Source organism: Falco rusticolus, chromosome 13, assembly GCF_015220075.1.
Source record: "Falco rusticolus isolate bFalRus1 chromosome 13, bFalRus1.pri, whole genome shotgun sequence".
NCBI lineage: Eukaryota > Metazoa > Chordata > Aves > Falconiformes > Falconidae > Falco > Falco rusticolus.
The window spans coordinates 29700460-29988817 of NC_051199.1; the positions used below are offsets into that span (position 1 = coordinate 29700460).

General features: G+C 47.3%; 5 protein-coding genes and 2 long non-coding RNA genes across 41 annotated transcripts; 1 reads left to right on the forward strand and 6 right to left on the reverse strand.

The window, feature by feature from the left end:
* Window positions 1-6285: 6285 nt before the first annotated feature.
* Window positions 6286-10847, reverse strand: RAP2B (RAP2B, member of RAS oncogene family). Its single transcript, XM_037406844.1, has one exon. The coding sequence runs from the start codon at window positions 10691-10693 to the stop codon at window positions 10142-10144; it is 552 nt and encodes a 183-aa protein (XP_037262741.1). The 5' UTR covers window positions 10694-10847; the 3' UTR covers window positions 6286-10141.
* Window positions 10848-68111: 57264 nt separating this feature from the next.
* P2RY1 (purinergic receptor P2Y1) lies at window positions 68112-71963 on the reverse strand. Of its 2 annotated transcripts, XR_005107299.1 has the most exons (3): window positions 71719-71963; window positions 69932-71203; window positions 68112-69420 (listed from the first exon to the last, which is right to left on the reverse strand). XR_005107299.1 is itself a non-coding variant. In XM_037407223.1 (2 exons), the coding sequence occupies exon 2, from the start codon at window positions 71133-71135 to the stop codon at window positions 70044-70046; it is 1092 nt and encodes a 363-aa protein (XP_037263120.1). In that variant the 5' UTR covers window positions 71136-71203; window positions 71719-71963; the 3' UTR covers window positions 68112-70043. The 2 variants fall into 2 exon arrangements, 1 of the variants encoding a protein (XP_037263120.1); XM_037407223.1 differs by having other exon boundaries at window positions 68112-71203.
* A 34896-nt stretch (window positions 71964-106859) lies between these two features.
* On the reverse strand, window positions 106860-218447 carry MBNL1 (muscleblind like splicing regulator 1). Of its 26 annotated transcripts, none has more exons than XM_037406507.1 (11): window positions 216685-218447; window positions 188502-189474; window positions 137221-137391; window positions 131071-131271; window positions 123817-124074; window positions 122773-122826; window positions 121802-121955; window positions 116125-116160; window positions 115330-115424; window positions 111856-111930; window positions 106860-110268 (listed from the first exon to the last, which is right to left on the reverse strand). In XM_037406507.1, the coding sequence occupies exons 2-10, from the start codon at window positions 188673-188675 to the stop codon at window positions 111874-111876; spliced, it is 1200 nt and encodes a 399-aa protein (XP_037262404.1). In that variant the 5' UTR covers window positions 188676-189474; window positions 216685-218447; the 3' UTR covers window positions 106860-110268; window positions 111856-111873. The 26 variants fall into 26 exon arrangements, with proteins under 26 accessions (XP_037262404.1, XP_037262407.1, XP_037262424.1 ...); XM_037406510.1 differs by lacking the exon at window positions 216685-218447 and adding an exon at window positions 208449-208554; XM_037406506.1 differs by lacking the exon at window positions 216685-218447 and adding an exon at window positions 208706-208861 and having other exon boundaries at window positions 106865-110268.
* On the forward strand, window positions 209223-213847 carry LOC119156582. Its single transcript, XR_005107213.1, has 2 exons — window positions 209223-209352; window positions 210377-213847. It is a non-coding gene; the product is annotated as an uncharacterized LOC119156582 (long non-coding RNA).
* LOC119156581 lies at window positions 218448-233814 on the reverse strand. Of its 8 annotated transcripts, none has more exons than XR_005107212.1 (4): window positions 232600-233784; window positions 219936-220054; window positions 218648-218978; window positions 218448-218530 (listed from the first exon to the last, which is right to left on the reverse strand). It is a non-coding gene; the product is annotated as an uncharacterized LOC119156581 (long non-coding RNA). The 8 variants fall into 8 exon arrangements; XR_005107206.1 differs by lacking the exon at window positions 218448-218530 and adding an exon at window positions 230838-231035 and having other exon boundaries at window positions 218566-218978; window positions 232600-233814; XR_005107207.1 differs by lacking the exon at window positions 218448-218530 and adding an exon at window positions 230838-230966 and having other exon boundaries at window positions 218566-218978; window positions 232600-233802.
* A 17929-nt stretch (window positions 233815-251743) lies between these two features.
* Window positions 251744-263565, reverse strand: SUCNR1 (succinate receptor 1). Of its 2 annotated transcripts, none has more exons than XM_037406842.1 (2): window positions 256572-263565; window positions 251744-254098 (listed from the first exon to the last, which is right to left on the reverse strand). In XM_037406842.1, the coding sequence occupies exons 1-2, from the start codon at window positions 256653-256655 to the stop codon at window positions 253148-253150; spliced, it is 1035 nt and encodes a 344-aa protein (XP_037262739.1). In that variant the 5' UTR covers window positions 256656-263565; the 3' UTR covers window positions 251744-253147. The 2 variants fall into 2 exon arrangements, with proteins under 2 accessions (XP_037262739.1, XP_037262740.1); XM_037406843.1 differs by lacking the exon at window positions 256572-263565 and adding an exon at window positions 256161-256410.
* Window positions 263566-263684: 119 nt separating this feature from the next.
* On the reverse strand, window positions 263685-273440 carry LOC119156682 (arylacetamide deacetylase-like). The gene is made up of 5 exons (XM_037406841.1): window positions 273185-273440; window positions 267805-268027; window positions 267309-267378; window positions 266782-266953; window positions 263685-265581 (listed from the first exon to the last, which is right to left on the reverse strand). The coding sequence occupies exons 1-5, from the start codon at window positions 273320-273322 to the stop codon at window positions 264973-264975; spliced, it is 1212 nt and encodes a 403-aa protein (XP_037262738.1). The 5' UTR covers window positions 273323-273440; the 3' UTR covers window positions 263685-264972.
* Window positions 273441-288358: the final 14918 nt, after the last annotated feature.

Consider the following 288358-nt stretch of genomic DNA (forward strand, 5'->3'; position numbering starts at 1 on the left):
CATTTCAAGATGGCATTGACAATTTACATAAACCCAGTATCGCTTCACAATAAGAAACACCCATACAAGGGGGTGGGGCAGGGGAGGAAGGTTTACATTTTAGACATCTGAAAATCCAGTTAAAGGCATGGGGGAAGGCTTTTTTTAAAAAAAAATTAAAGGACAACTTTTTAAAAAGGACAAAGATCACACTACTAGGTGCATGCAAAACATGTAAAATGCAGACTGGGGTTAAATTCTGCTCCTGTTTGCTTAAATAAGGCTCTGATTTCAGTAGGGTTACAAAAGAACAGGGAACTCAGCATAAATACATTCATAGAATCAGAGAACAAGTCAAGTTCAGATTCATTACAGTGTAAGTCAGTACACAAATAAAACTTCAGTTATTAAGTTATATTAAAAATTCTGTTGTAGCCAATTTGGATACCAGACACATTTGTTTAGAGTTTGTTTACATCCTGGAATAATACAATTTATGTCTTCATATTAGTATGCACAAACATACCTGCCAAAGAACTCCAGTTACCCATCAATTAATTTCTGTTAACTATCCTAAGTGCTGAAAGCCCCTGAGCGATGATAAAGGAAGTCAGCGTCTTACAAACACCTGAAACAAGCTGCGACCAGATGCACATTGAGCAATTCCAATCTATCGCAAGATCTGTAAAAGATCCAAGAATATCTGCCCTTGAACTCTCAGTATTTTAGTCCAGACAGGTTTGGTTTCCATTTCCTTATCACAAGAAATACAGAGGTAAAACACAAGGCTAGCAGTTTTATTCACAAACAGCACTGACCACTAACAATTCAGACAAGTTCAACAGGTTGCTGTCCCCACATCTGGCAAAAGGCTCCACACGTTTAATAACCACAGTGATTTTCTGGTTTAGCTGTGCTGAAAATTAGTTTGTACCAGGTCAAAAATGCTTGAAAGGAATCAAGAAAACTCTTTTTAGGCGCTTGTAATTGGCTAGATAAATACGTACCTAAGTTTCTACACTCCTGGTCTGATATTCAGTGAGTGCAGGCATCCAATTAATTATTTTTATGCTAAGGGCAGAAAAATGTGGATGTTTCCCAAACTGTGCATACCAGATACAACTTTGTACATGTGCATAAATATTTATGCTCAGAAATCTGTAACTTTCACTCTTGCTACAGAGGTTGAAGTATAGTAATACTGTAAGTGAATAAATATCTAAGTACCTGTGAACACTCTAACTCACTCCCAGGCTGACCTAGTTCTTCGGTAAATAAGCTTTTTCAAGCTGTTACTCTTTTGAGAGTCCAGGCCTTAGAAATACTTTAAATATACAGTGTTCTCCTTAAACTTAATTTTATTGCAAAAATACATGGAGTGCATGGCCTGTATTTCTGGAATCTAGGCAGTTTGTGCTACACAGCAACTCAAATGTGAATCTCCCCTCTCTTTTTATCTTTAATTAAAGGAAAACCCGAAAGATCTGACAAACAAAGAGAAAGCAAAACCCACACGAAAGCAAACATAACATTTGAAAAAAGAAACACAGCAGAAAACAGCCAGCCAATCTGGAACACGGCGGAATGTTCAAAAAAGAGAAATTAAGATCTCAAACATTAGAAACTTAATTATTCAAGTACTTCATTAGCACACTTTCATCTTAACTTTGTTAATCATCAAATAAACTTGGCAGCAAACTCCCAATACTAAACTGAGGTATGTAATATTACTGTAGCTCATTCAAGGAATAAAATTATCACTAATCTCACTCTTAAATACATATGGCTCCCAACTACCTTGAGTCACATTGTAACCATCATTATAAAAAGTTCCACACAGTTTACAAGAGATTTTGGTGATTAGTGGTGTAGGGAAGTTATGAAACTCAGTATAAACTCAGATCATCAACATCATCCTTGGTGGATAACAGTCATTGCGCAAACTTTCTTTGCACTTTCAAATCTGCTTAGCATCATAAAGGGGGGGGAGGGGGTGGAATAAATTCAATCCATGACGTACACAGAATTATGCTTTTTTATACTTTATATTTCTTTTCTGAATCTGAAAAATTCAACCCATTTTCTCCCAAACTCCCCCTGCCTCCAGCAAGACATCCCAATTCCTAACCTTCCACAGAAATCACATCTGGTGTTTAGAAAACCTGGCGATGTGTGTCCTGCTTCTAGTCCCACACCACAAACCCAAAAGACAGTCCTCCATCACAGATTCCTGCCCTACCTAGCCAGTATGTTATTAGCCCTGCACTGCTACTTCTTGATTGCTTCTTTCTTTCTCATAAAAATGTGGGGAAGGTGCATTGTTTAATACACTAAATGTCATGGATGTGGATGTACACTAATGCCCCAAACTTACTTTTATTACAGATATGGAAAATACTGAACATGCATTCAGTTTCTGTTCACCCACAAGACTCTGAACAAGCAGACCTCATCGCTCTGTTAGGGGTGGTGTGCGAGGGGAAAAAACTATGATCCAGCAGAGGAACTTAAACAGGAGTCACATTATGCATTTCTTAAGAAACACATCTACAGAAAGTATTTTCAGGATATCTGCAGAAGACTTATCTTTCAAACTACCTTTCTGGACAAGCAAGAGTGGCTACAACGCATATGCATACTTCTTCCTCAAAATGCCAAACTGTTTTCCTCCAAGCCTGCTGGATGCCAGCTATACAGGAGCCACAGGAGTACACTGCAAGATCTCAGTTCACCTTGCAGGAAACAGTTCTTTGTTAGTGCTTTCCCAGAGCAAACCTACAACAAACACCTAACACTGCAGAGCAAGGAGTTGCATGTATTGTATGAATGCACGGTTTCAAGTATAACTTCAACGATGCACACACTCTCAAATGTTTAGATGTGAGCCAGCTTCCCATCCCAGGGTTTCGATAAGCGACCACTTCATCATCACTGCATCATCTGTGCTCCCTCCTCCCCCACGCAACCTACAAGAGGAAGAATGCCAGAGCTCCAAGCAAGCAATGAAGTCATGAAGTCAGCCCGTGTCTGACAAACACCCATGGCAGCAGAAAGATCACGGTTTTTCACACTATAGTGAGAAAAAAAAAATACTGCAATAGCATGGCTAGTCAAGCAGCAGTGAAGAGAAGGGACAGTCATCTCCTGTCGAAAAGGGTGTCTGTTATTCTGAGCAATTTCTGAGAAGTCATCCATAAATTTAGAAAGTTACATTAAGCATTCTTATGTGCATCATCATATTTCTGAAAACAGAAGCCTGGATCTTTTAATTCTTTATCTCTGGCAAGGCCTTCAGTAAGTAAACAGACCATCACTTCATACTTTCTGTGTCTATCAATCCCTACAACATGGAGACATTTAACTAATACAAATATTAAATTGTACTTAAACACATCCTCTATCTAGTGATAACTATCAAAATAATAAACCTTAGAATATTTAAACAAACCAAGGTCAATGAAAAACTGCAAAGATAATTCTCTGCAATCATTCAAGTACCATGCCTCCAGCTCAAAGGACTTTTAAGTATCTTTTTCAATTTAAGCATAAGGCTTGGTTAAATCAAGACTTCTGCTAGTTACCTAATACTCAAAGACTTGCTTCCAATAATTAGGTCTGTCTTAGAGGAAAAAAAGTCACACACTCTTCTAAGTGATAGTATCCTTTCTGTGTATTTCTTGTGTCCTCAATCCCCCTCTCCCAATCATCTTCCTTTACTGCATTTGTGGCTGCAATGCCAGAGCCAAACGCCCATGCAAAATCAGTTCATCTGCATTGAAATGGACATTTCAACAAAATACAGACTTGGAGAAACTGAGGTGTAGAAAGCTTTGGATATTTGGTGGAAACATGCTGAATCAGTGCTGAAGCTGGAAACCAGAAGCAGGGCTTTGGTAGAGGACTGATCTAGACACCCCTGGATCTAGACACCCTTGATACAGATCTGCAAGTCAGAAACATCTTGCTCCCTCCTTTTAATTTCTAACTCTATCACAGATGCAGTGAACTATTTAGAGGCTGCAAGATGGTAAGGAACTTAAATGATCTCTCCCATCAGGAAAGCATGCTGCTTCCCCACCTCAGGAATGCAAACACCACAGCTGGAAGGAACACTACCAGTTTTGCAACCTCTTGGCAAGACAGGAAAATGATACAACTCAAGTTTTAATTCAACAGTAAATAATGCATCTTATTCTTGCATCTGTTCTCAACTCTCAGAACAAATGCTATCACAAGGGCATCAAGATTCGTGTTTCTCAGGAACACTTTTAGGTGGACCACTTATAACAGCTAAAACAAAACTTCTATTCAGATACTCACATCAGGCTCTACACCTGAATATCTTGGCTATTAATAACAGAGCAAACGCAAATATCCAATTGTAAGCTCAGCACTTACTACCCTACTTGGAACTCTACCTCTAACCTGAATTTTTAAGTATTCATCCTAATTGTTTAAATTGGGTTAACAGTAGTAATGCTGCAGAAACAAAGCTTTAGATTAATACACCCATAAATGAGAAACTAGTAAGGAAATACTGACACAAATGCTGACCTCTATCTTTTTCAATACGTAATTCAAAGAAAAAACAAAACCCAACTTCCATTTCAGGTTAGTTTTTCACGCAGAAAGTCAATTTACAACCATCCATCAAACCAAGCTCAAACATCTCATTTCATCCTAGCACCGTAATACAGCAGGATAAGAAGACTGTATCAACAGGCAAAAAAATTAGCAATGTCGTTCTGATTGGTCTAGTTGCTACAGCACTTCTTGCACAATTGCAGTCAATCAGGCAGAGGAGAAACATCTGGGATCTGTCTGTTACCTGCACATCACATCTATTAAATATGCACTTTTTCTAATGTTCTCTTAAAGAGCTTTTAGAAACAAATTTGTTTTAAGCCATTAAAGCTGAAGTTACATATCAGACACCATTGTCCTACAAATGTATCTCTGTTGAGAATTACCAAAGTAAAGCTCTGGATTCTTCATCAAAGCTTCCTCCTTGCCCAAACCTCCAAAACACCCAGAGACTGCCAAAATAAAATAAAGTCATTACAGAGCAGCTGCTTCCAATACTTTAAGACTTATTTGAACAACTTAAAAGTTCTGGTTAACCAACTTCTAATTTTACAGTGTTTTATGTAGGATCTAAGACTTGTTAAGATATTGCAGATTAAGTATTTAGATACAGTATTTTCTTTATGCTATGCACAATGCCATCTACTGAATTGCTATGCTCTAGCATCAACAGTAGTAAAGCAGGACCTGATGCATATTAGAGCAGTCATACCCTCAAAAAAGTTTAAAATAGCTATAGGGAAATTTTAATAGCTGTTCTTAAGCTTTCTGCACGTAAATCTCCCTGCTCTAGCCCATTATTGGTCAATGAGTTCAGGTTTCATTGGGAGTTTTCTTCAGCGTGATACTGACTACACGCAGAATTGAGATCACAGAGGTTGATATCACCTGTGGCAAGGGCAAGAATTTTGATTCCAACCTCAATGAAGTCAGAATACACACACACACACACTGACTCTTACTTGGGAAATACACTGAGATTCTCGATTACAGACTACAAAACCCGTGGTCTACTCAAATTAAAACTGAAAACCAACAAAAACCCAAACTCAATGCACCCAGCTCCAGCAATACACTTCCACTCCATTTCTCATAACTCGAATATCTTTAGGTGTTTGAACTAAAATTCTGCTATCCAATCACTCTCATTTGCTATACACAACTTTACCAAAGATTGTCAGCCCCAAATAAAAAGTTTTAGAAGTTGGGCAGTGCTGGATTCCTACAAAAACAAGGTTCTGGAACACCACACTATAACAATATGACAGGAAAGAGAATATTTTTGACGTACACACTTTGTATGAGGCTATAAACACTGCAGGAGTAAGCCACAAGCTATGATCATTATTTAAAACTATTCCACCTTCAAACAGAGCTCATGCACATATTTGCTTCTACATCAAGTCTCAAATCTCACCAGAATGTAAATGGGCACTCCAAACAGTAGTTTCCATAGATGCAGTGAAGGTCCACAAAGAGCAGCGTCTGGGTTGCCTGCTATACAAACCTGGAGAGTAAGAGAGCTTCTAACAGCAGTAGAGCTCCAACCATTTTCCATTTACAGTCATGGAAGCTGTCCGTTCATCTGAATGGGAGAATATGCGTGCCACTCATTTTTGTACAAAATTCTTAAAGAACATGGAAATTTCTGCATTCTGTCACTCCTCGAGGAAATCTGATACTGAGCAACACCTGCATGCAATGTGCATCCCAATGAAGAAGTCATAAAGAGCCAGCTGCCCTTTATTTAAAATGCTCTTTGCATTTTTTAAATAAAAAACTTGCCATACATTCTTTTGAGAGAAGCAGAACTGTCAGGAATCCCACAGCCACAGAATTCAACATCATCTCCAGAACCGTAAGCATCAATAAAGCCTGGGCATCGTGTTGATAAGAACCACACTTGTATTGAAAATGAGGTCGAGAATACTGCACGATTACAATCACAGAGACAAGGATTTCAAAGACACGCTTTCTTGCAATAGAACAAGCTTGGATTTTTAAAAATACAATCATCATGTACAGCAAAATATGTGGCCATAAGACCAGCCTTAAACTAAGGCCTTGTTTACACAATTTCTGCACTGTCAGGAAGTATTTTGGCTGGGAATGTAATTTTTCTTCCAAATCAATTAAATATTTGCAGTTCTGACTGTGAAAAGAGATATATACCACCTTTGTATTGATAAGGGTATAACATATTCCCACAGGGAAAAGGAATAAGAGAGTACCTTTATATTGATACAACATTTTCCTCAAGTGTAGAAGCTAATATAGCTTTCATTACTCGGTCAAGTTAAAGTGCAGTATGACTTTTTTCTACTTTATAGACAAGGCCTATGTTTAACAAGCACCAAAACACTTCAGAGTATTTGCAAGATCAGACTACTGAGCTCTACTTTTTGTACGGTCCTCACAGAGTCATAGAGAACACCGAACATCTAAATACATTCAAACCTCTTGATTAGACCCATGCTATGGTTTCTGAAATGCTTCACTGTTTCACCGAACACACTTTTTTGGCAAGAACTAGAATGTATCTACAAAAAACCCCAGCATAATCCAGAACGTACCAGGCTGCCTTCAGCTGCTCTGCTAGGCTGAGAAATACTGGACTTTTATGTGCCGCCGTGTGCTACGAACACCCATTTTTGCATTATTCCTCAATCACAACACAGGCAGGAGGGAAACAGGAGGCATTAGAAAACATGAAGAATCTGCTATCTGTTGGGCAGAACAGAATAAATACCTGCTTTTATTAAGCACAATGAGTTCCTGTCAATAAACTGATCTAGAGCAAGGCCTGTTGGGTGCTAAAAAATATATAATCCCAGTGAATTTAAGGCAAAATTGAACCATAGGAATAGCTGAGATGTAAATTTATGGCATTATTTTTTTAAAAACTTCAGACATGAAGTGTTTTTAAACTGCAGACATTGCAGCAGTCAAGCTCTCTTAGTTTTCAATGCAGTATTTTTGTTAAAAGAAAGCCCTACTATTAATAAGCATTATTCCTCTGCCCATTTAACATGCAAGTCCTTGAGGAGCTGGATTCTAACTAATTTTTAGAAATTTCTGGAAGATCAGCTGCAAAGGGGTTTTCAGTTTCTATTTAAAAATGAGGGGTTGGATCAATTTGTCTTGTTATATGAAGGCCTCAAGGAGAAGTTGAGGGACCATCACTCCGGTTGCCTTCTCCAACCCTCTTTGTTTTTAACTGCGATTGTATCAGTCTGATACAACCTGACTGATTGTATCAGAAGGATACATGTCAGCTCAGAAGAAGAGATACATTCAATACTTAGGTATATAATCTTTTCCAGACTTTTAGTAGATACCGGATGTTGCTAAAGTATTCAATTTTCAACTAAATCACAAGTTTATAATTTTCATCTAAATCACTGGGATTTCAGTACATAGAATTAAACTAATACTAAACACTGTTTGCTGAAGCAGAATTTTTTCCTACTTAAAACCAGAAATGATCACATTCACAGTAGGAATCATGGCAGTTAGTTTTCAGTGCCTGATTAAAAAACCCGTTTATGCATCATTGTTCAATTATTGTTTTCACGTTGTAAAATAATTTCTAGTCTTCTTGGCATGGGATAGGATGGGGGGGGGGGGGGGGAGAAAAAGGAAAAAAATGTTACAGGATTTGTGTGCTAATCTTTAAAGAAGGGGCTAAGAAAGGTAAACAAACTCTTTAGAAGCTCCAAATGACAGAAGGTACAGGTGTCCTCCCACCCCAATGCCCCTGCAAACCAGAATTGAAATAATGCCCTGGTGCATAATTTTGAAGAGTTACAATGCAATGAGATTAAAATCTTAAATTTTATAAATAACCAATCTTTAGAATTTTACCCCAATAAACCATGCTGTTCCCAGTAAGGAATCTCACAGATTGGCCTAATCTTACAAGGCCTTTTGCATTGAAGACACACTACCTTCCTAAGCTACCTACTGAATACAGCGTTCCACTCACATGCTGGCATCACATAGCATCAGGACCTAAACACAAATGAAAAACTGTATTAAAAGTGACTAAATATTAGATAAAATAGAAATCTCGTGGTTTGCTTTTTCTTTTTTTTTTTTAAACACTGTCCTTAGCTAAATTGAGCCCCCCTCCCCCTGCCTTTCACTTCTATTAAGATATACTATACATCAGGATCAACAGCCTATGTGAAAGTTAGTGTTTCATGTAATACATAAAAGCGCACAAAGTTGTTTTCTAAAAAACAGCATTTGTATTAAAATTCTTAAAATGGATAGACATCTCTTAAATGCATGTCTGGAATTAAAATGACAGTTGTTAGGATTTTCTTGGTACATCACAACGGTAAAACTTCCTTCTTTGCTGGCTGGAGGTACATCCCACAACAAAATCAAAGGAAAAAAGAAGAAAAAAAAAAAAAAAAAAAAAGCGCCCCCCCCCCCCCAAAATCCCAAAAGGCTAAATTCTTGTAAATTTGAAGTAAATGAAACCCGAACTTGCAAGACATGGAAATAACAGTTAAAAGGCTCAGATGGAAATAAGAAATAAATTCCACTAACAATAGGCCCTTTTGTCCTGGCTTGTTCGGAATGATTACTGCAAGGAAACTGTTAAGTAGTTTTTGGAGTAGTAGATAATGGGATTCTGTGGAGCTTTCACAGGTTGGCACCGGCTGGAACAGCTGAGTTTTGAAGGCACTCTATAGACACAGGGTTGCTGTTGGCCCTGCATCACATATAGGAAGTCTTTGCACTTTAGAGCTAGTCATCAAAATCAGTTATTGCCAACCTAAAGAAAAAAACCCTCGGAACAAAAACACCACCGCTCCCACCCGCTGAAGAAAAGTTAAAATAAAACCGAAATCACACAGGCACGCACACCTAAAAAATTGTGCAGATTTGTAACATTTTCACAGCTGATTTAAAAAAAAAAAAACACAGAAACAAAACAAAAACAAAACAAAAACAAAAAAACCAAAACAGGAAAAAAACAACACGCTACCACTCTCCTGCAAACTCCCATCCGATACAGCAGGTAAACAAAATAGAAAATTATTTCACGAATCATCAGCAGACACTTTCTGGCACCCCACACTGTATTGGCATCAGTGTTTTAAGTTAAAGTCCCAGTTCCGATGTGCAATTCTCCGGGCCGGGCGCCCTGGCGCAGCCGCCCCACTTTGCATAGAGATCCCGGGGCTGGGCGCGGGGCGCTGCGGGCCCGGGAGCAGCGGGGTCGGGCGCAGCGGGCGCGGAGCGGAGCGGGCAGGGCGCCGCGCTGGGCTCCTCCGGCGGGCAGGGGCCGCTCCTCGGGCAGGCTTTCCCCGCCGTGCCTGCCCGGCAGCGGCCCGCGGCAGACACTGACAGGAAATATGCAACGACCAACACTGGACGAAACGTACATGCCGAAAAAAGCCACATTTCCAACACGATTTTTTTTTTCTTTTTACGATTCTTGTCTTTTGTGTGTGTGAGTGTCTCTGGCGGCTGCCCGGGGCAGCGCCCGCCCCGCGGCTCGCGCCGGCCGGGACGCGGAGCGGCTCCCGCCGTGTCCCCGCCGAGCCCCGGCCCGCCGCCGCCCTCAGAGGATGGCGCAGGAGGAGCAGCACTGCTCGTCCCCGTTGGGCTGCGAGGCGTAGTTCATCTGCCTGACGATCTCCGCGAAGAGCTCGTCCACCGAGGCTTTGTTTTTGGCCGAGGTCTCCATGAAGGGGCAGCTCCACTCCTCAGCCAGGGCTTTGCCCTCCCCGAAGGAGACCTCCCGCTCGCCCTCCAGGTCCACCTTGTTGCCCACCAGGATCATGGGCACCCTCTCGTACCTCTTCACCCGGATGATCTGGTCCCGCATGGGCTTGATGTCCTGGAAGCTCTGCTGGTTCACCAGGCTGTAGACCAGGATGAAGCCCTGCCCGTTCTTGATGTAGAGGTCCCGCATGGAGGCGAACTGCTCGGTGCCCGCCGTGTCCAGGATCTCCAGCACCGACGGCGAGGAGTCCACCTCGATCTCCTTGCGGTAGAAGTCCTCGATGGTGGGGTCATACTTCTCGATGAAGGAGCCCGTCACGAACTGGACGGTGAGGGCGGACTTGCCCACGCCGCCCGAGCCCAGCACCACCACCTTGTACTCCCGCATGGCTCCCAGCGCGCCGCCTCCCTCGCCTCCCGCTCGGGGCTACCGCTTCCCTCCCGCCCTCACGGCGGGCGGAGAGAGGGGAGGAGAGGGGGGAAGGAGGGGCGCGGGGAAGGGGCGGCCGCGCCTCACGGAGCCGTGCCGTGCCGGCCCCGGCGCCGGGCAGCGCCGCGCCCCAGGGGCGGGCACTGGGTCCTGCGCGGCGGCGGCTGCGCGGGGAGGCGGTGGCCGCCGCCGAGGGAGGAGAAGGAGGAAGAGGAGGCGGAAGAGGAGGAGAAAGGCGAGCGCGGCGCTGCCGCTACCGGCCCCGGCCCGGCGGCGGGACGGCGCTGCCGCGGCCCATGGCGCCCTGCGGCCCGCCGCGGCCCGCCCCGGCCCATTGGCTCCGGCCCCGCCGCCGGCCGCCCCCATTGGCTCCCCGGCGGCGGGCAGCCGCGCGCGCAGCGCCCCGCCCCGCCCGTTAGACCCCGGCGCCGCTCGCCTCAGGCAGTGGGTTCCCCTTCCCCCCCCCCCGGGCCTCCTCCAGGCAGCGGGTTTCCCCCCACAGGCAGCCGCGCTGCCGCGGCGCGCAAACGGGACAAGGGCGGCGGGAGCGGCAGCCCCCTGCCCCCTTATCGGTGGAGGGCCCGGTTATCTCCTCGCTGCTGGTCCTCCCGCCCTATCGGCCCTCGCCAGGGGACAAGGCACCCCTCGCAGCCTGTGCTGGGGCAGCTGCCATGCCTCCTGCTGTTCGGCGACCGCCCGCCCTCATGCCCCCAAGGGGAGCCGCTGCCGCAGCTCCTCGCACCCCGTACGGAACGGCCGGGCCGCGCTGGGCCCCCCGAGCACCCCCCGCGGCTCCCCAGCCCCTCTGCCCGGCTGGCTCCGGGGGCCGAAGGTGCCCGCTCCCCGCCGGGGAGCACCGGCCCCAGTGGGGGAGGCCCCTTCACCCACCGGGGCTCCTCAGGAGCTGGCTGGTCTCTCTGCCGCCCGCCCCGGCCAGAGCAGCCCCCGAGCTGGGCGGCCGTGGCCATGGCGGCTCCTGAGGAGCCTCTCTCGGGTTGCACCAGCTTCGGTGTCGTCCCTGTCCGCCTGCAGTCGGGACCGGCCGCTCCCTCAGGCTGAAGACGTGGTAATTGCGAGCTGCTGCTGCTGTTTGCATTTGGTGGCCCCGCACGGGAGTGTGGCCTGGTGGGGCTGGAGTCACGGGGACTGGCTACTTGCCACTGTTTGTAGAAGTCGTTCCTTGGACTTTCTATCAATCAGACATTCCTTTCAAGAAAATACCTTTAGTTATTTCGGCACACTCTGGCCTTTGGTTTATATCTTACTCAGTTTTTTACAATCCTCAGTGTTTATTCAAGTAGTTGTGGCATTTAGGTCCTTTCTACAACACCTAGTTCAGAAACCCAATTTAAACGCAATACTTGAGGAAACAGGCTATGGTAGACGAAGGCAAAAGGATTTGAAATAAGTTTCATAAGCAACGTTCTGTTAATCCCTGAACAGTTCTCGCAGAGACTAAATTCCACTTAAATTATTTTTGCTAGAATTCCTGGTGAAGGCTTCGCTTTGCTGCATCTAGCTGTACTGCATCCCTGTGGCCATCTGGTGAGTACTGCATCTCCATGGGTTCTCTGGTGATCCTGTCTTCAGGAGCTTAAACTAAACCCCTCTGCTATTGCTTGTGTAACTCTTTGCAAATGAAGCCTCTCCTGAGGAACACAAAAGTTGCATTCCAGCAGCCCTGCTGTGGAGTGGGCAACTGTTTAAACAACTTCCTTAAATACGTTGTGTGTCTGAAACCCGGCACTCGCTGTATTCACCTTGTAAATATAAGTCATGCCTTGCTGCTGTTGAGAGTCCCGAGGTGGGATGTTGGTCTGCCAGGCCTCCACCCGGTTTCTCCCAGGTGCACAGTCTTCTCGCTCACCTGCAAACTTTGTCAGCTGCAGGCTGAGCCTGAGCTCCTTCAGGGTGCTGCACAGATCAGTCTGGAGATCGATCAGATATTTTATCTTATATTGAATCCTGGGAGCTGGGCTTTGACTGTATCTCTGTTCTAGACTCTGCCTGCTAACCACATTACTCTTAACTTGTGGCAAACTTGTAGGATGTCTTTTTTCCAGTGCAGTACTATAGTTCTTTGAAAAAGTGAAAAAACTCACCCCTAGGAGTACTTCCAACCTCCTGTTCTGCGAATGAGTTGCCTCTCAATGACTGCTCAACTCGTGCATAGACATGCATAGATGTTGGGCTGGGAAACAAAATAACCAAGCTCACTACGAGGCTTCCAAGTCCTTTCCCCACCTCTTCCTGTTGCTCAGCTGGCTGTCCCTCTGGTTCCCCCTTCTAGAAGCACTCCAGAGGCAGAGCTAGCACATCACCCGCTGACAGCGCACTCTTGCCTTCATGTAAGCCAGCCAAAAACGGTCATCAGGCAGCAAGTGCTTGCAAAGTTATCTTTAAAAACAGCTATAAAAAATGGTTGAAAGGCTACGGTATCACTGCAAAAATATTTAATTTTCTTGTTCTGCTGACACACTTTGCTTACGTTACTCTAAGGTTTTGGGTACAATGTGGATTTGCTTGCCTTCACCACCTCTATAGCAAGCCCACAGGTAAATTACTTCTATTGCACTTTCCCCTGACATGGCAGTAGTGGATTTTGCAAAGATCAGACAACTGTAATGTTGGTTTAAATGCATTCTATTTAATCCAAATTTGCTGTTGAATTGTGTTGTGGGTGGTTGTTGGTTTTTTTTCCCCAGTGACAGAATAAAATTACTCTCTATTTTTTTCATTTTACATTATGCTATTAATTGCTGCTATTTCTGAAGAAGGAAATGTATCCTGTTCAAAGTAACAAATGATCTTCAGCCTGTTAAGTGTGGAGTATTATTTCTGAAGTCTCAGTCCTCTACTACATACATTAATTTAATCTCTCTTGTTATCAGCCAGCTCTAGGCAATTAGTTAGTCTGCAGTGCTGCTTTTAGGAATTTGGAGTCTGTGAAATAATAGCAAGGAGTCTGTGGGAAGTAACTAAAAGAAGCAAGTCTGTGCACGGCTACAGACTGCTAAGGGGATGTGTGAGTTGAAAGGCTGAAAATGCCCAGCTAAGGTTTTAGACATTTAAATTAAATAAATCACGGGAGTGTGCAGCATGTAATTTTTGAGCACACATTATATTGGGTTGTTGTACTTCATGATCAGTACTGTAGTTTAGATTCTCTCAGGAATAAATGAAAATTGTCCTGAAACAAGCTCTGTTTGGGCAACATGAAGCATTGCAATGCAGCAGAATCCAGGCAGAATATAATTATCAGAAAGCTGGCTGTATGTATTTGATTTTCAAAATGATCAAGTATGTTTTAAAAACAATTTCAAAATTATTTGATACTATCTTAAAAATGTCAAAAATAATTTGAAAAGCATAAATTTGGTTATGGAGAAGTTTACAGTACAGTATTTACATATATAACTAGCTTTTATGGTGTTGAGTAACCCTGCTTGTTCAATAAAACTTTTCATACAAACTAAGATTTTTTTTCTTTGCATAGTTTAGAAAGATCAAATCATTAGCTGCTTCTGTTGTAGTTGCTTTTGTCCATACAAGTATCAGCATTGTAGAACTATAAAAGCAGCGTGCTATTGGTTTGGGGATTTTTTTCCTTAAAAAATGTATTTCACTTATAGGCAAAGAATAAACTTAAGTGTAGTTTAACTCAGTAACACGTCTGATACCTGAAACTTCAGTGCTGTGAAAGCTTGTCAGTCTGGTGACAAGATTTAGTGCTATAAAAATATGTAAAGACGTTCTGGTGTTACTGAAGGGGCCTTCTAACCAGCTCTTCTGGTACCTCTTTAAAGAGGCATAGCCAAAGTACTTACAGCTATGGGATTAACTCCCAGCCAAGGTCAGTGTTAGTGAAGGGATGTATAGCCTCCTGAGATCTGATTAAATACTGCTGAGCTTACTTAGAATGAGTATTTTATAGAAAAACTGTGCTATACCTGAGGAACAGAAAAATGATGTGAGGAGAAGGCTAAGTTGCAGCATATGTCCTGCGTAGCATTTGTATGCTTCTGAGTTTTAGAAGGCCTGAGCTCTGTAAATGAAACAGCTAAAATCTGTAGGAAATGCATGTCCTTGATTAAAAAAGACTTTGACAATATGTGGAGAACTAGGTGAGTGTGCGAATGCATCTGAAATCTGAAACTGCAGGGGAAAGAGATTATTGCCTTCATTCAGATTTTTCTGGCTTCTGTTAGTGACTACTTTTTTAGAATAGTTTTTATTAATACATGGAAAGTTCTTGTGACTGTGAAAGAGACTATTCTGAGATTGTGGTGTTCTGCCATGTACTAGCTAGGCACAGTGTTAATGGAATTTGAAGGCTACAAATAATACTAAATGTCTGTCATAATTTGGCATTCAAGTTTTATAAGATAAAAGTGATTTTAATAGTAATTTCATAACATATATTTATGCAATGCCTTTAATTTCAACATGAAGATGCAGTTCCATACACTTTTTGCTCTTCTTTCTTCTATGGCAATGGGACTTGATATCCTTCTTTGCTCTCACTTGTACAGCAACAGTGTTTAGTTCCACGGTGTAAATGGGCCCTACAGCAACCAAGGGATCTGTGACAAGAATAGGTCCTTCTGCTGTGGGTTCTGTTTAACTGCTTACAGGCTGCTGGGGCCAAATGCAAAGAGCTGAATGGTGAATTGATCCTCAACTTTAGCAGAACTGAAGGGTCCGAAAATGTCTTAATTTAGTACTGCTGCTGAGAAAATCCTGAGGGAAATCAGTCTAAGAATACTGCATGCAGGTGTTTCACTTCCTAATATCTGCAATGTTTCCTGGATATAACAGAGGTATGTTACAATTCACTTGAGTTTTTATGACTTAAATGGTTCATAATCCAATATAAAACAGTTGAACAGAGAAGATTCAGAATCATTTGGGGAAGAGCTGCTGTTCTGTCACTCCCATACTGTTAGTAAGTGACATTAATATTAACAGTAAACCTTAAGGTAAAGAGAGAATAATTACTGAGGGAAACTAAGATGATAAGACAATCTGAAATAATTTGAAGTACAGAATCGCACTTTTTTCTGGCATCTGGAGAATTTTTTCAATGTTTATTCATTTTGAATATATGAAATTGAGCAAGATTTCTTGGCCTGAATTAGTTCTTAATTCAGTGGTATACAAAGAAGTCTTTGTTTTGTATTCACTTGCAGGATAATTTAGGTTGGTTTGGGGTTTCTTTGGGGGTTGAGGAAGGAGATGACAACAAAATTTGAAGGATTTGCATGTTAAAGTATTTGCAGGTTTTAATAGCTGCTTGATAAACAGTAGTGGTTTTAGGATTTTGTACTTTGTGGATATTTGATCAATAAAACCTCGCTGCTTCAATAGTAGCTATGAGTGGGTTTAGTTATATTTGTCACAATAGCATCTAATAATATTGGCATTGACATTTAGTGTTTCTTGTTCTGAAACAATGACTTTAGTTTTCCTTATTTCATTTGGGTTGCTCCTATTGAATAGCATTGGTGCATTCAGCACTGCACAAGGCAGAGACTCAGCCCTCGGCCCTAAAAATTTGATGGCAAGCTTTAACCAAAAATCAGCAAGAAACATTTATGTGGTGGGTATAAATTCGTTTTAAGAATAACTGAAAGCGGCTGACTACTTTTGAAAATCTTTCCACATCCCAGCAATGTTGGGTTGAAGATCTCTGTCCTCCTATCTTTACTTCTCCTATTTCATCCTTCCTTTTTGCCATACCAGTAACCCTAAATACTGATGAGAAGGTAATGAAATATATTGCTACAATAAAGTATTCTGCTCTCATGTTCTGCCCAGAGAGCTGTGCAAAAAAGCTGGATGTTTTTGTGTCCAGGTTACATGGTTGTTTATAAAAGTGCACTTGTTTTCCTATGGTCTATATTATGGAAGATTCCTGTTTGAGAGAAAAGACCTTTCAAAATTCTTCGTCAAAATAATCTGGCATTGCAACAGTATTTAAATGTAATAATTAACTTGTCTGCACCTTGAGTTTTTCTTGATAATTCTGTATGTGAATACATATCTGAAACATGACTCCCTAATGTCTGTTTATTTTAATCCAATGGCATTAGGTATTCTTATTCTAGAATCAAAATGTCTACATACAGAGTTAAATGAGATAGTCAATTAGGGTAATTCCATGGGTAGACTAGTTTTATTTTAAGTGAAACTGTTCCATCTGCTCAACACCCAGATAATCAGAAAGAAGCTGATAAGACAAATTACTAAGTGACTCAGGCCAAAGGTACTCCTTAATGCTGTAATTGGATATGTTTGTAGTATGAGTTGGTTTCTCCCCTGACTCAACCACCTGAACAGTTTCCCTTTTGCCAGCTACTTACTGAGTAGGAACTGATTTATGCAGAGTCATCCTTTTCCTGCCTTCCTTGTATTAGCAAGTCTAGTGTGCATGTCTTTGGGGAATGCAGCCCCACTGTGACTTCCCTCTGCAAAAACCTTCTCAAATGCAAAATACCCAGGTTTCATTTTTCAGGAAATAACAGCAGCTGCTGGTAGGTGTAGATATTGAAGGGGGGGAGGGGGGAGGGAAGGAAAAAAGGTGGCACACAGAGAAGAAAAAGTTCATTATTTCCATCAAAAGTCCCGCCAGAGATCTTATCGGTATTGAAAAAATAGCCTGTGCTGCCAGATTTTATTACATATCATCTCACTTGAGATGATGGAATGTCACTTTATTTTTCTTTATAAAGAATGTGTTCAATGGCATGTTTATATCCAACTCATAGATGTGATGTTTATAGTCAAAATATGCATAATTGTCAAAATTCAGGTCTATTTCTACCTTCTTTATTAGTTACCAATTTACCACAGTAGCAGTTTACATCACAGGCAATGAAGCTTAGGATTTTAGGTAAGCATACGAAACAGAGAACACTTTATTTGTTACTGTGTGTGGCAGTCAAGTTGTGTGTAGGTGTAGTGAAACAGCTTTTGGAACTGTAAATGTAATCTTGATAGCACTTGCATGGAAACAGTGCTATTGTATGTTAATGAAAATTGTATAATCAGCATGAAGTGAAACCAGTGACTAATTCAAAAAATAAATTTCCTGTCTGCAGCAAAAGCCCTTTTGTAGAAGAATGCCTTTTTCTTCATTGACCCATGACATTATATCACATTGCAGTATTGACTCAGCTGGCAGCAGCCTTCAGGTACAGCAAAAAATTATAATTTGGAGAGTTTTCACTCCAAGTTAATTCCTCCATCTCCTGACCAGGAGCAAAGAGCTTTGCCTGACAAGAATTTTCTGTCAAGTGGCAGCAAGGAATGAAAACTTTCCCCTGTGATCTTATCATATTTTGTAAGTGAGACGGGAGGTTTCCAGAAGTGCTAAAGAAGAAAATGTGGTGTTTGCAGGCCACTAGGTTTTGGCCTTCTGTGTAAGGAATCACTGTAAAACACAGCCTTTGGTCTCAGATTGGTGGCATAAAATTGTGGTTGGAAGTATAGGTAGTTATTAAGGTCTGGGGATTTTTCCCTAACTAATAACGAGAGAAACAAACACATTCTTATTTAAAAAAAATGGGAGTAAATCTGTGGAAAGGAATCTCCTAGATAAAACCAGAGTTGTATTCAGTTTCTTTTTCATTGCCTGTAATTCCCATGAACATTATGGAGTGATAGGTGAATCCAGCAAACCAGGGAGTCCATAGCTGTTATGTACGTAATGTGGAACTGGTGTGAAGAAGGGGCCTGTAGATGGGAGAGGCAAGTGAACCTGTTTCTGCCGTGTACCAGAACAAGAGAAATAAAAATGCTTATTCATCAACAAGAAAAAGTGAATTAAACATAGTGAAAACACATGAAAGGTTTTAATTTTTAGAGGAGTTTATTTTCAACGGACAGCATGGAATTTCCCCCTAGAACATAATTTAATCCAAGTACCTGTTGAACAGTGTTTTGCAGTAAATTTTTACTAACCCTAAGAGCAAGCAAGAAATTAATAGCTGCTAGAGCTCGCTTTCTTCTAGTTCAAATTACAGTGATGACATCTGTCAAGGTGAACTCTTTCCATTTCCTGACATTAGTTCTCTTAGTGTATTTTTAAAAACAGTGTGGACAATATATCCACTGCTGGATTCAGATGGAGCACCTGATGACTCTATCATCCCCAGCTGAAATTTTCTGCATTCACAGTTTGCCCTGCATCACGAGCTGTATGACAGCTCCCTAGGCTACTTCAGAGCTAGCCAGGTTAGCCCAAAAGGCCCTTGTCAGTTAAAACCAAGAGAGCTGACCTTGCACTGAGCTACAAGAAGGTTGTCCGCAGCTGCCTTTTTTTTTTTTTTTTTTTTTTTTTTTGCCAGCTTTCTTGTGGCCTGTAGTGTAGATTCTGTTGTAAGAGGAATGGAGGAAGCTGAGCCTTAAGTCACAGTAGGGGTCTGCAAAGTCAGTATATTTAAACCCGAAGTCTCCTTTTTTGCCACTTGATACTAAGTGCTGTGAACACTTATATTAGCTACAAAGGGGAGATGCTGAGTTAGGAACGTTGGCTGCAACAAAACAAACCATGTTGAGTTATGGAAAAACTTTGCTTATTCAGCCTCCAGGGATATTTGTATAAATTCAGATCTTACCTGACGGGTTAATGCGGGTTTGCTGACTGTCTTATCGTTCTCTGTCCTGCATTGTCATATTTTGTCCTTTAGGCTTGTGAGCCAAATTGGTTAATACTGAAGGAGACTTAAAATAGCATTTCTCTGATGGTAGCGGCTGTAAAAGACAGGCTGCAGTTTGTGTATCCAGGTTTAAAAAGGCTCACGTGGCAATCAATGAACAGTCAAAGGTTTAAAACCAAATAAATGTACAGAGTGACCATCAAGGCCTTTTGCCTGCTTCTGTTTTTGAGCTGTGCAAGAGAAAGTTGTTGCACAAACATGTTTTGATGTCTGTCTGATTCTCTCTCTACATGATTTTTTTTTTTCCAGGAATAATGATATTACAGACTTGCAGAAGCTCACAAAAGTTGCACCCATCTTTAGGCACTTGGTCCAAACTCATAAAATATTTACAGTATGGCCCTTCGGGAAGCTAAGCATCTGTAGGTCTCATGTAGGCAGGCAAGCCACAGATCCATCAGCCTCACCCTGACTGAGTCCTTTAAGACACAAGAGAAAAGAAATTAAACTTGACAAAAGGGACCACCTGCTCAACTGAGCTTTATTTTGTAGTACATAGGCAGACTGCAAGGTCAGCAAATCTCTGCAAGCTCTGTGGCCATATGGGCAATGGCAGTTTATGAAACAACTGTGCCAGATTTGGCAGCCTTGATGATGACCACGTCACATGGCAGGTCAGTGAAAGCCATTTCGGTGCCTGAATTATACAGCTGAAACATTTCAGTTTTATAATTTCACTTTTCAGTCATCGGAGAGGAATATGTATGACAAGATTTTAGGAAAAGTGGTGTCATTTTGGCTCTGAAACTTACACTGTTCTTTATGTAGTATATATGATTCCGATGTAACCAGCAGAGACCTTTTGCTACATCTTGGGTAACTGAAAATACTCGATCTTAAATTTGATTGTTATTCTTTATATGTGTGTGTAGACTTGTATTTGGGTATTTTGCAGTCATTTTGGGGTAAACCAATCAACAAAGAAGGTAAGTGGGTTTTTTAGAGAAAATCAAGACCCATATTAGGCTCAGACTGAAGTAAGTTACTTGTAGCCTCTGTAGCCTTCGAATCTCTTGAAGTCCTCTATTTCAACAAAGTGCCATGTTTTCTGATTGTTTTAAAAGGGTTGCTGCTTACAGCTTAGTTGTTTCTGGCTGGTCAAGGCTGTAGGGATCGTTGTGGCTGACCGCTCATTGTGTCACCAGCCTAAGTACTGTTTCATCTCCCAGGCCTTCAGCTGCTGGGCCAGATTAACGTAAATGTGGTAGCAAACCGACTTTTGCAACACCTGGCCTCTGCAGATAACCCCACCCAGCCTGACTTCAGGCCAAGTCACGGCACAAACAACCTCTGTTGTATTGACACGACCTCATGAGAATGAACAGATAAGACAAAATGATGTTGATACTACTTGATCTGTAAGCCGTGTTCGATATTGTCAGCCAGGGCAGTCAGGAATGCTGATGTGACCACAAGCCCTTGGAGAATTTGTTTGAAGGCTGGCTATCATCTCGGCCTGTCAGGACACTGACTACTCCCTTAGGGCTTCGTCCCCATGACAGCTCTGGGCTGGCAGACTCCTTGCCCTGTCAAGGAGGCCCACCACTTTTGAGTTTTAAGGAGGCCTTTCTGCATACCACAGCCCATAACAGCAACAATAAATGCAAAACATTATCGCTCACTGAATGTAGATTCTATTTCTGTATACTTTATTTTGTCATAACTATTTCCAGTAAGGAGATACCACTGGAGCACCAATGGCAGTTTATCAGTGTAACTGCCTTCATCGGTGTCACTGTACTGCTCAGAGTGCACCAGTAAAACACATCCCAAGCTAGTGCTGTCATGTGAGAAAAATATACTGGAAAGACCAGACTAAAATTGCTTCAAATGTGAATTGATTCTGTTGGTAATCCATCACTGAACAAGTGCGAGGGACCTGCAGGAGGCTCATAGAGACAGATCCCGTGGTTCTTTGTCAAGTGGATTGTGACTTACCTGGAAATCATGTCTGAATAAAAGTACAGTAACGTGGTATCAGGAGCCAATCATTAGTAAACAGGGAAAAAAACACCAAGTTACTTTATTTACAAGAAGCATATTCCCTGGGATAGAATTTAATTCTACTTGTTTGTCCCACTAGCTAACAGCAAACAAGGTCCTAGGATCTGTTCCAATTAATCTAATGCTTCTGTTCATTTTGGCCAGTTCTTGATTGCTCAAAGATTCCTCAAAGGTGAACTTTGAGGGTCTTGTACAATCAATGAAACAGATGTGGCATTTTTACACTATAAGCAAAACAAAATGTCAAGGTGTTCAGTTTCAGTTTTCTTCTGTACTTCAGGGTTTTTTTGCTTTTTTGCTTCATTTCACCCTACTAGTGAAGCTGCAGGCTACTTCACCCTATAAGCAGATTATTTTTGTGTAATGGTAAACTAAAAATGAAAACTAGATACAGCATTAAAGATGGCATACAAGGCACAAATATTTGTCAGTTATCCAGTTTATCAAAAACTCTTCAAATTCCACTTCTGTTCTCCAGAGTGCTGACAACCAACTTGTATAATTGGCAAATTTTGCATTTGGACTTCTGGTGTTCAGGGTATTAATAAAAATACAAATTGCATAACAAACCTTTTGGTACATCTTCCAGTTTTATGGCAGACTATTGATAACTACTCTGAATACAAGACGATTATATATATATATATCATATATATATATCAACATTGTTTTCTTACTGGAAACAGGGGATGTGGGAAAAGCTTTTCTACAGTTAAAAATACATCAGATCCACTTTTAATGAATGGCCACTTCTTCAGACAAAAATGGAAACTACACTGTGATGTGGTTTGGTCATATTTATGTCTGGATTCACATGAGAAGTTTCTTAACAGGTCGTTATCTTCTAGATGCTTTCACAGGCTGTTTAATGAAGTGTTGTAGTATTCAGCCAGGTACGCTGATACGGAGGTGACTGACTAATGCAAATATGTATGTAAGAGTCAGCTTTGATTTCATCGTTAACTAGTGCCTTAGTATCTATCTGTCTTTGTACAGTAAACAACATATTTCATGGTTTACATCAGATTGAATCCTTCTGCTAATATAAACAAATACATTCATGAGAACAGGAAAGTAAACTCTGTGGGACATTCATGGCTGCAGTGACAAATCAAACAGTCTTTTATTGTTGGGTTTTTGTAAACTAAACCATCCAGCACTGTAGTGCGTAGCACCTAAAGCAAGAACAGTTTGTAGTCTGCACAGCCTGGAGAATTGTTTGGAGGAGAGTTTGGGATCTCGTGATTGCTGGGATCTGGAAGGAATGGGCCAGTTCTCTGCATTGTGAACTCTTTCTGCACTGTCATTGCTTAAAATAATGATTTTAAAGCTCCCTTAGTCTTCCTGAGTAAAGGCTCTCATATGAAGAGACTTCCCTCACCTGGGAAGGACCGCTGTGGGAGACTGTCAAAGAAGGGGTAAAAAAACAAACCAAAACAACTTCTCATTTAGTTTCTCGGTTAACTAGAAGCAGAAGTGTCTGTGATCCTTACTCCACATGTGACTGGTCTGGGCATTTCCCTCTGGCTGCGGTGAGCTCTGGTGTTTGCGGAAGGCGCTGCTCTGACTCTTCTGGCACAGCTCACCCAGCTGGCTGATGTGGTAAGGCTTGATAGCAGGACAAAGGCTTTTTAGGGAGTGCAGTTACCGGTGTTCAGCGTGAGTCGTATTTGCTCTCTGTCTGGCAGATTCATACCTGTTGTGAGTGCGGCAATGTCAGCACCTGGGTGCTGTGATTAATGGCCTATAAATACCACCCCGAAAGCGTGAGTCATGCCTCCTGTGTGGAACTGAAAGCCATTTCTGGGGCTCCAGGGAGTGGAGGGAAGGGGAGAGCACCTAACACCTGGGACATTTTATAAGGTGTGGTGCTGACTCAGGCTAGCTACAACCAAATCTTATTATTTTCCTGACCAATAAACAAAATTAACCAGTAACAGCAACAAAACTCCACGCCTTAAACAGCACAAAGTGGCCATCTGCCATACCATGTCAGATCACTGAGCCCCAAACCTAACATCCTGACTCTGCAGGAGGGTACAGCTTGGAGCTGTAGGGGTTGGGAACCACCACAGCAATGCAGTTAGCTCCTGCAGTAACAAGCGTGGTGAGAATATCTCAGTGCACTGATAAAGGTGTGACCTGTGGCTTTGGATAGCTTTACATTTATATGGAGATCTGTGTTGGTTCTCAGCATGTGGTTATCAAGATCAGTTGTGAAAAGATTGACATCTATTAATAAATCGGTTGCATTTAAACTAAGTCTGCTTACCACTAGCACTGATACAAGAGGTTAGTAGATGCTATTACAAAATCAGATCATCCTACAAGAGGCACTGTGCAGAGGGGAAGAGTCACAGCTGCAAACTGTGCTGCAATGCATGAGGAGAGGATAGGGTTCTTCCCCCTGTGCTTGGCCATACTCGGTGGGTAAAACCGCAGTTGCTGTTGCCTCCACACAGTCTGGTGCTCTCTTGATCCAAAGACCTGGGTTGGTTTTCTAGATGGATCTATGGAGAATGGCCAAAGCTGGGGCAAATTCCTTGCAACTTCTTTGCCACTCACATGTCAGTGGAGAAAAAGCATCACCAGGGAAGACAAAAATGGGATTTCTGTTTTAGTGACAAACATCACTGATCTGAATGATTAAAAAAACGCTATCCAAATGACAAATTTGTTAAAAGCTAATTCTCTTCCTTTATATGTAACACAGCCATTTATTCCCATCATCAGTAGAAACCTTATAGAAGCTATAATTATATATAATTAACTTTTCTCGCTCTTTTTTTTTTTTTTGAACCAAATACCTAAAACCCTGTGATCTCAGAAAAACAAGCTGTGTTAGAAGGGAAGAGCAGAACATAGAATCAGTTATAGTCTATTCTTGCTAATGAGTGTGCTGCACAGAAAATATACCTGAGTTTTGCTTAACTTGAAAAAGAGCAGAGGCTCCAACAAGAAATATCCAGGATATTAACTTTACTGTTATATGGTGAATAAGTGTATGGGCTATTTCATAGTCATGGTTACAATATGTGAGGCACTTGAGAATTCACACGGTTAAATTCACTGGTGCTGTAAATAGCATTCTGGTGAGCCTGTGCTCTTCTATTCCACGTAAGAGAAGGACTGAGGCTTTGGTGTGAGGGGACGTGTCTGAAGGTAACATTGACTCACGTAAGACATTTTAAAAGAGAAGTAAGATTATGGCTGTAAAAATTAGGTAACACTCTCAAATTCCTCATCTTCTAATTGCTATAGGGACAAAAGTAATTTACATTTTTAATGGTATGGACTCTACTTAGACTGTACCAGTAAGGGAATATTTTAAGGGGATTGACAGTAGTTCCTGGAGAGAGAAAAGCTGCATGCTGTGCCTGTCCTGGCCATGGGATGGGTGCTCGGTTATGAAGTTGCCTCTGGATCCAAATGCTTTTTTCACTGATGTGACAATAAAAGCTGTGCAAAGAAACAGAGAAATGCTGCAGTTTCAATGCAAATGTATTTCTGAGCAAAATTAAAGTTGAGGAATGCAAGTTTGCAATACTGGTAATGTTGAGCTTTATGGGCAAAACCAAATTTATATCTGTTTGATCCTTTGAGTTGTGAGATCTGCTAAGATTTTGGTTACAGAGACCAAATGAATGCTTGTTGTAATGGTATTCCTAAGCCATGGCAATCATAGTATGGCTAAAGCCCCACTATCATTCACTCAGTACGTTTACAACATTAGATAAACCTTGTCTTGTCTTTGGAGAGCCATTATCTTCACACTTCCCTGTCTGATCATGTGTCCATCCTCACTACATTAAATCCAGTTTAGACTGCAGGGTTCCCAGGACAGGAGTGTGCTGTTGCAAATGCATCTGTCTGTATGCCAGTGTGCGTGCACATCCATACCGCACCCGCCGACAGCATTGTATGCAGCCGGCTGCAGAGCTCTTGGCACTTCTTTTGCACTATATTGAACGCCAGGTGCTCAAACACGTGCCCTGGGGATTCGTGATGGGGCAGCTTGCTGCTTGCAGTGAGTGTATCACCACCCTGTTCTGCTCTGAGGAGCTGCTGCCCCTTTTTTGCAGTATGTGCTGGGCTGCGAGCGGTACCAGTCAGAAGCATTTACCTCTGGCTCTGGTAGGCAGTCACAGACAGCAGCCTTTCAAATTGCCCTGGTATGAATTGTTTAAGAGCTGCTCTGGAGGCAAGGGCAAGAGTCTTTTAGAGTTTTGTTTAGAAAAGATTGTCTATCACTCTGCAGCTAAATGCCCAAAGTGTGTCTTTTTCACTGCAAAGGAATTCATGTTATATTTCTAAGTCCTGTCTATATTCGAGTCAACTGAAATGACCCTCAGTATAAGAGTATACCGAGCCTTCACCTGAAAAGGAGTTTCACTTGATTTAACTCACCCTTGTAAGCCTCAGAGCCCGCAAGCAGCTGATTTGCCTGTTAGTCAGGATGTAGCAGTGGTACAAAAAATATGGTTATTACCTGGGGATTGTGGGCAGTGGTTTGGGGTTGAAGAGGGTTTCTTGAAGCTTCTCTTTTGTACATCCTGAAATATGAAAGAATAGATGGTGAAAAAGAAGTAAGTGTCATCTGGAACATTAAAATAAACCCAAAAAAACAATAAACTGAGTGTTATCTCTTTGTTATAGATGTACCATGAGTCTACAAATAGATATGCTGTGTTCTTACTACAGTTGCTTCATTTTTAAGATAACATACTGGTAGCAAAAGTAAAATTTCAAAGTAAAGTTTAGTGTAGATAAAGACCAAACTACTGTTCCTACTCCTACTTACCGTATGTAAAAAGCCACTGAATGTTACAGCTATGCCAATAACTGAACTCATAGTACAATGAAATTCTGTAAATAGTATTTAAGGGTTGACAGTATTTGAACATTTAACCCATTGCACCTGGTGTAAGTACTTTTTCAGCATTAGGAAATCTACTGCTTAATTAATGTCTTGTGGCAGTTTGCATATGTAAAGCACTATATAAATGCTGAGTATGATTCAGTTGTCAGTATTTGACGATAAATTACATATCACACAGGGTTTGGGATAAGAAATTCCATAACATTTGGCAAAATGGCTTATGCATTCCTAGTAATTTTACATAAAATCTATTCATAGTGTCCATTGACTGGAAACAATATATGTGATTCTTTTAGTTGAACTACTTAATTCAGCAGATAACCACTGCTGCTTCATAGTTCGTGTATGAGAATTTAAGAGAGCAGCTGAGGCATATATTTGAATTTAATTCATGATAAAGGAACCATTTCAGAGGACAGAGGACACACTGTCCAGTTAGCTCACAGTGCAAAACAGAAAGTTGAAGTGAACACTTTCAGTTGAATAGTGAGACAAGAGCTGGTCCTGCCCTGCCCTGCCCCGAGTGCAGCCAGTCTTGTGCAGAATGAAGGCACAAGGAGGTGTGACAGACAGCAGTGCTTGAACAGTCCTACCATATTCAAACTGCGGATGTAATTTTTCTGACATTCAGTCAAAGTGAGTGCTTCTCTCTTCTGGGTTTGTTTTTCTTTCCTACCTTTGATGATAGCAGGGTTGTTAGGTCCTAATATTGTGCTCTTTGGGCACGCAGAATGAAAGCAAATAAATGGCTGAGACTAGCAAGAAGCAGGTTTGCACGGTGCTGTGTAAAATACTAGAACGAGCTCTAAGCAGGCTTGAGTTTGGAGGGAATATTGTCCTGGCAGCATAACACCTCTGTGCAGAACATGCCAAGGCAGGTAGCGTGGCCACCGAAGCGCTTGTGCTGCTCCTGCTGAACAGCTCTGCCTTGTGCCACCCTGACACCGCTTACAGAACTGCAAGGCAGCACGCAAATCAGCTGTCAGCACCAACAGCACAGAAAGGACAGCAGCCTGAACAGAGCTGGAACTTCAGCCAGTGAACAAAAATACCTTTGAACGCCTCTGAAAGGAAGAGGCAGGAAAACTGCCCTGGAGGGAGGGCCATTATGGAGTATGGCCTTAGCACAGCAATTACCAGTGAAAAACAGGTGATTGTGATGAAGTATTTGCCTAAGTGTCTAGAACTGATTCATCCAGAATTTCTGCTGTTATTTTATGAAATAGTGTTAGTATTCACTCAAATAACAAAATACTTCTTTTATGTCAGGAGATAAGATATCTTATCAGCATCTCAGGAGACTCAGCTGCAATGCTCTGGGATGTTTGCTCCATCAGAAGATAACAGTTTGAACTCAAGGAGGAAATTATCACAATACACAAGAGTAAGAGAATGGGCTCTCCTCCATTGTTTTGGACAAAATCCATGTGATTTCACTGAGAGAGCTGTAAAACCAGACCTGAGAACTCCTGGTACTAGTTATTTCCTGACTGACGTATTTTCTCTTTTGCTTTCCTGTTTTATGCTTCTTCAGTGCAGATGCCCTGTAGATCTCTCAAAGCTAGGAGGGAGTCCAGTCAGATACCACTGCTTGAGTGAAACCCTAACTCTCGCATCAAATCTTTTTATGCTTTTCTTACATCTACAGTTTGAGCAAGAGAGGTTTGAGACTTGTAAGACTTCTTTCCACTATCAAGACATCTGCAGAGATATAAGAGTGTATTACAAATGCACTATGCCTTTCCTGTATGTTTTTATTAAATACAAAATACTTTTAAAGCTCCTGGTGGAGCTGAATGACTCACCGGATTGGTAATAGGATTAGATCATTGGTTCAAGGCTAGTTCAGGACCAATATCCTGTAATCTGATATATGTGGCTAAGCCCTATTTATGTCAGTGGGGTTCGGTGGGGAGATACTGGCTTCCTCCTGCAGATCTCGATGCAGGAGGTAGAAGAACACAGGCTAATAAGCATTGGCATTTAATCATTGGGTTCGGTCATTTTCTCATTTCTGTTCCCAGTTCATGTTCTCATTGCTGGGTCACATCATTACATAAATAGAACCTTTTAAGTAACTGCACAAAGAAGAGAGCTTTCTTGTTCCTGCAGCACCTCTAGCCCTGCCAGAGCCCCATAGGGATCCCTGCTCTGGCCAGCAGTGTCTGGAGCTACCAAAACCTTCTCTTTAAACATGGAAGAGGGGACACATCTCTGCTGAACAGTGAGTTGTCAGACCATGCAGGAGGGTCCTGCATCTGCCCTGCCTGAGTCATGCTGATTTGTGATAAAAGACTTTCAAGTTTTATCTGTTCACAACGTAGATATGAGACCTGTATCACGCTTGAACTGCAGTTTTGTAGAGCTTGTTCATACTATTCTTTAATTCTAACCTAAGAATATTTTTAACACGCTAAGAGATTTTCACGTCTCCTGTCTGAACGGTACATATAGTCATTCTCTCTCATTTTCTAATAGGATTTTTATTACTTTTGATATGGAAGGATAGCATCTTTTTCTTCCCATTTAGTGCAAGAAAGCCTTGCTATGGCCAAGAGGAAAAACTTTCAAATTGCCTGAAGCTCATAAATTTCAGAAGATGAAAGTTTATATCCACATTGGCCAGGATGAAGATATTAAAATTTATTTTGTAAGAGCATCAGTGTGGTCACCATTTCTTTCTTTTGAAGAGCTTATGGAAGGAGAATGTAAATCATGGGCCTTAACAGTTTGCTACCAGTTTCATGTCAACTTCAGAAACAACAGGAGTCCTCTCTTTATTTTCCTGTCCAGCATGTAACTGCCAATATGTCCACATTCTTTCTGCTCTAGCATTATTTTTCCCCATTGTGTATATTTTAAGACACCTGAAGGATTTTAAAAATACTCTAGCTTATTGAAATATTAGTGTCTAGGACCCACAGTAGTTACAGAATGCCATCACTAGTTGCTGAATGCCCTCTCCACAGTACGGGAGAGCGACAGCACGCAGTGAAGTTCTTCTAGACACAGCCTTGGGTGGGGGCAAAATTCCTGACAAACAAATTCCCTTCTCTTCCTGGGCCAGCTAGAAGAAAGAGGTTTTTGGACTTTAAGAGGCTATGGAAGGAGCTGAACACTGCAGAATTAAACTGTGTTTATCTTAAGCTAGTTATTTCACGAGATTTCTGAAGTATCCTAGACCTGCTTGCAGGTGGTCTTTGGGGTGGAAAGGGAGGAGGCAAGAAGGAATGAAGCATCATTATTTCTTCTGTCACAGGAACAATCCTAGGAACCACTGAGTTTAAGGAAGTTATATATATGTGCATATATATGTACATAAAAATATGTACCAGGGTATTATATATTTACATATAAAAATAGCAAATATTTAGATATATTATAAATTATATATCTATATCTGCAATAGATATTATACACAATTCTATATTTAATAGAATATATATATATTACATATGTTAAAATACATATAAAATCGTGTATTCTCTATGTCTTTGCTATTCTGTTTCTGGGAATTACAGGCATCATTCTCATCCTCCCCTATTTTGTCAGGACTGCCGTGATCTGACCGCTCCCCCCACCCTGTTCCTGCCCACGGCCAGGTCCATCTATCCACTCCCACAAGTCCTCTTTTTCTTTCTTTCTTATGTTTTCTGTTCCTGATAAAATTGTTATCCTAGTTTCCAGCTTTTCCTAAATGACTTGCAGAAGGCAGTGACAGGTTGCAATTTTAAATCCACTTAGCTATTTTTTTTCATGAATAATCCTGTTTGACAGGCTTTTCTCCCCTCCCTCCTTGTCATTAAGCATGGCTGCAGTTCAGGCAGAGTGAAGACCAGGCTAATTGTTTTGGTTAGGGTCACAAATGAGAGAGAGAGAGTGATTTCCAGCTACTGTAGCCGAAGCAGAAACAACAGTACTGGTGTCCAAAATCTAGCTGAAAAGTAGTTTCGTTTGTTACATGCCATGAACATCTATTAATTCATGTTTGGGCTGACATTTGAGTATTGTTTCACTACTGGTAAAATGGAATATGGACACCTCTAAACTGTTGATGTTCAAGGCCCAGCAATCAGAACAAATGCCAATAAAATCACTTGCTCTGTGCAAAGTTGTAATTCTATTCATTTAGTTCTTAACTAAAATCTATTAAAGACTATAAATATATTTTTTGTTAATGCTTGTGTTAATGCTTTCCAATAGCATAAATTATGCAGTCTAATCAGCTTAAATTTTATTCCTTCCTAAAGTGAATAAAAGGGTTACCTAAGATGAGTGGTTAGAAAATGAGCACAGATCTCCATCTAACCTGTGATGTGTAGAGAGGAGAGGGGCAATGCACCAGCTCCAGGGCTCAGACACTCCTCTCCAGCTACACTTGCTCAACACTTTGCTCAAGAGCACAGCTGGCCTGTCTATGCAAGTGTCCCCATTCATCTCACAAAAACACTTTCTGTGGCTTAGTTAACATGGCACACAAGAGACAATCCAGGAGAGAGGGAGGAACCATAGAATGGTTTGGGTCAGAAGGGACCTTAAAGATCATGTAGTTCCAACCCACTGCCACAGGCAGGGACACCTTCCACCAGCCCAGGTTGCTCAGAGCCCCAGAATGGACAGCAGAGAAGAGGCAGTAGGCAGGTAACATAACATGTTCAGCCTCTTTGCTGTGCTGCTGCTGCCTTGCGACCTGGTGCCACTGTGTGCCAAAATCAATGGCATGGGATCCAGGACAGGGGAACCTTCCCTGTCCCGTAAGGATATTACTGGCCTAATGCAAGCATGAGATTCCTAGGGATTTGTGTGGGCTGTGGATCTGATACAGGTCTCTCTGCATGTCTGCTAATGTTTTAGGTGACTGTAGTATATAGTATAGTATATAAGTAGTATATATGAAACGTGTACACTGAATGGAAAGAAAAGGTGTCTAGATAAACCTAGCTTGTATGTATGAATTATTCCATACGTGCTCAGATTGGTACTGGCACTATGTTAGTTAGCACCCAGCCTTCAAATCATGAATAAGCAGCACTGGAAGATGATCAAAGGAACTAAACCCACCTACAGCATGCCATGCATTGCTGGGGCAGAACTGAGGGTATAGCTTTGCTAACTTGGTGAGGACAAGACCCAGGCTTGCTCTGCCTGTGCTCTAAGCTGGTCAGATGCATCCAATCCAGAAGCCAAATATTTGCATTCGTAGTGTTGCACCAAAACCATACCCCTTTCTCAGCATGGTGCAAGCACAGCCACATGGCTGTTGCACTTGTTCACTGGAGCTAGGTCAGATGTAACCATGGGCAACATAAATATGGGTGCTCAATTCTGCAGACATGAATTTACACCTGGATTGATCCCTTTTGCATGCTTATGGAAGATGTTTATGTTAGAAACCATTTTACCAGAATCCCATCACTATTCAACTGATGGTGAGAAAGAATGAGCTTCAGGCAGGTGAAGCTCCAGCTAGATGAATTGCTTTGTGGGGCTGCCAAAAGTTAACAGGGATAGGCCTAGTTATTATTTTGTTAACATTATGGGAGTAAGCTATTTCGGTAAAGCCTCAATTTCCCATTTGGTAAAACCTCACTTTCCCATTTGGTAAAACCTCACTTTCCCACTCAGAATTTTGCGTATGTTCTTCTTTCAGTGTTGATTCACAATAAAGTTGGTCTTCTCAAGGACAAAGCCAAGTCCATTAGCATACATGCCCTCTTTCTTCTTGAGACTTTGATCTCTGTTTCTCTCTCTCGCTCCTTTTCACTTCTGTGGGACGGGCAGTCTTTAAAATAATGAGCCTGCAGTCCAGTGGACGTGCATCTTGCACGGGCTCGCACTATCCAAAGTCTCTGAAAGTCCTACTCACTCAGGTGTTTGAGGACACTTTGCAGAGCAGTGGGCACAGAGCAAAGTGAGACCAGTTGTCTGCAAAATTCAGATGCAGAGCACATCGGTGGAGGAGGCAGCCTGACAAGGGTTAACTACAACAGCCCCTCAGCAGGTGCCTCCTTGTCCTACTACAGCTAGTGTCCTCACTTAAGGGTGGAAGTATTGGGGGTATCTGTAGATCCTGGTCAAAGCAGAGTCGCGTTGTGCTGTTACTGTGCAAACTTGGCACTACCGGGCTGGTTTCACTGGAGCCCATATGTGCTCAGGCCTTGTGTGCCCGTACGTTGAGATGTATTTATTCGGCCTGGCCACATTCCAGTTTCAGTTATCTAGTAACAGTTGGTGGCTCTTCATCTCTACCACATTCGCCCTGGGCGTTTCTTGCCTCCTGTTTCAGGCTGTGGTCAGGGGGAAGGGATGCCCCATGGGATGCCTCTGCCCCAGGATGCTCCGTAGCACCCCGAGGGACAGGACCACTGAACACAAGGCACACTTGCCACACATGTCTCAGGGCGCTGCCAGGGACCTTCATCCGAAAGAGGTGGCAGGGAGCTAGAAAGCTTTACAAACCCAAAACTATGTGTAAGACAAGGTAACACTGATGCAGCACAGAACTGTTGTTTGGGCTGTGACTATTTTCTTCAAGTTTTCTTTCTAGATTAAGCACGCATCCTTCAAAAGGCACTGCCAAGTACTTGTCATTTTTATTGCGGACAGCCTGCATTGTGCCAATGTCCTTTACAACCCAAATGATTTTAGTCTTTCCCACTAAGTGTCTTTGACAGGGATTTTGAATAGGTTGGAAATAATACAGTGATCACTGTGTATTAACAACTGTTAGCTTTAGCCTAGCTAAATGGTCAATTTTGTGTATTTGCACTGTTGTGCCCCTTCATGTCAAAGCAGTCTGGCAAAATTAGTTTATTTTACTTCTTATTGATTAGTTTAAAAAGTTTTTGCTTACCCTGTTCTCTGGAAAAGATATAAACCTAGTTATTTTGTAAAGCTAATGAAATCTTTCAAATTGTAATGGACACATCTATTGCCATAGTGTTTAAGAACTATTTGCCTCACATCCAATTGTCCAAGTAATCAACACACAGAGCACATATACTCTGATATGTTTATTATTCTAGAGGAGAGAGGGAAATAAAAAATAGCCTCCTGTTGCCTTTTAATTGCTCATTTCCTGCTTAAGACAGCAAATGCCATTTTGCTGCTATAGGATAGATAAACGGGTGGGATGGTTTTTGCACTCCATTAAGGCGGCAGTGCTTTGATTAATTATTACAGAAGCAAACTGAAAAAATAATTATTAGGAAAATAAGCTAGAGGTAGTGTTGTTTTCTTAAGCAAGTAATAAATGCAGATGATTTCCTCCAAATGCATAAAGGTTCCACAGTCATATAAAGTGGCACTAATTGATTTGATTCCTGTGTGCTGCCAACTAAGCAGATGGGTTTGTACTTGCATTTCAAACCAGAGGTTCAGTAACTAAGTGGATAAAAGCTCTGGCCTTTCACCTCAGGTGCAGCTTTGTTTTAACAGCGATGTGGGGCTTGTCTTTCTCAACAGTTCTGACGATGTATGGAAGTTAATTTCTGACTTGCTATTTACATTTCATATATTATTAATTCCCTTGAAAAATGTTGTTTCTCTACAATTTCCATGGACTTTTTAAATGCCTGAGATTTGATTAAGGGCAAAATATCAAATCTAGAATCTTAGTGAGATTTCAGTTCCAGGATGGTACAAATATCACATAGAAAAATAGTGACATGGCACAGCTGGGACAGCAAAATTGTCTTCCTGAGGCAGACAGAGACTGGGAGCAGTGGAAGCAGAAAGACCATGAATCTCAGCGGTACCTGAGCGCTGCTGCTGAAGATGCTGTTGTGGTGCTTGGGCAATCAGCACTCAGGAATGCCCAGCACTGTGAATTCATCTGTGGGGCATGGACCTGAGCATTTAACAGCCAGAAGCGGGGAGGGGGTGTCTGCAGTGTTTGGTCCCTGAGGAATGGAATCCTGGGTACTGGATGAGAGCAGGGGACCCCTACTGCTGCTCAAGGGTGGGCTAGGGATGCGGCCCTGCTTTCCCACCTGGGAGAAGAGCAGACAACAGTGACTGTTTCAGCAAGAAGAAACCTATCTGAAAAATTCCCTATCAAAAGTGAAACTCTCCTTTGAACAACAAAGCCACCCCTTCCAGGGGAGGGAAAAGCAAAAAAAACCCATTTTCACTGACCTGCTGCAGGTAGATATCTATGCGAAGCTGCAGCTGTAGAACTGCTGTGGTACAAACAGCTCTCACAGAATAAAGAAAGGTCTTTGGCTCAGTTCAACTCCTTCTTTGCACTGAGGAGGGTGGCTGTTGGGAGCATTGGCAAGTTCTAGCAGAACAGTACCAACTTTTCTTACAACTTTTGTTGTCTTACAACAACCAGCTTTTCTTACAACTCCAGCCATGTTTCACCTGGAGATGAATGAACATTTTTAGCTCTCCACGTGCTGTTTGTGGATTAAGTCATGCAAACAAGCAAACAAACAAGAGTAAAGCTCTTAAAACTAATGCATGGCTACCATTTATAAAAGTTCTTTGGGTATTAATAAAAACTGCGGCTCTACTGATCTCAGTGTGCAGCATTTTCACGTTATCAAGGCAGAGAATGAAGTGAGTGGGAGTAAGGCAGATGAAGCTTAATCAGTCACTGCGGGCTGAATGCGGTCCTTGACACAGTGCTGGATCTCGTGCTTAATAAATAATTATGACAGATGTTGAGAAATCTGAAATCTCGTATTTTAATGTGGTGCTAAATTCACGTAGACGTGTCTACAGAATAAAAAATGAGAGTGCACTGACTGAGACAGTCTAAATGTGCTGAAATTTCATCATTAAATGGCTATTTAAGCACCTTTGAGTTAGTGCTTCGGGGATAAGAAGTCAGCGTTGTGTGTGGTGCTTGTGCAGGCACAGGAGCGGGGTGCAGTTCCACAGGGAGCTAATGGGGTGATATGGCAAGAAGCCACAGGTACCAAGATGCTCTTAGTCCCAGGGAAAAAGGCAGCACTTGAAACACTCTTAGGCTAACTGAACTGCCTTCTGTATTTTTTCTCTGCCATTATAGTATCTGCGTGCCAAACTTTGTGCTTAAGCAAAGCTTACAGCTGATGGTATATAAGAAAAGCCAGGCCCATCAGTTGTTTACATGACAGCTTTTTTTGTGATTGCTCGTCCCAGGAGAAAACTTGGACTGAAATGTCCCCTGGCCCTGCAGGTTACAGGTCTTTTCTGATGGGAGTGCTCAGGAGAGAAGGGCAGGTTATTTCTGTCACCTTTCTCAAGAAGCCATTGTGGTTAAAGTGGGGCACTGTCCCTAGACAGGATCTCTCATCTCCCATGGAGAAGATAATTAGAAAAGCAATTATTTAAACTGTTTGGAGACCTTCCAACTCAAATATCTACCTCTGGAGAAAAGCAAAGGTGAAGGAATGTTTCCAGAAAACAAATTTAGACACTTCACACAACCAAGAGAAGAAGGGGGTTGCCTGGTGAATGGTGCTTGTGGAGCCTGATTCATGTAAGCTGCACGAACTGGAGTCAGTGGAGTTACTTTAACCTCCACCTGTGAAGGGCTGGGTGACAATAAATTTCAGATGGATTTGGCTATGGGAATAAGCCAGAAATATAGACACGACCACAGAGTGTACTTTCATTTGATATTTCCAGCATTGGCACTGCAATCAGCACATTAGCAACCTACCCTTAAGAAGTGTTTGGTTTTGCACTGTCTTGTCTTTGCATTTCTGGGATTGTTCAATCATGTAAAGCAAAAATTTATTTCACTGGAAAAAGACTCTCATTAACCTCAGTGAATAGCTTACAAATCGAGCCCAGTTTTACTTTGGTTTTCCCACACGGGGGCAAATTCTGTGCTGATCAGCCACTGTTCAGCCACAAATACATAAGGGGCTGCGCAGCAAATCCATATACAATGCGATCCAGTGATTTCAGCTGAAATCATCAGTCTCTCAAGAGGGCAGCCAAGAGCCTGTGCAGAAGACAATTTAAAATTCCTTGTACCACCTTAATAGAAAACTGACAAAGTTCCTTGAAATCTTAAATAGCCCTTTACCCCTATCAGACAGTCATGGGAATTTGTGGCGGTTTTCACTGTGTTTTCAGCTGTTTTCCTCCAGACCCAGGCTGGTGCAGAAGGGGAAAGGAGAAGAATTTCCACAGTGGGTTGAGAAGCTTCTGCTGCTTGCCTTGCAGTGGGTGAGCCAGCCACATCAATCCCTCCTGAAGGTCTTTTGGCTTGTTTCTTCACAGTGCCCTGGACATGGGGATCACTCATGTGGGGTATTAATGGTATGAGAATACTTAAAATCTTATAAATATGTTATTCAAATGCACAGGTCATTTTAGTGGTTTGCTTGTGTCAAGCTAAGCTCCATATGTGTATTGTGTTTGAAGATCTATTGCAAAACCTCTATGTTAACACTAATCCCCTCGAGATCCCTTCTTAGCAGCCAGGACTGCTGACCACTCAGGACAAAGTTAAGTAAATTGCCCTAAACAGGGTTATCTAGTGAAGGGAGCAGGAAAGCCAAATGCAGGAAGGCTGAGGTTTTACACCTGTAAACAAAAGGCACCCCCAGCCTGGAGGGTTTGAAGCTGGAAAGATCCTGTCTGACACATGCAGCCATAATTCCAGCCTGCTTCCTTAAAGACTGGAACAATGGGAACATTGAGGCTCAACAACCCATTGGGAGGTTTCAAGTACCATTTGCTACTCTTGTTTACAGTCTTGTCTATTTTCAAATCAGTTCTCTTAGCCAAACAAAAGTGACAAAAAGAGTCAGATTAACAAACAGGATCAGTCTTCTGGTAGGAGTGTGTAAGCAGTTTGCAAAAAAAAAAACACCAGACGTTGAACATTCAAGCTGGAGGACATCCAAAGAGGTGAACCCACATCTGTTTACTTTCATAAGCACTGCATTTATAAGTACATACCTGAAGCTTTCCAACCACTTAGGCAAGATCATGGTTGAGAGTAGCCAAAGCTATGGAATGGACAGGGTTACAGAGCACCAAGCTGACAAGGGGATTTAGGAGAGTCTCCCCTTTCCCGTCATGCAAGTGAATGCTCATGTAAGGATGTGACACACACACAGAGCTTTGTCTCATTCACACAAGCACTGCTACCACTTTTCACGCATACCTTGGTCTGTGCTATAAAAAACAGTGAGTTTGACAGGAATTGGTCATTTTGGCCCAGGTCCAATGATATCCCAACAATGAGGACAAAGCAAGAAGAATTCAAGGCCTTGGTCAGCCGCTGGTGGAAACCATTGCAATTCCACTGGTCTCTACTGGGTTACCCCAAATCATAAATACTGAGTCCTGGGAGAGTTTTAAGCCCTGGGGGTTATGGCTTAATGCCACCTTATTGATCTATCTGCTGCTCTTTTGTTTTTAACCCAGTAACAGATAAACATTTGCTCTCAACTGTGATGTAGGACCAAAACTTCCTCTTAAGTAAGTGAGGAACCACCAACTTCAAAAGCAACTCTTCATCACCCCCACACCAGGCAAACCTGTAACCCTGTCTACAAACCCCTCGTGAACTGGAACCTTTCTTCTAATAACAAGGGTAGCTGTTGTCGCAGCCACCAGGTACATGAATAAATGGTATATTTTTTACCTGAGCTGTTAGTTGGAGGATTTATGTAAGTACAGGAGAGAGGATTTTCAGCTGGTGTCAGAGCAGAGTCAGGTGTAGACTTTGCTGGAGGCAGAGTGCAGCACTGCCCAGCTTCCTCACCCAGTGGCACAAATCCCGTGTAACCACAAAACACAAATCCTGTAATAATCATAAATCCAGTGCTGAAGTTCAACACTCCACCTTGCTGCCTGCAGCTATGTTCTTAGCGTCTTCACTGGCCCGGGGAGCAGTGACCTGCTCCCAGCTAAGCTCTGTGCACAGTGTTAGCCAGCAGAGACCAGCTTGAAGCCAGAGCTGGAGAGGAAGGAAGAGCAATCCCTCTTCATCCTCCTCTGCCAGTCTGCAAGCACTGCCCTCCAGGTCTGACTCTCCCTCCCTGCCTCTCAAACGAATGAATGTCTGCCGGGCTGCTGCACTCATCAGTTTTCAACCTAATGTTTGGAGTTGCTGTGCCTTGAGACGGGGGTCTGTCATTTCAATGGGAGTCAGCTTTGGCTGGAGTGTCCTGTACCACAAAAACAGCCGCAGAGAGCAGGAGCCCCAAACAATGCAGGTCCCTGTGGGGCTGGAGCCAGGGAAGACCTTGGCCACATGGCCTCAGTGGAGCAGAGCGGCGAATGCCACATTGCCAAGCCCAGCACAGCCCCCTCGAGCCCGCTCAGGCAGGGCCAGAGCAGCCAGCACTCTGAGAACAGCTCAGCTGAGGTCGGCACCAGCTGCCCACCCTCACCAGCTGGTACAGTCTTCTCTCCCTTTTTTCTCCCTCAAAAGCACTGACATGCTCAATGCTCCGCTTTTCAGCATGGTGGGAGCAGATGCTGCTCCTTTCTGTGCTAGCCCAGAGATCAGAGCTGCCACCCAGGATGTGGGAGACCCTGATGAAAACCGCTTTGCTACCCAAAACGAAGCAAGGGTGCTCATCTTCCTGAAGGAGCTGCCCAAGCAGGCAGGGGCTGCGGGCACAGCTGCAGGGCAGTGCCCAGGGCAGTGGGCAATGGCATCGGGTGGCGCGGATGCGGGAAGGAGCAGGCCTGTTGCCAAGCAGGTTGGAGGCTCAGCCAGGAGGATGGACACTGGCATGGAGCAGCACAGCAAGTGGAGGGGATGGAGCATCAGCCTGAGAGCAGAAAGCAGACGGAGGGTGGAGCGGCAAGTGCCATGGGGACATGGCAGGGAGGCAGCAGTGGTGGCATGGCCTTGCTCAGCTGGGAGCTGCTCCAGCAAGGTGCAGGAGAGCTGGGGACCCCACACTGCCCTGTAGCCCAGGGTCCAGCAATGTAAGGGCAGGCTCTGAACTGAAATGCCTTGAAGCCTAACTCTCCCTGGCTTTCCCAGGCTCACTGCAAGGCTGGTGGCAGTCGCTGGGGCTGGGCTCTGCCTTCTCCTAGTGCCTGGGAAAAAAGGAAATAGTGGTGATGCTTTGTGGCTACTGCTGCGCTGACTTTTCCAAACTCCCAGCCCTTGTGTGGCTACATGCACAGCTGGCTCCAGGCACAGCATCTATTGAACCTCTGCTCTGGTGGCAGTTTAAGATTCAATAGTACATTCTCCTCCAGGTCCCAGAATGGCTCAACATGCTTGTGTTCACCTTGGTGAGCAATAATCACATGCTTGAGCTCAAATGATTTCTGTTTCCTTCCCAAAAGTGCCACAGAACTGCCAGAGAGAGGTGTTGGGCTAAAAAATCACACATGATGTGACCTGTATCTTGTTTTCCCATTCACTTCCTGCATCACCCTTCCTCCCACGCTCCTCTCCCTAGCCACTGGCCCTGCAGAGCAGGATGGAGCAGGACAGGCAGCATGGTGCCAGGCGGGATGGATGGGTGCTGGTGCGGAGCCCAGCTGCTGTGCTGCCCAGGACGGGCATCCTCAGGGGCCAAAGTGCTGCAAGAGGCAACTTGTGAAGAAACAACTCTGCTTTTAACCACCAACCTGGGCACAAAGGAAGCCTCCTCGTACCTACTGTTGTATGTAAAATATCTCCAAGGCAACAGTGCACAGCAGAAGAAGCTGCATTATATTCAGTGATAGCAGTTGGATGGACTCTCAATGATGTGGGGAACTGGCAGGATGCTCTCTGGCCGGTCACGAATAGCCTACATGCAGCCTGCTGAATATTTTCAGCACTGCAGTGCTATGAGCATATTTATGTTTATTTTATACATCTCTGCCTTTCTCAGAGTTATGCTGGGTGTGGAATTGTTTTTAGATTCAGTTATATTTAAAGATGAAAACAACAAGACCCCACAAACCCAGCTGCTGCTCTTCATTCCAAGCTGGAAGTTGGTGAATCAAAAATGAAGGTCCAGTTTTAAACAGTATTCAGTACTCTTTGAACTAAAGAGCTTAATCCATTTAGTTTAACAGAAAGATAATTACAGTGATTAATTTACAGCTTATGAGCACCTATAACAGACCAAAAGTGTGCTGGGTTTAGGTCTCTCTATCCTAGCAGACAGATGTGTTTTGAGACCCAGTGACTGCAGGTTGAAGGTCTGTAAAGGCAGAGCGAGGCAAATGCGAAGAACCAGGATAACCACAGCTTGGAATGCTCTCTGGAGAACTAGGAGCCTCCTACCCCTACTGGTTTTTTTTAAAACAAGAATTTTTTTTCATACACGAGATGCTGCAGGCAGGCAGGAATGCGGCTGGGGGAGTGCTGCAGTTTATAGTGTGGAGAAGGTCATGCTGGAAAATTACAGTGATGTCTTCTGGGTTTGGATTCTTTGAATGTAGACTGCAAGGCTACGGCAAGTAGCGCCTGTGAAACGCAAACCAGAATAGCTGAGATATCATAGGGAAAATAAGCCAAGTAGTTGTTGAAAATTGCAGAGCACAGTGTCAGATGCTATTTATTGCAGAGATAAGCTGTTGAACAACTCGCAGCCTGCGCGGAGGCAGGTGCCTTGGACCAACATTGCTCCGTCTCGTGTGAGATGTAGGGAATCGCGCCCCTGGCCAGGCAGGTGTTGCCATGGCCGCAGGGAACACGCGGCTGGGATCCGGCGCGAACCCTGGCGGTTCCGAGCAGGCGGCCGGAGGGGCCGGACGCACCAGCCCGGGGGGGCGAGGCGGCCCCGGCGCGCCCCGGTGCTCCGCTCCCCGGGCTGGCCCGTCGGGGAGAAGCCCCCGCGGCAGGAGCGCGAAGCCCGGCCCGGCCGCTAGCCCCGCCTGTCCCGCCGCTCTAGCCAGCCCCGCCGGGCCCGCCGCTGGGGTCCCCCGCCGGCCCCGGCCCCGCCGGCCCCGGCCCCCCCAGCTCGCTGCCGCGGGGAGAGCGGCGCCGCGCGCGCCACCTGCTGCTGCCGTCGGGCGGCACAGCCCGGGCGGGGCACGGCGGGCACGGGGGGCGCGGGCGGGGGTGCAGGGGGCACGGGGGTACTGGGGGTACTGGGGGTACGGGCTGGGGGTACGGGAGGTACGGGGGACATGGGCCAGGGAAGTAAGGGCCGGGGGGGCGCAGTCCGGGCGGGGTGCTGGGGGGTAGGGGCTGGGGGTACTGGCCAGGGCATGGGCCAGGGTACAGACCGGGGGGTACAGACCAGAGTATTGGCCAGGGTATGGGCCGGGGGGGGGGGCACGGGCTGGGACTGGGGTGCGGGCTGGGGGGGCCGGGTACAGACCGGGGATACAGCCGGGGGTGTGGTCCAGGGTCCGGCTCAGGTGGGTCCGGGCGGGGGGAGTCTGGCTGTGGGGACCCCACCACCCCATCACAGCCAGGTCCCAGCCAAGGGCCAAGGCAAGACCACACAGATGGTGCTACATGCATGCTGAGGGTGAATCTGCGAGCAAGTGGCTGTTAAGGGGGGTGACATGCCAGGTGGAGGCTCAGGGTGCTGGGGAGCGTGGGCACCCACCACAGCCAAAGGCAGAGCCCAGGTGCTGGGAGCTTGCGGGGCTGCTGGGCACCTGCCCGCACAGCGCGGGAGGGCGGCAGCAGCTCCCCAGAGGCTTGTGACAGTGCCGCTTCCCACCCTCCGCCGTAGCTTTGGGTGCCGACTCACTGCCTGCCTGCTGAGACCAAGGGAGAGCCAGCAAAGGCCGGGGTCCCTCATCAGCTGGAGATTTTGGCAAGGTGAATCCCAGGTCTGAACACACCTTACATGGGGAAACTGTCCAACATGGGCTGGGAGCAGCCGGGTCTCTCCAAAGGTAAATGAGCAACTTCAGAAGTTTGGGGATTCTTTTTCTTAACACTATGAAGCCAATGCCATTTAGCTCTTCCGTGCTGAAAATTTCATAGTAAATGTCAGAAAGCTAGCAAGAGGAAGAGAATTTTTTTGTGTCTTTTACTCCTCTTCAACACCAAAATTACTGCAAGACTCATTGATGTCAGTGGACTGTGGATGAAGTAACCAGTGAAACTCGGCATTGGTGATAGATCTGAAGCTGTGGGCATCGTGGCCTGCATCCTCACCCGGAGACACCCCTGCAGGGTTTCTCTGCCAGGGCTTCCTGGCTCTATGGAGGGGAAAATCAAAACCAGGCCTCTCTCGGAAGGGCGGCGAGCCTAGCGTCCGTTTATTCTTGGTGCTACAACTGCCACCATGGTCTCAAGTAACGCTAATTGTCACAACAGGGCCTGCATCATGCCCTTTCCTTGCTGGCAGGGAACGTCTGTGGCACTGCAGTCACCAGCCAGACCTGGGATGTCGCCCCCAGGACTGGGAGGGAGCAAAGTGAGAATCCCGATGATGGACACTGTCCCACAGTGGCAGCTGAGCATCCCTGCAGTTACTGCTCTCACAGTGGCTGGGCACATGCCAGCCTGTTGCTTCCCATGGGCCACCCATCAGGTGGTGACAGTTTTAGGATTGGCACAGTGACCTAGTCACAGCCCAGTTCTCTGCTTGCAGTTTCATTAATCAAGAATCTCTAGGAGGCAGTTTAGGATAAAGACACAGAAAATAAAATGTCTTTCATGTAAAAGGGAAACAAAAATCCAAGTGCAGTCCCTTTGCTTCCAGTTTGGTTTGTAATTAATTGCAGTGGTATAATATGTCAGCTTGTTTTGTTGTGTTGTTTCCAAGTGGGACTTCAGCTTGGCCTTCATATATTTCCTAAAGTCTTTTAGAAAATGTGTTCTTTGAGGCTTCTTAAATAGACCTGCACGCACAGGGCCAGTAACGCAAGGCATCCGCTGACGTTTGCTGGGGAAGCTTGTCGGGGGCGGGGGGGGATAGCATTTCAGCCCAAGAACAGACTAGATCACTCAGCTCCTGCCAGAGCAGCCTGGCCTTTCTGAAATACAAAGGGGCCTGAGGGCTGCTGCACCCGTGTACGCGGCACCCGTCTCTGCCCAGCTCTCAGCCCACTGTGTGAGGCCACTGGCCGCCTCCAGAGAGGGTGCTGGGAAGCAGGGTTCGGCTTTGGGGGTGGGAGGTGGAGAGCTCTGCGTAATTAGTGCTGAGGTAGTATGTTAATTGTCTGGCAAATACTCTGTAAAGGTGGATTAATTTGTGGGAGCAGCACAGCGCAGCCAAGGCTCCCATAGGGGATCCAACAGGAGCCAGTGCAGAGCCCACCGGCCACCTGGGCAGCCTCTCCTGGGGGAGCAGGAGGTGTGCAGGGCAGCAGAGCAGGCAGGATGCAGGCATAGTGCAGGCAGGATGGCTTGGCCCCTGTGGAGCGGGCAGGGCCATGGGGACACGGCAGGTGGCAGGGCCAGTGCCATGCAGCTGGCAGCATGATGCTGAACCCCCAGACCTGGAACCGGGGAGCTGGGACCTCCTAGCAAATGCAGATGGTCTTGCAGACCCACCTGCACCAGAATCTCCAGGCACGGTCCATGCGCTGCCCACGTGGAGGCAGGCATCCCTCCAGACCTGTTGCTGCATGGCGTGCCGAGCACATCTCCCTGTCACCGCTGCGCTGCGTTGCCGGCTTACCCGTGAGCGCTGCCCTTTCTGTCATGTGAATGTGACAAGTAACAGTTTGGGTGTTCTGTGTTTTTTACCTCATCTTCTTCCACCCCACTGCACCACATTTGCAGCTTTCTCAAAGCCTGACCACATGCTGCTTTGCTGTGGCTCTTCGCCAAACGTTACTCACCACACGGTACAAGACATATTTAGCCAGTGCAGAGACAATACCACCAACTTAAAAATAGGCATACGTGAGCCTGCAGCTACTGCTGCCAGCACCTATGTGTACCAGAGGGGCCGTGGCCGTGGCTAGCTGCGGGGCAGGGCAGCGTTGGGTGCGTTACCCATCATCACGGGCCAGCGCACCGCCAGTACCACGGCCACTCTGCCCTTGCACATTCGGCTTGCATTGAGCCTTCCTGGGTGCTGAGCCTGCGGCTCTGCCCAGTGCTGGCACTGAGGGGTCTCTGTGTGGCAGCCCACTGCGGAATGTAACCCTGTCTGTGTCCTCCCTGCTGCTCCTGCCAGCTCCCTCAGCCCAGCCAAGCTGCAGGTGCTGCTTGAGCACCCTGCGGGAGCCCGCACCAAGCAGTAACCATGGAGATGCCTGCAGCTCCGGGGTCCATCCCTCCATGGATCTGCAGAGGAAGGGAAAGGCTGCTTTGCAGGAAAACAAACTATTATTTGCAATCGTCCCCTTCTTGTTCTTCATATGTATCTCTGAGTATCTGTGCCGGTGCTTGGCTGACCCTGGGTCTGTGAGAGCTGGGCTGCTCCACCCCGCACCAACCCAATGGTGCCCAGCAGCCGAGCCACAGAGCTGATGCTCGCCTCCAGGATGGGGACTGTCAGCAGGTCTGTGCCGGTGACAAGCTTACCTCTGCTGTGGCCGATCTTTACCCTCTCTGTGGCAGCCCTGTCCAGCCCCTGTCCCCTGCAGCGAAGGAGCGGATGTGGCAGCAGAGGGGGGGGGTCAGAAACACAGGGCATCTGGGGGCTGCTCGGTGAGGGGAAACAGCAAAGTCCAGCGAGACCATCTTCACTGGCACTGCACGCGTTTGTGGTTCCCATAAAGGGAGTGACTCTCTTAAAATGGGTTTCACAGCAATTACCTCCATTTGGAAAGAGTTTTGTTAGGGGCTTTCGGCACCCTTACCTGGACTGAGCCCATTCGAAGGTGCTTTGATGAGGTAGCTCATCTCAGGGATTGTATCCAGCTCTCCAGTACCACGATACCTAACCATGTGATATCTCACTACAGCCGATCTAGGAGAATAAACAAGTACGTGCTTTGCTAAATGCAGCTAAATTCTGGGTCAGGATGAGACCAGCTCCACACAACAGTGAAAGATGCTGTTGTCCCTGTCCATCCTTTGGTGAAGAGATAATGCTTCCTTGAACTGCCCAACATGGTACCTGACCTGCCTCTGATATTTCTGTGAAGTATGAGAGCACAAGTAATACTTGCAAAATACACATCGTTCTCACAAATCACACATTGCAGAGAGATAGATCAGTAAGCTTTGCAAGACACAGGCCTGTTGTTACAAACAACAAACCCAGCTGATGCCAAGTAGCCTGTGGGTGGTGGACAGAGACACCCAGACACTTGCCATACCTAAGAAGCTGGGATCCAACTAGTGCATTACCATACCTAAAGGGAATAAAAAACCTTCAGTGCTAAATGATGCTTTCTAGTGTATCTCTAAATTGACCTGTGATACATTATTTAGGAGCTCACATTATAAGACCATTGTTCTGATAGTGGGATTAGGACACTGTTAAGCTCAAGAGGAGAAATAAATCATCTTTCCAGAAATGCAACACTTCATGATTTTAATGCAACTTCTTGTTAGTGACACATTTGGACAGACTGCAATGCCAGAGCACTCCTCCTTTGAACTGCTGGGGTTAGAAGACTCTTTCATTTACCCTGCTTCCATCCTAAGATACTTGCTTTTGCATCCGAATTGCCATTTGCTGTGCACGCTGCTAGAGCTCTAATTTACATTTTACCAAAACATCACGATTCCTTTCTTAGCCTCTTTACACCCACCTTGTTTTCTCCAGTCCCAAATTGCGGCATTCAGCGTGTCTTGTGTGACGGCAGGGTTATGGTCTAACTACGCGAGGGATTTGTAAGCATTTTTAATTTGGGCATTCCCCTGTTGCTTGGACATACCTTTTCTGTCCCTTCCCTTTTTGGTCAGATTGCGTTATCCCTGACACACCGGAGGCTTTCTCCCTGCTGCTGCCGTGGAAGCCAGTGCCCGCAGCCACTGGCCTCAGCCCTGTGGGAAAGCCCTTCTCCTGGCACTCCCCATGCCCAGCTCTGCTGACTGAGAGCATCCTCCAGGAAGGGCACAGTGCTTCGAGGTCTTCCACAGAGGTGCTGTGATCGAAATGGGCAGGTGGCAGTAACTGCCTTCTCTGAGGAGAGGGAATACCTTGCTCTGCTGCCGTAGGGCTGACAGAAAGTTCCCCGTGTGGGAACAGCAGAGAAAGACCTTGTCTCCTCTTCCTGAAACTGGAACGTTCACCCCGTGGCACACAGCCTCTGGAGAATGAGACCTGGCCCCGGTGTGGCGAGGCGGCATCTGAGCTCCAGGGCTGCGCTAACAGGGACACTTAATCTGAAAATCCCCTTTTTGGACATACCTTCATGTATGGAGACTTAGGAACCCCAGTTCTCAAAGGGTGAAGGCTTTCACTGCCAGCTTTCTATCTGCACCCTCAGGGTACAATCCCAGCTAATCATGTCGGACTTTTCCCATGTGCACTTTTACTCTAGCCCTGTGGAAAATGAAAGTATCCATCGGGAAACTGATGGTGCCAACTCCCAGGCTCTGCTCCATCCAGCTTCCTGCACAGTCCAGCACCCTACGGCAACTCCTCCTGTGGGCCCAATGAGCTGAAGATGGGACAGCATGGCCAGAGGGCTGGCACACTCGCTGCCAGGGGCCAGGGTGGGTGGGCACCATTCCCCTGGCCATATTTGAAGTAGCTGGTAGCCATCATCCATGCTTCAGAGGGTCAGAGGTGGCAGGAGAAGGCTCAGTCCCTGGTACAGGTCTGCGAGCAGCAGGCAGCACCGCCTCGTTGGGCTGTCAGGATGCACCTGGCCCTCAACCATGTCTCCAGGTTGCAATATGCCGAAATAAATGATAGGCTTGTGGTAAAAGTGTAATTGGCAGAAAACAGACGCTTTCTGGCTTTAAGCACAAAACAACTTTCTAAATCAACAGCAGCTTTTTTCCTCATTTACTTTGGAAAGCCTGCTGATTTCTGAATTGCTGCAGCCTGCTGTAGATGATGTCTGAAATGAAAAAGTGTCCCCTGCCCCAGCACAGGCAGGTTCCAGCGGCGTGTTGCAGCCGGACACAAACCACATCAGGCCCCGCCAGGGTGGCAGGAGAGGTTTTGCTCCTTTTCTTGGTCATAGCATGTACAGCTTGATTATTTTATTTAAAAAAAAAAATCACAAGAAAGCTGCTTTCTGCCAGCAGGGTCCCCTCCAGCCAGGCGAGGGGCTACAGCCTGTGGCTGATCCAGCTCAGCAGTGTGGGCTGGTGGGCAGCAGCCGTCCCCCCACTCTCACTCCCAGCGCCCTGAGAGGTTGCAGGAAGCCAAGCTTAAAGGGGTTGAGCCCCAGACAGCCAAACCAGTGGAGCATCAATGTAAAGTTTTGTTTTTCTCTCCACTTGCCTCTTCTTCAGGCACTGGGAGGGCAGAGCCTGGGCTGCAGCAGGGCAGGCAGGGAGGGCAGCAGTGGGCCACTGTGCCACTATGCCACCGGCCACAGCTGTGGCTGTGTAGGCAGGAGGCAAGTGGCAGATCCAGCCCATGCTGTCGGCGAGGCTCAGCACGGCCAAGTGTGGCTCCAGCACTGAAGCCCAAGGTCTGACTGGCAGCAGCCCCACAGGAGGGGGCTGAATGGGAGCCAGAAATGTGGTGTTATTGCAAGAAAAGCAGCCGTTGGAGTGGTATCCCTTGGGTAATATTTTTCACTGTCTACCACGTGATAGTAAATGTTAGCTTAAATGTTAGCTGAAGTGCGGGCAGAGCCTGAGGCGCGACTGTGGATGCAGATCCGCTGTTGAGAGTCTGGGGGGGCGAAGTGAGAGTGATGGGGTGCATGGCTTGGGAAGCAATGCTGGGAGAAGCAGAGCTGGGCAGAGAAGCAAAGGCTGGAGGGAAAGGGGATAAAAGGCTGCTTTGAAGGGAGCAGGAGCAGCAGGAGCAGCTGCCCAGGCATGGGGGATGCTGCCGAACAGCTGGGGCTTGACACAGAGGTTTGTTCCATGACTGCAGGGCCAGGCTGACGCTCCTCGTCATGGCTGGGGCCAGCGGCTGCTGTGGCTGCTGTGTGGGCACGGGTCACTCACCCGGCAGATGCCATGGTGTTCCGTGTGGGGCTGAGCTGCTCCCTGCTGCAGGCAAAGCAGGACAGGAGCTGCTCTGCTCCTGACGCCAGCACTGCCACTCCCAGCGCTCCCAGTGCTCCCAGTGCTCCCAGCCACGCTCCGTGCTCCAACACTGGTGGAATAATCAGTCTCTAATAGTTTGTTTCCTTACCCATTTTTAGCTTTTGTGGCCCTTAGCTGAAAGCACAGCTAGTGCAAGTGCAAACAGACTAAATGGTGTCATAGAATTGTGGAATAGTTGGAAGGGACTTAAAGCCCATCTAGTTCCACAGGTGCTCTAGGCAGCCTATGCCTCACCACCCTTACAGTAAAGAATTTCTTCCTTGTATCTAATCTAAATGTCCCCTCTCTCAGTTTATAACCGGTGCCCGTGGTGCGGTTACGGTGCAACACGCTGGGCACAGCTCACAGCTCACCCCCCCAGCAGGCCGCAGCACTGCTTCAAATGTTGTGGCTTGTAACCAAGTGTGTACCTCTAGGAAATAATGTAAGCTTCTAATCATTTGGGTGATTATGTTGCAGCAGAGTTCTGAAATGGGAGTGCCTGGGAAGAGCCGAGAGCTGCCAGCGCTGGCACCTGGTTGGTCCCGGCCGGCACAGGGGGCTGCTCATGGCAGATGAAGTCTGGCACCCGGCGGGGTTTAGTTCCAGTGCACGAGGCTTCCTGGCAGGGATGCTGCTTCTCAAGGAGCCCAAGTGGAGGCTGGCAGAAGTCAGGAGGTTTTCTAAGCAGAAGAAATTCAAAAAAACTTTAGTTATGCTAAGTAGGACTTGTCTAAACCGACAGTGTGTTTGTGTCTGGCGGAGGTGATGCAGAACATGTTTGACATTTCCTTGCTTCGGCCCATTACAGCAATGACATATTTTCAGTGAGTATTTAATAAATAAAAAGCTAAGCAAAACCCAGGCCATGCAGACGGCTGTAAGGGGTTGGGCAGAGGACAGACTCCTTGCAGCAAATCTCTCCTAATAGTTTCAGGTCCTCTGAAAAGAGGTATTTTTCTTCTGAATGCATTTGGTAAAGGAGCTTTGCAAAAATACAGAACTAAGCTACTTTTTTTTTTCCCCTCTTTTTAAATGGTACTAATCAGCTTAACACAATGAAAGGCACAGTGGAGAAGTTGCTTTGTAATTTTAGACAACCTCGCAATCCTGACCTCACTGCTGAGTTAGCCAGGGGTGCCTGGTCTCTAAATCTGCCTTCCATGCATCTGCAGCATGGGAGGAGAGGGGGAAGGAAGTGTGGAGGGACACGTCTTCTGCCCCGATCTCTGCTGGGCATTCCCTGGATGAGGGTTCCCAGGGACCCGATGCAGCCAGGACAGATGTGGGGAGCCCTAGGCAGCACCCAATGCCCCAAGGTGCAGCCCCCTTCCAGCACGTGGGATTGAATCAGACCTGAGCGTGATGCTCCAGGCTGAGAGAAATGTCTCACTGCTGGGCTTTGGGGGGGAGGGGGAGGGGGGGGCAGTCCTGCCACGGATTTGATGGTAAAGGTACGCAGTGCCAAAGGGGAAGTTGCGTGGTCCTAGCTCTGTTAGACTCCGGTATAACCAGACAATCAGTTTAATTAAAGAAAAGTTTGCTTGTGATTATTCCATGCTGGAGTCTGGACACGAGCTTTCACATGTTTTGTATCCTTCAAACTTGCTGCACTTGAGCACAGCATAAATCCCTGCCGCTTCAACTGTAGCATTGCTCTGTTAAAAATCTGTGCACTGATTTGCTTTTAGCACCCATTACATAGGGCATTCAGCAGTTTGGTGGCCAGCAGGGAAAAAAAAAATCCCTGATACTTAAATAAACCTGCATATAAATATGTATGCCTGCAACGGAGCAGAACAGCCCGCAGGAGCCAGCCCACCGCCCGTTCTGTACGCTGCTGCTGCCCATACATATGCATACCCGGCTCCTGGTGCAATTATAACCCTCCATATGTGCATATCTATAAAAGCACGAGGTCAGCCGCCAGCCCCTCGCTGGGGTGCCAGGCCTAGGGGGTGTGCTGCAGCAGCAGGGTGTGATGAGGGCCAGGGGCTGTGTGGGTCTGGGACCCCACACTCAGGACTGGAGGCCATCCCACCCCGGGCATCCCAGCCCCAGCGAGGACAGTCTGCCTGGGCTGGCATGTGCAGTGTGGAAAAAACCCTGCGTGACACCTGCAGCCTACTCAGGAGCAGCTCACTCCTGAAAGTGTAAAATCACATTTCCAGAAAAAACGAATGTGCTGCAAGTGGCTGGGAAACACAAGTGGCAGGAGGTGGCTCTGAGCAGCTATTTTAGTGTTTTATTTTAAAAACACAGTCAGTGAGTGCCCCTGGCAGAGCCAGAGATGCCAGCATTTCGGAGAAACGTGTTGAAGAAAAGAGAGGAAAAAACACCAGAAGGATTCCTGCTTCCTTGGGAGGTTTGCAAATGTGGTCTTTGGAGGACCAAGGATGCTGATTAACTTGAACAAGCAGACAAAGACCCTGACATCAATTAAGTGCTGCTGCTGAGGTGAGGTCAATAGAAATTATAACCTGCTCATATCTTCACACATTATAGACATGTTTAATCTTTTTATTGAAAAGCTTTTTACTGAAATTATGTGGTATGATAATTTCCTACAGTGTCCTGTTTCTAATTAAGTAGTTGGAAAAGCAGTGGATTGCACATAATCGTCTCTGCTTCAGTTAAGTCCTTGCTGAATAAATACCTTTAGGGGTTTTTTTTATTATTTTTTTTAAACTTTGAAAATGGAGAACACACTTGTATCACTATTTATATACCCTTTCCAAATGTGAGCCTTAGAGTCAATGGCCATGACCATGGGACAGCCATACCTTCGTGTTTTGCAGGAAATCAACTGTCTGTGTGTCTCTGGCTCTGTTTGATGCTCACCAAGTGCCAGGTTAGTGCTAAATGCTGGAAGCACAAAGGACATTTGCTCAGCAATAATCATTACTGGTGTGCGGCTGGCTGGTGTTGCTGGGTGCGGGACCTGTCCAAGGGCCGTGCCCTTCCTGAGTGACCGGAGGCAGCCATGCCGGGGGCAAGCGGGGGTCCTGCTGCCAGTTCACCCTGAACTAACCCTGCGGTGACATGAGTGGGCATCTTAGGGGACTTGGCAGCCCCAGGCCAGGGATGCCCCTCTGGATAATGCAGTGCATTGCCAGGAGAGGGGACCCGGCTCTGTGCTTTTGGGGTGGCTGAAGACGAGCTGCCTTCAGCTTCAGCTCTGTAACCCTGCCAGTGGCACCGGGTTCTGCTGGAGCACCAGGGTGGTGGTGGAGTTGGCAGGTTGGTACAGGAGAAATGTCGTGTCTCAGAGCTGCAGAGGGAGCTCTGGCTTCCACCTGCACAAGCCTTCCCTACCTCGTCAGTATCTCATACAAAGCAGCTTTGATTCAGGGACTGTCTAGGGCAGTTTTCAGCCATGTAGAGCTCTTCCACCCACTACCAAGACCATCAAGAAAGATCACAGCTTTTTGTTTTCCTCTGCTGGCCATGGAGGAGCTGCCCACAGCAGAGGCAGCCCCCAGCCGCCGGCAGCCAGCAGGGCTTGAAGCCTCTGCTGCTCTTGGGGGGCAGAAGAGGGCACGCGTGTGCCAGCCTCCTGCCACTGCTCGCCAGCATTTCTAACAAATGGCCGTGCAAAAGGTAGTAACCACATTTGTTAAGCCTAGCTGTGAAATCTTACTGAGTGTTTTAACCCAGACAATTATGAGGGAGCGCGACAGCCAGTGGCTAAATATAGCTCTGGAGCGGTGGCAGCAGCGGGGCTTGGGAAGGCGTTTGAAGGGAGGCTGGGAAAGTGGGGAGCGCTGGTGGGGGGGTGCCTGCTGGCTTACGCTTCGCTGCCTGAGCTGAAAGTGCAGCCAGGAAAGATAATGCAGCTCCTCTGTCACACTGCCAACTGGGAATATGCTTCAGCCCATGTTATCACTGATTTGAAATCTCTATGGAGAGTTTGTAGCTGAGGTGAATCATGCTGGGAGCAGAAGTGGTGTGGAAGGGAAGGGTCAGGCAGCGGTGGATGCCGGCTGGGCACGGGGCTGCTCCTGCCCCAGCTCTCCCAGGGCATGCCAGTGGTTCTCACTTCTCATTCTCACCTCATCTCCCTGCTTATTTTCCAGGAGCTGTGACAGGATTTGTCCAAAGCATGTTACCTTATGCAGTAGCAAGAGCTGTCTGTTGACATTGCCTTTAGCATCACTGCTTGTGCTGAGAGTGCTGGGGGATCGGAGGGCTGTGCTGGTGCCCCAGGCTTTGGGACTTGATGATCTTAAATGTCTTTTCCAACCTAAAGGATTCTGTGATTCTATGTTTCTACCATCGCCAGTGCTGCCTGGCCAAACCAGGCCTTGTGTTATCATCTTGAAGCTGTTGACTGGGAGACTGTGCCCCTACTCCCACATGATGAATGTGGTCTGTCTACCAGCCGCTTGCATACCTGAGCTGGAGAGGCTGCAGCGCAAACAGGCAGGGCTGGAGCTAGCACCCCTTCTCTCCAGCTGCCCTCAACTACACTGCGACTCGCTGGCTGGGGCGTGCTAATGTGAGGTTTGGACTGTGTCCATTTAATGGTCACTCGGCAATGAGACAAATGTATTAAATTTGTTGGAGAAAGTTTATATACCAGTTAAGTGGCTTTTATAGTTCCAGCCTGGCTGAGAGCTGATGCAGTGGTTAGTGCTTTTGACTCAGTGCTTTGCTGCTCCACAGACTTCCCACGCAGTTTGGGGCATCTCCATCACTCCTCATCCCCTTCTCTCTCGGTGGCACTGTCCCTAAGCCCAGGGGAGGGCTGGGGAGGACAAGTGGGAGCTAGAGGCACTGACACTGGGATACAACAGTGACCAGAGAAACTGAAAAACTGGTGGTGGCTGGGGAGAGGCAGGGAGTAACCAGCGAGGCTTTGAGGTATTTCGCAGAGGGAAATGCCAGTGCCAAAGCTTCGGTACCTCTCAGGAGGTGTTGCTGCCACCCACCTGGCTGTGCCACTTCCCCAGAAAACAGCTCCTGGTGTGCCAGATGCACAGGGGACAGTTAATGAAGCTCCACGGAGCATTATGTGAGCAAAGACAAGCAAGAAGTTCTCCTGAAGTTACTTGAACCAAACAATGCCAGCAGTCTCCAGCACTCCCTTCCCTCTCATCATCGGTCAAAACAAAGTTGAAATAATAGCACACATCTCTCCCTGCAAGACACGAGACATCAAGTCACCAGGAAAAGGCTGAGAGCAGCTCGTCAGAGCGCGTGCCGCTTGTCTCTCAGCATCCCAGCTTCCCCGGTGATTGAGTAATTGCAGTGCTGACTTGCACTGGGACAGAGCAGAACTGCTTTTATTATTTTAAAATAGCCCAGAAGTCTGAGGGGAAATAAGAGCTGTGGTCTTTCCCTTTCCCAAGCCAGAAAGGCCCCTTGCCAGTGACACCAAAGCCCGTTGGAGCACTTGCAGTGTCTGTGCCATCCCTAGAGCCTCTCCTGCGCAGCTTCTCCTTCTTGTGAGGGTGGGTGCCTTGGCTGGGCTTGAGGAGGGGTTGGGGGACACATCCTGTCCCTGCAGTCCCTGGCCAGGGCAGTGCCTGTACCTGGTGCCACGGCTGTGCTCCAGACCCCACGGGCACTCTGAGTGCTGCTGCCTCTGACCCAGCGGAGGGGCTAAATTCCCTTCCCTTCCCTTCCCTTCCCTTCCCTTCCCCATGTGCTGGGCATGTTTGTGCACTGTGTGTGCTCTGTGTGCACCTTGCATGTGTGTGTGCTGAACTCATGGCACAAGTTCTGCAAAATAAAATCCATGACGTGCATCACACAGCCACCAAAAGCCCTGACAAGCTTCTTTTCTTCCACCACCACCTTCTCCCTCCCCAGTCCCTGCGGTCACTGTCCCTGTGGGCAGGGCCTGGTGTGCGGGTGGCTGGGAGGAAGGGCAAGGCCCTGGGCTGCCTGACGTCCTCTGCCAGCACGAGCATGAATGGGGACAAAGTCTCACAGCACAGCTCTCTCCTCGAACAAGGCTGCTTTCTTCTCCATGGGGCTCAGGATAAACTCGTGCTGGCTAAAAGCGGCTGGCGAGCACAGCTGCATGCCGGGCTGTGCTGCACAGACCCTGTGCCGCAGCCCTCGCCAGCCCGCTCCCACCCGACAAGCACCCACCCAGGCAGTGCCGTGGGTGCCAGTAGCCAGCGCAGTTCTGCTGAGTTTGCCGCCGCTGAGCCCAGCCGTGGGAGTGAGCTGGGATCTGGGCTGTGCCTCAGTGCTGCTGCTGAGGCTGGTCTGAGCAGCCGCAGAACAGAACCAGATGGCAGAGGGGCTGGCTTGGCAAGTGCCCACCTGCGCAGCGTGAGGGCAGTGGAGGAGTTCAGTGTTTGAGCTCCAGGGCCAGGAGGCCAGACCTGGTCTGTCCTGCAGCACCCATGTGCATCACTGTGACGGGAGCAGGGCTGGTGGCTCCGGAGACGCGTGTGGGTGCCCGCCTGCTCACAGGCAGTGACAGACAATGAGCGTTATGTTCAGCTGCACACCACAAACCCCACGTCCTTTCTCACAGTGGAACCAGAATGCTGCTCTCCTGCCTTGCCAGAGATTTGAGTTGCTCTCAGCTGCCCGCACGTGATGGTGCATGGTGCATGGCAGTGGGCAATCTACCACTGCCCCTGCCTGCGTGGTTTGGAGTGACCCTCCTTGCCTGGTACCTGGAAAGGCACATCTCCAGATTGCACCTACATATGTTTACATAAAAGTCTGCAAAAGACAAATTGCAGCCTGTAAGGAAAGCGGGAGTCTTCGGGATCCGCTGATAGTTTGCAAGCAAAGGTCCAAGCAGATCTATGGGAGGGGAAGTGGCGCCAGCCCTGCCACATGCTTCCTGCATAAAACTGAACAGTGTTCCAGGAAGCATTTTTTCCTTTGTTTGGTTGCTGTTTGCTTTTCTTTAGATCACATCATCAGTGCAAGCAAGAGCATTAGGCACCTGGGGACTGATCTCCTTCACACAGAGAGGGTAGTTCAAAAGGTTTCATGACAACTGCATCTGCATTACACCTCATTTTACCAGATAAAACGTGTTAACAACTTTACAGGTTTGGAGTTGATGAAAACGAGCATCACACTCAAATCATTTTCAAAGCAGAGATCTTGAAAACCACTGGCAGCCTGACACACTTCTCCATATGTTATATAAAGTAACTGTTTACAATATGAGCTGACAAATATATAATGTAACTAATAATTAGATGACACTGAAATATGACTCATTTTGAGTGATCTCATATGCATATTTATACCCTTAAAAGAATTACTAGGGAAAAAGAGCAAAAGCTTCTCAAGGAGCACCGGCCCAGCATGCATGCTGCTTCAGCTCTTAGCCAGGGAGTTCGGGGGTGCACAGCCAGTTCAATATAGTGCCTCGTGGGATTTCTGGGGGTGCACAGCCTAGATCAGCCTGTCATCCCAGGGATTTCTGGAGGTGCACGACTGGGTTAGCTCCAGCATCCTGGGCAATTTATGGGGGTGCACAGCCCAGTTCAGCCCCAGCATCCTGTGACTCCTTAATGCCTTGTGCTGAGAAGGTGCCTTGCTGCTGCAGGTGAGGTGCAGCACATCCAGCCCGAGAGGCACTGACATGGGCAAACCAAGGGGCTACTGCTTTGGCAACATGGAGTGGGATGAGGGTATCTCAAAAGATAGAGAAAAACTGTAGAAAATTCCTAATTCACTGCACTTGGCCATGCTAAAATCAATCTGCTGTCCTCATTTTGGCTAAAGCCATCTGAATTCTACTTCCTTAATCCTTTTCCCTCCCAGCACCGGGCTGAGTCTCTTCCCTCCTGTCAGCCCAGTACAGAGCATGCCAGGGCAGTTGGCCAGGGGCTGCAGCCTGCCTGAGCCCCGAAGGCTCAGCCCGCCCTGCACGCCCCTTGGTGGGGCAGCAGCTGCTGCTGGAAGCAGCTCCCGAACCGCTGGGGAGCACCACACCCCGGTAAGGCTCTTCCAGGCGGCCTCTGTTCCTGCCATCTCACCTGCCTAGCTTTAGAAATTAAATCTGGTGTTTAATTACAGGTAGTGATGACAGCAAGGTTAGTCATAACACAGTAATTAAGCCCAAGGTTTGTACTCACTAGCTGCCATCCGGCGTAACAGAGCAGTGGGGCAGGCAAGGCAGCGGTGCAGCCAGCCCTCGGCTGCAGCGCCGGGGTCGCGCCAAGCAGGTGCAGGAGCTTCTCACAATCTGCCAATTATTTCTGGGGTTTGCTGGGGCAGACTCTGTCACAGTTCAGTTTAAGTTTATCTCAGCCTGAGGCAAATTCTTTTGTTTGGTATTTTAAAAGTTTCAGTCTAAGAGGCAAAGGCTGGAACGCAGCCCCTCATCTTCTTGGCGTCAGCTGCTGATGGAAAGGATGACGGGGCTGAGTGGCTCCAGCTCCTTCTGGAGATCTCCCATCAGTGGGGACTTACCAGTGCTTCTAGATCTGCTTCCGACTCTTATGAGCATGGAGGGGCTTCATGGCATGCTGGGAAAACCACAAAATCACCATTTGCCTTTACAGCGAAGTGTCGGGAATTTCTGGCTTTGAAATGCTATAAACGCTATGGTAACTGTGCAGGGGCCACATTAAAGCAGGCTGGTCACTGGGATGCCAGACCCTTGGGGAAGGGGCTGTTCTGCGGGTGGGTTCACTGCCATGTGCTCCCGGCTGCTGCAGCTTCCCAGGGCCACAGCCCCGAGCCCCAGGCGGAGCACAGGGCTTTGATGGAACGTGCTGTTAGTAGTACCTGCTGCTCCAGTCCCTGTCAAACGAGGGTGGTAGGAACCATCTCTGAAGCTGTAAAACTTCTCCCCCCACATGGCTGGGTATTGCCGTAAGCAATTTCAAATGTGTCATTTAAAGTGGAAAAAATAGTATAAATTACAATTGGATCTTAGTGTTTTTGAGGCACATGCACGTAGTTATGCACACACATACTGCCTCTCATATATGTATGTATGCAGTTGATGGTGTATTTTTAGGTGCAGTGTAAATTGATCCTATTCATAAGCTCTCTGGTTAGTGTAAATTGATTAAGAAAAGCAGCAACCAAAAGCTTTTGTTTCTATAAAAACACGAAGTAGCCGTGCAATTCTGGGAAGGAAAGTGAATTAATTTCCAAAGGTTTAATTTGAACCCTGGCTGGTGATTTTTCCTTGGCAGGTGAAGAGCTGACGCTGCCCGGGGTCTGCTGCTCTGCATCGCCCCTTCGGCTCCTGCTGCTTTAGGGGTCGTTAGGGGGCTGTAGGGGGCTGATGGCCAGCGGCGGCAGGGCTCGCCTCTATTTCGGGTGCAGACAACTATACTTAGGGCTGAGTCATCCCTTCCAGTATCAGTTGCAGGAGAGCTTAAATGAGCAGAGCCGGTGACCAAACCCTCTGATGAAGGTTGAGGGCTGCATGCTGGGGCCACGAAGCCAACCTGGAGCCTCTCCGCCAGTGTCAGCAGCCAGGGAGCTGCTTGCTGCCGGAGCCCAGTGTGAGCGATGGGGTGAATGTCAGCTGGTGGCAGGGAGCAGGGAGGTGTGTGCTGCCGCGCTGGGCTCCGGCCCCGGCTGCGGCAGGGCTCCTGCAGGGAGGTTGGAAAGGCAATATCCCGCTGTGGAGCCATCCCTTGGCCAGGGATGGGAGGGCTGCAGAGGGCTGCCAGCCAAAAATTCAGGTCTACCTCCTTATGTGAGTCCAGCGAGGGCAACCGCTGATGCAGCCATTTACTGGGGGATTGTAGAGGAATGAAAGCAGTGGGTTAATTAACATTGATAACATGCAGCTGTGGCCTTGCTTCAAGGGCAGTGGGTTGATTGACATGGATGATGTGCAGCTGTAGCTCGTTCCTGCTAAGTAGTTAAATAGCCCTGAGGAGTGTGGAGGAGGTGGTTGGGCAGATGAGGGGTAGTGTGGTTTGACTGCTGGATGAAGGACAAGCAGTATGGGCAGTAGACTGAAGATAAAGCCGTTGTTGCAGCCTGATAGCTTGCTTGTGTTGCAACAGGGGATAGTACTCATTGGTATTTGTTAGCATTCAATGCTATTTAACCTCCTTTCATCCTAGTACCCTGCTGATGATCCCACAGCCAGCCAAAGCAGCTTTTCTGTGTACTTATTGAGAATCACATAGAAAGCTGGCCTTAGCAATGCTAGGTATTGATGGTATGATACTAGTCCTGCCAGCAAACAGCAAAGAGAAATGTTTTTCTTTGCAGATTTATTTGCAGAAAGGGAAGGCTAGAGAACATTTTCATTGAATTGCATCCAAACAGTCAAGTCAGCCTTCTCCATCTGCTTGAAGTGAGGTTAATTTGTTGTTAATTTGCCTTTATGGGTCTCTGCACCTATTTTCTGTGGTGTTACATTGGATACCTGTAGGTCATTTTTCTTTTGATTTTTGCTGTGCTCCATTGTCACTGCCGAGTGACATTTTGAACAGTGTCTGAAGGGGAAGAAACAACTTAGAAATAAAAGACTTTCAGTGAAAAACTATTCTGATGGCAGCAAGAGCCAGCTTATGAAACCAGAGCTTTTACTCTGAATTGAGTCCCCTAAGTAATATCTGACTATTGGCACTTTTTTTAAAAAAGCATTTAACACTGAAAACTTTATTTTTAGTGTGTAAGTGTCAAGGTGAACGACAGCCTTTCAGTCTTCCCCCAGCAATTCCTGCTCGGTCTCTGAAGCTCCTGCTCCCCTTCAGCACCCTCTGTGGGGCTGGGAGCCCCCTCAATGTGGGGGGAGAATGCTGCTGCCCCCATCTGGGCTGGCGGATGATGGGATACAGGGGTGATGGGATGGAGAATGATGGGAAGGGGGGTGATGGGCTACGGGGTGATGGGGCCAGGGCATGACAGGATGGGAGGTGTTGGGGCCAGCAGGTGTCAGGATGGGGGGTCATGGAGCCTGGGGGTATCAGAGCTGCTGCTGGACTGGCACAGTCAGGGAGAGGAAGCAGTCCTTCTCCCAGTTCTCTCCTTTCCCCGAAGGACTTTGTTTTAAAACAAGTTGTCTTTTAAAAATCTAGGGCAAGTCAGTCTCTTGCCAAAATTAGTCTTTGTGCAAGAGCATGAGAAGGAATTTTAATGGGTAGCTCGTATATGGGGTTGGAGGGAAATGACTGCTTTTACTATCTAAACGCTGTTTTAAACAAGGCTGTAATATCAAACAGCTTTGCCACACTTGCAGATATGTTTTACAGGAAGCATCACTGCCACCACTCAGTAATACACAAGAATGTTAAACAACAACTTTTTTATTTGTGCCAAACGTGTCCTGACACATTGCTGAGGCAGATGAAAGCTGCAGCTCAAAAGAAAGCACAGGCAGAGCCTGGGCATGCTGCTTTTATCTGGCCTCGTTGTCGCCGTGTTGGTAATTGCTACAAAAACCCTGCAAGGCCATTTTTTCATGTAGAATTTGCCTAACTGCAGCTGAGGGGAGCAGGGAGAGGCAAACCCCAGCCTCTGCTGTGCCCGGGCAGGTCCTGGGGGCCCTGTACAGAGCCGGCAGCCGGGATGAGGAGGGGATGGGGACAGGGATGGGGTGGGCTGATTCAGCAGCTGGGCTCCAGCTGGGTGTCCCCACCTGGTGCTGCTGCCCTGAGCAGCTGCCGTGGAGGTATGCAGTAGAGGACATCACTGGTTATGGAATGAATATAATAGAAAACAGGGAAATGGGAGTTGCCAGGGGAAAAAATAATTACATGATTGCACGCCCAGTTCTGTGCTGGCTCCTGCCCCTTGTCAGCACAACCTGTGCCCTTCACAGTGGCATCGACCTGCCCCGCTGCCTCCCCTGCCTGCGGGCTCTGCCAGCTCCTCCAGAACCTACAGAATTATCCAAAGGGGCTGATAATTTGTGATTTCTTTTTGCAAAAATTATGTTTGACTTTGTAAACTAAAATCCATAGGTACAGTCCCTTCCATATCACAAAGCCGTTTAATATCTTTAACTGGGATTTTATAATCCCAGCCCATGCTGGTCCCAAGCTTCCTGCTGAGGCTGCATGTTCCCCCCCAGGATGTGCTCTGTGGCAGCAGCACTAATTCCCAATGCTCCTGGAGCATGAACAAAATCCACACAATGTACTGCCTTTACTGGTTGCATGGGCTGTGTCGGTCTGCCCGTATGCTGAGACAGACTCTGTATGACTTCATTGCATGTTAATCTGTTTCTGAATGCACCTGCTAGTCCAAGGATTTCCCTCTGCTGCTGAAGCCTTCTCAGTGGGGAAAAAAGTTTCTCAGTGTGGCAAGAGAAGCCCATCCCCTGTGCCTGTGGTACAGACGCAGCTGGGGACAGGAGTTGCTGTTTCTTCTCTTCAGGCAGACATGCACAGCACTATGTTGGGCACGACCTTCAAAGGGGCAGAGATGACCTTTGGGTTGCCTGAGCCCAACACCCTCGGCTCCGGCAGCTGCGGCACCTGCCCAGCAAGGGGGAGGCAGCAGGTCCGGACCCTGTCCCAGTTCAGCACAGGAGGGGTTGGGTTGTGCTGGAGTTGTCCCTGGTCACTGCACTGCTTGCCTTGGGAGAGTCTGGGGCCGTTAAGGAAACAGCAGCAGCCTCTCGTAACGGCAGTGTTGTTTGGTGAATCCACCATAAGAAAGGCCCAGTAATATCAAACAAACAAGTAATTTCAGCTATACAGTGCAAAGTTTATTTATTTTCCATGTATGACTGAACTTCTCAGGTGTTTATTCAAATTGCTATTCAAATATGTTATTCAAATTCTACCATGCAAGTAGTCTGTAAAGAATTATACTTGCATAGTTTCTTGAAAGTACTCTTTAATTCTGAAATTAATAATGGCATAATATTTGGAAAGAAAACCAAGAGCTTCTCCCAGCTGGGTCCCAGAGAGAGAGAGTCCACATCCACCGGTGGCAGGGCTGTGCCCCAAGCCTCCAGCGCATCGCCTCAGGGTGCTCAGCTGTGCACAGAGTTGTCCCTTCCCCACCTCTGCCAGTCCTTTCTGTCTGTTTGGGTGGCCTGAGATCAAGGGCCTCAGCACGGTAACACTAATGCTGCTTAATGACGTCCTATAGCTAATGCTATCCACTCTACAGCTCAGAAAGCTCTGCTTTCTCCTGAGCCGCCGGCCAGGTCGGCCATGCTGTGCCAGCTCTGCACTGCCACTGCCCCAGCGGCCGCCTCTCACCCCAGCTGTGCTAAGCTGGCACTCAGCTCGTAGCCAGGTCACCTCTCTGTCACTGTCTTGGAGAAAAACCAGTTTCCTACAAAACACTGTTATTCACAGTGGAAGGAAATGCATTTTTAACCACCCAACACCTCTTTTGCAGAGAACAATCTGTCCGAGAGCACACACTGCCAGCAGACCCCTGTGTCCCACAGGCAGGGGACAAGCCCTGCATGACTGTGACCTAGAGGCAGGGGATACCCCAGCCCCACACTGTGGTGGGCTTGCAGCCACAGTGTTCCTTCACACGGTGCAAGTGTGGAAGTGGTCCTGCCAAGGGCCGGTGGTACGTACTAGGCCCGGCTTTGGTTCTTAACATGAGTAAAACGGAGCTGAGGCACTCGCCCTGCTGGGCAGGGTCTGTGCGGGTGGCAGGGCTCTTGCTGCTGGATTTCAGTCTGTCCCCAGGTCACTGCTGCAGACTCAGGGAGCAGGGTTCGGGGCAGCTTCTTTGTGGAAGAGCCATAAACTGATCAGAGAAGACTTTTATGAATTATTTACATAGATAGCACTGCTGTTCCTTGGCTGTATGGGAATGCCAGGAAGGGTAAATGGTGTTTCGAGCACTTGAAACGAGTGGCGTTTCTGGTGATTGCTCCAGGATGCTCCCACAGGCAGGCAGCAGTGTGGTGGGGCAAGCACAGGCAGAGGTGCAGGACCCTGGCTATGGGTTTCCCTGTGGGAATCGCTGCCTGAGTCTTGGCTGGGCAGTCTGGTGTAAGCCCAGGTTTCAGGACCCCTGCCTGCTGGCTGCGGCCCAGCACCAGCTGCCATGACCCTGGCGAGGGAGCAAGAACATCAGAGGCAGAGGGGTGCTGCCGTTCCCAGGGAGCACCATGCTGGTGTGTATGCCCCAGGGGCTATAAATACACCCGGCGCTTCACTGTCCTCCTGGTACCTCATGCAGAGGCACTGCTAGCATTTGTGACACCCACACTCAGCTGCCATGTAACTTGTGAGAGTCTCTGGGTATTTATATTTCTGCCAGCAGACACGGTTGGTTCAACCTCAGCAGTACCAAACAGCCCTGGCTCTCTCCCACCCGACCCTTGGGCAGGCAGGGCTGCGGGGCTGCCTGCAATGGGCAGCAGGGCTGGGATCCCACCGGGGCCAGTGGGGCTGTGCACTGGCTGCGCACAGCACTGCTGGCCATGATTTGGGGTAAAACCCAGGGGAATGTGTCACTTCTCCCAGTGGTCTCCAAGCACTGACCTGCTCCCAGCCCAATCTGCCTGAATTCAGTCCAAACCGTATCAGCAGCATTCCCAGCATCTCCCTCCCACTGCCATACAGGCGGGAGCCTGATGCTGGCAGCAGAAACCTGAGCTGCACAGTTTGAAAACCCCCATTTAATTCATTACTTATCTCTTCAGCCCTTTGCCTGTTGCCACGGGTTTGTCTTCTATTTTTTAATGCTGTAAGATAATTTAAAAGAAGTTTATAAACAAATATTCCCTAAATTCATGTGGTGCCTCACATCTGCCAGGGTGACAACAAACAGCATCTGCACACTTAGGCCAATGTTAAAGGAAGCCAGGAGCAAATGCACAATCAGTGCAAGTATTAAAATATGGTGTTTATACACTGTATGCTGCTCTTTATGTTAAATTTAACCAGCAAGAGCTGAGCTTTACAAACACCAATGCTTCTAGACTTGGTGAGTCTTTAAAGGCTTCTGTGCTGAGGCTGGAAGAGGCCATCAGGTCTTAGCAGGTGTTGGATGGGGAAGGGAACTTTGGAAAGGCATGAAACAGAGCTGTTTGTTGAAGATGGAATCCATTTGCTGATAAGAAAATAGCATTACAATTGAAGGGACATTACAGCAAAGCTAAAACATTTTCATGAAGTACAAATCAAAGCAAGAATGAGAAAAAAACCCTGGGGTAAATAAATAGTAATAAAAAATAAAATGAGGTAAATAAATCTTAAAATAAAGCAGATGAAATAAATGAAATACCAATATATTATATCCCATGTAGCTGCAGTTTGCACCCCAGTTGCTCCCTGCACCCCACACATGTATTTTCAGTTTGCAAGATCAAAGTATTTGACAGCAGCGGTCTGTGCCTCCCCTTGCAACGCTGGCCGAGGGCCTGTGGCCTTGGTGTGCGCGCCGGGGTACTGCCTCGCGTGGCTGCTGGCACGGGAGGAGGATGGCAGCAACTGTCCCCCGAAGCAGCCGTGGTGCTGTGGAGAGCCAGGATGCAGAGTCGGCAGGGGCACAGGTGCCAGCAGCTCGAGCTCTCCCAGCAGCTGCAGGGCGCTGTGGCCGTCCCACAGGGATAAAGAGGGGAGCAGAATGAAACTGCCCTGTCTGAGGCTAGGGCAGCTGCAGGCAGTGAAACAAGTCAATGGCTTGAAAACAGAGGTTGACATAAAATCTGAAATGCCTACACTGTCTGGTGAGGATAAAAAAGGGGGTTAAATAATTATTTTTAAGACATTATGCTGTTTGGGAAGGAAGAGTCACTCTGCATCCTGCAACGAAATCAAATCAATGTGCAGGAGCCATTGCCAATTAGGAAAAAAGAAAAATTCTGTACAGACAGGTGTAGCTTTTGATCTGTACAGACCAGGCGATGCACTGCAGGCTGTCAGGTTAGTTGCACAGGCTGTGGGGTGATAGCATGAGTAAATACCCACAGCCGAGAGGGAGCTGCTGAGGAAAAGGGAGAGGGGACCTGGGAGCAGGTGCCCCTCCAGCCGAACACGGGGTCAGCCCCCTGCCAGCTGCAGCTCGCCCACCCGCAGATGTGCTGGCCCCTAGCACCCGAGAGGACAAAGCATCATTCATTTACTCACTCCTTTTGATTCTCAGTTGATCCACCTGGTTCTTCCCAAGATTTTAAATTCTGTATGTTTTGCAAACCTTTTGTTATCTGTTTTTAAGTCCATATCACTGCCTGAAGAATCACCTGGAAGCATGAATTAACTGCAATAATACAAAAGGCAGAAAAAGCGTTTCATAATTTTATTGGAGCAGTTTCAAAGTGAGGTTGCTAGGTACAGTGCCAGTAACTCTGTGGCTGCAGTTCTGCTGCCACTAAAAATAGTTACAACTTCAAAAGCCATGCCTAACAGTAAATGTACATGCAAACAACCTCATGCTTTATTAAAAAACGAAATCTTTTTATTCGTTAAAATTATAGACAACTAAGGGGAGGGTTTTTTACTACTATTTAATTAAAGCAGTTACATAACCTGAGCTTAAATACCAAGTAGCACTCTCTCTGCAGATATTGCAGTCAAATTTCACTAGTATTTGCACAAAAATTGAACTTACTCAACAAGATTAAAATCACAGTACAATAGAAAAATAAACATTTTCATGTATATCCTTGAAACACACTGCAATTCACAGCCACAAAATAAGTGGTGGTTTTAATTCACAAGTTGTATGTCTTCAAAGTATTTCAAATTATTGTGCCAGTACAGTTAGGCTCCAGAAATACTATTCCCTAGTAGATTCTGATTCAGCGCAGAGCATCTGAGGTTAGAAATAATACAGCAAATGTAAGCGGGGTGAAACCGTCCTAGTCAAGCAGCTGTAGCTGTGGGTTGCTCTGTTGTTGGGTTTTGTTGTTTTAAAGTTAAGGGCTTTTAGTGTCTGTCTAAACCAGCTTCCACCCGAGGACCAGCACTCCCCCGCAGCTCCCCTGGTCCCAGCCCTGCTGTGCAGCTGGCCCTCGTTGGACACAGCTGCGCAGGGGCTTGGCATGCATGTTCCATAGGCAAAGCAAACCTCAAGCCTATAGCCTCCTTCAAAAAGTTTACCACAGGTGAAGACTAACCACTGCAGGAAAGAAATACGAATGTGCAAACTTGAAAAATAACAAGCTTATCACAGAAATAAGTAATACCTGTGTTAAGACATATGACTGCATTAATGTTTTTGTTCTGGACCAATCTAAAGACAAAAACTAGTAATGAGGAAGGAAAAAAAAGCATCCCAGAAAGGCAATTAGCAGGTTTTGTGTGTCCTGGCAGCCCTGGGTGCATTTACCTGCTGCAGCCCTGACTTTCCAGGCAGGGCTTTCTGTGGGCGGTGATGGGGAAGCACAGCCCCCTCCCACCCACACCCTGCCCCAGCCCTGGGCACAGAACTAGCGCAACGGGTGCTCCAGCCGGACAGAGCCCCACAGCTGCCAGGGCTCCTGCTGCTCGGCCGGGCACCCTGCGCCTCCTCCTTCCTCAGCGAAGAAGAGGAGGCCAGGCTGAAGAAAACTTGGCCCGACCCCTCTTTGGGCTCACACGGTGTCCAGTTTCCATGCTACAGAAACAAACCTTCAGCATCTGTCCTCAAGCGTGACCAGGAGGGCAGCGGGATGTTCTGTGGCAGTCACTCATGAGCCACCAAAATGGCCCACAGTCACCGAAACAGCCCACAGCCACCTCCTGCGGGGTTCTGGGGAGCTCGGCTGGCAGGCGGTGTACCCAGGCATCCAGTGCGAGCTTCTGCTGGAAGCATGGTCAGGCTGATGGTTCTCTTCACCTGCTCATTTTTTCATTAAGTTGGTGTCATTTGAACCGGATTAAAACAAAAAATCCATGGTGCTGTATTATGAAAATGCACAAACTGACAGCAGATCATGCGTAGGTTTCATACTGATTTCATCTTGCATTAAAGAGTTAATGGGCATAAATGAGAAAAAAAATAACACTGTGAGCTGGAGGAAGCAAAATATAGCTAATTAATAATAATTTGTTTCAGCATTGACCATTGTAGACTCTTTTGGCAAAACTTAAGCTCTTAAATAGCTATTTACTTCAAACCTTTTGGTGTCTTCACTGAATGGTTTGTAGTTATTAAAAGATTCCCAAATATGCCCAGAGGAAGAATAGGTTGGAAGCATGACCATGAAATCATAAAATGTTTAATCTCATTTGCTAGTTGAAGGCTAATACAGCACAACAAGGGAAGGTGGAACTTTTAGATTGTCCTCCTGTAGTGAGACAATGAGCTGAAGCTCATTCCTAAGAAACATGACCCATCATCACCATTGATTATTAATTAGCAGCCCAAAGGCTGCAGCTGAGATTGCGTTCTCTTTGCATATTGATCAGAAAGAAACTCCAGCCAAGCAGCTTAGGGAAGGGAAGCTCTGCCCATCACAGAGATTAATGGATAAACACAGGGATCACCTTGGGCCTCAGGTTGGTGTACTGTCTTCCACAAACATATAGCAAGGCTAAGTGCCCAAAGGCAAATATTTAACAGCAGACTTGCCAGGCTCCCCAGGAGCTCCTGGCTCCAGCCATCGCACTGCCTGGAGAAGCACTGCTTGGGTTCTGTCCCAGTGGCGTCCAGTCCCCCCTGTCCAACCAGCTTCCTCGCTGCTGGGATGGCCCGACAGACAGGATTCTGTCACCTTGCAGGTAAAAAGTAATCGTGTGGGAGGACATAGGAATTCAGTGTGATTTTGCAGTGGTTTTGACTACCCCACGTCAAACATAGCAATGCTTAAAAAAAAAGAGCAGGAACTCCACATGACATTGTGAGGCTCAGCTTCAAGTTCCAGCTGGATTCAGAGGCGGCTGAGACATCTCAGTACATGTACAGCAAGGAGTCACGTCACAGCAGGACGCGGTTTGAGGTGTTAGCTCTGCAGGTCAGAGGATCTGAAAGATGGGAGAATAAACTGTGTGTAAAATGTGTTTAATGATCCTTCTCGGCGTTCGGTGGGAGGCTCCTGTAGCTTCCGTGAGGCGAAGATGCCAAGCACAGATGCCTGCTGTGGCTGATCATCAGTAGAAGTGATCTTCATTAAATCAAGTATCAGAACAGACCTCAGTAACGAATTGGATGAATCATCTGGCCAATTGCACAGTTCTCTTTGTCGAGGCAAGATGAAACAGAGAGCTTTCAGCGGGTTCACGAGGAAAGCACGAAAGCCTTGCAGGTGTTCAAGCCCCGGAAGACCGTGGGGAAGACCATGTACGAGAGGCCCGGCTGCTGGGAGCTGCCGAAGGTGGTGGCCCTGGCAGGTGCCTCCCCGGGGCGCAGGGCTCCTGCCACATGCCCAGCCTGCTGGAGCTGCGCCCATCCGCGCGTGTTGTACTTGGATTTCACAAGCACCGTCACAGTCAGCCAACTGTGCCATATTAAAGAGACACATTGCAAAAAGACTGTAAGTAACTACATAAGGACCAACCTGGGTGTGCAGTTTCACATTCTGCTATGCCTGTTTAGGATCTTTTTTCAGACACGAATTAGTGGAACATTTTATTTCCTAACTGAAAGAGAGAAACAGATCACGAAACACTGGGAAATGAATACGATTTTAAACCTACAGAAGCAGATTCTGAGAATATCCTATTTTTATGCTCTCCCTCCATTTAATTCATCTGCCATTCCAAAAAAGACATGCCTCAAATGAATGAAGTCTCAAATAATCACATAATAGGAGAAGTCATTTATTGTGAATCAGGCTTATTCTCTGGTGATATAAATAGGCTGTGCTCTTCCACAGTCTTTCTCTGTAGGGATTAATTAGCAATTGACCCTTGGTTGGGATTTCTTCACTACCTCCATATTTTTCATCTTATAGAACTAAATGAGATCTCAACATTGCTTTAAGAAGCCTTACTTCCTAAGCAGTAGTCTAATTTATCTCTAGGCTATAAATCAGTAGTTTAATTTATCACTGGGTTACATATCAACAGTGAATAGCCAGGGTAGAACTGAGTTTATTATAAAAATGATCTGTTAGAAGACACAGTATTACAGTGATTGAAACATGCTGTTAAATTTTCCATTAATGCCCAATTCTGAATAAGAACACAGAGAACCACACTTTACATACTTTACATTTAGTTTTCTAATAAATAAGTTCAATAAATAGGGATTTTGCAGATTAAGAAGCTGTACGTGTGAACAGAAGCTGCTTCACAATGTTGTCAAAAAATAACTAGAGCTATCCTTGTTGGTTACCAATCACTGGAAATGAGTAAAATATAAATATTTTACTCCTACTATGAAGACTGGAGGAACAAAGATCTATTAAAAATCACCCTCAGGATTACATAGAACGTAAGTTTGTACACTGAATTTATAATTTAGAGCATGCTTTCATACCATTTTTTGCACACAATATTTTCAAATACATTTCTTAAAAATATGAGAAATGAGTAAGACTGCCCATGTAAGCTTTCATCTGCTCTGATCACTAGCTCTTGTGTTACACAATATTGCAGTTTGGCTAATTTTGGATCACCTATTCCACATTTGGAGAAGATATATAACAAAGGGCTGGATTTAGTCTGTAGTATATTGCGACATCTTGTTAATACATTAGTTTATTTGTCACAGTAAAAAAAAACTAATTCCCCCCAATTAGTGTGTGTATGTGTGTGTATATAATATAATCCATCTATATTACCCATTTTAATAATTATTTTCTTGGGAAACAACTCTGCGTTATCACTAAAGATTGCCAGGAATAGAAATATTCTTGTACCAAATGAAAATGCAGGTAACTCGAGCAACTGTAGTTTTTACTTGTCTGAAAGGTTAAGTTGTTTTCAGCACACACATTTCTCATGTTTTACCCGTAAAGAACTCCAGCAAGGCTCCCAACACCAGCAGTCGGGTGTTTGCACTGCGGCAAGATGTTGGTCAGCCTTTGGGAAGGGCGGCTCACCCCTGGCTCTGCAGGGCTCACGCAGGCGCTCCCCAAGTGAGCCCAGTCCGTGCTCAGCCCTGTCCCACAGTTCCTCTGGCTGGCAACATGCCGGTTTTCCTCAGCAGGATCGGACCGTCAGTTGCTCAGAACCAAATCACCTCCACACGCATTTGCACGCTGACATCCATTCACAAAATGCACCACTACGTGTGCATGTGCAAAAGAGGCACCTGCTTGCACCGGCTCCTAGAGAGACCTGCTTATCTGTCTGCCAGTGGCTGAGGTGTCAGTTCACCTGGAAGCCAATCTGCCTTTAAGGGGGGGTCCAGATTTTTCATGAACCACCATCGTAATCTGAAAGCACAATCATGCACACATCAGTAAGCCTCCCTTTTGTGAAATACCAGCACTCAAAGAAGACTGAATCATAAATGCTACCGAACTATCAAATAATCATCAACACTAGAAGTAGATGAAGAAATAATAAAACTGTAAAGGTGAGACAACTGCATCGTGACTTTGATTTAAATACATGTTTACAATGGCAAGTGAGCAAAAGGCTAGGTATGTGGACTGAGCCTCAGAAGAGAAGACACTGCTCTTTCTTATTTTTATTTCCTGTTTTTGAAGAGAGGCTGATGGAGAACATTTCTGAACGTGGGAGACTAAGTCATTAAAACAGAAGCACTTGGATTGCTTTCCTCCTTCAGGGGATTTACTTCATTTTACTTTATCTGACACAAGTCAGAAAGAAATGAGAATGTTGTAAGGAGAAGGAAAGCTGAATTTTGACATGTTATTCTCCATTAAAATTCTTCCACTGACTTTGTTAAGCTTTTTCTAAGATCAGAAAATGAGGCTTTACCTAAACCGAATTTGAGAGGCTGGTAGATTTTCCTCACACACTTGTAGCACTACAGTGTCCTACTGTCTCAAAGTGGATATTTTCAAACCGTTCCCAAATCTTCTGCTTTTGTTCACAAACTGGTATCTCCATTCTGTTTATACTCTGATAAAATATTGAGAGTCATTTCCTCGCTTTTGGACTGCACGTTGTGTTCACTTCTTCTGGACGATTTCCTGGTAGCCCTGGAAAGCCGCCTTCGAAAGGTGTCACCTGCCAGAAAGTAAAGAATAGGGTCGACGCAGCTGTTAAGGCTGGCCAGACCCCTCGTCACTTGGTAAGTGGCATAAACCTTATCATTGAAGGCACACATTTGTGGAGTCTGAAAATCCACTCTGGCTCTTAGATTTAAGGTCTTCATCACATGGAAGGGAAGATAAGACACAGCAAAGACTGTCAACACAATAATAACCAGGTAAATCGACTTTCTCCTGAGAGGAGAATTGTCCAAATCTTTGTAAATCAAAGCTTTCACAATGAGCCCATAGCAACCAAGAATCAGTATGAAAGGGATGCAGAACATAAACACCGTGGTGCACATGCTGTAAACGAAGTAACTTCTCAGGTAATCATCAGCTGTTGTGTCATAGCACGTCGTGGTTTTATTTTTTCTTATCCCTGTTCCCGAGTAGAAGAGTATTGGAGAAATCACAGCCACCACAATGACCCAGACCAGGGTGCTGATGTACACTGCGTTCTTCTTCTTCAGCCTCCCCAGCGACTTCAAGGGGTGCACCACTCCCGTGTACCTGTGCACGCTTATGCATGTTAGAAACAAAATACTGCCGTACAGGTTCACGTGGAAGATGAACCTCTGCAGCTTGCACATGATATCTCCGAAGATCCAGTCTGTTTTATTGAAGTAGTAAAAGATGAGGGCGGGCAGAGTCAAGACATACAAGAAATCAGCCAGCGCCAAGTTGAACATGTAAACCGAGATGCCGCTCCAAGGCCTCATGTGGAAGACAAACATCCAGATGGCCACACTGTTGCCCAAAAACCCAGTGATGAAGACCAGAATGTAGACGGTGGGCAGGTAATAGAACTGGAAGCCAGTTTTGGTCAGGGAACACTTGGTGGTGGTGTTTCCTGCAGACCAGCTGCTGCTGGATAACAGGTTGGGCTCAGTTCCATTCAAAGCAGCAGAGAAGAGGACTTCAGTCATGATCCTTCCACAGCAGTCACATAGGTCCGAGGTGAAGCAACGAAGACCCTACAGGAACGGGAGCGCATCTAGAAAGGCAAAGGAGCAAAGGAAACCTGACTGGAAGGTAAAGGCTGCCCTGCTTTTTTCTGCAGGGGGGTTCCGAGCGGGTGTGCTCGGCCGAGCGCCCCCCACCGCGCAGGCCGGCCTAGCGCCGGGCACGGCGGGGACACCGGAGCGCCGTGCCGTGCCGTGCCGTGCCGTGCCGGCGGCGGCAGCGACAGCGGGCTGGCCCGGCCCTGGGACGCGCCGGCGGGGAGCGGGCGATGGCCGCGAAAGGACAGCGGGGGCGGCCACGCTGCCCGCGCCCCCCAAGCGAGCGCCGCCGTCCCGGCCGCCTCCGCCCCGTCCCAAAGCCGCCGCCGGCCGCCGTCCCGCCCGCTCCCCCTGCCCGCCCGGCTCCCGCCCGCTCCCCCAGCCCGTCGGCTCGCCCCAGGTGCCCCCAGCCCGCCCGGCCCCCCGAAGCCCCCCCAGCCCGCCCGGCGCCGCTCCCCGCGCCGCCGCGCCCCGGCCTGGCCCCGAGGAGTGGCGGGGCCGCCCGCACCTGCCTCCCGCGGCGCCCTCCTCAGCCCGCGCTCGGCTCCCCTCGCCGCCGCCAGCGTCCGCCCGGCGGGGAGCGGCGTCCCGCCCGCAGCTGCCGCGGCCGGGCCGGCTCCCATCGCCGGGCAGGGCAGGGCAGGGCAGGGCGGCCGGGGGCAGCGGCTCTAGGGTGCGGGGCGCCCCTCCATGGCGGCGCCGCCGCCGCGGGGAGAGCGGCCGCAGCCCCTGTGCCGCGGGAGGCAGTGCGCCGGCCCCGGGCGGACTGCGGGCGGGCGGGACGAGGCGCCGACTCGGCCCAGGGGCGCGCCGCCCGCCCCCCGCACCGCCCTCGCAGGCGGGCGGCGCTCCGCGCTCCCCGCTCCCCTCTCCCCGCTCCCCGCCGCGGCACGGGGCGGCCGGCCGGCGCTGCGGGCGCTGCGTGACCCGCGGCCGGTGCCCCCCCGCCCAGCCGGGGCGCGGAGCCCGGGGGCCCGGCGGCGGCGCGTGGCCCGCGGGGGCTCCCCCTCCCAGGGGTCGGGCAGCGGCGCGGCCAGCCCGCGGGCAGAGCCCCCCGGCGGTCCGCGGCGACGTGGGGGTCCGCGCCGGGCCGGCAGCGGGAGGGTGCGGGTGCGTCCCCGCCGCCCGGGCCCGGCGGCAAGGCAGGCGTTAACTGCTGAGTGGAACAGCTGAGCAGGAACATGCTCAACTGACCTCTAATTAAGCGCTATACATTTGGCACTTGAGTCAGAATACGATTATTATTTATTGTCTCAGCAAAACACAATCTGCCGGCCCCAGCCACTTCTTCCTCTTCACGTTCTAGCTCAGATGTGTGGCGAGCGAGGCGTGAGCTAGTCATAGCTGCTCGCAGCTAAAAGCCGTGTTCTAGACGGAGGATTATTAGTACTTCATGAATATGTATTCATGTCTCAAACTTTTGAGTCTGTCTAAATTATAAAACTACTTTGTTGGGAAAGCTTAATTGGGAAATCAGCTGCATATTGTACCCCCGTTTGAATATGCAAGTGGATGCAGGTGGAGTTGCCAGCCCGGAGTCTCTTTTGGGGCAAGTTACACAGGCCTACAGCCTTGAAGCAATGCCTTAAGTTTTGTAAATATAGTACCTTTTCTTCTTATATATTGGGGGGGTGGGGGGGGGTGGGGAGTGGGGGTGTCCACCTTTTTGTATTCATCCACAAACTGCATATTCACTACTTTGAAGATCCTTTTAATTCTATTACAAATTGAAGGTGAAGAGAAAGGAAAGCGAAAAATGAGGCAAGAACAGCAACACCTGTAAAATCTGTGTTGTAGAGCAAGACGGGTTTACAAAGCTATTCGGTGGTGCCCTCTAGGATTTTAAAGTGCTGGCAAAAACGAGTCCTTAGCCTTGGTATTCCCGCAAGAGAAACCACCCAACCCACAGACCAGACCTGCAACGGGTGCAGTGTAACAGTACCAAGCCCACCACGCTGGTTTGTGAAAAAGCCACCTTGCTCCCCAGAGCATCAGCTGCATGGCCCCGACCAGAGTTCATTTTAATAAGGGGCTTGGAGTATTGTGTAAAAATAAACACACACCCACACACCCCTCCCCCACCCCACCCACCCCAACCCCCCACCCCCCTGAACCAAAGCGATGCTATTAGCATAGTAGAAGCTTTTTAGTTTATCTTTCCCTTTGTAATTGTTATTTCATTAGTGATTTTTCTTGGTCCCATTGCTAACATGTAGCTTCTCTTGGCAGCTTCCTTGAATTGAACAAATTTTGAGTCATACTGAAGCAGGGTGAGATAGCATCGGTAAATACGCACTGTGAACTACAGTCTGTTTTCCTCGGTTAACCGGTTAACTAAGTGCAGTAAATCCAAACCACGGAGACAAAAGGTCAGAGCAGTAATTCAGGGTGCCCGCAGCTGGCCGGCAAAGGAGGCATTTCATGGGAGCTGTGCTCGTGCCTGAGACAGGCGTAGATGCAGGCAGCAGCGTCTGGCATGGGACCAGGCCACGGGGACCCTGCCCTGCTGCCAGCGGGTGCCGGCAGCGCGAGTGTGAGCGGGAGCTGGTGGGAGGACGCGGCTGCATGTGCCAGCTTCGCCCAGCACCCGTGGCAGTGTTCATGCCGTCCTCAGGGTTAACACAGACATGGCATTCACTGGGACAGGAGGGACAACACCTGATCCAGCATGAAGCCGTGGCTGCATGGAGTGGTGACACCTCCTATGGCGTAAAGTTCCTGTAGGACCAATATGCATATTTCAGGGATGAACACAAATGTATAAATATCTGACAGCAGAAGTGAATCTGTACCAAATCCCACTTCCTTCAGCAGCGATACTGTTGATCCGCTGCTAAAGGCTCCAAGCTCAGATTTATAATCTGGTCTGAGAGACTTCAATTTATTTAGTCTTCTGTGCCAAGGCAGGAATTTCCAAGATACCCGACATTTCTGTCACTTTTTTCTGAGTGTCATCTCATTTTCCAATTGCGTTATGGACCGGTGGGCACCCGAAGCGGACACTTTGGTTGTGATGGTGCTGCTCACATTGATTACAAGCCTCAAGCTGCCTCCCTGCCCCATCAGTTTCTGATGGTACCCTCCAGGGTGTAACATCACACCTGCGCATTGCCTCCTGGCTCCTCCTGGGTGAAAGCCTCCACCATCAGAAGATTAGGTGCTACCACACACTGCAAACAGTAGCATCTTTCCAGAACAACACTTGCCTTGTCTCACAGGAGCGGGAAAGAACTGTTTCCCTTTTTTAAATGCATATTTTCTAAATCACTGGCATTCTTGCTTCCTTTTTTATTCCTGCCTCACATACCTTACTTCATCCAGGCTTTCCTTTTCTATACCCCAGTTACTGTGACTGCTCAGTATTTCATCCTTTGCCTAGCCTAGCAAACCTCATCTGTTGTGTCTGCCTACACTGCTTTTCCCCTCTTGCTGCAATGTGGGGTCAGCCAGGCTCTGCCAATGGAGGGCAAAGGTGTGTGAATGGCAGGGACCCTCACTCCTCACCTGCTTCAGTGGCACTTTGGACCTGCCAAGGAAACCGCCTGTCTGCTGCAGCTGGACCCATGCAGCCTGTGCTGTATAAGCAGCTACATCCCTGCTGCTTCATCGGCTGCCTGCCTCTCAGAACCGCCCTTCTGAGCCTGCTGGTACTGGAAATGGAAATCTCACATACTGGTTTTAACAGTCTGCACATTCTGACTGCAGTGCTTCAGCTGCAAAAGGTCCAAGTGCTTACAGGAGTAAAGAATAAGGCATATTTTTTAGTAGCCATAGCGTTACATGCCTTCATACACAGCCAGCAAATTAGTGTCTTCCTGCTTGTATCACTGCTCTGTTCTTATTTTGGACCACAACCATAAAGCATGTTGCATTAACACCTTTTCCTCCATAGCTCTAGCATATGCCTTGTAGCTGAATAGGTTTTCTGACTGGTATAGCTGAAACTCAGTTCCTTCCAGCTTTGCCTCTTAATGCACTTTCTGCAAAATCTGGGATTTTATACCACTGATTTCCATTAAGCTGAATGTTTTGTTCTGTTAACAGCTGATTTAACTCAAATGGATGATATATCCCTAATGAGAAAAGAAAGCATGCTCGACAGCAAATGGAAATTCCCAGTCAGTCCAATTAGTGCTGAACTATCACAGTATGTGGGTGTGCAAAGGGAACGGTCTGGACATATATCCAGCTGTTTCTACCTGTTGGCTGTGGTTATCAGAAGACTTAGATGCAGATTTCAATATTTCAGAGTGTGCTGGCATGAACGATGGGCCCAAACCAGGTGCAGACTGAGTGGAAAGGACCTCCATAAATGATCATCGTAATGCCTGCTCATAGTGAGGGTAAATATATATGTATATATATGTGCGCACATGCACACACATATGTAAGGCACTCTGTGTCTCACTCGGGAGTGCTGCTGGAAGGGGTGGGTTATCGTAGAACTAGGAGGGTGAGCTCCTTCCTCCTGCCAGATGTCTTATCTGCTGCAAAAATGCCTATTTCACATTTTCCCTGAACTGGCTTGTGACCCCCCTATTGGCTTCTGGTGACCTTCATTCCCCTTTTCATTAGGAAACTCTTTAGGTCAAACAATGCTTTACCACACTGAGTTTTCTTTCTCCAGTCTCTGCAATTTCATATCTTCCTTTCTCATTTGTCACAGATGATGGCGTCTCCTCCCAGCACCCTTTATATACGATGCAGACTTTCCACAGTGAGTCTGAAATATTAATTTATTTGATTATAAAATGCTACTGCCTGTAGTATTTAAAATACTACAACTCTGAAGCTGTAAGAGGTCCCTCAGCTGGACTTCCAGTGGCCATCTGCACACAGGTGAGAACTGGAGAAATTCTGGTTTAAAGGACTTGAGCAAACACATGTTTGTACAAAAAAAAAAGGCAAAGCTTATCCTTGTCTATCTGAAAATACTTAAAAATAGAAAGCAGACAGACCGTTAGCAATGGCTATTTACCCCAGTTTTTGTTTCCTCCCAACCTTAGTTCCACATGCTGAAAATGCCCAGGTTTGTCCCTGACTTGTGAGTAAATCTATTCAAGAAACATGAGGGTGAGCAGACAGGTATGTGGAAAGTTGCTTTTTTTGCGATAAGCAATTTCTGTTACCTTTCTGCAAGAACTTGTGGCCCTTAGCAGTGGGGACAGAAGGCTCAACGCTGGCAAAGAAACAATGTGCAAGGCAAAGAGGTCCATAACAGCTAAAAGAAAACCAGGAAGGCATGTAAAAGCTCCCACAAGAGATGCCCAGTGTTTCCTTTTCCCCCTCGTGAAGGGCTGGCAGGGCAGGTTTCTGGTCTGCAGTTCTGCACAAGCCCCAGGGATCCTGCTGCACAGGGCAGCGCAGGAGGTGCTTGGCTGTAGGCAGGAGCGCAGGTGTCAGGGAAGGGGCGAGGCGGGCAGTGGAGGCACAGGGAGCAGGAGACCCCAACCCCAGCCTTGGCACACCACAGCACTGCAGCCAGCCTGGCACGGCATGGGTCCTGCTTACTGCTCCAAGCCTCAGCTGTCTCTGTCTTTCCTCTGAAAACAAACCGGGGAAACGACAGTTCAAGAGCTGGTAACAAGAATCAGATGTGTCTGTGGCAGATAGGACATGTGCTGCTGGTTGGAAGCAAGTCTTAACTGAGTTCCCAGCCTGCTCACAAAAACTGCCAGCAGGATATGTGCCCAAATCTCCACTGGTGCTTCTGCCAGCAAAGTCTCTGCTTCGCCACTGCTTTGCCCTCCTGTGCCTGCCGTCCCTGTGGAGCAGAGGTTGCCGTCCCTATTGCTGTTCTTGGAGACTGTCACCCTGTTGTTTGGGGGGGTGACATAACCCTGCTGTGTTATAGCCCTCAAGGAGATACCACTGCTGCCTGCTGCTAAGGCACGGGGGGCAGCTCTCCCCCAGCCCCGGTGCCAGAGGAGCATGTGCCTGTGTGCATTTTTATGTCTGAGCTGACATTTTGCCGTCTTGAAAACAAAAGCTGTTCATGGGCTAATTAAATAGATCTGCACACAGCATAATGTAAGCCCCAAGGAGCAACAGAGTCCCAATAGGATGTGAACTTTGGAAGACAGATTGACACGGTATTGTGTATGCAAAAGATTACAAATTTATAATCAATAGTGGGTAATGTGGTGAGTAGCTAGCGCGGGAATTCAGGGTGCTTGGTCCGTGAGGCCCTGGTAAATATCCGACTGTCACATAGTCCCATAGGGACAAATGCTATACATCTTTTGCTCTCCCTCTTTGCCTTTATTAATATTACAAACCAACAAGAATAATGTAACTGCTATTTTGGAGTGCCTTCTGTATTTCAGTATATGCAAATAGTTTCTGATCAGCACTGCTGCTGCGATGCCCCTGTGATACAATGCAGCAATAAATAGAGTTAACAGAGGTGACTTAGTGATCCTTGTGGAGCAACTACACTTCTGGTGCCTAAAGATAATGCAAAATACTGGAAAACTTGTTCTAATTACAATATGGAGCATCTTGCCTCCTTCCTATATTGCCATTTTAAATTGAAATTATTGTTCTCAGTAGAAAAGATCTTTTGTTCAGCTACCAGCCAGGAAAGACAGTTCTACTGAGAAGGTTTAATAGTGCGTTAATACTCACATTACAGTTTCCTCAAATGGCCAGGAGGACAAACAAGCAGGAAACAGTGAAGATCGCATACCAAGGGAGACAAAATGAAGTATTTCAATTAAGTACTTGCTACCTAATGCATTGAGGGACACAAATGCAGCACTCCCTCTGAGGTGCTATAACCAAAGCATCCTACAGGCGTGTCTCAGCAGGGCACAGGGACAGATGTTCCCATTGCCACATGGCTGCCCAGCTGGCTGGCAGGGAAGCCTTGGGGGTGGCAGCAGGGCCCCGCAGGTTAGCGATCCCAGCAGGGACCTTGTCTGAGGTGATGGAAATAGGTGTGAGAGCCACGTTTCCTTGGAACAGCTCTTCAGAAGCTGGGAGTTTTGCCCATCTCCTCACCTCCTGGGTAGGTTTCAGGTCTTTCTTGCCTCTGGTAGGTCCATATAGCTTACAGGTACGGTTAGGTACCCGTACTGACAGCAAGAATTCAGTTATCAGCATAGCAGGCATGTTCTTCAGGCTGCAGAGATGGGAGCAAAGCCCTTGTTTTTCTCTGGTTTGGCAGCAGCAAACCCCTGCTCCCTGAGCATCGGTGATGTCTCTTCAAGGGCATCCCTGGCTGGGGCCGAGGCGAGTGGTGTGTTTGCTGGAAAACACACTAGTGCTGCTGGATGATCGGTGCTGGCAGCAACAATTTACCGTCTGTGTAAGGAGGTGTCCTGGCGATGACCCTGAGCTGTAATAACACACGGGGACCCCCCGGGATGCTGGAGCTGGCCCACAGACATGCAGGGGCTGGCTCTGCCTTGCTCCATGCCTGTGGCCTCTGCTGGGATTGCTGTGCAGGTGTGGGGAGGGATGAATCCCTGGATCCCAGACTCCACCCAAGGCAAGGACTTGGAAGAGGTGGCCCTGCGTCCGCTGGCTGGGGCAGGATGGCAAGGGCTGCTTCCCTGGCCAGTTCCAGATGTGCAAAGGGTGCCTAGCAGATGTTCTCAGAGGAATTGGATCTCGGCCACTTTGCATGTTCACACGGCATCAGCTTCAGGTGCTGGCTTCAAGTGTGCACCTGGACCCTGCCTTCATGCCGGTTTGCAGGGGGAAATTATTTGCCTGCAGTTTGCAAAGCTCAGCAGGCTGCTGCGGGGGCAGTGCTGCTGTGGGCACAGCCAGGGGCAGCGTCCAGTCTGGGAACAGGGGAAGTCAAATATTATTCAGAAAATACCTGCGAGTGCATCACCATCAAATCATGTCAATGGTAAATATCATCTGCTAATGTTAGAATAATCTGCTAATTAGAAAATATGGTAATATCAGATTTTCAGTTAAATTTCCCTTTTGGTATTTCCTTATTAAACATGTTTAAATGGAGGCAAAATCATTTCTTGATATTTTAATATAGTGTTTGATCAGGTGATCTGTTCGATTAAAATACGTTTTGTCAATACTAAGGATATAGAAAAGCTAAAATCAGACAGTGTTTTCAGGCGTTAAACTTTTCTACTGTCTATGAAACACTGGAAAGAAGATGTTAAAACTGATCTGGAACAATTCTTTAAAAGCTAAGATCAAGAAGACAGAAAATAGTAATGTAATAGCAGGTGAAAGCCTGGCATATTGCTTTCCTATGGACTGGAGGTAGCAACAACCACAATTTGAAAGTTGGGGAGGTGACCTCTTGCTGCTGTTAGCAAAAGCCCTTCTTACCAAAGCCCTTCTGAGCTTCTGTCCTTCACTTTTCTTTATTCTTTACCCACATTTTCCTTCCCCATCACTTCTACATGAGTTGATCTAGATAAAAGGAGGAACACGCCATATACCCACGCATGGTATTATATTTCCTGCAGAAATCTCACCCTGTGCTATTATTCTGATGGAGCTGAAGTGGGTGACTCATCACTTCCCATACAGTGGCATCTCGCCTGCTGTGGTGCTGAGCACCCGTGCCAGAGGCTCTCACCAGCCGTGGTGGCTGATGAGGAGCTGCTGGGCTGCTGCACCAGTGGGCTGGGGCCAGTGCTGGCTGTGCCCCTTCCCCGCGAAGGCTGTGCCCAAGGGCAAGCGTCCTCCCTGCAGCAAGCAGTTGCGCTGGGCTTGTCCAATCACTCCGGGAGCTGTAACGATTGTCTTGCTCTCAACGGAACTAATGCCCGTTCCTTGCTGGAAAATACACAACTTCTGAATTCTGTTGGATTGTTATTTCTGCGTGGATAAAAATAAACACCCATGTACCCTTTTGCTTTGCTGTAGAGCAGCATTTACATGCTTATGCATTTGAGCACTGACATACAGAATATCTAACCCTAGAACTGCATTTTCAGAGGCTGTTAGCGTAACGATGTTATTCGCCAGGTCCCTACTAATGGCACAGGCTCTCTTTGCTGTGGGCCATGCTACAGTCTGGCTGTATTTCAGCTGCTCTTGATTTGAGGGTCAAAAGCTACCAATAATGACCAGTCAACAGTTCTTCTAATGGATCCTAAGGATCTACTTCAGCACCGGTTTTACAACAAGAATAAGTAAGGTGCAACTCCTGGCCAAGTCTCACTGCTGCTGCTGAAACCCAAGTGGCCTTGGGCAGTGGCAATGCCCTTCTGCCCTACCTGCGGGCACCAGCCCTGCCTGTCCCTTCCTCCCATCAGCTTGCCATTTTGGAAAATGCTGTCCTTCACATTCCTGCCCAAAGGGTTTAATCTCGGGAAGGAAGGGCCTCAAAAATACCAGTGATGGAAACAGAAACTAAATTGCTCAGTTTAGTGCTGCCGCATAATGAATCCTGGATTTTTAGCTGTCCTGATGCCAATACTCTATTTTATTTTATTTCGGGAATATCTGGAAATATGGTAATGACGAAGAAGTGACAGGAGTTCAAGCTAAGTATTTTAAGTCCTTTTTTTTTTTTTGGATTCTTTTCTGTGGGTTTGGAGCTAATCAGGGTAGGAGCACCATGAGCAATACGTCTGCACTGGCACCTCTGCGGCCAGGCCCTTTCATTCCTTCTCCAGCTACTGTTCCCATTCTCATTATCCTGCAGCTCTTTCTCTCTCCCAGCTGCTCTGGCCTCCTTTCCCCCAGAGCTGTTCATCCCTGGGAGCTGCTGCGTGGGTCACAGTCACCTCTCATTACCAGGATGCTCTCAGCTGGTTTCTGCCTTGCCACTGGGCTGAAACCAAGCAAGGTGAACATTTTCCTGGCCACATCTCAGAGCACCCAGGCATCTATCAGCAAACTGTACCTCAGGGAAACTTCAGTATGCTTTTGACAACTCAAGGTAAAATCTGACAGCTCACACTGACAATTAGGAAGGAAGTGATGCTATGGAATGAACACAGAGATACATCAGTACCTGAAATAAAAAAGCCTAATGAAAAGCTAACCAGGTAGTACAAAGAAACACCAGCTCAGCTCTTACTGGAAACAAATGCCTTGGCACTGATTACTAAGGCCATTTCTAATACAATGTGCAGTTGCTGAAGCAACAGCTTCAGTTTGAGCTGCAGAAGGTGAAGCAGTGCAGTCCTGGTGGGAAGGGGCACTGCTGCAGGGACCACTGTCCCCAAGCCCCCACCTCCCTTATTTAAATTCCAAATACAAAGAGACTCACGTGGTTTGTATCTGAGTCATTATAAACCAAATACAATAGGCATGTTGAATGTAAAAAAACCCATAAACCCTATAAATATAAATCTAGTCAGGCATGTAGAACGAAGTTAGTCCATGCCGCAGGTGACGTGTATGGGGACACAAGGCAGAAAGGCACTCCAGGAAGCAGACCACAGCCCAGGGTTGGAGGGAAGTCCTGGCTTAGCCAGACAAGTTTCCACTTGCCCTCAGGAAACCAAGTACCAGTTCCAGACCAGCTGATGCATGTTCTGATGACTCTGCTGGGTGCCTTTACATACTGCATCGGTGCCTGGAGCGTTACAGGTCAGCTGTGACTGTTGTCCCTGCAAATGGCTCATCCCCATCAGGACCTCCCTATTTTCAACATATCACATGAGGATCAGGTCTCTTATTATATCTATTTGAACCCCCATTCTTTATGTCCCTGATTTTGTCTTCTGTTTCATACCAAACAAGCCACTTTTCTGATGTTGTACCACCCACTGTGTGCAGCCATTTTGCATGTCAGTTCTTTCCAGATGCCCACCTGGGTGGGAACTGAGTGGTGCCTGCACTGCCCAGCTGCTGTTCACTCTCCTGGACATCCACCACCACCACCCCCCACCACCCCCGAAAAAGCTAAATTCTTCCCTGGAGTGTGTCCAGTGAGACCATCACTACTTCAAGGGTAAATTTAGCCAAAAGTCATCCCAGCACCCACTGTCCTCCATGCTGGGCAGGTCTGTCCCCATGGGTCATAGCCCTGTGCCAGGCAGGGACCCTCCCAGCCTTGTTGCAGGCGAGCAAAACCAGGCGCTGGCCATGGAGAGCTCCTGGGAGATGGAGGTAAGCTAGGCATGGAGCCGTCCAAACCACGAACGCTCCCCTGAAATGGCAAGCAGCATAGACCCTCTTTCCCCTCAGGTGAATTTTAGGCTCTTTCACCCTTTTGGTATTTCGCTTCTTTGCCTAGAAATCAGATCAGCTCACCCAGGCCATGCTGCACCCCCCAACAGCTGGTAGCACCTGGAACCCTGGCAATGGCAGGACCCTTTGCACCCTGCCACAGCAGTGGGACCCTCTGCTTGCTGCGCCCCGGCAAGGCCAGTGGCTGCTGCCTGCTGCAGGCACATCTTACCCTGCTGCCTTTCAGCCTTTGGTTGCACCACGCTAATGCTTTCCATCCCCTTAATGATTGTTTATTGAGCTCTTAAGGGATTAACCTTTGGCTTTTAAAATTGGAGCTTCAGCAGCTTATTTCAGGAGCCTAGTCTAAAAATATACTGGAAAAAAAGATCACTAGCACAGATAATCTTTTTTATAATCTCTAGAATTTATCTAAAAGAAGTCATTGTTAAGGAAAATTACCTCTGTTAATGTTCAAACATAAGTGAGTATGGCTGTTGTTGTATGAACCTTTTAAAGCTATTAATGATTCATTTTAATGTCTTGTATTTAATGGGGGGCAGGGTCAGCACTGACTGAAAACCGTAGCAAACTTGTGTGAGGAAAGGCAAAAAGCTCTCTCTGAGTTTGACTTCTAATATACGTAAAATCAAGAGCAATTACAAATGGGGACAGGTAGAAAAGCCATACTCCCAGAACTGCAGAGACGTCTCGGTACGGATCAGTACCAGAACATGCTGCTCTTTAACACGAGGTTTCTTAGGGAAACTTGCCCTTCCTGCAGAGACGGGCGTTATGGGCATCCAGAGCCTCACTGGCTCGGCTTAGGCACCCCAGACTGCACAGCACTGCCAACCTTCTCCTTTCTGTACCCTGCCCTTTAAGAAATTGCATCACCACACAACATAATAAAATTTTAAATCTTGATCTGTCACAATTGTAAATGTTAAGGAAAGGGAAGGTTCCCTATGACTCTGCACAGTTTTATAGGAACAACCAAGATGTGACTGTAAGCCATAAATACGAATTGCTTCAGACTTGGAGTACCCCATTACTACTGCACAAGCACAGAGTGATTTACTGAAATCCCAATGTCTGAAGAGGAAACGCCAGTGAGATGTGTCTGGTGGTCATTCCCTTTCCATGAGAGACCTTGGGCATTGCTACTGGCTGGCTTTCCCCTTATCTCTACATGAGGAGGGATAGGAGGGAAGAATTCTTTCAGCCTGAGTCACTGAAAAACAAAAAATTACAGTAGGAGACAGAGAGAGGTCAGTGATTAAAACAGCAGTCTTTGCAGTAGATTTGTGTAGCCCTGGTACAGAGACAACCAAGTAGTAGCTTACCCTACAAAACCTGCCGCCGTCCCCAAGGCACGTCTGGGCACAGCTCTGCCCTGCGCCCCGCTGTCCCCTTGGCGGACCCCCCTACACCTGACAGTTTGGTTCCAGACCACAGACTGGGGGTTGGGGTTGCCCTGTGCTGGCTAGAAAACTGATGGGCAAGTTGTACAAGAATTAAGTTCTAATTTAGAAAAAAAAAAATAAAAATGGCCATGGCAAGGAGGAGCAGGGAGCGACACCTAAAAAAAGCCAGAAGGTGTAAATTTGCTACTGTGAGCCCCAGCAGCAAGGCAGCCTGCCCACCCCTCCTGCCCGCCCCCCTGCCCACCCTGGGGCTGGCTCTGCCACCTCACCCCTGGTCCAGCACTCCCCTTTGAACGGCCCAGGGCAGAACGCTGGCTCTGGTCAGCCCAGATGTGTTTGAGGGTGGGAGGAATATAAAGACTGGGCTTTCCTTCTCCAGCATGTTAAAAACAACCCCTGGAGACTTAGGGGGCTCCTGTTCTCTGGTGGCATGGTACCAGCAAAGCCCCCTCTGGGCATAAAGACCCCCCCGAAGCGCTTGGTTTGTAAGCCCACCTGTACCCCTGGTGTCAGCCGCGCTGTGCAGCGCAGCACAGGTACGCATGGCCTGCCCCAGAGCCAGGGCTCCCTGCAGCAGCCCTCCCAGGGACAGGGACATGCTGCAGGGTTGTCCCAGCCCCGTCTCCAGGGGTGCCAGTGTTGGCTGCCCAGGCAGGAGGCAGAGCTACGGACAAGCTCGCTCAGGGCGCAGCCCAGCTTTGGCAGGTGGTTTGAACAGATGCTGAGTGATGAGGGAGCTCTCGAGGAAAGGGGAGCAGGACTTTGTCTCCCGCTGTGTTTGCACTGTGCCCGGTAGGATGGCACACTCCGTGATGTCTTAATGGAAATAAATACATCCCGGTACAGGTGCTAATGAGGCTTCATCTGTTTGGCTAAGGCAGCTGCCGCAGGAGCCCTGCCAAATCCCCTTGGTCCCAGCTGCAGCAGAGAAAACAGCAGCCAGGGCAAAGGCTTAGCGCTTCTGTAACGTAATGAGAGAAGAGGGATCATCCTGCCGAGCTCACCGGACAAATAATGAGATTGAATCTCTGAAGTTATGGTTTGGTGGTTAAGTGAACAGGGGTAATTCTATGTAAACTGACAGGTCTAATTACTGGATGTATTTCTAGAAAAAAAAAAACCACAAAACGGTGTGCAGGTGTCCAGCAGCCTGCTGCAGAGCCACGGCTGTTTGAGGGGTGCTCCAGCACCAGCAGCCCCGAGCCCCTTTGCCCTGAGGCTGCCTGCGTGCAGTGTGAGGGTGCAGGCAGGTGTCACACACCACCGCCCCCTGGGTAATGGGGTGTCCTTGCAGACACACCTTGCGGCAGCAGCATGAGGAACATACCAAGCATCCCCTGCCTTCAGGTGTGGCACCCCGGCGCCAGCCCAGCGAGCTGCCCCCAGCCCGCTGAGCGGCTGCGCCGGCATCCGCGAGGGTGGCAGGGGGGCGGCACTCAGCAGGACGGTGGGCACTGCCCCTGTGCCGCTGGCCTGCGCCCCGAGCACGCGAGAGCAGAGGGATGAACGGGCGGCACGGCTCCCTTCGCCCCCTGTCCCCATGCACAAACACCGTCTACGACACAGATACCAGATGATCCCAATTTTAAGAACAGGAGTTTCTCTTTCATGAGAAAATAGTCCGTCTGGCCAACATTGTTGAGAAGGTAAAGGGGGTGAGAAAAAAGGCCAGATATGAAGACTTCCTTCACACCGCCCAGGAGATGAGTAGAAAGCATAAGAACGGCTTCTTACAGCCCTCTCGCCGGCAGCTTTTCACTGCCAGCCCTGGCCAAGCAATCGCCATGTGGGAGGGCAGGCGGCAGCACACACCGCTTGGCATGGGCACCCCCCGGCAGGAGCCTTTGCCAGCCAGGACTCACGTTAGCTGCTTCACCCAGACAGCTGCTGGAGTGGAGCGCTGCCACCCACCCACCCTGTGCACCCACCCAACCACCCCACACCCATGGCTCTCTCACCAGCTCTCCCCATCTGCACATCCGCAGGTACCATGTGGACTTGGTCCCAGACCTACATAGTTAAACTTAATCTCTTCTCTGTGCTTTTCTCTAGTGGATAAAAAATAACTTTTTAGTAATTTTTTTTTTTAGCACTGGTTAATATTAAAGTGCATCTCCTTAGGGGTTGTTTAAAAAAAAAGCATAGCCTTTTGAAAGGGGGAATGCTGAACTGCACCAAACTACATAATTTAATTTATATTATTTTGTTTAAATTAATGCTGGGTTTTAAAATGCTGTTTAAAATCAGGACAAAGAAATCACTGGCAATGTTAACTGTGCCACTTAGAGTAAATAGGCTTTTGCAGAGAAATGTAAAAATAAATATGCTGCTCTTCTAGCGGCCCTGCCGATCATTTCATAATGAAAGCAGGCAGGCAGATAAATTTCCTTTCAATGAAAACATGCAGAAAAATGACAGGCTCATGGTTATTTACTTTAGGTTTTGAAATGAAATTACGGCAATTATTTTGCTTTTCAGAACACAAAATGCAGAATTAATAGAATTCACGGAAGATGAATATTCAATTATCCTGGTTTAGGGTGGGTTTTTTTGTGGCTGGTGCTGAAGCAACAAACAAACATTCCTTGGGAGCTCTGCCTCCAGCTCTGCACAGCCCCTCGAGGGCTGGGGCTGGGCGATGCCGGCTGCTCTGGATGCTCCCTGGCAGCACCCATGGGCCAGAGCACCCTTCCCCTTACCGCAGCTGGGTGCCAGCAGGGGAAAGGGCCAAGCAGAGGCTGTGGGGAGCGGGCAGCGCTGGGTGGGCAGCACTTGGAGGGGGACGGGCAGCGCGCGGTGGGGCTCGCCCAGCTGCTGGGGGCAGCAGAGCCCTCCGTGGCTTGTCTGCAAAAGGTTGTGGACAAACAGTTGAAAAATTTGTAATTAGAACCCACTCCAGTTCACAGAGGGGTTTTCCCAGGAATGACGGACCACAGAGTACATGGCTGGTGTGACCTGTAGTCCATAAACAGCCTGAAGTTTTTTAGATGAGGGATTTAGATGGTGGGGCCTGGAGTATGGATTCATGTGCTCCATGTGGGCTCAACTCCAAGTCATTTTTATTGTCCTGCTTCAACACTGCCACAAGTGATCCTGCTCATTAAAGTCACCAGCTGAAGGAAGCTACCAGCCAAGTTACTGACTCTCAGATGGTGCTGACCCTCGGTACGAGGAAGCGGGATCGCTGCCTGCGGGTAAATGTCCACGTGCATGCCAGGTGACGTTGTTTCTGCCTTGCAAACTCACCCCGACCGAATAACGTGCATTTGCATTCCACAAACCGAGGCTTCAGAACTCATAGCTTAAAATAACCAGAACTAATTAAGATTAAAAACTACCTCTCCAACCAGGTTTCCAGCACACAGCGGAGCCCCTGGGCTCAGGGACAGCTGCCCCGTCTCCGTGCATGAGGACAGGACCGCCACCCCCAGTGTCAACGCCAGGAAAAGCTGATGAGCCCGAAGTCTGGCTTTGACTGTCGTCTGGACCTAACGATGGGAAGTGCCACTTGTGGAGTCCTGACCCTGACCCTGCACAGGGCCACCAGCTCTGCCCTAGACCCTGGAGCAGGACCAAAGAGTCCTACCTGCCCTGCCCCATGGGATGCTCTGGCTGCAGCCCCGCAGCACCTCCAGTTACGGAGCGTTAAGGTCAAGACTTATTTTTCCAGCTCACAACTATACATTAGAAAACACACAGGTAAAGACTTTTGAAACTGTTTTTCTTCTCGTAATGGCAAGGTCACTTTTGTTTTGTTTTTGAAAGCAACAAACTACCATATAGCAGTTACTAAAAGAAATGGATGGGGGAAAATGAATGTTGAAACATGAGATGATTCAAAACTGGCTTATTCTAGTGCTTGCGAGGAAGCAGGTCCTTCAGCAGCGGTGTCCGTGAGTAGCCCACCCGTGTTTTGTCCCTGAGGCCACAGAGGCCTTTGACACTCCTTGCACATCCAGACATCGTGGGAAGCAAGTAGGGAGCCATGCAACGAAAGGGAAGGTCTGCAGGCTACAGCTTCCGAGCCTGGTCCGTACCAGAGCCAGGAAAACAGCTTTCCTGCAGAAAACAAACCTATGGAAGCGTGCTTCTGTCCTGAAGCTGTGCCCGTAGGTGTGACACGGTGCAGATGCTCTGGGGACCATTCCCTCGCCCCAGGAGGTCCTTCCTCTCCTTGCCGCCTGTCCCAGCTGCCGCGGCGCGCACCGCTCCGTGACACTCCTCCTGCATGAGCATGGCATTTCTGTGCGGTGGCTTAAATCTCCCAAAGGAGACAAGGCAAATCCATAATGTCGCCACCACCACCTTTGAGTCCCACCCGGCACAGCCTTTCTGCTGCCCTTCAAACCAGTTGGCCACTGCCAAAGTTCTGTGGGCACCTCTGCTGGGGGGGACACCCCAGAGCCACCTCCCAGTCCCGTGGGGATCTGGTCTGGGGCTGGTTCTGCCAGTTCCGCAGCATAAATCTAAACCGTTACAGAAAATTTCCTCTTATTTCCCTTTTCTAAAGTATTTAAGGTTCACGCAGCCTCACAGAAGGAGGCATTAGAAGAGCACAAGCTAACAGGTTTACAGCTTCACGTTTAAATTTGAAAACGTGTTTTCTAAACTGATGGCTGTATATTTTCAGACCTTTCCAAAGCACTTGTTTTTCTTTGTATAGCTTCTGCTTCATTATTCTAATCTAATAAAACCATAGCTAAGGCTGAGAGCCGACTCTTTCTGGCTAATGACAGACTTTGATTTGTTTGTACTTCTTGTTATAGATTTTTCCTAATTACAAGCATTTTTCAGAGGCAGTTGAAAAAATAAACGAGCAGCTGGTTTGAATGTGCAACATATTATTGTATTTCCTAGAGCTGTGGAAAAAGTATTACATTCACAGTAGGATGGTTTTCAAAAGAGGAGGGCAGAAAAGGCACTTTCCAGTTGGGAGTCCTCTCACCTCCCTCCCTCTCCCAGCGTTACTGCCAAGAAAGGGCTAATTTTTCAGCCTTTCTGGTATCGCTGGAGGTATCCACCCAGCTCAGAATGCCAGGCGTGGGCTCTCCCCAGGACAGTCCATAGGGCAGCCAGGGCAGGGAGGAAGAGGAACAGCATCCCTGGGGCCTGACAGCAACTGTGCTGGGTAAGAGAGAAGAGGGGTCTCCAGGGCTGAGTGCAACATGACCGAATTCGTATGTATCCGTACAACCATTTCCCGTTAAATACTGATGGAAATATCTCCTGAGATAAATGCAGACATTTTTTTCCAAGCAGGAGATGTTATTTACAAATCTACATATTTTAAAGTCAGATATAAGCTCTTGCAATAAGGCAGTGAGTTTCTGGTTGTGGGCAGGACTGTGCTGAATACCAAAGCAGAGCTTCCTTCCCAAACATGGTCCTGCTGTTGCCAGTCACAGCTTTGAGCACCTTCTTGTCATGCAGTTCATTAGAAATCACGCACATATTATAAAACTGTATTGCTAAACGCCTGCTCAACTCATCCAAGTCAAAGTCCCTGCATGTTTGATTCATTCTCCGAACAAAGACTGATTTTCCTATGAAAACAAACCACTACGTGCTTCTCTTCACCCTTTAGGCAAGAGGATTTCTGGAGGTGGTTTTGTTGCGAGGTTTTTTTCTATAAAGATACCATACTTGATTGGAGAAACCATTTTAAGACTTGACTCAAAAGCAAAACTGATTAGGAGCCTGTGTGCTTTACTAGGGTGAATTAGGAAAAAGGTGTATTTAAATCAAACAGTTCACGTTTGCCCTCGGCAACATGTTGTAGAAGGGCTACAGCCCCCGAAAAGCCAGCCAACACTTATCAAGTGCCTTTTAGCTGCCCCAGTTTTTGCAAAGCAGCAAAGAAATGCAGCAACATGGTCACTAAGACAAGGCTGTTGGAATTCCTCTGCTAACCCCCTGGTACCTTGCTGCTCGCTGGAGCAATCTGTGTTAAGTAACAAATAGTTGTTCAGGATACCAAGGTGCAGAGAAAATGCTGAGCGTTACATAGAGGGAGGAATCTGACAGCCTTCCACGCATGTGTTGCTGTTGGGAGTCACCTAGGGTCCCTCCCCATGCCCACCGGCGCGGAGCCACTCCACGCTTCCATGCTGAAGTGTCTCAGAAGCATTGTCAAGTGGTGCTCCCCTTCGCTCCCTCCGTCTGGAGAATGATTAAGTTAAAAACCCATTAAACCAAAGCAATTAGGCGCTCCTGCGGGTACATATATTGCTCACCTCTGGGCCCGCCGCACAGCCCTGCCAGGGCTCGCTGCCCAGTGGGGGATGACGCAGGGCACCGCAGTACCGGGGGCTGGCGCAGGGCTGTGGTGCCACGAGAGCACCCAGCTGCAGTGGCTCACCCGCTGCAGACCCGACGGTGGGGAAGCCCACCCCTGTGTGGGTTTATGCAGCCTTCTATATTCACATGGCATCACAAATGGGTGTTTTCTGGTTGCAGTAAGAGTCAAGGGCCTTCCCACGACTGTGTGTGTGCGTGCAGCCAGTGGCAGTGGGAGCGAAAAGGGGAAGAGGAGCCCACAATGTGCAGGCGAGGAGCGGGCTGCGGCTGCAGGGTGGCACGAAGCCTGCAGCCGTGATGCCAAGTGTGCAGGTCATACCTGCATCCCCCTGTCCCAGGTACTGCAGGCTTACCCACTGCCCTGTGGGGTGGCCCTCCCGCAGAATGGCTGTTCCTGGTGGAAGGGAGGTCACTGCCCGAGGGCAGCGAGGGCTGCGGGTGGAGGGGGCAACTGGGGCTGGCAGGCGGGTGAGCCTGCCTGTTACTGTGATGGGCAATAAAAACAAGATGAGTTTTGCTGACCTGACCCGACCCATCAGGATCAGACCAACGTGGATGTAAGGCCCTGCTTCCCACTGAGCCCCAGGCTGCAGCCCCAGCAGAGCCTCTCCCCACTGTGGCGGGGACACTGCCAGCCCCACGCAGGGGGAGCCGAGGGGGCTTTTCAGGACCGGGCAGTTTTTCATTACTCATGGTAATGCTGCCTGCTGCAGGAAGCGGGAGGATCGAGGCTTACTTTGCCAGGATCCATGCCTACTGAAGGCAAGGCTTCGTCCTAAAAATAATCCTTCTGCTCCTGCGACATGAATTTTTTAGCGTGATTCATTTAAAAGGAGAATTAATTCCAGTGTGGTTGGCTGTGCAGGGCTTTTCAAACAGAAAAGCAGAGGCAGGCTTGCTAGTGGGAGGGCTGCCGAAGGGGAACCTGGCATTTTCCTCTAGCTGTGACCCGTTCCAACAGGGAACAGCCCCTTCACTTGCCCCTGCTACAGCTTCCTAGCAAGGGAACAAGGATAATCGCAATTAACCACCCTGGTAAAATGCTTGGAAATCTAGAAATGCAAAGGGTTATAAAAGCACGAAATCTATTGTAAAGGGGTAATGGGACTTTCTATTTTAATTAAATCCAGTGTAGAGGAGCAATTATAACATTCAATAGTTATTAATTATGACCCAAGAGTTACAAGCTGCAAGCACAGAACGGAAGCAATAAGGAGTCATCAAAAAGCAGCAGAGGAGGATGAAACCCCACAGAAGTCCAGTTTGAAAACAAGCAAACAGCAATATAAGCTCGTTCAAATCATCCTTTGCTATCCTCAGAATGCATGTAGCCAAAATTCTTTGTTTTTTCTCCCCGGAGACCATGCTTGGGTGTGTGTGCCCTTGTTGCTGGCCCTGGGAGGGCTGCAGGGGGGAGTAGCAGAGCGAGGGCTGCAGCACACAGCTCTCCATTGAGGCATTTCGAGACCAAAAGGACACACACACACACCCACACCCACCCACACACACACACCCAACACACACACCCCACCCCCACCCGTGACCCCCCGGCACAGGGGCAGCCAGAGCCGCCTGCCACGGCTCGCAGCGGGCAGGAAGCAGATCAGACCTATCTGGTGCCCGCTGCTGCCGCGGCACCCTGGCCGCAACTGCATGACCGTTATTTTCTCCTCTTCGGGAAAACTCCCCCAAAATTAGTGGAAGCCTTCAGCAGGGGGTGGAAATAAACCTTCAGCAGTGTACTACACGGCTAAGCAGCACGTACTCAAGTGTGCAGTTACCCAGTTGTGCATCTGGCAGCAGGAGGCCCCCACCACCGAGTCACCTCTCGCCAAAGCAGAGCAGAGCCTGATCCAGGCACAGGAGCACTGCAGCTCACTGCAAATGAGCTTTCTGTCAGCCTAGTTGTAATTAGACCCCAACCAGCCTCCCTCACTCAAGACAGTCCTGAAGGCCAACGCAAGGCTCCAAGACCCCAACACCAGCCTCCTCCGCAGCCATCGGGCCATCGGTGCATGGCATGTGCCCAGGGGTCCCCTGCCAGGGCTCTGCTTTCAGCCTGGCTGGAACGGCAGCATCACAGGCGTTTTTGAATGTGGTTAACAAGCTAATTTTCAGATGCAAATACAGTGTTCAAGCAGGGAGCGATTCAATTCACCATACAGGCCATCCAAGAAGCCCTTTGCATCTCCCCTCACATTGTGCTCCTCAGCACCTGCAGGGTCCTGACCACTTCTCTGCTAAATGTGCCAGATCTGATGATGCATAATTAGTGCTGGAACTTGCCTTGCATTATGCATATGAGCTCTGTCTGACCTGTGATTACAGCACCAGTTCTGGCTGCAGAAGAGATGGCTCCCTCCCAGCAGTCTGAAGTCAGAGGGGTGAGCCGAGCAAGGAGGTAAAGCAAAACCAGAGCCCTCATGTTTTTCTGCTTTTTAATCTCCCTGTTATCCCAGGTGAAGGATTTTAATGACATCCTTTTAGGGTTGTGGTTTGTTTGGTTTTGTTTTTTTAAGCACATAGGTTTTATTATTTAAGCAATAAAAATAAATAAATAAAAAGATTTTACTGTTCACACAACTGGCAACCACACCTGCAAATGCCCATCCTTGCAGTGACGTGAGAAACGTCACCTGAGTTGTACAATTTGTGGTTCCCACAGTCTGGCAGTACATTTCTGAGCTAATTCCCTTCGTGCCTTTCCAGTTTTCCTCTGGAAGCTTCTGGTGTGCCCTGGGCCAGGGCTCCCCAATCCCTGGGCCAGCAGGCGGGCTGAGCAGGGCCAGTGCCAGCCCTGGGGCACAGCTGCTGTCCCCTCTGCTCTCCCCGGCAGAGCCACGGGAGGACAAGGCACAGCCAGCTGGGAGGGAGCAGGGGCAGGGGGTTTCGCACACCCCAGGCACAGGAAGGCAGCTTTCCCTCTCCCACCTGAAGCCTGGCTTCTGCAGGCACAGCCCTCCCCTCCCCCCAGCCTCCCCACACCTTTCCCTGGTAACTCAGGGATTAACTGATGCATTAGGAGCGAAGAGCTCAGGTAGACAGGCTTTTGCACAAGCTATTAGGGGTTTCAGTGTCAGCAGACGATAACAAGACCAGAAGATGCAGGGAGCTGCTGCTGCCCTCCTTGCCCGCCATGCCAGGGTGCGGCGCAGCTGGCAGGAGCGAGGGCACGTGCGGTGGCCGTCTCCCTGCCTGTGGGATGGGACAGGAGGGGATGGGACCAGAGAAAAGCATTCCCCAATGGCTCCTATTTTATCCAATCTTTTGGCTATTCATACCAGAACATTTGTTGACATTTTATAGTTGGTTTATTTATAAATGTTCTTCTTTCCACATCAGGCTACTCTGCAGAAACAGATGTTCTGTGCAAACAGCTTTGCAAATAGGGTCATATCTCTTAGGCTGTTATCTCACTGACCCCAGCTACACGCCTGCTTAACAGAGTCATAGGATGGTTTGTGTCGGCAGGGCCCTTAAAGCCCACCTAGCTCCAGCCCCCTGCCCCGGGCAGGGCCACCTCCCCCCAGCCCAGGTTGCCCAGAGCCCCGTCCAGCCTGGCCTTGAGCCCTGCCAGGGACGGGGCACCCACAGCTGCTCTGGGCAGCCTGGGCCAGCGCCTCCCACCCCCACAGCACAGAATTTCTTCCTTTAACCTGACTGTCCCCTCCTCCAGCTGCAAGCCATTCCCCTTCAGGCACTGGAAGCTGCTCTAAGGTGTCCCCGGAGCCTTCCCTTCTGCAGGCTGAGCAACCCCAACCCTCAGCCTGTCGCACACCAGAGGGGCTCCAGCCCTCCGAGCATCTTCGCGGCCTCCTCTGAGCTCGCCCCAACAGTTCCATGTCCTCCTTATGCTGGGGGCACAGAGCTGGACGCAGGGCTGCAGGGGGTCTCACCAGGGAGGAGCAGAGGGGGACAATCCCCGCCCTCGACTGCTGGCCACGCTGCTGGGGATGCAGCCCAGGTGCGGCTGGCTTTCTGGGCTGCAAGCGCACGTTGCTGGGTCATGTTGAGCTTCTCATAAACCAACGCCCCGAACATGATCTCCCCAGGGCTGCTCTTAGTCCATTCTCTGCCCAGCCTGTATCTGTGCTTGGGGCTGCCCCGACCCGCGCGTAGGACCTTGCACTTGGCCCGGTTGAACCTCATGATGTTCGCGTGGGCCCACCTCCCAAGCCTGTCCAGGGCCCCCTGGATGGCATCCCTGCCCTCCAGCCTGTCGACCGCACCACACAGCTTGGGGTCGTCGGCAAACTTGCTGAAGGCACGCTTGATCCCACTGCCCCTGTCGCCAACAAAGATGTAAGCAGCGCCGGTCCCAGTACGGACCCCTGAGGATCGCTGCTCATCACTGGTCTCCACTTGGACATCAAGCCATTGACCACAACTCTTTTGAGTGTGACCATCCAGCCAAATCCTTATCCACCGAGTGGGCCGTCCCTCAGACCTGTGTGTCTCCAGTTTAGAGGCAAGGATGTCGTGTGGGAGAGCATCAGCTGCTTTGCACAAGTCTGGGTAGATGACATGAGTTGCTCTTCATTTTTTGCCCCAACGCTGTCACCCTGTGCCACCAAATTTGTCAGTCATAATTAATGACTTTTTTTAATTACTGGAATACTGCACCAATTCCTCTGGTGCACTGCAGAAGGGAACCAGACCTGAGCTCAGTGTTGCAATAGGAGTCGGCAGACAAGAGAAGCACCCGAGCACAGGGCAAGGCAGACTCCCTGGGAAGCTCTCCTCGCTACCTGGGCTAACATCCACCAGGAAGTCATGCATTTGAAATGTTTAAAGTTTGCCACTTCCCACAGTTCTGGGAAATAGTTTTCAGCCATGGAAAACCAATGGGCTGCTTAAATAAGGCACCTGATTCTCAGAGTCACCAGATGCTGTGGTTTTCCAGCAGCAGCTTTGCTGGTGCTGGCTGATGTCTGGTACCACTGAAGACCATCCCACATCTATTGAAAACTTCAAATACTAAATGTGAGCTGCACCTGAAGGGGCTGTTGCCCCCCAAAACCGAGGGCATCTCCCTCTCTCTGTAAAGTGCCAGGTCAGGGACACGGGACATCAGCGCAGGGCTCTGCCCCTGAAAACCCCGACAGCCTTTTGCCGGTCACCGACAGTCCTGCTGCAAAGACCCACCGCCACTCACTGGCAAGATCAGAGCTGGTCCAAAAAAATAGAGCAAGCAGTATTTCTGTTCCCTGGGAAATTTTAACATACTTTGAAATGAGCTGCAAATTTTTAACATTCATAGTTGCTATTCAGTATTTTGAGTCAAAATATTAATTTTTTCACATTGAGTAGTGTTAAAACAAAAAAATGCTAGAGCATGGCAGCGTTTCAAGCTGTTAATAACATACTCTGAAATGTTCCCATAAATAGGAAAGACTAGATAAATTACACCATACAACTTCGTAAAACTAACATAAACCCATGAACAAAATTAACAGGAAATGAAACCTCTCCTCGCTAAAGCTTAATTGTAACTGTAATTCTTATCTCCAAACTTTTCCTCATTTAACCTTGTTTTTAAAAGAGCATTGAAAATTTTCTTCTTTAAAAAAAAAAAAAGATCCATGCAGCTTTGCAGAGTGGATTACAAGGATTTTTCCTATCTTGCTGCCTGGCTGGTAATAGCAAACCTGGGATTTGGTCTGGGTGGGGAAACCACTGGTCAGTAAGCCTGAGCAGCTCCTGCCGGGGGCTGGACCGCAGCAGCACAGCAAGCACCCCCACACTGGGCGAAAGAGCCCACTAAGCAGCAGGAGAGTGCAGCCTCCCCGGCCTCACACGCACCGTGCTCCCTTCGGCCCCAACAAAAGCATCGCAGGTTTTTATGTTATCACAATAATTTCTGCACTGGTTTGATGCCAAACACGCCTCAGGAGTGCAGCTCCAAGGAGCGCATGGTAGCCGTGTCGCAGCTCTGCACAGCACGGCTGATGGGCACATGGCACCAGGGTCCCCCGGATCCCCAGGCACAGCCCCGCAAGAGCAGCCACCCAGGGCAGAACTGTCCTTTGGGTTGGCTTGTTTGAGGGTGTTTGTTTGTTTTTGATGTAAACTTCCTTATCTACTGTGGTTACAGTAAATCAAGCTGCTGTGCTGCTGTACCCCCCCTGCCCCTCCTCCAAAAATTCCAAACTATGGGCGGCATAAGGCACCCCTGCACGCATCCTGCAGCCCGCGCTGGCCAGCCTCCTCTGGCCAGGGAGCCTAATTAGCTAATTAAGAGATAAACTCATCTCTCACAGCCTCTGTAACCCAGCGTGTGTCTGACAAGGCAGCATTTAATTAAAACAAATCCCCACGTGATTTGCAAACAATCTTTTTTATTTTTCTTTAATTACAGTGCGTTGCCCATCAGAATATTTTTAATGAATTGTATAACAACGTGGTGATCTGCCACGTGCTGCTGAAACTCAGGAGTATATGTTCATTTCCTTATAATTCATTTCCTTATATGTTTTTTTATTCCCCACCCTGCACAAACATTCGAAGACCAGAAGCCACCTGGAGAAACAAGTGCCAGCATGCCATGGCGATGCCTGCGGTGGGGTCAGGCATTACCAGACCGGCAGTGTCCCTGGGACCTGGTCCAGTGCCACGTGTCCCTGCCGTGGCTGGGGGCACCAGGGCCATGCAGCAGGCCCAAGCGTGAGCCCCCACCCAGCTCCATCCCAGCGCCAGGGATGCATCCAAATTCCTGTTGCTGCAGGTTACGTACAGACAACAAAAGCCAGTGGCTTCCCTGCGGCCCTGGGATCAACACTTTGCATCTCAGCACACAAGCTTTGCCCAGAGCAGAGCCGAGGGGCTGCCGGCAGCTCCGCAGCGTGGCCAGGGTTGGTGGGGGGCCACCCTCCCCTCGCCAGAGCCACCTTGACCCACGGGCTGGGCGAGCCTGGGAGGAGAGGCGTGGGAGGCCAGCACACTGCAACCGCGGCCAATACGCAGGAGAAAACACAAGCTCCGTAACACCCATCTCCTCCTTTTTCTAGGGAGGAGGTGTGAACGCAGCCATATTTTAGCCCTAATTAAGCCAATCCCAACATATGCGGCGACAATGAGTGACCTGTGAGGCAGGCCGGCACGCTGCTGGTACGTGCTGTTCCCAGGAACAATGACATTAAGATGAAGTGGGAAGCCACCACTCTCGCACGGAGGCTGGAGCTGCGGCACAGACGCTCCACGCCTGGTGGGGAGACAGCTGGGCCTCCTCCGGACTATTGAAAAAACCGAGGGGATGACTCAGCCTCCCCCTCAAAGTGCGGCAGGAGCAGCGCGCGCAGGCAAGCCACGTGGCTCCCGATCCAACGGTGGGCAGGCGATGTCCCTGTCACCTGCCCCTGGTCCAGGGCCGCAGGGAGAACTGCCCGCCACAGGGCTCCGAGCAGCATCCCAGGGGTGTGCGCCCGCGGTGCAGGGTTGCGCTTGGCAGGCAGCGCTTTGCCGAAAGGCATCACCGACTTGGCGCGGGATGCTGCTTTCCAGACAAGAAGAGACACGAAGTTGTTGACACATTTCTTCCTGTTCCCATTCAAAACTACATCACAAGCAGTGCTGCGAGAGTCACGTGCCAGATTTAACAGATTTCTTCCCAGAATGAGTCCTCAGCTCAGAAGGGTAGGACATGAAGGATTAAAAAATTAATACAAAATTCTGTTTGCTGGAGAGAACTGTCACAGCATGCTTGAAATAGGGTGCCAAATTCTTCACTGATTTTTGCCCTGTAGTAGCCTGAACCAATGCCACTTGGAAAGCAGAAGGCTTAAGTGGCATTTTGGTTCATACAGTTATTAATAACCACACTACTGGGAAAGAAATCACAAACAGAGTACAAGAAAAGTTGCCCATCCGTCACAAGCGGGTACCTTCAAACTGCAGCATTATGAACATTTGCCTGGGGCTGGGCGGCGGATGGTGGGGAAGGAATAAAAACTAAAAGATGGAAAGTACTGGAAGCATGTCACTTCCCCCACCGCCCATCCGCCAGCAGGCTGGAGCAATGCCGACCTGCCCTCCAGGAGCAGGGCTGCGAGGCATCAGGGAACAGGAGCCCTGCGAGTTACAGGAACAGGGTGAAATATAAAAATGCCAGAAAATAAATCGGGAAGTGGTGAGGCCTACATTTTAGCACTGAATACGAAATGACACAGAAGAGGCATTGAAAAAGACAGTTTGGTTCTGGCAGTTTCCGACACTGGGTGCTGCCTGCGGGACGTTGCCCTGTGCCTGCACGTTGGGGCATCTCAGAAACGGGACCAGCCCCGTCCTGTCCCGTCCTGTCCCATCCCACCTCCTCCTGTCCCCGCCAGAGCGGAGCAGGGCCCAGCTGCAGCGTTCGTCCTGGGAGCAATTCAGGGTCGGCAGGACCCCGGGACATGGCTCAGGCCACAGGGAGGGAGTGCAGGGGAGCGGGTCACAGCCCTGCGAGGTTGGGCAGGCAGGTGCCGAGGTGCTGGGCACAGCTCCATCTTCCTTCGTGTGAAAAATGAGGGGGTTTGCTAGTATCTGTCGAACAGGAAGAGAGATGCATGTGTGAACTAGCAGCTGGATTATGCTTTTGTTGTCCTGAAAGCAAAGCAAAGACTGAATTCCTGAGAAAGAAAACAGATTGGGAAACAGAAGATTGCCCAATTTTCCCACCGGTGAGTCAGAAAGTGGCAAACTTGGCTCATTTGCCCTCCGGGCACGAGCATTCTGTTTGGCAGGGGTACCTGACGGCAGCCAGCAATGTCCTTGAGGGGGGAACCAGATCCCCGGCTTCCCTGGCAGGGCATCTGCACTTCAGGCTGTGTGCTGGGCTGAGCTCCATGCTGCTGCCGAAGGCAGATTCCCGAGTGGAATGGGCTTGGTTTGGTACGCAGGGCTGCGGCAGCGCTGGGCGAGCCCTGGCCAGGGCCCTGGGGCCGGAGGGCCGTGGCGCTGCCCCCACCAGCAGCCCCCTTGCCCCACAGTCCCCGAGACGCAGCCTGCCCTGGTGACACTGCCACTGCTGGGGAGGCGGACCATCACGACCAGCTATGGATGTGGGGGCAAACAAGAACTGAAACACCCCAGCATTTTCCTGACCAGTTCCAGCAGGGATCGTAGACAACTGCCTTAAGCTTATAGCAGTTTTATTACTGTCATTAACACGTTTGTGTTCTGACAGTGGGTATGCAGAAGCCTGCCTCTGGTAACAGGCCAGCATCCGTGTTCATCAGCACCTAGTTGTATGAGGTTCCTCCAAAGGAAAATAATCTAAAGAAACTTGAACATATAGCATATTAAAGTTCAATTACTGAGGCAATGTTGGACACAAACTCAGTGAACCCAAGACATGGGTAGGGGCCCAGGTGGCAAGCACTTGCTGTAGCATCTTAGGCAGAGACTGCAAACGGGCAGCAACCCCAGGCAGCAGCTGGTTAGCCAGAGCACTTGGTGAAGGGAGTGCTCAGAGGCATAGCCCTCAGGACCTGGAGAAAACACCTCCACGGGCAACAGGAGTCCAACCAGAGCTCCTTCCACACGCACCACACCAGATGCCAGCCCATGTGACTGCCCAAGCTTCCCCCTGCCTAAACACGGGCCAGTGGCACCCTGGGGTGCAGGATCCACGGGCAGCTGCAGAAGGGCTCGTGCTTCTTCTGCTGGGAAGCACGTGATGCCTGCAGCACAGGAGCTGGAGAAAACAAGGTTTTGGGTTACTGCAGCTGAAGTAATGGAGCTGCTTTGTTTTTTCTCTTGCAAGTCCCCAGCTCGCTCATTTAGCTCAAGGACAGAGCTATAGATACAGTTAAAAACATTTTGGTTTTAGAGCAGGGGTCCTCAAACTTTTTAACCAGGGGGCCGGCGCGCAGATGAAGTGGCAGGCAGTCATCTGCGGCTGCTTGGTTTCCCCCCCCCAACCCCCGACGGGGGGGCAGGGGGCGGGGGGGGTCTGTAAATACGGGGGGCCGGATTGAGGACCCTGGGGGGCTGTATCTGGTCTGTGGGCCATAGTTTGAGGACCCCTGTTTTAGAGTTTCTCCATTCAAAACCACTAAGAACCACCCATCCTTCTGAAGCATGCAGGACGTACAAGACAACTAACATCTTTCCAGCTGGTTTTGGTGAAGTCCCTAATACACACACGTACTCACCCTGACCTTGTGTGATAAGCTACCTCCTGATCCCGGCCCTTCTCCAAGCAGTTCAAGTTGGCATGCTCAAGCCAAGCTCCAGAATTTTCTTTAAGATTAGCAAAGATCAAAGCGACTCCCTACAAAACACAGCAGGTGTTAGCTGCATCGCTGGGAGTTTTGCAGGCGGTGGCTGAAGAGTTTCCCTGGGGCAGCGTGCCTCCCAGCATCATCCAGTGCGGCTCACAGGGCAAGACGACAGGACAAAGCTTGATGTTATGGACAATAGACAATTAAAAAGCAACAAACCCCCCTCAGTCACACAGCGCTCTGTTTCCCCCTGCTCCATATGAAGCCAAGGTAGGGGAAGGGCACTTTTCAGCCCCAGGATCATGGGGACGTATCCTGCCTTCTGTCCCCAAACAGCATGGCTTGGGGAAAACCTCACGGAGCCAGGCTGGCAGCTCTGGTCATCTCCAGCGGGCACTGCCAGGCTGGCACCGACACCAGCATCATCACCTGCCCCGTCGCGGCGCCAGCACACGGCTCCCATCTGCTGCCAAGCCGGCACCCTTGGCTGCCACCACCTTTTATTCCATGTCCCATCTCAAGGCTAAAGGCCAGCAAATGCCAGCCTATGCACTTGTATCAAGTGCCACTGAACTACGGCTGTGCCGAGAGCACAGGACTCTTGGGACGGGCTGCTCTGAGCTGCATGAGAGGATGAACAGAGGTAATTTAATTGCAGACTAAATTGAAGCTCCATTATAGCCACTCAGAAACCCAAGCACCAACCAAAGAGGTAGGTGATGCTCAGGCGTACATTACCAACCTGGTTTTCCATGTTGCACACAGTAATTTCAATGTAACAAATCAACCCCCCCACTTTTCAATGTGTCAGTGCCCCCCACAAAGGGCAGCAGCCACTCCAGCGAGCGCACCAGCAGGGAAAGCCCCCAGTGATACCCACAGGTTTGCTTGGCTGGGGGGGCAGCACCCTGGGTCTCCCGCAGGCACAACAACAGGCTGGTTCAACTTGGCCACGGCCTCCGCAGCTCTGGCAGAGCCTGGCAGGACAGACACGAAGGGGTTTCTGAGTCGGAGGCGATTCTGCAAGCAAATACCAGCAGAGTTGTGGTGATGGAAACTGGTAAAACTCCGTTCTCTGACCAGATGTCATTGCCAGGTGGTTTGTGCCCACGGTGCTGCCAGCCTCAAAGTACACAGGGGTCTCCTGGCCAGCTGGTTTTGTGCTACAGTTGAAACACCTCAAAGGGCAACACAGCCCACCGCGGAGATGCACGTCCTCCAGACAGCATGGGGCTGTTGTAGAGAACAGATAGTTAAAGTGATGAGTGCCGGCTACTGGGGGAATGGACACAGCAACGCAGCAGTAAGCAAAGTTCGGAGGGAGTGCTGGTGATGCTCAGATACCCCCGAGCAGTCTTACAGGGAGCCTTAGATTCTTGTTAATTCCCTCAAGCTGTCTTCCATAAGTTGCTCCTTTTCACTCTGTATCTGCACATCTATTTTAGGATGAAATATTCAGTTCAGCACAGATGTTCAGAACTGAGTTTCATGCAGCAACGATCTTTTCACATCATTTTCCTTTTTGCACTAGAAATTATGAACAGAGGAAGAAGCTGGAGCCAGCAGCAGCTGTCAGAAGCTGGGTAAAATGACACACTGGATGTCTTTTCCTCCTTCGCGTATGGTTGCCGATGTTGCAGGCCCTGTGACCGCAGTCACAGACCCCTTCCCCATCAGGTGTCAGTGTCTCCTACATCCCGCCCATCCCAAACCCTGTTCAGGTAACGTGCTGCGAGGTGGGCTGCGACTGCCAGCACTGCCAGGAGCACATGGGACCCTGCACCAGCCATTGCTCACCAGCTGCTCCTCTAGCCCAGCCCAGGAGCAGCCCGCCTGCCCCAGCACACCCAGCCAGACACCCGAGAGAGACTGATCCATTTAGCATGTGCATATGTACCGATTATGAAGATGGCATTTTAAATACAGGTGGTGTTTCACCACCAGGGCGGTTTTGCTGCAGAACATGTGGTACGCTCGCGACAGCCTCATGGACCAGGTCACCCCGCAGCCAAGCGCCCCAGAGCACCACTGGAATCACCCAAACCCGACCCCCAGCCCCAGCTCCTGCGCACTACGGGCAGTGGTGCTGCATGGGGGCACAGCACAGGGACCGCCAGGCACTTGGGGTGACCTGGGCTGGGGGGAAACACAAACCCGCAGCCCCAGGCTGGATGCACACACCCCACGCAGGCTGGTGCTGCACTTTTCTAAACAGCAGCAGAAACGCCCCGTGAATGAGACACAGCGCATTCTACAGACCCGAAGCACAGCAGCTCTCGGTGCCTGATGCCGATTTTTATCCACTGCTAGCGAGCACGCACTAACTGAGAGAGCTCGGTGCCGAGCCAGGCTCTTCTTCATGCTTCTCTTTCAAGATTTCAGCACACTCCCCACTCCCACTGCGGCGGGTCCCATGCACGTGTGCCCAGGGAGCACCCAGAGCTGGTGGCAGCCCAGGCTGTGGCACTGCTGCTCCCGCTCAGAGCCAAGCCAGCCCCCCAGGTTGCCCCGGTTCAAGGTGACCTTAATGGAACAGGGGCGAGCAGCGGCACAGCTCTGCCACGGGGCAGCAAAGCCAAGTGACAAAGCAAAGACATCAGAGGCAGTGCGGGCAGGTGTCACTGCTCCTGGCTGCTCAGCAAGAGGCAGACATGTGGAGAGGAGGGAAGGGACAAGCAAAGCCCCTCCAAAGCCACCAGGGCTCTGTGCCCTGATGCTCCACAGAGGCATGACCTCAAACAGGTCCATCTGGATTTGCCAGACACTCACACAAACACCGAGATGGGCTCCATGCTCAGGCGAGTGCTGGGAGAAGCTGTTCTGCGTGCGATAGCAAGACACGGTGCCTGACCCGCGGGGAGCGTGCTATCGGCAGGACACAGAGGCCTACTTTTAGCCTTACCAAGACCAGCAGCTCAGCTGGGACTTGCCTACTCAGCAAAGGTCAGCTGGTCACCACAAGAGTTTCCCCTGTGACACTGCACCCTGCTAATGCTACCAATACGATACTCAGTTCATTTTGTTTAAATTGTGGTTTAGAGCCCCTAAAAACTTGAGAGGAAGGTAGAAAGCAGCAGCTTCCACTGCTGACTTTTTCCTGGACCAGAGGTATGCATTGAGAAGAGAAAAAAAAGAGATGTGGGTGGAAAAAAGCAATTAGCAACACTGCTTTATGGAAGAGTTTGTTTTCCTTAAACAGTGTTTTGCAATGCCCCTGCAGAGTGCCACGGCCAGGCGGAGGCTGCGGCTGTGCCAGCCCAGCTGCAGAGCTGCTCCTGGGGCTGCGTGCCCAGCCCGCCGCGCTCCCCACAGCGAGCACAGCCCCAATACCACATGCTCCAAGTGCAGCCGGGCTGGATAGCCAGCACATCCAGGCAAGTACGGCTTGGGATTAACAGCAGCATCCAAAGAAAAGCAGGGAAACAAACCTTTTCCCTTATAACGGAATGTTTTCTCCAGGGCAGATGCTGCTCTCCAGCATGAGCGACCCACCTCTGTCCTGGCCAAGCCCATCTGGGCATCTCACCAGCACCCCACGGCTCAGGTGCCTGCGCTCAGCCCTGTGGCTTCATTCCCACCCCCCAGCCTGGGGAGACAGGGGGTCTCGCTCTCCCAAGCAGTCATCCCCCATCCCCCATCCAAGCCCATCCCCCATCCTCAGGAAGAGCTTCAAGTGCCTCCCACCTTGTAGCTGAGGGCACGTGGAAACAGTCAAAAGTGGTTTTGCTCTCTCCACCCACAGAGCCAAGGCTCTGCACTGTGCCCACGGCACCCCCCTCCCCTCCCCTCACAGGGTGCCTGCCAGGGAGGGACCCCGTGCCTGTCACCCCGAGGGGGGCTGCACACCCAGCGCCACACTGTTGCTCTCAGAAGAGCAGAACCTGTCCTTTCCCATCCCACAACTGACCTTGTTCTCCTGCCACTATTTCATTGAATGTGTCTCTGTTGGTGCCAGGTAACTGCCCATATATGCCACAAAAAGCTTGCTAAATTCTGGCAATGGGCAAAAGGCTCCAAACTGGCCGTTCTTAGGTACTGGGAGCATACACACGACAGGCCATTCAGTTGCACCCCCAGCGCACTGCCAGGGTGCTCAGGAGCACCTGCACCTCCACTGCCTGCCCGCTCCCAGAACAGCCCTGTCATTCCTGCCCTCCTGTGGTTTATTTGCACAGTGGTAACACACCTTCCAACGTCTTCTCCAGCTCCCATGAAAGACACAGCGCACGGACTCCTCACCTGCTTTCAGTTTGCTCCTTGAGCCTCCACAAACCAGAGCCCCTTCCCCCCCCGCCGTGAGGGCTGCAGGCAGGGGACACCCACACCAGGCACCCTGCTGGGAACGCCACAGCGCTCAGCCCTCCCTGGCACACACCCCAGACCATGTTTTTGCAGAAGCACCGTGACCACCACGGGGTACCACTGGTCTCACCAGCCATCCCACCCCCTGGGGCTTCCCCGTGCCCGCAGCACACAGTGAGAAATCCCAGTTAAAGCAGCTGCACGGGAGCTGCCCTAGAGCCCCCCCAGCCTTTCCAACACATGGCAACAAGCTGGAAAGCATTTCAGGAGGGGGGCACTGGCTCTGCAGGCTGGTCCCCCCATGGAAGGCCCCTCCCCCCCGCAGGTCAGCGGCAGGAGGCCCACCCCCACCTCGACTCCTTAAAAGCGGCATCAAGGACCTGTCACTGCCCCACGCTTCAATTGCTCCGAGCCATGACAGGGGCATAACCGCAAGGGCAGCCCCAGGGCACCGCAGCCCCACCGCCACTCTGCACCACCAGCCAGAAACCAGGGGAAAGGGGCTGAGCCTCAGCCAGGCTGATGCGGCCAGCAGACCCCAGCCAGTGCTGCACAAGCACCAGGGCAAGTCTCCTGCAGCATCCCCTCAGCGCTGGTGTCCTCCCGAGGCCACAGATGAGCCGTGCCCTGGAGATCTCCCCCCAGAGACCCCAAGCCATGCCCACCCCAGCAGCAACCAGCTCACTCCTCCAGCGCTGCCCTGCTCCCTTCAGCCCAGTTGAGCCCCATCATGCCCATCCCCCCCCAGCCCACCCCCGGGGCCACTCAGCACCACTGCAGGCACCCGTGCGATTCCCCAGGCCGGCCCTCCCCACTGCTCAGGGGCCAGAGGTGCTGGTGCCGTGAAGGGTTGCTGCTGCGTCCCATGGCACAGCGCGGTGCATGGCAGGCATGCAGGCTGGCCCTGCTGCCCTCCCCTGCCCCACACCTTGCTGCATGCCCCTGGGTGCTGCCCAGCCCAGCAGGGCACGCTGGAGAATTGTGTGATGCCTCTGCCGCGGCCACAGAAACTGGTGTGATCAGCTCTGTTTGCACAGGAAAGCGGCATTTTTGTATTACAGGATGCAAAAAGACCCTCACAATTACTGTTTCCCTCTTCAGAGGCCGTTCCCTGCTCACATCTCAAATCACATGAAGGCCATTCAAACTCCATGTCAGGTTTCTGCTCCTCCTCCCCTGCAGGCTGAGAATCCTTCCCGTTTTAGAATGCACCTCAGCTGCAGACACACGGGGATCCTTTCCAACAAATTTCTTTTACTTTGGTTCTAACAGCTGTAGCAGTTGCTGCTGTTGCTCCTGCAGCCACCACCATCTCAGCCCCGGCCGGCCAGGTGCCGCAGCTGCTGGCTTCCTGAGCCACTTTGGCCAGAGCTCCTTCTCGGGGCTCCCCTCAGCATCCCAGTGCCTTTATTTCTCTCAGCGCTCTAGCGAGAGCCCCGCTGCCAGCAGAGCTGTTGCCCAGTACCACTTACCAGTGGCCGCAAGCCCAAGCCCCCACAGTGTGAGGATGGACACCACCTGGCGTGACACACCAACCTTCTGGGGGCCGGTGGCCCAGGCAGCGGCCCCCAGCTGTCCTGCCCGGCTTCGGCCCCCAAGCACCAGCCAACGTGTGTTACCACCCACAGGAACCTCCGCGGCCTTTGTCACTGCACAGACAGGAAAATCAAGCTGTGCTATTTTTGCCAATTTAGAACACCAGCGCTGCTCGACACGTTATTTTTTCACTTGGCAGCTAAATGCAACGATAAATGAAAATGCTGGTCTCATTGTGAGCATGGACCCAAGGAGCCAACAGGAGCGAGGCACCCAGACGTGCTGAGCTGAGAAATGAATAAAACCCGCCTTCAACGGCCTCTCCGGCTGTGCCAGTGAGCACAGGGACACCTGAAATCCCGGTGGCAAACTAGCGTCCCGATGCTTCTCCTTTTCTGTATTAAAGCTGTCGGGTTTTTTTGGTCAATAATTTTGATTATCAGAGTGACCGGTGGGAGATTAACGGAGGAGCAGTAACACATGGAAACGGGGCTCCCCCTACCGTCAGCCACCGCCGCGCTGCACCCCTCTCCCTCACAAACCCGTGCTTTAGATTTCCCTCCAGATTTGACAGTAATTCCAGATACACTTCGCATACTTAATACACAACCTGTGTATTTCACATAGCGTGCGCTGTTGAAGGAAAAAAACACACCAATACCGGTATACAAGGCTTTTTTTTACAGATAAATTATATCCGCATCGAACAAAAGTAAAATTAAAAATGCGTACACAAAAGAAAGCGGTGCGATTTTTAAGTTGATATAGGAAAATGTAATTAAGAAAGAGAACTTTTATTAGGGCAATTTCACTTTATTTTTTCCATACAGCAAGGTCAACTATAGCAGTAATAATAAAATAAGCATAAAAACAAATTGCAGCCCAGGACAGAGTACATAATTTGGAGCAACTACAAGCAAAAAGTAAGTCTGTGATTACATAATAGTAAAACCAAGCACATCTGTCCTTTCAGCAGATGAAAGTTGCGGGGTTGCAAATAAGTGCAACTTCATTAATTATTCAGTGTGAATACTGGAGAGATCAGATACAGTAATGGCCTAATCGCTTCTTTCCAGCTTTGGCATATTTAACAACAACGTTTCTTGAACGCTTTCCATTAAAACGGCAAAATTTCCCAGGGTTTGGGTTTTTTTCACCTGCTAAAAGAACAGGACCACTACAGCAATAAAAAATAATCACATAACAACTACAGCTACGGTGTGCTGTTTGGTTTGCCTGTTCATGATTTAACTCTTTTGTGAAAGTCAGTATTTGTTTTGAAGAATCTTTTTTGTGAACAATAAACCACTGAAATTGTCAGAAACTGGTTTGAATAGCATATATCTTTAATATATTTTTTGATACTTTAAACATGCAGTAGTTTTTGAATAATGTACGGAATATTTGATCCATGATTTCACCTTGATGGTCTGAAGTACCTGCTTTTTTTACTTTTTTTTTTACCTTTTTTTTATCTTTTTTTTATTAATGATTTTCAGGCAGATTTGAACCAGTGGAGCTTTTGTCAGTCATGAGATCTTGGAAGGATGGCATATCTTTCCAGCTGAAAAAATCCTGGCAAACTACAAGCTGTCCACATAAAGCAAAGCAACTTTTTTGAAGGGGTATGGAGTGCTAACTCTGTGCCACTTTTGCAAGCAATTTTGTTCAGCCTGTCATTTTATTAGCCTTAACAAAACTCCTTGTAATTATAGACATTTTTATTCAAAATAAGATCTTACTATTATACAGGTTTCTCTCTTTTTTTGACTATATACAGAAGTGCAAAAAGTCAACCTTCTCTCTATACGTTCCCACATGCTAAACTGCAGCATAATCAACCCTCAAGAGTTTGCACACACACACTATAATTCTTGTTACGTAAACTTTGAGTATTTGGATTATCAACAAAAAGTCCCTTGATCTATTGATTATGCAGCTTATTTATAACAAGGCCTGATATTCAGGGATTTCAAAAAATATTTAAACAATATTTTAACATTTGAAATGGATACAGTAGAAAATAAATTTTATTCTAATATCTAGGAACTAGATTTTTCTCATAATAACTAATTACAAACAAAATAAATCATCAAAATATTACTCAATTGTCTGCCAGGATTGTTGCGATAGCAACAACTTAACTTCTTACTTAGCAATGATTATATAATTATAAGATATCCATATAAAAGATCTTTGTTCTTTTAATGAAAACTAGACAAGAACTAACAATGACTGACATTCTTACATTGTAATATTAAATCAGTAAAATATAAATCATTTAGTTAACAATAACACGAATACTCATATGACACTACATGTAAATTCAAAACTGAGTATGTTATGAAGAAAACTACTTTTTTTTTGTATTTTGAAAAAGTCATCAGTAAACTCTAATAAAACAAAATTCTATAAACTGAAATGGTATTCAACTGGTAATAGAAAATGAAAACAATCTAATAAATGTAAGAAATAACTACACTTTTAACAAGGAAAAAATAAGTAATACTCTATAATGTTAAGTAACTACAATAACATGTGAAGTCACCTATACTTTCTTAACACGACTGAAATTACATTGGTATGGGTTTTAACCCGTAATGTAATAATCTAAGGCTTTAATAGATGTACAGTACAATCAGTAAAATCAACACATCATTCTTATACTATAAAGCATCTCTCTCAAGCATAAAAACTCGCAGTAAACTTGGAAGTATGGAGAGTTCTACAACCGAACCCGCGCTTCTTCCACTCCACGCTACGCTACCAGTGACCTGGCCCCCACTTCAGCACTTTGCTGAACATAGCAAAAAATATCCTTTACCAGCTGCAACATCCAAACCACAAAAAGGAATTCCTTTGGATAAATCCATTCTTAAAACTTGAATGCACATCTATTTTTTTTTTGTTTTTATTTTGTAAAGGCTTTCTAAGGCTATAAGCAGTTAATCTGAACAAAAAAAAATCACATATAAAACTCACCCAAGTATTTAACCCACCCGATTCCTACGCTAATTAACATCTCCATTTTTTCGTATTTTGGTTTGTCATGCATCTGATGTCAGTGCTTCTTTCGTCTTTCTTTAGAGTCACCATGTAAAGCGTGACTGTGATGAAGTAAAAGTGAAACCCATCTCTGCAAAACATTTATAGTCCTTTTGACTTTTGACAGAGGCTATAAATAGAAGCAAAAGAAGTTCCTCAAACATTTGTTTTTGTGTCTCAGAAATGGCTTTTCCCTTTCATATATCATGTTATACAGTAAAATATGCATAAATATTACACTACAATGCCTTAAAATAGTTTATATATATGTCCAGTATGGGTTAATTTGTACGGCTAGAGTATCTTTCTTGTGCTGTCTACTGTTACTGTAAGGAATAGTTGGCCATTTCTGAGACAGCTTTGGTTTGAAACAGAATGGTGCCCTTTGACTGGTTAGTACTAACAAAGCGAGTGAAAACGTGGTTCTGAAAATAACACTGCAGAAATAATACTCTAATTGGATGTACAGTCTATGGCACTTCATGAGAATCCTTAACAACATGGTACTTAAAGCCATTGATGTGCTTTAAAATATACACAGTTGTGGTTTTGCTTGGCACATTCATCTCTGTCAGATACCTCTCTTACCACTTCTTACAATCTATTACATTAAAAATATTACTCTTAAACAAAAATTACTGTGCATGCACGCTCTCATCTATAATGGCAATTTTAAATACAAGGTGCACCTTTTTTATTTGTAAACCTTGAAAGAAATAAACTTACTTTAAAAAATTATATCTTGGTCTACAGACGTACCAATACATAATAGATTTATGGTTACATCATCGTCTGTCTTTTCAAGGTGACATACATGATTATGTAGGAAATAGACTACATATGCATATTTAAACCATATGCATACTTCTGTACTAGAAAAGATAGACAATGTTGTAGTTTTTAGACAATAAGATCACCTCAGCACAAATATCAATTAAATGTACAAAGTATATAGGCAACAGTGTGCAGTGGATTTCTGAGTTCTCATTTCATCTCATTAACATGCAAGGTGTGGGATGTCTTACTGCTGAGGGAGTTTCCAGGTGCTGCTTGACGGTATATATTATATACATTATGGCTAATGAGCTTGTCCTCTTCTCAACCCAAACACACTGTCCTTTTCTCTTTAGTTATGATCTAGAAAGCAAAGAACAGAAAGCATTTTTAACATGGTCGTAACCGTTTGTCGGCGCAAGCTTTACATCTGCAGCAGGGAAACGTGCCGTGCCGTGGAGCAGCAGGAAGCCTGCACCCAAAGCCCTGGGAGCTCGCTCCCTCCAGCAGCCTTCCTGCAGCAGTGGCTCGCTTCACGTGCAAATCCTGCAGAGGTAGAAGCGCACAACGCAGCCACCAGCCTCCTGCCGCTGTCGAGCCCCCAGCCATGGGGTCACAGCATCTGGGGGACAGCTTCCCAGACCCACAAAGTGCCATGTGAGTGCTGCCCAGCAGCTCCGTGCCCCCCTCTCTTTCCAGGCCCTGCTGCCACTGCCCCATAGAACCTGGGAGCCTAGCTGATACCCGAGAGGCACCCAAACATCCTTGGAAATCTGGGCCTATGTTCCCAAGGCAATTCTTCCTAACTGCCCAGCTAGCGTAGCTATTTCTCTGGTGTCTTTTGCCTGTCACAGGAGATTTGCTCTAGAGAGCAATTCCTCCTCCACCTGGGCCCATCTCCAAGCCAGGGCCATCCTGGTCCCAGCCAACTGCAGAGGGAAGCCTGGCAGCAAGTGCAGCCAGCAGATAAGAGGCGTCCCACCTGAGTCAGTCAAGCAGTTCAACACTGTTTACGCTCAGCTGAAAGGAATAACTATTATTACAAGCCCACTGTGGCAAATCAGTTAATCCTCACTCAAAGTAGTAATTCCATTATGGCTGAGCCATTCAATAAAAAACACAGAGCAGAAATGGAGCGCAGGAGAGAGAAAGGTAATACAAATCACAAGCTGTCCTGGGGGAGGTGGTATCAGTGCTGCGGGTGGGCTTAATGGTAACAGGCAATTTAGTGATAGACTGGAAACTACAGTTTACTCACAGGAAGATACAGAGGGGGGAAAAAAAATTCTGAAGCTTAGGCACACAAACCCAGATTTCAGGCTATGCAGGATAAAGGTTACAGTATACAGAGCTGAAATATGCCGTCTCCAGCGGCCGTTCACGCCAACGCAATGCAACGCAACGCAGGTATGAACTGCGCCTGCACTCTGGGGCCTCCCCTTGCCACACCACTCATGCCAGGAAAATACCGTGTGTAACATGTGGCAGTCTGACATCCTGTGTTCAGGAGAAATCAGGCTTCAGCTAGGCAGACGACTAAGCCTGTATTTTCAGAGACGCTGCCCTTCCAAATCTGGAGATTTAAAATTTATCTTTTCTAAAGACAGCTGAACATAACCACCTCACTGCTAGACCTGGCCCTTGGCTCCCATCAGTGCTGGAGCCATCCTCCTTTACCAACAAAACGCAAAATGCTAGTTTTTGACCCTCTGATTTAGCTATATGGATATGTACAAACACCTGGTCCAACACACTGGCTAACGTGGTCACTGCTAACCATGGGATCTCCACTGAGAGAAGAATGGAGCACCAGTGGAGTTCACAGCCTCCTCCCTGTATCTTACTAGTTTTCTTAGAAAGGAAACAAAAACATTCTGTCCCTGAGAAATACACAGATTATGCATGCATGAAGGTGAGAAAAATGCAAGCAACAACACACTGGGAACTTACTGTTTGATGACAAAATGTCTACATCTGTGTAACATACTTGTGGCTAGTCAGATGTTCGGCAGATATTATGGGTATCTATAGGTAAAAAATTTAAACAATGAATAACAAGTGCAATGAGCCAACCCAGAGACAGAGCATTTTGCTATAGAACATAAGTTTGGAAAAGTGAGGATCAGCTGTGAGTTGGTGGATTTTATATCGTAACTGTAAGTTAAAGTCAACTGAAGTGCTACAATAGCATCTTAAAACTGGAAAACATTGTGTTAAGTACTACTTGACAAACATAAATAAGTATTATTGGTTGTTTAGGAAACAAGAGACGTTAAAATCTACAGAAGTCATGCAGTGCAGTAATTGAAAATAGCCCTTTTTGTTGGCCTACACAAAATTCTGTGCTTTCAGTGTATCATGTAAAATGATAAAATCCTACAGTGGCCTTGTTTCAGTCTGATTTTGTGTTCACTGTTTTCACTGTCTTGGTTTTTGAATGCCAAATCCAAGATGCCCTGAGCTTGATTTTCACGGCTGGTGAAAATCCACTGTAGAGAAGAGCTGCCTGCTCTTTGCACGGCCATTGAGGGCATCATGGTGGATCAGATGAAAAGCTAAGGCTCCCCAAAGCAGTGAAACAATTCTCAAAATATTTGTCTGTGTAAACAGAATTCAGTACATGGCTCTCTTGAAGTGCCCCCTCAACTCCATTTCCCATTTTTTAAAAAAAAACAGTATTAAAATCAGAGCAGATTACCAACAGTACCAACAACAAAGTTATATTCTACAACCCACCCTTGGGTCCCAGCCGTGCAGCCCTCTGTGTGCGGTGCGCAGGTGGGAGTTCACGGGGGCAAGCCCCAACAGACCCTGCAGGTCAGGCCCTTGAGAAGGGACAGCACCAAGGCGTGCAGGCGTTGGAGGAACCTAGAGGAACCCTGCGTTACAGGTGGGACCCGAAGCCCGGCTGGAGGGAGCAAATAGATGCACCTGCTATAGATGCATCTATAATGCATCTATATATAGAGCAAATAGATGCACAGGGAAACATGCTGGGGCATATGACACAAAATGGATCTCTACGACCACAAATGGCTGTTGCACTCGGAAAGACTCTTTTTTTCTGACGGATACTAAGGCTGACCTGTTAATCCACACAAGAGAGGGAACGAGAGGTTTCTTAACTAAACTGTTTACAGGACCTGGTGTTGTTTTTTCCACCCCTTGTGCCCTCTCCTCCCCTAGCAACTCCACAGAACTCTACAACATTGCCCAGTTGTACAGAAATGTGCTTTGAGCATAATGAAGCTTCTCATACCATTTTTTTTTACTGCTGCAGGACAGGCTGTTGCACCCAGCTGTGTAGAAGCATCAGGGGTAGTGCTGTCGGAACGTACCAAGGACCTTCAACACCAGTCAATGAAGATGGAGGGCCAGACCTTAAGACTTTTGGCATGCATGCACATTGCATCGTGTGGCATTAAATAACTTCAGCATTGCTCACATAGTATATACATATATTTGTTATATATGTATATATTGAGGTTTGGCTGCAGTACTGACACTAAGTGTGTTATGAGGCTCCAGGGAGGATATGCATGAAATGATCAGATTCTACAACAGAAAGTTTCCCTGTAGTCTGTCTGGGAAAGTGCACGGTTATTTAGACAGATGATTTTAAAAAACAGTGATGCTTTTCTGTGGCTTGGCTTGTTCTCACAACTCTCTGGACTTACAGAGGACGTAGAGACACACTCAAATTAATTGTATGGTGCAATAAACTACAATATTAAGACACTCTGGGCATACAGGTCGTTGCTTGCTTAGGTGACAGGTGTATGCAGAGGCAGTCCTACATATAAACTAGCTTTCCAAAACACAAAGTAATTCTTAACGCTAGTTTAAATCCGTAAGTGGCATGCATGGTCATTCGGCAAGCATTTCTCAGGAGCAGAAAGTGCTCCCTGCTAAGCAGACAAACCTGAGTATTATTTGGAATTGTAAAATATCCAGGTCCCTTTTGAGACTCGGGATGTGCATGCCTATGTATCACTGCAATTTTTGGGAGTCGTATTTTTGAGAGATCAACCTCCAGCTGGGCGTAGTACAAAATGGTACTGCTTGATGGGCAAAGGTAGAAAGGCTGGAAGTCACAGCCTCTGGACTTAACCTTGCAGCACAGCCCAGGGTGCTGCAGCGAGCCCCGGGCTCCTGGCTCCGCACGAGCTGGCCCTGTCCACCCCGCGCACAGAGGGGCACGTGCAGCAGGTCACGGCATGGGTATTGCTGCTTAAGGTCCAACTGCAAACCCAACAGCTTTATGAGGGGATTCTGAAACTGTTTAAGGAGAGCTCTAATGACTTAGGGAACTGAGTATGTCAGGTGAGCCTGCCTTAAAAAACTGACATTTATCTCCAGAATTAATTACACATACAGAACCACACCTGCAAAATGCTGCAGAAGATGTTTAGTTCCCTTTTCTGAAAGGCACATGTGTGATTCCCACCGAGTCGAAAGTAATACCTGCATTATTAGACCAGAATCGATGGTTTCATGACCTAGGCCATTCTGACTTCCCAGTAGATCTCCAAGAATAATTCCTTTTTGTAAGAGTAACAAGAGGGTCCTTAAAAATACTTTATTGTTGCACTTTCAGCCAGATGTACTACTACAGAAATCTGCACTTTTGACAACCCAGCTAGACAAAAATAACAGGCCACATTCTGTTCTCAGGTGCAGCTCCAGCTGGTATGCATGGGGACTGCAGATCCTCTGGCCCCTGGTACTCATCTTTAGAACATCAGTTCTGGCTTTTCTGGGAGGGCTTTTTATCACTTATTTATTCTTTTATTCCTAAACTACATTCAAATATGGAAACAACTGAGGCAGCTATTTAGAAATAAAACCAGACTCTAATGGACATTTTCTTAACTGAAGTCTGTCTACTGCAACAAGTAATTGGCCATTTCTAAGCAGAATCACAAGCTGAAACAAAGGTTTAAAAGAAGTTTCTGTGTGGCCCATGCTCAAGCGTTTTCATTTTGCTCTTGGAAGAGGAGAGTCGGAACATGTTCAGACTGCTAAATTCAGACTGTTAAAAAAGTGCTCCTGCAACCCCTCTGCACAAAGGTTTTACTGGCTTTCACTGGAGTTCTGCACTAAAAGGAACTCTTGGCTTCACAGAAATAGAAATAAATAATGGGTTCCGTGTATTATCCCTTTCTCTTTACATCTCTGAGAGCAGAAATAAGCAGCATGGCCCATAAATGTTAAGACTGAGTCAGAAACTCTACTATCAATTCTTTTTAGCGTCAGAAATGGAACTGCAGCACCTTTTGAGCATGGATAAAGGCTTACTAAGCCGTGCTGCAGATCTTAAGAGAGAATGTGTAGGCCAACAAGAGGTAAAATCAAAACCCCCATGCTCATTAAAAGCACCAATTTCAAGTTGTCTGTAAGGAACAAAGCTGTAAATTAGCAAACCTGGTTGGCTGTGGCTGTTGCAGCGAAGGGAACACTTGTGGCAGATGTTGTTGCTGCAGACACAGTGGCTGGCGTAGCACCGTGCACCATGGGAACTTTCGGAAGGAAAATCATATAAGCAAACATACAGAAGAGTGTAGCAGTATGGGAACCAGAGCGACATGTGGCAGGATAATTGAGCATGGTATTTATCACAGCAAAAAGCCCGAGACATCATTGCCAGCGCATGACATGCAATCACAGTGCAAAGCAGGATGACATTCCAGGGAGAAAGAGAGGAGGGAAATGAAAGAGAAAAAAAGGGGAAAATGCTTGTTACCATCAAATCAAGAAAATCGACAAAAAACAAGCTTAACCATTTCAATACAAAAATCAACAGAAGAATTCTTAGATGCCCTTACATTTACAAATTTTTTGTCTTTTAAAAATTCAACCCAAATATTTACTGCAAACATAAATTAACCTTGTTGAAGGACAGTATATGTCTATGTGGCTATAGCAAGATACAGTCTTTATTTAACACAAGATAGTTTCTAAACACTGGAACTCATAGTCCAATCAAAATCCACCAAGGAACAATGTGCAATTCAAAAAACTGCTGTACAAAATTAACAACGTCTGTGTGTCCATGTCAATTAAATAAAACAATTGCATTTAATTGACAGGTGTTAGTGGAGAAGGCTAAGGGAGATGGATTGGCACAGGAGCTATAAGTTAAAATCTAGCAGTGGATTTTGAGGGTCCGTGAGCTGCACCACAGGTTTAAGATAATCAAGAAACAAAGCTGGCACCTACCAACACTTGTAGCGGGTGTCATGCACAATATTGAGCCTGCCCATCATGCATTGCAACAGGAAGGTGGATTTGGAAAGGGAAAAGAATTAAAACAACCCATCACACGTGTAATTAGAAATTTCATTTGAACAAAGAAGAAAAATTGTTATTATGGGAACAGAGGCATGTAACTGTCAGCACAATCAAACCATACAACAGCACAGTGATCCATTAGAACTAGTCTCCAGTGAAGGGAAAGAGCTAGTCGAACTGTGTGCTGGTATATCACGTTTGCCTTTGTGGCACTGTGGATTATCAGCGTGGCTAGGAAAAGTGTCTTCAGCTTTTGTTTTAAAGCTCTTTTCTGCCGTTTGACATTAGCTCTGTAATGGTCTGTACCCTGGCTTCCTCAGACCGAAAGAAATGCTTTAAACTTGCCCTTGCCTCCAGGCACACAAGGCCCACCCCTGCCTGCAGAGCAGGACACGGGCCGGTCGCAGCCCCCACGCTGCAGGTGCCCAGCAAGCGCAGTGGGCAGCTCGCTCTGGCCAGGGCAGGCAGCCAGTTGGCGAGCGGGGCTCTGCTCCTGCTGGAGCGTCCTCGCCAGTCGGGGCCCTCCTCGGCAGGGCTGCAGCCGCAGCTCCTCGCAGAGCACTGACTTATCTGCACCGTTTCATTAGCCACAACCTGACTGCTCCAGTATTTGGGTAATGTATAGGCAAACCCCAGGTGAAGGCAGCATGCAGTGCTTCTGCTGTATCTGCACGGCCCACTGTGAGCTGCCGGTGAAGTGGCAGCAATCCTGACTGCCCCCGGTCTGTCTGCTTAATACACAGGTCAAAGGAGTGACTGGATAGCTGAAGTCTCCTATGCAGCTCACAGCAGCACCTCAGAATACTTGTTCAGCGCTTTTTTCTACATTATGGGATGTATTTTAAGCTGCTGGTGTCTGGGCTCACAACCTGCAACTCTCTTCAGGCTGCACAAAAAGAATTAAAGTGACGGCATCTGGTGAATTCTGCCCTGCAACTAGAGAGCCAACAGCAGTATGGTGTTTTTAGGAACATTACGCTATCATTATGGTATCATTTTTTAAATATCACTAAGTTGGTAATTCTGTTTAATTTACATAGCAAAATGCCTTCCACCAGACTGAACTCAGAATATTCTATTTTTGCTTCCAGTATGATAAATATATACTGATATTTCAGAATATCCTTTTTTCAATAAACATTTTACTTTTTTTATTTAATGTTTATTAACACCACTAATTATGCTTGACACAGCAGAAACTGAAAAAAACTCTGCAATCTGGGAACAGAGATTGCAATGGAAATGGAAACATTCTAGAAGACTGCCGGTGGGAGCCACAGCAATGCTGCTTCCTCGACATTACGTGACTGTAACGGGGGGACAGGAAATTGTTTTAGCTGGTGCCAAGTATTGTAGTGGCTTGCACAATCTCAAGAGCATTTAACTAAGCAGGGAGAGTCAGTATAATTATTGCTGGGGACAAGGTTATTCTCTGTCATCACTGTATCTGTGAGGCTACAAAGAAAAGGGCGTAATCATGTTTCCTAATTACTCTTCTATTTCTGTGTCATGGAAGAGACTGAAAATATTCACAAAGAAAGGTTAAAAGAACGGTAGCTTTGCTGACTTGCCCATGCACAAATCACGGCTGAAGTCAATGGGATCACTTGCACGGTTAAAAAATGGAGCAAAATTTGGCTATGAAGTACAAACAGTAAGTAAAACTGCTTTCTCAGTCTCTCTATGACATCTCTATAGCGTTAAAAGAGGTTACAGGGAAGAACCTTTGAGTTCTGTCTCTGTGCAGAAGTGCTCTATTTGTAGGGCTGTACATATTTGATTAGATCTGGAATATTGTGTCATTCCATTCATAATTACATCTACATGCTAAAGATGAGTTAGATACTTATATGAACTCTGAAATATCACTGTAAAGCTTTTCAGCCCCAAATTTTAGTTTGAGTTATCATTGTTAACGTTATAACCAGTGCACACAGTTTTGGAAGGGAACTGAAGCAAATGAACATAAGGCAGAAATGAAAACACTAGCTAGAGTGCAATAACTTGCAAATATGAAGACAAAATGCTGTATGACCCTCTTACCAGTAATAAAAATAATTTTTATTATGACCTTAATATTCATCTTGACTTCAGAAGCCTTGACTGACTAATGAGAATGCATGAATAATAAATGTGCAGTTTCAAATGTTCCCTAGCTTTTCAGCACAGGGCAGAATTTTAATTCAAGGATGTGTCCAGTTAACTGATCATAACTTCACAACCAGATCATTTCTGCAGTGGAATAAAGCTATTTTTATAAATATTTGAGGACTACTGGCGTTTTAGGCATTTTCTTCTCTTTTCTCCCTTTCATTATTCCCCTCAGTCTATTTATTCTGTCCAATCTACTAAATCCAAATTAAAAATACTGCCATGGACAGCACAAGCACTCCTGTCGAGGTGAAGAGCTGTGTCTGACCCATCCCTCCCTAATATTTTGGAGGGCAGCAGTGTTTTTACACAGACCCAGAAGCCCCATGAAGGAAGGCGCTTACACAGACACTGCTTTAGGAAAGCACCTGTGCCCTGACTGAATCCCAGCCCTGAGGAAGTAGGCTCTCCGGTGCTGAAGCTGCAGTAACTAAACAAATACGCAGTGTGTTAACTTAATGGCAGAGGTGGCTGAATCCTTGCCACGTCTGGCTGCGTGGTTCAGCTGTGCTGCTGAGATTCCGTCTCTTGCATGTGTGTCAGGACAACAGCTCCTCGAGCATCCTGCAAACCTGAGCCCTTTCTTCTGGAGGTTTAAGCTTCCCCAAGACTGCCTGACCACTTGGTTGACAAGCACAGGCCAGGAACAGCTGTATATGCACAACTGAGGAAACAGTGAGCTGAGGCACAGGATGGTAACAAGCACCAGGGTAGGAATTCCATCTCGCTGCACATAGGAGCTCTCCCTCTGCACGTACAAACTTATCCCCAATCAGCTCACAGTTACTGCAGGACAAAGAGCACGTGCAGAAATAGGAATGCCAAGTAACCGCTGCTCTGCAGGTTCACAGCCCCACAGCGAAACATTTGCCTGCGTGTCTGCCAAGGCATCAAGAGTCAGCAGCCAGGACCAATGTACCAAAACAAGCTGTGAACATCTATTAGGTCGTGCAGAGCCTCCTCGTTTGGCAGACTAACTCTGCTTATTTCAACTAGCCAACACCACAAGTGTTCCAGTTCTTTCTTGCAATGCTTTTTAGCTTTCCCTCTCAGTCTGGGGACAGCTTCCAGCAGCCAAGGTTTCCGGGAGACCTCCAGAGGGGAGCCGTGCAAAGAGGGAACTTTATTTGAGCGCAGTGAGATGATTATCCAAGAGCATTTAATCCTTTAAAGTGTGCTGGAATGGCAGTGTCCATCCTCTGGCAGGCATGATCCCTTCATTTGCTTTCACATGCCCTTATATACAGGCAGGCAGAATTACACCTTACAGTTTAGAAAAGGTATCTGGGTTTGTCTGGAACATGAACAGAAAACTCTCAAAGGTGAAACATCAAGAGTGAAATGTCCTGTGGAGAGGAGGGTCCTGCCAAGTCCTCCACAGGGGCACACATCCACACGGTGTAGGTTCTGCCACTGCCCTCCAGACCTCCTGCATTTCCATAGGTTGCAGCTGAAGCAACTAAAAACACGTATGAGTAATTACGCTTTGGGTGTCTGAACCTGAAAAACATCATTTTAACTCAGACCCCACTGAATTAACCTGTCTCTGCTCCATGGCAGTGGAGCTGAGGGTACCCATGCTCTGTGCTCTCCCGTCAGTTCTTACGGACTGATGGAGAGACTCTATTTCCAGATGACTACGCACAAACAGGACTGATGCTAGTTTATTTTTACATGGGGTAAACTAAAAAGGGCAAGGTGGAAAATCAAATCTCCAAACTTTCAGTAAAGTTTGATTACTGGATTAGTGGAAAGCTCCAACTGCTGCTATTTGAAAAATATAAAAGGAGAAGTTGTAGTAGCTCACGCTACAAAAATCCTTTACTTTTCCTGTTCAACATATACTAAACTTCAGTGGTCAAAAAAGGTCAAATGAAGCATCAAGAACCACCACGCCAACTCCTGTAGGTTTCAGCGCGGATTTGCTAGAGGAAGTGCTGAGGCAGGCTCTGTGTAAGTGCCAACATGAAAGATCCCAGTCAACGATGTAGTGTAAACAAGGTCCGATGCACACGAACCATAACCCCTGCTTCAAAGGGTGTGATTCAAAGCAGCTTGAGAACTTCCAGAAATCATCCAGCCCCTCGCTGATTTAATGGAAGCTGGAAAATTGCATGAGTTACTAGCCACATCAGTTACACTCTGCCAGAACAAATCTGTAGAATTGTTTAATATCTACAGGAAGGACTGTGACTGCATAAGCATTTTTATATCAATTTTAGTATGTGGGATAGAGATCTGATCTAAAACTTACTCAATCAGTTTTTCTATTGACTCCTACAAGCTTTGCAACAAGCTTTTATTAATATATCTCAGTGGTTGCAATGCATTTTTGGAACCTAAACAAGTTATTAAAATGTACTACAATCAAGCAAGTGATTTTTGTGCCATTTAAATTATACATGTTGGTTGCATGCCAGATCAAGAAATAATGGTAAAAGGCATTATACTGAATTCCTGGGAATATACTTGCCAGAAATGTTTAAGATAAGATCCTTAATTTTGGGGGGGCTAAAGATTAAATAGCTGTATTTTCTCCTGTCCCCTCAACTAGTCTGCATTATGAAGGGCTGTCTGCACTGACTTCTTCCGATTTTTTGAGTAGAGATCTATCAGACATCCTCTGTGTCCTTCCTAGAATGATAGTGCTGATTTTATGTGGGTTCACATGCAAGAAATTAACTCAGCTGTGTTAATACAGGCATAAATTCAAAAGACGTACTAGATGCATATTTTTTTGTGAAGTGCTGTTTGCAGAACCAAAGCATACATTACAACTTTAAGTCATATCACTTGTCCTCTGAAGGGATTTCTGCTTACGTGAATAGCACAGGCATCAATTCTTCAGCAATTACACTGGAACAAGTGTAGATTTGATCACTCTTGAACAAGTGCGCCTGGGCCCTGCTTAGTCCAAAATCAGCCCTGAGGCTTTAGTGGTAGAGACCTGAACCTTGATTTCTTGTGCAGGTTCAAGATTAGCCTACCTGCGAGGCTGCCTGTCTGTGCCTTTTATAATCACTGCACCATCATTTAAATCAAAACCTTCGCTGTGTGACTCAGAACAACTGTTGCTAAGCACATGAAGGCAAAGGGGTCTTACAGCAAAGAGAAACAAATACAACAGCTTAAGAGACGTGTAACGAAGAGAAGTTAATTGAGGAACAGAGGAACGAGAGAGAAGATTGCAAATTCTGATTTGGGATGACAAAGCATGATGCTGATTTTTATATTAGACTGGAAGACACCCACCCAGCTTCCTAGAGAAGCAGAGAGAAGCCACAGCTCACCGGGCACTGCAGCACAGCGGGCTGGAGAGAGGCTGCCTGCACCCGGCAGCCACCACGCAAAAAACTCTACACACGTGCCGCCAGGAACAGTTACTTCCCAGTGTATTTTTTTCCAGATTTCCCCCTTCTCCCTTCCCAGAAAAAGGCAAACAAGAAGCACTTACCTGGTGGGAGAAAGGCTGTATGCTGCTGTAACTGCATGTTGGCAAGAGCTTGCTGGTACTGGAAAATACCAGTGTTAAAGACTGCGGTGGCACCATTGGTTTTTTCAAGCGCAGGCCTCTTTGGTAATGGGGGAAGTACAGCTTGAGGAATTCCCTGAATGGTGGATGAGTATAAAAATAAAGTCCAGTAAAAAAAAGAAAAAAACACAAGAGGGCAGGTGGGGGTGGGGTGGGGGGGTGGAGGAGGGGAGGGAGGGAGAAGAAAAGGAAAGAGAGAAAGGGAAAAAGAAAAATCAGTAGAAGGCAAAAAAACCAGGCAGCACCATGTTTATCCATGAGCAAGCAAGCAGCGTGGCAGACTTAACTACCAAATAAAAGGCGAGGTAAAAGCTTTACAAGGGAGCACTACTTTAGCCTACCATTACAGCGGCACAGGTAACGTGTTGGAGCTGTACGTTATAGGAACTGGTGTAAATATTACTGTAAAGCTTCAGGGTTTCGGTCAGGAGCGAGGCTATTGGGGTAGAGGGAAGCAGCACTGCTAGCTCCATGAGGATCATCAACACGTAGAAGCAATGTTAATAGTCACCGTCCGGAGCGGATGGCAGGGCTGCTGGCGCCAACCCACTCCCCGGGCCCCAGCGCCTGCCTGGGCATGCAGAGCGAGCTGCATGCCGGCACCCCCGGCCGCTTCCGCGCCACGAAGCCATGCCAACGCACCCTGCACCGCGGCCGGCCCTGTGCCACGGCCGCCCACATGGCACCCTTGGGGGGGTACGGGAGGGGAGGGAAGGGGCCAGGAGGGGATGGCAGGGCGCAGGGGCGGCATGGTCCCTGGCCTGGCCGCCCCCGTGCCCCTCGCCAGGGATGGAGGGGAGGGAAACTGGGATAAGCCAATTCTACACATTAACCCCAAACTCGACTCTACGATACAGCTACATGCCAAGCTAAAAGGTGAAAGGTCATAGTACCAGGTCAAAGGTTGCCTCGAGGGGTCGCTTCAGTGATTTGACAGCCGACTGAGTCTTAATTAGCAGGCAGCGAGCACATGATGGCAATGGCCAGTGGGGTCAAGCGCATTAACATAAACAGCAAGCAGAGGTGCATCATGGGGGCAGCAGTGCATTTGGGTAGGTGAGAAAAAACAAATAAAAACAAATCACCGGATGCCGTGTACAACGGTAACAAGACTAGGCATGCACGGGGGGCCGGCAGGCGGCCCCCGCGCCAGCAGGGCAGGTAGGGCAGGCAGGGCACTGCCCCCGGCCACCGCCTGCCCCGGCCCCCCTCCCACGGGCAGGCCGGGGCGCTTGCGGTGACGCGGGAGCACAATCGGGGCTCCCCGCCGCCACTGGCCACTAGCGCTGGAAGCCCGTGGCCACCACCTCACACCGCCGCGCCCCAGCCGTGCTCCTCTTCCCACTCCCCCTTGGGGCTCGGCACAGGTGGGGTGCTGTCCTCTCCTCGCCGGGGAACCAGTTCCTGGGTAGTTCCAGATCTGGCTGCTACGGCTACGAGGTTTGCTTTGCTCTAGGGCCCCGCCAGAGCTGCCGCCAGCCCTCAGCTGGGGGACAGGAGGTGGGCTACAGGCAGCGTTAACACAGTCAAATTTGACTTCAAACTAAGTCTCTACAAGCACAGACTTATGGTAACCGCAATACGGGTTTATCTATCTGTGCGACTAGACAGATACAAATCTACCCACACGCAAACACACAATAAACTATATATACATATGTGCACACACACGTACAGACACGCACACACATATGCACACATACATGTACATATAGATACTCTGTACATCAGCAGGCAAAATTAGTGAAACACCTTAACGGTCTGAAACTACTTAAGAGCAGATCTGGCACCACATGCTGAGAAAGCTCATTGCACCGTGTAGTGACTGGGATCCCCGAGCGCACGCAACCCCCCCCTCCCCAAAACAAAACAGTTACCACATCCACTATTGCCTCTCGTTAACACACTCCTACTCCAGAGGTGTCTTCCAGACTCACCATGGCAGCTGCAGTCGCTGCTGCCTGAGCAGCTGCAGCTTGGTTAACCTGGTACTGGGCAGCCTTGATCTTGGCTTGCAGGTGTGCAGGAGGGTGAAAATATTTGCACTTTTCCCGTGAGCATCTCCCTTTGATGTAATCCATGCAGACGGTGACTGTGTTGTCATTGGTGTCAATCATTGCGCTGTCGGCAGGGTGAGCGAACCGGCAGTCATTCTCTCCCCTGTTGCAGTTGCCACGCTGGTACTCTCGACATACCTGCAACATCAGGGAAAGAGTCACTTAAGTTGGGTGATGGGTGTTGCAGGCACAGCTCAGAGAGGAGCCGGGATTTCTGAATGTCTGCAAGAACAGGGGCCTGTCCCCAGGTGGACCACAGCAGCGGTGGGACGGTGGGCTTGGCTCCCTGGCCACAGGGACCTGACTTCCCTGAGGCCACTTGTGATGTCAAAGAGCATCAAAACCCACGAGGAAGGACCCAAGCACACAGCAGATTTTGGCTCCCACTCAGCTGCCCACAGGGCTTTTTCTGCTTTCTGAAGAAACGTGCTGTGGCTAGCTCTCAGAGATCAGCCCAGGCACCATGGTGCTGGGAAGCTCTACTGTGGCCTGGCCATGCCACTCAGCCACACTCTATGCACTAATTAAGGTGACTGGCCAGAGGTGCGGGAAGAATGACTGCGTGGCCACCCCCATGCAGCCCCACCGGACAGGCGCTCCATGCCCACGCCGGGGAGTGAGCTGCACCCGTGGAGCGTGCGGCACCGCACTTGGCCCTCAAATCCAGGCATCTGCCACGAGAGGGCAATCACCCACAGTGGCAGCGCCTGCCTCTCCTGGGCTTCCCAGCGATCCCCTGCGGACCAACAGATGGTGGGCGACGTTGGGAAAGAGCAGAGGCTGCAGCCAAAGCGGTCACCAGTCCCACTGTCACACCGCTGCGTGACAGCGGCCGAACAAAGCTGAAGGGATCAGAAATTGCAGAAGCAAACGGGCTTGGCTGTGAAGCACCCCCCCGCAGCATCCCTGCTGCTGGTACAGCGGCTCCAGCCCGGCCGAGCCAGCACAGATGCCTCCCGGACTCCCAGCGGTGCAGACACCAACTTCATCACCAGCACAACCATCGGCTCCCTGTTCACACACCTTGCAAACCCTGCATTTAAAAAAGTGACACATCTCTTCACAGTCAGCTCTTCACAAACCACAAACAAAAATGCATTTGCCATCTCAGTTTCCCAAACGCTACAGGAAACAGAAAGGGACAAAAGCAACCAAGTTTGTATAAAAATAAAACCACTTTAGTAGATGGAATTTCCTTTTAAAGGTGGGTGTCCCTGAGCTTGGATCATCAGTATATCCTCAAGGACCTTGGCTCTCATCCCTGCAACAAACCAAATTTGCTTGTTACTTGGTTTCCACCCATGCTAGCACTCTAGCTGCTTTTTAACCCCGCTGTTACTTGAAGTACCATCTGGCAGCACTTAGGACGTATGAAATGACATCCCCAAAGGACAAGAGCAATGCCATTTGTGAACCTGTTCACAGGAAACATCCATTTGTCCAGGGTCATTCCAGCATGACCCTATTTGTAGTCTTTTTCAATGCAGTGACAAAGATTCTGGATGTATATATGCAGCAGAGGCAACTGTCCTGGTTCAGGCACCTCTGTTGCTCTCATTCATGCCCGCGGCCCTACAGCTCACAGCTGGGTGCTCGCAGAGCTGTTTCTGCAGCGTGTGTGAAACAGACTGGGCAAATTCCTCAGCTGAAAAATAACCACTTGCCCTCCAGGTAATTCTGCAAGCAGATCCCTTCCCCCATCTAGTCCCCATGCAGCAACACTGACCACTCTGCTAGATAGCATGACTAGATAGCATGACGCAGGGAGTGACTGGGGAGGGAGGTGGCGCCTGCTTAAGCCATCAGAAACCACTACTTTGAGGGCTGGCACCATCACTGCTCACTCAAGACCCCTGGTCTCCCTTCCCCCACTCTCAAGCACACACCCAATAGAGCTGGCATGTCACTGCTCCTCCAAGAGAGCTGCGCTGGGCTGGGCAGCCTCACTGCCTGTGTAACGGCTTGCTCTCTTTCACCATCAGGAACACTTTCTGGGTCACGAATCAGTGCCTTCTACCCAAAACCAGGCCTCCTAAATAGAAAAAAGCGGATAATTTCCTTTGATTATTTGTTTGCAGTCTAGAAGTAAACTGACATATTTTTCTCTGAAGATAAAAGGATGCAACTAATGTCAGTTGACTGTCTTCACTCTTTATCTCGTATTGGTGATCCACAAAACCGAGGCCTCAAAACCACCCCACATGCAGGCAAGAACTGCTCCATTAATAACATCAGAATGATACATACAAATTCATATATAAGTGTACACATATATAGAAGCATCTGTTCACAGAGAGAGAGGGAGAGAAAGAAAATGCATCCACAGATAAGCTGATTTTTTCATAGTTAAAAAGCAAAGAAGAATGACCAGGAAACTGAAATAGGCAGAGAGAGATGATCTTTGGCATGTCCAGAGCGAATTTTCACAGAGCTGTCATGCAGTGGCTGAGATAAGGCAATGAATGGCACACTCTCAGTGCTCCTCAACAGATCCCTGAATGATGGTTTACAGCAGTCAGACACAGACCATGACACTGCTAGTCCTTTTAATCACTGTGACCAGCGATGGCTTTTCAGCTGCTGTGATGGCAACCAAGAATGTTTCCAATTCTTGTTCATTTAAAAGCATGCATTGAAAATAATGTTATTTTTTGCCACGGGATGCAGCAATATATCATTCATCTGCTTGAGTAAAGAGAGGCACAGAAGCATATTATGTTGTCTGGTCTTTCGGATCTGGGCAGGTTTTATGTAGTTTTTTATTAATAGCCCTGTAATTAGCATCATAATTTTCAACTCAGTATGTTATGAAACAGAAACAAAAGAGGCACCTGTAGATCTCTAGCCTGTCTGCAAAAATGCTAAGGTACTACTGACTCATTCCAACTTACTTAACTTGTTCTAACTTTGGGCTGAGTATATTCTGGTCCCCCTGCTGGGAATGAAGGTGCCCACCCTGGAGGGAGGCAACCGCCATGTCACCCCAGCTACAGCTGAGGTACCATGCTGCTCCCCCAAAGGCTGGGCAGAGGTTTGGCTGGAGGGACACAGACAGCAAAGCTGAGATCCCTGCCCTTCCAGGAGCAAGTCGCACCTCCTGCCTCCTCTGCAATGAACAACATGGCATATTGTTATCTAGCATACTCTGAACGTTTAAACAAATGGCTCCACTAGGTCAGATTTCCTGATTACCCAAGACCCAAAAACCTCCAAGAACTTCTAAGCTGCTTCTTTGTGGCAAAAAATGTTATATATGAAGCAAGGAGGAAACAGCAGCTTGGTTGTGGTCATTCTTGACTCCTGAATACTTCTAACAGAAAATGACGGCATTCAAATGGAAACACATGCATTTTAAATAAAACAGTTGGGCAATTCCTTTCTCTCTCACTTCTCTGTCCTTCTTGCTTCTCTTCTAGTTCACTGGAATAGCCACACTTTTGTTCAAGATATTTCTGGCAGGAGAGGAGCGTGAGAAAAGCTGTAGGAAAAGCCTCAACCCATGAAATTTCCACCCTGAGATACGGATTCCTTATGGGAGTGGCTCAACACACTGGACACCCAAACATCTGCATGCGATCTGCACAGGCGACATGGTCCAAATACATATACTATCAACCCTACTGCTAGTTACAGTCACTGATCTCATCTTACGAGTATTCATATTAATTCAGGAGAGGAGGCACACTGCCTCCCAGATCTGTGTTGTCTGCCTGCTTTCCTTAAAATCCCAGGTATATGTACTGAGAGTTTTTAGTTATGGAACAGTCTCATTCAGTATCCCAGAACATGTGTGCTAACTTACTTATTTTCAAGAATTAGGTACTTTGGCATTAGTTATCTAAAATTCTGAGCAGAACAAATCATATTCCAAGATTAGATGCTAACATCATAGTAGTTATTTTTCTCAAGGACAGCTCATTCCAAGGGACAGCGAGCTAAGCCTTACAAAGCTCTCTAATCATGTCATACTAAAGGACAATACCGACAGCAATAAGCTCATTTAAAGAGCAGGTAGACGCATGCTGGCTCCTCTGAGAGGTCACAACCAGACCATGCAAAATCCTTCAGATCAGTTCTGCATTTCTGTAATCTATAAAGCACATTAAAATGTTTGGCTGTTCATAAAAACGATGTGCTTATTTGGTATTTGTACAGTAAATTTGGATACCCCAGATTGAATGACCAATACACCAGAAAGCCCTAGCAGATTACCTATTACCTTCTCACCTAAATATTTCACTAATTAACTGCATAATTTCACTATTAAACTGCATTCGCTGTAGGGAAGAGACAAGGAGGAAAAGACACCCCTTCCCCGCAACAGATACTGATTTAGTAAGACAGCAGCACGGTTTGCAATTGCAGAGTCAGTGGGTCAACCTGGATGTGTTCCTCATCCCAGTCAAAATAAAAAGCAAAACCTACCAACAGCTTTAAAGGGCTGAAGACGCTGGATTTCTTTAAAGTGATCTACATGGTGCAATAACTAAAGCAGAGCCAAGGGAAGGGCCCCGTTAGGAAGGCAGGGCTTGGCCAGCCTTCCTCCAAGGACAAGGACATCTCTCCCAAGAGCAGAGCCCACCAAGATAAAAGCAATGACAGCTGAGAAGGCTGCTGGGTGCAGATGAGCTGGAGAATACAGCTGAGAAGTGCCCTGCTCGACCGTGTTCCAGCTGTGAGCTGAGCCACGGGAGGGCTGGTGCTGCCTCCCCAGCGCTGCCGAGGGCTCTCCCCAACACAGGGTGCTGCCCCTTGGGAGCTCAGCCAGCACCCAGGGACCTAGCACACCCCAGCACCGCTTGTGTTTCCTGCAGCAGCTGAGGTCTGCATCCCCAAGCAGTGCCATTTCACCAGGAGAGGTGACAAAAGAGGCACTTTAAGTCTCAGCACTTATTTTCAGGGGCTTCCAATTCGGCTGTCATCTTCCTTTCCATACAAGTTCAAAGCAAAACCACTCATCCTTTTTTAAAAAACCTAATGATTTCAGATGTTTTTGCTGGCTTTTTCTAATTGATAAGCATGTTTTTTACTGCAGACTGTGCCCCTGGGTGTTTTGTGAGAGTAACACTCTCACAACTCCCTCTCATGCAGAGGAGTTTGGCTCAGCAGTGTATCACTTCTCTAAATAGCTATATAAAGAGAACACAAGCACCCAGAGGATCAAATCCTGCACACTGAAGTCCCCGCTTTCATTAGCTCCTCATCCACTTTGGTCACAGTCTGCTGGGCAGCACAGGGTCTCCCCTGGAAGCACCACATGAAGAGCTGCGCCCACACAGCCCCTCGGGCTTCCACGGATATAACGTGCTTTTCTGGTCACGGGCAGAACTGGTTCTTGGGGACTTTGGCTATGTCCTGCTCCTTCTTATGAACAGAAAGCTTTTGAGCTCACATGTCCCCAGCACCACTGACCAGCGCTGTGCCCTCTACATGGGTGGAAGCACAATCAATTGCAGCAGCTGACCATGTCACTGTGATCCAAAGGGCTCCCCACCATCAGCATCCTCCTCTCAGTACTCATTTCCAAATCTAGCATGATTTATTTATGAATTTATCTAATTGCATTTTGGTTTTAATCCACCTCTGTCAAGTACCCATGGTGAAATAGAGTCCTCAAAGGAAAAACATCCTTGGGTGATTCAGAACAGTCACCCATGTGCCAGCTCTCAGCTCAACACGGCTGCCTCTCCTGTAACCTGACCATGCTTTGGGGAATACTGTCTTCAGAGAAAACATCTCTAAAAAGGGAAATGATGTGATCCCGCAGAAGGGGAACCTGTGGTGATGTGAGCTCTGAGAATAGTGACAGCGGCAGCAGGAAATGCTCACTGCCAGATGACCCTCCACACTCGTCCCAACTTGCAGCCTTCTGAGTGGCAGCTTGTCAGTCAGAGATGTAACCAAGAAAAAGGAATTAATTTTCCTTGTAAGGAGAATTAATCCCTGTTAATGCACATGCACGGGCAGAAAGAAAAGCATTACAATTACAACTGGCTGCATTTTAAAACAGAGATCCTTCTTGCTCCTCCCATCTCGCTCCCCGAGTTCAGGGACCATATCCAAGAGCAGAACAACCCCTGCATCCTCTGGCCTTCCCACCCTCCCCACAGAGGAGATGTTGCAGTACCGGGATCTCCAAGACCTGCCATTGCACTAATGCCACAGGAACGCCAGTGCTGAGCCCTGAGCCCTGGCTGCCAGCGTAGGGGCTGAGAGCAGAGCAAGAGGTCTGGGGCTGCAGGCACAGTTGCGGCACAGCTCAGCTCTCTCCACCGCCAATCAAAGCTGCCACTGGCTGCTGCACAGCGCCGGAGAGGGAGAGCACCAGCAGCCATGCATGCTACAGACAGCTGACCTCTCACAGGTGGCATGTGCCCTAAAACACCACCGTGTCCAACAGACAAACAGGGTGGCAGTGGATCACCCCGCCAGCTCAGCCTCTCCCAGCACCACCTTTTGACCACCAGACCTGACCAGGGCTGCTGAGCGCCCACACGCAGGCTGTGCTCGCAGGCGCACCCCAAGTGTGCAGCATCTGCCGGCTCACCACCCACCCTGCCGCAGCACCGATAAGGTGCCGAAAAGGCTGTCAGGCCCTTCAGATAAGAAAGATTGAGAGCAAGGGTGAATACCAGCTAGAGAGCACTAACACTTGTCAGGGTTGCAGCAAGGATGATAAGCTGGGCGTGGGAGGCTGGCAGGGGAGTGCTGGCACCATCTTTCCACAGCAGAAGTAATAGAAAGGCTGAAAATCATCCTTCACCCAGGCAGCTGAAGCCCTGCCCTTACAGCTGCCCCTGGTGCTCATACCCATGCCTGTGCTCCCTGCCACATTAACACTTTCTGGGCACACAACAACACAGTTTCAAGGCGCTCTTGCTGCTGCCACAGTCATTCCTAAAAGGGCTCAACAGTTCCACTTCTTTCTGCAGCAGAAGGTCAGAAGCAGAACCACAAGCATTAACTTAGTGCACAATCACCCAGTCACTTCCCATCCTTACCCATCACCAAGACAGGACACTATCAGTTGAAGCGAAACCTGCATTATTTTCTTCCATAATAAAAGTATTTTATATCTAGGAGCACAACAAATGATACAACTTGTGAGAGTAAGTTATACATATTAGCTCCTACCTCCAGCCTGTCCGTCCTCATTAGTTTTTGGGCAGCAGCGGCAGCAGCGGCAGGAACCGGTACACCGGGGTTCCCTGTCACCAGCATCGGGGCGGTGGGCAGGATCTCTGCTGGGACCAGGCCTGGGGAGACAGGCCCCAGGTAGGGGTTGAAGGCGGCTGATGCATTGGTGGCTAAGCTCGGTGCAACGGAAAACATCGGCTGCAATTAGAGAAAAAATTATGATGGACACTTTAAGTATGTATAGCTGCCATGCTGTCAGCATAGTAACTTTCTGGCTATCATCTTGAGCACAACGGCAGTGAGTTTCCGTTACTGATGGGAAAGAAGCATTTGTGGTCTTTGTGGGACGTGAAGAACACCCGTAGAAATGTTGCACATGAGTGAGACCACAAGGACAGGCATCCCCCGCCAGCCTCCACCGGTCCTTCTGCTCCAGCTTCCCCTCCACACCTACAACACGTGTCAGCTCTTGGTGCAAATTCTCATTTGATCCACACTTGAGCAATGCCATTATAAATGAGCACTCCTCATGGCCACAGGAAAAAGACTGGGGCTCTTGGAGGGACACATTCAAAATGTGACCAAAACATCCACCCTCGGGAAAAAGTCATCTGTGTGAGAGCCTTGACACACCATTAAACCACACTCAGCTTCAGATACAGATAAAGACATTTCTGACCCTGATGAGAGCCCACACTGGTTCAGAAATTACAGAGGTTTAATACAGGAACAAGACCAGACAACCACAATAATTTATTTTTACAAATTTAAACAGGCTGTCCACACAGATATTCAGAAAGAAATATACTGCATCAAGGATATGCTTTATTTAGGCTAAAACATTAAACCAGAGGAAGAGAGAGAGAGAGAGAGCGAGAGAGCATGCAAATACTTTTGTTCGTTCATTTGTTTTCTGTTTTAAAAACAGAAGGAGCCAGATGCCCTTATAGGCTATCACATTGTGAAGATAATTGGATGTAGAAGACCAAATAATGCTGTAAGACCAAATGCGGAGCTGTTACACTGCAGTAAAGATTAAATAACTCTTCTGCCCCACTGAATGCAAAGGCACTGCGCTACCAGTGTAATTGCCAAATAAGATTTAGTCTGGAGTGTTTATCTTTATTATCTAAATAAAGGGTTTATTCAAGGCATTTAGATTTTTCTTCCAAACTAACTTTTCAAGAGAAAAACCACTACAGAGTTAATGCAACTCTTTCTCTGTTTCATATCTATTTAAGCCAGACACCATATAACACCACATGGTTTTGTATTCCTGAGGAAATGACTGAACCGTTTGGAAGCAAGGAACAAGTCCACCTGAAACACTGGACAAAAAACATGCAGAGATTACTGAAGAAAAATGACTGAAAGTTGTGTAAATGGGAATAATATCTTTAACATCTCTGGTTCTTCATCCATGTGAATGAAAAACAGGCAAATTTTACAGGAAATAAATTATTGCTCTTAAATATACTATAAATTAGCTGGGCTTTTTGTTACGGTATTATCAGCTATGTAATAGTGAACATTAAAAATAAAACTACAGACCAGTCTGTTAACGTGTAACTTAAGAGATACCACTGTTTGATTCCAGACCAATATACTGACTGTACAGTAAATAAAAATAAAAATTACCCTGTTTATTTTCTACTGAGATCATTTTATACTAACATAAATATCCTTTGGCCTTTAGACCCTGCAAAATAATAGCATATTTTATCAGAGCCACTTCATGTAATTTCAAAACTCACAGGTATTTTGCAATGTGCTGTACACACCTAAATTAGGAGATAAAAACCTATCCTACAGTCATATTAGCCCAGACTCAGAACCACACTGCTGGCAGAAAGAGATGGTGAAGTGGTGAAACCTGGGCACCACACAACCACTTCTCTGTAGCAGGAGTTTGCCAGGGCACAAAGCCACCCGAACACTCCTGCACACAGAAAAAAAAATTCTGGCAAGAGAGCGGCCTCAGTGGACAGGCGGCACAGACGGGATCTCCCTGGGACTGTCCCCAGCCACCCCAGCACCCACCCAAGGCTTGGGCAGCTGTGGGACAGGGACCAGCGGGACTGCCACCAGGGCCACCTCAAGCACGGCCCTGCCATCTGTGAGCACCAGCCAAGGGTCAGCCCGGGCATCCAGGCCTGTAACTGCAAACTGGTCAGAACTGGGAGCTGGGTGCCAGGCAAGAGAGGAGAGACAGGGGAAGCTCCAGGTCAGGGAGAGCTGCTGGGCTCACCTCCGCTGCTTACTGCTCACTTGTTTTCCAGCAAGCTTTCACTTTCCTGTCTCTAGAAGCAGAACTAATATTTCTCTATCATCACGACCAAACCATGCAACTACTTATGGCCTTGCAGTCTGGGCCCTACTATGCTGTGCGTCATGCAAAACAGCTGAAAGAAAAAGGCAGCTCCTGTAGATCAGCATAGAGAACAGAGGTGAAGGAGGACAGCCCTGGATGCAGCTCTGTGCTGCCAGGTGCCCCATAATCTGCATCATCTCCTATACTGAGTAATTCTGCTCTAAAAATGCCTGTGCACAACGAACGCAAACCTCACCAGCCAGTCTGATCTGCACAGGCCTGACTTGCAGAGGCACTGCTCGCTGATGGGGTCTATCGATTGGGACTGAGCCACGAGGGCACCTTTGCAGATCAGCCTCTGTTGCGCAGCGGGGCCACGGCTCCCCCCAGACAGACAGATGGGCTTTCTGCCCACGCTCCAGCTCGCTGGTCCCAAAGGAACGGCTGTCCGCAGGGAAGGCGCTGAACTCATTTAATGCATCTTTCACAGTCACCTACGAAGCACCTGCAGTGCCAAGGGATGCCCAAGAGCATACCGCATGCAGACAGGAACACTGACAACCCACAGCTACTTGTGCACTACAGACCTGCAGGAGGTCTGGGACCTTGTTCTGCTGCAGAGTTGCACCTGCAGCGCGCAGCGCATCACATCGCCCCAGCAGCACCAGTGCTCTGCAGAAGCCGTGCCTGACTACCAGCCCTGCGGCTCAGAGCAGAGCAAGCAGCCCTGGGGCTCCCCAGTGGGCCCCTTGGGAGAAAGGAACAGCCCCAGAGTCTCCAGCCACCTTCACGGTCCATCTCCGCTCTTCTGGTCTCCCATCCGCACCTTCCTGCTTCTGTTTAGCATTTTTCACACTCTTCCACACTGGAAAAGGCAAACCCAGGGTCTGATGCTGCTACTGTGAAGCAGCACAGCATCACCCACTGATGTGCCAGTACCAAAGCTGTAGCCTAGCTGAGCCCAACTCCCCTTAAATCGGTTTACGAGCAATTGAGTGTGGAACCGATCTGAGCGGGTAGAGCTCTTCCTCAGGGTCTCAGTGCTTGCAGGACGTGTTATCCCCACTCACCATCTGAAATCCCCTCCCTCAAGTGCCAGCTGAAGACAGATAAAAGAGTGAACTAAAAAGGAAAGATGGACAAAGGTCCACATACATTACTTGCAACTGAGATAATTAAAACATTTATCAAATAGAAATATGAGTGAAAGGATCCCACTGCTTTGCTTACCAAAGAGTCTCTCACTAAGTTAGTTCACTTACTTTTATTAAAGCATAGGGTATTGATTTTTGTAAAACAAAACAGACTGACTGAAGTGTCATTAGATGAGATGATATAAATCACTTGCTAGAACACCCTGAAACAACACATGTTTCAACCATGCTAAAAAAGATGAAGTAATTTTAAGGCCAAATTATCAGGATGACATCCATTTGGATAACTATTGCTGGGACAGCCAATGGGCCTTGCTGTGAATCCCCACACTGAATGAGACTGAATGCTGAAAACACAGACTGTAACGTTTTAACTCCAGTGATGTAAACAGAAATTATGCAGGGATGGGTAGAAGGTTCATGCTGTGCTTCAAAATACAACGACTTACATTTTGCTCTTTAGGGACAGTATGAGTGTGGCATAAAGGTGAATTTACATTTTATTTAAGCGTTATCCTCACACTAGCCTCTCTTTATGTTAAAAAGGAACATTAATCCAAAGGACTGCAGTAGGGTTTTTTTTTCCATGTTTATCCAAATGTTGGTGTGTGCCTACACACTGCCCTGTGTAAACGCAAGCCTACCGTATTTGGTTACAATTCATGAAACAAACAAACAGGTTAACAGAGAAGAATATTTTAAGCAGTGGTTCTTACTGCTGGCTGCATTTTGACTTAAACTTTCTCATAGCCCCCAAGACAAATCTGCTGACACTAAAGCTGTATCACTGTACTTACATCAGGAAATAAAACTGTGGCACGTGCCAATGTCTGTTTTGAGCTGTTGAAATTGAAAAATCATTTTGAGGCTGCTGTGGAGTTAAAGCACATAAAGCACAGCCTGCTCTTGAGTTGCCTAGCTCTACAGACACTGAATTTTGTTCCTGATCTGAAAACCATCAGCAGCACACACCAGCCCACAGGCAGCCCCATTTCTCTGGCAATATGGGAGTAAGGAGCAGGCTGCAGAGCGCAGTGTCAGGGCACCCCCTGAAGCACCGCAGTGCCATAGCATCTGATGTCTGTGTGCTGATGCTGCCTCACCTCATCTCCTTGCCTAGGTGATACAGACAATTTCATTTAAAGAAAAGCCAATCAAAAGAGAGAGAACAGGATGTGAGATCTTCTCATGCTGTGCTAACAGATATTAAAGTGAATTTACTGTGATGAACCTACCACAACATTTTCTGCTTTTCTCCCCCACTACAATTTTTCTTGAAACAGGCATAAACCTCCATGGGAGAATAACAGTTACATTAACTGAATCAAATCAGCTACAAAATATTCAGCAGTATTCTGCAGATCCACAAAATGTGGGGCCAAATAACCATTTGACACAAGCATAAGAGTTCTTTCTGTTGAGATTATTTTTTCCTGAGGATTTACATATATTTTGAGGAGTAACCTCCTTTTAGAAGGTTTTCAGAAATAAAAGCTGAAGAACCCATCTAACAGAGTGAATATAGATTTCCTAATGGAAGGTACCCAGAAGTAAATTAAACTCCCTAAATTCTACCTTTGCCAGCAGGAAAGGAATAAAAGAACTGACAGTGAATGCAGATATATTTATTTTATACATATATTTCAACTTATTTTTTCCTTTGCTGTCATTTTACCCATTGGAAGAGAGAGCTTCAGCCAGGGAGGCATTGTTTGCCTTTTGATGTGGAATATACCAGCCTTGCTCATACATTACTCAGTGCCAGTCTCACTCACACATTAATCAGTACCCTCTAATATCTGAGCTAGGAATTTATATCAAAAGGGTTCTTGGCCAAATTTATCCATAGGTTAGTTAGCTCAAATGACCTCTATGGACAGCATTAGAGAGGGATCTGGCACAGGGTGTTCAGCTCCCAAATGCCTATGTGCATGGCGGGTAGATGCCCATCACCTTTTACATTTGCTGAAACGAGGGATTACTGCAGAGCAAGAAACTCAGCCAAAGCATGTGACTTTGTGGAACACCATACTGTACTTGCTTACTGAGGTATAAGAGAAACAGATATGATGTAATATATGATCACATTTTACAGTGACCAAATGAGAGATTTCTGATAGATTCTCCTTCCCCCACCCCTTGGCTTTTTACAGAAAGTATGATTATCTATACATCTTCCTGCCAAGCCTGAGCTGTTGATCCTGCAAGTCAGACTGATGTGCAGCATCCATCACTCAGGGCAAGCTTTCTCCTCTGCCTGACAGTGGGCTGTAAAAATCAAAGTCCAGTTCCAGCAAGTAATTCCCTGAGAAGTTTCCCCTGAGCGAATGGAACACATCCAGTGGGAATCTTCTCAAACCCAGGAATTTCCTAGAGCCCATAAAATTGCAAAGGAAGCATCTATTTACGAAAATCCCACACAGATCACTTTCTTAATTGTAAGAAGTGGCAAAAAATGAATTCAATTAACAAAAGATTAAGAGAATTAATTAAATTAACAATATTACTTCAGGCAGGGAGAACTGAGCAGTACAAAGACATACAGACCAGCATTTCATTGTATTTCACTTCTCTACCAGTTCCTGGTAATTGTGGGACTTTACAGGCCTGTAAGCACACCTGCTAACTTACTCCAACTACAACTCATTGTACCCATTGATTGAAGCCAAAAAGCACACATACCACAGGCTGCAACGGGGCACCAGGCATCATGGCATTGGCAAGCTGCATCTGCTGGGCCAGCATGGCCATATTCTTCTGCTGAATCAGGTTATTGCGTCCATTTATCTCCAGCTGTGTTTTTAAGTGTGGTGGTGGGTGAAGATACTTGCAGTTTTCCCTTGAACATCGACCCTGAAGAAGAGAATTGACACAACTGGCTTAGAAGCTATAGGAGTATCTTGCTTCCTTATGTCACCAGCTAAAAAACCCACAACACACACTACAGGCCTAGGAGGAAAGCCCCCAGCTACTTCTCTTGGCTACCACATACCGAGCAGAGCACCTGGACAACTCCAGTATCAGCTGCTTGCTGCTTGCTTTGAACTATGCATTTCTGCAGTACAGCTCTAAAAAAATACTGTTTCCTTTAAAAGTTGCTGAAGGCAAGCTTGTTTGACAGTACAGCATGCCCACCCTCCATGGGCAGAGGCCCACAGGGACTCCCCTCTGCCCACAGACCTGCCTCCAGGAAACAGCTGGCTGTGAAGCCAGAAACCCAGCAAAAGCAATGTGGCACGGCTGCAGCAGCGGGCCTGTGAAAGCTCACGCGCTGCTCTGCAAATGCTCAGGGCCTGCTTCCCATTCTGCTGCACAGGGGCAGAAGCAGAACTGAGCGCACAGCAAGACGTGTGGTCAAAGTAGCATTATTACCAGGAACACAGCACCAGCTCTGCACTTTCACCAGACCTGGGACACAGCATCTTTGGAGAAAACCTGTTGCACATGATGCATTTTGTTGCAATTGTGTAATTAAAATAAAATCAGAATTGACTGTTTCTAAATTTTTCATTACATTCAGATGTGAAAAACAACAAAACTCAGGCACCAGTTTTATTTAGACGAAAGGACATTCCTCAATATGACAACCACTCCCATCAAGAAATAAAAAGTAATTCTATGCACAACATATATCCAAACCCCACTGTACCTCCTTGTTACCAAGTAAACCAGCTCTGCACATAAGACGACCCTGCCTGGTGAACTCTCTCAAGGCGATCTCTTGCTCTGGGGGCTCCTGGCTGCAAGCAGGGAAGCTGGGCCACAGGGATCTGGGCATGAAGGTGACTGAAGGGGACCCCCAGTCCCCCCAGCTGTGGCTCCGCTGCAAAAACCTCTAAAATGAAAGGCACACTGGCTTGGGCATGGAGTGCGGCAGAGGGAGGTCAGGGAAGAGAACCCCCTCCTCTCACGGCATGTCAGCTGTGATCTCGCATGCTGTGAGACTTCAGAAAATGCAAACTCATTAATACAGAAGCTTTACACACTAATTGTTCTTTAAAATTTTAACACTGGAGCCCATACTTTCACTAAAGACATGTTAACAATAAAAAAAATTTAAAAAAAAATAAAAAGGAAAATTGAATCCTTGTCTGGAAAAAAACAGATCCCTTAAATTTTTTTCTATTTACTCATTCATCTTTGAAATAAACCCGAACAGGAACAACGACAAGGCAAAAGCCAGCCTTAATTTAAGTAAGAAACCGTTTTTATCAGGAAACAAATTAATTCAATATAGTTTGACCTTATCCCACAATTTTACTCAGAAAGTTAAAATGTATTCTTCTTACAAGATCTGCCAGAAATCTAATTTGTATGATGATTTTTGTCTCCCCTTAAGGCTGGGATAAGCGGTTTGCTGCTGCCCCCCCTTCCCAATCCTGCTGGCAGTCCAAAGTTCTTAAAACTCATTTTCATAGTTATTCAACTGACATGTGAGTGATCCTTGCATCGGAAGATATCCCCGATACAAAGAAAAATACGTAGGTTTATGGATATCTTTGGGCTACACACAGAGACTATAGGAAGCCCTATGGATATGGAGACCACTACTGTAACAAACAGCAAAGGAGGTGCATCTTTCAGAGCACCTGTTCACAAACTGTAAGCATCTTTCCTTGAATGAAATGCTTTTTCCATTACACGATTCCGTCTACCTCTAGAGACCGCACGGAAGCGCTGAGTGGCGGCTGCCAGCACCACAGGAAGACGCAGGCCAACAGAACCCCCGGTGCGGGTTGCCCCGGCGCTCAGCCATGCCAGGCTTGCTGCCACCTTGCTGGCGCTGGCACGGGCTGCAGGCATCGGTCTTCTTCGTGGCAAGAGTCGGAGGGGTCCTTCGAGCCCTTTGGCATGCGGCCTTTGCCCCCCGCCCCCCCCCTCCCCCCCCCCCCAGCCCCATGACGGGGCTCCTGCAGGCGTTTGGCTTGTCGGACTGAGGGGTGCCAGGGGCTGTCCTCAGCAGAGCTGGCACACGGAAAGGCCCACTGAAGTCACTTGCAAGAAAATCTCCCTAATAACACAGCTCCAAATGTTGGAAAGCAATCAAGACAGGGGCCAGATAATGCAAAAAGCTAAAAGCACAATTATGCTACAGATAAGATAGGGGGGGAAACATGTGCAGCCTGAGAAAATATTTTTACAGGGGAATGGAGTTTCCTACTGCAAATAAGGATTAGGATACTTCACTAACAAACATTAATGTTTCCCAAGTACAAAAGACAAATCAAAGTTGGCAACAGGAATCGGTGTCTGTGAAGCGTGAATTTTAATCACTGTGCTATTAACTGAAACAACATTTTTATATGTGTGTGTACTCACACACAGACAAGCGTGCATACACGCATCTGCCAGCTGCTGTCCCATCCGAGGGAGCCCCGGCCATGACCATGGGGACAAAAGGCAGCAGGGGACTGCCGGGAGCAGCAGCTAGACCTGCACAGGGGCTGGCACAGTCTGGGGCCGGCCGGCCGAAACAAGGCATGGGACATCTCCCACTCAGCTCCTCTGCACAGCACGCTCTGGCTTGGGGGAAAGCATGCTTTCAGCCTGGAGGGATGCTTTCGGACAAAATGACCCTCAGTTCTCTTCAGTAATGCCTCACTGATGACACAGTTCAGTATTTAAGCTACTCTGCACAAATAAACCAACCTCATTTCAGCAGACACACCCACCCACCCCGTGTCATCCCCCCCCAGAGCATTTCACAATTATATAAAAGGCAAGCACTTTGGAACAGCTTTATTTATGTAAATTTTTCTCTTGATACTAAAACCTATGTTAATTGTTGCTACCTCTAAGTAACACAGGGCAAAATTACACATTTACTAGCTGCCTGGAAGATGCTATTTTACATTAGCACAGTGTAAAAATCAGGCCTAATTACTGCTAAATGAGTGACATGAAACTATGATGTGTTGCTTAAGTCAGAGAGGAGCTATTAACAAACCTGATTTCAAAATGCAGATTAAACTCAATGCCCCTGATTCAGCAGTGGGGTTCAGGCTGCCCCACACCTCTCCAGACTGGATCCAAAGTCTGGCAGTCTGTGTTGTACGTCATGACTGCTTAAGGTACTTCATAGCCCCAAATGTTTTAAGGCCAGAAGAAACCATTCCAGTGATCTAGTGCAATGTCCTCTGGCTCCTGGGAAACAAGGAAACCCCTCTGTTGTTTCCCCATCAAGGCCATAATTTCTATTTGCTTTGCAACTGATCTTTAAGGAAGACAATTTACTCTGAGTTAAAGACTACAAGAACATAACAGGTCCCAAGGTAAACTATGCTTATGCTTAGTTATTGTTACCTACTTACATCTTTCTTGTTTGAACGTCACTGTAGAGCCTAGTGCAGCATTTAACCTTCAATCTTTTAAAAGTTTCAGATCTTAGCAAATTTTCCAAAAGAAATGCAGAGTTCTCTGTTTGGGAAGAGAGTTTCTTGTCTTCCTTTTATTCCATGGGCCTTTAAAAATGGTCCACAGAGCACCCAGGAGTCAGAAACTGCAGGCTGAAAACCACTGTCAAAAATCTCGATCAAGAACATGGCTGCATTCATCTCCTTTATACCGCGAGCAAGTGGCTTTCTTAATTAACTTTTCACTAGATTCCGTTAACTTCAGTCAACAGAGTTCAAGGCAGATTTTCATCTCTTCGAACCTTTTCTGGAACCTTTGCTGTTTTTTCAAATCATAAAAAAAATAAATACTCTAAGTGAATACATCCAGAGAAGCGGAAGCTGAGCATGCTGGCAGCATCCTGAATTATTTTTTTTTTACCAGAATCCTGCTGGACTAAACTTACTAGAAATGCTCCTGAGGCTCGCTCGCCAGCAGAGACCCTACAGATCTCTGGTCCCTTGAGACAAGCAGGACAAGGCCTTCCCTCTGAGCAGTGCCAGAAGGGAAACCCGGGGTGCACAGTGGGATGCTAAGGTGGGGACACCCGCATGGTGCTGGGATATGTGAACAAAGACCTGGCAACGCTGTGGCTTTGCCTGAGGGGGCCAGTCTTGGGGAGCCTGCCAGCCACGGCCAGCGCCCTCCCTGCACATGTCCCTGCTGCACAATCCAGCTGCCACTACCCAGCACCCACCAGGTACCGCGCTCCAGACAGCAGCATCCCTGTGCCCACACATGTGCCCCGCAGAGCAAGGGGGAAGAGGGCAAGCTTGGTCCATCAGCCAGGCAGCTGGGCATCCTCCCAGCAGGAACGCTGGAGCGGGAGGCTGAGCTCACATGATGTTGTTCTCCAGCTATCATATCAACAACGTTCAGGCAGAGAGCCCAGGCTGCACTGAACAGCCAGGCTGTCACTAAATGAGGGCAGCATGATGTCTGCAGTATTTTAAGCTGTCTAGCCTTGGCAAGAGTGGGTGATGGGGACTGGAACAGAGAGGAGTGGGGTGGCACTCGCCCACCCAGGGAGCTATGCAGGGCCACAGGAGGTGCCCCCCAGCAGTGCTAGGTGTGGGGTCTGGCATCAGCCACCCCAACGGGGCCAGAGGAGCGAGGGTGTAATTGCAATGCCTCCCACCTCACTCTCCAGCACCTCCCATGCCTGCATTAAATATTCACAATTCACTGACCCAGGCACATGGCAGCCACACGCTGAGCTCTGGGAAGTCATGGAAAGACCCGGCTGGCTCCTCAGCAGTTTGGGGAGGCAGGAGGGATGGGGCCAGGGGACTGCAGGCCCAGATCAGCCCAGGAGCTCAGTCTGTCCATCTGCCCCCATACTGCCTGCTGGATCAGACTCACCTCTGAGTCCCTGCCCAATCTAAACACCATGCAAACATCATGAAATGGCGAGGGCATGCAAGGGCAGTGCCAAGCTGACAAGCTGATCTACCTGCATGTTACCTTCTACACCATTCCTCCTCCCAGCAGTGTCCCTCAGAGCCCTTCTCATGCCCGTGGGTGACGCTGAGCCAGTGCAGCTCCTGTGCCCCAGTGCAAGCAGCGGGCCCAGCCGAGGGGACACAATGCACCTCCACCCAAAAATGCCTGGAGGCCCTCGTCTGCCACTCACAGCCAGGTCCCATGCTCGGAGGGCACTGGCTTCACAAGCACTCGGTTCGCACCACCAGCTGTGCCAGCACTGCCAGACGGCACTGGCACACAGCAATGCTCCAGGGAAGCTGGGTTTGCATCCCAGCCAAAACCACGGCAGCCGGGTAAGTGAAAAAAGCCAACCCAGGAGCAGCTGCAAAGATGGCAACTGCAGAAGAGCGGGAGCTGCCATGCTGCGGGGGTGGGTGACCCTGAAAAGCTACGGACACACCAGGATGCTACACCAAATTAATCAAAACCAGCTTTTTGACCCTTGCACAGCTCCCTAAGAAATAAAAAATAAGCCCCCAAACACACAGAGCACTGAATATCTCAAAAAAATAGTTATTGCTAATCTCAGTATTTTTTTATAAGCTACACCCAAACCCTGAAATATAGGTATTTTCCTGAAGATTACTGTGGTTTTGTAAAAACCGCTAGTCAGATTATCGTGCTGAGGAGATTTTAGTTGGAAATAGGAATTAATAAAAATCTGTCTGTAGGAAAAGATTTACCTTGTTTATTCATTGAAGAACTGCCCAGAGCAGGCTCCAGAATATCTAAAGAACCTGAAGGTGCACAAGTCCAGGGAACTGGCAGATGAAGTGGCTCAGCCACTGTCCATCACATTTGAGAGATTGTGGCAGTCCGGTGAAGTTCCCATGGACTGGAAAAGGGGAAATATAACCCCCATTTTTAAAAAGAGAAAAAAGGAAGACCTCGATAACTACAGGCCAGTCAGTCTCACCTCAGTGCCTGGCAAGATCATGGAGCAGATCCTCCTGGAAACTGTGCTAAGGCACACGGAAAATAAGGAGGTGACTGGTGACAGCCAACATGGCTTCACTAAGGGCAGAACTGCCTGAAAAATTTGGTGGCCTTCTACAACAGGGTAACAGCGTTGGGGGATAAAGGAAGAGCAACTCATGTCATCTACCCAGACTTGTGCAAAGCAGCTGATGCTCTCCCACACGACATCCTTGCCTCTAAACTGGAGACACACAGGTCTGAGGGACGGCCCACTCGGTGGATAAGGATTTGGCTGGATGGTCACACTCAAAAGAGTTGTGGTCAATGGCTTGATGTCCAAGTGGAGACCAGTGATGAGCAGCGATCCTCAGGGGTCCGTACTGGGACCGGCGCTGCTTACATCTTTGTTGGCGACAGGGGCAGTGGGATCAAGCGTGCCTTCAGCAAGTTTGCCGACGACCCCAAGCTGTGTGGTGCGGTCGACAGGCTGGAGGGCAGGGATGCCATCCAGGGGGCCCTGGACAGGCTTGGGAGGTGGGCCCACGCGAACATCATGAGGTTCAACCGGGCCAAGTGCAAGGTCCTACGCGCGGGTCGGGGCAGCCCCAAGCACAGATACAGGCTGGGCAGAGAATGGACTAAGAGCAGCCCTGGGGAGATCATGTTCGGGGCGTTGGTTTATGAGAAGCTCAACATGACCCAGCAACGTGCGCTTGCAGCCCAGAAAGCCAACCGCACCTGGGCTGCATCCCCAGCAGCGTGGCCAGCAGTCGAGGGAGGGGATTGTCCCCCTCTGCTCCTCCCTGGTGAGACCCCCTGCAGCCCTGTGTCTTCTGCTTGCGATGTGGTTTTATTCCCCACAAAGGGGAGGCATTTCATGTGAATATCTGCAGAACTGTAGAAGAGAAATAGCATCGAACTCAGACAGAAAAAGAAACCATAGCCAATCCTGGCTTGGGAAAATCACTGCAAAAATTCTGCATTCTGAAAATACAGTGCAAGTATTTCTACAAGACTTGGCTCATCTGAGAAATGTGTTGGATTTTGATGTTACACCTAGATATTTAAGACTGTCACATAGATAAGCAAGAAATTAGTCCATTTCTATAAGGTCACTACCTCACAATTCCTTCTCTACACCACCACTTCTCTGTGAAGCACAGCACGTCCCGTTTTTCAGATCCCACACTAAATGCTAGAAATACAATGGCAATTCTTGCTCTCTGAAAATAATTTCCTTCCAGAAAATGCTCTGATTGCATGTTTAATAAGGGGAAAGTATTCTTGGGATTCACTTCTGAGACTGCAGACTCCTTAATCTGCTACAGTTACAGCTTAGGTAATGTGGGTACTAACAATTTTCACTTTTTCCTTGAGGGATATGTAATGGATGTATCAGCAGAAGTCAATAACTAATTAACAAGAAGATAATGGGAGCTTGGTGTGCTGCGGAGCCCTCTGTGCAACTGCGCTGCTGCCCAGCAGAGAAGCATGACCCGCTGGCAGCCCCCAACGCTCACCCACAGCTGTGGCACAGCCCACAGCTTCAGGCAAAACCATCCATGCCCTGAAAACACTCTTTCAAAGGCCAGACGTGAGCCACTGGAGCAGCAGGGATCACAGCAGCAACTGGGAGGGTTTACCAATTAGCAGTACCCAAGCTGTTCTTGTCCAATCATGCAGTCTGCAGAGAAGATCTCAGGGTGGCATCGGGTCCAGCTCCTGCACCTGTGACCCTGGCAGCTCCAGGACACTGCTGCTGGCTTCTACCTCTGCTCCGGTAAGGTGCGGGTGAACCCCCAGTCTCATTCACTCTCAGGCCAAAGGGCACAGGCTTTGTGCAAGTATCTGCACCAAGGTCTGAAAGCAGGCCCCTGACTTTGAGCGTTAGCTCTTTTAAGATCTTGCAAATGTCTACAGCTTTCAGTACCCACATGAATTTTAAACCAATTCAAATTCAAAATAATTACTTTCCAATACCTCCTCAGAAACACCGTCTAATCTGTTGCACAAAGGAAGAACAGTAAACTCATCACCTTTGTGGACTTGGCTTCGGCCTAAAACTTTCTTGGAAAGCACAGCCTGGTGATGCAGTAAATAAGGTCTAATTAGCAAACTGCTTTTCGCAAGGTCATTACTCCTCCATACACAACCCATCAAGACCCCACAGCACCTACACGAGGGACCTGCAGGAGCCCTGAGCAGCCCCCACGCAGGGGCATGGCCGAAGCTGAGGCGCCCTGTCCTCAGAAACTCTGCGAGCAGGCAACGGGAGGTTTTCCACACCAAGTCCTTAAGGGGTACAGGAAGGCAGGGAGGATCCAGACCACACCACCATGGCCTGGCACCCTCAGTGCCATCACCCAGTGAGACAGCCAACATGAACACGCTCTCAGAAGGAGCCCCTGTGAGCCCACCACACACCTCTCCAGCACTGCTCTGAATCTCAGGCTGAGGTTCCTCAGCGCAGGGCTTACCCTGCATTTGGTTATTTCCACAGGGACATTATTTGCAGTAATGCAACATGTAACTGTTGTCAGTATTCCCTCTAACATCCGGACAGATTCTGGACTGTGACAGGGCGCACAGCCATGGAGGGGGGACACACACCACTCAGCACCTTGTGGTTGCAACCAAACCTGCATGACAGGGGAGAGCAGCAGAGAGGGGACACTGCCTTTCCATTTCTATTTGCAATGTTACCGGCGACTAGACAGACCAATAATGCCAGGATGCCTGCAGTTTTGGGGACAGGGCATCCTTTGCAGAAGAGATTGAAGGTTTTGGGAGGATCAGCACACATCAGAGTGGGCACAGCCGAAGGAGAAATACAGATGAATTTTGTATGGATAGAGACTAAATAAAGGTCACAGTTACTGCTATCATTTGCTAAACACCAGAGAGTGCATGCTGAGCACAGCGATCCTGCCATCATTGTTTAAGGTTATCCCTCTGCAGCAGTATAAAACCAGAAAAACCACAGAGACCCAACAAGGTGGCGTGTGCCACTGACCCCTTCCTTCAGCCAGGGCAAGTTGCCTGACTCCACATGAAGCTCCTCCCTATGCTGCTGGAGTTAGGTAATATTGATCCCCCTCTATGTATCTGAAGTACATACATCTGTACAGACAAGTTTCGTAAATGCAGTTGGTCTGAGAAAGTCTTAAAACTGAGCTGCGCCAGCCTGCTGAGTCTGTTTATTTATGCTATTTTTATACCACTGCGGTAGCACAACCAAATTACCAAGCACTTGCTACACAACTCCATGCGTGTTTATACAAGAACTACTGCTCAGATACGCATACAGGGAAGCTTCTTGTTTTTCATCAGTCCACCAACACCGTACCATTGAAGTATCACCATAGAAGCCCAGGGGCAGAGGAGAACCGACAGCTCCAACGTGCTACTCACTGTGTGTGGAGATTTTACTGGAATAAACCCTGGCTCTTCCCCCGAGGTCCCTGGAACTAACACCCAGCTCTTCCCCCGGTCCCAGCAGGCAGAGCCACAATGCTGCACTGGTGCAGCCGGCGGAGAAGCGTGGAGCCCAGCATGGCACAGCACGGACACCAACATGGACTGCAGGCTGGCTGCTTGCTTCAGAGCCGAGAGGCTCACCTGCCACCCTGCAGCGCTGGGGGAGTGGCTGCCTTCCCCTGCCCCCCCCCCCACCCCACCCCCCCCCCCCTAACAAAATTCATGAAGAAAAGGGACTGTTACCTATAAACACAGCATAAGTACAGGACTGATGCAGCAACGTTTCAATTACATTTTTAGCATCCATTGCTACTCAGGATGTCCTGGAGCCAAATTAATTCCCTGATTAAAAATTGTTGCTTAGCAACAGGGTTTGAGATACAGGAGAAAACAGCGGGGTGCCTGAGACGGCTAGCCGCAGGTAGGCAGGGTGGGCACAAGGAGCTGCTTCTGCATCAGGGGGCAGCCAGTGCCAGACCCCCACTCCCACCTTGATGGAGGTGTCTGTGGGGTACCTCATGCGCAACAGGTAAAAACAACCCTCCAGTGCCACAGGGTAACACAAACCGTGGCCCAAACTCTGCTCCAAGCTCTGTTCTTGCTTATTCCAAAATAAAATTGAAGTGAAAGAAACACCAGCCTCGTGGAGTTGCTCTGAGTATTGAGCAAACATTTTTTCCTCTGGTGGTTTTGTGGAATTATGGTCAAATATATGATCCCGCATGCAGCATTGCTACCATTAAATCAATGAGACAACCTCCACACCATAGGATGAAAAGAACCTGGCTTCTAAACATAAAAGAGTCAAGCAGAAGCAGGCTGTAATTTCTGCTGACAGCCTTCGGCAGCTACCACAGCTTTTAACCACCTGCAACAGTGCAATGGACTCGCCAAAGCATTTCTGCGCCGTTAGTTACCAATTCCTGCTTTTCAAGATCAGACACATAACCCCCTAATATCTAACAGGCTACCTTCTAAAAAGAAAAGCAGCAGCTTCCTGTGGCCTGCAGACACACTTCTGAGTGCTGTGCATCCCAACTGCACTGCATGAGCATTTGCCACCCCATCATTAACAATTATTAATGACTGACGTAATTAAACCAATAGCTTTTGGGTATTCCGAGCAAGCCATGAGACTGAATGGCAACAGCCACAGCTGAGGATGCTCCCGTTGACGCTTCTTCTTGGCTGGGGGACTCTGCCTGTTGCTGGTGCCTCTGTGCCAGTGCTGCTGGTCCCGCCATGCTGCGGGTACCCAACCAACTCATATCTGCACCAGCCAGAGCTAGCAAACCAGCAGCCACGCTGAACAGTGCAGCTGTAACAGATTAAATATTTTTGATCCAAAACAAATACGCAAACACCTCCCTCTTAGGGAGTATAAATTCCTTCTGACAGCAGAGAGCTCGGCACGTTAAAACCCAAGCAGGAAGATAGCTGTTACGTAAAATCCAAATATTGCCTGTAAATGGTAAAACTATTTATACTGATGCCCATGTGTTTTACAGGAAAACATTTAACTACATGTAAGTTATCATTTGCTTTTTTAAAATAAACTGTTTGCATGTGTTTTGTTGTAGTAGCTGGCCTGCCAAGCACACATTCAAAGTTTTCTAATATTAAATGAAAGGAGTTACTGCACCTATTTTACTGACTTGAAGCATACAAACTGCAGTCCCAGAGAGTCAACAGCTATGCCGATGACTCCAAAGCCAGCCAGTGATCCAGAGGCAGGACCACAACTGCCAAGGCACTACCCAGCACTGATGTACCACCCGTCTCACCAGCCCAAAAAACGCCAGAGGAGGAGTTGCTACACCTCAGCTCCTCCACCACCAAGGCGGTTGCTGTGGGACTGTGGGTGCCTCTCCTCAGAGCCCATCTGACTCTGTATCCAGCTGCTGGTTCACCGTCAAACCCACTAGCTGGGAGCGATGCTTGCTAACAAACCCTCAGGCAGGCTGCCCACCCTCACCCGTGGGGCAAGCCCTGTAGCACACCGCCACCGCGGCCAGGCCCCAGCTTATGGCCCAACAGCCTGCCAAAGAGACGGCGTGGACTCCGATACTCACAAATAATTTTTATGTGCAACCAGAATGCCTGCTGGTGGCAAATGCCTGCCTTCAGAGGAAGGGAGTGAGGGCATCGGCCTCATGAAGACCACTCAGCCTGCTCCAGGGCTGGGCTGTGGCACAGGGGCACTGATGGCAGCACACAAGCTGCTGCTCACATCCTCCGCAGACACGATTTTTCCACTTAAGGTGAAAGCTGAAAATTACCTCAGCTTTTTTCCAGGGGGAAACAGCTGTGATTGTTTTCTTTTGTCCAAAACCACACACTCCAGATGTGTGGGGAGTTTGTGTTTTGCTCCCGAAGAGGCATACAAGAGGGGATAGGCATCCTTCACCCAGCCACATCCCTGAGGTTCCTCCAGAGGCTGAGCCAGACAAACTCACCACTCACTGAAGGGTAACGAGCTGTGCTTGATCCTGAGCTGCTCACACAGGCAGTGCAAGCACGTAACCACATGACACAGCCCTTCACTGGGGACCAGATAACCACAGGAGGAGTAAATCGTACCTGTTAGCAGCACTCCATCCCAGCGAGCAAATAGCATACCTGATTTTATACTTTGCAGAAACCATCCTGAGGATCTATCCTTAAAAACAAATTTCTGTTTTTTAAATTAGGTTGTTGCAAAACTCATTAAAATCTAGGCAGTTGGTACTGTCACCCATGCCCCTGGCCCCTGTGCAGGCCCTGGCAGGGCTGGTCCTTGGCACACACCATCCTTGACTTCAAACCAGCAAGTGTCCTGACAGGGGAGGGATGGGGGTACTCAGGGCTCCAGCCCAAAGTCTGATTTAGCATGTCAAAACCAAATCTGCTTGCAACCTTGCTGGCTCATGCCTCCTGTACCACTCCAGGATAAAGGAGGATGTTGCAGCATTTTGCTGGTTTTGGAGCCATTGGAGCAGTGCATTTCTTTGCTGGTTCCTCCACAGCACTGGCACACTAGAGGAAAGCCTGCCAGCTCCAGAGCACCAGCAGAAGGGCAAATGTTGAGATAGGCCCAAGTAAAAAAGATTAAAATCGTGTGTATTTCTGGTTTTATAAGTGGTTTCCATGCATAAAATGAAAAAACACCACAGCATGGCAAAAAACAGCAGGCTCTTGTTTCTACATACAATAATCACATTCCTGGCACCATTGTGGTCAGGCTACCCTGTAAGCAAGCGTTGCAGTGCAGCTGCCTACAAGAAACACATGGGGAACTAGGAGGACAAACACCCTCCCCTGAAATACACGTTTCCTCCTTGAGTACAGCAAGCGCCCAGCAACATAGCAGAGCACAGAGGACTGCAGGCACAGAGGCCAGCAGTGATGGATGTGGCAGTCGAGGTCTCTCCCCTCATTAGTAGCCCAAGCTGCCCTTCAGATCTCATCTGTTTCCCCAGTTACCACCAGCATGCTTTGATCTGCCCAAGCTCACTTCTCTGGTCTGGAAAATCATCCCTAAATGTCTCACTGAGCAACAGTCCAATTCTACCTCCCTGCCAGTCCCACCTCCAGCTTCCAGTGGTGGCTGAAGAGGCGAGTGGACTGCTAACAGCCCCAGCTTTGTAATGCTAGCCTCAGAATAATTAAAGAAACTTATAAGTAAGGTAGAATTCAACCTACAAACCAAGTACAGAGCCACGGTAGTCGAGGTAAACCCCTCCCACAGCCATGGGGTGCAAGTGCTTTGGTCCAACAGCAGCCCAGGGATAGCACAGTGCAGAGCCGGTATGGCTACGCAGAGGCTGGCAGCCACAACACCCGCAGCAGAGTGCCTGCTCGCAGAGGGAAAGCAGCAGAAAATGTGATAAGGAGCTGATTAAACAGCAGCGGACAAGAATAAATATTGATAACTACTGAATTTCTATTAAACAAAGGATTTCAAATAAATACACACTGGCCAGTCACAGCTGAATATCCTCACCATAAAGCACAGAAGCTGAGAAGCGTTCACTGCATGGCCACGGCAGCAGGTGACACCAGGAGAGGGGCCATGCCCCAGGCTGCACGCACACCGAGAGGTGCTTGCAGCCAGCCAGCCAGCATCCCCAGCCCAGCACAGCCCGGAGCTGCCCCACGTCACCAAGCACAGGTTTCTACCAGCACTGACATTAATGAAGTTCTCATGGAAAACACATTTTTAACGAACAGCAGCAATAAAGTAAAAGGATTAAAATAATAGGGATAACTTTCCAGAGCCTTCAATTCAGCTTGAATTTGTCTCCCCATAAGGCTTTCTGTTGGACAGCAATGGCTGCCAAGTGTTAACAAAGAAAAGCAGAAAATATTTTTAACAAAAACGTGACCTAGCCTTTATTAGGTAGCTGAAACACGCATTTATTCAGTCCTTAAATATGGGTCTTGGAGAGCGGATTTGTAGCGGGGAGCGTGACAACGTCACAAGAGCAAATGGACCTTGCAGTGGGCAGCCACACCAGTGCAGCGACGGCACACGCGCTGTGCTGTTGGCGCCTTCTCCCTGCTTGTGTTTTGACCAATCTCCTCTGCAAAGCCCCAGACCAGCCAATTCACAGCGTCAAGACTAAAAATAATTTTGCTTTTACTGGCCTTTACCTCCTTCCATCTATCAATGGGCTTTAGCATTAAAGTCCCTGCAGAGCAGGAGTCTCCCTGGCAGCCCCAGGCAGGCTCCAGAGCACCCCAGGGACCACCCCATTCCCATCCCCACCTGGCTCTGGGCAGTGCCTCGGCAAACCTGGTGCAATAAGTGCAGCTATTTCATTTCTGACCATAAACTTATTTATTAAACTTATTAAAGGTCCTGTAGCAGAAAGCAAGCAAACAACTTCTGCTTTTAAAGCACTGTAAACATTTAGCAGATACATTCAGTGTATTTAGTTAAGTCCTGCTTCCAGGAATACCAATCAAACCTTTGCCACAGTCTGGAAAAGAGTTTAGCTTTGGTTTGGAGCTATTTCAAGCTTGGGTTAAGGCTGCTCTTTCTCAAAGACTTTAACCTGGGGCTGTCCTGCCTCCCACTGCATCCCCTCTGTCCTCCTGGGGTCCACCCTCTGGTGCAGGCACCTGGCTCTGCAGGCGCCTCTGCAGCTGAAACAAAGCCCCTCTTGGCACAGAGCTGCCTTCCTCGGGACTGAGGAGGAGGAGGGAGCCAGGGGAGCATGCCTGGGGCAGTGAGTAGCCACCACTGCCTCCTCACAGCCCCGGCTCAGCTCAGCCAGGCGAAGCTGCAGTGCAGGACACACTGCCTGCAACGTGCTCCTTCCAGCTGCACACCTCATCACAGCTGCTGCTCCTGAGGACGACTTTACTCTGTCTCTGATAAACCCAGCCATAACGTATATGCTGTGCTGCAGCTAGTGCAATGCACTACTTTGATCTATTCAGCTAAATTAAGTCATCAGTGGCTGAGTAGAATTATTTCCAAATACGTTTCACTGATTTATTTCTTTACCATGTATTTCATTCTATGATTTTATGGCTGCTGTTGCAGAAAGGAGGGGGAAAAAACAATAGTAAGAGGCGTTTTTCAATTATTCCTGGCCACTTTGGGAGCTCTTTGCTGAAATCTGCACTACCAGAATAGCAAAACACTTACTTCCAAACTCAGCCCCTCAGACAGAGTCCCCCCTAACAGGGGACAGTGGCCACCCCTCTGGCAGGACCAATGCTGCTGGGGGCCGTGGCCTCACCCAGGTGCCCAACAGCAGCAGCCCCCACAGCCCCACTCCGGCTGTACCACACTGCTTCCCTGTGCCGACAGTGCCAGCGACCCCTGCCTCCTGCAGCACCGACTTTGCCTCTGCAAAAGAAGAAACTCTATTAATTTGAATTTGCTGAGATGCTTTGTCTCACTTTTCTGGCATGATGTGATCTTGGTTATAATAATTAAATTGATTCGTCTACAAGTTTTATACTTCTTAATTATCATTGGGCATCTTTTCATATCTAGTGTAGCAATAAAACACACTGAAGTGACCACTCAATAACGCCTTTGTGTATGTATCTTGTAGATAAAAGTCTCAAACCCTCTAATGTATCACTTTGGCTTATAATGGCACTTGTATGGGAGGAAATGCAGAGGAGCCATCAAATTGCCATGAAATTCAACAGGCTTAAAAAAAAAAAGAAAGAAAGAAAAAAGAAAACAGAGTAAGCAGACTCCCAGCATGAAACCAGAAGGAAAGAAGACAGCACAGCGGCAAAACCCTCCCTGCTGTTTCTGAACTGCTGGGAGCTGCCCTGGGCTTTGCTGCGAGGGCTCTAGGCTCCTGCCAGCCCATGCATGGGGACCGAGCAGGGGATGCACACTGGCACTTGCCCAAGTCGCTCCCCCAGCCAGTGGCTGGGATGAATGGACACACCTTCTGCTCCGGCTGGGCCAAGCCCTTGCCCTGTCATCACTGGTGATGCAAACTGCACAAACCCAAGGAGGAGCATACAGGGAGAAACATGGGGAATTGCAGAACAACCCCCATCTCCAGGAACAGTGGCATGGAGACAGAGACAGGGATGTGGATGGTGATGTTCATGCCTGAGCCCTCCTCCTCCTGCGCAGCACCCATGACAGCATCACCAAAGTGCATGGCCAGCTCAGGTCAGCCTGTAACTGGGGGGTAAGGTGGCCACTGGAGACCCTGCCAAACTCCCTGAATCTCTGCTTTATAACATCCATTGGCAAATGCATCAATAGCTTACAGAAATGTAAGTATGTTTCTAATCCTTCAATACAATTTGGGATTGATATTCATATTATTACAAATATCTGGATATCCACATACATACTTATATACACATTATATGTATCAATTTACCAATATTTATATGTACACCACCACCACCACTCCCATGACACACCAACTCTGCAGCCTGATGACACCAGATTTCTGCCCAAGTAACCCTCCACCTGCCCCCCAGCCTGTGCTGTACTGCAAGACAAGAGGGAATTACATTTTTTCCAGGCCTATACAGGAAAACCAAATTCCGCCTCCAAGAGGCAGCTACCTCCCAGGGGCTGCATGTGGATAATGACAGTATTAGAAACCACAGACATTTCTAGCAAGGACATCAGAAACTGCCTCTCTAAACTCCTAAAGCCATAAAATCCTTTCAGAGCAATCTCAAGCAATCCGCATGATCCTTACTCAAGCATGTAATAACCAACAATTTAAGAGTAAAATGAATGACTTTATGTCAAGATCAAGTAAAACACATGCAAGATTTAATCTATTTATCATTCCAACTTCATGCAGTGCCAACCAGCAAGTGGCTGTGAACAAAGCAGTGCTGCACAAAGCCTCACCAGTTGCAGGTACTGAGGATTACTTTTATCAACATTCCATTCTCAGTGTATAATCTCCCTGTAAATGACTTGGTCTGGAAAACAGTCCTTTTGCTGTCCAGCCTCTGCTCTTAGGACCTCAGTAGTTCCAAGTAAATGATTAAAATGAGCAGCAAGCTGAAGCTCCATCAGGTTGCACTGCAACTGTTTAATGGATGTACTGCAGCATAGTTATTATTTAATATTTTCAAGCTTCCAATTTCTTGTGGCATGGTACAACAGAACATAGGCAAGTTGTCAAACACTGCATCCACACTGGGGGAACAAACAAAAAGGCCACTGCCCTTGTGCAGCAGAGCTGCTGGAACAGGTCAATGTTATTTAGGGCAAATTTAAAAAGGGAATACCATAGGAGGGATGACACTGTGTATGTTGCCATAAACTTTTTACACAGTTGATGTATTTTATAACTGTTCCAGAAACCCTCCCTGGCTGTCTGTAAGGGTGTTCCCACTGTCCTAGCACCAGCTCCATGGCTGCTGCCCAGGGTGTTTTGCTCTGCGCTGCCTCCAGCACCTGCCCGCATGCGCTTTAGGGTCCCACTAACTCAAGCACAGTGCTGCTATTGGGCATCAAACATAACTTTTAAGGCAGATATATGTACATGTAAAATACCCCAGACGTAACTATTTTCATTTGTTTTTGCAGCCTGCTGGCATTTTAAGTCTCTCCTACCTGGTGAAAAGGGGAGGTGGTTGGCATGGTGATCTAAACTGGAAAATTAGTGTCCTCACCCAAGTGCAAATAGCAGGAGAATTCTCCATTATAGGTGCTATATTTAAAACTGAATTGCTGTAGTTTAAAAATAAAATCTTGCTTTTGTGATTTCAAGAGAGAGAAATTGCCATCACCTGTTGCTTGCATCTGCAAACAGAGAGTAAGCTGAGGTCAAATACAGTGAGCTCCAGCTTGCAGCAAGTGGAACACAGTGCTGGGGTGGCCCTGGTGATGCCTCCGTGGCAGGAGCAATGCCACTCTGATGCTCAGTGTATAAAGCTCTTTCCTAAATTGTACTGGCACGACACACAGCACTACTACAGCATCTTCATAACAAATCTGACCTGGAATATACAGAACAGGCAAAGCAAACAAGCAGCACAAGCCAGGGCAAGGCACCATCACTGTGATGATCCCTGGACCGAGCCCGCCAGGGGCACCCGCTGCAGAAGAGACACCAGCCCCAGCACCCCAAAGGCTGTGTTCAGCTCTCCCAACACCCAAAGCGTATGCCAAACCTGCTCAGACAGGGCACCTGGCCCTTCTGACATGTCACCAGCACCAGAACACCCAGCCTGCCCCTGGATGTGGCCTCTCAAGATGTGCACAGGGAGCTCGGGGTAAGCTCCAGAACAAGGATGTCGAGGGGAGAGGAGGGAAAATCTCTTCTCTTCATAATAAATCATTTACTTTAGAAAGAGAAAGCACACTTTTCCCCCCTTTGAGCTCTGAGGAGGCTTAAGGCAATGATACACCATTGCATTGCAATTAGGGTGCCTGAGACATGAGGAATGTTAACAGATCACAGCTGCAAACTGCCATGCTTCTTTCAAAATGGGAGTGATTTGATAACCAATTCACAATATACCCACTGCAAAACCAAAAATATCCTTAAAAAATATGTATTTGCAGAAAATTTCACTTTAATTATACATGAGATTAATTTCCCTCTTTAAGCTCTGCATCTCATTTCCAGATGTTGCTCCAACAGCCTTCCACAACGCTGTAGCTGCACTCATAGCTGTGCCTGCCTGCACTGCCATCCCTTCTGCAAACTGCCCCTCTTTTTTTATTAATAGTAATTCAAAGGCAGTCCTTTACATAATGGGGGAAGCAGCAGGAGCCGGCGAATCCTCAGCAATACAGCAGTATCTGGAGCTGCCCACACCTCACCACCACTGCCGAGATGTATCCATCCCTGTTTTTCAAGGCACAGAAACTGCAGAGCACTGTAGTCCTGTGGGACTAATTTAAAAACAAAATAAAACCACAAGCTGGTAACAGGCTGCCACAACACTCAGACAAGACACAATGTGGAGGTGCATCCGGAAAAGGAAAGCCTGAAGGCAGGTGTTCAGGTATGGCCATGGAGACACTGCAAAGGGGAGCTGGTCCCAGACAGACAGTGACAAAAAGGACATTCCCCACCCCTACTCTCCTGTATGAAAGTCATCTCGCTGGTTTTGTTTGGATGTCTGAAACACTCATTGCTAAATCTCTTCTGTAACACCCTACAACCATCTTATTCTGAAGGCTCATTCTGTATTTACTCCATTAAGGGAAGTGATCCCTGCAAACTTTCATGCAGTGTTACCCCTTACTTAAAATGCACATTACTTTTGCTAGTATATTTTTGCAGTGGCAGGGTTTAATTTCTCCTGAAACCTACTCATGCTGGGTCCCTTGTAGTGTTAGGTTTTAAGCAAATGGCATATTATATTACACAGGTAGTGAAACTTGGGAGGCATCTAACCTGCCTCCATCCTAATTAATAATTTGGCTGGTGAGGGACGAAGCCCTAGGTGAAATGAGGACACAGACTGCAATGCTCTGCCATGCCGGGCAAGACGTCAGTGGCTGAGTAGCCTGCCAATGCCATGCAGCCTCTTCTCGCATTTATAGTTAAGGTCACTGCTAAATAACAAAAAAATTAACGTCATATCAATAAATTTTTCTCAACTTTCCAACAGTACACCAACAGCCCTCCTTTAGCAATCTGAAGGTCAACTGCTGCGATTATTTTTTGTCTGGATTTTTATTGAAGAGAGGTTGATTTAAAGCATCGGTGAGAACTGCAGCCCTACACCACCAACACTGGAAATCACTACTGGAATCATAACCTTAAAATGCCAACACATCAACATGTCCAGGCTTTTTATTGACATGGTTTACATAAGAATTACACATTTCTTGCTACCCCTTTCATAGTATTTTTCCGTTGTTTTTGCAAATACAGCATCTTGTCATGCTGTTTTAAATACAATTAGAACAAATTTGTCAGGCAAGTATTTTATTAATTAAAAAATAATGAATATGGATTGACTGAAACTATTCTTAAATTTGACTAAGAATTACTCAACAACATTAGTGGGGGAAGTAATTGTTAAAATACTATTTTATTCAAGTGAAATGAAATGACAAAATCTGATCAAAATATGTAAAATTATTAAACTTAATTTCAAAATAGTATTTGACTTTACTACTGAGCACAAGTAAAACAAAGCTTCCCAAGTTTCTATCCTGTGTGGTCACAGCACCTGAACAGAGAACCCCACCACTTGCTTTCTGACCTGGGCGCAGCAGACAGTGCTGCTGTTCTCCCACCACCCACCCATCCATCACATGGACCCCGTGCGGTTGCTCCACTGTGGGTCCTGTGCCTGGGCTGGGCATCTCAGCACACGGGCAGCCGTTCGTTGGCAGCCACACTCCACTCACCTGCCCTGTTCAGGTGTCCGTGCTGTACTGCCCTGCTGTGCTTTTGATTTCTTCTCCCAACAAAGTGTGTCTCTCAACCAGATTCCTTCTCCAAGCAAATCCAAATGTAAGACGTGCCTGTTCAGGTCCACTTCTGCAGCAGAACCAGCCCACTGCAGCCCAGGCTGCCTCACCACTGCGTACCCTCTGCTTCAAGCTTGCAAAGTTAGAGGTTTTGCCTCTAAAGTTAGAGATTTGCCAGAGGGTTAATTAGAGGCTGGGAGTAACCAAACTGTGCTTCCTACCCCAAAACACAGCTGGCTCACAGAGGACCTGCTCTAACACTTCTTTCATGACAGGAGATGCCCACTGACTTGGGATTAATCAAGGGAGCACTGGGCAAGGTAAGGTCTCCTGTGGGGATGCTACCAGCCCCAAATGTTAACTGAAATTACGGCAAGGTGCAGGATTCCAGTGCCCTGCAGGAGATACTCAGTATTTGGCAAGACATCTCTGCACCGTTCCTGCTGGTCTCCCTCCTTTGCAAGGGTCTACACTGGGTATGGGCTCATTCCAGCTGATTTTGGTATCTCAAAGCTATGCTGAAAAATTATCGTATGTTTCAGTCAAATACTGAAAATTTGTACTCCAAATTTTAAACATCTACATGGTCATTTCCACCACTAAAAGGCAAATGAGATCTCAGCTGGGAAGACCAGTAGATCCTTCTGTTAGTAGGCAGACTTGCGCAACAAATGGAGATGCCTGAGCACACACCAATGGCAAAGAGCTAAACGATGCCTTCTCCATGCTGATACAATCAGTTTAGGGGGAGAGCAACTTTTTCAAGGGAAAGGAGAAAGATACAATGCAAAACTTGACAGGACTTGAGGTACTCTGTACAAATATGAAAATTATTTTCAGATAAATAAAACATTTCCCTGAAACCAAGGTCAGTCACTGAGATGGGAACTGTTCTGTGAATCAGTACCAAAGCCCAGGGAAATAACTTCAAATGCACCCACTGAGCTCTGCTCCAAGATGCTGCTTTCATTTCAACATGAAAAGCAGAAAGTGAATCTTCATGAAGCCAACACCAAGCATGGGGCTCTAACAAGTCTTTACACAAAGAGCAGGTTAGTGGTGCTATGGGGAGCAACTGCTATTTTTACCTGGAGAAGTGAATAGCTACCTTCTCAGCACTACAACCTTTTTTCCAAAACTTTGGAAAGGATAACAACTTTGAATTACCAGTGTGAGAAATTATCTTAAATCTCTTCCAGTAATGCCATACTGATATCTCTGCTGAGCAGCACGTTCTGCTTCCCTGTGCAGTTCTGTAAGAGCTGGCCAGCATTTTTAGTCAAACCAGACAAAATAAAGCCAGCACATTTCACTTGCTAGGAAAAGCCACTAACTGCAGGGCATGGCTGTCCATTGAAAGTCACTGAAAGGAGGCACAGAGAAGTGACCTGATTTTCAGGAACGCAAACAGCTCTCCAGTCCCTAATCCCCACATGTGTAAGATGTTTTACGATACAGCAAATTTTCTTAGATGGAAACATATTGCTTCAATAACATCCAAACCTTTCTACTTAATTACTGCACATAGCTGGTACTGTCAAAATAAACACAGAGCAGTAGCAACAGAGGGGAAGGGGGAGAGATATCAGGGGACTGCAACAGAGACTCTCTCAGGCATTACAGCAAATAACACCATTTTTACAGTGCAAGGACACCTGCGTGGGTGCTGCTCAGGCAGATGTGTGCCTGTGGCAGCTGACATACAGTTCTGCCTCTAGCAGTCAAAAACTTTACACTTCTGGCCCTTTTGTACCGTTCACTTATACAGTCATCAAATTATGGCCATTCAGTCTACTCAGTAATAAAAAAAAAGGAAAAAGGAGAGACTGAAATAACACACATAGCCAAGCGAGAAAGCCTACAAGGAGGCATGGTTCTCATTTACCCCTAATTGCACCAGATTTCAAAACCAGTCTAATGTCACTACACCACAAAACAATAAGCCTGGAGATGTAAATTCAACAGGGGCTTCAGCTCTGAGGTACATGAAGATGCCAGGGCCGATGGACCACTAATGTCCATCACAGTGGGCAAAACCTGGACATTGCAACCCTTGCAGTAACAGTGAACTTGTGAATTTTTTTTCTCTTTTACATCTCTTTTTAAAAACAACCCCATAAAGGCGGTCTCCGTTGTGCCATTTCATTGTCCTGTGCTGACCCGCAGCACCAGGGAGGGGTGACTCACGTGTTTAACAGTAAAGGTTTGCTTTTGGTTCACAGTTGCCACCATCACAGTACCACTGCTGGAAGGCACACTGCGAACTGACCAAGCGCTGCCCAGCCTTGCAAACCCATCAGTGCCAGCCTGGCTCGTTGCTCCCCAGTGACGGGCAATGCCCTGCCAAGCTACATCAGGTGCTCAGGGAGGCATGCTGGGGCAGCACTGTACCACACCACTCGGGGCATCCTCCACTGTGGGATGAAGGATGCATCTTTCACCGGCACCCAGATGCCAAAGGTCCAGCTAATCCCAGCGCCAGCCACAAGACAGCGTCCAGCAAGTCAAGCACAGGACAATGAAATGCCACAATGGAAACTGCTCTTACTGGGTTGTTTTTAAAAAGATACAAAAGAGAAAAGAAAAAGTTCACAATACATAGAAAAGGAAGGAAAAACACTTAGGGCTTGCAGTACTAGGACATGTCAGGGCAGCAGACATCCCTCTTCCAGCCATCATCACTGCTGTGACCGAAAGGACAAAACCACAAAGGTACTTGAGAAAAGCAGAAAATACTTTCCCCATCCAACAGGAACTTTAGAAACTAATAAAAGCTGAGGAATTTCTGTTCTGAAAAAACAATCAGGAAATCAGACAATTTTTAAGGAAAAATTTCACCTTTTTTCCACAACAGGGAACTCAGTGAAGCCAATGGCTTCACCTTTTCACAAGAAAGTGATTTCCAATAAAATACACCTTTAAAAAACAACCATCCTCTCTGCAGTCAATGCAGTCCTAAAACTGATGGCAGAAACGAGCATCTTGAGCAGTGGCTCACAGCCAGGCTGATGCACACGTGCTGGCCATGCGCTGGGACAGGCATATGCTCCTGCACCACAACAGCCCCCGTGGCACATGGTCCCACCACCCCGTTTCCAAAAGAACACTGGGCTGCTGGTGCCCTAGGGCACAGCCACCCATGTGACCCTGGTCCTGGCACCGCCATGTGCCCCACAGCCCAGCGGGCACAGACTGCTTAAAGCCCATGAAAACGCACCTCCGATGACAGGTATTTAATTAAATTAAACCACCAGGTATTTAATTTAACTGTATTCCTAAAATTGGAGCAAGAAGAATCCAGAGTGAACAGTTGGTTTGCATAGCCAACCAAGCCAAGAAGTGTCAGCATCAGATTATTATTTATTGCACTGATGGAGCTGAAGCTGAAAGAAGCTGCTGTAAGCAGAAGTACACTAAACAAAGTGGTAATTAATGTGCAATCATGCACCAGCACAGGACAAGGCCAGCTGTCCAAGGGTCAGTGTGAAATACAGCTCCTCACCACAGCTCACCATGCTGCCTGTGCTCCAATTAGACAACTACAAAGTTTCCCGTAGCTTGACATTACTACACTTAACAAGTTATCAACGGCAATGAAATTCTCCAAGACTTAATCAGTAGTTCAACAGGAATTAATGAACCCAGAAGCATGCACATATGAGCAAGGACAACACACAGATCTCAAGCCTAAAAGCATCCACAGATCAGCAGCAGCGTGGAAGACCGGTGTGCTGCTGCTGCCCACAGTAGGGCACTGCCACGTCCCACGCCTTTCCTCTTGATTTCTGTCAGCTGGCAATTAAATACCCCCATCCCTTTGAAATTTTTCTGTTAAAACTTAATTCTGTCTTTTTTTGAAGTGAAAATCAAAGAAGAGTCATTAAAAGATAAAGCTTAGGCTGACAGAAAATTAGACTTGCAATTTTTCCTTAAATGTGCAAGACAGAACAAACACTGCTCTTTCTCTTTTTCCTCTCTACTGCATCATAGTTACAACCTAAGTACAATTGTTATCTTTGGCCCCTTTTTTTTTTGCACATGCATGTAGACACACTACCTGAACTTCACACTTCACCAAACAGTGAAATCTTTCTCCTAGGGTTAGGCCGATTACTAGAAATGACATATAAGTTTTATGTAAAGGAACAGTATACACACTTCAAAAGGAAACAGGGGAAGAGCTGGCTATATGGCACACAACTCTTGCGGCCACTTTACAGATTTAAAAAAAATAAATAACCTATCTGCCACAGGGTAAGGCAGAGGATACTTCCTCTTGCTCTTCACAACTCCTCCTCGCTCTCTTTGCTGGCTACTGGGTGTGGAAGGAAAGGAGGTGTTTCAAGAGCAGAGGATACAGTGGAAAAGAGAGATGACACATGAAATTTTGAAGACAGTAGGTACCGAGACAGATGCACTAAGTTGCAGGTTTTTTAAGAGACCTGGAGGCCAGCTCTACAAAACGTGCCAGGAACAGCTGGTGACAGAAAGAGATGCCCTCAGGACAGGTAAGAAAAGCTCTGGAGAACCATCAAAATCAGTGCCAATATAAACAAAAAGGGAAGGAAAAACAAGAAAAAAAAGGAGCAGTTGATTTTTATAGGTAAGACAAAAGAGCATGACAAAAAAGCACTGCAGACAGCACACCACCACAAGGCAAACAAACAACTACAACTGAGTGGAAAAGAGAGGGGTGGAGGAGGAGAACAAAAGGCTTTGTAAGATGAAGAGGATGGGAAGGCCTGGAGGTGAAGGCTCTGCCTGTACCGTGACAGCAGCGTCGCATCTCTGCTCCCAAGGTGCCGAACACGGACTGCAGGCAGAGCGTGGGCAAAGCCTTGGTAACAGCTCACTGCGTACATGGTACCACGTGTCCTGACTGTGGTACAGCCACAGCCCAGCCAAATTCCCCACACTGCCCCACCTTCCTTTAAACTTTCCGCAGACCAGTGCTCATTAAATCCTCTCCACTCATTAATATCCACTCATTACCCCTCTTCCTTACCTTGAGCAGAGAACAGAATGCTTCTTCTTGCTCTGGTAAAGATCCAGAAGACACCCAGAATTCACATCCCAGTGTCCACAACACCAGGAGCTGCAGAGAAGGCGGAGTCAGTGCGCATGGGCAGCTGCAGGGCCGGCAGCAGAAGCCGAGCCCAGGCAGGTGCTTCGGAGGTAGACCCTGCCAAACACTAGCCAAGGCACTCGCGTCGCCAGCTACAGGCAGGCAGCTATTTATGTGGTTGCAAACAAACAACAAGGACTTGCACAGATACCTCTTACAGTCAAAAAAAGGTGTTTCCTTCCACACGCACCTAACGGCTGCTCAGGCAGCCCCTTTGGCCAAACCAGACGGGGCAGCCGCCTGCACCTGCCCATGCCACAGATGCCTCAGCAAGTGGCCTGGCACCCAGCAGCGCTCTTCCCCGGCCACGGAGAGAGCATGCCCACTGCAAATGATGTATCTCTGTAAGTCAGACAGGGATAACATTAAATCTAAAATACAGGCTCCGATGCAAGCACTTACAGCACACTTAAAGCCTTGCCTGCTCTTGTAGGAGAAAACCTCTGGAAGTCGAGAGGGAGACAGCCTACAGAAATGGGGAGTGCTCTGTTATACGGTTGTTGCTTATCACCATAAACCCCATGGAGCCTAACTGGGAACAGGTACTGTTCCATATAATTTAGTAATTAACAGAATTCACCACACGCAAATTAAAACAATTAAAATTAATACTTTTTACAGTGGTACAGTGCCATCAGAAAGGGGGGTGGGGGAGATACTCTCCCCCACACAGACAGGCTTGCTGCAGTCTGTGTGTGCTGTTTTAATTCTGCATAAAAGAAAGTATTTTCCATTCTGTGTTATTTTTCATGCCAAATTTCTGTGGGCACTATTAATTTTCTACCAGCTTTACCCCTATTAACTTTCAGAAAATGTTTCTCTGAAGGAAGGTAAAATTTTAAACTTGTCCAAAGAGAACGTATTGCTGCAGCATCCTGCAGCACAGCAGAGGAGCAGGCAGGGGCAGTCACCATCAGCTGCATCAACTTCGCAAAACAAGTTCTTTTCCTCCCATTTAACTGCACCAGCAGCACTTCAAATATTACTAGTTAAAGGATTTAGGTGTGAATTTCAGATTTTTTTATAAATTGGCTGATTTTCAGAAAGGTTGAGTGCTTTGTATCTCTCATAGTTTGCTGGAATGCCAGTGCAATTAATGGTACCTGGGGCACAAACACAACCAGAACTGGCACTGGCTCCAGCAGGATGCACCTGTCTTGCTACAGGACCTCTGGACCTAGCACTTGGACACCCACTCTGCCAAGACACAGCAGCATCACCTCGCAGCCAGCAGCTCCTCCTGAGGCACCGACACCCCCCACACCCCCACTGGCCCCCATCCCACTGTCCGAAAAACTGGGGAAACGCCTCAAGTTGTTTCTAAATGCTCAGGATGTCTGAGTAAGCCCTCAGTGCAGAGCAAGGCGAGGCCCTGAGTCAGTTACACAGGGCCACCCCTAACACACAAAAATAACTTGTTTATTCTGACTGATGTGTTATTTTTATACCAGCAGCTCTGGGTACCCATGGCAGTTTGCTGCCACTGGTCCCAGCAAAGGCACAAGACAGGAGCCAGGTGCATGAGCCCTGCAGGGTGCCAGACTGGGGACACCCCTGGCTGGCCCACCTCGATGCAGAGGGCTGCCCTGTGGGGCTGGGGGAGGTTCTCACACCCGGGGGAGGGAGGTGGTGTCTATGAGAAACGCCTTTAGCCACTGCCCACCCTGCCAGCTGTGCTGGGCACCCTCCGAGCTCCAGAAGGAAAGCCTTCGCCTGAGCCGCTGCTGCCAGAGGAAAAATGGTTGATTTCCAAATGTCTGGAGGAAAGCTCTTCCGAATCAAAATGTGCCCACGGTTTTCAACAAGGCAGAAACAATTTCTTCACACACACAAGCAGTGTTTACCAGCTCAGGATAGCGGAGGACAACTTAACAATGCCCACCCTGGCTGCACCCATACTGCTGCTTAAAGGAAGAACCAAAGTGCCACTTTTGCTTCTGCAGGTGGAACATCAGTTCCCAGCACATTCCTGGAGTAACTACTTAAAGCTCTTCAGGAGTTGACTTCTCTTCACAAAACCTGGCTTTGGTAGATACAAGTCCAACTGAGCGAATGTGAACATCCATAAGGGCTGCTAGTAACAAAGCGTGGCTGGTGAAAGGTATGTGGGAATACAACGGAGCCGGAGCGGGACAGCGGCAGAGGAAGCCGCTGGCAAGTAAATATTGCTCAACACGACACCAGTACTGGGGAAAAACTGACAAAGTGGAATAACAGGAAGCTTAGTCACTTCTGGACAAAAAAAAGCAAAGCGTCTGAGAGAGGGGCGGGAGGGGAAGAGGAGCAGCGGGCTGGAGCGGCCAGGCTGGGAGGGCCCAGAGAGCAGAGCTCAGCTGGCAGGGCAGGCAGGCGTGGGCAGGGGATGCGCTCTGCCATGGATGCTGAACTGGCCAGAGAAGCACTGTCCTGCCTGGGTGCCCCCACAGGGTGCTGGGCCAGGGCATCGAGCAGCCCTGCTACAGCCAACCCTTGATGAATACAGCAGGATTGCTGCACAGGCTCCTTTCATCCCCAGTCGACTCCAGCTAAGGACAAGTTAAGCTGTGGCCTCTTCCCCAGCTTCTCCTCTGCCTTCCTAAGCTTGGAGAGCACCACAGCTGTCCAGCTTGGGGGGCAGATAAGAAAATACTTAGGAGAGGCCAAAGAGGCTGAAATACACCAGTTAGAATTTAAGGATAGATTTAATTTTGAACAATTACCACCATCATTCAAACCTACCACAGAACAGCTTCAGGAAGCGAGTCAAGTATGAGCAGTGCAGCACAGGACCCCCGCCACCTTTCACAGTGATTGCTTGCTCCCATTAGGAACCACCACAGAAACAGCATTGGAGATGACCGGCAGCTGCATGGGAGTGTGCGCACCACAGCCGAGGAAAGGACTCAGGCAGCAGACCATGGACCATCACACCGAGGTGCAACCCTGGAGAGCATTTTGCTGGTGTATAAAATTAGCATGTTTCTGGCGGCTCTCAAGCAACACAGTATTCAGATCATAAGGGTACTTTGCAGAAGCCTCAGAAGAGGGGAGAAATGTTGAAGAGAACATGAAATTTCCCTGATGGCCATCTTCCACATTGAAAAGTACTCGCTACCCTTAAAATATAGTTTGCACTGCTCACTGATGAAGGGATAACAGCACTGGATGTTAGTAAAGGGACTATGTTAGAAAAAACACAAATCCAAAATTTTACTCATCATCTGCAGAAGCATGCATAGGAAGAGAGAAAGACCAATTTAAAATAATTAGAGGCTAGATAAAGAAAGCAAACAAACCATGCCAAAATGAAGACAAGCTTGATTACTTCTGAGGCAAATGAGGGAAGAAAAGGATGTAATGAAGAAACGGTTCAGAAGCAGAGAAATAAAAAAACTTAACCAAGTTTATGGTTTAAAAATCACTACATCTGTCGGTAAGTAATTTAGATCTCCTTGGAAAAAAAGAGAATCAGTTTTTTTATTTGATATCGGGAGGAAAACAGACAGTTAAAAATATTTTAATGACAAGTTTAAGCAAGCAAGGGTAGCAAAGGAAAAGTGTCATGGGCAAATAAAGGCTGATACATCAGGTTTGTTTTACCTAGCAAGTGTGTGCTAAGACACAATAAAAGCTCCCTAACCAAATAAACAACCTTCCAGTCCCTGCAGGATAACCACAGCTGTGGCAAAATCAAGCAACTGGGCGAATGGCTGGAGGCCTGGGCCAGCGAATCCAAGCAGTGGAGCAACACGTGAGACCTCACATAAAACACTGCTTCACAAAATATTTTGGGATGCACTTGTCATTTTATTTAGGAAGAAAACCAAACAACAAACCCAAACACAACCCTGAAGTGGTGGAACAGCTACATGGAAAAACAAAAAGAATGAGAGGAGGACGGTGGGAAAGGCTTGCATTGCCTTGTTAGAAACATGCACTCTGCAGACATGCCACGCACAGTGTGGCAGGGCTGTGAGGTGGAGCACGCATGGCTGCAGTGTCCTGGGCCAGCACAGGACAAGCCCAGCACCACGGCACGGCCCTGCAGACATGCAGGCAGAGGGCAAAGAGGCACCTAGGCTAAGCTGGCAGAGCAGAGCCAGCACTGCCTTTGCAAACCCCACCCAGCACACACCATGCACAGTCTGTGCTCACGGCATGTGGTGGGCGCCCAGTAGCCCTCCACAGACCAAAGGACTGGGCAGTGCTGCAGACACCGGCCCCTTTGGGTCTCTGTTGCTGGTACCATCCCAGCCGGACAGCCAGGGTTGGCCAGCAGCACACAAAAGCTCTGGAAGCAGTTCCCTGGCCACAGGCAGTGCAGGACAGCAGCAGAGCCACGGATGAGACAGTGGGGTTCAGCAGGCAACGGAGCAGGATGGCTGAGCCATGTGGCACTGGGTCCACCAGCCCAGCCTGTTTCTGCCCAGCTCTGGAGGGGTCACCCAATACCACAAGTAAAGTTTTGTTTAATTCCTAATTTGCAGTGGCCAGCTGTGGCTTGCCCTCACCATGCAATAATGAAATACTGCCCAAGGCACGGGCTCAGTCCAGTGTTCAGCCTTCACACCCTCAGGTCAACATCTGGCTCCACCACTGTCAATGCCATGATACAATCAAACAGTCATTAATACTGAGACATGGAAACACTAATGAAAATTCCAAGTTTCAACCCATACCAACAAAGAATTTCTTGCTCAGGGCTCTGTACTGCACCACCTGAAGCAGAGGGGAATAGCAGGATGCTGCTGACCTGGCCGCAAAGCTGGACTCAACAAGCCCTGTATTGGTCACAGACACTTTTTTTTCATACAGCTCAGGAATAACTTCCCACACTAAGTGCTTTCCAGGCCTCATAACACTGATATTGCAGATTGATATTTTACAAAGACAAAGCTGCATGATAGATGTATGCACTAATTAAACCATATCTAACAAGCAGCACTGCTGTAATCACACACTTTGTATCCCTTTTAGCTTTTACACTAGAGGTTTAGCCTTGCTCACTTTCTACATAAAACAAAATGACAATAAAATGACAGAACAAAAGATCCACTGTAAGCTACAATGTGCAAATAAAGATAGTATCTACGTTGTCTGTACCAGCACAGTGCAAATATAATTAAGGCTATGAGAAAACATCACTTGCTCTCAGGAGCTCTTTTACCTTCTATCTAAACCCCCTGTATAGGTTTTACCTTTAACAATGTAACCCCTTGTTAGAGCAAATACATACATACACACATAGCACAGATGCGCACTGCTAGAACAAGTCCGATAGTTCTCACAGGAGGAGCTGGGGCTCCATACGGCCCCAGACAGTGTTAGTGACATGCAGCCCACACACCGCAGCAGCACTGAGGAGTGGGCTGGGGGCTCTCGGCACAGCTGGGGATGGTGCCTGTCCATCCCCTTGGCCACAGGCACATCCCACATCCCCCGTCCATTCCCAAGGGAAGCCTGCTCACTGGCCTGGCACTGACCAGCAGCCCTGGTATGATTCAGATACACGCATTGCTCCTGTTGGATAAGACTCAGGTAAAAGCCCATGGATGCTCAGGAACGTGGATGCAGGATGAATACTCAGTACCAATTCCTGAAAAGCTGAACTCTGTCAAAGTCACATACTGGGGGGGGGAGTTGGGGGAGAAGGCAATGATAACTCAGAAAAGCTTATGAAACATGTGACAATAACACTAGAGGAGCAGAAAGTACACACAGCAGTAACTGTTTTCCAGCATCTGTAAGTCTTACAGAGCACAGCATCTGGGCTCTGAAGGAATAAAGGAGTGAATCTGCCCTTGCTATTTCGCTTGAGCTGTTGAATAGAGGAGGTCAATGGACATGAATTCATGGGAAACATATGGCAGAATTTGTTTTTCTAACTTTAAATAATCATGAAATACGGCAAAATACTGCTTTGTGGTCAGAATTCCCTTTAATTGTTTATTTTAACATGGGCACTGACAATTGAAATGTACTGTCACAAAAACAAGCTGTGCAGACAGAAGCAGCAGCTTTCCTCTGATGGAAGCGCAGTTCCCAGGTCCTTTCAGTGCCAGGGCTGCAGCAGTGGGCTGCCCTGGGCCAGGATCAGGGGGTCCCACCCACCAGGAGCAAGGTACAAAACCCCAAATGCAATGGTGAAAGAGTGGGGGGAGTATTTGTTTTACAGAAGCAATCTTGCTGTAGGAAGTGGCATTTGTACTAATGGCAGTTGAAGTTCATTGTAAGACATTTCAACAGTCGTGCTACCTTTCCCATATACACTGAGAAAAAGAAAATACAGCCTCTGCAGATATTACCTGTAGTGTGTATGAGCTCAAAAACATGCCTATGACCTGAATACTTGAATGCTCTCGCTTGAAGTGTGCAGCCACATCGCTGGTGGGAAATTAAAAATTTTCCATGTGTAGGAGCCAATTGAACTGATGAAACAAAAAGTAACATTCAGTAGGAAGACCAATGCATCATGATCTCATTGGAGAAGCACTTTTTCCCTAAGTTCAGCATGTGCAAGGCAGAATCAAGTCTCAGAGATGACAGCATTGGCTTCAGGGCTGGGCTGGAGGGCTGCATTACAGGTGTTTGCTCTTCAAGAGTCTAAGTTCTCCTCTAATATACTTCACACAGATCTACAAGAGAGGAAAGAACTCATTTCTGAGTGTTAAAGGGAAATAAAACCACCATTAAATTCCCCTCTTTTCCCTAACTTTTTTTTTTTTAAGTGAAACCAGACTGACTCTCAAAAGTAGTAAACCAAGAAAGAAGTGAAATAGCAAATGAGTACTTTCCACACTATAACCCCCCCACAATAAAACAAGTTCAAGCTGAAAGCTTCACCCACCACTACTGCCAAGCCCCAAAGGCCCCAGGAAGATACTTCATGGGATCCAGAGATGCATGAGTCCCAAAAGCCGGTGCTGCCCCTGCACTGCCCTAGTGCTCACATCCTGCTCCACTGTGGCACCTCCAAGGGCGGTGGCAAAGGGCAAGAGACGTCTTTACCAGCACACACCTCCCTCCTCTTCCTCCACATGGATGAAGCCACTTAATGTCAGGCTTCTCAGCAGTACTGGCAAAATTAGTTTTCCCACTCCAAGAGTGACAGCTGGAGCACATCCATTCCTGCCACAGAAACAGGTGGAGGATGGAGAAGAGGAGGGTGTAGGAGAGATGGGACCGGAAGTCAAGATGAGAACGAAGGAGGAAGATGGCTGGAGGGAGACCTGGCATTGCTGCCCATGGCTGCTCCCACTGCTGTTCCAGGCGCTGTCACACCATCTACCACCTTCCTCCTCCTCAAGTTTCATTGTAATTAGAGCAAGGTCAGAGAGCAAGGACCCTCACTGCTGATGCCTCCCAGACTCAGTCCTATCAACAGTATCTGAACTTGTATCAGGCAGGCCCTTAAAGAGAGTCCCCTGTCCTCCAGCAACTGCTCCACGTGGAGTGCTCCTGTCTGGGAACAGGGGTCCCAGCTCTCAGCAGCCATCCGAGCACTCAAAGCGACACAGCAATATCACCACCAGTGGAAAACCCTGTCTTTCTCAGCAGTGAAGGGCTAAGACATGTTTTAAAAAAAGGAGCAAAAGTTGAACTCAGTAATTTGTCAGGCGATCAGCACTTACACAGTCACTTAATAACATTCAACTACTTGTCATTTAAAAAGAATGGAGAGAAAAGAATGAAGCAACTACGGATGGTGCTGGACAACTGACCTTTTGCTGTGCTCCAGAAAACAACAAGATCCATCAATGCTTTCCAAATTTTAAAAATTAAATATGGGTGTATTTTTAGCAACTGTTATTTTTAATTTGTTCAAGCACAAAGAAACTTCTTAATTTACAAAAGGCCCTTTCAGCTGCTGAAGTCTCCTTTTTACATACTAAACCGAAGTCAATGCACAAAACACAGCAGCCTGAAAACAACGTGGAGGAGTCACCTGGCACCAGTTGCTGCAGTTGCTGAAATAATCCATAGCAAGGCCAAGGATTCAAGTGACATGGGGCGAAATGGCTGGTGTCTAAGGATGCCGCCCCTATGATTCATGGCCACTTTATCTCCTCGCCACAGCCAGGGTCACGGGGTGTATCACCAAGATAACAATTCTGTCCTCCCAAATTACCAGCCTCCCAGCCCAAGGGAAATGCCTGTTTATGTCCCCGGCAAGGGTGCCAGTCTGCACCCCCTCCCCAATGCCACACCAAGCAGCCACACACCACGCAGCATTCTAAAGGCCGAGGGCTGTGTAGTCCTGCTAAATCTTAGCAGCAATGCCCTACAGCATCACTCTGCCAGTTCACACCACGAGGCAGCTCTGGGGTGTTAGGAAGGTGTCACTGTCACACCTTCCCAAAGAGTGACAGCAGTGCTCTCCGGTCTCAAGCAACATATAGGGAAAACTAAATTAGGAAAATGTTTACTTTTCAGAAAGTATTAAAACCAAACCATTGATGCACTGAAAAAATACATGCAGCAGTAATACCTATGTATAAACTAAGGAAACTCACCACAGCCAACCATAACTTTATCAGAACACATAAATGCAGAGACAGAAAAAAGTCAGGAAAGGGACATTTCAGCTCCGGAGCCCTGCTGGAATCAGCAGCAGATAAAGTGTAAAACTGAGAAAGTCATTTTGATGATGTAATTTACATCATAAAGTTTAATTTTTAACAATTGTAATGTGAAATAAAATAGATCAATGCCAAGTTCAGCTATTTTTCAAATCAGTGCAGTTAACAGGGGAGAACATCATAAATAGAAATCAAAATCAAATTGCCTTCAGGGTCTTTTTTCCCCCTTTGAATAACAGCAGGTACATGAGACTGACTGCAAGGCGAGACTGGCTTATAGCAGGGAGCTCAGTGATCTGGTTTGAACACTACCCTGATTTACCTGGAGTGCAGTGGGCTTGCTACATCTGCGTTTTCCACCCACACTGCAGCCATCAGTTCTGTACGATTTCAGCAGACTTGTCTGTCAGTCCAGCAGACCTGCAGCACCAAACAGCCACGCACAGGAAGAGCTGTACTGGGGCACTGACCTAAACACCCAGCATCACTCCAAGCAGTCTGAATTACAGTGGGCTGCCATTGCCACTGTGGCACCCCACAGTGCCACCAGCAAGCGACACTTGTCCAGCCCATCCCAGCCTGTTGGAGACACTGCTTTTTCCCCACCTCAACTCAAACGAAGAAGGGGATATCTTGCAGTGGGGTGTGAAAGGAAAACACTGACTGCGTCTTACCTTTTGTGCATATTTTCTTTTTCCAAAAGTGTTTTTTTTTATGTTTCAAATACTTCACCATAAAAGTTTTATTTACAGATTTTTGCCAATCAAGAGTTTAAGACGGGTGTTTAAAAGAAACTAAAAAAATAGTTCATCTGCTGCATTTCCTGTACTTAGCTAAATCTTTAAGTTTTATCACTCAGGCAGAAAAAAGGCCAGTGGGTGTCTAATCCTACTCAGGTCACTTGGTGTTTCCCTCATGTCTTTGGAGGGAACGAAACTCTATCCTTACCTCAAAGCCCTGCTGCTGTTAAAGGTACTGAGAGCACTTCCCCTGCCTTTCACCCACGTGTTCTGGGGGGAGCTCTCTGTTGGTTTCCTGCACACTACTCAACTGATGCCAAAAAGAAAGCAAGTACAGAAGCATTTTGAAAAACATCCTGACTTACAAAACTATACCTAATATAGATAGATAGCACGCCAGATTAAGAAAGCCAGGCACTATGATTAGTAAATCATGTAACAGTTGGAATAGCTCTTGTTATCTACATTCTGCCAAAACACAACACAGGTATTACAAATAACTATTGCTGACATGCATATGCACACACACAAGCACGTGCCTGCTCCTAGGTACTAAAAGACTGTCTGCTTGCAGCTAATTAATGAAGAACACCACCTTTCCATGCCTGGGTGCCAAACGCTTTCATCAGAATCCAAACCCATTGCTGGAACCTCAGAGCAATTTTGATAACAGACTTACTTAAATTTCATGATCCTTTCAAGAAATGTGAAGCAGTGTTTACCTGGATATAAAGCCAGTTGGCTTCACACAAATGGTAAGAGCCATGGTGCATAAGCAGGGCCGGGAAGCAGCTCAGCCCCTGCAGTGGGAAGCCGGGCTCCCTCGCAGGCGGCACTGGAAGCACCAGGGCGCGCACAGCCACCCTGGAGCAACAAGAAAGGAGCATCTCCTGGAAGCTGCTCCTGCTAGCACAGGGTCTCCCCACACTGCACACCCACAGCCATCAGCCCCAGGAAAACCCCAAAACCAACACAGCTCTAGAAATTCACACCTCCTGTTCCCCACCCGATGTCAGTGAACCTTGCTTTGTGGTGTTTTCTGTCATTAACCTCTGATGTTCATATACATACAGACACATATTATATATGGTATATACTGAGCACATATATACAAACAGTATACAGTGTGGTGTATATACACACGCACATATTGCAGAGTAAAACAGTTGAAAGCTTTGTAACAAGTAACTTTAAACTTCCACTGTATCCACTTTTTCAGTAGTTAACCACTTAAGCATTTACACATGTAAAATCATCAGAAACATCTAATAATAAATGTTACATGGTGTGACAAGCACCATGTAAAAATATTTTACATAGTTACAGATATTAAAAATATCTCAGCTGATGGCCCCAAACATTAAGAGGTGGCCTCTGCCTCCCTTTGTATTTTCAGTGCCTTTTAACATTTTCAAGCCAAGTGTTAAAAGTTTCCAACAAGGCAAAATTAGGTTTACCCTCTTCCATATTAAAAAAAAAAATAAAAAATCCATCAATAAGCATTAGTTTTCTTCTCAGATATATTTAAGATCACACCAGTAACCATGCTTGCAACTAGTTACAAAAACTGCCTTGCAAAGAGCTGGCAGAAACTGAGAGCAAATGCATTTTCTCAGGGAATTTCAGAGCCTTTCTGTATGCTATATCCAGCCCATGCACTGCCCTGAACGGTTTAGTTCTCGACATCTCTGGTGTTTTCCTCTGTCTTCCTCTTCCCCTTCTGCCTGCTCATGCTTCTAAAACAGTCCATTCTCCTTTGGTATCTTTCAGGTTGCATGACAGCACCTGACCCCCTTTAACCTCACCCTTTTTTCTGTCTTCTGTCTCTCCTTTTAATTTCTTTCTTTCTTCTGCTTTGTCTTCTTTTCTAGTCAGAGATTAAATCGCCTCCTCACACATTTAATTTCTGTCAACTGAAGAACACCCGTGGTCGTCACCTCCTCTTCCCCTTTGACTACTTTCTTTTTCACTCCCCCCCGTGTGTGAATGTGTGCCTTGAAGATGCCCTCTCACCTGTGCCATCCCAGCTGCAAGCGCCTTCCCCAGGGCCGGGCTCGGTGGGGAAGGGGGGGCTGAGCCTGGCCCCCGCCCCACAGTCCACACTCTGCTCAGGCCCTCAACCGTGGCGCAGACCCAGCCCCCACGCAGCCCCCCACACCAGAGGGGCAGAGCTAGGAAGCTAAGGGTGCCATGACTTACCACAGTGCGGGGTACACCAGCCCCAGCCCCACGCGGGGCGGCGGCGATGCTCCCCCAGCCCACACAGTGCCCACCCGCAGTGCCGGCCAGGTGGCTGGCGTGGCAGAGGGCCGTGCCTCCCGCAGCCATAGCCGCAGCCACCCGGCTTCTGCTGCACGCACAGGTTGCGCCCAGCGGGGCTGGAGCGGGGCAGCGATCTCCACGCGCTTGCCCCACCAAGATGAAGGTGCCTTCACGGGCAGGAGGACCCGTCCCACCGTTACGAGGCGCTGCCTGGCACCCTGCCCAGTGAAGTGGAGAACATCAGACCTCACCAACACTACCAGCTGGAGCCAGCCACCCGCTGGATAGCTGCAGCTTTCCACCTGAACAGGTTTCTTCCCTCCAAGATGTGAAGTGAAAATACACGTGCAAAGAAGGGTTGAGGGACCAGCCCACAGTCTGCTCTGGTTTCGGGCTGGCCCATTCAGCCCTGCAGCAGCTCCTCCTCCCATCCCCCAGCTCTCCTCCAAAACCCAATATACATATACACCATCTGCTTTCACCTATGTTTCACCTATTTCAGCCAAATGTATTGTAAAAAACAAGGCAAAAAGGCTTTAACAATGTACTGGTTCCTTAGCTGGAAATGGTAACACAAACATTTTAGCACCTGAACGCCTTTGTTCTTCCAGCCTTGAATTAAAACAAACCAACTAACCCCTCCTTACAGAATTTCCTGCAAAAATACATCTTTAATGCACCAAAGCAAATAAAAATAGACCTAAGAAATGTGTTTAAATTTCTTGTACACTAAGTAGAATGAAATTAACAAAAGACTGATTTAAAAAAAAAAGGAATAAGTGCAGTAGCTGCATTTATAATCCTGCATGCAGCAACTAAAACGGTATCTATCCTTCTATACACAGTTGTACATATTTTCAAAGAAACTAACTCATTCTGTTCATCTACATTCACGGGTCCCATCCTGCCAGTCTTCATGTACTTGAAAAACACTTATGGGCAAGTTACCCCAGAGAGTTAAGCAAACGCGGACCCCGGGGCACTGCAGCAGCACTCAGCACCTGCAGGACAATGGTGCTGGGCCACCTGCACACACAGCCCATAGCCTGAGCGGACGCTGCCCTAACGAACCTGGGTGATGAGGGGAAATGAGCCACCCTGCCACTCGCACTCCTGACCAGGTCCTAAGCAGGGTCAGCAACATGATGATAGTTAAATAAATGTTAATTATGATTAATCACTTCATGTATCTGTTCCAGATCATTTTGGTACAAGATATTTGAATTTATAATAAAGTTTCTTTCTATTTATCCTTTTTTTTCCCCCCCTAAGTATAAAATAAAGGCATCTATAGTTCACGTAGATGTGATATAAAAAAGCAGAGAGAAATTCTGGTATTCTGAACCTTGACCAGTACAACTGGCACCTCTCCTTAGGAAGAATCATTTACTTCAATGTAAAGAACCTGTATCAATTTATACCTGCAATGACTAATTTTATTTTACCTCAAGGAGTTTTTAAAATCAAATGAGAAATAATTTCCCAGTCAGTTTTTTTTCTGGATTTTTTAAAATCAGCATTTGAATTAACTATCTGCATGATTCAAAACTTTTAAAAGTAAAATGAGCAACACTGCATACAACTTGCACTTTGGAACACTCAGCTCTATTCAACATAACCAGGCACATAAAAAAAAAAAAATCTTAATCATTTTCAGCTACTGTGATTAATGCCTCTTACTGGTATCAACTGCAGGCAAAGGCAGTTAGTTGTCAGCTCTGACAAGTAACTGAGGGATCCCTCTCCAGCCACAGCTGTGACTAGCATCTCCAACAGGCTGAACACTGCCTGCAGGCTGCAAGGCCCTGCTTCCCAGAAACATGACTGAGGGCAGCTAAATGATTGCAAGGTAACAGGAATCGCTGCGAGGCCTCTGAAGAAGGCAGAGTATATAAACCAGACTTTGACTCTGTACAATTTAAGCTTATTTCAGTCAATTTCCAGGTTTTAGGCAAGTAATGTTCCCAGAAAGCTTTAAACACAGCAATCCATGATCTACTAAACCCAATACAGTTGCCAAGAAGCTGGTATTTCTACCTTCTCACAATGGCATTCTTACCTTTGCCAATTCATTTATTTTAATGATACAAGTAGCTGTATCACAAACAAAAATCAGCCGCATCACACTGTGCAGGCATTTACATTTCCTTTTATCTATAAACACTGCCCTTCTCCCTCATGTACCTATCTAGATTTCTGAAAAATTATGCGGACTATTTGTACGGCTTGTCTTATTTTCCAGTTTATGTGATACCACCCATTCTTCTCTCTTTCAAGTCACTAGGGAAAACTGGTGATTTAAAATAAACAACTAAATATATGATTACACGTGTTTCTACTTCGCTCCCTTCAGTTTTACTCACGATGCTTCAGATAGGTCCTCTCACTGTGTTAGCAAATGGCCAGTTTGGCGCACTGCATCTTACTGGGTTGCCATTTAACACTTCTCAAATCCATTTACCTGGGCTGACTGAGTCTGCCACAACTGCTCCTGAGAGCAAGGCAATTGCTGGCTGTCTCTGGAAGCACGGGTCGAGCTGGCAGCCACACCAGGGGCCAAGTCCAAGTCCAGAGGCCATAATACAGGGGGCTTATCTCACCCTGCGCCAGCTGACAGATCCCACTGCCCAGGCTGCCGCGTGGCACCAGCTGCGCTTCTGCCTTGCTCTCCTGCTCCCACTTTGTTTCAGTCCTTGAGTAATAAATACCTCCTTCTATGTTTTGAAAATGGTCTTTGCTTAGCGCGTCAACTTCCTTATACTTAACACATACTGTAGTTGATTTGTTGCCATGAGGCTTATTTAACAGTTGCATGCAGAAAAGTTAATTTCTCACCAACATTATCACATTTTTAAGATGCCTTCAGGTTTATTCTTCCTAAAGAGATCAGTAAGCTTCCTTGCAAATTTATCTCCCCTGAGCACAAATCTTGCTCCATATATTCCACACTTTCACAGGTGAGAGTGTAGAAATGACATCCGTGCATTCACTGCTCTGCTTGCACATTAAGATATAACTTGCAAATATGCTGTTACAAGTATGTAGCTGTTAGAAGTAAAAATACTTCTAAACACTTCTTGCAGCAATATTTAAAACTACTGTCCAATCCTATACTGATACTACTTTTGCTAGTACCATTGGGAAGCGCAGACAGCTTCACTTTCAAAGTAACGAAAAGCTGAGTTGACTTTACAGGCTGGATACTCTCGTTCTCTCAAGAGTCCATAATAATTTCCAGAAAAGCCAGTTTTAACTGAAGCTGCATGGTACTACTGTTCTAAAAATCCCTTTTTTCCTCCTGTTCAGTCTAGCCTCAGAAAAACATTAAAACATCTAGTTCTGGTTAGTGTGCCTTTACTCTTTTGCTGCAGTATATTTTGCCAGTTTGCAGTTCTACACACATTCACTTCTGTGCAACAAACTCTGGGCCAGGTGAGAACCTGCCCATTGCAAGCCTCCCTAGCATCAACTGGAAATATTTAAATCACAAATTACTTTTTTTTCTATGAAACAATTCCTTGTGCTCCACTATCAAAAAAACCTTCCCATTTTAATGTACTCTACTTTGAAATAAAGCTACCACATATATCCATGTGTATCCATCCATCTATTACCTACATGTCTTGTGCAAGGGAGGTATTATTCTGCTCCATAAAACACGAGATGCAGCCCTAGTGTTCAATAAAGAAAAGGAATAAATATTAACCTAACAGATACAAAGAACTGACTCTTCTGTTTCTGCGGAGGAACATCTAGTTTGAGTGTGAAATCTTTAGTCATTCAGTTTGCCCAATCTGGGTTTTTCCTAACTTGCCTGCATTTTCATTCAGTTAGTCACTGCATAAATCCGAGCTGTTGCTTAGCTCAGCTCACTGCAGGGAAGATTTTACCACGGTACTGGACAAGCAAGGTTATGTTAATGTGAATCATCTTTTCAGCACGCCCTACCACCAGAAAGCTGGATTACAGGCACAATTTACCATCAAAAGCTGGCTCTAAATCCCAATTCCACTGTAGAAAATGGGAATTGATAAAAGAGCCAGCAGCCTGTCCAGCTTCAGCTCGCCGTCTCCAGCTGTACAACGCGCTCCAAGCTGCTGCACACCAATGGCTGAATTCTGCTCTTAACAGCAGGACCAAGTAATTTTTTTTTTTTTGTCCAGGTATTTGCTTCATCAATGTCAGTGTATAGCGATTGCCAAGGTCCCAGAAAACATTTCATTCTGTCTGTTGTTTTCAAAAGGCTTCAGTTAAATGTGCATTCTCTTGTTCCTGTATTAACAAACAAAGAAAAAACGTGCACTGTTCTTGACACTGCTATGCTAGCTACCACATGCAGCTAAAAATCTGCCAGGCTCTTGTGAAGTGAAAACCTCTCCATGGGCCAGTCAAGGGTGGAAAGAGCTCTAGCTCAAATAAAAGTGCAACCTCTTCCTTGCCCTGTATAGAAAAACTAGCACCAAAATTGCACAGGATTTTCAACTGAATCCCTGTGTCAGGATAAAGAAATACACTTCTGCAATGGATTATCACTCTGTGTTCCCAGAGTGTAACCGCTGTTACAAATACATCATGGAACTCTGCTTGCTCACTTGCACACTGTTACACATGGTTATTCCTTAGATTTCTCTCCAGCACGTGTAAAGCAATTAATTCACTCTTGTGTCTTCCTGCAATCTTAATCCTGTAATGTTTATGATCAGCTTGTATTTATGCTTTCAAGACTGAGGATGCTGTTAAAAGGACGCACATCTAGAGAAAGGACAGGGAAAGGGAAAACAACACTGGAAAAGCTGGGAATTGAAGCAACATTAACATTGCTAGGGGCTAAAATGCCATAGGGTTTCTGATGTTCCTGAAGCTCCACAGGTGGGTGCTTCCCTCTGATAGCAACTCAACCCATGATCAGGAGAATGAAAGACTTAAGAAGAGCATAAAACAATCACCTTTACTCCTGCAAAGTCGTGGTTACCTACTATATCTGCAGCTACCCTGGGTCTGCCTGGCTACTCCTGGATTGTGGGGTTTTTTTCAGCGTGTCCACAAATGAACAATCTTGCTCCCCAGGTACACTGTGGACACCCTTGTACCAGAGCTGACTCTTGCCCATGATCTGCCCCAGCCATGAACTGCCATGTTCTCAGGTTCAACAGAGCACTTGCTCCTATGGGTCCCACAGGCATTTCCCCAAGAGAGGTGGCCTGAGGACCACCCACCTCCTCACAGCCCCCTCTCTACACCAGCTGCTTCCTGGCCCCTTGGGCACATAAGGACATGTGCCTTCCCATGCAGCTGGCATGGCAGGATGGACAGTGTGCACATACATGAAGGACAATTTCCAAACTCCGCCATTCCTCTTTTTCAAATTTAAATCTCAATCTCACAACTACTTATGTTTATATTTAAGCCTGGAAACTGTCCCATTCAAATTCAGTTAAATCCTGCCGAGAAAAAGTAAATAGCTTTGGTTCCTTAAAAAATGCTCCTTTCTTCAAATAGTATTTTCATCTTTTTTTGCTAACTCTCTGTACTATTTCGCCAAGTTAGAAATGGTCCAGAGGAATCTGGAGCTGAAGAGAGTCTTTCCAGGAACTTGACAGGACTTGAAGTGCTCTCGAGAAGGAAGCTCAATCCAAACCCGCTATCCCATCCAGCCCCTTGAAACCCTCCTGCTAAAGCACCACCACTCTTAAGCAGCCTTTGAGCAAACTTCTGAAGCATCAGCATTTTCCCACTGGAACAGCACCTGTGCTCCCAGTATCCCATTTCTGAAAAGCAAGATAACTTTTCAGGATCTCCAGGGTTGAGAGCTGGCAGTCAAGGTGTACAAAAGGCTGCTGAGTTCAGCACTTTTATCAATCAGGAAGTCTATGCAGTGACTGGGATATAAAAAAATGCAGTCCGAGGAAACAGACCCTGTTTATGACACCAATGTCTCTGCTATATCCAGGAATGCCTCTACTCAGCTTGAAGCAGGGATGCTGCTTCTCCAGGCAGTGCCCACACAACGCAGCTCTGTTTCTCTGTAATGGAGCAGACCTCAGCTGCAGGTCAGACACGCGGACACCCTGGGGGGCAATGCCCGTGAAGGCACTCATCACTGCTGCTCTACCGCTGCCCTCAGGGAACGCCACTGCCCAACTGCGGACAGGTAACAGCCCTGGCTTGGCAGGAGGCACACACCAGACCATTCTGCTGTGACCCTGCCAGCCCCCTACCCTTGCGGGGGGGTCCCAGGGTCAGCTCCCACCGGGGATGTGGCAGAGCTTCTGCAGCTCAAACTGGCATTACCTGGGTATGCACTATGTTCCCAGCACAGTTTCTGGTGATTCACATGAAGCAGAGCTCCTTCGAAGGTCTCCTGCATTGCTGCTACTAATGCAGTAGGAGCTCAGCTTGCCATTGCTGGTGTGAAGCACTCCAACATCACTACAACCTGCAAATGAAGTAGCTGGATTTATTATTCTTCTTTAAAAATCCACTTCATCAGATCTTAGTATTTTTCTCCGTTTGATCAAAACGCTGAAGTTGCTTCCAACTACATAAACAGGTGTTCTGTGTCAGTTAAATAATTAACATTCCCTAACAAAGGGGATGTCCTAAGTATTTCAATAAACTCAAATATGAACTCCAAAAAGGTTTTACTATTTGCATAATCCTGTGTTTCAGTACCTGACAATTCAGTGTTTACTCAAATCTTATTTCAGTCCAGTAATCCTTCTAGTGGCACTATGCAAATTCAGGAAAGAGAACTCGGGATCAGAATAAAAGCATCTCTTTAGTTATTTTATACAGGGACTAATCTAAGTGCTGTTGATGCAGCCCTGAATGAAGAAAAGCCTGGATCCCTGAGCCACAGCGTGAGGCTCACAGAGTCAGGCGAGCAGGGATCAGCTGCCACTGTGCCGCCTGCTGGCAGATTCACCTGTAGAAGTCCAGTCCCTTGTGATCAAGGCTGCCAGCAAGCACGCCAATTAGCACTCCAGCAAGACGGAGACTCAGTGAGATGGCTTCATATCCTTTAAAGACTGAAAAGATCACCTTCTTATTTCCCCCAAGCCATGTAACACAAGCCCGCTGGGAGGAAACACACAGCAAGGCAATCAGTGGACAAAATCAAGCAATTAGTTTCCCTGAAATTGCACAGTCTGAGATCCTGGTCCTCAAAGCGGGAGAGCTGACCTGATGCCACAGGCAGTGCTCCCCACACACACACCCCCGCCCTATGAAGATGCTTCAGCCAGCACCAGACTCTGCTTTCTCCCTTTTGTTCCCTTCAAAAGCAACACAGAGCAGAGCAAAGACATACAATACATAGGAATACTTTTTAATTGCTCTTCATCAAAGCCCTCCCTACCCCAAGCCTGTGCTTGAGCACGGGGCACTGCTGCCCCCCACCCCCCACCCCAAGTGCAGACCCCCAGCAGCAGCAGGCCAGTGCCGGGCCAGTGCCAGGAGCTGGTTCCCAGGGTGAGAACCGCTGCGGCAGAACGGGGTGAGCACGTGCTCGGCTCTCCACTGATCCCAGCCCCACACACCTACCACCGATCCATAGGGAAAAACAACACTGCATGGAAGGAAGCACAAGAAAACAGAGTGAGGATTAAGAAGGTGCCATTTACTAACCCACCCCAAAACAATACTGTTTTTTTCTTGTAACAGGGCACTCTGAATCTGACCGAATTGGTGCAGAGCTGCAGGCTTGCCTTGGCTTTGGCCGGTCTCCTAGAGAAGATGTCTCATGCTCAGATGCTAGAAGCTCCGACATGGAGCTTCGCTATTCCTGACATGAAGCACAGACTTCTAAGCAGCTCCCAGGGCTGTATTTCCTAAATGGCATCCAGTTGGGCTAACAAGGCTATACAGTCCCAACGAAGAAACATTAATGCTTCTCCAAAGTCAAAACCCAGATGTGATCATTCAGTCTTGAATGTAATTGTTGCTTCCAAAAAATTTCAGAGTGAACCCTGGCAACAAGGCATCTGTATTTAGAAAAACAGAGACTCGGGGTCACCCCAGGAAGGAAAGAGGCCTCAGAGGCCGCTTCTGACCACTCATTTGAAGACTTGGAACAAATGACTGAATATTCTTGACACAAGGTTTTCTTATTTTATACCTCTTCATATTTTCCCCACAAATTAGTTCAGAATTTTACTGATTTTGACTGCACCCAGCAGAGTTCCTAACAGCAGAGTTCCTAACTGTAAACCCACGCTGGTTTCTATTATGTACAGCCTCTAGAAAAATGACAGTACAAATGCTGCAATGCAATTTTTTACATTTTTTTTAATTTCTTCCTGCAGATGTAGAGATGAATCTATAATATGGACTCCGAACACCACAGTGAGCCATAACTCTTCTGTCTGAATATCTAGTAAGATTTCAAAATGCCATTTATGTTCCCACAGAGGAACATGCATGGGTTTGATTGTTTTTTTAATGGACTATTTGCCATTCGGCCTAACAATTGCACCATTTTCCCAATGTATTTGCCCCTTTCCTTTTGCTTCTTCTTCTTCTGGAGCTCAGCCTACTGGCAAACGCACAGGCTGAAGAGGAGAAAAATGGCAAATCACGTCTCAGGAATTTGAACTCTACTTATATCTTCATTTTTTTCCAAGGGTTACTGCTTTACAAGTTTCCTTGGAATCAGACATGTGTCCATCTGCCTCCCAGCCCCTGAGCTGAATCTCACCTCTGCACCCTGAATGCCGTTACTGCCAGGCACTCATGCGATGCCACATACCACAAAGTTAGCATTACTGAACAGTCACCTGCTCTGTAACTACGTTTCTGTATTTTTCTCTCCTGCCTTCATTAAAGGAGAGATAGAGCCAATGATCTGCCATTCTCACATTATTAATGAAATACACTTCCTGTGTTTTTCTTTTTGTGGTATTAAAATAAATAACATCCTTATTCTGCACCCTTAGGTAAGTATAACACAAACGGGAATGACAAGTCAAAAAAAAAATCATTATTTTTTGAAGCAGTGATGAAGCAGAAAGATATGAACAATTAACAGTTACATCTCTGAGGTGGCAGAAATAAGCTGCTCGCCAAGTTCACCAATAATAATAATAATAATGCATTTATATTTTTTTAAGGTTTCTTGGTAAAAAATGGCATGTCACTTTTACAGAGTTCATGAGTTTCATTTTTAAAATACTTCTTCAAAAGTAGGTAAAATACTAACATACTACATACTGGTGGATTTTATACACAAGGCACCAGAGCTTCAAGCTCAGATGTCATCAGTGTAAAGACCTGAACTAGTAGTCTCTGCCTTTTTCTTAGAATTTCAAAAAAGCAGAGAAACGTGAGTGTTCCAAGACTTTTCAGATGCTGAAGGAAGAGCAGGAAAAAGCTTTTACACTTCACTGGGACATCCAGTCGAGCATGAAGTAGCTGCCTTAGCAGAAGCATAACTGAAGAGAGCGAAAATTTATTTGAAACTTTCAGTGCCCATAGTGGATGTTAGCTCCAAGAGGATAAACTGATTCAGACCAAATCCTGCCGTGTTTACCAAGGCTGCTGAAATCATATGAAGTTCTGATCAGTTAGAACTGGCACGTTATGGATCACAACAGCTTCCATCCTGCACAAAGCCCACTGCCTGCAGTGGAGAAGTACCAGCTAACAGCAGTGCTGACCACAACTGGGCAGCACCACAGGAAAAACAGTCTTGAGTCCTCGTAACCCCCTCCTTGCTTTCTTCCTCACTGTCTTTATACTTTCAAAAAACTAGGAAAGATGATGTGGCAGCCAAAGGACGTGGCACGCACAAACTACAGCCAGGCTGATGGGGTGTCCTCGGCGCATCCGCAGCCTCCCACAAGATTTGCATTTGACATCCATCTCCCCATTGTTAAGACATTGTTATCTCAGTTTTCAGGAAACATCAGATGACTCATCTATCGGAACATCTGATGAAGCTAATGTAATTTCAAAAATGAATTCTACTTCAGCATATTTATCCAAGGGGGGGAAAAAAAAAGAAAAAAGAAAAATGCTAAAAGTCTAATTTCTGTTGCATCCTGATTTAGGAACTCAAGAGCTTATTTTTGCTGTAGACAGTTTAACAGGCTTTTAGGCATCCAAATTTAGGAAAAAAATCCTACGGCATTTAAACAACGCAGAGCCAGAACTGGAGCTGACTCAGCCACTCAAGCGCACAATTTGAATACACTACATAATCATTCTTGTTTTAAAATTATCCTACTAATATCTAAGGGCTAGATTATCCCAGATGCATTTATCTTGATTAACGCGCTACCCTCAGGACAGTCCTGCAGATTCCAGTTCGAACTAATTATGAAGCAGGGTATTCAACAGCAAAATGATAAAATCTTGCTGATTGACATGGCCCTGACCTCCTTCTTGCACTACCTTGCCACTGTCACAGAAATGTACATGTCTTCCTCCTTCTCCCCCACGCTCCTAATTAACACATAACAACTGCTGCTTGTTACCAATTCAGGATGAAGAAAGAACCCGTAAGGTGCACACACAGGACATGTTTCCCAACAAATGACACGTGTCCAGGGATGAACGCTGCAGTGCCACAGCTCCATAGCAGCCCTTGCGAACGCCAGCAATGGCACCCACAGGCAGCAACACAACATGGAGCAGAGATCCTTGGCTGTAAATGCCCCTCTTTTTTTGCTTCAGACCTACACACATTGGTTTTGCTTTCATTTCACAGGGGGCAGGGTGGAAATACTTTATCAAAGCTGAAAAACGCACTTCTGAAATCTATTTTTACCTCCTATGAGCAGATCAGGGGAGCTGTGTCTGCTTGAGGCTGGCTGCATGCTGTCCCTGCACAACACCCGCGGAGGACACCTGGGACGGAGGCCAAAGTCTGGCTCGGCAGAGCTGAAGGGTACTGCCATTTCACGGGGTCCCCTCAGAAAGTGTTTGCTTTGCCTGTTTATGCTCTAAATATAGCAGAACACACCGGCCATCTCCAGCTCATGAGCAAGTATTCCTACCGGGGGCTGCAGCTCTCTGCAGCACTACCACACACCTGTCTGATGTCAGCTAATATAAAGCATTTTTCCAAGACACAGGAATCCTTGGGAATGCTATAAGCGAAAGATGCATTCACAGTTTGTAAAGAAAAATTCAGTGACTAAATATCAGTCTTACGTCCAAGAGACAATGCAATAGCAGCTGTTTGGTAAACACTAATGTTACACAGAGTTATAAGAAACCAAGTACCTTAATAATGAGGTAAACGTGTAGGTGTAGTACTATTTTAGTATACAGTAAGGACATTATATCCACACCGAATTACTGAAATATTAAAAATTACTTTTGAATATCCTAAACAAAGACATTTTCTTTTTCTTTGGTAAACTATCAGCTGACATTACAGGGTCCAGACAAATCTGGTACAACATCTCCCTAAACTGTTTCTGCATAACATCTACGGTTTCTGATATTGCAGAAAACTTAATCAAGTAACTAGAGCTTGTTTAGCTTCACACACAGAGATTGCCAAAGATCTGAAACAAAACAAAAACCTGAGCAACTGCTTTTCCACTATGTGGACTGGACGGGGAATTCAGTGAAGGGATGCATTCCATTTTCTGTTTACCAGAAGTACTCATACATTATAGAAGCTACTTTAATAATAATAATAATTTAAAAAAATAAATAAATAAAAAAAAAGCTCAGGAGCCAGCTGACAAACACATGTGAAGGCCCACTCAGCGAGCAGGTCTCCCGGCTCCAGCAGCAGCAGCAGCAGCAGCGTTCCCCACCCCAGCCCTGTTCCCCAGCCTACAGCAAGGGAACCCAGTGGATCCCCTGGGAGCCAGCACACAGCACCTCAGCTACAAGTAAACCTTCCAGCATGAACACAAGTAAACATATCTGGTAAGCACTGTATTTTTAAATAGCAGATTATTTCCTAGCTTACAGCTCTGCTGCTGCACTGGCTTCACATGGGCAGAAGAGTCTCTTTTCCATGGAGTATTTCTAAAGCAATGTAATAATGCTGTGTTGTTACCAAGTTACTATCCGCGGACCTTGCAGCTCTTTACAGAGGTGATAATTATCTCCTTCAACAAAAAAGGAAGCGGAAGAGCCCTGTTGAGGGCAACAGAGAAGCCAGTTGCACCGCTGGGGCTGGGGAAGCCTGGCCAGCCCCTGGTCCTCCTCTCATCCAGACACAAGCCAGGCTGCTGCTCCGGCTCCAGTGCCGCAGGCCTCCTCATCCGGCACAGAGATTTGAAAGCACTTCCAATGACCATGGACGCCAGGAATCTGAGCAGAGGGTGATGACATACAGCAAACTCAGGTGATGCCTCCCACAGTGAAGGAGATTCATGTCCAGTTAATTCCAGTGCTTTGTTTCAACCTTTTTGGTCTCATCCTTGCTCTGAAAAGCGCCAGCCTAGTGGGGCAAGGCCACTGCGACCATGACAGATCATAGCGAAATTAAACCACGGGACATTGCGGGTAGTGTTTTACCAGCAAAAGAACCTTCACCCTCACAGCCTCTCACACAGAGGCAAATTTAGACCTCCAAGGCTGGGATGGGAGCAACACTGCAGCACAGCCATCCCCGCTGCACCTGGCCACACAGCCTCCAACGACGGCACATGGCAGGCACAGTGTCCTTGCAGTGGTGGCTAGCTCATGCCATGCCACATGAAGAAAGCACCAGGTGGGCTTGCTGCCACCCAGGGCTGGTGGCCACGGTGGCGAGGGCAGGCAGAGGCGCTGGGCCGCTCTCCGGTGAGGGTGATACCTCGGGGCCAGGACTGCCCATCAGCACCGTGGCCTCTGGCACTGCCCTGAACTCCAACACTATTGTAAATGCATAGTAACATTTCATTTCCACATTTTAAAATTAATTTTTTCTCCCCCTGCCCCCTGCATATATTATAATGACTGTAAACTAAATCTGAACAACACAGAAACAAAACCATTCCATAATCAGTGAGTTAAAACATGGCTGGGGGTGATGGGGACAGGTATTTCGGGCCAGAGAGCATTTTAAAGGTTCACTCTTTACCCCGATCTGAGACGAGATACATTTTTAAACTCCGGAATTTTAAACTGCAGGATTTATATAAAACTGCTACAAACCCACTTCCTGCCCAGCTCCCGCTGCGATCGGGACCTGGCCACACAAGCAACCTGCAGTAGCTGGTTACAGCTACAACTCCCTCCCCAAAGCATGTCTCTGCCACAAGCCAAGTCGGTCTCTGCTCCACTTCCTGGGATTTGGTCCCAGGAAGAAAAAATTATACTGCAGAAAAAACCTGACAGACACAGTTCCATTTTCCAACTTTTGATTATTTTTTTTATGACTCTACTGAATTAATTCCACACTGTTTGTGGCATAAGTATTTTAAATGTTAAGATTATTTAATTCATAAGAAATTAAGGGAGGGCACCGGGATCTACATGTCTAACTACTGAAACTATGCTACAGCAGAATAGCAGCAATACATTTATAGCGCCTAACTCAGGCATCCCTCCTAAAAATCACAATGAGGCTGCACCCTCCCTGCTCCAGCACGCTAGAGCTCTGCACCTTGCTTTCTGCTAAGTGTTGTCCTTCCCTTAAGCAAGTGCATTTGTGAAAAAGGCAGGATAACCACAGCAGTCCCAAACATAGAAATACAAGCAGGGTGCTCACAGATACCTAAATAACCTAGGGAGGAAAACACTCTTCTAAGATTCACCATCAGCTGTCCAGAGACACCAACAACCTGCTGGTAGTTAAGAGATGGAAACAAATCCTCATATTGCTTACGTGGTTTGTGCTATTAAAAACTAAGAATCCTTACAGTGACTTTGCTGTTTCTACGTGAAGTGCCCTTTATTCCAGCTACAGGCAGAGGATAATTCGGAGGCAAAGAGCCAGTCACTGTAACCATACTGGGGGATTTGAGCCTTGCCAAGCGTATTTTCCCTTCATTTCCCCTATCCTTCCCCCTCCCCCGAGGAAAACAGCAAAACAAATCAACGAGCATCAATAAAATAAGAGCAGCAAAACATCCCACTGCTGGCAGACAGCAATTGCTCCATTTGGGCTGCAGCGTTTTTCTGGCTACAACTGTGTCTTTCATTAACCATATATCCTTGAAAATAATATAATATTTACTCACTTTCAATGAATCAAAGCAGGCGATTACGCGTCCGTTTTCAACTTGGCAGCTTTTCGATGGATGTGCAAATTTACATTCCGTGTCTGGTCGTGAGCAAGTCCCCCTTTGGAACTCCCTACACACTTCCAGCGTTAGCCATTTTGTGTCCCGAATCGGCGTGACACTAACAGCCATCTTTAGATTTTACAGGTAGTTAAAATTTCCAATAAAATGGACAAACGAGTAGCTGAACTGATAAAACTGGAAATGATGAAAGCGCCACCTCCAGAATTTTTTTTCTTCCCCCCCACTCCCTATTTTAAAAGTACGTGTAAAATTGGGTGGCTTTTCTCAAGGAAAAGCTGTGCCACCACGAGTTCACAGCGTGACACTGTCAGAGGTCTTGCACTTAGAGAAACGCCAGGGTTACTGGCAAGTTGAACGTTAAAATGTGCAGCCCGGGGCTAGGCTGGTGCGCTCAGTTACCCATCCCGAGTGCTGGCCGGAGCCCACGGTGCAAGCTTGGAAATATGGCAGACCCTCCAACACAGGATTTCCAAGCTACTTTCAGGTAAAGTTGTCTGGAAGGTGATCTCCACGCAGCTGAATTTGCAGCGGGGGGTTTTGTGGTGCAATCGGTATCGATTAGTTTGGCATAGACAGATGCAGCAGTTTAGAGCAACGATCAAGATAGGGTGGTTTGGGGTTGGGTTTTTTTGTTTGTTTTTTTGTTTGTGGGTTGGTTTTTTTCCTCCTCTCCTTGGTTTTCGGGCAGAAGATATCTGACCTTCGCAGCAAACTTTTATTTTTACAGTAAAGCAGGCTAGGGCAGGGCCCGAGCGCGCCGGCCCCTCGGCGCGGGCGGCAGGGGGGTGCCTGGCGGATGCGCTGTCGTCGCAGTCTAGCTGGCAGCAAGCAAGGCAAAAAGCAGCGGCTGCTCTAGAAGCGGTCCCAAGCAGCAGAGACGTCAGGAAAGGCACTTCTTAGTACCAACCTGCAGAGAGAAGAGACACGTTACAATTCAGCGGGCGGCATCCCGGGGGTCCCGCGGAGCCGCCGCCGCCCCGCGCAGGACACTCACGCCAGCCGCCGCCGGGCCGTGAGGAGAGGGGCCGCGTCCCCGCGCGGAGCCAGGCATGATCAGGAGCGAGCCAATCGCAGATAGCGTTGCAGCGATATTCCGGGCAGCAAGCCAATGGCGGGGGCCGTCTTATGAAAGGTCGCGCCTGTCAGACGCTGGCTGCGCTGCCCCCGAGCAGCGCCCGCCCGACGGGGCTCGCCCGGCCGCCGGAGGACGAGCGTGTGGGCCCGGGCCCTACCCGACATGCAGCGAGGGGGACGGACCATCGCACCGCCGCCGCCGGAGCGCCCACGCGCGGGGAATGGTACCGTCCGCCGGCCCGCCCCGCCCCGCCGGGCCCCGGCCCGCCCGCCGGCCCCGCCGGTACGGCCCCCCCGCCGCAGGGAGCCGGGAACTCCCCCCCCACCCCGCAGGTACGGGCCGCTTCAGGGGGCCGCCCCCCCTCCCGCAGGTACGGCTCCCCCGCCTCAGGGTCCGGGCCCCCCGCGCAGGGAGCCCGCCACCACGCTGTGGCCGTGCCCGGGACCCGCCCAGAAGAGCCGGCAGGCGGCGTGCCCGCTGAGCGACCCGCCGGCCCCAAGCCGCGCTCCCGCGCAGCCCAAGCGGCCAACGCAGGGCGTCCCGGGGCCACCGCCAACGGGCCGGACCGCTGCCCTCCCAGGCCCCAGGAAATAACGCGCCGCTACTCAGCGCTCAGCTTCCTTCCACTAATATCTTGCAGGTGCACTACACTTCTCGTGATAAACATCGTTCACTTAAAAAAACACCCAGGCATTTAACATCGAGAAACGAGAGCGTAAACCCATCCCCTCAGATGCCAATGGTGGAATGGGCACTTCATTGAGACGAGATGCCCAGCTCTGGTAACTCTATAATAAATTACAACTCTTGTCCCAGCCTGAAGATCTCAAAAGAGCAGCCTGGAGTAGAGCTGGTAGGCCCCTGCAGTACTGCCCAGGGCCTGCACAGCACAGCCCGTGGGCAACACCAACAATGGGAATTCTCCTGTCAGCACTGCAACCCCCAACAGCATCCCACCCTTCCCTGTCTTTCTAAAGATACTGCTCTGTCATCTTCCTGTTTCCCACCACCACCACAACCCCCAAAGCAGCATCGCTGACACTGGAATCAGGAACAGATCTTTGGGAAGCCTGGAAGCTGGTTGGCATGGATGCAAACCAACAAGATGAGGAAAATCTATGAACAGTCTTTTCCCAGGGCCTAAGTGATTAAAACAACAAACTACAGGAGAAGTAAGACACACCTAATACAGCTAATAAGATTATAACACAGCACTCTGGTTTCCTTGCCAGGACACTTGTAATCGTGCCCACATTTTTAATCCCTGCTAGCAAGAGACAAACCACTGTGCATAATTACTTGCAAGCACAAGTTAACCGCTAGGTGTCTTCTTGGTAAACACAGATACTCATTTGCTTCGACTACCTAAAACTCAAGAGTGTCAGTCATCCTGTGCCAGCAGTCACTACTGATCAGCACTTCGGGATACAGCCGAGACTCAGGTCTTGAAAACTCATTCCATAACAAGTGCGCAGGGAAACAAGTTTGGTTCTCCCACCTGAGCCACACTACCCAGCCATGGCAGGTTAGCACCATGAGATTTGAAAATGCAGAGCAACATGCCAGGACCTCATGAAGCTGCCTACCCACGGCCGCACAGCAGCGGGCTCACCTGGGCATCCCGGCATCCCCAGCCGCCTCGTGCTGGACTGAGCAGGACTGCCATTCCCATCAGAGAGCTGTCAGAAGCATAAAACACACTGCCAGCCTCCCAACAAGGAGTTCCACAACTTGACCTTGTTCTCCACCGTAATAGATCTGCTTCCTCCCACCCTTACTCTTGTAGAGCACAAAATGATGACTTTTGAGTGTTATATTTTACAAACATTTATTCCCTGTGAATCCCTCAGGAGAAGGTGATACTGATGAAGGCAGGAAGAGCTCTACAACAAAGCTGTGAAACAGCTCTAAGCAAAGATTTTCTCCCGTTTATAAGTTTGGTATACAATCCATACCAAGCATTGATTTTTCCAAACACCAAGAAGAGTTAGAGCAGCAATTGATGTGTTTTACATGCTAAAGTCAAAGCAAGTTAAAGGCCAAATTTTCAAAACAAGATACTTAATTTCACTCTCATTACAGTAGTCATCAGCCGTAACAAGCAAAGAAAGACAGCACAAAGGCAACACACAAAACAAAAACAGATGAAAACTATCTTTTGTGCTCTCATGTAGTGAAAGAAGTAATATTCCTAGTAAAACTCATAAAACTATGTTTTATTCCTAGCTTTGTAGTAAGTTTTCTATTTGGAGCTGGACTAGCCACTTCCACCGAGCAAAATCTTACTCCTGTTGAGGTCAGTGACATACCTGTAACTGCATTCAACAAGGCAAAATTTCACCCTTCATTCTGCAGGCTGCCAGCTACCAAAAGAAAAGCATTACTCCAGGGAACCGTGATGCCTCAAAGGTAAATCTTCTGAATGTGAAGAAGTGCTAGATGTATATTTTGTCTGCACAGTCACTGGAAGAAAAATTGTTTTGCCAGAACTTGTTACCTACCTGTGAAAACACAGGCAGAAATGTCAGCTTTAAAAATAGCCTTCCAGCAAAAATAAAGACTGACTTCAGACCAGAGGTATATCTTCAATATCTCCACTAAATAAAGGAAGATGTTAGCATTGAGGTTTGTGTTGGTTTTTTTTTATTTATCTGCATAAACTATTTTGCCCTCACTTTTAAATTCTCTTGTTATATCCCAAGCCAGTAAGGAGTCCCTAGTAAGCATCAAATGCTAAAGGATACCACTGTCTGCAAAAAAAAAATAATTCAAAAACCAAACCAGCAGACAAACACAATGCCTCTCTTTGGGCTGTCTCTGATGAACAAGGGAAAGACTGCAACAAATCCAAAAGGAGGAACCATAGTCAGGGGACATGAAAAGGAGTGAGCTGATTATTAACTTAATTGAAAATTATTTGGGGGCTGACAGCTTCCAGACTCCACCTAGTAGGCCATTCTGTACTAAAGGCTGTTCTTAATCCACAGGTGGCTTCTGCAGTTCACCTTTTGAAATCTGGAAGTATTTGCTACTTGCCTTGGGAATGCTGCAACATCGGTTTGGCCAAAGCATAACCTCACGCTCACCAATTAGTGCTAATACAAGGAAATTGAAGCTAAAAATGTTGAAAGCATATTAAAAAGTGGTTCTCAGAAAAAGACAAAAAGGGAGAAGGAACACTGAGAAATCACTCTGTAAGAGAGTAAGATAGATGACTTAGTTGTCTGCTGAGCTGGGTCAATGAAAATAAATTATTAAGGAACAGCTTCACAAATCAATGGAAAGGTTATCTGGAAGTACCCAAGAAAGTGAAACTAACACAGAAAGGACCATGGGATTATGGTTTCTAAGTTCTGAATAAATATGTTCTGTTTTTATTACTTCCCATTATTGCTATAAAGAAATATTGCACAGCCCAGTTGACAATATGTTTTTCCTCCTCTTCTCATTACAGGCCTTGAGACAAAAATAGGCTATCTGAACAGGAGTGCCTCACTGCACTGGGGACTGTTCCCAAAGAGCCATTGTTTTTCCTCTTCCTGTAACTGGGCTTGCTGGCCGTTCCTGTTTTCTCTATCTCAATTCATACACGTCTCTCAGAAAGAAAGATATATATAAAGCTGGACAGGCAAAAAGCACAACACTAAAGAAGAACATGGCAGTAAAGAATTCTGTTTTCACGCTCAGAGAAAGTGGAAGCCGAAAACACCAGTGTCAATGACATGAGAACTCTCAGCAAGAACAGATAATTACATAACATGAATTCATCCTCATGACAATGACTCTAATGATAGGAAATGGAACAAACTCAGCATTCTATTTACATTGACAGTGCAGTCTCAAAGCCTGAAATTGCCCAATGTCTTTTAAATAAAGAAATACAAAAATTACTGACTGCCTTACAGTACTTTCAAAACACCTCTCTGCCAAATTTAAAGTTTACCAATAAAATATCTCAATGTGAAATTTGGAAAAGACACAGCAATTACTTCATGGCACTATTGAGGGATATAATTATAGAGCTGTCACAAAATTAAGCAGAAACAATGAGCTAATTAATGTCTTGGCCATATAACAGTGAAGGATTGGTTAAAGAAAAATATTATTTAGTAAACTACTACCAAACAAACCTAACTGGTCTCGTACTCTTGCTCTGCAGGAACTGCTACACCCCTACAACAGTACATAAAAGCAAAAAGACCCCTCTCTCAATTTTGTACTTTCACATATATCAGGAAAAAGTAGAGCACAGTAAAGGCAGCAGCACAAAACAGCCAATTCCACAGCAGGAATGCCAGAATCTGCACCATTTGAGGCACACTTCACAGCCCCCCACAGCCCAGCAACTTGCAACTTGGAAAGCTTGGTAGAACTACAATCACCTCTTAGCTCTGACCTACTAAGCAAGTCCCATACCGGATTTGTAAAAAAAACTGCCAACACGACTTCTATGACCCAGATATTTTGCATAATACACATAGTTTTAGTAGTAGTAGTACTAGCAATAGTGTTTTAAAGGTTATTGCTGTACTGTTTTAGCTCTGGCAGAGTTGCTTGGGAAGGCAGTGCAACCTCCCACTGACTTCACTGGGCTTCTTAGACAGATCCTCCTCATCAGCCATGTTTTTATCTTGAGCATATTTCACAGTTTCCGAGAATGTTTTAGCAGAAACACCTAACGGTGACATGACATCTGAATTTAACATATCCAAGTGTACTCAGTTCACAAAAACTGGATAAATAGTGGAAAAAAAAAAAAAAAAAAGAGGCAACAAGTGCCTCCAGTTGCACACATGTTACTGCAGTGTGCAGAAATACGGTATTGCCCTCAAATCCGTTCTCGAAGATTTACATCCCTAATCAAACTGTGAACCAACTGTCAACAACAGTGTAATGGCACCGACATACAAATCCCATAGGCCAATATTTTCTTACTTTAAAGTATATGCTATTTTCAAGTCAGAAAGTTATACTGCAAATTCCATACACCCGCTTTCCTTTAAAAGGTAGATGGTTATGAATAAACCACTATCACTGTAATTAAAAAAAAAAACAACTTTCAAATCAAGAGATAGACCTGTTGAAATTCTTTTTTTATCACCTATGGTATATATCAGTGTCCTTCATAAAATCTGGGACTTGCAGAATTCAGATCATCTTACAGCATTAGATGGATGGGTATTTATAAACTAAAATCAGGAAAGATCAGTGTCTGTCTCCAGACTAGGAAGTGTGCATGCTAGCTATTATTCTGCTCTTTCAACTTGTAAGCCAGAGGCACAAAATGGGAGGAAGGACTACTCTGCATTTAAACCATTTTGCCATCAATTTATGTATTACAAAGCATTCATGTATCCATCCACACCACTGAAGCTGCAAATGCGGTTTCTGGTAGTGAAAACATATGCATCCTGTAATTCCTTTACCGTAACATTTACATAATATATTTTAGAAATATAAGGTTCTGTATTATACTGGCACAGGGGAATTTCAATCATAAAATAAGTGTCATTTCCCACATGAATCTAAAAAGAAGTTCTTTATCTTTAAAAACAACAGTAACCTAACGATCCAACTTAAAACTCCAAGTAGTATTTTTTTAAAAAAAGAAAAACTGAATTGGAATAACCAAATGCTATTTGTTAAAATCAGTCTTATGTGGTTGCTTCAATTAATATTAATTTTGAACACTGTGTTTCCATACAAAGACATTTGAGAGACCATAACAAAATAACTATGCACTCTTCCAAAAAGCACAGAGCTATTTATTAACCAGCCTCTTGCACATTAAAGACATTTTGTTTGATTAACTGCACACATACATAAGCCAAGTGATGCAGGAGCGGAGTGAGATGACCTACGTCAGCAGCATCAAACCAGGATCAGCCTCCCACAAACCCAGCACCATGTCTGGGGCAGCACAGGGAGAGCAAGCACGGTGGCCGGCACATCGATCACTCCGAATCGCCTGCTCCATCTCATCCCCTGCCACCAGCAAGGTACATTTCACACCCAGAACACTCCCTACTCTCTCCTGCATCACACACCTGCATGACTTCAGAATTCTTGTTACTTGTCTTGCCTGTTTTAGTGGAAGCAGGCTGGAGGTGCCTGTTGGTTCTGCAGCCAAATGGTAACACGGGCTGTCCCGCATGTGGCAGGTTTTGGGCATTTTCCTCAAGAACACAGCCACATGGCAAACCTTGGGATGAGTCCCACAACAGATTCAAAACCGGGAGCTACTTATAACAATGGCAAAAAGGACACATGCACATCAGTGGAAAACATTCCCACAATGACAGGTCATTATTAACTTTACATGTGTGAATATATATATATAAAATGTTTTATATATATATATGTATATATAAAAGAACCATGATTATTAGTATCATCCATGACAACATCTAGAAAAAAGCAATGCCCATGACTCAGCAAGGGAAGCAACCGCTTTCCTCTAACATCAAATTCAGCTGATGCAAATGGTTTCAGGGAGGAAAAGCTACCCAGAGGAGCTCTCCCTCACGAGGGATGCTGCAGACACCCAGTCTAGAGCTTCTTACAGCTCGGATGCCTTAACATCTACTGCACAGTGAGGGAAAATACACTGGCACCTTATTACTGCTAAGGTTCTCACTTTTCACAATCAGATACATTATTTTTCACTTCCCCTTCAAAAGCAGCTGCTGCGGGGTCCTGGTTGCAAAGGGTGGCATTTTCCTTCCCCAGAAATAGCTGGATAAAGCAGTGGGTAAAATGAGCCTTGAGAGACCACCCTGGTGAGAACCTCATGGATTAGGGCATATATATATGGTCAGTAGTAACATTATTACTAATAGCATTTGCTCCAGCCAATGAGCTCCTCCACTCAGCTTGGCTAACCTGCCCCAGTCTGGGCACCCCCCTCCCCGTTTGCCCCCATCACCAAACTCTAGATTTCGAAGTTCTTGCCCATTTGCATGATGACCGCTTTGTTGCGTGAATAATTATGAATGAGGAGTCTGGATGCGACCTTGCACATGTCAAATGGATCTGTCCAGTTAAATCTGAACTTAATTACCAGAAGCAGAAAAGGCCATTCACATCACCTGCTCTGAGCTGGCACACCATCCGACTCCCCTGAACCCCCAGTATCCCCTGCTCGCCCCACAGAGGCTGCCTACCGCAGCAGAGCCCATCAGGGCAGCTTCAGCAAAATTCAGCGTGGGGCACCTTACCATCAGCTGCCTGCTGCGTCAACAGGCACGCACCTAGCAAGGCAAATCGAAGTTGTAATTATGTGGATTGCTTCATCTTGCATCTGACTTGAGGGCAAACAAAAAGGGACATGAATACAGATATCGAAGAACACATTATGCAGAGTTCCACTTTCGACAGCAAGCTAGAACTCAGATTTTGATGGCCTGATCACTTCAGCTCGGTAATGGCGAGCTGTGGCAATGCTGTGACAATCACATGCTTCTCTGCAAGGATGAGAAAATTATAGAAGAACATGTGAAAACAGGGCTGCTGGTGCAGCACGGACTGAAGGAGCGCGCCCTGGCACAGCACCTCCAGGGACCCACACCTCTGAAATCACCCAGTCACAGACAGTCACGGCACTGCCGTGCCGGGGCTGCACGGAGCAGCAGGCACTGCCAGCTCCGTGTGAGGGTGGATGCCTGGCTCCTCTCAACGCAACGTGAGGCATGGGGCAAGGACAGTGCTGGAAAACTACTCCAGCATCTGTTGCAAGACAGGAAATAAAGCTGACTGTTTCTGTTCAAAGCTTTCCATTTCTCAAAGAATCTCAAACCCAAAGTAGAGTATTTTCTGTTTCAATACACTCAGGCCTTACGTTTTATTTATCAGTCATGCCCTTCCAAGATAGTAAAAACTCGTATGACTTAACAGAAAATACAATGAATCTAAAGTAATTTCTTTTCATTATTTACGTAAAAATCGAAATCCTAGACAAAGGTGTCTTAAACTCTCTCTGCTCTGTCACCATCTGAGGTATACAAGATACCTGCTGTGCACTAATACAAGAGCAAAATGATTCTTCAGCGTACAGCCAAAGTAATCAAATTTAGGAGACGTTTTCCTTGATTTAACAGAGATGACTACACATACAGTGCTCAGCAGCACAGAAACATGATGCAAAATTAATCACATCAATCTCACCCAAGCTAAATAAATATATGTGTCTTTAGACACAAAGGAAAAGCTCCAAATTAGTCACTGGTATTAAAAAAGAGGAACAAAACCTGAATGACTATGTTTTATTTTATGAAAGATGTGAAAAATGTCTTTGAGACCATTTTTTAATCAGCATTTGCTATAGTTTATTGTTATGCTTGTTCATCTTGAATCATGGTATTCACATAGCTAACAATAATCACAAAAAACAACGCACTAACAGCCCCTGTTTCAAACAGCTGCTTCTGCGCCAAACCTCAGCCAGAAGAACTGCCATGAGTGATGGAGGGAGCAAGGCCATTCCAGTGTGAGATGGCAGCGAGGTGGCAGGGTTTAAGCCTAGCTTTCCTCCCCCCTCCATCAAGAGCTGGGTTTGGTGATGAATTTTGCTAATGCTCATTTTGTTCATGGAATCCCCAATGCCTGAATGACCCAGCTGGTGTAATGGTGTAACGCTGCTTCAGCGCATGCTTGCATACAACTTTTCTCTCATTTTTAGCCTTTTGCTGTGAGTGATAAAGATGAAGTTAGGGGAGGATGAAAAAGGTATCATTTTTTGTTACTGCAGCAACCAGAAGGTCTGTGCTTACAGGGCAGGGAGCTGCAACACCATCACACCTGCAGCTCTGTGGCAGAAACCCCAGCCGCTACCAGCACAGGGTCTTGGGGCAACCAAGCAAAACCAGCTACAGGGACACTGCTGGTGCAACACACAAAGGCACAGGAGATCACCCACAGGCTGCTATCTCAGCTTAGTAAACTTATATTTAAAAAGAAAACAAGTAAGCAGCAGCCTGGCATGGAAGGTACAGTGAGTGTGTCAGCACCTTCCCCTGCATCACCACAAACGGTAGCTACAGGGGGTTTCCAGCTTGGCCAGTCAGATCTTTAATAATTTTTGTTTCTGGGTTATGGATTGGGTCATAACCCACTACCTTGCTAAGTTTTTGTTTATGGCTGTTGCACGGCTGAGCTACATGAACTACATCTGAGGTCCCATCTTACACAGAATAATCAAGGAAAGTCTCCGAGGCAGAACAAACACAGACCCCTCTGTGTTACTCCCTTGCATCCTAGTTTTCCTCATGGTCTCACATCGTAAGAGCTGCCAGATTGCTCTTGTTCCAACACCACATGCCTGTGCCTCGCTCTTGGCTTGTTCTGCCTCAGTCAGGCCACAGGAGTGGCATTGCCCCCTGCACCAGCCAAACCCTGCGCACAGGGCTCACAGGCTGGTCTCCGGTACAGGCTCCTTCCTGACCGAGAAGTGACCTGTGCCCTTTTTGCTCACTGTGTAGGCAACCTTTCCTATGCTCAACTGGTGCCACATCACAGAACGCATAACCGTCACATTCCCATTAATTCTTCTTACAGACCAAATGGCCTCTATATCCATGCAAGACAAAAATGGATCACTTTCCCTAAAACACCTGCCGCAACAGAATAAAAATACCGAAGCTAGCATGTCAAAGGACCACAGGTGTGGACCAAAAATTTTACACCACTTTTTAAAGTATCTAAAGCATTGAGGTTACATCCCTGTCGTTAGTTACTTTATAAACATTCTTGACTTTTAAACAATCCAAAATAACAGCATTAAGAATGACGCTATAGGAAAACCCAATATTAAAAAGTGCTCAGGCCCATTTAATGGTGCCACTTGTGCCAAGCTCCAGTTCTGCAGCTCCTCATCTTGTTTTCTTTCTAGAGGAGAGCCACGGCAGAGCTTCCCGCTGCCAAGCAGACAGTGAGGGTGCGAGCCCACGTGCTCGGGGAGCTCAGGCAGGCACAACAGCTGAGCCAGCTCCTGGGGCAAGGAGACCCAGTGATCCCACGCTGGCCCCTGCAAGCCCCAGCACTGCTCCGATTAACTCGCAGCACTGCACAGCAACTGTGGAGGCTTGCATAATACCCAAAACATTTCTCATCGTTGCCTACCCTCCACTACTTTTATCTGCTTTCCCATAGTATTTCTCACATGGGAGACTCCTGCCTATCCTCCAGTTCTCCTCAATGCATCCCCTTTCCCATTAACACACCTGTGCAAGCCACCCAAACTGAACACCACAGTGAAGGAATTTTTAGAAAAACATCAAAAGACTACCACCTTCCTTGTACTCTCACTCTTACCTCTAAAAGCCAGTTAAAAATACCAAATATGAAACTTTAAAATTCTACTCTTACAAAACCCCACGGAATATTCGGAATGTAGCTTCTGAAAAGATTTGAGAAAAAGCAGTTTTCATAAAAATGGTGATTAAAGACAGATTGCTTAGAAGTTGTAGAGAACAAAACAAGCCAACAAACTCAAAGCAATGATTTTGCCAGTCACGCAGAAAAATGAGTGAAAGAAGTTCAGATTCTTATATTTTAGTTACCACTGTTAGCTGTATTTAATTAGAAGAACTGAAGAGATCTGCCTCTACTTTTCAGAAAAAGATTCTATCATTAAAGATTTATTTATGGAATATATTTGCACATAAATACAGAAGCACAATAAAATGCTGATAAGCAGCAAGCAAGATATCTTCCCAGGGACTTTCTTCTAAGCAGTCTGCAAAGCTAAGTCATAGCGGCAAGCGCCTGCTCCCAGAACATTTTTAACTGTTCCACATAAAAAAGCTGAAAAGCTCATAATTACATTATCAGTATCATGGGCCCGCTACCTTTGATTTTTCACTGCTTGTGGAAGAAGTCTCAGTCCATTTAAGTTTGCCTAGGTATTTGAGCACTGAAGGATTCCCGTATGAAGTTACATACGGAAAGGATTTCACTGAAAACCAACAGTGATCGTACAACGTCAAGAATGCTGTGCAGGTACTAATAAAGTTGTTCAAACACTGGAAGAAACATTTTTTGTTCCAATTTTTTTTCAAAGCTTCAGAGTCTCACAGGAAAAAAAAAAAAAAAAAAAGACTAGAGCTTATTTCTCACAAGTAAATCATGCTGTGTTTATCAGTACGTGCAGCTGACAGGACCTTTCTCCCATGGAAACCAGATGGCACAAGCAACACCGAAACAGCCAGTGTCAGTCAGGAAGGCGAGCACAGACCCTCGGGGATCAGCGAGGAGGAGGAAGGGCAGGCGGTTCCACAGCACCAGCCCCAGAGCAGCCACCATCCCGCCTGCGCCTCTCCAAGTGAACTCGGCAGATGTTGGAGCACCGGCTCTCGGGCGCCTGCGCACCCGGAGACACTTACTTTCTATGGTGAATCCAGGCCTAATTACTGCTGCCTTCAGCTTGGCAACCTGCTCGGAAAACCTGACATATCTGCCTGGTTCAGTGAGCTCCCAGAGCCTGCATGTTCCTCCACGGTGCCCCTGGGAGTGTGGAGTTTAAGGGCTCAAGACCTCGGGTATATCTAGGCCCAATTAACGCAGAAAACTTCATTTTCTCCTACAGCATTTTACTTCAATTTAAAAGAAAACCTTATCTCCTTGAAGACTGTGTAGAAGTCACTGCAGCAGATAACGTCACTGCAATGCCAGAGCTAAAGCGGCCTCAGGAGCACGCTCCCATCCCACGTGCCCTGCAGTGGGCTGACCTGACCCACGGTGGGCTTCGTGGTGCACCCATGGACCACCCTCCCCCCGTGCAAAGCGGGGAGCCTGCGGTTGAAGGATCACTGAGGGAGGAGCACCGAGGGCCTTGCGGGACCAAGCTGAGCAGTTCTGATCCCTTTTTTAGAAGGAAAAATTCCCATTAACTTCTCTGGAAGCAGGATTGGGCCCAGGGCCCAAAAATGCTCTGGGTTCCCAAGCCCTTACTCACCGCTCCCAGTCGGACTCGCCTGCACGGGAGCCAGCAGTGCAGTAGGAATGTGGGGAGCCGCTCCAGGTGGCACGGGCAGCAGCGGCTGCAAGAGGCCAGCATCCGGCACCGCGCTGCTCTCATTCCTCCAGCCTGCACCGCCGGCGTCCACACCCAAGCTCGGCCAGAAGAACAATTCCATGCTTCGTACTTGCTGCGTTAAATGCCATGCATATACTTCATAAATGCTGTCTCTCTCTGTCTGTGGGCACGCATAAAGGGTGAACACAGATGCCATCAACTGAGCTTCCCATGCAGGCTCTTCAGTCAAACTTGACCTTACAGCCACACAAGTCAGGACACATTATTTACAAAGCTTTCAACATTTTACTTTTCTCTGCAAATAATACCTGCTCCAAGTTCAAGCCCAAAAGTATTTTGCCTTGCCAGATGATCTGCAACTGTCTCATGACTTACTGCATTGTTATCATCACAAAGCTTAGCAAACTGGGCTGCTAAGTCTATTAATCTTCTGAAACACAAAGTCTGCAACCGTAGAAACAAAACATCTCACTACAAGATACATAAAATGTGGTATAGCAAGATAAGGGGAAAATTCAGTGCACACTCTGTTAATTTTCTTCTGTGTCACAGCAAACAAGACTGACGCGCTTTTGTAAGAACTCTGAATGTAACGCTACTGACAAGTATGTAAGTGAAAAAAACTCCCTTTATCACAGCAGCCTCCCTCAGGGGCAGACAGCAAGGTACGCACTTCCAATAGGAAAAACTGGACCGTATGCAGAAGTTTAAACCACCACCTGTAAATTGAAAGGAAGAACTGACAAAATGAGTCAAACGCAGCTGGGCTAGCAACGGAGGGCCATGCAACAGCTCACTTTTCAAAATGTCAAATGACTAGACATATTTTAACCTGTATAGTACTTATTTATTTTTGTTGTGCTGAAATGCATTCCGATTCAGCCACCGATATACAGCTTGCATATTTATGTCCCCAGATATTTTTCTGTGAAAACAAATACTTGGCATATTTGCCAAAAGCATAAGGTCCTAAGAGCAACACAGGCAGTTGCATGCTTTCTGACAGTGCTCAAATAAGGGCTGGGAGCTCTTTCTCTCCAAGACTGCTCACTGGCAGTGATGAGCAGCTGCCGAGGGATCGGGACTGCAGGACATGCAGACCCAGGGGCTAAGCGGGCAGCCTGGCTGCAGCACACGCTGGCCCATGCCCCATGCTGAGTTAATGCCAATTATACACTTGGCGTAGGGAAATGATAATCCAGCTACACAAAACTCACAGCCAGCTGTGGTTTACTCAGTCCTGGCTTCCTTGGTTTTCCAGTGTAACCTATAGATTCAAACAAGATGAACTTGAAGCGCACTGTTTAGCATCCTAGTGACAGAAGTATTTTTTTACCTTACAAACTGCTGCTGATATTTCTAATTAATGCCAAAAAGCAATTATCCCATTGAAAATTCAAGCTGCACTTAGCGAGGACAGATTATATCCATCGCAAACTTTGGCTTCTTTTCTTTATAGTACATCTAAAGGGAGTTTTCCCAGCTACCTAAAATAAAGATCTCTTGGGTAAAAATATTCTTTTATACATTTGTATGCTGCATTGCTGATTTGAAACATGAGTTATTTCACAGAGTACTAGCTGACAGTAAGTAGACATAAAAAAAAAAAAAAAAAATGGATCCCAAAGGAAAAGCAATTCTCCTGATAGGTAGCTGGATTTCATCCTGAGGTCAGCATGCATCAAACCCTCATGCAGTCATCAAACAGCCCAACGGGCACAAGCAGCCTTGCACGCGTTGACCTGCACCAGCTCAGCGCTGCTGCCATCGCCGTCCTGCTGCTCCCACTGAAGCTATGGAAGACATTTCAAATCAGCCTCAGCGCAGGACAATTTACTGCTGGTTCTGAATGCACCTAACAGTGTAAAACATTTGTCACTGGCTTTATTCTCCAAGCAAAGTGATGACTAAGACATTCACCCTACACAGACCACTGAAGGGAGAACAGGAAGGGGTGACGTGGACTGCTCACTCGCTTGAACGTCCTTAACAGGAACCACAGTCCCTTATAAAACGCCATATGCAAAACCTTCACCTCTCAATTCTATTAAATGTGTACATTTTTTATCTTGGCATGTATTAAGAGTTTCATCACAAATGTGGCACAGTTTTACTGGTCCCTTCTCTTTCCTTGTTAATTGCGCGAACTCTCATTGACACCAATGGGAATTACAACTGCACATATTCACAGCAGAAGAGACTCCAAATGTCACCAAGGATAGCAATAAAAATCCATTCACGTTTATTCTTTCAGTAAATAATTATGGGGTAGTAGGAGGGAAATATTCTTTACTTTGCTGCATTACTTGGGAAGCTAAGTTTACAACACATAACTGATAATAAAATAAAATGAAAAAATAATAATCATAGGCAACTGCTCTAATCCCTAAGGAACACAAACAGTGGAGACCACTGCATGCACAAGCAAAGGAAAGCCCCAGAGCCCCTGCCTGCCCTGGGTCCTCCTGCTGCCCCCTCTGCCCTGCACGGGGCTATAACTAGCAGGAGGGATCTGAACGTTGAGATCCCTAGGGAAGCAATCAAACCCAGCCAGACTCCACACCTTACAGATGTTAGGCAGATAAAGCAATTAACCAAAATCCTGGACCTACAAACCTGAGCTTTGCTCACACTCCAGCAGATCTCTGAACCCACCGCGTTTGCGTGTGGGGTTATTCTGCCACCACTTACAAATGAACAACAGTACCAAAGCAGATCATTTCGGGCAACACCTGATCACTGACATCAGTACCCTTCCTTGTTCACACTGGGAATCCATCTAACAACACACAAAATAAAACCACAGTAAAATTCCTTCTGGACAGGACTAGTTGCAGGAATGTTTTTAGAAATATCCATAGTTACAGAAGTCATCCCCAGCATGGACAAAAATTATAAAAACATGACAACAAAAGGGAACAGAACTTTGCATTTCATCTTAATGAGCTGGTCTTCAAAGCATTTGCATTTAAAACAGGCGTAAGGCAAAGTTACTGCAAGGTGTCTTTTATAATCCAACAGGTGTGACTTCCTCTGTGTTAGTGGCATCAGAGAAATGATGTGCTAGAGAAATTATGTTCCCAGTTTATACACGCAGTTCCCAAGTAGCAATCATCCTCTATTCTGGACATCAAGAGGCGCTAAGGCTCATCCTCCTAATTACAGGCATTCCTGTGCCATTACCACCTTCGCATTAAAGCTGAAGCAGCAGAATAAAACAAGTACTTAAAGGAAACAGAGACAAAAGCGTATGTTTTAATCTGAACTGGCCACAAGACCTTCATCTACACCACATGTATAAGAACCTTTACTGTGGCCACATAAACGATCCTGGACAGTATGGTAAAAAACACACCATTTTACCAGTCTGTCTCCTCTGGGAAACCAAAATAACGGCCCTGTGGACCCTTTTGACTATTTAATGTTTGTTTCGGCTGCTTGATGTGATGCATCACCATGTGTATCACCATATACACCTATGTATACTAGGTGTCCAGTATACTCGGGCTCTAAATTCAGGGAAGTCAGATTTGCATCTGACACAGAATGCAAAGTGATGCAGCTTGGACACTGTTCAAAGGCCACAGAACAACTACACTCACCAGTCCTCTAAAAATCCCTTGGAGAACAGGCTACAGCAAATGACATTACACATTCTTCCCAACAGTATCTTTCTTGCTTGTGAAATTTTGGAACGCTGCATTTTCAGTGCTCCTGCAACATGCAAACTGGACAAGCACCAGAAACCTCCATGCAAAACCAGTTCTAAAAGAAACCAACAGAAGCACCTGCTACTTTCTAATGCCTGTCACTGTGCGGTATTTGTCATAGAGGCATACAAAAATGTTTGTTTATTAACCCTTGGCCTCGCTGTAGGAAGCAGAATATAGATAAACTCGCTAATTACTACCTAGTGATACTACAAGATGATGAACAGCATCTGACACTTTGTGAAGCAACAAAGTAGTGGCATTCAAGAGGTGGAGTAACACAAAACAAAATTAACCTCTTCCCAAAACTGAAAATGAATGTCTACATTTAAGGCCTGATACAGCTTGATTCACACTTATTTCTGATTATACCGTTGAACTTCCCACAGCAGAATGAACTAACAGCTCTTCCAGTCTCAAGTAAAATCAGCAAAACACCCTGAAATTTTTACACGCCCCACCAGCACGGCACCGCCAGCAGCAGCAAAGGTCTGCGTGCCCCTCGCTGACCAGTCCAGCACCAAGCCTTACCAGCACTGCACCCCACTGAGGTGCCTGCCATGCGGCCACTGCGATGCCAAGGCACTCCAGGAACCACGCGGCACCCTACTAAACCCCCATTCAAGCATCTTTCTTAGGATTACGCTTTCGCCATCTCCCAAGTCTCACCAGGACAAACTGGGCCGAAAACCCTCGGACACACTGTATGCTGACGGCAGCCAGCCAGTGAAAGAGTAACTTCTTGGGCCTGACTGCCTACAGAAAAACCTGTGAGTAAAGACTGAATTATGATTACTTCTGCAATTAGATGACAATAAACAAGAGAAATTTTAAATTAAGAGTTCTCTGCTTTCACTAATTAAACTGTTTTGTTGATACTGCTGAAGACTGATACTAGTCATTATTACCTCATTAATCCACCAGATCTAAATCTCCTAATGCCTTCTGCCACGAGGGTGAAGAACATGAATTAGGCATTTGCCTAGGAGGGTCTGGGCTGTCAGCAGGCACTGGATACATCCGAGCTGGCGGTTTCCCATGTTTGCAATACAGCTTTCAGCCCAGAAAAACAAGAAGCTCATGCCTATCTGGCACGTGGCACAGCCATGCTTCACAACACTTCTGAGACAACGAGCATAAAGGAGGATTTTCCGCGTAAATGAAAAGAAATCACAAAGCAAGGCTGTTCCCACCACAGGGAATGCTGGCGCTGTGCAGTGCATGTATGGAAACCATACCCTCCTCTGCAGCTGAGGGGAGTTTTCACAGGACAGCTTTAACACCGTTTCCTTACTCAAGTGAATTACAAATTGCTCACATCATGCCCCAACTTTGCCCACCAATTCAACTGCCTCATGGTAAAACAGAACATCTTTGGACTCAGACCCCTGCCCACCATTCAAAATAAATTTAATCCAACGATGGCTTTAAGGAAATGAGACAATAAATATGCCCTGTCACTTCATCTTTCATATCATATCAGAGTACGAAATCTGTAGCCTGTAGCCCAAGTAAGTAACAGCAGCACAATCCTACACTTTTAGGTGTCGCGTAAACTACACAGGCTCCACAATAACCGCTATTTCATACGTACAACGTGCAGGCTGTAACTTTTCAAAATTTTCTCAGGTCTAGAGACTAACTGGTTATGAAACTTTGAACATTCAGTCATCACCATTGCTCTTCTATTTAAACATCTTCTGTTTCAACTAAGGCTGAAGAAGTTATGTAGCTTAGAAAGCCCAGCTTTTAAATCCAGGGCAGTCCAATTCCATTTTAGTTTTCAGTCTACATCTGCTCCGAAGCCTGCCGAGGAAAGCAGAGTGACACAAATTTGACGCTGCGAAAGCACGCGCTGCCCCCGCAGCCCCCCGCCCCGGTGGGTGCCGCGCTCCCCAGCCGCCCAGCCCCACCAGCAGGGACACACACACACACACACACCCCGCTTTCTGTGCCGCCGCGTCACAATCTTCCACCGGCAGCACTTCTGTCACCCACTTCAGTGCAACTGGGGACGCCAAGCCTTTGACTTCTTTCTCATGTATCTACGTTAAATTGCCGCAGCACTGTTTTCCATCAGCAGGGCGGGCAGGGGTCAGGTCCCCCCGCCGGCCGGCGCTGCGATCCCCGGCCCCGGGCTCTGCCCCTCAAACTTCCCCCGCAGCAGTAAGCACCGTCAGTTAATTATTCATCAAGCAAACTGTTTCCTTGTTGTCACTTTGGAACGTGCCGTTTCATTAGAACCTCTTTCCCACAGCGCTAACGAGGATCCCGGCCGGTTCTTTGTTCGGCGCCGCCGTTCCCCGCCCGGGCCCGGCCCCACGCAGGGCCGCCCCCGCTCGGCACCCCCGGCCCCGGTGCAGCCAGCGCTCCGGCACAGGTCCCCCGCAAAAAAACAACGGAAATAAATAATTTCTGGAAAAAAACAATCATGTATTTTTCTAAAATAACCATGTTATAGAGAAGACATCCCCGCGTTTTTCTCTTCCACTACGCTGGCATCTTACCGAACCGACCTGTTTGCAGTAACTCGGGGCAAAACAAAGTTCGCAATTCAAGAGCTTTCTCCAAAACCGAAGCCCGCCCCCCAAGCCCCCAGGCCGAAGCCCAGCGCCCCGTCCCCGTGGTAAGGCGGGAGCCGCCACGGGGTCGGCAGCGCAGCGGCGCGCTCAGGAGGCCGCCGGGCCGCCCGCCCCCCTGGGATGCCGCCGTCGCACAGGGCGTCTAGCCGCACTCCCCGCAGCGCCCGGACACGGCCGCGGCCGCCGCACAGCGGGCGGCCCACCCCGGCCCCGCGGGCTCTGCCTGCCCCGGGCACCCGGGCCGCGCCGGGGGGAGCTCCCGGTCCACGGGCGGCGAGTCCCCCAGGCCGGGCCACCGCTCCACCAGCGCGGGCCCCGCTCTCGGCCCCACCGGGCCGGCCCGAACCCCCCCTGCCTCCACCGCGCCGCCGCCCCCGCCAGGCCGCCACCCGCGGGGCCCACCGCAGCCGCCGCGCCGGGGGAGGCCGCGCCGGGCCGGGGGCAGCCGCGCCGCGGGCACCTGCCGCCGCCGGCGGCACTCACCTCTGGCATGCCCGCGGGCGGGCGGCGGCCCGGCCCGGGCACGGCGGTGGCGGCCCGGCCCAGTCAGGGGCGCATGCTGTCAGCGCCGCCGGCGCGGCGGGCGGGCGGGAGGCGGCGGCAGCGGCCCGGGCTCCCCGCGCCGGCCCCGGCCCCCGCTTCCGCCGCCGCCCCCGCCCGTCCGGAAGCGCGCCGCGGCCCCGCGGGCAGCCCCGCGCCCCGGCAGGCCCTCGGCGGGGGCCCGGCTCGGCCGCACTCACCTAAGCCCGGCACAGCCTCCGGGATCCGGGCGCAGCGAAGCCAAGGGAGAGGTGAAGAGCGGGGGCGTCGCGAGCTGCTCTCCCCCGGGGACTCGCCTCCCTCATCCTCCCCGCGGCGGCGCGGCCCGGCGCCTCATGAGTCACGGTGCCCGAGCCCCAGCACACGTGCCCGGCCCCGCCGCCGCCTCCGGTTTCGGAGGAAAGGGAAAAAGGAAAAAAAAAAAAAAAAAAAAAAAAAGGCAGGCAAAGCAGGGGGAGGGAAGCGAGGGGGAAATGTCACCGGCAACACCGCTCCGCTGGCACCGCCGCCCGGGACGGGCCCGTGTCTCCAGGCCCGTGGGGCGGCGGGGCCGGGCTCCCTCCGGAGCCACCAGAATACCGCGCCCCACCCCCGTCCCGCTTCCCGCCTTTCTGCAGCTTGGCAAACACCGCGGCGCAGAGCGGCCATGGCCCCGGCCAGGCCAGCCCCGAGGCTGGCAGCTGCACTCCCAGGCCCTGTGCCATCTGCCATGCTGCTCTCCACAGGAGGCCTCTCCGGCCAGAGCTGGTGGCCGGCACCCACCACGGCGGCCGGGCGCTGTGCTGAGCCTCCCTGGGCACCACAGAGACCCAGCGTGCCTGCAGGAAAAGGAGCTACAACAGCACAGGTCAGTCTGGCATGGCATCAGTCTGACCTTGCCCGGCCACCCACATCCAGGGCCACGTGCGAAGGCACCCCAACAAAGCAGTCTGGTGCTTGGGGGACAGGAGAGGGATGTATACCTAAACATGGGACCAGAGGCAGGCTGCCAGGTGGGGGGGGCGCGGGGGCACACACAGGGTCCGGTCCCACCAGTGTCAGCCCACCAGGATGCAAGAAGTGGGACAGGAGCTCTGGGAATGGTGGTGGGGTCGAAATGATGGAAAGACCTGGAAACAGCCCGCTCATGCCAAGACTGAGGGAAGCACAGCAACCATCTTCCAAGATTTAAGGACACTGCAAAGTGCAGGAAACAATCTCGTGTCTGTGTCAGTGGTGGTGAGGACAAGAAGATAGGCTTAAACTGCAGGGAGAGAGACTCGGCTGGACTCAGAGGGTAAAAAAAGGACTGACAAGGGTACTAAATCAGGGTTAGGCACTCATCTGGAGGAGTGATTCAAGTACGCTCCATTCCGCCAGGGGCAAGGGAATGGATTAAGTGACCTTTTGTCATCCCTTTTCCAGATCTTTCTTCCTCTGACCCTGATGAGGTTTACTCTTTTGATCTATACTTCTCTTTTATAGCATGCAGTCTGCTCCATCCCCAAGGCACGCCATACACCTCTTACATTGTTAATTCTTCTTCCTTTTGCCATTTACCATAAAAGAGTCTTGTGCCTTTGAAAACTTTTTCAGTTCTTTATGTTTTATCATTTTAATAAAACCAGTGGCAGCATTCCCTGACTTCGTCTTTTCATATCAAGGCAGCAGTCATGTATTAGCCAAAATCACACCCAAACCCTGCAAATATTTGCCATCATTCCAGGAGACATATGCTTAGTATTTTTTTCCAAAGTAGTATATCATCTGAAGCAACTGTTTATTGACAAGGATGAGTGCGTTTCGATGCAAATACACACACGTTTTCAAAAAACCTCCATTATTCTCTTTTCCCTTAAACTTTTAATTTCAATTTCTGTTTTCTTCCATAGGCAACAATTCTGAGAACCGTTGCCTCATGGTGAGTGCTCCAACAGCTTCTGTCCTTCCCTGGTCCCCATCACTAAATGTAACGGTAGGACAAATAGTCAAGACAAGGAAATACCCCTTTCCCCCTCCATGAGCAGCTCCCATGGGTGCCAGGCCCAGGCCGGTGCCCAGTCACCAGGTATGGGGGCAGCGGGTTGCTGGTTGCCCAGCGTGGCTGCCCACAGCCACTGCTGCCAGCCCCGTGCTCCCACCTCTCTTCAGGAATGGCAGTGGCCACAGGGATCTTCCACTGAGGCTTTAACCACTCTTGGGCTGGGAAAGCATTCTAAAACAGGCATGTCAAATGCTCGCAGCTCCACCTCCATAGAGCTTTCTCCTCGCTTTGGCTGTGAAAATTAAGATCCATCAAATAAAAGAGTGTTCACAAGAGAGAGAGTGTGAATCCTACAGATGAGTCCTGCTGCCAGTGTAATCGACACCATGCCAAAAAGACATCATAACATTTACAAGGAGGCAATTTTTTCTGAAGTTCCGTAGTTGGTACGCATCGGTCCTTTACCAGCAGGTATGGCAGCATGGGGGTATGCACAGTGAGATAAGGGGTTTAGGGACTGCTGCAAGGAGTGGGGTACCATGCACTTCAGAAGTAAAACACAGAAAGGCTATAGAAGGCTTTTCCATGGGGTTAAGTTTTCAAATTTGGTCCAGTCTCCCTTCTGGTGCCCTAACAGCTCAGGCCAGCGCCCCAGCACCCAGGTCCAAAGGAGCTGGTTTAACACTGCAGTGCACATGCTGCGCAGGGTGCCTGGTGCCCCACACCTCTCTTGCTGCTCACCTCCTTTCGTGTGGAAACACCAGATACTCCAAGCACCTCTGTCCTTTACACCTTATGCTCCTGGGTGACTTTATTCTGAATTCCAATCCCTCTGTTCTTCACTATTTTTGGCATTACTACCACACTACGTTCCCTTGAGCAGCAGCGTGCAGTGGCCGCAGCAATGCTTGGGGTGGGTGCTGTGACAAGCAGCGGTGGTGCAGCCATGCTCTGTTGCCAGAAAATAAACCCACAACCTGCTTCCCCCAAGCAGGCTCCTATTTTCAGATGTGGTTTAATTTCAGCCTCTGTTTCCACAGCCTGGGACTCCCATGCCATGTATGTGAGGCTGATGTTCATCCCCAGACAACACAAATAGTGACTACAGGAAAACTATGAGGCACATCAACGTCAGAGAAGACCAGGAAAAAGACACAGTATTTACCTCCAATATCGGGAGCACAACTCGCTTGTGTTAAACATCATCAACACAGACACCTTGTTCCAACTTCATTTTTTCTACCCCATGCTCTGGAGGTTATAGATCTGTGAGAACTTTCCGTCTTCTCCCTCTCATGCTTGTCTTTTTCCCCCAAATCTTGTATAATTTGTATTTATGATTCTGAGTATCACTTGTTACCAGTACCCAGCTGTTCTAGAATACATTTATTTTTACCTTACAAACAAAAAAAAAATCAGCACTAAAGTGGCATCTCTACCCCAACTGAATACTACTGTTACTCATTTATAGATACCAAGCTTCTGTTGACTTCTGAAATTTCAAGTGATTGCTCAGAACTACCTCCCCCACATCCTTCAATCTGTAACAGAATAAGCCACATCACTTTGCTGTTTGCTTTGACATTTATTAGGCTTGGGACTAGAAGAAATCTGCCTTTAAATATGCTTTTTTCCCTAATCCATACTTGGGGCTGAACTGAGCAGACTTAGTTTTGTGAAATGAGATGATAATGCACTTCTCAGCTTTAATGAATAATTCCTCACTTTGGGAGACAAATAGTATTACCTGCGCACAAGATTTGAACTCTAGCTGTTTCCTTTGTAAGACTTTTTATTGTATTACACAGCCTGGCATGAGTATAATTAACTTTTCTTTTTGCGTGCTCTGATCACACCCTGCAACAGACCGCATGGCACTTCTGAACCCACTGTTGGAAACAGGATGCCTCTACTGTTCCCGCCGCAGGGACTGCTCAGGCCGAGCAGCCTCGGGGAGCGTCCTGGAGGGCCGAGCACCCACGGAAACAAAGGCATGTCACTGGCTGGGAGAGCTTTCCGATATACCTGTTTATCTTTTGGGGCTTTTTAACAGAAACCGTAAAACTTTTTTACAGAGACTGTAAAGATGTAAAAGAAACATTCATTTTTCCCCTCTCAGGAAAAGATGCTGTGAATTTACACTTGTGTTTAAAATTTAATCCAGATCAATAAAAAAATCCACAAATCAATAAAAAAGTATCCCATCATGGTTTTACATTTGCCTGACCTTCATGACTTCACCTGTCATTATATAAAGCAGCAGTGGTATAGATGTACTGCTCAGATAACTTCAGCATTGGTTGCACACACCTTGGTAGTCTCTGGGAAGGAATATTGTAATGGATCATTTGTTGCTTTTCCTGTTTCTGTTCCATCACAAAGAAATACACGAGGCTGTTTCCTCTCTGTACGTTTACATCAGTATGCTGCGCATGTTCAAAGCGGTTGGTTCGGTCACAAAGTTTTCTGTACAAATTCCTCACTGCCCAGATTTCTCTTAAATAACTTCAGTAGGCCACCATCTGCACAAATGATCTTTTCCATGCACAGAGCTACCTTGAAAAAAAAATTAAAACAAAACCCTGCTGTCTAAACTGTGCCTCCTTGTCTGGCCTCACCAGCGGCAGAGCGGGCACATGGGCACCAAGATGCTCACAGCGGGAATAGCAGCTCCTTCCCCAGCCCCTCCACCCCCAGTTTAAAGGGCCTGGCTCCACAGCCCTTTCTTGGTTGCACTGGGAATTGGGTTCATTTAGTTTCACTTTCCCATCAAGTCCATTTCCATGTGGCAGCACACAGTGACCTGCCTGCTGGGTTTGGTACTTGGGGGCGGCAGCCCTGCCCTGGCCAGGCACTTCTGGTGCTGGCTTCCACGAGGAGCCCTGCTCCAACGCCTCCCGCCCCCCTCTCTGACACAGCCCGGCTCCGCTTTGCCTTATCATCACGTTTGCACCCTGTTCATCTGTGAGGTCGTTTCTCACTACATCCTGTGAAGCAGACGTGTTCTTTCACACAGGTTTATAAAGGTTACAGGCGGCAGAACCTCAGAGTGCAGAAGCCAAGCACAAGCTCTGCAGTAACAAGATGTCCAGGCAGGACAGGGTAAAGAGGAAACCGGGCTGAAATCTCAGATCCAGGGGTCTCCCAGATTATCATCCAATAATGATAACCACTACCATCAGGATACAAGACGATGGACTAATCTTACAGCAGAGAAAGAGAACAAAATAGGTCATCATACACTTATCTTCTTATGTCATTCAAACAAAAAGAGCTAAATTAGGAGACAAGGGAAGAGGGAAACATGTTGTGTACAGAGAAAATATTCTGAGTAATATTTTATGTTTTAGAGTCACTATGTGCTCCACTATGCGGAGCAGAAAAGAGGAACCTTCCTGGCTGAGCAAATGCAGCCCTGGCTCAAATGAAGGAAGAGCCTGACTTCCAGAATTCTGCAACGGCTGCCTGCCCTTCCCTCTGCAGCACGGCCTGGAGGGGCGCGGGGCCAGCAACGGGCCCAGGCCAGCCAAAGCCCTGCAAGCACGGCAGAGGGACACCAGTGTGTCCCGCGTGCCCCAGGTGAGGGCTGCTGTCGGCATCCTCTTCACAGCTACACCTCAAGGAGAATAAAAGCACATCCCACTTCAGTCCCTGCTTCAAAATGGCCTGAAGGGAAAGGTTTACAGGGAAGACCCTGAGTCGTGCTGTAACAGGCATGGCATTAGGGACATAAAGTGAAAATATGTTTAGATTTTCTCTTTGTCGTTACAAATGCAATAAATACTCTGAAAGATGACTTCAGCCTGCAGAATTAGGAAGCTGGTATTATGGATGCCTTATAGATCATTCCTAGCCCTTCCTTAGAGGTCGGTTTCTGAAGACATTCAGTATGGCAGGACAAGGTGACCCATGACACACAAACCACAGCTGCTTTAAGCAGCGACTCAGCAACCATCTTTCAATTGTTACTCCATAAAAGCAGCCACCCTGGCAGCCCGCTGCCCACCCACGAAGCTGCGGGGGCCCTATAGAGGCTTGGTGCCTATAGGCGGGCAGGCACAGATGACTGGAGGTGCGCAAACAGGGGCGCACGCAGCCAGCCGGGTCCAACGCCTCCAGCTCGGCTTGCACCAGCACTTTACTTCACACCCCAACTCCCTCCTGAGTAAGGCTGTAAATCAAATGGAGATCTTGTAAATCAAACAGCAACATCAACAAGAAAAAAAAGTAGGGTAAGAACCTAACTGAATTCAGAACTAGCCCAAAACATCCCTGGGCTGCAGGCAGCGGTGTGACCAGTGCTGGGCGGGCGCAGCCTGGATGCATTGGCAGCACTGCCAGGGTCGGTGCACCAGCAGCTGCTGCACTCCCCACGGCACCCCAGGCACGGGGAGGTTTGTCCAGCAGCACAGGCACTCCCAGCTGCTCACCCAGAAGCAAAGCTGCTCTCAAGATTTACAGTAACATAGCACTTAACGGATAACTGCATGAAGAGCTCCACAGTCTCCTTTGCCATCTGACCCCCATCCGCACAGTGACCACGGCAGCAGCGGCTGCTCTTCGCTGCAGAGCAACTGCAGAGCTCCTGCCGCGGGGAGCGCGAGGTGCTGCTGTACCTGTCTGTTAAACAGGCAAATGCCAATCTCATTGCAAATCCATCTAGCTGCAAATGTCTTGTGCCTTCATTTTATCATACCAAATAGCTGTGATACGATAGTCACAAAATAAACCTTGTACTCTATTTTTCCTTTTTTTACCCCTAGCCTTCATTAAAGGCAGATATGCAGGTTACTTCAAACACAGACTAAACACCATTGCCATCCTGGAGAAACTATTTGCTTCCTTATGCCCCTAATTTGTTCAGCACTCACAAAACTCAAGTTCCCCAAAATGTACATTTCAGCCTTGCCCATAAAGCAAGCAATGGTTACATCTCCGCTAGCACAGGGCAGCTTCTGAAGCAACGAACTTCCGCTTCTGCTTCTCCGCGGCACGGAGGCCATCGCTTCCGTGCTGCCCTGCTAAAACATTTTTATTTTCCCCCCACCCCGGTTTAACAATATTACCTGCATGCACATTTTAGTAAAGATAATGTGCACATTTCAGACTTTGGCCTCCCTTTGTATTGTCCTTTTATTTTAAAGCCTCCTGCAGCTACTAAGTGGTAATATTTTTGTTAAAAGTAATAAAATACTTAAAATCTCTACTAGTCTGCAAGCATATAAACAAGTAAAATTCACGCTGCTAATTTCATGGCAAATATTTACTGTATACGCTATGCCTTTTCTGCTTTCTGCAAAGATGGTGTCTTTACTGCCCTTCAGCTGGTGCTGGACCCCAGCCAGCAGCACCAGGGTCCACCCGCACCCCAGCTTCCCCGGGGAGCAGCATGGGTGCCCGGCCCGGGTGGAGCCTGCCTGCAACCCAGCACCCCATCTAATCATGGAAACTGGTGGGACACGAGCCTGCAGCAGCAGATTTCACAGCAGGAAACCACAGGCTCGCTCTCAGGCGATTAATGTCATTTTAATTCCTGGTAGACTTTACCGTCAACTCCCGGGGAGCAATGCTGCGAGGATAGGCACCAACCCGCCTCGCCCAGGGCTGGCGGGGACCCCCACGCCAGGGGAGCCATGCTCGGCCCACGGCACAGCCTGCATGGCGGCACAGCCATGGCGCCGGTGCCACCACCCCACCAGCTGTGCGGCCAGCCGTTCAGCCAGCCCACGGGGCTCTGGCAACACCTGAAAAATCTTCCTCTCAACTTGTCCAGCGGAGTAAGGACCGCAGGAGATTAACTGCCAAAGCAACAGTAAAACCAGAGGAAGGGAAACAGATGCCCGCGCCAGGTTTGGGCCATGTGCTGCTGGCACTGGCTCAGAGGGGTCCCGCTGCACCCCAGCGAGCACCATGGGGGCTGTGCTTTGAAATCCCATTACTACTTTAAATACTCTTCAGAACTGCAGAGTTTTGTTAAATTTTACATAACAAAATCTTACATTTAGTTTCTTTAACGCATTATTTAAACCTTCCCTAACTTCTCTTAGGATAGCAAGACCCATGTACCACAGTAGATGCAACGGAATCCAGACAGAATAAAACAATTTAGCTTCCTGAGCAACTTACCATAACCTACTAAACAACTGTACCCTATTCTGCTGCCGATTTGCATGGCCGGCAGGGGCCACAAAGTGGGGTAAAAAGCTTAATTCTTACCTGGGGCCTCCCGCGCGGGCACGATGGAGCGTGCTGCAGGCTGTGGCAGTGCAGCCACCGCCTCCGGCGTCGCAGGGCGAATTACAACATGCTTTCCTTGCAACCGCGGGACGGTGGCCTAGCAAGGGGGGAAACAGCGAAAGGCCAGAAGAAGTACGTGTTCCAATGCCTATAGGTCTAAGGATGTGAAATTAGCTATTCACAGTAGCATACGGTAGTAACCATGGCAACGGGCTGTGGTTTGCATGTATATTTTCTTAAAGAAGCAAAAATTACTTTCAGCTATTAAAAAAAGAGATGCAAGGGGAAGTGCTTTTGCATTGCAGCCGCATCTCAAGTTGCAGCGTGGCTCGCCGCCGGGGAAGCTCACGTCCCAGCACAAATGCGCACTTTGAAATGCACCAGTTGCAGACGTCTCCGCTGCGACCCGTTAATCTGCCCATGAGCATCTGGCGGGGGGGACGGGCTCAGGCTGCCCGGGGCAGAACCATCGCCCTCAGTCCCTGGGACCTGAGCGATGGCTGGGGCGGTGCCCGGGGGCTCCCTTCCTGCTGTGAGCTGCAGATAACAGCTGCCCGGCTGGCACGCTGCTGGCCTTGCCGAGCAGAGACATTTAGACCCGTTTCTGTCACTCCTGCCACAGACCCTGCCATCTCCAGGCTTCCTGCGCCAGCAACAGCCCTTCCACCAAGCCCTGCAGAGCCAGAGCCTGCTGCACGCTGCAGCGCTTGCTAGCAAGGCCCCTTGCTCAGCCCAGGGAGGGAAATGCCATCACCCCTGGCTTCAGTGCCAGCCCTGCATGACACTGCAGAGTGGCTCCCAGCCCCGGGCGCAGCACCTCGGCAGGGGCCAGCTGCCCATGGGGGGCATTGCGCAGGGTGCAGGGGCTATTGCCCAGGGCATGGGGGGCATGTGGGTGGCAGCTGGCAAGCAGCTGGCAAGCAGCAGCCCAGGCATGGCTGCACAGGAGTGCTGCCCGCCTTCCTCTCCGCTTGCCAAAGCTGCTTTCCGCAGGCAGAGCGAGAGGGCTGGGTGCCTGCAGGCTGCGGCGCACAGGACCCAAGCCTGCAAAGCAGCCTCCTTCTCAGCAGCTGCCTCCCTTAACTGCTCCTGCTTCCAGGGCATGCTGGAGGTGCAGCCTGCAGCTAGAAGTACCCCAGAAACCACTGCAAAGGGATGCTGCAGTCAACGGCAGCAGTAGTTACGGGCAGGATCTCGTTTCTTTCCACTCCTTTACTAGTGTCTAGTGTCATGATGCTGTCAGAAAGCTGGTGTCAAGGCACGGAAGTCCACCATCTCACCCTACAGGATGCTGTATGAGTGAACTGAACAGCTTTACAGGAGCCGCGCAGCACATCTCATGGCACACCACAGCAACCCCAGGCCTGGTGTGCTGGCCGAGCAGTGCCCAGCACTGGCAGCAAAGGTGGCTGCACCGGGGACAGGGGCAGGAGCAGTCTTCATCTGCACGGTTTCCTCACTGAGGCTGCTGCAAGACCTGCCCTTCAGTGCAAGGGGTTTTCTCCAGACCTGATCACGTACACTGGCATCCCTGCCACCTGAGGTGGGGTGGGCAGGCAGAAGCCGGCAGGGACAGGCAGGACCGGTGCTGGGCAATGGCCTCTCCTGGCAGCAGTGGGGGCAGCAGCACAGCCCTGCCTGCCGGGAAAGGAGAAGTCACAGCAGCAGCAGGGCTCCCTTCTGCAACCGCTGTCAAACTTCTGCCCTGTGGGCTGGTTGGAGGGAAGGCTGCCTGCAGCAGGAGCAGCCCCCAAGGTCCCCCTCCTCTGAAGGGTTTTCAGCTCTCACAAAGATCGGGGTGTTGCACACAGCACCTCTCCAGGATCTGTCGCAGGGAAAGAACAGACATAAGCAGAGCACTTAGCACAACATGTTTACTGTAATATGCTTACACTTGCTTTGCAGGCAGAGGGACTTAACTGCTAATTCCTACAGGAATTACCAAAAGCTGTTTTTCAGGGAGCAGGATGCTTCAGGTTTGATACTTGGGCACTTTATATAACACCACATTTCACCTTTACACCTGAAAATTAGGAAGTGATTTACAAACCTGGCTTTTTCCATGTTAAAAGCCCAAACAACAACTATGAATGAAACATACCTGCACATGGACAACCCTAGGAAATGTTTTTTAATAACTCACAGAGACGGGCTTTGCCAGGCAGCTGTGGTTCAATGGCGCGACATCCTCCCGTGCTGCACCCAGCCACTGTCGACCTTCCTCCCGGCCGGCCCGCACGTGGCAGGGCAGGACACCGACACCCTCTCTCCTGCTGGCAAACTCCCTGTATGGATGCTGTTAAATTGCATCAGGATTGTTTAAACTGAGGCACACAACCGAATGAGATGAGATGCTGCTACCCTGCCCACATGGAAATCCTTAACCCACAGCAGGTGTGGTGGGGAACATGTTTAATCTTTAAGTGTTAATTGCTCCTTAGTAGATAGTACATTAAAATGCATTAACTGTTTAAGAGAATTTGTACTACGGACATCTGCTAAGCAGTGAATTTTCAAATAATGTATTTATACAGCTACTGCTTCTTGGGGGAGGGGGGGGATGATGAAGACTAAGCCCACAAACTTCATGTATGTTTCATTTACAATGAAAAAGGTTAAGGAAATTTACATTGCATAGTTTATATTTTCTTTTTGAAAATTATTGACGTAAAATAGGCAAGCCACTGAGCACAGCTGGAGGAACAGGGCTGACAGGGGCAGGCAGAGGGAGAAGGCACTAAGGAGGCAGGGGAGAAACGCCAGCTGTCCCGCACACAGTTTGGTGCCAACACTACAAGGCAGAATGTGCAGTACAGTACATATATTTACAGCAAAGTGCTCCTCACAAGATATGTCACAAAAACATTATCGCTTGGTAACTATTCTTGAGCCTCCAGACACAGGTAAGCAATCAAGAGAGTTGAAAACGACCTGGTATGCCTGAATGATTTTGTGCAAATTTTCAGTACGGTAAGGCTTTTTAATCAGAGCTCTATCCCATTTAAAATCTTGGTTTTCTTCTCTCTTCAAAAGCATCACAGTTACCCCAAAATGTACCAGGACCGAACAGCATAACAGCAAATTCTGTTATCACACATCCTGCAAGACACAGGGTAAGAACTTTGGTTTCATCAGTTTTAAGAGTAAAGCCTTTTCCTTCTGGGGTTTGCATCATTAGTTTCATCAACTGACATCATTAATGTAGCAAACAGTAGGAAAACTGGAGTTACCTTCACCAGCAAAAAATGTTTCTTCCGCTAACCAGCAGTCTTTCCCAAATGGAGCGTTTGAACGTAAAGCCAGATCCAGGACTTGCAAAGTTCCAAACCTTGAGTTGTGATCTCAATTTCTAATAAATAACAAAATACACATAAATTGCAGAATGTAAATTATAAGCTGATCTGATTTTACTAAGGTTTTGGAACAGTCTTCTAAGAAATACCTATTCCTGGGGTTGTATTTGGTGCATTTTTTGCAAGGACATGGATACCATGCATGAAGAATCTATTTTTCCCATCCAGATTTTTTTCAGGCAAAGCACAGGCACGCTGGTCATTTTTCTGGGCTTTTCAGAGGTTCAGCAGCCTGCTCAGAGTAACATCTCTGACAAGGGTGAAAGGTACTCAGAAATTTCAGCCACAGAGATATGACAGATAAAATTTCCCACGGGTGCCAGCCACCGGTGTAGGAGCCCCAACACGCCCTCAAGGTCTCCATCCGAACGGCAGCATCCCCAGTGAGGGGTCCTGTTCTGGTCTGAAAAATCACAGATAAAACAACAAAGATTTTCTCACTTGTCGTGAAGCTCTTGCCCTGCTGGGCACAGCACATTAGCAAACATCACCCCGCCTTGGCTCTTCAGGCAATTAATTTTAGTGTGTTATTAATACATGGGCTTATAGAGTGTTTAGAGCAGGGCCAGTACATGTTCCCTGCAGTGTCAGATACGCAGCTGGGGAAGTCTTCATGCTGTGATTATGAGTAAACTGTTCATTAATTACTGATAAAAGATGAACTCATTGGCACACTTTTGCTCAGACTGTCATTTGCTTTGCTGTGTTTCTTCTGCATGGAGCTGAAGTGTCTCCAACACCAGACTGCTTGGGAGATATATAGTGGCAGGTCAGATGACAACGCTTTCTGTCTAGCTCTTTTCCTTCTTTATTATTATTAAAAAGTCGTTCAAAGCCTGAGCTCTCTCTCAGGCCTTATTCCACAGATATTAAAAAAATGAGCTCCTTTGGAAGGGCTTTCTTCTCTCTCTCGAAGGTTTCCTGCAGCAGTGCTCCCCGAGAGGATAGCCGGACCTGAGCATGGCGCGGCTGTCTGCCTCCCACACCTGCTGGGCCATCGGCACTGCCTGGCAGCTTGCCGGTGTGTTCGGCGCCTTCCCTGGCTAAAGCGGCAGCGCCGCGAGGGACTCATTGCTGGGGAGATGCCGGTATCACACACACGGGAACGCCACACCAGAGTGTGGAACAGGACGTGAAAGCAGAAGAGCTAAGCAGAATACTTTCTTTCCCTACAAATGCCATTAGCGATTGCTAACGCCATGAAGGAAGGGTCTCCAGAGCATGCCACCAACGTGTCTGCTGCCAGGGCTGTGCCGGGGCCCCGTGTGCCGTCCCCTCATGTTCCATCCCCAGGGCAGATGCCCACCCCAGGGCTGGTGCCAGGTGCCAGCAGCAAGGCCACCATGTCACCGACTGGCACGGATTTGCCATGATTTAGGCTCTTGGTTTGAAAATGTAAACGTGCTGAGATGTTTGATTCACAATTCACGCGACAAAGCCCTGGAGAGGCCATGGCACAGCATGGCAGCCACTTGAAGAGCCTCAGAGGAGCATGTGGCACTGCAGCCTGTGCGAGACTGGGGAAGGGACCAGGGAGACGCTCCCCGGGTGGGCTCCAGCACTGTCCCCCCAACAGCAGCCCTGGTGGGGAAGTGCTTCAACCCCAAGGGCCGTGCAGAGCCATAAGATGACACCATCATTACAGGGCTTAGCATGTGTTATAGTTTTTGGGGGGTTCATAGAATCACAGAATGGTTTGTGTTTGCAGGGCCCTTAAAGCCCACCTAGCTCCAGCTCCCTGCCCCGGGCAGGGCCACCTCCCCCCAGCCCAGGTTGCCCGGAGCCCCGTCCAGCCTGGCCTTGAGCACTGCCAGACTTCTGGTATCATTTGTTCTTACGGATCATTATTGCATTTTTAATTCTATTTGGGATGCCGCTTCAAAAGAGATTCTGGGCACTGGGAAGGTGGGCAACATGACCAGAAGACTTACTGAGTAGCTGGGGAGACCAGCAGGTCTCAGGTCAAAGCCTAAAGAAAAGCCTTACTGAGGAGGAGCAGCTCTGCTGAGACCCTCGGCCAGGCAGCGGGTGCAGGGGGAGCAGGCTGCTGCCCTCCAGCCCGACACCGTCCCCCCCACCACCCTCTGTGGAGGCAAAGGCTCTTAGAAATGTCCACTTCAACAGCTGTTGTAGAAACTACAAAAATCAGGGCAAACCAGGGTGTACAATTGCTCATGGTTTGTAAACAGTTCTACATTACTTCATTTTTTTTTTGAGTCAATAACATGATTTCATAATTACACAAATTATAGTGGCTGCAGAATAGATGAAAAATTCATAAAGCAATTTGTTCTTCCAGATGCACATATCCTTCATAATGCTGAAAGGCTCCAAGTTTATAATCAGTTGGGTTTTTTAACAGAGAATTTCTGCTTTTTTTGGGGGGAAATACCTCTCATTAATACTTGTTCTCTGTTAAAAATATTATATTTGAGCAAGAAGCAGAAATGTAAGAAATGCCACCCATGTATGTCATAGCATTCGTGTTTTACAAAGGAGCTAATGGGCACATACGCTCACGTATCACTCATACACAGTATTTCCCAGGCAGGACATTTACTATTCAACAGAGCAGGATCTGAAAGAGAATAACACAGCCAAGAAGTAACAAGAGCTAAAATAAAATAATTCTCCAGGGAAACTGTGTACTAAACTCAGCAGGGATGCAGCCAGTTCCTGAGAGCTCCAGGTAGCTCTGTACAAGAGTCCCACTGACACAGGAGAAAAAAAAAGTCTTCCTAAACCCCATCAAAAATCATTACGAATGCCAGCAGGGTAAAGCCCCTTTGCGCAGCATGCACTGCCTGGCATCCCCCTGTAGCTGCTTCGTTCCCAGGGCTCAGTCACACTAGCCACTGCTGCCACAAACCTCATTTATAAGCCTCCCAACTTCAGTGAAAGCTCTGCAAATTTCTTGGCTCAAGGAGCCAGGCAGTCACGCAGACCTTTGTGCTATATATAAACCCCCTAAAACGTCAGTGCTCTCCTATGAGGGGATTTATAAACTGGCTCACATCTCCCCAAGCCAGTTTGCTCTTTGATAAACAGACTGGACATCTGCTATCCTGCTCCAGTGACAGCACACGTGGGGCTGAGCAGGAAGAAAATACCTGAACTTCTCTGCCTTTTCAATATTCTGTTATATGGCCCCACTGGCATACATCTTGCCAGGCAGCATTTCCGTCACTGGTATCATCCATAGTTAAAAATACCAGGATTGAACCGTACAATAATGTTTATACACTATGCGATCCCGACCCCGCAATACGAGCTGCATTTGTGCTGACATCCTTTGAAAACAAACTTAATTCCAGTTTTGTTCACATTAATAGTTGTTAACTGCAGCAGGCTAATTGGCATTTCCATTTCTTCCTTTCTGACATCACAGTGCCAGCAGAGAAGGGCTATGACACGCAAAAACTTTTTTTTGAATTAATATTTCCATTGCCCTGGAGACCCCTTCCATTTTCCAACACTTGTGTCTGTGCTTTTGATGAGATGGTAAAGCCTTAATAAAGCTTTTGCCAAAGGGAACAAACTTTACATTACACCTGGAAACCACAGAATGCCCAAGTTAGTTTACTTACAGATTCACAGAACGGTTTGTGTCGGCAGGGCCCTTAAAGCCCACCTAGCTCCAGCCCCCTGCCCCGGGCAGGGCCACCTCCCCCCAGCCCAGGTTGCCCAGAGCCCCGTCCAGCCTGGCCTTGAGCCCTGCCAGGGACGGGGCACCCACAGCTGCTCTGGGCAGCCTGGGCCAGCGCCTCCCACCCCCACAGCACAGAATTTCTTCCTAAGATCTCATCCAAAGGTCCCCTCTTTCAGCTGAAAGCCATTCCCCTTGTCCTGTCACTGCACACCCCTTGTAAAAAGCCCCTCCCCAGCTTCCAGGTGATCCCTGACACCATGCTGTGTACAAAAGCTGTGCAATTAAATCTGGTTTTTTTCATCTGTGGGATAGAAATGATGATGACTGGCAAAGAAAAAAAAAAAAAAAAAAGCAGCTAATATGTTAAACTGAAGCTACATGTTCAAATGATGATCTAGTAACATATAAAACTGAAGGGTGGCAGTGGGGGAGAATCCATTTGGAACGTCCTGAATTCTACTTTTTCTTCCCCCACTGAAAAATAATAATCCAGGCCACTTCCATCAGAACAGACAGAACTGATCCTATGCTGCTTTTTTCTTTTTCTGTGTTGAAGGGTTTTCTGTTCCAAACATATCAGTAGCTTTAATACTTTCTTACTCAAGCTGTAGTTTGTCTGGCCAGATGTCTGACTCTGTTCTTCTCATTATTTTTCTGAATTTTGATCAGGTCTTTGACTCTATTTTGAAAAGTAATGATTTTAAAAGTTTTCAGGAGCAGGAGCTTTTTGTTTGAAAAGAATGAGGACACTTTGATTAATTTGTAAGGGCTTATCTGAATTGGAGGAAATGTGGGAAACAGATGGACAATCTCTTCTCTCCCTAGTTCGGAGATAAAATACCCTCTCTCCTCATTTTCATCCCCATGTTTGCAGATAACGGCTTTGCCTTCCTGCCATATCTCATGTCAAACAGATCCAGATTGGAAACAAAGGTATCTTCCTTAGTAAGAGAACTACTAGCATGATCCTAATATTTTTAGATTAGAAACCAGTGTAATTTGTAGTAATAAACTGGGGCTGTAAAAGACCCTCTTGTACCTTCTTGTGTCATTTAGGCAGCTTCCCTAGAACTCCCCACGAGAAACTGTGTGAGCGGAGCCACGCTGGCCACCAGTTTTGCCATGGGCACATCGGTGGGCAGCAGCGGCAGCACCTCAGCTCCCCTGAGCTCCATCCGATAGTCACAGAGTCACACATATTGGAAAAGACTTTCAAGATCATCAAGTCCAACTGTAAGGAGGAAGCGGGGGTTGGCTCGGAGAAGTAAAACATTTAATTCCTGAATACTGAAGATGGGAAGTACATAAACACAAAGTACACTGGGTAAAATTGAGCGATACTTATTTGGCTTCTGTCTTTTGCATTTTTTTCCTTTCAGAATTTAAATCCCAAACAACATTGATAGCTGTTAAAGGCCCTTCTTCTGCTGTATTTATTTATTGCTGAATGTATCCAGGCATAACAGATAGTTTTAAAGAGTGAGCTGGTGAGTGCTTTGGAGAGCAGGCTGACAAATCCTCCAAACAGCAGTTCTGACCATTTGTTTATACTCAAGACTGCTTTGCCCCTTGGACACATGCCAGCATAAGCATGGCATTTGAAATGGGTGAGCCAGCCATGCTCCCGTGCTTTTCATTTTTAATACTGGAGAATATCTTTATCTCACCTTCTAGTTAACTTGATTTGTGAATCTGGAACCAGAAACATTCTCATTTCATATCAGGGTCAATATATGGTGCTCCATTATCGCTCAGTTACTGGACTGGCAAGGTTACCTGTTCATGCCCCACCCCGACCTTCACTTTACTGAAACACCTTTTCTTCAGTATCAAACACTGGCATGAGACCTACGACACCATTCATTGTCACCACCAGCTTTGCTGTTCGACATTGCTTTCAAAATCCCATTCCATGCCATGGGAATAATGAAGATCTGCACTCTGAGTATGCTACAGCCCTTCAAAAATGCCATCTCCCCCCTTAAGGTTCTCAACTAATTTCATTTCTCCCAAATCTGAAGGACTAAGAAGTGGATCACCAGGCTGAGGTGTTGATCATTTCCCGAAGTTTGTTACTGCAATGAACCTGCCACCACCAGCCTCTCAAAGGATGGGCCTCCTGACAACGCAGCGATTTAAGCCTCATTCATGTGAGAAATACAGATGCCTAATATAGCAAAGTCACAGACTGTTAGAAACAAAATAAGGTCTATCCCCATTTGCTCCAAGGAAGCACACGCTGTCACTTCCCAACACGTGCTCCCGGGTGTTGTGTGCCGGTGGGTGCCTCTCCCTTTGCTGAGCAGCACAGGACGCTGCCACAGATGGTTACTGCAGATGTTCAGGCCTAGTGCTTTAGTTAATTTGCTTTTTCAGTTCCACCCGTTATCACCCAACACCTGGCAAACAGCCAGTAACTCCTTCCCTGCTACTAGCAACCTCCTTGCCCTTCCAGAGCAGTATCACATTCCTGCCTGTACCAGCTCAGCCAGATTGAACGTTAACCCCTGGCCAGGTTCCCCAGCCCTCTCTCCCCCTCCCCGGGCGGGCGAGGCCCCCTCGCACCTGCGGCACGCGGTGCCTGCATGCCGACGGCCATCCCCGGCACTGCGCTGCGGAGGAAGGCTGCCCATTGCTGGTCTGCACTGCACACCCAGCCCACTGCCTGCCCCCACTGTGCCTCTGCCAGCTCTCTCCTTACCAAGGAGGGTCATGCCCACAGCCAGTCACCAGCCGGCATGGCTGGGAGTCTCCGGTGCTGAGGGCCAGCCCGCTGCCCCACCAGTCAGTGCTGCTGCCCTTTGCCCAACATGCCAGCTTCACCTGGGCATCCAGGGGCTCCTACCGAGCCATGTCATCCAATTGTGTCATTATCCTCCCCTTACACATCCTTAATGATATTAAAGGTGATTTGACGTAACCTCATCCCTTTGACATACATAGAGAAGAAATATTTATTACTGACCTCCTTTACTAGTCCATCCTTTCTGTGAAGCCCCGCAGAGCCGTCCCTTTGGTACCATTTCATCAGGCACATTATCACATGGTTGCTCAGCCTACAAGGCAATGGCACCGTGCTCCCTCACTGGTTACAGCTTCCAGCAAGAGGCGCATTCTCTCTTGCTTCTCTTATTGCTTCCCTTACTTCACTAGGGAGACCAGAACTGGATTTACCAGAAGGAAATTGTTTTTCTCCTCCAAGGTGGTATATACAGCCCCCTGCAGTAAGGCTTCTGGAAACTACCAAAACCACTGCCAGTGTTTTCAAAAGTCATTAATCCTTAACAAATGGAGATATAGGTTAGCTAGCCAGCTGCTTCATATGGATTCACCCCTTCTGCTTCCTCAGCACCGGTAACTTATTTTGGGAGGAGTTATGTGCATGCTAGACCGCCTTTCCAATTAAATGCAAGAGTAAAGCAGAGGGTTACTTGTGTGCTACACATAGAAGAGCTTTTTTTAGTCTCCTAATCCCATATAGGTGTATTTGCCCACAGCCAGTATGCCAGCCCCGTGCTGGCAGTCACTCTGGCAGCCTCCATGGCTGCAGCGCACAGAGAAGCCATCACACCAGTCACAGCCTGACCAAGCCGCCGGTACCCCGGTCTGATTTTACCAATCTCCTCCTCTGGAGTAAAACCTGGAGACTCTGGATTTTACAAAACCACAGAGCAGCTCACCCAAAGAATTAATCACTGCAGAGCAGCCCACCTGAAGCAGTTGCTAGCTGATAGCCCCTGAAGGGGGGCCATGTCCCCACCTCGCCCCCACGCCTTTGGCTGACAGACACCCAGCCAAAGCTGTGCTGGTCACCCCAAAGAAGAACCGTGGCTACAGGGTCCCTTGCAGGCAATGAGAGCCCCTCCATGTGATGTGTCATGCCAGTGTTGAGCTTGAGGGTTTCCACCACTTAGTACAGGCTTTGGCAGACTTTACAAACAGATGTTTTCATTTACCCTCCTTAACAACACTTGAATTCTATCCATTTTAAAACTTTAATTCTTAACAAAACAGTTCATAACAGTCCCCCAAAAGAAAATTAGATCTGCATATATAACACTGTTTTCAAAGTGATATCAAACCCGTAACAGTTTTAAATGTTTACTGGAATTAGAAATACTCAGTATTAGAAGCCAAACAGAAGTAGAAGCAACTCCGATACCTTCGTCAAAGAAAGAAGTATCTTCAAAGAGAAAGAAAACAACTAATTGTTGATTTTTTAAGTATAGATATCCATCAATCTAACTCTTTAAATTTTATGACCCTGTGGGCCAGACAAGACATAGCTTCCCAAGCCTTAGTGTAAACAATACTTATGACAGCCACTGAAAAGCTCTTGTATGTCTAATAAAAAAGGAAAGAGACCAGCAAATATCACAAATATCTCTTTACTTACCCACAACCAATCGTCATTTCTTCATGCCAGACTCAGCTCTCCAGTATCCTAAACTAGCCTTCACAGGCAAGCCCAGTACTCTTTTTTTAACTAAATAAAAAGTATTAGACTTGTACACTATGTCATAGTTGAAAGCCCACAAGCACTTTCACCTAATAATAAAACCCCTGACATTTTATCGTGAAAACATTCCCTTCAACCTTATTACCCCCTCTCCAGAAAGCCCAAGTGCCAGTTCATGTACGAGGAACACACAACAGCGTTTATCGTACAGCAGAAGACATCCTGTAGCCACTTCAGTAAAAAGAAATAAAATAGGATTTGGGAACTAGCAGAAATAACAAATCTCTTCCATAAGTAAGCTGTGGAACATGTGGGCATGGTCAGTGAGGTTTGCCTTGCTCCCCAGGAGCATTCCATTCTCTCCAGACCCTGTGTCAGACACCCAGACACCCTCATCACGAGCCTAGCAAATCCCAGGGGGGCGTTTGAGTCTGCTGTGATGCTCTGCTCACTGCCCTGCGCTAGGGGACTTGCCTGGGCACCAGCACTTTCCTCACCCCCACCCCGAGCTCTTCCACCTTTCCCTCACAACCCATCCCCCAGGAAAAACACTATTTAAGCCAAAATACTGTAACAATGCAGCAGCCTCAGCTTCTTGTTTGCCTGAAGCATTGCATTTCAAACAACTCCAGCTTGTCAGTTTGAGATGGAGGAGACCATGTTAAGTAGAGACCCTACAGGAATTCAAATCCTGGACATGCATCCTCCTGAAAAGCCACAGTGGGCAATAATGCGTAAATTCAGGGAAGAAAAAAAAAAGTCATTTTCCCCATCTCTTGCCTGGTTTGTGTCTGCAGCAGAGCCCCTGGCTGTCAGGGCCATGCAGCCAGTTGAACGGGCAGCCCAGGGCAGCCCCAGCCCCAGGCTCACACAGGACTGCCCCCTAACCCAGGCAGCCCCCCAACACGCTGTCCCAGCAGACCAGGTGTACCTGTCTCCTGCGCACCCCCAGACCGAGCCCGCTCCACACGCCCTGCCACCCGGGCACGCAGCTCCCGGGAGAACACTGCCCAAGGTCCCCACGCAGCTCCCAGAACGCTGCCCAAGCTCCCCAGGCCCGCTTGCCCCTTCCCAGCTGCACCAGGCCACGCAATCCAGCAGAACAGCCATCAGCTGGAGCAAACACAGGATCACACCTGAGGAACAGGTCTACCCACCTTTGCTGTTTTTTTGTGAAACAACCAAAGGGCTGTTGCATGCTTCAGCAATTAAATGATGTTTTGAACTGCAGTTCGAGTAGAGGCATCAAATAGTTTACCAGCCACATTTAGAAACAAAGAAATTCTTCGTGGAAGGACTGTAGCCAACTACTTAGTTAAATATTAAAAGTAACTAACATATGTATACTGCTGTGCTTACAGAAGCGGTAAACTCTGATCTGTGTGAAAGCTCTGGCATTTTGGCACTTTATCAAAGTATTTCCTTTGCTTTGCAAGAGGTTTTTATATATCTGCAATCCAAAGCAAGGGCATTTTCAAAGTATTTTGTTGCAAAACTGCCAGGTTGCACAAGTGGAAGTACGCAGCAAGTCTTCCTTTACAGACAGTACAGCAATTTCAAGAACAGAGACGTTTGAAAGGATCACAATCTAAAGGACAACCATCATTTCTTTTCCAATATTTGTTACAGCAACATCAGCTGATTAGCATTAGCTCGCCAGCATGGTGTTGGCTGGGTTTACCACTGAAATGCCGAGACCTATTAATATTGCTGGCTCACTTCAACACTGTGAGTAGCAGAACGGCTCCAAAATAATACACAGGCTTTCATGTATAGTCACACTAACAGTACTTATGTAGATGGAAGTCTACAACAGTGAGCGCAGTTCCCCTCCTGCCAACGAGGGAGATTAAAATTACATTTCAAAGTGAAATTTCACATTGATGTGAACATGGACAGTAATTGCAGGTTAGCTTGCACATTGACTTAAATAATTACATTATAATGAGTGTAGCAGACATGATTTTCTGTGCCCCACGTATTTCTAGCTACATAAAGAGAATGCCTTTTTTTTTTTCCCTTCATATTTTAGCAAGGGATTTCAGTGCTCTGGCAGCAGCTGTGCCCCTGCTCCCGCCAGGAGCCTTGTGACAGTGCCGTACACCTTTTGGTACATTGGTACTTGGGTTTGCAGCCCTTCTGCCAGCTGCGGCAATGCCAAAGGCTGTCTCCCTCCCCTTCTTTATCGCCAGGCCTGCATGCCAGGAAGGAAATGCCCTTCCTCTCCTTTTAAGGCTGGCTGCATGGCCCGGCCAGGTGGGCACACAGGTGCTGAGGCCAGCCCACAGCGGAGGCGTGGGGCAGCATGCCAGCAGGGCACCGTGCCGCACAGCAGCGCGGGAGCTCAGCGCCCGCAGCCGCTCTGCCAGGATGCTGCAGCCTACCTGGCTGCTACCGGAGCTGTGCCGTCAGCCTTTCTGCAAACAGCCCAGCTCGGGCCACCAAACGCCCTGCTGGATGCTGCTGGGAGAGGGAGCCAAGGCAGGACCACCAGCCTTGGTGACCTCAGGGTGTCCCACAGCTGGTCTCAGCCCCTGCTTGGGCACAGCCCTCCCCACCTGCTTGCACTGTGCTGAACAACAAAACACAGTCCCTGCAGTGAAGAAATGCCAGGGCTTTGGGAACTGTTGCGTCAAAGCACAGCCACGAGCGCTCAAATGGAAAAAATTACCCTTAAGTTGGTGTCCGCGGGGCTGTTTCTAAGAGGACAGGCTGGGGAGGAGGGTGGCAGGACCTGCCCTGGCTGCCTGCCATCAACAGCCTTTGGCACTGGGTCCACGTTGCACCTTGGCACAGTTTGCTGCAGGGAAGGAAGAGCGTGGCGAGGAGGTTGTTTCCACATTTCAGCTCCCACGCTTTCCCTCTGGCCCTGGGGGGGGGGGACAGCTGAATGTGCCTGAGGAGACGGGGCACAAGCGGCATCCCGGGAGAGGACTGGCTGGTGCCAGCCCCTCCAGCGTGCAAGGGCACCTCCAGGGAGCCCGGGCACAGCAGTGCCCTGGCAGCCTGAAGCAGCTGAGGATGGGCTGCTTGGTTCCCTGCCCAGAAAAGGGCATCACGTGTTTACCACTTCACTGAAGCAATGCTTAAAGTTCTCCTCCAGCCTGGCAAATTGAAGTACTCAAATCGATCTATACTTCCACACACACTTGGTCCCACTTTTTCTTTGATGGGTAATTTTTTTAAAACTGATAACCAGCTCAAGTACGACATCGATGACTTGGAGCAGACCGCACAAAACACACTACCTGCTTTTGATAGGTTCCTTAATTTCTGCGTAGCACTTCTGGGGAAGGTGAGCGCACACCTGTAGCCCAGCGCCATGTTGGTGCTCCCAGGGCTGCAGCTGGCCAGGATGCCGTAGCAAGCGGGAGGTTTCCCCATGCCCACTGCCCGTGGGAGGGCCAGGCTGCCCTCACTGCCCAGCTGGGAACCAGCCGGAGCTGCTCAGGGCCCTGGCACAGGACTACCCACGGGGCAGAACCACAAATTTCTGCTCAGCACCAACCCTGCGCTTTGTAACTCTTCACCCCCAGAAAGAGGCAGCAGCTGCCAGCGTTGGGAATGCGTTAAGAGGAATAATACTCTTAAATATTCTAAATGAAAGAAGTGATTTTATTTAGGCAATGCTCTAAATCAAAGAACAATTTGCTTGAGTGATTTTTTTTCTTCCAGTGGTTGACCAAATGATTGACATAATATTGTCCTCACCATATATATGGCTTGTCAATCCCCAAAACTTTATTATAACTACTAGAAAACTTGATATTTAGGAAGAGGGCTTCATGTTCTTTGATGACAGCTGGGGCAGTACAGCTGGCAGAGCTTTTGTTTGGCTTCTGCAGATACAGTCATCACAGTAAAGTCTTGAATTGTGGCATCTCACACTAAATATTCTTCTTGAGGTAACGAAAAATCCACTTGTGGAAAAACCATTCTCTGCGCAAGATACATAAGGCTGCACAAGGATGCAGGGGAATTTGTTGACTGCATTACTGCAGACAGTAATAGAATGACTTTCCAAATACTCGGAATTAGAAGTTACAAAACACTGCCATAGTGATTAAATCCCTAAACGACAGTCAAAGCTCTATATGTGCTGGACACCAGTTTTTGCATTTTAGAAGAGCGAACTGACTGTCCCTGCAGGTGAGAGGGTCCGTCTGCACTGATGAAATGATGAAACATATTGCCACAGTACAGCAGCTCTTCCCAGAACCTGCACCAAAAAAGGGTGCTGAGCCTAACAGAAATTAGCAGCCTGGCCTTGAGGTCTTTCAAATTAAAATAAAAAATCTACATTAAATCTGATATTTCATCATAGCAGTAGTAGATGGCAACGGTCCTTGTTACGCAAATACACTATAGCATGTTACAAGTGTGAGAGAAAGACAGCAAAAGAGAAAGGAGAAAGAAAAAACTTAATTCCTTACCTGAAGAGCGCAGCAGCAGATCACAAGGGCTCTGGAGAAGACCAACATTGTCAGTCCAAGGGCCACCTGCCTTGGGACTGGCTGTTTCTCGGCTCCGAAGAGCATCCCTGGGGCCCTGTGCCCAGCCAGCACCACCCCAGGCATGGGCAGGGCTTTATGCTTTACAGCTCATGGCAGAAAATGGGATCCCGGGGCTTAAACCAGATATTTAGGCTCACTCCTCAGCATGCTGGTTACAGGTTCGAAGGGAAGCCCTGCGGTGTTACAGTGGGAGTTACACCCCTTGCCCCGGAGGTCCCAGGGCTCGGCTGTGGCTCTGGCTCCCGATGCAAAAGTTACATCGATATCTGATGTCTGTAGGAAATTTCTCAGTCACTGCAGACTGCAAATGCAAATTCCAAGGCATTCCAGTTCACAAATCACCACTGCCTCACCCTTCGGTGACTCCCCGGCTCTTCAGTAAACCATAGTCCTCAATTTCTTTAGAAGACGCTGCTGATTCTCATGGGTCTAGTTGAGACCTACTTTCAAACACATCATCTGCTATGAAACACTTTCCAAACAAGCATTTTTATGGCACATATTTTCCCAGTCTGAGGAATTAACCAACAGAGATAAAGTTTTTTAGGGCTGGCACTGGGTTCGCAGCACCTCAAGAAGTCACATTGCTTCATTATGCCGCTTCCCCTGCCAGCAGCCCTGGTCCATACACACCCACACCCATCCCTCCATGCCCAAATTAAAAGTTATCAGATCCCCCAAAAAAGGGAAGACAACACAAGTATTACTTCTTCCTCTCACCTAGGATCTGAGTATGGCCACGGCAAAAAAAAAAAGACACCCACAATTTCAGGGATTCTTCTGTAAACACGCGTTGCTGGAGCACTACAAACGGGTTGATGTACCACTTAACCAAAAGGCAGTGACATACACAAACCCCAGCGGACAGACAGCAAACAGACAGAAAACACCCCAGTCACTTCACTTTGACACAAACCAAGAAATTCCATGATCTGTTTTTCTATGACACAACTGTCCATAGAAACAGCCAACCCATTCGTAAACTGTACAGGCTCGTGACTGCATTCTGTAAACACTTGCTTCAGAGCACAGCCCTTCCACAGTGCCGTCCTACTTAAATAAAAACAGAACAGTGCTCGCTCAGTGCAGTTCAGTTGGTGCAATCGTCACCAGCTCCGGGCACAGCAGGGCATAGGGCAGTATCTCCAGGGCCCAGGGTTAATGATTAGTTTGTTCCGTAAAAGTAAGCTGGATTTTCTAACACAGCATTTAAAGTTGTACTCTTTATATTTCAGTAGTAAGCATTGATGTATACCATAAAAATCAGATTCCAGGTGAATGAATATTAGGACAATTTTTTAAATTTTTTTTTTGGTGAAAAAGGCACTAGCCTTTGGGGGATACACAGACCTGTAAGGCTACACACAGCACTGCTCGGGGCAGCTTTTGTTTACCTGTTGAGCTGTCTTTACCCCAACCCACGAGTTTTCTCACTTTGCCCCTCCCGATTCTCTCCCACACCCCAGCGGAGGGGAAGGAGCAGGCGGCTGTGGGGGCTGAGCTGCCCCGCCAGGGTGAAACCACGGCTTGAGGCTGCAGTGGTGCTTTGGCCACGTGTGAGCTGAACTGTCATCGGCACGGAGCTGGAAGTGATGACTTCAGTGATGCTAATGAAAAGAAGCAGCAAAAAAAAAAAGGTCAAATTCAACAGCTGCTTTTGAAGATCACTTTAACAGAAATAACACCATATTTGTAACTGCCACATCTGGGATCAACCAAATAACACTAATTTTGGGGCACTGGCTATTGGTGAACTGGGATGGCCAACAGTGGAAACAACTTCAGGATTGCACAGGCTGCTTCGTTTGGGTTCTGCCAAAAGCTCATTTGGAGCTGCAAAGGGCAGAATCCCCACGGCCGCGTTCCCTGGTGTAGCTGCTGTGCTTTTGGAGAGACTCAGCTTTGAGACAGCATCACCTTCAGAACTGCACGCAGAGCAGCTACAGCTGGTCCTGCTACATCCCACATGCAGTTGTGCACCGGAGCTAAGGCTGCATGTCAGAGGGGAGCACTGAGCTGGCCGGTCCTCTTGAGAGATTTATTATTAATGGCCATGTTGGGTCAGAACTACCTGAAAGATGAAAATTTGAGTACACTGGTATGAACAGCAAATACCAGACTGCAGCCAAATAGTCCTGTCATTGTATGGCAGAAAACCAACTGACAGCACGTGAAAGAGCAAAGCTATATGCTGAGATTTGTGTTTCTACACTTTCGCTGTCCCACTCTGACAAGCATATTAAAAAAATTACAGGCTTTGGACGCTAATGTCGTGATCATACATAAGTAGTTTTAAACATTATTTATGTTGGGATTTTATCCAGTCCTGCAGGCAACAACAAAATTCATGGCAGGGTTACAGAAAAGCAAACCCTTAATTCCTAAACACAAGAAACTGCTGAAATTTACTTTTTGTGTTCAACACCTGGTAGCAGCAGAAAGACTTAATCTCTCTAATAAATCTCCCGGTTCCTGTGTTTGTGCAGCAGCTCCGCTGACACACACCAGAAGCCGGGGAGCAAATCATGATGGGCATTTTCAGGCAAGTTGTCTTCCCCCCGCTGCAGGCTGGTCTGCCACGTCCACGGTAGGCTGCACCCCCCGGCAGGGCATGGGGGGCTCTCCAGAGGGACAGTCCCACAGCATGTGGGATCGTTACTTGTACCTTGTGCTTTAGAAATGGACATAAAGAAGAAAAAAATATGAGAGATCAAGTTACAGAAAGACACAAAAATAAACAGAAAGTGCACATCCAGACAGCAAGTCCATGAAAACAGATTTACAGGTTGCCTGTCAAAGGCATAAAGTGGAAGCCTTCTTTAAAATAAGATTTAATTCCAGCACAAGGAATCAAATTGAAGTACTTCATGCTAAGAAATACTGTTTGAGAAAATTACATGTAGTTAGATCAGTACATTATACAACAGGTTGAATCACTGTAGTGATATGCAGCAGCTTTCCAAAAAAAATTATTACTTTGGTATAATTAAAAATAGGAATAAAGTAGCTAAAAGGAAGCATTTAAGTCTGTTAGTATTGCTTTACACAAGACAAAGATCAAAATAAAGTGTTATATAGAGCAGTCTGAAAACTGTTTTATGTAGTACACAAGCTTATTCTTCCTTGCGCAGGCAGTAGGTCTTGAAAAGCTACTTTCATAAGCATCACAAAAGTCACACAAAACTCCTTGAAACCTCATATATTTTACAGTAAGCAGAGGAACTATTAAAGAGAACAGAATAATTAATATTAAACATTGATTCCTCTCTATTTATTTTGGTACCAAGGTCAATTCTGATGTTATTTCTTCCCTTGCCAAGTTGTACCAAATACTATGCCCAAAGGTATTGCAGTCAGGAGAAAACAAAGACTATTAACCTCTGATGGTAACTGGAAAACTAATTTCTGGCTTTGTTAAGGATACTACTAAAATCACTCCAGGAAATAACGAAATCAAAGCAAAGGAGAGAGCGTCTGCCCACCTAACTCTGGCTCCATGCCCAAGATGAAGAGGAAGATAAATGATGCACAACTGGTCCTAGGCAATGGCAAGGGCGAGGACTAGAACAGGCATTCAGAGGTCACAACGCTCATCCTAAAAGCCAAACAAAACCTGAACTCTGTGTGATTTTATGGAAATCAAGCCATCTGAAATGTCCCATGACATTTCTCTGAAGTGAAGCAAAACACGCCCGACACCCGGAACAGGGTCTCCCGAGAGTCTCTCCTGGCTGCCTGCACTGCCAGGCCCTCATGGGGATGGAGCCCACCCTGCCCTGGCTGGGGCTCCCAGCGGGCAGCACCGGCAGCAGCTCCCTGCACCCAGCTCCTCGGGCAGGGTTCACAACAGAGCAAGAGATGCGCCAGCTTCACAGCCCAAATGTCAAATTAAGGTTCGGGATTAGATCTGCAGGCATGGAGCAGACAAACCCTAATAAAACATCGCAGTAGACAACACCAGCTGGTTGAAAGAGCCATACATCTGCATTATTTAAGTTACACCCACTGAATTCTTGGCTTGAGTACCCAGAATTTCAATTAAAAACCCCAGAAAAGCACCTGCTGTCCCCCCAGGCCTGCTGATCGGGCACTCTGCTGTGTGCTCCCTGCTGGCCAGGTGGCTCCTGCTCTCCACAGGATTTATTTCCAGCAGAATGGGACACTCATCCAGGCAGCTGTCAAGAACAGACATCATCTGCAGCGCAAGCACTCCAGCACATCGTTTTCCCAAACAGCCTGAAGATTGTGTTTCACTGGGTGTTATCATATTGAAACAGCAAACTTCACCACATGCAGGGAAGCAAAATTAGGAAAAATATCACTACCATCATACTTTTATGCTTTAGTCCTTAAAAACTGCTGAAACAGGTTTCTAATTCAATTGAAGCAGCTCTCTGCACTACACTGATTTTTTTTTTTTTAAATGGGATATATCTGCTCAAGTACTGTAGAAAAAGCCCCTCTCCTGTCTTCCCCTCCCAGCCTCTCCACATGGGAGCCAGAGGGCTCACCGTCAGACAGGGTCATGCCAGTATCCCACCTCCCAGGTCGGGCTCAGGCAGGAGCTCAGTGACCACCGAGGTGACCAGGACAGCAGCCCCCGGGGGCCAATGGTGTGGGCTGCAGCTTGGCTCCAGGCAGGGCAAGCTGGCTGATGGAGAACAAACCCAGTGACCGGCTCAGCTGCATTTTTTAGAAAACCATAAAGAAAAAAAAAGTCCTGTCTGGGTAGGCTGATGAAGGAGAAAAAAAAAAACCAACCAAACACAAATGGGTGCTCATGATCTCATTTCAATTTTCAGAACAGTAATCCATCAGATCACTCTCCTCAAACAGACGTATTGGACAGAACCCTTCACCACGGAGAAGCTCCAGGGGGGAGCAGGACAGATGTGTGGGTCTCGCCCAGGAGGCACCGAACACCCACCGTGGGGGGATCCTGGCACCTGGCACCTGCCAGGGTGGCACCCAGGCTGCCCCAGCAGCTCGGGGAGGGGGTTGCACGTGCTAAGGACTCGAGGGCCGTTTCTGTACTTGTTAAATCCCAAAAGGGCTGTGGGCTGGCATATTTTCAGAATATCTCAGTGAGGATTTGCTGCCCCTCGCCAAACAGACACGGCCGCGACGGAGCAGCGAGGCCGCCTGCTCTCCAAACACATCAAGCACCACCGAGCGCAGAGGCAGCGTGAGACTTCAGCACAGCCTGCTGATGTTCTACAGGCACCATCCTTCCCGGCACCTCTGCTTTCCCTGCACAGATGATGTTACAGCTTTCCAAGACAGCTCCCTGCAGAAGAACTCCTCTTGCCTCCCCTCCCGGCAAAGCCGGGCCAGGAGCAGGTGGCTTGTGCCAGGAATTAAATTCCTTTGCAGGGAGGCTCCAGCCTGCAGGTCCCCGGGACGCTCCGAGCAAGCGGCTGCTGCTGGCGGAGCTGCCCCGGGAGGAATACTCTCCCTGCTCTCTCGGCTGCCCGCAGGACCGTTCAAATAAGACCTTAAAAAAACAAAACCAAAAAAACCCCCCACAACCAAAAGCCACCAGCAAAGGCACCTTCAAAACCATGGGTGTTAATGTGCAAACTGATGCTAAGCTGATGTTACAGCCATTAATAAGATCTGGAGTTGGTGTTTTCATGCCATTCAGCTCCATTTTACAAGGAATTATTTCCCGTTCCCTCGACATTTTGTGTCCAAAAGCCCCATGGAACTGGAGGCACTTTTACCAAAATTTGCATGAAGAAAGTTTAAAGTCACCGAAAATGTCTTTGGGAATAACATGCAAACATGCTCAGCAGCAAGTATGGCTGCTACACCACCTACACCACAGACTTCTCCTTGGACCTCACAGCACAGCTTCTCGGACATTTAGGCACCCGACAGACCACACACATGGTTAGCCCAGCAAAACCAAATTCTTGAAGATATATTGCAACTTGCCACAGGGTGACTAAATACATTGTTGGCAGTTTCATAATGACCTCCCTAAAATGCTCAAAGTTAATTAGAAGAAGATAAGACAAAATCAACCTGGAAGCCAGAGAGGCACTGAAAATAATTTGCTTTCATATCAGGAAGAGGTTATTTCCCTGTGACAGAACTACAAACATGAACCTCAAAAGACAGCTTTGCTTAGGGTAGCCGATATCTAAATCCTCCCCTCAAATATACTCAAATATATAAATTTTGAAATCACAGCAGAAACCAGAATTTTTCCACACACCATAAAGAAAAAAGTTCTTTTAGGATGATAAAAGTACTTCCTCTCCACTCAAAAATATATTGTTAGATATAAAATTATGGCAATCGATCCTCACATATAAGCTTTTTAAATTCAGGCATTTGTAGAAGTACACTGTAACAGGATAATGTTTGTTTTTACTGGCTGCTGCTTACCCTGGAGAAATCACCAGCCATTGTGCGCCTTCAGAAGGAGGATTTCCTCTAGTAAACCTGTCAGTGAAAAACAATCAGGCATCCTGATAGCTTTATTTGGTTAGAAGAATGGTAAACTCATGAAGTGCCAACAGCTATTCAGTACAAGAAGATTAGATGTGAGCAGCCAGGGCTCATCATTTCAAGTAATGTCGATTTGAGACTTTCCATTAGCTGATTAGAGGAAATAAGATGCCGGGGTTGTTTTTATTGTTAAAAGACCGGGGTGGGGGGGTGGGGGTGGGGTGGGGTGGGGAGCCGGGGAAGGGAAAGTAAAAATTTTTTTTAAGCTAGCTTGCATGAGCTACCATTACAAGGATGGAGAAAGCACGTCTGAGCCAAGCCATTTGCGGGACCGGCAGAGGACAGGGGTGCGGCATGGCGCACCCCCCGCGCACGCGTCCTCCCTGGGAGCCTGCGGCGCGCTGACTCCCGCCTGCTCTCAGGTCACATTTGCTGTTCGTGCTTTCGTTTACATGGGATATTTCTTAGTATTTGTGCTTGTAAACCAGCTCTACAGAACAGCATTTTTGCACATCACCTCCCATTTGCTACATCTACAGAAGTGTATATTATGAGGAAAGTGAGACCTTACAGGAGCATATTGATTAGAACGAACATCTGAAGTATACATCAGGGACCTGGTGCTGGAAAAGCAGGAGGAAGGAATATACCGTATCAAAGTACTCTTATTTCTAATTTCATACTAAATTTAATACCAATATGCTTATTAAAGTGGTATTTTCCACTGCAAGGCATGCAAGTGCATAGTTTTATACCGAAAATTCTAAACTTCTCTAAAAAACCTTTAATAGCTTCCCAATGCTTTGCATGCAGCCACATGATTTGCAGTGTAGAATCCTATTAAATCCCTTTGAAAATATCTCAGCCAATCACTATTAATCATATATGAGATGACTAAGCAGTAATCTGATAAGTTGGATATGGTGCCATTACATGTTAATATTCTTTATGCAAAAAAAAAACAACCATCAGAGAAGAAACCAATGCCCAGTGTTATTGATTGGCAGTACAGTAACCACACAAGGAAAGCTCGAAGCAGCAGTCCAGAGGAACCAGTGCTATTAGCATGTAACTATAATTCATTGATGCAAATTCAGGCCTGTGCTGGTCTCATCACAAATTTCACCTGCTGTGTTCCTACAAAAGTTTGGCATCGGTTTCCATTGAAGCCCTGTTGACCATTGCCAAGGCCCCTGCACATGCCCCGCACAGACATGTGTTTTGCCTGTGCCTGGTGCCCAGCAGCCTGGGCAGTGCCAAGCTCTCAGCACCAAAGATCCCCGGGCCCTTCTGGGGTGGGAGATGAGATTGGGACTTTTTTTTTTTTTTTTGGTCAGTCAAGACCTCCATTAAACCAGACTTTTGCTTTACCTGTTGAACTGTCTTTATCTCAGCCCACGAGTTTTCTCACTTTTGCTGTTCTCATTCTCTCTCCCATCCAGCCGTGGGGAGCAGGCGAGCAGCTGGGGGGGTTGCGCTGCTGCCGGGTGCAACCACATCACACAGGCAGGAATATTGCTCACACTCACCTGTTAACAAGAGTATTTTCAGCCAGGGGTCTCTAGCTCGGTACTATTTCTCGGTTTTGCTTTAGAATTTCATCACCTGCAAATGCAGTTTGTTGAAGGCAATGATGAATTTTCCTGCTTCCTGACCTCGTCGTCAGACAAGCCCAGCAGCCCCCGTTCACGTGCTGCTGGCTTCTCCCACCCACAACAAGCACAAAAGGACATTGCGTGGGTCGGTCCAGAGCGCGAGCCAACGGAACGGGTGCTGCGCCCACCCTTCCCGGCCAGCTCACCTCTGACGCGTGGCGGGCACTGCTAGCCATGCTGAGCCATGCCGAGCCGTGCCGGGAGCTCCCCTCCCGCACCCCCCCTCGCAGAAGCAGCCCCTTGCTCCAGATCAGGGAAAGTGCCATCTGGAAGAAAAAAGGCAAGCGTTGAGCTTCAGAGCACACTGAACATCATTCGCCCCCCGCTCGAATGAATCAGTCTAAATATTTAAATGTTTGTGAATGAAGCATTCTAAATGTAGTTAAAATATTCTAAATTTAATCTAATCTAAATATTTCACGGTACAGATTATTTTTTTAAAGCGACTCCTCAGAGTCAGAGTAAATCCATGGAAATGAATACTCCTTTCTACCCGCTTTCCCTGTATCCATGAGAGTGCCTTCCCAAGAAGCCATCGTCTCACGGCCGCTCAGTTCAGGAGACAGATTCTTACACTACAGACACCCCTTCCCTAGAGCTTTTTTTCCAGCCTCTTGTACCCCTGGCCCCGGCCCCAGGCCTGCCGAGGGCTTGCTGGGGCTGGGGAGGGGGGCTCGCAGCACCTGGCACACCGCCTGGCACGGGCATCACCACTCACACAGTGGCCAGAGGCGAGGAGGCCCAGAACAGCCGGGAGGCAGCTGGTGCCGGGAGAGCCACAGGCAAGGCCAGCAAGGGCACTGCTGCTCCCGCGGCCAGCGCTTCCTTCAGCCTGTGCAGTCACACAACACGTACACAACAAAGCACACTTTACTTGTCATCTTCTCGGATACTTGCTGAGATATGCTGCAATAAGCAAAAGCCAATGTTTTAAAATAAGCCAATGACACATGACTAAGGAAAAGAAAGGTCAATAGCCAAGGATGTTCTTAATCAATGTCAGATGACAAATCATGGAAGAGCCAATACATTAATAGGTCAATACTTAATTTACTGATTTGGGCATTTGTGTTCCGTTTGGAGCATTTGCAGCCAAAACGCGCTTGAGCACAGTTTTACACCTGAGACTTGCATCCTGCACACAAGAAACTTTTCTTCTGCCGGTACTACCCAGGCACTATTTTGCCCAGTGCTCTTCTAACAGAGGCAAAGGAAGACACCAGAACATCCTGAAAATATCTTGATATATAAAATTTTTTTATTGTCAAATTCACATTGTCATCAAACCCCAGAGAAGCATCTTTGATGCCAGCTCACACTACGGCAGTTTCTGGAGTCACTTCAGTGTGCCATAACCGTGGTTTCCCCTTGCAGCCGCTCCATGCCAGCATCCCCCTCCCCATAACAGCCCGTTATTTTATGTGCTGGCACAGCCAGTGTCCCCAGCCAGCGCGGTTATGTCTAGCACTGCCAAGCACCGTCTCCAGCCCTGGGCAGCCTGGCTGCCCGCTGCCGCTCTGCAAAGCAGTCCTGTGCCTTCAGTGCAGTGGCAGCGCCGCAGCCACGGTGCCCTGCCACACGGCCCATGCCGAGCCTGGCTGCACTGGGGCAGCCCCAAGCTGTGTTTTCCCAAATGCCATCGGTCATGCTGCCGCGGGGCTGCCCAGCATCTGGCAAAGTCACGGCCTGGCAGAGGGTGGGGTTAGCTGTTCTATGGCATCTACATCTTGGGTGGAATAAATCCCTAAAGTCTTAGTTTATGTTAAATACTACAATAAAATGCTACATAAAGAAACAACAGGTTTCAGCATCTTATTCTGCGGGGGGGTGGGGGTGGGGCGGGGGGAAGCCCCATCTCTTCAACAAATACTCACACTCTCTTTTCTTCCTAAATTAAGGGTGGAGAAGTCTGTACTGAACAAAAACTTACAAGTTGAAGTCATCCTCACCTGTATTACAAAGGGTTATAATTTTCAAAGAAAAAAAGTACTTTAGGTGCCTTTTCAACATAACTCACTATTACATCTTTTACATCCCCCAAGGCTGCACTTACACAGCCACTTCAGCTTCTCCATCTCCCAGAAGCAGCCAAGTAATTAGCACATAATTGATCTCTTTGCTGAACCTCAGTGGTTTTTTATTGTCAATCCCTATAACTCAAACCTTGTTCCTAAGAGTTACAGTCATTTCTAGCTTCAGCTTTCCCAGCTCTCCACATCACAAGTGGGCAGCATTATTGGAGTTAGCAGGTTAACGATCTGGATGTGTCATTAGAGAACATTAAAGAATGGTTTCTGTTCTGTTGATATGAGATAATAACAGAGGACATAAGCAAAATCTAGATTACCTTGTTGTTACATTGATTTTTTTCGGGGACCATTGCAAGCAGAGGCCAAGCACTCCATCCAGGGGCTTTTCCTTCATCTCTCCCTTGCGCAGCGTGGGAACTTTGGCACACAGCTGGACTGCCCTCCTGCATGGCAGAAACACACACTGCTGCCACCGCAACCCCACTGCCACCGCAACCCTGCTGCCTCCAGCCTGCTTCAGGGCCCACAGCGCTCTCAGCCTAATCAAAGGTTTATACAAGGCAAGCACAGAGTAGGCAGAATCAAGAGAAAAGCCCCAAAGCAAATCCCGCCAGCCAGCCAGCTTACAGAGAAGTGTCTGCATCTGCATGTTTCTCCACCAACAGAGACGTTAACAGTGACCAACAGTTTTCAGTGGTTTTTCAGCCCTTCCTAAGGGTGATTACCTTCCCACTTACTCACGTTATACTCATCAGTTACGTTGATAGCTCCTGTGGTTAGATACAGAGGCAGAAAATACAGTGTTTGAACTGTATTGAACTGCTGCAGGGCCTAACCAGTAATGCTCTTCCTCACCACCACTCCTCTTGCCAGCCTGGCGCAGGAGCATCCTGGCAGGGAGCGGCTCTACTAACCCCACACTGCTGCGGTACCCCGGGCAGGGACATGACGCTGGGCAGGGACCTGACGCCAGGCTCCTTAGCCTGGCACATGTGGGAGCGGGGAGAGTGGCAGAGCCAAATCCCCATCTTGGGCTGGGACGGACAGATGGCACATGTGCCAGAAGAGCATTTCTGATGCTCCTCACTGGAGTTCAGGGGCTGGAAGGTATGGGTTACCCAGCAGGGGCCATCAGCCTCCAGTCCTCTTCATATACAGCAAAGCCATTTCGTTTAAAGTTGGTTAATGTTTTGATGTAGCATTGGAAGACTAAGGCCTTTAGGATTTCCATCACATTTGCCTCAGGACAATATTAAGGAGAGGATGCCTTTTGAAGGAACAGCCTGAACTATCATGCAGGACTAACGCAGCAAAGTCTTGACTCATCCAGCAATGTGCATCTGCAGAAGACCGTGGGCACTGTATGCCTGCCCCACCTTTGCTCCCATGTGTCACAGAAGGTATCTTAGCAAAGACCGGTTCAGCTTCACATCACTGCACAAGCTCCCGATATATATTTCCATTGCTAGATAAACCAAACCAGGCCGCTTTGTTTCTCTACAGTAATTCCTGTTTCCATCTGATGGTTCATACCACAGCCCAATGACACATAACATGCTCATACGAGCTTTGCTTACACAGATCATCTAACAAGGCTTTCCCAAGAAATGCCACAGTCAGCAGTAAAATTTTCTGCTGCACTTCATTACTTAGCTTAAAAAAAGACATTTGAGGAACGTAATCTCTTTCTTACCTTTTCAGCTAGCTCTTTCTTCACACATACCTGGCACAGCACCCAGGGTACCCCCTACCCGCAGCTTGCGGGCAGCACTCTGGCTCCTATGTAACCCCTGCTCAGCTGCCGTGCCCTGGCTGATGGAGAGCCCAGGGCTCCTGGGGCAGCTGGGATTTATCCCCTCCTCCAGCTCATCAGTGCTGCTGGCCACCCCCAGCCCCCCAGGTGTGGGACCCTGCCCCGCACCTCACCACCTGGCCCGGGGGCTGGGAGCCGGGCTGCCTGAATAGGAAAGAAGGGATCAAGCCGACAGCAGCGGGGAGATGTTTTCTGCTTCTCAACAGCATCACCCAGACAAAGCAGGTCTCCAGGAAGGAAAAAGAATTACTAAGAGCAAGCCTTACAGTAGCTGAGAAAGCAGAACTCCAAAAGTCAGCCTGCAAGCTGACTTCCATCCCGCAGCTCTGGCCTGACTACATCAGCAAGTGAAGGGAGAGTGCAGGAATGGGCGAAGTGAGTCAAAAGCAGAAGTTAAATGTTTGGCTTCACTTACGTGGATCACAATCAAGATAAGTATGGAAAATTAAGAGAAGTCTAACAGCCACCTTGCCTGTGACATCAGACACCTGCAATGAAGTCTAACAGCCACCTTGCCTGTGACATCAGACACCTGCAATGAAGTCTAACAGCCACCTTGCCTGTGACATCAGACACCTGCAATGCCCTCTCCTGGGGGCGTTTGTGCATTTAGGGCAGGCCCTTGTGTTGCTGATCATTTGCTATAGAGCTGCTTTGAACAAACACGTAAAAATGTAATCATGTAAGCCTGTGTTGTACTGCACACTTCAGGTGCTGCTCATAGACCTTAGGGGTGCTGCTGAGGTGACAACATTTAGGCAAAGAATGGAGTGCATTTGGCTGGCTTACAGGCTCTTAAAGAATTAAGCTCCTGCGGGGCTTCAGGAATTTAGCTTAAATATTTTTAGAAAGTGGAAACCAAACCGAAAACAGCAGAAGTCAGCTGACAATATCTCTGTCGCTGCCTGCATTAGTAGTTAAAAATCCGAGGCCATCCAGCTGCAGGAGGCGCGGTGGCCAGAGTACACTGGTGTGCCCCCTCACGCGGAGGGGTGCCAGTGGGCAGCGGGGTGAGCCCGGGGGTCCTGCACTCACACCACAGCTGAGCTCGTGTCCAGCTTTCAGGACTTCTGACCCTGCAGGCAGCTTTACCTGGCACAGCGCTAAATCTACAGCCGCTGCAGCAGCCTGTGGGCAATCCTGTTCTTCTGCAAAGACATTCATATAAATGATCATTAAAATAACGCAGAGCAGAAGCTGCTTGGGCATAGGGCACTGCTGGAGAGCTGGTGGGGAAAGGAGCAGGGCTCCTGTCCGTGATGCAGGCATGCGAGTGGCAGCACTGCTGGGGCAGTGGCAGGGCAAAGGGCACTGGGCACAAAGGCAAATCCTGGAAATTCCCTCTAAATGGAAAAAACACCGTAGGACACTTTATGTACTCCGAGCTGCAGAGGAACTAAGCTTTGCTTGCATTTTGAATGAACTAAAAAATGCATGGATGCATTTTTCAGGCCACTGCTCTGACAGGCGGGTTCAGGGCCAGTCATGATTCCCTTCAACAGGCGGGTCCTGCTCCCGCAGCTCCTTCCCCTAAAACCAGGCATCTCCTGGAAAGCGATTCTTCCTCTTTCAGGCTGACACATCAGGTGCCTAAAAACAGTGGTTAAAAGTAGCCCAATGTCTTGGCTTCTGCATTCGACTGGGAAAGCAGCTGGCTGGGCCCAGGGCACAGCTCAGCACCGGCAGAGCCGAGGGCACCCAGCGCAGCAACGAGCCCCCTGGCTGTACCCAGCACTGCCCATCGCAAGGAACATTTATTTTTAGATCACTTACCACCACTAAAACATACTTGGACTGTTTTCAGTCTGACTCACAGTCGAATTCCTGTTTTGGAGGCCGGTTTTCTGTCCCCACCCAAAATGAGGGAAGAACGAAACCAAAAACCCCAGCTGGACCAAGACCAAAGCCTGGCACCCACGGATCCAGCCCATGCTGGTGCGGCATCCCAAGTGGGGCAGAGGGTGGCTCGGGGGCAGCCGGGCTCTTGGGCCAGCAGTGACGGGGCATGGTGCGGCTCTCCCCATGGAGGGCTCACGGCCACAGCTCACAGCACGTACCCTGCGCGCGGCTCAGCCCAGCCTCGGTGAAGCCTCAGGAGAGGCTGTGCTCAGGGCGATCATTTCAATTTGCCTGTGTAATGCTCAGGAGCGGTGTAAGTAGAACAAAGCAGAGAGGAGCACGGTATGTGTAAGTTTAACATAGAGCTTTTTATCTTCACAGTACCTGGGACGTACAAAACGAAGCCAGAAGCCTGCGAGGCGTCACAGGGCTGGAAGCCCCGTGAGAGCCAGGGCCGGGAGCAGCACCAGTACCTTGGGGCGGGTTTTACAGGTTTATACATTTCACCTGTGAAGCGAGAAACAGCCAACCCATGGAGGGCCTGGAGACCTGCCCCCTGGAAGCCAAGCAGGCAACCAGCTGAGTGCCTGGGCAGGGCAAAACCCAGCCCACTGGGGTGGCAGCTGTTTTGGAAAGAAACTTCCATGGTTTTCTAGCTGGACACTACAGACTATTTAACTTTGAGGTAACTTCTGTAAGGAATCCCTTTTTATCACATTTTTGCTATCTTTAATTGCAAGGCCAGAAGCGCCACAGTAAAATGTGTAATGATCAGAATTTTCACCAACCAGTTTGGGTAACTGGAAGCAGATGGGGATTTTAGAGACCACCACTAAACAGAGGGGACAAATCTGGATTATCCCAGAAGGTGAAAGGGGCCAGAGCCCAGCAGGTCTCCACAGCAGCCAGGGTGCCTGGGTCCTGCCTGGGAGCCCCCAAGCTGAACAGGGCAGCTTTTATGGAGCCTTAAGAGAAGAGAAGGGGGGGCGGGGGGGGTGCTGCCCCCATGCTGGGCCTGGCTCAGCAGAAGCACGTGCAGAGCTCCGAGCCTTGGGGCACATGCAGAAGGTTTCTTACCCTGTGGCTTTCTGTTGTACCTGCCGTGTAACATCACCATCACCATCGCTCCCCGCTCCCACGGCCGTGACGGGAGCAATGTGGGGTAGGGAGGCCCTCTGCTAAATTTTCCTTCTAGAAGGAGCTAGCCTATACTGCTTGTTCTTTATAATTTGTTGTCTTCTTCCATTCTGAACAGATTTGTTCTAAAACTTAATTGTATAATTAACATGGATTTTTATTTTGGCTATATACATCTATTTTCTGTCTAACTCTTCATCTAGAGTGAAACCACTCGCCTGTCACAGTTACTGCAGGTACACAGGTCTGACCTCATGGCTGCTGGCTTTGAGCAGGAGGTTGGATTAGCTGATGTCCTGTGGTCCCTTCTACTCTGAGTTATCCTATGACCTGATGATATTATGCATTTTTATATTATTAAATAGGAAATATTTCCTAGGATTAAACAACAGCTCATCTTACAATAAATGGCCAATAAAATCTAAGTTCTTCTTCCTGCATCTCAGGTGGCCCACAAGGTCAACTGCTGGAGTTCAGCACCTGTAGCGTGCACATTAAAAGAGGGAAACACTGAAAATGACAATATGAGACACAAACCAACTGTCACCACTGTGGAATTTTGGCAAAAATACGTGAAACTGGAAATAATATCTGCCATGAGAAATCTCAGGTGATGTTGGTGTTGCCTACCACCTGGATCTGTCAGCGCCACAACCTGTATAGTAGTTAGTGCTGTGAAAGGTGGGTTTCAAAAGCATCGGGATTTCTAATCTGGAGTCTCAAACTGGTTTCGACAGGGTTTGTAAAGGCAAATATGACGGGCTGCTGGTTCTATCGCAGCTGAGGCACCTGCTCTTCAGACAGGCTGGAGGTGACCTGTGCCGGGCTGGAGCACGCAGCAGAGCCCACTCAGCGCTGGGGAGAGCAGCCACCCAGGAGGATGCTGGCGCCAGCGCTTGTGTCCTCTTGGGGAAGGAAGCGGGCGCTCAGGGTGCCGTTTGCTTAGTCAGGGCATGCAAATATTTCTGGTTTCCTGTTCAGCGGCTCCACTCGTTTGTGGGCACCGCAGGCGGGTTTCAGGCTGGGCGGCGGGACACGGTCTGGAGGGGCAGCGCGGGGCACCCCTCGGCCCTTAGACTCCGCCTGCCGCAGCGGTGCTCACCCCTGTGCCCCCTTAGCAGCCTGATGCTGCCACTTGGTGCCAAATTGCCAACGTGGTGGGGGTTTTGAGTATTTTTCTTGCAGTTTAATTGCATGGAAACCAAAAAGTAACGGCTGCCAGCCTGTCCTTGCTTAAGTGAGAGCTATTGCAGTCTTTCAGAATGTCAGCTAAATGAATTAATAACCAATTTTCTAAATAGCTAGCCTCTGTCTTTTAAAATGTTGTGTGCTGTGATATGATCAGTACACACACTAGAGAAATAATAGCACTGCTATTATAAAAAAAACAGTTGATGTAACGTATGGGAGATCTGTTACGTAGTGCTGGCCTCTCAGATGCACAGGCACTAGTTTCTAACTTTGCGCCCTTTTTATGATGGATATATAGTATATATTAACAGAAAGAGTATATATTTAGAGATGATGATTACTTGCTAGATACCAAGCCACGTTGGTAAATGCAACACCAGTGTATACACAGGGAAGTATCCTTAGTGACTCAATGCACTTAAGGAGCAGATGACCCTGCTCACCTCAATGGACACAGCAAAACAAATCATTGAACATATTAATCTAAGAACTGTCACTACACATTGTTTATGAAGAAACATCACCTCCTGGCCATCAATGACCAGGAGGTGGGATGCCACATGCTGTACAGATGCATCTCTGGTGGGGAGAGGGCAGTGATATCTGCCACGTCCATGGCTCCAGCCCTGTCACGGGGCTTGGACTGGCCCCATCCCTGCTGCCTGGGAAGGCAGCAGAGACGGACCCTGCCCAGATGTTGGTGGGACCAGAGCCATTGCTGGGCCAGCAGCACTTCCTCTTCCAGCAAACCCAGCCCCAAGGGGAATCGCTGCTGGTGTGTGCTGATGGGAAAACCAGACCTTGCTTTGATAACACTGTGACAGGACCATGTCCTCGTGCCTCAGCTGTGGTGCCCGTCTTGGAGCACCCTGTGCCCACCCATGGGCAGGAACGAGCCAGGATGAGATTCAGGCAGGGCCAGCTGCGTCCCGCCCCGCCCCCCCTCCCCCCCAAGCCTCTCTGAAGGGGCACAGATGTGCTTTCTTACATCATTAAAAGTAGGCTGTGGCTTACCATTTCAGATTCATGCAGGCCTAATTAAATAGATACTTTAAAATTACCAGTGTGGATGCTCCCAGGGAAGCTGCGTGTCTTCATCTGCCCTTCTGCACGCACAGCTGCTGGGGGAGGCTGGGCTGCCAACGCTACATTGAGCTAAGTATTGCACAAGCTGTTTTCTGGAAAGTGGCAGCTTATGGATCTTTTGCCTTCTTCCTGCCTGCCTGCCTTCTGCATGGGACCTGGCCAAGCGCCTGGCAGCCCCTTCCCTTCGGTTCCCCACTCGCAGCCATGATGCAGATGCTGAACTGGCATTTGCACAACTGGGCGTGCTGCCGTTTCACCACCTAGCACACATGGCCATCACGTGCAGGAAAAAAGGGATGGCTAGTATCACAAAACCGCCCCTTGACATCAAGTGGTGAAGAAAGACATTTCCGTACCCTGTGAAGACAGTGGCAGTCACCAGAAGAGAAACACTACTACCAAGAAGGAAGGGCACGTGGCAGACTGCCCACATGGGCATGGCTCTGACAGGGCTGGGGGCACCAGAAGCCGTGGCAAGCCCCTTGCCAAGGAACCACCTACCTAAAGCCAGGAACGCTGTGCGGGTTACAAATCGAACCAAGCGTGGTATTCCAGCATTAACAATATTGACCACTTCATTATACTGACCTCACGAGTAACTCTGCCAGGTGAACAGGGAACAGAAGTTACAATCAATGGCGTTGTGGAACCGTAGGCATTGCATTTGGTTTGGCACATTCCTATAACACACATAAGAAATCAGGCTAAACAGATAGTGGGGTTGTGTTGAAAATGCAAAATTTCCCTTTTCGCATTCTCTCTCAGGTCCAAGATGGATGGCAGCGGTGAAAGCAGATACAGTCAGTCAGATATAGAAGCTGACAACCACAAATCTCTAATGCAGAAAAAAATATTAAATTCAAACAGCACATGCATGGCCTTTCCACTTCTGCTATAGGATTACATATGCATTTAAAAAAACAAAACCCACCAGTTCCTCTTGTGCCCCACACAAGCCATTCACAAGAAAAAGAAGCCACTGAGCTGATACAGGAAAGCCACAAATACCTTTAGAAAATCCACATTCCTTTGAAAAGTCCTGTTCTGTCCACTGCAAAAGGCAAAGGTGAGCCTACTTTCCCTGGAAGAAAATTATTTCGGTGTGTTAGACTCCAACTTTAAAAAGCGAATATTCAACCTGCTTTTGGAAATTCTGCTCTTGGCTTCTCGTATTGGGATGAACATGCGCAACGTCACACCCAGCTGAATAACTGCCTCTTGGTGCTACCTACAATCATCCTTACAAAACCAGGAGGCATTTAAAATGGAAATTCAAGCACAGCCTTATCTGTCCCAGGCCATGCTGCCGTAACACGCATGATGGATCTTTTTTCCACCACTGACAGAGTGATTTAGCAAATTACAAAGCAAAAAGAGAAGAAAATCAGGATTTATGTACATTTCCTTCCAGTCAAGACTCTGGTTAGCACTCCCTGGGCACCCCTCTCCCCATCACCACAGCCTGGCTGCTGCCTCCAGCCCCCAGCCAGTGGCTTTGGCCAGGAGCATCGCTGGGGGGGGACAGGACTGCCCCCACCCCAGCAAACCCCTCGGGGAGCGGTGCTGGAGACATTCGTGCAATGTAACAGCAAAATCCTTCCCGCAGCATCCCCCCGAGTTTGGGGGCATCCCCAAAGGCGCCTGGGTGTAGCACCCAGCACATGTCACAGCCACCCCAGAGGGACACAGGCACGGGTGCTTGTGCGAGACGCTCACAGCGGGAAGCAACTACTTTATTCCTCCAGTTGAGCCAAATGGGTGCTTTTGCTCACAGACTTTTAGGGTGCTACTGCTAACAGGAAAAAGGCAGAGGCAGTGGCTCCATGGACATTAAAGAGAAGAAACAGCACATAAACTAAAACACTCAACACAAAGCCAGCTTTTTTTATTATTACTTTTTTAAAACAGTACGCAGAGTTTCTTATCAGACAGATGGGTATAAAGCTATTGCAGATGACCACCACATCAAAAAGCAGAACTGAAGCTGTCTCTGATGAGACACGATGGGTGGTCCTTTCCCCCTGCTGCCCTGGGGAGCAGTGAGCCCCCGGGGGCTCCTTCATCACCATGGGGCTGCCAGCAAGGGAGGGGGGGCTGCCTGCACCCTGCCCAGCACGCCCTGGTGCTCTCCGCAAGCCCTTCCCCAGCCCAAGCTCATACCAGCTTACTGCTTCATCAGTCTCTTTGCCCTCTCTATTTGAGGTCAGGTCAGTCAATTGGGGAGTAAGTTCTGCTGTTGCAACGATTCCGCGGGGACATTAGGTAGGGAACTGGTTTCTTGTTAGCTCCTGTTTCATTATTGGAACTGTTAATGAAGTACAAACTCTGAGGTCCAAATTCTGCTTCAAGCTATACATTCTGCTCGTACTTATAGATAATTGCATTAGTTAAGTAAATCTATACTTTGAAAAGTGGCTGTGAAAATGGCAGTATGAGCTTGCATAGCTGTCTCAGCGATGTTCAAAGGCAAATCTCTGTTAAGAACTGAAATGACAGATTTTCTTGTTTTCACTCCTGCAAACTGAGTCTAGCTTTAATATTGAAGCACGAAAGAACTGTCTGCACACACACACATCTTCACTGTCTCAGTGGTTCCATGAAATGCTTGTAAGACCAGCGGCCAAACGTTACAGCTTTCTGCACTCCTTGCACGCGTTACAAATGCAAACAGCAACCCAGCCACGGCCTCCCCTCTGAAACACCGACGAAGCTCTCCACCTGGCTGTTTGCACACCCGCCTTTTTGCCGCTTCCAAGGTGCCAGCCCTCACCAAATCAGCGAGGTAAATCTCCCAGGAGATGTGGGGTTTGCAAACACTTACAACAAAGGAGGCTCAGCTTGCTTTGTGCTGAACATGTGAATTAGTGCCCCTGGCAGTTTTTCCAAGCCTAGGTCCAGCCCAGCATCAAGTTATGGATCACAAAGGAACCATCTGAGAGCAGCGTATTTTCCCTCTGAGAACTACCATGATGATCTCTTATTTTCAATATTAACATGCCACAGGGCATCCTGCTATGAGAGCAGAGTTTCCTGCTGTACTGTTGTACAGGGAGCATCTCTTCTGGTTTGCTGGAAGCAGGTCAGCAGGAGGAGGTCTCCTGTACGGTAAGGTAACAAGAGCATTTAGAGGAACACAATTAGCTCATGCATATTCCATAGCATAAAGTTATCTAAAAAGATGGCACTGTGCATCGGCAAATGGCTTCCCTAAGCCGGTTTCCTCCCCACCATCTCCCACTACGAGAAGTCTCCTTATTCATTCATTTGCCTGTGGCTGTGCATCTGCTCAAGAGCTGCCTTATTTTTGCCATCAGCATCTCTCTGAAGTGGTCACCCATTAAGAAATAAAAAACGGGATTAATGGCACTGTTTAAAAACGCAATAGGTCTTGTGATGGTATAAATGGTGTTGATGGTGCCCTGCATGCACACAGAGATGTTCAAGGCTGGTATTCGGGAAGCCAGTCGGACATTGCGCATTATGTGATAGGGAGTAAAGAGCACAGAGAAGATCACCACCGTGAGGATGACTAAATTGAGAGGTTTTTCAAGTGTCAGGAGAGAACTGAGTTGCTCACTCCTGTCTTTAAGAAAAAGAACCATCTTCACATAGAAGCAGCACATGATCAAGAGAGGGATGAGGAACCCAAAGACAGTCAGGAACATGCTATAGATGAGGCTTTTCATGGGGTGTCCAGAACTTGCATAATCAAGACACTTGTAATTATTGGCAAGCGTTACAGGCTCCAGGAAATATATCAATGGCAACAGTTCCAGTACCACCCCGATCCATATGGCAACAGACACAATAAGGGCAGTCTTCCTCTTCTGTAGAAAATGGTCTCTGAAAGGGTGTTTTATGAGCATGTATCGGTCAATACTGATAGCGGTGAGGAAAAGGATGCTGCTATACAGGTTCACATGCAGCAGGAATCTGTTGCTGTGGCACAAGATGTTCTCCTTTGCCCACTGATGTCTGGAGTAGCTGTTCACAAGTACTGGAAGAGTACACAGAAATAGTAAATCTGACAGTGATAAATTTAACAGGTAGATGTTGCCACTTTTCCAGTTTTTCAGGCAGAAAATATAGCCAAACACAACAATGGTGTTTCCAATGAAGCCTAAAATGAACTCAAGGCTGTACATGGTGGAAAGATAATATTTTTTGAGGACTCCGTTCATCAGCAAACAGGAATCTGTCTCATTCACAGCCTGGAAAGTCAACAGGGAAAAAAAATAAACATCAAAAATTAGCAAAAGATCATTGCATGGCTATTTCTATACTGTTGCTGTAATAGATGAATCTGGCGTGCAGTTTCCTTACAGCTAACACGGTAAGTAGATACTCAAACTCAGAGAATACCTCTCATGCACACATGATTTCTACTTTCAGCTGTTGACCAGAGTTACTGAGCAAGATGAAAACTTGCATGAGCAAAAACCTGCGTGAGGAGTTTGAAGTAAGAGCAGGACCTGAAGCACCTGCCATGACATGCTGTTTGGCAGTACCAGAGGCTGGGAAAGTGAAACATGCCTGTCACCGCTTTGTCACAGCTCTTACTAGAAGTCATCTGCCTACCTGTTACCCAACTCCGGTCCCATGGTCCCTTCACTCATCACTAAAGCAGAAGTCCCCTGTCAAGACTGATAAAGGATGAACTCATTAGCAGCCATACAGCCACGCTCTGACAGCATTACTCAGAATTCATTAAGTCAGGAGAGGAATTAATCAAACCATTTCGTCATGCACTTTGTAGGGTTTTGCTGGTAACTCGGTACCAGGATTGCGTGTAAAGCATTGTCAAGATGAAGCACGTATCCTGTGCATCACAGCAGATGTGCTGGAGCACTTCTGAGCCATTCCTGCATACACAGGGCCTTTCTGCTCCTGGGGTTTTATAAGTTGCTCCTGTTTTCTATAAAAAGCCCTCCCAAGAAGGGAGGGTTCAGTTACGACTGAGACCTCGTTAACATGAAAGCGTGTGCCATCCAGGGGACAGTCCAGTCAAGATCAGGACAAAATGCCTGCAAAGCCAAATTCACAAACTTTAATTCACTTTTCTTACTAACTTCCCACAAAACGAGAACACTGTGTACGATTTACTCAGCCACAGCTTGTCCCTTCGGCTAAATCCATGCCCGTGCCCGACGGAGCACCCCACACCCAGCCCCATGGAGCAGCCACTCTCTACCGGGATGACGGTGGGTGCCAGGCTGGCAAACACATAGCTGCAGCTGCAGCAGTGCTACCAGCACCACTGCCAGCCCTCCTGCCCCGCTGTCTTGTTTGCTCCTTGGCTCCGAACAAAGAGCTTCCCCTTTTGGCCTGGAAGTAAGTAGCACAACCAATATTCTTTAAGGAGAAGAGCTTTCTAGGAAGCTGCACCAAGCATGAGTTTGCCAGAGGAGAATTTTTGCTTTATTCCTGAAGCTTGTTAAAAAAAAATGCTTTCATGCTACAGGGAAAGAAATAAGAGTAGGAGCTCAAGTGCTCGCTCCTCTCCCTCCTCAGGCAGACATGTATGTACACCCACCTGCAGGGGAACTGCAAGATAAAGCTTTTAGCGAGAGCCTTTGGTCAAAATATCAGCAGAACAATTAGAAAGCAGGGGAGAACAAAGCGTTAGAAAAAGGGGATATAGATTAAAACTGAACTCAAACTAAGTCTAAGGTCTGAAAAAGCAGCAATGTGACTGCCACAAAAACTGCTAAGGACAGTCTCCACAAATGACGTGAGAGGTTTAGGTTTCCAAAACTGCTCTGGTGTCTAGAATTTGTTAATAGGTCTCTGCCCTTAAAGCACTGTATCTTATTTTAAAGATAGATCATGAGACAGAATAAAATACAGCATATACAAAACTTCATAAAGTTGTACCCAGCAAATACCTACACTTGTACCGCGTACAGCCGGAGGCAAAAGTTACACAGCCATGAGAGCTCACCCTGGTCAGAATAACCTCACCCGCAGCACCTAGCCTAACCCTGGCTGCTCAGGCTCTCAAGAAGAAACTCAACACTAGTGAGACTTTAATTGTGGAAAACACTGCATTAGCATTAGTGCTTTAAAAACAAATAATAATTTAAAAATTACTGTATTGACAGATACATCGATTTAGGTAGTTGTTAGAAAAAGACTGATGAATCTATTTTAAAGAAGGCAGTCAGGGTAGAACAGTTAAGGGTTCATCCAGAGACAGCCCAGCTAGAGGAAGAGCAGAGTTGCCCCGAGAGCCGCGGGCTGAGCACCAGCTCGCCAGGCACAAGGACACCTTACCATGGCCAGGCCCGCGTGCTGCCCCTCCATGCCTCTGCCTCACGGACCCGCCGCACCGCACCACGCCGCCTTTTAAACCGGTTTGCATGTGGCTCGGTCACGCCTGAGTCAGGGCGAAGGCACTGTCTGTTTGGCTGCGCGGGGCGGGGGGCAGCTGTCATGGGAGGAAGGTGCCACATGATGTGCCCAGCCCCGGGGAGAAGCAAACAAGCACTTCCCCTTTGCAGAGCCGTGTTTAGGAACTGCCCGGGGAGGACAGGAGGGCTGCAGCCACGCTCCGCACCATGGGGAGCCCACAGCCAGCGCCTGCCTGGCACTGGGCTCCGATCAACCACCTCTTGTGGAACGGTCCCATGTGGGTGACACGCAGAGCCCACAGCGAGCGCGGGGCTGCCAGGGCAAAGCGCTTACCTTGTGCGGGCTGCAGCGGCCGGCGAGGCAGAGAGCCCGGCACTGCTCCCCGGGGGGTGAGGCGGAATGGGTACTGCTCTCCATTCCACCTTGCAAGAGATCCCGGAGGCTCCAGGAGGGCAAAGCTGGTGGCTTGAGCCCCGACCACACACCATCTTCCCCAGCCACAGAACAGCCTCTCCTGTGACACTCGGAGACCAACGCAAGAGATACAGCAGCTCAGTGGCACTCTATAGCTAGCAAGCCAATTCAAACAACTTATCTTAATTATATTAAACAGAGCACTGAAGAAAAGCACTTCGCTTTCATATAGTAATGCATTTCAATGCTTCAAAGCTTGCCGGTTTATTCATTGTTGCCATATAATGTAATTATCTGTTTAACTTTCAGGATAAATGTTGCTAAAATGACAGCTCCACCCCAACCAGCACACCCAAACCAGTTGGTATCAGCACAAAAACTGTTTCTTGCTTTCAAACAATACAGTGGCATTATACAAAAATGGTTAATTATACAGAAGTTGTTTCTGAATTTTACCAGCCCAATGAAATCATAATTTTAAAAAGGTAAATCAGAAAACAAACAGATGTTGAAACTGCCCACTAGTTTAGCAGTGCTGTGGGCCATGTCGATGCTTCCCATGGAGCAGCTCTGGTTTTGTGAGAGCTGAGAGCTCTGACAGCTAAACTCAACAAAACATGCAAAACCAACTAAAGGAATAACCAAGGGTTTCCATTATGCCTGAAATAAGTCTTTTAGGTCTGCAGATCTTTTGCCACAGCTACAGGAGGGATTTTGGTTTCCTAACTGTGATCAGCAGTAACTTGGCCTGAGCTTTAACAGGGCAACAAGTTCCATGTCTGTGTCCAGTGGGGAGACAGCTACCAAGGTACACAGAACTGTATGGAAACTGAAGGCAGCAACCACTTCATTTCTGTACCAGTATCACGATACGTGCCATAAAAAATCCAAAATGGAATGGAATGGGCACTGATAATGTGAAGCAAGTCATCATACGTGATTGGTGATGGAAGTTCATGGCAGATGAAGCACTGTGACACAACTGAATACGTGTGTGCAGAAAGCTCACAGTAAATGAGCCACTAAAATGAGATGTCCTTCAACGGCCAAGTAAAGCCTAAGTAAAGGTAAGACATTACATTAACCCATCATTTTAGAGCGCTACTTTATGTCAGTAATGATTTTTAAGGAAAACGAACAAATTAACTGATTATAAATCACCACAGCTTTCACACAACTGTATTACAAACCTTGGATTCTTTCAAGGAGGCCTGGTAGGTTACACCGGGGAGTGATGCTTGAAGCCCTGGATGAAGGGCATCTAGTAGTCACAGTATATCTGGATTTTCAAAAAGCCTTTGATGAGGTTCCACCTACGCAGATTCATGAAGAAATCCGTTTACTCTGTGGGTTTTCCTCGGTAAGTCCTGGAAACCCCCGTGGGCACCAATTCCACCCCCTAACCCGCTCCTATGAACACACAAGTCCTGGGGCGTGTGCCGGTGTGCCCAGCACACTGTGGCACTTAACAACCCCAAAATGGTGCTTACAGTCATTTTGGATCTTCCTTCTCTGGAATCAGCTGCCACCGACAGGTGGGAGGGGAGCCAGGCTGGCGCCAGCCAGCCACGCTGGCTGCCGGGGACTACGGTGGGGCACGGCAGGGGTGGGAGGTCAGCCGGTGGGCTTCAGCCCTACCTTCATTCTGTGAGAAAGGTTCAGATCCAGTTTCTTTGTCAAATGAATCAAAACTTCTGCTTTTATAATAGTCACAGAATTCTTACCATGATATTTTTTACGTACTGTATTTTAATATTATGATTAGATATAACAAGATCGCTAATAATTCACACTTCATGTGAACAATTGCCAACATGTACATAAGTGCCAACACATACATGATGCCTCATGGCGCATCACTGACTCACCTGAGCGCTGAGAAGAGCCAGCCCCACCGGCCCTCTGGGGACTCGTGAGCTCTTCCAATAAGCACACACGCCAATGGTACGTTACTGGGAGCTAGATTATTCCTGTTTCACTCCTAGCAAATGCTGCTCCCCATACAGGTTCAGAGACAAATGCAAAACACAATGATTAGAATTCTCCCTGCAGCTTTTTTTATTTACACAATTTCTGGTACTTTCTAGGCACATCATGAATGGTCGCTCAGAACAAACTGGAAGCATTCAAAGCAATCAAATGAAGTTAGGTAGCATTATGCTAGAGTACACCTCATGCAGTTCAATGATAATTAAAGGCTGTTTCTTTTTCCTCCTATAAAAACAATGAAAAACAACCAAATTTTGGCTCAGAGGAAAGGATGGTGAGCAGACAGCAATGTGTTTTTGCAACTTTTTTTCCCCTCTTGGCTCCATCTCCTCTACTGACCTGTTGCTCAAGACAGAAGCTTGGACCTCTTCAAAATACCGAGGCCAACTCCTACAACATGCATTGGAAGAGCAAAGGTGCTTTTGGAACAGATGGATCTCCTGTGCTCTTGGTCCTGTGCCTGCCCCAAAGACCACGGCAGTGACCAGCTGTGGGACAGCCACATGCCAGGGTAACTACTGCTCCTGAACATATGTTACTGGGAAGCAATAACCCCCACAGAGTGCTTTTCTCTCAAAACACTACACACCTATCATCCCTGTGTGAGATTAGTTTCCAGCTGCCTGCATCCTTGATGGACCGTTTATTTACAAATGAATTCATAAGCAACTGATGGTCTTTTCTGACACACCAGGCTTTAGGAAAGCACCAACATTCCTATTCAGTTCTCTGCTCCAGGTTGTGGTAGATGCTTATTTTATTAAAAAACAACTACATGCAAACAACCGTCCACAGCATCCAATAAAACCAACATCTACAGTGAAAATAGCATTGTGTGGTCAGAATTACCGGGGTGCATGCTTTGCCTTTCCAGAGCACCTGAGACCTGTGTTTGCCAGATAAGGTCTCCAGCACAAGTAATAAAGAAACTTTAATTACACCATGTTGACACACCTCGCAAGTCTCTAAACACTTGGGAAGCTGGTGAGGTTTTCCAGTCTTTGACTGAAAGGCAGAGGGATTTACTTTTCAAAACAAATTGTGCTTGTGAAAGATGTTGCTCTGCTTGGCAGCAGCTCACAGAGTCACACTGCGCCCCGTGGGGTTGACTTGGGAAACCTGTTGCTCTCCATATCTGCTAACTGAGCCTTCAATCACACAGGGGGGTTTAAAGGGTGTTTTGAGGAATACAAGGTCTCTCATCTATAGCTATGTTGAAAGAACAAGTTAATACAAGTTGCAAAGTCAGCACTGGGGCATTTACATTTGCTATGCAAGTCTAACCTTCCAGAACAGATTTCGGATCAGAAGTGAGAAGACACAATTATGGGACGGGAGCACACCAGAGAGGCAGGGGTGGAAAGCACAGTTGCTCTGAGGGTGCATTAAAAGCCAGGTGAGCAGGACAGCAAGTGCCTGCAGGCAAGCTGCGGCATCCCATGGGGAGCCTTCATGCAGCAGCGAGCATCCCTGGAGTGCGTCAGCAGCGCAGGGATGGAGGAAACAGGAGCAGCAGGAAGCGGCCTCAGCCACTGCACACAATTTGCTGGTCCTGGGTACATGCCCATAGGGACTCATCAGGAGGGAAATCCATCCCAGACCTGGGAACCCTCATTCCCACAGCACTCCAGTTACACGCTTTTTTGTTACACACAACTGCTTTTTCAAGGAACGCAGCCAGAAGTCTCTTCACTGAGAAACACCCTAATGCAGCCACCGTCTGTTCAAACAGCCCCTAACAACCACAGAACTTCTTTGCGCTGTTTTGATAGATGTCTATAGTATTTCTCAAGCAAGCTGTTGAAACTGTGCCACCCAGATTTAATCCTGCAGCTCCCAGGCAATATGAAGCAAGTTTGCAAAAAAATAGGCATTTAGGCTGGGAGACAAGGGCAGGCTATGGCTGTAAATTAATGCATTGCTGTTAAATTCATTGGGTGCTTTAGCAACGTGCAGGCTTTAAAGAAGAAATGCAACGGAGTCAGGCACGTTTGTTGTCATTAAATACCCATTAGTCAATTTACATTAGACTGAGGCCAATTAAACAAGTAATGCATATTTAATGATTTTTTTATAACGCATTTGCATTTGACTGATTGGAATGAGTCATTACGGTTGACCTTGAGTGAGGTGCGGTGCCCTTCCTGAGGAGCCTTTTGAACAGGGGATGTGTAGCTCCACCCAGGGTTCGCCCCTGTGAGCAAAATGGAACATGGGAATGTTCTTTTAGGTTATCAATTTTTACTAGGAGAAATTAGTTACACCTTGCCCTGGCCACTGTGAACCGGTAGAGGAGCACTTTGCAGCGACAGCAGCAGCACAAACAGGTCAGCAGCACCCACCGCTGCTGCACACCAGCCCAGACAGCACTGGGCAGAGTCTGTACAGCTGGTTACCATAAATGCTGTTTCTGCTCTTGGTACAAAGAAAGGACAGAATCAAATATTTACTTTTTTTTATCTGTGGCTTGCTTACATTAGCCCAACAGTACCCGATTTCCCTGTGCTCCAGAATAAATACGCCCCATCTCTCCCCTCCTTAAGTCCCCAAGCCAAAGCCATTGTGTTTAGACTCTGGTGTTTGTTCATCAGCTCACTCCCAGAAAAACCATCTGTGCTTTCCACGCCTCTAGCTCTCTCCGAGGAAGGGCCCACAGCACTTCCCACCCCAACTGATCTGTTAACTAGGGACATCCATAGGGTGCCTCGGGTATTTGAGGCGCTAAAAGCAGCACACACCCCGGCAGCCTCACTTCAGCCCCCCCGCCGTGTTCCCCCTGAAGGCACGTGGCAGCAGGACCCCGGCTCCAGGCTGAGCTCGGCTGGTGCCCTGCGGCTGAACATCCCCCTCAGCTGACCCCCAGGGACAGGAGCCAGGGGACAAGCGGGCACTGAGGGGCCATTGCCCCCACAAGCACGAGGAGCTGCCACCGACAGCAGCATGGCGTTTCAGTAGCTGCGCTACCACTTTCCAGCTGCAGGCTGGGACAGACCCTCGGAAGCCCCCAGCCTGGGGCCAAGCTCTTGGCTCAGCTCCTCCTGCTGCAGCAGCCTCAGAGAAGTCTCCCACCCTCCAACAGCTCCCGCAGCTCGGCTGGGCAGGCTCACCGGTAAGGAATACCCAGACCAAATGGTCCCCGCAGCAGCTGCTGCCAGGCCAGCCAGGCACCCCGCAGTGTGCTGGGAGCAGTGGGCAGCGCCAGGCACCCCAGCGCTGGCTGTGCCACTGGGCCCAGGGCTCCTGCCCCGCCTGAGCCTGCAAAGCCGAGACAAGACAGAACCGCTTTAGGGGTTCAGCTTTAAGGGGAGCCTGTGCAACTGCTTCTATGAAGCGCTTAGTGAAAACAGTGAATATGCTGAGCAGCACCAGTGCGACTGGGCCTTAAACTGGATTTGTCAACAGGGAATAGCTTAATCAACAGTTCCAAAAAAATACTAGAAACAAACCCTATTTGCCAAGTTGTGGGGTTTGGGGGTGTTTTTGGTTTGTTGGTGTGTTGGGTTTTTTTTGAACTAGTACAGTACTTCAACAAAAAGTTACGGACTCTTAAAAAAAACCTGGTAATGGGGGAAACCCTAACTGGAGGTGACTCTATCTCTGCCTCCACTCACTCACAAGTGGGAATTCCATTTTCCCTGCATACTTCTACCACTGCATCCATTTTATACATGCCTCTCCCCCATCAGGCTGCTCCTGTCTAAGGCACACCGTGATAATGGGCAAGGCTGAGCTTTGCCTTTTACTATCAAACACCAAATTTCACTTCGGTTTCTACCGGGAGATGGAACAAAGCCTTCCCTTGGGGGGGCTTTTACTGTTTTCTGCTCTGGATAAACACGTTGCTTGCTGCAGCTTCAGCCTCTCCTGTCAGGGACACTGACGTTGCAATTTTCTCAGTCTCATTTTGTGCCTTACCAAGCATTTCAACTCAAAAAGTCTATTTTTGGAACCTAATCAAAAGCATATACAGTCCAATCAATCATGAATCCATATTTAGGTGCTGGTGGTTAAAAGACATTTACCTCTTGTTCCAAGCAGAGCCCTGTAAGAACATGCAGGGGGCGCTTGGTTACACTGTTAGCATTTTTGCTTAGAAGGTAAGTTTTGCTACTACCTTACAGGCATAAAACGTTTCTAAAGGTAAGAAAGATCATATCTCCATGTGTCTTTCACCCTGTTCCTCTCACTGCCAGTATCTCCACTGCTTTATCTCCTCCAGTCCTAGCCAGATTGTCCACTATTTTAAGCATTTGCCCTTCAGGCATGGCTTCACCTCCTCTTTCACCACCTCCCCAGGCTCTCCTCAGCCACAAGCATCCCACCAGCAAGCCTGCCTTCCCTTGCCAAGCCCTTCCTAAAGCCTTCCATGGGTATTTGTCTGAAGAAATGGGGGAAATGGCAGGACCCACACCCAAAGCCCTCCCTGAGCTCTGTCCCACCGTGCTATGCCTGTGCCGGGGCAGCACAAGAGGGGCCAGCAGCCCTGCCGGGGGTGCCATGGCAGCAGGTAGCCATGCCCTTCAGACAGACCCTCACCATGGCTCTCATGGCACCAGGTACTCCCTGTGTCCCTGCCGCAGCCGATGCCCACTCTGTGACAGAGGCAATGCCGTGTCCATGGCACCATAGACAAGGAGGGTGCCCCAGGCTGGCTCCCACTGGGCTGGCATGCTCTACGCCAGCACAGGCAGAGGCTCCCGTGGTGCTTTTAGGCCACCCAGGCTGCCCTGGCCAGTATGTGCCCAGCTTTTCTGTCTGCTGGGAACAACCACCATCGTCCTGCTTGTCTTGATGGTCCTTGTGACCAACTGAGTGATGGGCGAGCTCTCCCCAGCATCCAGACTAGTGCCACTTCATCAGCGATGCCCCGGTGCCCCCAAGGCAGGTCAAGCTCTACTGTGTTCACATTAACGGTAACAGCAGAAGTAAAACAGCGTCTCCCTGTGCTTGGCCCGGAGTGTTTGCAATAGCTACTGCATGTGAAGTCAGCTGGTTCTTCCTTTCCAATAAATGGGGCACTTGAGTGGTAAAAAGTATATTGCATTAGAATCAAAGCCAAGTATAATCTTTCGATTAAACATAAAGATGAAAGAGAAAAACAGAGCAGTCATTGCATAAACATTCCATCTAAACAGGCTGTGCACACTCAGGAAAAAAATGCAGAATTACTAAAGATTCAGTATCTCCTATGCAAAAGAAAAAAGCAGAGTGCTGGAAGTATGTGTTTGTGGCGTGTTGTGATTAGCTTAAAACCAATAGCCAATCGATGTGTGTATTCATAATTCAAAATTTTTAGGGCTTATATTAATATCCTCTATATAAATATTTTGTACATTTGTTCAAGACTGACAGCTTTTTTTAAGCCTATAAAGCTACTAAGCTGATTTTATTTTTAAAAATTCATATGTAAAACCCACTAAACAATTTTAAGGATAATTGGAACATAATACATAACTTATCAAATAAGTGGAGCACAAAACATACAGCAGTGCTACCTAAGGCTAAGATCTCCACAGTCTTCCTTTATCTGATGGATACCCAGTGCTGTTTTGTTACACAATTTCCTTCTAGCATAGGGATTAAAGTGAGCGATTACCAAGTAAGAGAAATGCTTAAAAAAAAACCCAAACCAACACCACACATACATAAAAAACCAAAACACATGAAAAATAAAACACATCACAACAGAAAAAGCCCAAACATTTGCCCTGTTACCACCATCCCACTCGGTTTTCAAGTGCTTCCCTTGAGCTGTGCTGGACAGGGACAAGAGCACAAACCCAGCTGGCGCGTGGGATGGGCAGGCTTCCACAAGCTGCTTGCTGCTTCATGAAGTCAGGTCCCTGCACCCCTGCCCACCCCATGGCCTGACAGCAGCCATGGGGCCTTGCTGGCATGTCCCACAGGACAAGGGAGCCCACCAAAGGGAACAAGGAATAAGCGGCCACCGAGCACCTCCCACGTGCAAACTATGACCTTACCCATTTGCAAAAGCATGTGCTAGGAAGACATTGCGATAGGAAGAAACAAGCAACTGACACAAGACATGGGGCAACCAACCCTTCTGATCTTGGCCAGGAGAGAAATCCCAGGGCAGTCCCAGCAGTTTACATGGTTCTGAGCTCAGATGACAGCACTGAAAGAACACTTAGCTTAGAATCAGACTGATTTTCCTGCCAGAGAAGATAAAAAACGCTGCAGTCCAGATACTGCAGGGCAACACAATGAAGACTGCAATCACACCCACAAGCTCACATAGCTCCTGCTCTCCTACGCTCCTCAGTCACAGCCAGGGACTGTGAGCCAGACACACTAGAGCAATATTTTCAACTCATAGATTCTCGTTTAACCACTCAATATATCTGTTCAACAACCGGTGCCCTACAGCTAGCTCCGCTGGACCAGAGACAAACATGATCGCTCCATGAAAGGCGTCCTTGATGTGATCGTGTGTGACAGGAACACCTGCTGCCTGGAGGCGCCTGGCATACATGACTCCATCGTCCCGTAAAACGTCGTGCTCGCAGGTGAGGATATAGGTGAGGGGCAGCCGGTGCAGCTGGGCATCACTCACCAGCAATGGGGCTGCCCTCCGATCCAGAAATCCTGGGTACTTCTGTGCAAGCTCAGAGCTGCCATAGGTGGGACTGCTGTAAACATGATCTTTCTTCAGCTCTTCAGGCAGCAAATTGCTCCAGTTTACAAACTGAAACAAGTGGCTCGATTCGACCGGGACATGCCTGTTGGAGGCCATCGCTTCCCTGAGGGATGAATCAGAAGTAAAATACTCACTCCAGAACTTGACCATGAGTGACTTGGGTAAAATGAGCTTGTTTTTGTTTTCTTGGTAAGACGGCAAATTTAGGTCAAGGGTTTGAAGAGCAGGGTAAATCAAAGCTTGGGCTTTGAGTTTAGTTTCCACTTCAGTGTCCTCTAACAGCTGTAGAAGAAAACAGAAGTAAATACAAAAAGTCATTTTATAAAATAAGTCATTCATCCAAAAGACATTCTGTCACTTGTCCCACACTGGCAGAAGATCTTAAAAGTAAGGAATTAACACACATTTTACAGCATAAGCAAAATAAAATCATTAATAAACCCAGGATATATTGGTTTAAAGACATTCTAAATTCATAGGCAGGTCACCTAAAACAGTACGTTGTCTTAAAAATTCTCAAACACCAAATATAATTTCATTTTCTTTCTTATGCTGAAGGATAACAATATTTGGGAAATATTCTTTTTGAAGCACTGATGTCTTCTGAAGTAGTAACAAATGCTTTTTCTATAACTATAGAAAATTTCTATTCTTATAGCTTAAAAATTGCAGGTTTCTGCAGATCATTTAATCATTTCATACAATTTAGAGCTTATCCATTTGGTTTTCTAACACTGAGGTGTTAGAACTCAAACAGCTACATTTTTGTGCATTTTAGACATGTGAAAAATAAAACGTGATGAATTGAACACTGACATTTCTTCTATCATTTTTCTCTCTTCACTAATAAATTTCCACCTTCTTCCTCATCTTTTGCCTTCAGTGTTCACAGCAAATTCATGACCTTTCCGAGAGAGATGCACTACAATCCAATTAACTTCTCAAAAGAGCAACAGCATCATGCTGACTTTATTTAATAAACCTGAGAAAGAAGCGCAAAAGGCACTGAAGCATGTGTCAAATGATACTGGAACATTTAGACTTTCTTTTTTTTTTTTTTTTTGGCTGCCATTTACATCTAAGTCCAAATGCTAAAATTCCCTTTTCAAACAGCATACTTAAAGCAGTCAAAATGTGCTTAAGGACAGAGTGATATATGCCCCAATTATAGGGCAGAGAGGCCTTTTTTTAGGGTATAAAGGTTTGGAGGACATGATAGCATCAAAGCTACTTTGATGTTATTAAATGGCTTGAGTAAACATGCTTGTCTGGCAACTCAGAGCCCCCACTGACAGCCCGCAGACTGCAACATCCCAGGTATACAGACCATGAGACACATTTGAGAGGTGCACTTGTTTTGAGCAGAGGTTTTTGTTAGCCTTTTGTAAGTTTTCATGAAACAACAACAAAAAAAATTTTTTTGAGTTAGCAAACCAGGTTTTTGGGGGGTTTTGGTTTTGGGGTTTTTTGTTTGGTTTTTACCTGTTGTGCCACAGCTGCAGCTAAATTGCCACCTGCACTGTCTCCTGCAACACAGACCCGCTCTGGGTCCACCTCATACTGGGAGAGGATGCTGCTCTGGAGGAAGAACTTCGTTACGGAATACACATCTTCAAACTGAACAGGAAAATGGTATTTAGGTGCCAACCTGTAACTGTTAGAGGCAAGGAGAACTGTGTTACTCCCTACTATTAATAATTAATAGGCTTGCTAACATCTGCCCCAGTTGATGACTGTTTATTATTTTCTGTGCCCAGAGACATAGGAACTATCTATCTGTCCCGGAGGACCCAATATTTTATTACCCACCCAACTTCATAAAGCAATATCCAGAATAACCATCAACCACAATTCGCCACTGCAACCTCGACAGGTTCCATTATGAATAGCTTTAAAGCTAGCAGGAAAGCACTTCGGGGAAAAAAAAAAAATATTGCAAAATTAGACTAATTGAAATAGATTAATTTATTCCAAACCCTCAACCCATCTAGAAGGAGAGTATCTCTTACCTGACTGATACCACGACAGCATTTAGCCTGTTTGAAGTCCACCTTGTCAGATGATCATAGGATTTCATGCCTGAAATTAAATGAGTCAGAACCACAGACTGGTTGGAGTGGGAAGGGACCTCTGGAGATCACCCAGTCCAGCCCCGGCTAAAGCAGGCTCTCCTAGAACAGGCTGCACAGGATTGTGTCCAGGTGGGTTTAGAACACCTCCAGAGAAGGAGACTGCACAGCCTCTCTGGGCAGCCTGCCCCAGTGCTCTGCCACCCTCGCCTTATAATATACCCCAGTACATTTGGGAACAGGCACATGCACAACAGCATTTTCCTCTTCGCAGAAGCTTTCAGGTGACTTTCCAAAACCCCCACCTGGGTTTAAGCAGTGAAATACCCATTCTCCAACCCTTTCTGCAGTGACTCCCATAAAACAAAAGACAACACTGAACACAAGCTATTGAGATCTTTTGTACAGACCCTGGTACGGACAGAGAAGAGCTTACCTGCCTGTCCTAGGCACCATCCTCCACCATGGAAGTAGATGACTGCCCTTCTCAGCCCATCAGACGCCTTTTGGGGCAGGTACAGACGGACAGCAATGTTGCTGAACTCTGTGTCTATCACTGTAACGTTTTCATCAGACATGGGCGCAACGTACTCTGCAGCTGTGATCAGCATCAGAACTTCCATGTAGTGCATCAGACCCAGCCGATCAGCAACCTCAGCCTAAAGCCCAAGACAAGGGGAAACAGCACTTTAAGAGAAAGTGAGGCTGCATTTAGATTTCCGTAAAGCCACTTGATACTGTGTATGAGTGTGTAAAGCTGCCGTAGAAGGTGCTAAGCCAAATGCTGCTGACTCTGAGGAGTTGCTGTCTCACTCTGTCATGCTGTCCAGCCTGCACTCTTCAGCTCCCTCACCTCCCATTGCTGCGTGTGAGGCTCAGCAGCAGCGGCTGGAAGACAGCCCAGGGCACACCACCGCTTCTCATTGCTAAGACAACTAGAAGCGCAGGCACAGAAGATAATAAGGATGCAACAGAGGGTGTGGAAGAAAGCAGAATCAGCTGAACTGTCCTGACACCCAGCAGGAGGGTCTGCTCAATGAGTCAGACCACCTCATCTTTCCAGTTACCACAAAATCAAATAATAGTGCTCCTGTGGTGAACTCCAAAAACAAAAGCAGCCAGTACTTTCAGGCTGCCAAGGACGCTGGTGGCACAAACACAAGGATATAGCAATTTGACTTCAAGCTCCACAATAATTTCTAATGATCTGTTCCATCCCAAACCCTCAACCAAAGAGCACCAATTAGAGACAAGTACCTTTACATTATTAAAAGGAAATATTTTCTCTAATTTGAGATGTTAAAGGCAGAAGTATTTTGCCACTTTACCACAGTCTTGCTCCATTTAACTTGTTCAGTTTACATGTAACAGTTCCATTAGTTACAAAACTCTCTGTCTCTCTATGTAACCAGTGCTCCTACTGAATGGCAGGAGAGTTGAGCCCTGTTCATTGTCCCTTCCACGTGGTCGGCTGAGACAAAGTTTCCTCACACTGCATGTACCACTACACCTTCCAAAGCGATTTCCTGCTCCATCATCCCTGATGAGGATGCAGCTTTGTCCGAACCATCCATATCCTTTCCTTACATTGGTTTGATACTTCACATTAAAAAGCTAAAAATAACCCTGCCACCAACATTCAGATTTCCACCAGCAAGGCAGGTCCCTGTTGAGTGAACCGACAGAAGTACAGCTCTGGTGTGGCATGGCTGCAGTCGCCCAGCACTGGCTCCAGCCCAGCTGAGGACGATCCCAGTGGCTCCCTGGCCTGGAGAGACTCTCCGTGGGACCAGGAGGAACATCCTCCAGGAGGGGAAATAAGGATGAAGCTAATCAGGATCTCTGCCTGCCTGGTAAATGCATTAACATATGGATCTTAATAAAACACCCATAGGGTTAACTTTTTTGAAAGGGTCTTTTCCTCAGAAATCTTGAGGTACAGCAGCACTGAAGCCCCAGCCCTGCACAGCGCTCCAAGGGGAGAGAACAGGGGAGGCCACTGATACCCCAGGCGTCATCAGTGCCCCTGGCAGAGTTACACAACAGGCAGAGGAAAACTTTCCCAAGGGGCTCCACAGAAATTCCCTGACAGAAGTGGTGTGGTTCAGGGAGTTCAGAACCAAGTATTTGCCAACTTTTAATACTATTAAAACAACTTCCTTTTAAATCCATGTTTTAAACATTTATTATGAAATTTTATGGTTCTGCATTAGTTTACAATTATTCTAAGATGTGAAATAAAGTGAAAACAAAAAAACAAACCCTAGCAAGTAAACCTGCAGGTGAAATACAAGTTCCAAAGTTTAGTATTTGTGACCTTTGGCACTCTGACACCATGACAATTTATGATGATCAAAGAATTTCAGAATCCCTTTCACTCACAGGCTATTTTTAATCCTCGAACACAGAACTTTTTTTAAAAAAATTGTGTTGGCTTTCATTATATGGAATCTTTGGTACACAAGAGTGGACCCAAGAGAAAACATTTCTAAAGGCATTTGCTACAGACCATGCTAGAAATGGAGACCCTAACAGCTCCTTCCAAAACCAGCAGCTCCCAAAGGGAGCATCACGTTCCCTCATAGCTGCCTTGGGGGAATTGTGACAAGTACAGACGTGACCAGTGTTTGCTTATACATAAGTCTCAGTGGCTCTTTCTCCCTTTTTCCCTCTTATACTGGATCAAACTGTGTTGAAACAAACTCACTTCTCACATTGCTTTTAAGAGATTTGAAATGTATTCTAAAGCCATATTCAAAATCTGTAATAGACAACAAAATTACATAAGAGAACAAATTCACAATGATTGGAAGGAAAATAAAGCTTTCTTTTTCTATACTGTGAAAGATAGTGTAAATACCTATTTAAACAAAAATTCAGCCACATTAGAGATCAAGTGTGGGTAGAGTATGATCTCAGCTGTGTGAAATGCCAGCAATGCAAGGAACCCCCATCACGTGTAGCCTCATTAAAGCACAGTATGCTGTGGTGTTGGACCTCCTTGCAGCTAGAAAGTAAAAATAGGACGGACTGCATGATCTGGGAGCATTTTGTTATGTAATTCCTAATGATATATTAAGAAATAGCTTGCAGGAGGGTAGTTGGTTTGGGTTTTAGATGAAAGATGTTAAGAATACAACTTTAAATTTCCTTGAAAGCCATTTGCCAGTTTACTTTCAGCAAGTCAGATAAGAACTTAGATATCTAGTTCATTTCAAGCAAAATTGGAAGAAATTTCAAACTAATTTGCATATACCTTTTCAGTTTAATGTGCACCACTTGTGCATATTCTAGTTAAACACACAAAAAATTAAGAGCTGACACTGATAAAAAAAGCACTGGTCTAAATTTCAGGGCACGGTACAAGTCTTTGAATAGGCATAAACAATCCTGAAATTGCACTGATAGAACCTAGACCAGAACTCTTGGTTTAGAAGATAACTGACTTACCAACAGGCCTAAGTTTATTCATCTGGTTGGAATTTTTCAGTAAAACAAACGCTTTTGTGACTGTTCCTAGCACAGTGTTGATGTCTCAGAGGAAAGCGCATTGGGAAATGCCCAACATTGCCATCAGGGTGGCTGGCTCAAGCGCGCAGGCACACAGGTCCTCAGCACTTCACATGGGTTGTTCCCACAGCAGTCCCCGTGTCAGCGCCCTGCCTGCACCCAGGTGCCGCGGGGACAGTGTGGGCGTTGTGCCACAGAGCTGACCACGGCTTCTGCACCTTGGCTTCTTCGTAACAGCCTCCAGAGACGGGACATGACCCAACTTCCCACACAAGGCTCTTAACAGCCTCATCACAAAGCAATAGATAGGATTAAGTAGTAAACCCAAGTCCTTACATGTTTTCTGAAGGTGAAAAGCAGATTAAACTCCAAGCAGGCTTTTTAGCAAGAAATAAAATAGCTTTTTATTATATATAGAACCTACCAGAAGTTTAGCTTTTCAAGAGATGCTTTATTCTTCCCAGGAAGAATTCATGCATGCACGTGCAAAAAATGCCACATATTAATTGATCACCACTTGAAAAGTGTAACATGTTGCATTCAGGGACTGGTGGTGTAACTTGTACAATCTAACCCTGCTTGTGATATTTTTTTTTTCCTGTAAATTAAATTTAAATCAACTATTTAACTATCTTCTATATATAACCTACTTTTTCAGAAGTTAGAAGAAATGTGAACACTGGTAAGACCTCACTGACAATACTTGACAGTGACTGGCACCATATTTAAGAGTCACCTCTGAAGGCTTGGACCAAGCGATGCTGGGAGCTCTGCCAAGCACTGTGCTTTGGAATGGAGACCAAGACAAATGGGCAGGAACTGGCACACTGCGCAGAAGGAAAATGCAGGTCCTTGTCATAAGCTCAGTGAAGACAAACACACACATGCCAAAATTGCATCATTTGATCCACAGTGATTACACAGTTTACATAAATATTTCTCAGCTGTTGTATTTTCCCTGAGGATTATCATCTTGGAAAAATAAATATATAGGTCAAAACAAGCCTTGCTGTAATTCCACTGAGCTTGTCAAACTCCCCCACATTGGGACGAATTCCTTCAGCTTCAGGACCAGGGCTTTTCAATACTCTCAGAGCTGTTTTTTCCACAAGCGGACTTTTTACATCGTGGAAGACCACTGGCCACTGCCTGTGGTTCAAGGCCACTATCATAGAAAAACACAAGGAAATCACACCCTCATCTGAAAAGTCTCATTGTCACCGATCTGAGATTACTGCATGTTATGGGGTAAGAGGAAAACCAACCACTTTGGGGTGTTGAGCTCCTTGTGCTTTGGAAAGTGTTTTCACAGTCAATTTCCCTGTCTTCTCTAAGGGGAGCATGGCAGCAAGGACAAAACACCCCAAAACCCAGTTATGAGGAAGGGAGCCCTGGCAGGCAGGGTGCAGGCAGAGTGCCTGGCACTGCTTTTAGCAGCTTATTTATCTGAACGGGCAATAAATCAAGTGGAAGTACCCCGCCAGGTGAAGGTCTATATCAGCTGAACACGAACCCTGGCAGCTCATGAGCAGGGCTGTAAAGGGCTCAAATGCAGATTTCGCCACTTCTGAGGAGCTCAGCCAAGGGCAGAGGAAGCTTTGAGAGGTTTCCACAGAACTGCAGCCAGGCGAGCATTCCACTAGGAAGATGCCGTATTGCATTTCTTACTTCCTCCATGCGTTTTATCTTAGCCTGCACACATATGGTGCTTCCTGAAAATACACAAATAATTTTGTGCTTACAGAAACTGGCTGGCTTATTCTTAGAGGCTATTCCCCACTAGACAGCATGTAGACGCAAGGCATTATAATGTAAAGATGCAAACAGGGACATGCCTAGCCTCCCTTCTGCAACGAGATGGGCATGAACAGCCCCTTCAGCATCCCATGGGCCGGGCACACCGGTGAAACCAAGCATGGCCGCAATCCCCTGCAAGCTAACCCAGACGAGCCTCCGACTGGCTTTGGGAGCCCCTCAGCACTCACTGCCATGCCCAGCAGAGACCTGGAAAACAGCCTGGCACAGGCACACAGGTTTTATTCAAAAGAGTTACTAATCCAGTCCTTTTTTTCAGGACTGCACCATTAAATCTTTTCTAACTTTATAGCCATAGTTACAGTAAGTTTAATGCTTGATTTCAGATACTACTGTCCTTTACTTAGTATATCACCATATACATACTATATATGTATGTATGACACTTATATTGCTGTAACTCTATTAGCCATAAAGGCACTGAGAACACCCTCTGCTCCGTAGCTCTCTCCCCCCTGCCAGCCCCACACCGAGCCCAGCACCAGACTCACCAGATGCCCTATGGCCCTGAAGCTAGCCGTGATGAGCATCAGTTTCCAGGGCTCCTCAAAGTCCTCAGGGATGGGGGTGTAGACATAGTAAGCAAGGAGGACAGAGGCAAGGAAGAGGCAGAGCAGCTTGGCTCCCATGTCTGCAGGCACAGCTCCTCCCAGGCTGACTGGATTAAACGCTCTCACTGACTAACAGCTACAAACTGGCACGCTTGCACAGGGCAAAGTTAATCCCATGGTTTGTTTGTGTCCTGGCCAGGAGGCAATTTCTTATCCAATCACCTGGGGCAGAGGTTATGCTGCCATGCAGCTCCTGAGAAAATTTATTTCTTCAGCAAGGTGTTCAGCCACCCAGTCCAAGCTGGCACTTCAACCCCAGATTAAACGTCAAGGCTCCTACACGCCCATCACCCCCGCCTCCTGCATTTGGCAAGACAGCCAGGAGGAGGGGTCAGGAGGAAAAAGGCAGTTGAAAAATAAGGAACAGAAAGTGTGTAACCTGTGAACTGAGGGCTGCCGAGAGGTGACAGTCAAATACGAAAAGATGCATTGAGTATTCAGGAGCTATTAGCTGCTGCTCCATAACACAGCTATTCAAACACAGCCCAGCTTACAGATACCCAACAGCATCAGACCACAGGCAATAACAAGCACCTCCTGCTTTGGCAAAGCACACCCTTCATTTTGTACTAACACACCAAACCAGCTGTGCAATAATAGGTTTAGCAGAAAAAAAACCAAACAAAAAACCCAAAAAAACAAACACCTAAATCTTTTACAGGGCAAGGCTTCTGGTTAATATTTGAAAGACCATATTTAATTGCCATTATTCTCAGGATTAAGAGATCTATGCATCTCCCAGAGGCGACCACTCCTGCCCACAGTGGACTCCAACAGGTAACAGTAATCCCACTAAGAAAACAGTACAAACACAGGCACACACAAAGGAGAAGGGGTAAAAAAACCACCTGCAGCACCAAGAATCCTGCTTTAGAGATAAACTGAAAAGGTAAAAAGCTCAATTCAAATTTGAGTTATTTCTTTTGCTGAAGTTTTTACCCACTGCAAAGAAGCACCGCCAGTTGTTCTCTCACACTGAGTAGCCCCTGGGGATGGAGCATCCTTTGGAGGACCAGCAAGCACAAAGCTCATGTAAGGCTTTAGTCAATCTTTCAAATATTTCTTTATTTAAGTTCTGGGCACCTCCAAAGTATTCAAGTGTTTTGAAAATCAAGCTGTTCTATCCCTCCTCAGCCCAGAATGGGACACCCTGTCCTCCCTTATTGGTCCTTCTGCAGCACAACAGCTGATCAAAGCCCAACAGTCTTGACACTGCTCCAACAAAAACAAGAGACAACGCTCCTCTGTGACCACTTTGCCTATCCCAGAGGCCAGTGCCAGGTGCTGGGGAAAGGGGCAGATGGATCCAGCCCAATGGAGGAGTGCTTGCCTTGGCCCCACGTCCCCAGTCCAGGCAGCAGCAAGGCTGTGTTCCCAGCAGGCACACACACACCAAAATGTATGGACACACGGATCAGCCAACCCCATCTTCTCTTTTCTACAGCTCAGATCACCCATTTCTCAGGGGCTGGCTTTGGAGGCTGCAAGGCAAAAGGCAGATAAAGAGGCAGGTTTCAGGAAAGAGGGGACAAGATGACACAGCCTGGTGAAGAGGAACAGAGGATGAGCCCTGTCCTCCCCCTGTCCCAATACAAGCTCTCAGGACAGCTTGCTCTGCACAACCACTGTTTTGGCACTGGCAGACAGCATTAAGGAAGACATAGCCAGACCTGGAACTACTACAAAATTAGTTCTTTATGTTTTTGCACTTCAGGAATGTTTTACCCTCCTCTCGCAAGCCAATCTCCAGCTGAAGCATGGCTGTGCAGTTACAGCACGTACCATGCACCATCCTTGTGCCGCGTTCACCTTTGACTTAGGCAAGGGCTCACAGTGCTCAGCCTTCAGATACCAACATCTTATCTCCCGGCAGAGCCAGCCCTCCCAGCAAACTGCCACAGCAACCCACCCTGACACACATCGGTACTGATGAGAGAGAATAATGAATTGAATTCACTGTTTACCTAAGGCAATCCTAAAGCAACAACTTCAATATGGAAATGCCCAAATTGTGCCAACGTTATTAGAGCTCTTTCAGTACAAAGGACCAGCTCAGACAGCACAAGACCACTTTCAAACAGTGGATGCGGTGCCAAAGGAGACATGTGAACACTAAAATCCAGATCAATCCCATGCCGTAGTTACCCTTTGCGTTACACCCCAATGTCTAGCCTCCACACTGGGGCTGCTTTTCAGAGCCCTGCACCAGCACTCACCACTGCCAGTTGGCTGTTGCAACTCATACTTTCCTGCTATCTACTGCTTTTTAAAGCAAACAAACCACATTTTTCTGCTCTTGCTACATATAGCGTACCAACAAGAGTGTCACACAGCATACCCTCCTTCCTATCTTCTGAATTTTCATATATTCCAAGCTACTGGTGTTTCAGAAAATAAGGAAAGAAAATTAATGTAAACTTAAGTGGACTAAAGCCAGGGTTAAAACTGCAATGGAAAGAAGAGCAGGCAGAGTGTAGCCCTGCCTAGGGCCAGCAGCCCCTGCAGCCATGTGCTCCATGACACAGAGGATCAAGGTCACTTCTGCCTGTAACCACATACTGCACAGCCATGGGAAGACTTGCATGAACTAGCTTAGACACTGACCTGCTACTTAATAAGTCAGCCCTGCTAAAAATAAGTATTGTGACAGAAAACTGAGTTTTTCAGGCTGTGGTTTGTAAGGAAGAAATATGCGGGAGTATAACTTACATGTTTGTAACAGCAATGTCTCTCTACATCTCTTCCACTTCTTACACTCTGACAGCATTACTGTGAAAAGAATCATCCAGGTCAACCAAATTCTGCCCAAGCAGACACCTGGGAAACTAATTGCTTTGGGAAAACACACCAGGAAATAAGCCTCTTCAAAGCAGAAAGCATTTGCAAGGCTGTCCAGCAAAAAAACAGTATTGTCTAGCCTAAATGGGAAATAATTTAGTACAACCAGGTTGTGACTCAGCCCTTAATAAAAATATAGATGAAAATATAAGACCTAAACAAATGATTGATCAAAGATATAATGCAGTCCTCTTACCCACATTTAAGGATCCTGTTCTCAACAGGATCTATTTCTAGAGGGGGAAAAATGAGAGATTTGGGTAAAATTATTAGTATCTGACTTACTGCAAAATAATGCTTTTTCCTTGCGTGTTAGTGTAGGTTCAGTAGCTGTACAGGGGCCCTCAGGCTCCGGGTACAGCCCTACAACAAGGGTACAGAAGCGCCTCAGGTCATACTCCAAAGAAGTAACTCTGGAAAGAGAACCCTCATTTGGGAGTTTTTGTCAGTGAAACACAAGTGTTCTAGAAGCTTATTACATTTACATATCAATTGTTACATGTATTTCATGGCTCTGATTTTAATTCTCTCCTGCTTCTGGAATAAAAAACATCCTTGCTGTTTCAAAGCATGACACACTTTCTTCCACCAGGTGCAGTGCCAGTGCTGCAGGTCACCCACCCGTGCCAGCGGGAACACTTCCCACCTCGCTCACCCCATCCCTGCCTCCAATTTTTCCTTCAGTTTGTTTGTGGGGTGGTGATTTGTATATCATTTGCATGAACTACATGCAGAGCCCAACCGGGACGCATTTAGCAGATGATGGATGACGACTCGGGTCACACAGGAGGGTTACCTATACCCATCCTGCCCCAGGGGCACAAATGGGCACCGGTGACTCCCATCAGCCTCACCTGGGACCCCCTCCTGCCCCTGCACACGGCCCCGAGCGCAGCCCTTGCCTGGGCTGTGTCCTGGGGGTCCTGTGGGCACAGCACTGGTGCAGCGCTGGCTGGACTGAGGGGTGCTCTTAGCAGCACAGCACCCCCTGTGCTGCCGGGGCAGCCTTGCTGTTAGCGTTGGCACCAATCTGATACTGTGATGACTGCGGTGGTTTTACGTATCTCACTGGGAAGGGTCACACCTTCATCAGCGTACAGAGTAACAGCTTACCAAAATAACAGCCAAGGACTGGAAGAAGCAGGCAGGCGCCATGCCTGAGCAGGCTGCTCACACTCCGGTTACCACCCGGCTGGGCAGGGACGCAGGGGGTCCGGGTACCACTGCCCTGCGCCTGCCAGGCACAGACACCTCGCGTTGGGCACAGGCAGCTGCCAGTGCCCGATCCACCCGGGCAGGACTCCAGGGGTTAAAGGATGGAGACATGGGCATCAGAGAGGGAAAAAATGCTACAGCCTCAGGGACAGGCAAGCAGCTTGGCAGGGCAGAAACTTGTCCCCAGCTTCAGCAGGAGGAGGCCAGATGTCCCAGGCACCTCTGCCAGCTGCTGCTGGTGCTTGTACAATGGCTACAGCCACAGGGATAAAAGGACAAGCAGAAATACTCCAGTTGCACTGCACACCATAGTGATATTTATTTATTTTATTTTTAATTCTAATATATTTCAGGAAATAAACTGAAAAGCCACGGGGAGGCAATACAGCACTGCAGAAGGTTTCCTTTCCACCAAACAGTAGTACTCAATGGCATTCAAACCCCAGTGAGGAATACTGGTTCTGTAAGCCCTCCTGTCTCTGCAGGGCAAGGCTCAGCTGTGACTGTCACCCAGAGACGCTAACAAGGGCAAAGGACACAAAGCAACACCAGAGCTAGTAAACATTGTCCATGTTTGCTTTCAGTAAGACAAGCTGCAACCTTATAGTAAAAATAATTTCTTCTTCTGTCCTTTAATACCTCTTATGGACATCCGCTAAGCAATCAGTACAGTTACAACAGTGTGGGGCTTCTTCAAAATGCAGCAGCACCAGACCTGCTACGACCAGTCTTCAACACAAGAACACACAGTAAATAACACCTATTCAGGAACCAGCTTAAGGCAAAACATTAAAGCAAACTAAAGAAAATCCACACCAACCCTAGACACAGTTATTAACATTCGGAATTTAAGCAAGGGATATTTTGTGACTTAGAGAGCCATCTGACCCTCAGCACTAAAGGGTTGCATGTTGTTCTGCAACAAACCGAAGCATTTTGATAGCAAGTCATCCTGAGCCTCTGACGTTGCATTTTCCATCGCTCCAGTAGCTTCATTTCATACCAAGTTCATAAGCTTCATGGCACCATATTGCTTGTCCCACACCACAATCAAATTGTCTCCCAGCCTGTCCTCAGTAAAGGGCAGTGGCTGTGGTTCATACCCTTCAACGTATGGGATTAAGACTTCTTTGCACCAGAGACAAAACAGGATTTTGTGGCCCAGAGGTGAAGATGAATCCTTTGTGTGCCAAACTTCAGCACATCTGCAAGAGGACAGAACTGAGGTCTCAAGTAGGGGCACCACTTACTTATTTTTTTTCATATCCTTTTTCTGCCCCCAAAGACTCCTGCATACCTCCACCCGTTCTCTACAAAATAGGTTTGAAAATTCCATTTTAGTGCTGAATATATATGCTGGGATTCACTGGGAATTGAATGGCTTTTAGTTTAATATTCAGAAGCTAGCACTATATTTCATATCCCTTAACTAGGCTTCAGTCTGCTATTTCTACTGTTACTTCTTCACTGTTATTATCTGTACTTTTTAATCGTGCTTATAGAACTTGAAATTGACCTGCTTTTTATAAAATGAAGAGACTGTATTCACAAGACTTTCTACAAGAGAATCTGGATATTGTTTTCCCATCTGTTGTTTACTACTGAATTGTAAGTTGTATAAATGGAAACAAATGTCTTATTTGAGAACATATTAATGCTCTGAACTGAAAAAGCAACGCACTGAAACTTAAACAAGCTGAAATTTAACATATGCAGTATTTCTGAATACATGACAAAGCAGCAATTCCAGAAGCACGCTACGTTCATAAAAGCATTAAAGCATCAAACAAAACATTTTCCAGCTCAGTCTAAAAAGCATATTATCATCAGACTAAGAGAACAGAAGATTTCAAACAAGTCAATATTTTGTCTTGATGGTTTAAAAACGAAATACGGCTTTCAAACATTTTGCTTTTTACTGGTTGGGAGAAAGGTAGCAATATTTTTTTGTCTTTATACTTTCTGTAAATACTGATTTCCAACTTTGTTTTAATTTTTGCCACTGACTTGAAAAAGCAATTGTTTTTTCAGTTCCAGTAAGAGTACGCAGTCATCACAAACACTGAATGGAGGGATATTAAACAATAGTGTTATCTACCTGAACGCCGCCTTTACCATCTCCTTAATTACCTGAATTCTGAAGGTTTTTGCATGAACAAAAATAAATCCATTTAAGATGTTTAGATATATAGTAACATTAAGAGGTTAAAAGTGAAGCTACTAGTCCATAACTGGTATAAAGACACAGTGAAAGGTTAGCTGCTACCTCTCAAACACCTAGGAGAAGGGAACAGCACCCCAGTGAATGTGACTACACTTGCCATAGGTGTCCGACAAGACTTTTGTGCCGGTGGTTAAGCATAGCGCTCAGCGGCTGAGGCATGCCTACTGTGCAGCTGCCACAAAACGTCCTCACCAGCAAGCGCAATGAAGTCCTCCAAATCTTCAACCACCGTCACCCCAATGCTCAAAGAGAAGAAAGACCCAAAGAGAAACGGTCCTTATATCTCCTTCATTTCCTCACACACAGGTTGCAAGAGCAGTGACTGAGAAGAGCAGGCCGTAGCAACACACACGCCACCCTGGGAGGCAGGTCACTGCCTGCAGCCTTCTGCCTCCTCACTCCCATACCCTGCGCTGCTCCTGCTCGCTGCGACCTCGGCTCGCAATCCTTTAAGGAGCAGTCCCTCTGCCTGCCTTGGAGATGACATGGAGAAGGAGAACTGTAATGGATGTTTAGCTCGCTCCCCTGCAGAAACAAGTCAAGCAGAAGCCTGCAGCAAGAGAAATTTTTTTTTCTCTCATCTCATCTATACCAATTCCTCTCTCAAATGAGGAGATATGCTCAGTGGAAGAAAAGCTGCAGAGCTGTTACGTGGGTGCACTATTTCACACAGGAGCCATCTCACTCCAAACCAAAACAGTGACTGCTCTGGAAGTAGATCAAGACAGTAAACTCCCTTACTGAACTCACATTAAACCAGAAATCTAACCATACTTTAAACCACCTTCGCTGATCCCTGTTCTACATTAAGTTTCAAAGTTCAAAGCAACTTAAGAAACACAGACTTGTAACAAGAGGTCTGTGTTGCTCACACCTCTAATTTCCAGCTTCTCAGCGTTCACGTAGCTCTAGTTTTCACATAGTTTCTCATTTTCACAACAATAAGTACAATTCTTGAATTATGGATCCATAAACAGATTGCTGAGAAGCTCGATTTCCCATCCCAGGAGAACAGAGAACAGTAGAGAAGAGACCTGTGGGGCAATCAGCAGTAATCTTACATAAAATTAGAGCAGTACTGATAAAATCCAAATTCAAAGCAGTCATTTAGGAAAGTGGACTGACTGTCTGACAGACCACAAACAAGGGAAGAAACCATTCGGTAAATGTTTTCAGCAAATCAGTGTTTAGATTTTCTTACTCAAACATACCTTTGAATTTATTAACATATATTTAAGACTGAATTCTGAGATTAGTAATGCTTTGGGATTGCAGAGTCAATGGGTGTGCCAAGGACGATGAAAGGGAGAGATATTATTCAAACCAGAGGTCTATACATTTTTCCAATGGAGTTTCAATGGCATTTGGGGGGATTTAACTGCTGTTAAAGCAACAGAACAGCTCTGAAATGTAATTTCAATAGCAGATGAGAAAACAGCATGATGAAAACCAGAATTTAGTTAGATTTTCTGTTCCTCTTTCAAAATGAACACTTTGAGAGGTTTCTGAAGAGTATATACAAGATTATATAGAATTCCCATTTGGGTCTGGGATGCAGGGGACCGATTCTTCCCTGCTGCTCCAGACACGCAACCAGACCATCGGTCCAGGGCAGCCCTGCCACCCTGTGTTGTGCATGGGGCAAAAAAGCAATTGCAGGTTCTTTTCTGATATTATAACCCACAAATTCAGAGAGGGAAGTTCATGGTAATCCTGGCTCACACAGACCCAGGGGGTCAGGAGAGCTGTCCAGTCTAAAAAGGCCAGTCACTTGAATGGGACTGCAGAACACCAGAGCCTGACTGCATGCAGAGACAGTGTCTGTCCTGCCAAGGCACCTCTCCAACTCTGCTAGGAACATCCCAGCTCCTCTCTAAAAGTGCTGTGGAAGGCAGCCAGTGCCGTACAGCTCGAGGACACATTGCTCTCACTGCCCCACTCCCTTTCTCCAAAATTAGGAAAAAAGTTAGGAAAAGGTGGATGGGGATTTCAATGTGCTAGAGAGGCTCTTTGATGCTGCTATTAAGCTAAAGCAACAGTTAACAGAACTATCAGAAAGTAACCATTTATATTAGACCTAATGTTTATTAAAACAAATACACAGTAGTGTCAGACATTTAATTGACAAGGAAATAAGAAATGGTATGAAACTGTTCATAGTTGTACGCATACAGACCAGGCAATCTTTGGCCAGAGGGGAAGCACTCAACAGAAACAGTTCCCAGTTATTTCTCCAGCAGACTTGCTTCATGTTGGCACCTCCTAGAATCTGACCAGCCTGTACAAGTCAGACTCTTCAGCAGTAAGAAATGAATAGCCTGAAATAAAGTAAACACTAGAATGTGTTCATTAACACCCATGCAAGTCTGTGTGCCTCTGACTCTGCAAATTAGGTGAGGAAGAAGATGCCTACCAGAAGCAGTGATGGCCCCGCAGACACTCCACAGGTTTGCACATAGTTCAGAGCACGGCACCATCGGAGGTGCTCTGCTTTGTGTCTCCTTCAGACGAGTGCGATGGATATTGACCAGTTTCTGAACCAGCCTTCCTGTTAGTGTAAGGCTGTGTAAAGTCAGCATGGCTGTTTATGACCTGCTCTGAAAATCTGTACCAACCAGCTGAAACACACAAGCTTGCCCCATTCTACTGCTCTCACTCCTGAAAGCTCTGCTCTGGGTAGCAGTGATGACAGGGAAAGCAGGGGACAAGCACAGTTTGGAGGTACCTGAGCACAAACACATGGACATACCAGTGCTGCTCATCACCCAAGAGCACTGCACAGGACATCACTACCTGAGCAAATCACTACGCTTGTGACTCCGGGTACTTCTCCCCACTGCTCATGTAAACCCAGCCTATGTAACTACTTGCTGCCAGGACAGCACTCTGTACACATCTGTTCAGTGTAAATGCTTAAGGTTTGAAATTTAGGATTACTCAAAGGAAGTGCACTACTCTTGGTGGAAAAGAGAAAGGGAGCCAAGCATGAGCACTCCCCCAACAGAACAGCCTTGCTGTGATGGAGCTGAGGCTGTCGACACTGATTAAATTGATCAAGGCATTACTACCTTCCTGGAGCCTGCAAAAATACAGACAGCATATAACCATGGTGCCAAAGGAAAAAAAACCTTCAACTCCTTGACTTTTCTGCGTCACCTGAAGTATCAACAGAGAGGGGGACATTTGAAAACACAGCACCAGTTTTCTACGGTAACAATTCAGCATTTCTATGATTTGCAGTGTTTTGTTTAAGAAGCCTGAGCTCAGACTGAACACATTCCTTTCAAGCAGCCTGTTCCTCTGATAACAGAGCTGTATGGAGGGAGTTCTACGTCCTTCGGTTTGAGCTAAAAGTTCCTGATGGTGAAACCTTTCACTTAGGAGAAGCAGCAGACAGCCCAGTTTCTCTACTTCACAGCACTTAGAAAAAGATCATGTACACTGACAAAATCACTGCTAGCAGCTCGGAAAGGGTATACACACACCTCCACTCACCCCCCTGAACTCTTCACTCCTGAGATTTATACATTACATGATTAATTTTTGACAGGTATAAAATCAATTGTACCTACATTAATGACTATTTATTTAAAATTGTATTCCACTAATTATCTACAGTGTCCTAGACAGTCCAAAAACAGATAAAGATGTCTCACATCAGAGACTTGGCCATGTACACTAGAGTCTGCATTAATAAATACAGCTTGCTAAGCTATATAAACAGCATAAAACAGGAGGCACACTCACAGATTTTAGAACATGAATCAGTTCAGTGACTGTTCCCCATAAATCTGCTTTGAAATGAGGAGCACTGCATTTTAAGAAACTGAGGACAGACTAAAAGGCATTTCTGGAGCAGTCTGAACTCACAACCTCTCTGCAGACCCACACAAGCAGTTGGTATCAAATCTGCTTGGGAGCCAAGGCATCAGAGGTAATATGCAAATACCCTTAAAGAGATTTCCAGCTTGCACTTCTGTGTCCCCTCAGCATCTGTATTTGCATCCACTTTGAACTGATTGTTTCCCATCAGGATTTTAAAACTATACAGCTCCAAAACCAAGTGACTTCAGAGCACAAGCTGCCTGTTCACAGTAAGGAGAATATTAAGGAGTGTGGGTAACTATACTTGCTTGTATAATTCTAAAATTATTTTGTATTACACATGAACTAAGAGAAGGCATATGGTCTGTGGTTCAACTTACAACTTTATTCATAAACAAAGGCAATAAATTGAATGGAACATGAAACAAAACATATTGAAAGCATCAGTCCTTGAGCCTTGGGTCTGGATGCAATTTTCCCCCTATTAATGCTCTATTTTTATTTTTTTTTTTTTTACTTTCCATTTTATTCTTACAGGAATGATACCACAAATCTGACCCCAGTATTTGTCAGCTCTATCAGCATGTTGCCTACACTAACTGTACCTAACTGTATTTCAAGTAAGTATGAAAAGACCATGAGCTCTTAAATTGACGATAACAGTGAAGAAATGTTTTTTAAAATATCTTTTGAAGATTGCTTTACTAGATAGTATTTCTTAGTCTATAATTCATTACTTGTGCTGAATGGGTACAGTGCCTTAGGGAAAGTGTTGACTTTTAGAGGGGACTCAATTTGCCTAATTGCTTATGTTGTGTTAAGAAGCTTACTTGGTACATTTGCTTTGGATTTCAGCTCTCCAGTGCCTGTGTATCTGACCTGTACTGACTATCAGGCTATTCATTAGCCAGAATACTGCTGTTTTCTGAGGTACTGATCAATGACAGTGACACCACACAACAGACTATCTGCAAAGCCGCCACGTTAGGTTAGCGAGTTTAATGTTAATTCAATAATGTAGTGACCCTATTGTTAAAATATGTATATAGCCAAATACTTTCTCAAGGGAGACTATACCAAACCTGTAATCACCACAGAGGAAAAATCTTAACACGAAATTCTTTCTGAAGGTTGAGAATGTTGTCCCTGATTGCCTCAGAGGCTGCAACATATCCCATGAGCAGTGCAACTATTCTCTAGCTGAATCTTTACAGCATTTAATAACAAATGTTGCCACAGCAATATTCCTACAAACACCCAGGAATAAAGCAGGCAAAAACCTGTGATACATTTTGGTACTCCAAATGCTGAAGGAAAAAATAACTAGCAGAAACAGTTTTGCTGTCTGATTCATATGACTGTAGACACGATTTGCTCCTCACTGTAAGGTGTATTTCGTGGGTTTATTCCCCTCCCAAAGCCATTTCTTATTTTTATTTCTTCCCCAAAGCTATTTCTCTAGCAACTGCAGGAGAGGTGCCATGTGCACACCTTCCAGTAGTGATCTGCAAAAGGGCACTACACCCTATGTAAACAAGTCCTGCTTTCAGAATAAAGACCAAATTTCTGTGCAGACTTCATTTCTAGCAAAGTTTTCTCTTTCACTTTTGAAGCAGGAAATCTTTACTTCCTTAATTTGCTCCTTTTGTGAACAGGAGAGGGAAAGGAAAACAACCAGGAGTAATTCTCAACAACTGCTGAAAACACCAACATAAAAGACTCTGGAGACTTTTTTTTTTTAATCCAAGAGAAGGTTTAGCCAAAGTGTCACTAATACTTGGCGTTTACATTTGTAAGGGAAAGGTTAAAGGAAGCTAAAAATGCTGGGCTAGCAATTACTTGTCACCTGAAGTCATACCCACATCAGTTGTCTGCCAGCGCAGTTATGTATTCAAACTCTTTCTATGCCCAGTGGAAAAACATAGGCTTGACCAAAGTAAATGACACAGCCCTGAAAGGTTATAAAGTCATCTTATTGATCTTTGGAACATCTTAATACTCTGAAGAAACGTGGGTCACATTCAATTTGTGCCAAAGAAGGTCCATCCTGTGATAGTATTAGAAAACAGTTTTAGCATAATTATACCATGGAAAGGCTCTGAAATACCCTGGGTAATTTCCCTGTCTATAGGAACTGGTTTTAGCAGCAACTTCATGTTATGAAGACTTAACTGCAGTTGCTACTGACTTTCAGTTAGAATTAAATTCAAAAGCATGAGAAATTGAGCAGTAGCTTCATGTCCCACAGCTATCACATATACAATGCATTCACATGACTGGCAAAGCTAAAAGATTTTATCTTCACATTTCCATGAAGATTATCATTGCAAAATGCTATTTTCCCAACAAATGCATCTTTAAAGCCAATCTCACACTAGCATTCTAGTTTTCATTCACTCAATTTATTGCAAAATCATTCATTTGGCTAAAATGAAACACAAAACATTTAAAACTAGAATCCAAGATACTCTCATTTGGCTACACATTTTATTCCGTTTTTTCACATGTCTGCATACTGCCTGCTGTCCGGCACACCCAGCCATACTGAATCAATGTTCTCCCAGCATCTGCAGCCAGACTGTGGCTGAAGAGCACTGGAAATCTCAGGGAAGTCCAGGCCACAAAGGTTTGAATGAACTGAAATCATCACAAAACATTGGCAGATTATTCAGAACAAGCCAGCTCATCACAATGAAATGTGCAGTAAATGCTAGTGCATTAGAGGAGGCTGAACAGTTCTGAAACACTCCTTTGCTTTTCAAACATAACAGAGCTGAATGTCAATAGTCACACTAGATACTAGCAATGTATTTTCTCAAAATACCCTGCAAAGCGTTTAGGATCAGGGGTTACCTCTGACTGTTCAGAGAGCTGAGCTGACAGAAATCCCTCCTGGAACAGTCTCACCAGTGTAAGGTGCAAAAGAGTGAAGATTCAAGCAAAGCCCAGTTACAGTGGCTCCATCTTTCAATGCACCAAAGCTGTACAAAAACTAGAAGAAAATAACAGGGCAGAAAGCATTTTGGTTGCTGTTAAGGTTGATGTTAAAAGTCAAGCCATTTAAAACCAAAGCCAAAATGTGACCTCAGTAAACACGCTGTTAAGGGAAAAAAACCCTCAACTTCTGTGTAAGTATAACCATGTCAGTATACTATTGACATTTACCTTATTGCTTTATTTTTATCTTATGCTAAATTGGGCCTAAGGAAGAAACATAATGTGATAGCTATCATAATAATTAATGAAAGAGAAAAAATTGTTATAAACACACCTATAGTTTGAGATTTTGGAGATCTCCCTCCCATGCTTAATCTCCCACTTGCTCTTGGCTGGAGTGAGCTCATCAGCACACAGCTCCTGGTACCCATCTCTCACTTGTACTCCTCCAGTCCACCTTCACTCCCCTGGGCTCTGCATTACTGGAAGCATCATGCCCACATGGTCCCTGCAGCCAGGCAGTACAACCAGCCACAGACACTCACGCAGGCAGCTGAGCCCCAGAAAATAGCACAAATCACACCAGAGGCTCTTCTGGAGCCCACTTCTGTGCACCAGATACAGAGGACCTGGTTTGTGCTGCCCAACGTCCCACTCCAGGAGGAGCAGCAGTGCAGTACCTCCACGCACACCTGCATGCTGTGGGTACCATGGCCCCTCTGTCTAGAGAGCAGAGCCTATCCTATGTTTGTTCGGTTTTTTTAAAAGTGAATTTTGTTAAATTCACTGGTGTGCCAGCTGGGGTTGGAGTACAAGAAACAAAAATCCCCCCTTCTTGTTCTTTCTTTTCTTTTGCAGAAAGGAAACAAGGAAATACATTGATTTTCCTGTCCTGCAATGCATTTTTCACTTCTTTAAAAACGTGGATTCTTATAAGTCTCTGAGATGGCCATTACTGAACCATAATCACACTAGTAAACCCTACCTATGTGCCCCTGAACATTTGTTTTCACATCAGAGCTCCATATAACGTGGCAAAAAGACGGAGCAGATCAGTGTGTGCTGCCATACAATTCATGTGTAAAATTTGGCTCAAGTGTCAACCCAACAGTACCAAACCCCATCCGCAACTGCAAAAGTAAGGCAACAGTACAGTAATTACAAGCATTGTACGCTGACTTACTTTCTGGCAGCCTAATCATGGGCATGGAGTGCTTTAGGGATTTGTGAGCTAAGATTTGTCCTGAAATGCAGACTGGACAGTTCCAGGGTAGCTTGTAAGACTAGGAAAATGGTGAGTTTTCACGTAGTGGCTGTTTTGTCACTATTGTTATTTTAATGGCAACTTCTGACCTATAAACATTTTTCACAGACTAAATGTGAGCACTTCCTTCATATTTTATTACTTTCAGAGCTGCAAATACTGAAACTGAATGCAGTGACAAGAATTTTCACTACAAAACCTATCTACTTAATAGTACTATTAAGTCTTCTGAAAATTTTGAAAAATTAAATATTTAGACACTCCTGTAAATCCTTATAAATGGGATTTTTGCTCTTACTTAGTCTTTATTCCCATTTTACTGCTGACTGAACTTAAGGAATTTGAAGACAGTCACAGTATGCAGTTATTTGATGTCCCTTTTGTAGCCAACCTACCTTTTCCAAAGGATAACCAGGATTCTCTCTCTATGGTACTTTCACAGTCTACCTGCTTGCCAGAAAAATGGCCAGAGTAACACAGGTATTTTAAGTGGGAATTGTTATTAATTCTCAGTAAGTTAGTGCTTAGAATGAATACACATGGAATGATTCTGAGAAATGTTGCAATGTCAAATAATTTTAATAACCATTAAGGACATGGATTTACAATAATCGAGTGATAGTGTTTATTAACTGAAGGTTCATTACAGAGACATTTATTATGTTCTAAAACACCTACAGTGCCCAGCTGGTTGCAGTGCTGCTGCAGAATCCCTGCTCAGTCTCCAGAAAACAACTCAAGATCTTAAGCT

Coding starts and splice junctions, on each gene's coding strand:
- P2RY1 (XM_037407223.1), bottom strand. CDS start 71,135: ATGACTGAAGTCCTCTTCTCTGCTGCTTTGAATGGAACTGAGCCCAAC.
- MBNL1 (XM_037406507.1), bottom strand. CDS start 188,675: ATGGCTGTTAGTGTCACGCCGATTCGGGACACAAAATGGCTAACGCTG. Junction 115,425..116,124: donor GACACCCGCTACAAGTGTTG/GTAGGTGCCAGC, acceptor TCCTTCCGAAAG/TTCCCATGGTGCACGGTGCT. Junction 111,931..115,329: donor CAACAGCCACAGCCAACCAG/GTTTGCTAATTT, acceptor TTTTACCTATAG/ATACCCATAATATCTGCCGA.
- RAP2B (XM_037406844.1), bottom strand. CDS start 10,693: ATGCGGGAGTACAAGGTGGTGGTGCTGGGCTCGGGCGGCGTGGGCAAG.
- SUCNR1 (XM_037406842.1), bottom strand. CDS start 256,655: ATGGAGAGCAGTACCCATTCCGCCTCACCCCCCGGGGAGCAGTGCCGG. Junction 254,099..256,571: donor GCCGCTGCAGCCCGCACAAG/GTAAGCGCTTTG, acceptor TTGACTTTCCAG/GCTGTGAATGAGACAGATTC.
- LOC119156682 (XM_037406841.1), bottom strand. CDS start 273,322: ATGGGAGCCAAGCTGCTCTGCCTCTTCCTTGCCTCTGTCCTCCTTGCT. Junction 268,028..273,184: donor TCAGGGCCATAGGGCATCTG/GTGAGTCTGGTG, acceptor CTTGGGCTTTAG/GCTGAGGTTGCTGATCGGCT. Junction 265,582..266,781: donor CTGCAGCTGTGGCACAACAG/GTAAAAACCAAA, acceptor TTTCTTCTACAG/CTGTTAGAGGACACTGAAGT.